This window comes from Lissotriton vulgaris, chromosome 5 (genome assembly GCF_964263255.1).
Source record: "Lissotriton vulgaris chromosome 5, aLisVul1.2, whole genome shotgun sequence".
In the NCBI taxonomy this organism is placed as follows: domain Eukaryota; kingdom Metazoa; phylum Chordata; class Amphibia; order Caudata; family Salamandridae; genus Lissotriton; species Lissotriton vulgaris.
Genome location: NC_141693.1, coordinates 286,447,509 through 286,735,866, shown reverse-complemented (window position 1 = coordinate 286,735,866; position 288,358 = coordinate 286,447,509). Strand labels below are relative to the sequence as shown.

The 288,358-nt window shown below is 46.9% G+C and overlaps 1 protein-coding gene across 1 annotated transcript; it reads right to left on the bottom strand.

The window, feature by feature from the left end:
• Window positions 1-48,738: 48,738 nt before the first annotated feature.
• Window positions 48,739-262,378, bottom strand: RAB23 (RAB23, member RAS oncogene family). The gene is made up of 7 exons (XM_086921444.1): window positions 262,278-262,378; window positions 234,814-235,041; window positions 192,525-192,610; window positions 177,409-177,565; window positions 144,061-144,143; window positions 83,512-83,604; window positions 48,739-49,321 (listed from the first exon to the last, which is right to left on the bottom strand). Exons 2-7 carry the CDS (start codon window positions 234,966-234,968, stop codon window positions 49,182-49,184), a joined length of 714 nt encoding a protein of 237 aa, XP_086777570.1. The 5' UTR covers window positions 234,969-235,041; window positions 262,278-262,378; the 3' UTR covers window positions 48,739-49,181.
• Window positions 262,379-288,358: the final 25,980 nt, after the last annotated feature.

Below are 288,358 nucleotides of genomic sequence, written 5' to 3'. Positions count from 1 at the left end.
GTTCTTACAGTTGTGGCTAGGCGGAAATAGACCATCTTGTCGCATTTCATTGAGTTTGATTGTGCGTAGGTAGCACCGAACCCACAATATAAACAACTCTAGAGGCCGCCCGACCCTATTCAGAGTCCGCTTTAGCCCATGACCTGTGCTTCTTATTGCTTGGATGATTTTTTTTTTTTTTTTTTTTAAACCCAAAATATGTTATCTAGAAAATTGTCAACCACCGCATTGGCCGGGTAAAGGTAAACCGGTAGGCATTACGTTCCTTCCAATTTGCCTCTGCATCCCACCCCGAAATCACCTCCTTTAGCTGATCTTCCGCCGGGGTACCGCCGCCCGCGCCGACCCTTCTATATGATGTAAGGCTGGTCCTCGTAACCCCCATGGCCGTGGCTCCTGTTTACCCTGGGCACTGCCGTATTGGCTGCCTGTGCCCGTTACTGTTCCTCCACTCCCCTCAGATTCCTCAGTTGCCAGGTGGGCAACGGTCGACGTTGTGTTGTGCCTCCTTCAGCTGCCGGGTAGGCTTTGGTCAGCATGGTATTCACGGCGTCCTCAGCTGCCGGGTGGGCTCCGGTCAGCGTGCTGGCGGTTGTCCTGTCTTTCGCCTCTCCGGCTGTAGCCGTCCTCCGCCGCCCCACCTTTCAGGATCACGTCCGGTGCAGCCGGAGTCCCACAGCATGAAATGCTTCCCTTGGGAGACAGCCCTTGGCACCGTCCAGAGCTCCTACGACAATGATGATGCTCCAGGTACGAAAACCAAGAGGGAACGAGGGGGGCAGAAAAGCAAGCACAACGAGGGACGGGGGGCAGAAAAGCACGCACAATGAGGAACGGGGGCAGAAAAGCAAGGACAACAAGGAACGGGGAAGCAGAAAAGCAAGTACAACAAGGAACAGAGGCAAGAAGAGGCAAGAAAATGGCAGCTTCTCTACTTCTTCCGGCGGCGGGGCAGCAGAAATGGCTCTCCGAAAAGCACCGACATTTTCGGACTGGGGCCGTGTTTTTCTTTCTCCCCTCTTCCCATTGGCTGGAATGTAAAATTCCAGCCAATGGGAAGAGGGGAGAAAAAAAAGAGAAAGAACTTAAAAAACAATCCTCCGAATCCGGGCTTGAACGAAGTGAGTCCCCTCTCCTCCAATGGCTGGCCTCCGTTTAGGAAGCCAGCCAATGGAGAAGAGGGGCGGATTCAGGCCCCCACACTCCTCCCCTGCGAGACTGCGCAGGCGCAGCCTACGCAGGCTTCGACCTAAAAAGGAAGCTCTTAAGACACTAAAGAGGGCTGTAGAAATGATGTGCTGCAAGTAATCACATTATGCACACGCTCAATTGCTAAACTCAAACTGCAATAACCGAACTGACTCCTCAAAGGCAAAATGCACATGGTACTTTGGCCACACTGACTCAGAAATCAAAGTCATCTGAGCCATGACTAATACTTGTTCAAAGGAGTAGAATGAAAACTAAAAAGAACAATCTGTACTACCAAATGCCATCACAGCCACCGTTTCTCCAAAGGTGAAGTATGTTGGTTTTAACAAAGAAACTCGAAATTTTGACCACAGGGAAAACGCAATCAAAGGTGCAAGAATTTGGGGGGCGCTAGAGGGTGCGCGGCAAGATAGCTGCGCCTTAGTGCAGCTCTGCTGGCCGCTTCTTAAATACGCCCATTATCCTGTGTTATAACGTGACATCCAGCGTTATAGACTACTGCACAGCATTACGACTGCATCCAGGTGGCTACAGACTAGTCCTGTCACCGGAAAGCTGAAGTAGTGTGGAGATATTTGCCTGGTATGTCGCGGCAGCTGAGATGACATTGCGGCTGCTGTGCGCAGCTGAAAATTGCTTACTCCCCTGGCCTCAGCTGGTGGATCTGCCCGCTGGTACTGTCTGGAGCTTGCTGATGCTGCGAGGTCCTGCACGCTAAGAATCTACTGTAAGTGCGCGGGCTGCGGGTCACTACTGCCCAGCGGACCCCCGACTGCCGTTTGTGGCCTGCCAGGGCCAGGCCGCCTCTGCCTAGCGAGTGAGGCGCTGGAGCCTTCTGTACTGGTGTGCGGCCTGCTGTCTGCAAAATGCAATGCGATGTGCGAGGAGTTGCGGACACTCATCCCCTGGACGCCGGAGCGAAGCCTGCCAATGAGGTGAGGAGTGGATGCAGGATTGAGGACTGTGGCGGCCGGTTGCTCCCCCCCTGTGAAAGCGGCAGTCTTGCTGTATGTGCCATCCTTGATTGTGCGAGTTACCCCATAGGATTGGAGCACAGCGGGCACCAAGGATCATTGAACCCCCCGCTCTGTGGGAGGCAGTGCACTTCGGGCCTTCAACAGCGGCCTACCTTGGGCCAACCCTACGCTGGAGACAACGCTGCTGGCGTAGCAGCATAGTCTGCAGTCGATTGATGGCAAGATGAGCGCGCTCAATTTGCATATGGATCATATGTCTTCAAAGCTGGACGAGGTGGAGAAGCGAGTTTCCTCAGCTGAGGATGACCTTCAAAGTGTGTCTAATAAAGCTCTGAACATGGAAAAAGTCTTGGCTGTCATCCAGGCAAAGAATGAAGATTTGGAGGCCAGGTTGAGGCAGAATACTCTCAGAATAACAGGCCTACCGGAGTTTGACCAACACTGGTAAGCTGGCAATCTATTTGAGAAGTTGCCTAAAGAAAGATTTGGGGCTGAGAACCTGTCCACTATGCTGGTTGTGGAGTGAGCACTCCGCTTGAGGGTCCCTCACCCGGTCCCTGGGGCCCCACAACGCCCGATCATCGCACGTGTGCTGAATTATAGGGATCTGAACTCGATCCTCCGGCTGACACGAGAGAAAGGCTCTATCCACTACCAGGAAAACGAGTTGGCCTTTAATCCGGACTTCACAGTAGGTGTCCAGGCTGTGAGGAGAGAATTTGCCCCTACCAAGAAGCTGTTGATGGCGGAAAGTATACCATATGCTATGCTCTACCCGGGCCACCTGAGAATTTGGTTGGAGGGGGTTACCAAGATCTACACTAACCCCAAGGCCGCCATGGACTATGCTAAAGCCTTGAAAACATGACGCTGTGACACTGCTGCTGAGCCTAACGAAGAGGAGCAGTGAGTAACTCTGTGGCTGCATTTCTATGATGGGTTGGTTTGGGTATGCTATTGCCATCTTAATGCGCTAGAGGCCATGGATTGTGGGGGGACCCTCTCTGGTAGAGGATAACAGGACACATTTCCTGCTTTGGTGCGCCGGTTTCTGGGGCACACACTTTCGCTGATGTGCGAGTAACACAGGGGCACTGGCTGTGTAATGCCCTATGGGCTATGGACTCTTGTTGGACTGCCATGTTGACACCGAATGAAATGCTTGTGTAATTAGTGATATGCGCACTGTACTGTTAATTAATGCGCTATCGGTGGAATGATATTCTGGATGAACTAAAGAAAGACTTTGCGCTGGTGGAATTTAGTCTTTCTACTATGATCACCTTTAAAAGCATGACATTTCGATCGGCAAGCTGCTCTATGATTAAGGCTGAGGATGTAGCCGAAACGGGCCAGAGATGTATTAAGGTGCCTGTCCAGTCTGTGATTCCTAATAAAGCACCTATGGTTTCCTGAATCTGGCGTACAGCAGCTTCCTTGTTGAAGGAGTGTTACAATGACATATATATATATATATATACATATCGACAAAGTTACTTGAATACATTATTAGGTAACTAAAACAGCTTATTAGTAAACACTAAGTAGAAATTGGTGTTATATTTGTTAAAATATAGAATTTTGAATATACGTATATGGTATTAAAGTTTGATGTTGGACTTTTTAGGGTAGTAAAAGTTCAGGGATGGGTGGTTTGGAGTTTTTATAGTTTAGGAATGGGCCATTTTCAGTATTGGAAGAACAAGCTACTTACTTTTGGTAACACTCTTTCTGGTAGAGACTATCTACCCACAGATTTCTCATCTTTTGAATATTCCCCAGGTGTCAGATTGGATCTGGAAACCTTTCAGCAGTATCTCTGCACGCCAGTAGGTGGGGCCGTGCAGCTCCACAACAATACCATTCCACTGTGGAAATGACATGCACAGCACATAAAAGGTGCTGTTAGAAATGGGTGTCTCTAGGTGGCAGAGATAGGTACATTTGACCAAGTAGGGGCCCTTGCTTCTAGTCAGGGTAAGGGGGCTACACCTAAAATAACCCCTGCTCACCCCCTTGGTAGCTTGGCACAAGCAGGCAGGATTATCTCAGAGGCAGTGTGTAAAGCATTTGTGAACACATACAGTAATACAGTGAAAACACTACAAATGGACACAACACCAGTTTAGAAAAATAAGTAATCTTTATCTAGACTCAGCACAAGACCAAACAACAAAAATCCACAATACAGTAATGAAAATATGACTTGCAGATGGTAGAAATGGCTTAGTTCAATGTAGATGGTAAATGCAACACTTCACTCTCAAAGTACCTTGGATTCGTCACGCAATACAAACAAAAGGATCGCAGGGAAGATGATGAGTCGGTTCCTTGCTTAGGGGGAGGTGATGCGTTGGTTCCTTACTGCAGCGCAGAGGAGGTGATGTGCCGGTCTTTACCAGAGAGGAGGTGATGCGTCGGTTTCGTACTATGTTCCTGTTACGATGCGGCAAGATGGCGCCTTGATGCGACGATCCGGCGCTATGTGAAAAAATGGCGTTTTTGCTGCGATGCGACAACATGGACGCAATGCGTGCACGCCCAAAGGGCGTGAGGCGAACTGGGTAAAATTTGGAGCCGCGACAGGCCCTGCGACACGCTTCTCCGGTGATGCGACGGCAATCTCTGCAGCGGCGGCACACTTCTCCGGTGATGCGACACGCTTCTTCGGCGATGCGACGGTGAACAGCTGCGGTGGCAACAGGTTTACTCAGCAATGCGACGGCAACTGCTGCAGCGGCGACACGCTGCATCGCGGTTCCAGCTCCCAGCGACACGCAGTCTCCAGAAGACCCAAAACAACATCAGTCACCTCTCTGCAGGGAGTATTCCCAGCAAGGAAATTCAGGGGGAGCTGGTGGTGAAGTCTTTTGGTGTCCCTGAGACTTCAGAACAGGAGGCAAGCTCAACTTCAAGCCCTTGGAGATCTTCCTCAAGATAGTAAAAATACACACAAAGTTCCTTTTTTCCTTTCCTTGGCAATAAGTAACCACTGCAGCAAAACCACAAACAGCACAGGGACAGTCTCCTCCTTCAGCTTCCTTAGTTTCTCTCCTTGGCAAAGGTTCGTCTTGATTCCCAGAAGTGATCTAAAGTGCTGGGGTCTGGGTCCCTATATTTATACTGCAAAAAAACAGTTCTGACCTCCCTGGTGCAGCTTCCTGGCAGGAGGTGGAGACAGCACTGTTAAAAGAAGACCTGGCCAAGGTAGCTGAAAGGAAAACTCCTCCCATACTCTCTATTCTATGAAGGCTCAGGCAAGTGAAAGGAAATCTCTTACCCCTATTCTGTATTCAATGCAGGTCCTATTCAGCCTAGCCCTGACCCATCAGACAATCAAGATTGGCCTTGGTTGGGGTTGTAATGGTGCCAACTCAGTGAGAGCATAATTGGCACCTCGTAGTCGATGTAATTAGCAGCGAGGCTCTAAGAACCAGCATGGAACTGGAGGTGGAGATGGTGCAGAAGCCGGGGAGGCCTAGTTTAGAAGGCCCAATGGGTGCTGTACTCGACCCCAATGGTGGTATCCCAGAAGCAGGGACCCTCAGCTCCTTAAGACCTGAAGGCAAGCCAGAGGGAGTCGGTCAGGACTGGAAGAGTTGGCGCACGGCCTGGCAGAACTCTTTGATGTGCCTCAGTGACACCGATCGACCTTAAAACTCAGATTGCGCCGGGACAAGTTGCGGGATGGGCTCCGATGTAGACTAACGACAGGACCGTAAGTGAGGTCCAGGTCAACGCCCCGTGCCTTCTCAGGACAATGTGAGTGGCGGGAAAGGGCAGAGCCAAGCTAGATTTTTTTAATGTTTTTTTTCTGTGTGATGACGACCCTGCAACTTCTGGGCCAGGACTGCAATTCAACTTGGACAGTTCATGCCATGGAATCTTCGGGTGCTTGACAATAGAGTTTCTCTTAGATGCCTCATATGGTCTCCGGGTTCATCGATGTAGGTTGGTCCGACCACTTCTTCATCCCCTTCCGTTTTCACCTATTGCACATTATAACTCTTGGCCAACCTAAAAGTGCTACTACCTCGTTCCGCAACACTAAAAACATCAATCTTGATTTTCTGCTTTGCGTTCATTTCCTAAACTAGTCCCTAATGTGGATGTCAAAGATCTCACCTACCATTGCCTCTCAGTCCTAGCAGTTGAAATCAAGAACGTCGCTACACTATAAAGCAAGAGGGAAAGACCCACCCTCTCAGCACCTTGGTTCAATAAAGCTCTCTATGATGAAACGAAGAACCTTAGAATTTCGGAGAAACACTGGAGACAATCTCCATCAACCTCCAATCGCGCTCATTTATGCTCAGCAAGATCCAAATACCACAAGCACTTCTTCCATGAAAAAGCATCACATTTCAGATGCCTCCTCGACTCAGCCAAAAACAGAACAAAAAAACTCTTTGACCAGGGGCGTAGCACAGGCCCACGCAGCCCCCGCAGTGCGGGGGGCCTCGGGCCCCCAACCTCCAGGGGGGCCCCTTAGCAGAGTACTCCGGCCGTAGAACCAGGGCCGTAGCCAGGACACAGGCAGCTTGTGCATGATTACAACTCTTTAAATTAAAATGTGCACAATGTGAAAAGAAAATATTCAACCTTTGAAATGCAGCCTTACTAAAGAAAAATAACCTCTGCAATGAGGCCCCTTCGAAAATACAGCAGTTGTTGTGTTGCTGATAGCAGGCTGGGGAAGCAGGAAGGCAGTTTGTCCAGGGTATGACCTCTGAGAGAGGCGGAGGCAGATAGTTCACGTGCATGAAAAGTTTAGTTAACTCTACTCAGCATTGTCTCTGCATGCGTGCTGGGAGTCTGACCTGACTAGAGAAAAAGAGCGGGCAATTCCAAAGAGGGACGGAAAGTCTCTCTCTTTGCCTGTAGCCTGAATCTTTCTGACACACAGGAAATGGAACGGAATCTTTCCCCAGACATGACATCATCTGTGGTGTGGGTAAGTTTTGCATTTCTTTCACATATGCACTCTCTGGCAGAAAGGGAACCACTGGACAACTTTCCTGATGTATTGCAATGAGCAGTAAATACAACAAAAGTAATGTTTGAAAAGCATAGTTAGTCCTGCAGGTACATGCCATAAATCCTTGCATTTTATAGTTTTGAGCGCTAATGTACATTTTAAATAACAACAATCGACTTCACTGTCAGGATGATAACTGCAATTGGTGTTTTAATGTATTCCCAAAACATCAGGTATTACTTTCCCACTTCAGAATTGATGCTTGCACACTTATAAATGGTGCCAGTGGGCCCTATTATGTGTAACACAATCAACCACTCAAACTTTTAATCCAATCGCACTTTGAATTTCTGTTTTACCACAAAAAATCATGCCTGTGGACATCAGTTCATGTAAGATAGTTACAGGAAAGCAAGGACAGCTCTAAAGCCTGCTACATGACCTAATGCTCCTTGGTAGATTTGTACACCTGTCCCTGCTAGGAGTATGTACATGTTTTGCGTAGGAGTCTTGAAATGATGATTGCTTCCTGTCTCTCTATTTTGTAAATGTTAGTGAGGTTTGCACAGTTGTCATCTAGGGTATTTATTTTGTAAATTGAGTTTCAGCACCTGAAAACCCTGAGGTTGTGCGCTCTACAAATATGCATGATATAACATTTACTTCCAGTGACTTACCTGTTTTAAGAGCTGCTGCCCATGCTGCTCATGTTTTGTGCAAGTTTTTCACTCATCTCCTACCATTCTCTACCTATATTGTGAGGGAGCGTTCTCCTGCTACTTCATATAACTATGTGAAGAACACTTGCACAACTCCTTACTATAATGCACCATGTTGTGAGAGAGATGCCTGCCCAACTAATTTCCATGGATCAGCTGCTTTTCCTAAGAGTAATTTTTAGGGTCCAGCCTGAGAGAGCATGCGCTTCGCTTACAAGACACTCTTGTCTAGAGGAAAGGGCTTGGAGCCTGCCAGTTTCTTACCATTTGGCTTGTGTGGCACTCTTCTTTACAGCCTAGTAATTTATCACTGCATGCCTAACATAATTTCTGTTCACATCTGTGGAGCAGGGACCAAGCACTGATTGATTCGACTTAATCAGTGTCCGTTGCAGCTCCTGACCTGATTGAGGTACTATTTTGTTCTTTTTAACTTTTAGTGCCCTGCAAACAGACGGCGTATGACTGGCAAAAAAATACCCAGAAGGACAAATAAAATTGCAAAAGTTTAATTTGTATAGTTAACTTTATTTTATTTTGGCAAGTCTTCTTTTCTCACTTTGCACTCATGTTTTATATTATTTTTGATCATGGGCGCTATTGTCAAAAATTGGGATTATGTTATTGCAAAGCGACATCCTTGCTTTCTTATCTGAAATTTCTGAAATGATGCTTTAACACATAATCATGCAGGACACCCAAAACCACCCCACTCAAATCCGCCCCACTCAATTCAATCCACACCAGATCAATCCAATCCAAATCACTCACCCCAATCCAAACCCACTCACTCCTATCCTAACCACTCACCCAATCAAATCCACTCCATACCTCCACACTCCAATCCTCCCAACCCGTCCCACTCTAGTCTGCTCCACTCCAATCCAAAACAATCTGCCCCACTGCAATCTGCCCTATTCTAGGCCCAAACAATCTGCCCCACTGCAATCTGCCCTATTCCAGCCCCAAACAATCTGCCCCACTTCAATCCAAAGCAATCTGCCCCACTCCAACTGCCCCACTCCAGTCCAAACCACCTCACCCCAATCCATCCACTCCAAACCAATTCACCCCACTTTAATCTGAAACAATATTTCCCACTCCAATCTGCCCCAATCCAAAACAATCTGACCCTCTCCAATTTGCTCACTCTAAACTGCCCCACTCCGATCCAAAACAATCTCCTTCATTCGAATGTGCCCCACTCCAATCCAAAACAATCTGTCCCACTCTGCTCCAAAACAATCCAACCCACTCCAATCTACCCTATCCCAATCTGCCCCACTCCAATCCAAATCAATCCACCCCAATCCAAAACAATCTGCCCCACTCAATCCAAAACAATCTGTCGTAATCCAATCCAAAGCAATTTGTCCTACTCCAATCCAAAACAATCTGCCCCACTCCAAACCATCCCACTGCAATCTACCCTATTCCAATCTGCTCCAGTCCAATCTAAAACAATCGGCCCCACTCCAATCGGCCCCACTCCAATCCAAAACAATCTGCCCTCTCCAATCCAAAACAATCTGCCCCACTCCAATCCAAAATAATCTGCCCCACTTCAATCCAAACAGTCTGCCCCACTCCAAAACAATCTGCCCCACTCCAAACCATCCCACTGCAATCTACCCTATTCCAATCTGCTCCAGTCCAATCTAAAACAATCAGCCCCACTCCAATCGGCCCCACTCCAATCCAAAACAATCTGCCCTCTCCAATCCAAAACAATCTGCCCCACTCCAATCCAAAATAATCTGCCCCACTCCAATCCAAAATAATCTGCCCCACTTCAATCCAAAACAGTCTGCCCCACTCCAGTCCAAAACAATGTGCCCCACTCCAATCCAAAACAATCTGTCCCAGTCCAATCCGCCCACTACAATCCAAAACAATATTCCCTACTCCAATTGTCCCTAATCCATTCTGCCCCACTCCAGTCTGCCCCACTCCAATTCAAAACAGACAGCCCCACTTTAAACCACCCAACTCAAAACTAAAACAATTTGCCCACTATAGTTCCTCCACTTCAATCTTCCCTACTCTAATTTGCCCCACTCCAATCCAATCCATCCCTCCATCCCAATCCCCACACTCAATCCACTCCACACCAATCCAATCTAGCCCAATCCAACCTAGTCAAATCTACTCCAATCCAATTCACCTTATCCCCATCCAAGCCACCCCACTCTAATCCAGTCCGCTCCGATTCACTCCACTCCAAAACAATTTGCCCCAGTCCAATCCATCCCACTCTTGTCCAAAACAATTTACACTACTCCAATCTGCCCCACTCCAATCTAAAACAATCTGCTCCACTCCATTCCACCCCAATCCCAAACAGATTGCCCCACCAGTCTGCCCCACTCCAATCCAAAACAATCAGCCCCACTCCAATCTGCCCCAATCCAAAGCAATCCACACCACTCCAATCTGCCCCACTCCAATGCAAAACAATCTGCCCCACTCCATTACAAAACAGTCTCCTTCATTCCAATCTTCCCCACTCCAATCCAAAACAATTTGTCCCACTGAATCCAAAACAATTTGCCCCACTCCAAAACAATCTTTCCCACTCCTATCCATTCCACACCAATCCCAAACAATCTACCCTATTCCAATCTACCCCACTCCAATCTAAAACAATCTGTCCCAATCCACAACAGTTTTTCCCACAAGTCTACCCCACTCCAATCCAAAACAATGTGCCCCACTCCAATCCAAAACAATGTGCCCCACTTCACTCCAAACAATCTGCCCCACTCCAATCCAAAACAGTCTGCCCCACTCCAATCCAAAACAATCTTCCCCAACCCAATCAGCCCCACTCAATTCCAAACAATATGCGCCACTCCAATCAGCCCCACTCCAATGCGCCCAACTCCAATCCAAAACAATCTGCCCCACTCCAAATTCTAAACATTCCACCCCACTGCAATCCAACCACTTTACCCTAATACAATCCACCCCGATCCAATCTAATCCATCCCACCCAAATCCAATTTACCACACTCCAAAGTAATCCACCCCACTCCATTTCAATCCACCTCAATCCAATCCACCCCAATCTGTTCACCCCACCCAATCCAATCCACCTCAATTTAATCCACCCCTTTGCAATCCACTCTAATGCACTCCAATCCACCCCATGCCAATCTAGTCCACCCACTCCAATCCACCCACCCCACTCCATTTAATCCAACCCACTCTATCCCAATCCAATCCACCCCAATCTACTCCAGTCCAGTCCACCCTTCTACCGCAGTCCACTCTACCCTATTCCACCATACTCCACTCCACACCACTCTACGGTAGTCCACTCTGACACTGCACTCTACAACACTCTCTGGCACTGAACCAGTGAACTCTACTCCCCTCTACTCAACTCTATGACACTCTACTTCCCCTACTCCACTCTACTCCAACAAATCCAGTGTACGGGACTCTTCTTCCCCCACTTCACTCTAGGACACTCCGTGCCACTAACTTGTAGCCAACCTGGACCGCAGCCACACTGGCGTACAACATGGCAAAACCACATTGGCCTTGCCAGTGCTTGTTATAGTTGCTGTCTATATTGTGTCTTTTTTGTCCTAGTCTAAGGAAAGCTTGCACTGCATCTGCCAATGTTTCTATGTTTGAAGAAAACCTGCAAAGGTACTTTTGTGTTTTACCTGTACTCCTTGTGTGAGCGAAGCTTCTAGTCCTCCTGTACGGTATACCTCTTCTCTGTGTGATGAAATCTCACCTTCTAGCCTGTGTTCTATCTGGTTTGTGTTGCCAAGAAGCCTACAATGCTGCTATTTGTGCAGTATGATTACTGCATTTGAGTTAAGTTTGAAATGCTGCTGCTTCTGTCCCCTGCTCCCTATGAGTGAAACCTTATTTGTTGCTGCTTTCACATTCTGTTGCAAATATTTCAGTGATTTCTTTGCCCCCACACCATTGAGCTATATACACTCAAACACAGTGTCCTACGTAATCTGGGTGAGAAACTGACTTGACTGGGCTGAAGGACCACAGTGATGGACTGCAGAGAACAAGTTGTGAGAGAAGAACAAACACAATGCAGTCAAGGAAGAGGCAGGACAACAGGCAAAGATGGGAGGAAATAAATGAAAGTGGGAGAGTAAAGGAAAATGAAGTGACCCCTTAATACGATAGACCTTTGCAACTACTACACTATTTCTCTCTTTCCCATTTCAAAATAAGCTTTAGATTGAGCATCTTGGTCTCAAATCAGTATCGCATAGCACAACATGGCCTCCCCTGTCATGTATATGCAGACGTTCTTCTACACCATAGAATGGGGCTGATAGTGCTGTTGAATCTGGGTAACATGAGAGGAGAGGTGTATGCTGGCTGTCAGTGTCCACATTCTTTTCGATGTGGCTGTATCATTCACAATTAACATCTGTCATAATGGATTTTACAGAGGTGGGTATTCAAGGCAGTCTAAACCAACATTGCTAAGACAGTGCCTTGAATACCTACCCATGCTTGAATTTAACAAAATCTCAGCAGCCTCGGTTTCCCAGTTTTGCTTGCTGTTAGAACTTGGAGTATTGGTTGAGAGAGTGAAAACCCACCTCAAATAATAATCACAAGCCGTATCAACATAAACCACTAGAGTCACTAACTAAACCTATGCTTAACTCTCTGATAGCTTACCACACAACAGTCAGTCTTACCTTTGAGGTAATGTGTAAATTATTTACGCAGTACTCAAACAGTAATAAAGTGAAAACACAACAAAACAAAAATCCCAAGCCAATTGAGGAAAATGTAGTCAATTTTAATGAACAAGACTATACCAAATCGATATAAATCCATTAAGTAGAACAGGAGATACGAATACGTCAATCGTGGCCATCTGATCGTGTTAGACCAGTTCAAAATCAAAAGTTAAGGATGACCGTGATGGAGCGAGGGTCGGATGCAGGGACTAGGTTCCTGCCAGTGGAAGGTTTACGTGGAAGGTTTACCTTCTGACTTAGAAAGTTTTATGGGGAAAATGTGGTCTCTGAAGAGGCAAGCTGGATTTGAAGTGGTGTTTGATGACAGTGGGTTGCTTATGAGCGGAATCACGGTGTTGTTGTTGATGAAGGCGGGAAAGCGAGTGGGTGAAGTTTGAAGTCCAGGCCTCGGATGGCCTCAAGGTTGATCGGATGCTGTTTGACATGGATCCTGGTGTGGCCCTCTCTACGTTCAGCATCCCAGCACGACTGGCGATTTGACATCAATGACAGGAGCTCCGAGTCCCACTTCTTGCAGTTTAGGGACAGGAGAAGTTGACTTTAACACCCGCCAAGGGTCTGTGTATAATTAAATTGATTTACTATTGCATGATCGCCATTTGTGAATGCTTTGCACTTGAAAATGAAGCCATTTACCTATGTATGACTACCAGTATGGCTTCAGATCATGCTGTAGCTAGGAGACTACTACCTTACACGTCGTAAACAATGCCCTCTAGATCATGGGTACTCACAAACTTTCTCACAGGGGCCAAATTTACAGTGTGGTTTGCGGCCGAGGGCCGCACCGGTGGGGGCGGGGTCAGTGAGAGAGGGGGCGGGGCTAGAGTAAAAAAAAACTGTGACCATGAGGTTGAACACAGGCCCCTGCAGCAGACGTCTTCGTCCACTGACTCACCAGATCCAGCATACACACATATCTCTCTCTCTCTCGCTCCCTCTCTCTCTTCCTCTCCCTCCCTCCCTATCTTTCTCTCCCTCTTCCCTCTCTCCCTCTCCCTCCCTCTGTCTCCCTCCCTCTCTGTCTCCCTCCCTCCCGCCCTCCCTGTCTCCCTCCCTCTCTCTGTCTGTCTCCCTCCCACTCTCTGTCTCCCTCCCTCCCTCTCTCTCCCTTCTTCCCTGTCTCCCTCCCTCACTGTCTCCCTCCCTATCTCCCTCCCTGCCTGTCTCCCTCCCTGCCTGCCTCCCTCCCTGTCTCCCTCCCTCTCTGTCTCCCTCCCTCTCTCTGTCTCCCTCCCTCTGTCTCCCTCCCTCTCTCTGTCTCCCTCCCTCTCTCCCTCCCTCTCTCTGTCTCCCTCCCACTCTCTGTCTCCCTCCCTCTCTGTCTCCCTCCTTCTCTGTCTCCCTCCCTCTCTAACTCCCTCCCCCTCTCTGTCTCCCTCCCCCTCTCTGTCTCCCTCCCTCTCTCTGTCTCCCTCCCTCTCTCTGTCTCCCTCCCTCTCTGTCTCCCTCCCTCTCTGTCCCCTCCCTGTCTCCCTCCCCGTCTCCCTCCCTCTATACCTCCCTCTCTGCCTCCCTTCCTCTCTGTCTCCTTCCCTCTCTGTCTTCCTCCTTCCCTTTCTGTCTCCCTCCCTGTCTCCCTCCCTCCATGTCTCCCTGTCTCCCTCCCTCCCTCTATGTCTCCCTCCCTCTCTCTGTCTCCCTCCCTCTCTCTGTCTCCCTCCCTCTCTCTGTCTCCCTCCCTTTCTCTGTCTCCCTCCCTTTCTCTGTCCCCCTCCCTCTCTGTCTCCCTCCCTCTCTGTCTCCCTCCCTCTCTGTCTCCCTCCCTCCCTCCCTGTCTCCCTCCCTCCCAGTTTCCCTCCCTCCATACCTCCCTCTCTGTCTCCCTTCCTCTCTGTCTCCTTCCCTCTCTGTCTCCTCCTTCCCTTTCTGTCTCCCTCCCTGTCTCCCTCCCTCCATGTCTCCCTGTCTCCCTCCCTCCCTCCCTCCCTCCGTCTATGACTCCCTCCCTCTCTCTGTCTCCCTCCCTCTCTCTGTCTCCCTCCCTCCCTCTCTCTCCTTCCCTGTCTCCCTCCCTCTCTCTCTCCATCCCCCGTCTCCCTCCCTCCATACCTCCCTCCCTGTCTCCCTCCCTCTATACCTCCCTCCCTCCCTGTCTCCCTCCCTCTATACCTCCCTCCCTCCCTGTCTCCCTCCCCGTCTCCCTCCCTTTTTGTCTCCCTCCCTTTCTGTGTCTCCCTCCCTCTCTCTTTCTCCCTCCCTCTCTCTCTTTCTCTTCCTCCCTCCCTTGGTCTCCCTCCCTCCCTTGGTCTCCGTCCCTCCCTCTGTCGCCCTCCCTCTTCCTTTGTCTCCCTCCTTCACACCCTCTGTCTCCCTCCTTCACACCCTCGGTCTTGCTCCTTCTCACCCTCTGTCTCCCTCCTTCTCACCCTCTGTCTCCATTCCTCCCTCTGTCTTCATCCCTTTCTCCATCCCTCCCTCTTCCTCCCTCTGTCTCCCTCCACCTCCCCCTCTCTCTCTGTCTTTCCCTCTCTGTCTCCATCCCTCTGCATCCCTCCGTCTCTCTCTCTCTGTCTCCATCCCTCTGCATCCCTCCGTCTCTCTCTCTCTGTCTCCCTCCCTCCCTCTGTCTCCCTCCCTCCTGCTCTCTGTCTTCCTCCCTCTCTGTCTCCCTCCCTTCCTCCTTTTCCTTCCCTCCCTCTCTCCCTCTCTCCCTCTCTGTCTCCCTCTCTCTCTCCCTCCCTCCCTCTCTCTCGCTGTCTCCCTCCCTCTCTCTCGCTGTCTCCCTCCCTCTCTCTTTCTGTCTCCCTCCATCTCTTTCGGTCTCCCTCCCTCTCTCCCTCCCGCTGTCTCCCTACCTCTCTCTCCATCCCTACTTCTGCCTTCCTCCCTCCCCCTTCTCTCCCTCTCTCCCTCCCCTGACTCGCCCTCCCCCTCCCTCCCTCACTCTCCCCTGACTCTCCCTCTCTCACTCCCCTGACTCTCTCCCTTCCCTGACTCTCTCCCTCCCTCTCCCTCCTTTGCCCTCCCCTGTCTCTCTCCCTCTCTCACCCTTCCCTCACTCTCCATCCCTCCCTCGTCCTGGCTCTCCCTCCCTCGCCTTGGCTCTCCCTCACTCTCCCTCCAGCCTCGCCCTCCCTCCCTCCCTCGCCCTCCCCTGACTCTCCCTCCCTCGCCCTCCCCTGACTCTCCCTCCCTGTCTCTCCCTCGCCCTCCCCTGACTCTCATCCTACCTCGCCCTCCCCTGATTCTCCCTCTCTCCCCCTCCCTCACCCTCCCCTGACTCTCTTCCTACCTCGCCCTCCCCTGATTCTCCCTCTCTCCCCCTCCATCGCCCTCCCCTGACTCTCCCTCTCTCCCTCCATCGCCCTCCCCGGACTCTCCCTCTCTCTCCCTCCATCGCCCTCCCCTGACTATCCCTCTCTCTCCCTCCATCGCCCTCCCCTGACTCTCCCTCTCTCCCTCCATCGCCCTCCCCTGACTATCCCTCTCTCTCCCCCTCCCTCTCTCACCCTCCCCTGACTCTCCCTCTCTCTCCCTCCATCGCCCTCCCCTGACTCTCCCTCTCTCTCCCTCCATCGCCCTCCCCTGACTCTCCCTCTCTCCCTCCATCGCCCTCCCCTGACTCTCCCTCTCTCTCCCTCCCACACCCTCCCCTGACTCTCTTCCTACCTCGCCCTCCCCTGATTCTCCCTCTCTCCCCCTCCATCGCCCTCCCCTGACTCTCCCTCTCTCCCTCCATCGCCCTCCCCGGACTCTCCCTCTCTCTCCCTCCATCGCCCTCCCCTGACTATCCCTCTCTCTCCCTCCATCGCCCTCCCCTGACTCTCCCTCTCTCCCTCCATCGCCCTCCCCTGACTATCCCTCTCTCTCCCCCTCCCTCTCTCACCCTCCCCTGACTCTCCCTCTCTCTCCCTCCATCGCCCTCCCCTGACTCTCCCTCTCTCTCCCTCCATCGCCCTCCCCTGACTCTCCCTCTCTCCCTCCATCGCCCTCCCCTGACTCTCCCTCTCTCTCCCTCCATCGCCCTCCCCTGACTATCCCTCTCTCTCCCTCCATCGCCCTCCCCTGACTCTCCCTCTCTCCCTCCATCGCCCTCCCCTGACTATCCCTCTCTCTCCCCCTCCCTCTCTCTCTCTCCCTCCCCTGACTTTCCCTCCCGGGAGCCCGCCAAGCCCCAGCAATGCCTTCTTGGGGGCAAAGGGCAGCAAGGCTGGTAAAATTAAAATTATGCATTTTAGCAACTCTGCAAGTCGCGCTCTGACAGCAATGTAAAGGCTGGTCAGCAGCACACGCACACTCCGGCCACCCACTTTCCCTGTGCCTGTGTCCGGCACCGTGATAAGAAAAAGAGTGTTCAGAGTTGTAGTTGGCAGTTTGGCTCCTGTTGCGAAGCAAGTTATTTAAGTAATTCTTTCAAGTGCAGATGTACTTAACTTCGCACAACGTTTAACATTTACTGGTTAAAGACGACATACACTGAAGTTCTTAGCACCCTGCCACCCCCTTGTCAGCCCGGGATGAGACAGCTTGCCTGGCGCGCGCAGACCCGCGCCGGGGCATTTCACACGTCTTTAAAGACCATTAACTTTTTAATGAGTCTTTGTTCTGTTTCACCTCTTCTGAAGCCCCTGCAGCTCCACTCTATGGCTGTAATCTCTCAGCCCCCAGAGAGCAGAGCCTCTTCTAGTCCAGGCTACTGCAACCGGTGGTGTTTACTGACACTCGAGAATTAATTTTTTTTTAAACTGGCACATGTCTGTAAGGTCCGCGGGCCGCCAAGGAAGGCATGCCGGGCCGCCACCGGCCCGCGGGCCGTACTATGAGTACCCCTGCTCTAGATGAACGTTACCACTGCCTCCTGATATGTCTGGACCTCTCCGCTTCCTTCAACACACCGATGATACACTGCTTTACTTGAAAGTCTCCTCCACTTCTAACATCCAGTGCCTCAAACACTGCCTGCATACCATGCAAACCTGGATGCCCAGCCCCTAGCAGAAGCTCAACCACACCAAGATAGAATTTCTGTTGTTTGAAAAAGCACCCAAACGCAGTGTGCAATTTCAAATCTTGCATACTGTACATTTCCCCTACAAATACTACTTTGGAAAGAATATAAGTATTGTCCACAGCATTATGTTTCGTCATAGCTGAGGGCCAGGCCCCCCTAAAAATATCATTCTGGCTACAGGCCTGCGGAGATCTCCTGATTGTGTCCAGAAGGGCCCCCTCCATGTACCTTGCAGGGGGGCCCCCTCAAGTTTCGTTACGCCACTGTCTTTGACCTCATCAAAAACCCCAACTGCTCTCCCCAAACCAGCAAGCCTGGGGACTCTTCAAAGAAAGCAGCAGAATTTGCTATATTATTTGATTAAAAGGTCAAATCACTGGTGGATCAGGTCTCCCAGCACCACTGAGGAGCAAAAATCCTTAATCACTTGGCAGAACTTTGCCGCCATCTTGGAAGATGACCTCCTCAATGCATCCTCGAAACCAAACCCTCCAACCATTTTTCTGACCCCATCCCCAGTGCCACTGATTTCTACAACAATACTCTCTCTTACTGGACCAGGCTGGAAAACATCCTTTACAACCCAACTTTTAGAACGCACTACCATTACGACTCAACTTTTACAACGCAAGTCATTACAACGAATTGCGCTGGAGGGCGCTCTAGGATAGGGAATAGTGTAATTTACTATTCCAACTCCAGTCCCCGTGGATAGTAGGGAAGGAGTTGGATAGTAATTAAACTATTCACTATCCAGCACCCCCCAACACAAGTCGTTGTAACGACTTGCGTTGTAAAAGTTGCGTCTTAATGGCATGCGTTGTAATGACATCCATCCGACCAGGCTAGTCAATCTCTTCCTCAGCCAAGGCTCTCTCCCTACTGCCCTCAAAACAGGACAGGTGGTTACCCCTCTTCTAAAAAAAAACCTCCGTCGATGCGAACGACCTCAACAACTTCAGCCCCATCAACAACCTCCCTTTTCTTTTGAAAATTACAGAAAAATGTGTGGCGAAACAACTTTCCCTACATATTATGGATAATAATCTCCTTGACATGTTCCAGTCTGGCTTCATTCAAAATTGCAGTACTGAAACAGCCCTGCTGCAAGTGATTGATGATGCGCTGCACATACTCAATTCTGGGGAATCGTGCCTGCTGATTCTTCTTGACCTCTCTGCAGCCTTTGACACTGTGAATCACAACACCCTCCTTAACACTCTTCAACAGAGAATGGGCGTGGAAGGTACAGAGCTCAAATGGTTTACCTCATTCCTCTCGGACAGATCCCAAATGATCAAGATAGCAAACAGTCTTTCATCTCCTTTGGCGGTAGGCCAAGGCGTCTTTCAAGGTTCTATCCGTGCACCCACTTTGTTTAATCTCTATCTGGAACCATTAGGGAACCTCCTAAGTAAAGCTGGGATCCACTACCATCTCTATGCGGATGACACTCAAATCTACCTCAAGGTGTCTTCCGCACACAATCTCTCACTAATCAACTCTACTCCCAACTCTATTCACAACTGGATGTTAGTTCACCCCCTCCTTCAAAAGGGAGATATTGATAACTCAACCGTTCTTAAGTAATGCAAGTGAGAATCTGGAACTCACTTCCTCCATAGCTCTGTGCCACCACCTCCATCCGGATCGTCAAAGCTGGCCTCAAATCTCTTCTCTTCCAAAGACACTTTCAGAACTATTACCTTCATCCTCAGCCCCCTCCAGGAAGTTTGTTCATCATTGTAAATTTTTAATATTTTCTTGTACATTCCCCACCCTTGCTTGATGTGTTTTTTAAATTGTGTTCTTGCCTTCTATAGTTTTATCCTACCTCTTCTAGTCTCTGTTTATTTTTGTGACGTTCTATTTTGTAACAGTTCTCTCATGTAACGTAACTGGTTCTATTGTACAGCACTCTGACACCTTCGGGTAAAGTCCGCGCTATATAAAAATGCAATAAATAAAATAAAATAAAAAAAAAATCGATTAACAATCCCTGCAGGCCTTAGGAGTTGTGGCTTGACCCCAGGCAAACCTGATAAGGATCCATCAGACATTTGTCTGCGACAGACCCTACAGGGCTTAACATCTATTGTGTTTTTCGGATGTGTCATTTCCCTTGCTCACAGAAGAATCTGCGGTAAATTATCTCACTGGGCCCTAATCACAGAATGAACTTAAGACTAAATCCTAAACTTACTACTTTTTGGTATTCACAGAATGCACTTACTACTTTCGGGATTCACAAAGTAAACTTACTACTTTCGGTATGCACAGAATAGATTTAAGACTACTAACTTTACGTCCGCAGAGGCGGAGCTTCCAGGCAAGAGGCAATTACCTAGTGTGAATAAGTGTCCATCAGTTACTCTTCCTGTACCGCCCAATTCATCGTGTGGTCTACTTCACAGTAGGTAGTCCAGAAATTAACATCTCCAAAGATGTTACTGGGAGAGTAACCGATGGACACGTATTCACACTAGGTAATTGTCCAGTAGTCTGCTTACATTTTGAAGCATACACATAACCATATCCACACATAGCCTTTCTTTTGTCTTAGACCCACAGTTATTCTTTGTGTTTTCTACAGTGGCTACCAGCATATCTTCCCATAGGAGCAAGATAGGACATAAAAGTCTGGTATCCCTGAACTCAGAATTTAATAACATCTTTTAGGAAAGGTTGTTTTTAAATCCTGTGTTTTAGAACAGCACTTTTAGAACGTTGCTGTTCTCTTGTCTGACCTTTCTGGGTGTCTGCCTGTTTGTGAATGGACTGTCTGGTTTGTGAGTGACAGGGGCTGGGTGGTTCCCATAGTCCGATTGGGCCATCCCTGGGCTGAATAGCTCCATCTGCATCTAGAGTGGTGGGAGGGGGTAGCACCTGGGCCTGAATAGGGCTGTGCCTGCCTTCCACAGTGCTGGCTCCACTCCTGCTGGGCAGCTAACGACCCTGCCCCTCTCTCTGAAAGGAAAGGAGAGGCCAGGAAAACAAAGTGCTCAAGGAACACCCTGAACTGATTCAGACCGGGCTCAGAGCCCTTCTGCACAAAGGGATCAAAGACTTTTAGGGGTATAAGTACAGGACCCCTGACTACAGAAAATTAGATCATCCTGGAAACAAAGAAGGAACCTCTGCCAAGAAGACTGAAGGACTGCCCTGCTGTGTGATGCTGGACTGACCTGCAGTTGCTTTGCTGCCTAGGAGAGGGGAAGGACTTTGTTGTTGCTTTGTCCCCTTACTTGAAGGAATCTCCAAGGGGCTGTTGTGAGCTGGATCCATGTTCTGAAGTCACAGGAACAAAAGGACTTCACACCCAGCTTCCCTGAGCTCTGCTGAGAGAGCTCTGTCCTTCATAGAGTGCTTGGGCCAGGTGTAGTGCCTCTGGAAGTTGTACCTGTGCTGGGAAGCTGGAAACCAAGATTTGAGAGACTTTGCTACAGAAAAGTTATCGCATCGCTTGCTTGTGGAGCGCATCCCCAAAAGTGCGAGGAAATGCCCGCAGCTGCGAAGGCAAAGATCGTCGCAGCGCCTGTTGCTGCTGCCAGACGTCGCATCCTTTGTTTGCGGGAAGATCACCATCGCTGCGAGCATCGTCGCAGAGCCTGTCCTCGCTTGGTGAGATCGCCGCACCGCTTGCTTGCTGACCGCATCACGTCGCTGTGAACATCGCCGCAGAGCCATCGCATCGAGGAGCTGCGAGAGGAAGATCGCTGCTGGATCACACATCGTCGCCTCAGAGATCGTCACAGCCCCTACAGATCATCGCATCCTGCCTTTGCGAGAACAAACTTCCTACGGAACCTACGCACCGGAATCCATACAGACCGGATTTGTCGCAACACGCCCGCTGCCGCAGCAGGGCTGTCGCCAACGCCTTCCCATGGTCTCAGGAGCAACGCATCGCTTGTTTTCCGATGCACTAGCTTCGGAACTTTGTCGCATTTAAAGGTACTGTTGGCTAAATGTGACGCAACCGTGGATTATTTTTAACGCAACTTTAAGAACTCTTTCGCAACCATATTCTTGAACTGTTTCTAGAGAGGAAGGGTGGTTCAAAGGAAAATCCAAGTCCATATCAGTTTTCACATGGTTTTTATAGAGGAAACGCACTAAAAAAAAACCTGGACCTCTTGAGTTTTGAACAAAAAAGTCTTAAGGGGGGTAGTGAGTGTGTTAGCAAAAGTTCTTTATGTCCTTAGGCTAAATCCTTGCTCATATAGTTTGAGTCAAAAGTCCATTTTGTGTAGAAAAATGCTCTTTATTAATTTAGATAAGGCAGGCTCCCGACTACGCAACCTAGGGATTTTCCCCTTACAAATTCTCACTTTGAAAAACCGGACTGTGTTTGGAAAGTAGCACAAATTATGATGAAGAACTGTAAAGAACAAACTATATTGTAAATAACCTTGAAAAAATCCTGGCGCAAATCGCCACAGGGGGGCGAAACACGTGTCGGCTGTTCATGTTTTTATCTAAATTAATAAAGAGCATTTTTCTACACAAAATTGACTTTTGACTCAAACTATATGAGCAAGGATTTAGCCTAAGGACATAAAGAACTGTTGCTAACACACTCACTACCCCCCTTAAGATATTCTTGAACTGTGTATGTTGGATTTTTGTCATTTTGGTCTTGTGTAGTTTAGATTAAATACCTTTATTTTTCTAAACTGTTGTGGAGTCAATGTGTGGTGTTTTCACTGTGTTACTGTGAGTGTTGGTACAAATACTTTACACATTGCCTTTTGATAAGCATGACTGCTTGTGCCAAGCTACCAAGGGGGTGAGCACAGGTTATTTAAAGAGTGTTTCCTCCTTACCCTGACTAGAAGCAAGGGTCCTATTTGGACAGTGGTATCTACCTTTGCCAACTAGAGACCCCCAGTTCTAACAATGTTGAAAGTGTTTAAAGTCAAAAATAAATTGTATCAGACTGGAGTTACATATTTTAGTTTTGCTATTAATGAGATAATCATTGCATATCCGAGGGAGCTAAATTGCTTTAATGAGGCATTCGCATCTATGGTTGGAAGAGTTCATATCTTGTATCGACCTTACCTAAGCCATTGGCATGCAAGTGCTACTGTGGAAGACCTGCACACATTGTGGGGAACACTCAACAGACTTCAAAAGGAATGGCATCATTGAGACTAGTCATGAAGCCTGGGCTATTTGTGCAAGTTGGCTGAAGCCTAGTTGCTGCATCTGCCGAAGGAGTACAAACTTACAAACCCCAAAGTCAGTGACATCAGCAGAAAGATGCCACCTTCAGTACTTGGTTTCTCATCATTTCTACTCGTCTGTGATCACCCTTGGCCTGAGTTAGCCTAGTAAATATTATTTGCTGTGTTCCTGTATTCCAGAGGACACTTTTGACTGAACACTGTTGGTCTGATGCTTTTGAAACCAGGTTTAATTTTGTATAACCTTTTGACCTCATGTGCGTTTTTTGCTTTGTGTTTTTCCCTGTTAAACGCTCTACATTTAGTTAATCTTGGTGTTTACCTTTTGTTAGAAATTGGGTTTCTGGTTGGCTAGGGTATGCACCTAAGCCTGGCAAAACCAACTACTCTAGTCAGGGTAAGGGAGTTACACACAAAAGACAAACCCTGCTCTCCCCCTTGGTAGCTTGGCAGGACAGTTAGGCTTATCCCTGAGGCAATGTGTAAAGCGTTTGCCCAACACACACAAGTGACACCCTAGGTACACCACAAAATGAGTCCACATAAGGTTATATAAAAAATATCCTTTGTATTGTACATCAAACACATTAGACCACAATCACATAAATCATTGTGCCACTAGGCACTTTTCATCACGTCACATAGATCATAAAATCACTTTGCCAACCAGGCAATTGTCATACCTTCACAATGTAGTACAATCAAGTAAATACTTATAGGTTGCACACGTTATAAAACTACCGTCACTACACATATAAGGTGACTCCTGAAATAATGCTTGTGATCCTGACAAATGCAAGGCAAAACAACATAGATTAGAACACATCAGGACATAAAATGAAGATTAGGTCATACATAAATCATGGCTATTGGGCATGCTAGGTCAGTCCTGGGAATACAAGGAGAACCAACGTACATCACAACATCAGGGCATAGGCATTAAGCAGTTGGGTAAAGCAGAACACAGCAGGATTACCCAACGCATATCCATCACTCCATATGTTACCATAAAGAAGCCTGAATGCAGCACCCTTGCACTTCTATTACATCCGTTATGGTAGCCAGGGCATTTATGTAGGGCTCAGAGACCTCTGGGCATCTCCCACATAAAGTCTAGTAGTCACTGCTCCCTGGCACGTATGCTTCAGGGCACCTGCCCGCCTACAACCGTGACTTCAGTAGTTTATGGAAGTTTTCATAGTGGCTGCAATCACACAGTGGAGGCCCCTTCACAGGCTTGCCCCTCAATGGCTGTTGTGGTGTCGTTGATAAGGAACCACACAGGAGACCAGGTAGGCTTACTTGATGTTTATTTACTATTCTTGTTCCCTGCCTGTGAGAAGTTGGCCTGGCATATGATTTCCACTATTCTAGTGGGCACCTTGCACCAGTCCAAACTACCCTTATTGATGGTAGGTTTAGACAACCTTTATAGAAAGCTATCCTAGTTGTAGCTGTGGAGAGCAGCCTTCAGGCTAAGTCTTGAAGGAATGTAAAGCAGCTTGTTTTACCAGTCTATAATTTCTTGAATGATCAAATGAAAGAGCATCACACCAGGTATATATATAAAATATATGTATTTATTCTAAACACAACCCCTCTAGTCTCTTTATGAGGCTAGAGGCAAAAGTTCAATACAAGAACTTAAATAGCACACAGTAAATTAGCACAGTACACGTTTTGCCCTAGGGGCCTCACAAACCATATACTAAGAAAGTGGTGTAAGAACCACGTGAGGGGTAGAAGTTAGGCCTAGGGCTGTAGAACCGCTGGGGCAACCAGGAACCACCCAAGGTAGGTATCCAGGAGACCCACGGGGGACGCGTGCAGTGTCTAAACACAGCCGCTAATCACCATTGACTTCTACAGCGAAAGTTAAAGTTACAAAGTTAAAGTTTAGGGACACTTCGGATTGGACAACGGTAAAACCGTTTCAGTACTGGACACTTCGAGAGTCAAGACCCATGGGAGCACCGAAGTACTTGTGTTACCTCTCCAAGGGAAGCCGGGTGCATAGGTGTCTTTTCGTCTCGGGTTTCATCATCTATTCCAATGGAGAGCTGCAAAGAAGTGCTGCAGGCGTCCCGGAGAAGTGTCCAGATGGATCCAAGGGTGGAGCGGAGATCTGAAGAACCTGAAATCAGAGAGGACAGAGTCTGGGTCACTAGCCAGTGACCAGGTTGGCGACAAGATGATGCCAGCCCATGAAGGGTGCTTTAAGGTGAAGTAGGTGAAGCTGGACTCTTCAGCCATGAGGTCCAGGAGGCGTTGACGACAACCAGGCGCTGGATCCGAGCTTTCCCACGTCAGATGTCGAGGGCTGCAGCGTCGGTATCCGGATTGGACCCAACAAGCCTTGGCAACAGCAACCCACAGTGTGGCGCCGCGGCCAGGGCGACTGACGCTGGAATCTGGGGATCACGGTTCGATCCCCGGCTCCGGCGGCAGGTTAGCCCAGCACCATGTGACTCTGGGCAATAGCTTGCTTAATCTTCCCGATGGCCCCCAGCGCCTAGAGACCCTTACGGGTGATTGTTCGCGCTTTACAAATGTGGATTATTATTATGACAAGATTGGCTTCGGGGCAGACCAGCAAGTTATGAGGGACTCACCCTTTGGAGGGGAGTCAGGGCACATCTGGAGAAACCAAGAAAGCCCAAAAACTACTCATTGTCATTCGTGGGGACCCACCAGTCAACGGACTAGGGATCACGAAGGAGCCTCGAGCTGCGATGCAGAAAGCGGGCCCACGGAACACTCGTGGAGTGTAGGCCTCTAAGCTTCGGTGCAAAAGGTGCTCGCGGCAAGGGCAACAAATAGCCCAATGCACAACTTTGGGAAACTTCGCTAAGTAGGTGCACTTAAAAAATTGCAGGATGTCCAGGTGTTCCGGTCCCACGTCTCTCGTCATAGCTACAGGTCTCAGCTTCGCTGGGGACTCGTGTCTGCCTCGGTGATGTCTGGAAGTCCGTGTCCTGTGTCGCAGATTCTTCGGGACCCGTCGGGAGCCTTGAAAATGCAGACCGACAAGATGCTTCTTTAGTGACTGTTTGAACAGTTGAGTCATTCCTTGACCCCAAGGGAGATTTCTTCCATCTTCCAGTCAATATGGATTGTCGAAGGTCCAAGATTTCTTCTTGAGAGTTTCGTCCAGGGTAATCTAAGGTCCTATTTACTGGGTTCCTATACTTACACTAAGTTTAGGGGTTAGACTAACTCTAGTGTCCCACCTATGGGAGGACCTGAGGAGGGGGTGGTTACACCCCTTCGTCCAGTTTCGTGCTGGGGCCGAGTGTCCCAGCAACCGGTTTGAACTGGGAAATGCATGGAGTACCTTCTGTGCCCCAAGCAGTGTCTGAAAAGCATTCCCTGAATGCAACCCACCCAGCCCCAATACACTAAATCCTGTCTGGGGAGGTGCTGGCACCTCCCTGGACAGGAAACCTTTTGTCTGGGCCTCCCCTGCCGCAGTTTCGTCAAGCAGCAGGAGGTCAGACTCGTATCTGTGGCAGCAGCATCCATTTTGTGATGCTGAGGCTCTTTTAAACAGTTACAGAGTAAGTGTGTACATCTCTTCTCCCTCTAGAACACTACTACCCCCTGCCAGAGCTGGCAGGGGGTAGTAGTGTTTGACACCACACACAACATGTTTTGATAAACCCAAACCAAAGTTAACATTAACCGCGAGGATTATAATGCACTTAAGAGTATATGGTATGGCTATATGATAGAACAGCTATAAGGAAGGGATTCCGAAAGCTGCAGAGGGGCTCAGCTCATGCTAGGGCACCCTCTCACACAAAACCAAGCACTCTGCCTTCAGGATTGTCAAGGCCTGCCATAGGAGTGACTTATAGGTTAATATGTGTCTATATATATATATATATATATATATATATATGTAGATATTGGTATACTATATCTAAGTAAGGGGTGCTTATATCACCTTACCCAGGCTGCAAGTGCAGACCAGTAATGCCATTTTGGAAGGCTTCCCAGGGGTGGCATAATACATGGTTCAGCCCCTGGTAGGCCCCTGGGGTACCTATGCCCTTGGTACCTAAGGTACCATATACTAGGGACTCACAAGGGTAACCCAGTAGCCAATCTGGAGTGTCCCTAATGTACAGGTAACCAATTTAGAAAGAGAACAGCTAGGCTGTGGTCCTGATTAGCAGGGCCACAGCCAGACTAAAGTTGATAAACCAGTGAAACACAGCAAAAAGTGGGGGTAACCATAGTAAGCAGATCCTACTCTCCTACACTGCCCACATGCACATCTATCCTCGTGCCTTGCTCATCCCAGACTGCCAGTCCACTCCTGACCGGAAGTGGTGTCCAGTTGCCTTCCTGCCCTTCTGTCTAGTGCAGGGTCCTAGTGCCCTTCACCCAGTCCACTACATCTCCCTCTTTTGTCACAAAGAAAGGAGTAGAGAGGAAAAGAGAGAAAGAAAACTATAGAGATACTGAGAAAAAGAAAAAACGAGATAGCTCACAGAGAGGAAACGACATGCTTTCATCACTATATTTCTTCAATAAGTCTCTTTAGCCTTCTGCTCGCTCTCTTCGGACAAGTCACTTCCTGTAGTTCTTCTGCCCACCCTTCGTCCTTGTCCATTCCTTTCCGGTTGTGATCCATCGCTTCATCTCCTTCGGTCGCAGTAACTTGGCCACCTTCATTCAAGGTCTTCAGTCCTCTGAAATAAGAATTGTTCTGTGTTATTCGGTGATGTTCTGACGCAGCCGTAATCATTGGGGCCTTCACCTTTAGGATCGTGAGAGGTTCCTTTTTTTGCTGTCGCTGACGCACTACCACTGCGTCTCCTTATTTGAGGTGTGACAGGGTGGCATGACGCCTTGCATCTGCATATGCTTTCATCTTTTCTTTTGCTTCCTTGTCTTTGGCTGCAATGTTGGCATGGTCTGGTGACCCTTTTGCTTCCATCTTTGGTAGCCTCGTTCTGCTGGTCCTCCCCAGTACCAACTCAGCCGGACATTTTCCTGTGGAGCTGTGTGGTGTGTTTCTGCAGCCTCGTAGACCCCGACATAGAGCTTGTCCGACGGAGATCTGCGCCAGCTTTGTTCGTTGGACAGCTTTCTTGATGTTCCCCATGAACCGCTCCACCATGCCGTTCGCTTGTGGCCACAACGATGTTACCTTCCGGTGATGGATGCCCAGGTAGGACTTAAACTTTCTGAAATCTTCTCCTGAAAATGGAGGACCATTGTCTGTTTTTAGTATTTCTGGGGAGCTCCAGGCCACAAATATGTCATCCATGATTGGTAGCGTCGCTGTTGCCGACGTTGCAGACACGTGTCGCACTATGGGGTATTGTGAGTACTCCTCAATTATCACGAGCAGGTAGTTGCCTGTGTCTAGTGGCCCAAAGAAGTCGGCCGCCAACGTTGTCCTCACTGCCCTTGGAAGTTCTGACATTCGTAACGGTTCTGGGTTGGCTGGCTGTCCTGTTACTTGACAGATGTGACACTTCGCGATGGTGTCTTCCACCATTTTCTCCAGGCCAGGGAACCATACTTTTTCCCTTAGCATCTTTTTCGTTTCCACCACTCTGCAGTGTGACTCGTGTTCCACGTTGACAGTCTGTCTCCTTTGTGAACTTGGTATCACTATCCTTGTTCCTCGCATCATTGTTCCTGTTTCTGTCTTCGATAGGTCTTCATGCATTTTCTTTAATGCCAGCATTTCCTCCTAGTTTACTTTTTCTCCCCATGTGCAGCAGTTGTTGATGTGTCTCCATCTCTGCATCCTTGTGGTTTCTTTGGCCAGCCGCTAGGTGGCATGTTTTGCTGTTTCTTACTCTACCTCCACTAGTGTTATTGGCGCCGGAGTGTCTTGCTTCAGTACGAAATTGAGATATTCCGGTCATTGATGTGATCTCTGGTGACTGTAGAGGGTGTCTCGACATGCAGTCAGCCGGGTTATGTTCTTTTCCCAGCTTGTACACAATTTTGAAGTCATATCCATCAACCTTATGCCCCAGCGCTCGATAAGTGGCAGGTGGATTGCCGTGGATGGTCACCAGAGCCTGATGATCTGTGATGATGGGGAACAACTTCCTGTAGATGAACATGTGTTCACACGCACATACCACTGCTAGGCTTTGTTTTTCTGGTTGAGAGTATGCCTTTTCAATGTCAGACAAGCTTTTGCAACAATCCTTCTCGGTGAATCTCTCCCCGGCAGGTGCTGCGCTAGTATTGCTCCTAGCCCCACTGGGCTGGCATCTAAAGTCAGCTCCATGCATAGCAACGGGTCACAATAGGCAAGGTGATCTACAGTCATTACGCACTCTCTGATGGCTTCAAATGCCCAGCTGCACTCCTGTGACCTATGAAGCACTGAGAAAATTCTCGATTCTCATTTAATCCACAGGAGGACTTACATTCTAAAAGACAGTCAGCAAATGTTGTCAGGATTATTTCATTACAGAAACACACCATCATTATGGAATGATCCAGGGCACCGGTATTTAGCTTTTAAAGTAACAGAATCTCAGAATAATTTAAAAGTCAATGAAGTCATAAAATTCAGATGTATTTTCATATCATGTATATTAGTATTAGAAAATACCTTCACCTTATCTTTAGCACAACACATAATATCATTAAACTCTATGGTATTTTGGTTAGATCTGTTATTCTGTTGGGGCATGCCAATACAGGATGGCTATAATCTGTTTCCAGGTCATGCTAGGGGTAGTCAACTCTCGTTACTATAGAAAGGCATTATCTGTATTGTTCAGGGCATCGCAATGCTTCAAGGATTCGTTCTTAGTCATGTCAAATGCCCCTTTCACTACAAGTCGTTGTATCTTCTATCCAGGTTACATTATACTCTTTTAATTTGTGCTTGCTTTTTTAATTGTTTTGAAATTTTTATTTTTTTCATGTTTTTATTTCAACATGTATTAGAGCAACACACAGATCGAACAGTGTTTCAACTCCGGGCATCACAAGCTCCATATAAGTACACTGCACTTCTCCCCCTGTGTGTAACACAAATACCCCAGAAGTATGTTTCCCCCTCATCACAGCTATACTCGGACATTCTCTCCACTTCTACTCCTCCGAGGGGGGAGGGGGCATTATCCTAGCCATCATCAGCTCCCCCAAACTGGAAAATCATCTATGACTGCCTCATCTTACCTCATAAGCTTGATATGTTGTTCATGAGCTGCATATGTTTTGTTGAGAGGTTTTTTAACGCCCTTTGATTTTTCGTCTCTTAGTTACCATCTTTACCAGCATCCTTTCCTTCGGAGCTTCTTTTGGTTAACACTGCCTAGTATATCTTTTCTGTCCTTAAGTTACTCTGGATGACAGCCAAATGGGTGCTGGGGAAGGTTGCCACTATCATGTGTGCTACTGAAGCAGGGGGAAGTTAAGAGAGGAGAGACCTGCCAATAATAGGTTCTTAGCAACTGGCTGTATTTGAACATGCACATCCATCTAATTTAGAGAATGTAAAGTTAATCCAAAGTCCCCTGTCCACCCAATATAGGAAGCAGTTAGCTGAGACACCTATCTCTTGTCCACTTCACAAGGCAGATGCAATGGAAGTGAGTCTGTACCACTAATAATTCCATAAATGCAGCAGGACCCAGTGTTTGAATGGCATGCTATGGGTTCTATATTCGACAGAAATCTGCTTCGTGCAATTCACATTTCTCCACACTTTAATGCAAAATACCATGGATGTGGGGCCTAAGAACAAAAATTAAAAACTTAGCATTACCAGGTCACTGATTGTTTTCTCCCTCCTTAGATTAAAATGTGCCACAACGTGGAGTACGCTGTTATTCACCCACAGTCTCTAATATATACTCTGTGGTGAAAGAAATCAAATGGCAGTTTGTTTTTCCTATCCCAAAAAGTATATGTATACAAGTTTAATTATTGTTGCCTCCCCCCACTGAACTATCAAACATGGAGGGTGTGATGTATACAGTGACTGAGACTGTAGTAATTTAGACATCAATGTAAGCTTTATGTTTAATTATACAATGTCACAGACAGCTAACAGCAAACCATGGTTAAATTACACATCTAATTACCATTTTAGTGTAATTCCCAAAAGAATGGAATATGCTACTTACCAGTATGCATCTATTCTTGGCATGTAGGGCCGCTAACATTCATATCTTGTGCATAGATCGCTGCCTAGTGTTGGGTCCGGATGATTGCACCTTGTTGTCCTGGAAGAGTCTTTTGAAGTATCACGAGATAGGTGGCTCCTTCCCTGGACTACAGTGCGCATGGGCATCCTCTCAATCCTCAGATTGTTTTTCGCCATTGTGGTAGAGATGGAGTCTAATACAATACACAATGACCATGCTTACAAAAAAATTCTGACTACTACAGCTGCGACAGGCACCGGGGAGGATGGGCGGGCGATATGAATGTTAGCGGCCCTACATGCCAAGAACAGATGCATACTGGTAAGTAGCATATTCCGTTCGAGGCATGTGGGCCGCTAAATTCATATCTTGTGCATAGAATAAATAGCAGTTTCTCCCCTAGCGGTGGTTGCCCGAGCCAGTTGCAGCAGCCTGAAAAAGGGACTTAAGAACAGCCTGTCCTACAGCAGCTTGCTGCTTGGAATGTACATCAACACTAGTGTTTAGTGAATGTATGTATGTTATTCCATGTGGCTGCTCTACATATGTCCTCTAATGGAATGTTACCCAGGAAAGTCATGGATGCCCCTAGCTTGCGTGTGGAATGCGCTCTTGGGGGGACTGTTAGTGTGCGTTTAGCCTTCTGATAACAAATCTGAATACACTTAACAATCCATCTGGCTATACCTGATTTGGAAATGGGTTTGCCCTTGTGCTGCGGTGAAAAAGCAACAAAGAGTGGTTTAGTCTTCCTGAAATCCCTCGTCCTGTCTATATAGTACAGGAGAGCTCGTTTGACGTCTAATGTGTGCAGTGATCTTTCTGCTACGGAGTCTGGATTAGGGAAGAAAACTGGCACTTCAATAGTTTGATTAATGTGGAAGTGAGAAACTACCTTGGGCATGAATTTAGGGTTAGTGTGGAGCACCACCCTATTTGTGTGAACCTGTATAAAAGATTCTTGAATGGTTAGGGCTTGCAGCTCGCTAACCCGTCTCAGCGACGTGATCGCTACTAAGAAGGCAACCTTCCAAGTGAGGAACTGTATCTCACAAGAGTGGAGAGGTTCGAAAGGAGGTCCCATCAGTCTGGTCAAAACAATATTAAGATTCCAGACTGGTGAAGGTGGTCTTCTGGGTGGAATGACTCGTTTGAGTCCCTCCATAAAAGCCTTTATGGCTGGCACTCGGAACAGTGAAAGGTTTTGCCTATTCTGTAAGTAAGCCGCTATTGCCGCCAAATGAATACGTATAGAGCTGTATGCCAGATTGCATCTGTATAAATGTAACAGGTAACAAATAGTGTTCTGTGTTGATGCATCATGGTTGGAACAGTAAATGAGAAAGCGTTTCCATTTGGCAGCATAGCAGGCCCTAGTGGTAGGCCGTCTCGCCTCCTTGATGATATCCATACAATCAGGAGGCAAATTCAGATACCCAAATTCTATGACTTCAGGAGCCATATCGCAAGGTTTAACTGTTGCGGATCTGGGTGCTGAACCTCGCCATGGCTCTGGGTGAGAAGACTGGGTGTAAGACGCAGTCTTTGGTGAGGCACCACGGAAAGTTCTAGGAATGTGGTGTACCATGCTTGCCTCGCCTACGTTGGAGCAACCAGGATGAGAGTCATCGAGTGCAGTCTGAGTTTCCGTGCAACCAGAGGTATGAGCGGGGCTGGCGGAAAAGCGTACGCAAATCTGCCTGACCAGTTCATCCATATCGCATTGCCCTGAGACCGCGGGTGTGGGAACCTGGCGGCGAAGTTTGGGCATTTTGCGTTCTCGTTTGTGGCAAACAGGTCGATGTCTGGATGCCCCCACTGCTGGAAGTACGGTTGCAGCACCGAGGGATGAATCTCCCACTCGTGCACCTGATGGCTGTGTCTGCCGAGCAGATCCGCCATCTGGTTGTCCTGGCCCGGGAGGTGCTCCGCCATGAAGAAAATGTTCCTCTGAATGGCCCACTTCCACATGCTCTGAGCAAAGTGTGACAACTGTGGAGAGTAGTACCTCCCTGCTTCTGAATGTAATACATGGCCGTCATGTTGTCCGTCCGGATCAACACGACCTTGCCGCACAGATGTATCTTGAAAGCCTTCAGTGCCATGAAGATTGCCATCAATTCCAGCAGATTGATGTGCATCTTCTTCTGTTGATCCGACCATAGTCCCTGCACTGTATAATGGAGATGCGCCCCCCACCCCAGGAGGGATGCGTCCGTCGTGAGCACTATTTGTGGTACAGGCTCTTGGAACGGTCGTCCCTTGCAAAGGTTGCGTGGATTCCACCAATGCAGAGAGTTGTACGCACGACCGGTCACCAACACTAGGTCTTTCAATTGCCCTTGAGCCTGATTCCACTGTCGTGCTAAACACTCTTGGAGCGGACGCATGTGCAGTCTCGCGTGCGGGACTATGAAGATGCAGGAGGCCATCATGCCTATCAACTGCAGAAACACTCGCGCCTGTAGCGAGTGTTGTGGCCTGAATTTGCGAATCAGCAGTTGCATGCTGTCGATTCGCACTGAGTTCGGCTGGGCTGTAGCTGTCACAGTGTCCAACGTCGCTCCCAAGTATTGCTGTACTTGAGCGGGTTGAAGATGCGACTTGGGATAGTTCAGAGAAAATTCCAAACTGTGCAGGAGATGAATTGTGCGGGACACGTGGCTGGCGCATTGCTGGGCCGACTTCGCTTGCACAAGCCAGTCGTCCAGGTAAGGGTAGACATGAATGTGTTGTCTCCGAAGGTGTGCCGCCACTGTCGCCAAGCACTTGGTTAACACTCTGGGAGCAGTGGTCACTCCAAAGGGTAGCACCTTGAACTGATAATGCATGTTCTGTATAGTGAACCTGAGGTATTTCCTGTGTGCCTGATGTATGGGTATATGGAAATATGCATCCTTCAGATCCAGAGTTGCCAGGAAATCCCCCTGACTGAGCAGTGGCAGGACCTGCTGCAGAGTAAGCATGTGGAAATGTTCTGAAAGGATGTATAGGTTCAAGGGTCTCAGATCCAGAATGGGTCTGAGGGACCCGTCCTTCTTTGGGACCAAGAAATAGAGAGAGAGTACACCCCTGTTCCGTGCTCCTCTAGAGGCACCAGTTCTATAGCCCCTTTTTGCAGCATGCTGGCCGCTTCTTGCTGTAATAAGGTTAAGTGCTCTGTGGACATAGGATGGTGTCTTGGTGGTATGTCGGGTGGAGTGGATGTCAGTTCTAAACAATACCCATACTGGATAAGTTGCCTCACCCACCTGTCTGTGGTAATGCCTTCCCAGACTGGCAGGAACTGCTGGAGTCGTCCCCCGACCGGTGTTATATGGTCCGGGGGCAGTGACAAGACGTCACTGTTTGGTATTCGCTGAGGACCTGATGTTATTATTTCCACGTCCTCTGCCTTTGGCGCTGTTACCACGGTATCCACCTCTATTGTTCTTGTTAAAGGTGGTCTGTGCACCAATTTATTGTATTGTGTTTGCTGAGATGTTTGCCCCCTTGACGGCCCTCTACTACCTGGGCGACGAAAAGAACCCCCTCTGAACTGTTGAGACAGCAAGGCCCCCATAGACTTAGCCGTCTCGGTGTCCTTCTTGATCTTCTCAAGAATCGTGTCAACGTCAGGCCCAAACAAAAAATCTGGGTTAACGGGGTGATTGAGCAAACTTGTCTGTATTTCTGGCTTAAACCCTGAAATTCGCTACCATGCCTGCCTTCTCAGCATTACACTATTGTTAATGGCCATGGCCGCAGTGTCTGCTGAATCTAGAGCACACTTGATAGAAGCGTTTGATATCGGTTTCCCTTCCTGAATCAACATTTCCGCCCCCTCTCTATATTCGGCAGGCAAGTGTTGCAACAATTGCTCAAGGGTGTCATAGTGAGCCCTATCGTATCTAGCCAGTAGAGCTTGAGTATTGGCTATTCTACAAATATTCGCTGCCTGCGCAGCAACCCGCTTCCCAGAGGCTTCTAACGCTTTAGATTCTTTGTCTGGGGGAGGAGCATCGCCACTCGTTTGTGAGTTCGCCCTCTTCCGGGCATTGGAGACCACCAAAGAGTCCAATGGCAATTGACCCCTTATATACGTAGGGTCCACAGGAGCAGGCCTGTATTTCTTTTCAATACGTGGGTTCACCACCCTTGCTCTTGTCGTGTCCTTGAAAATTTCATTGGCGTGCTTAAGCACACCCTTCAGCATTGGCAGCGTCTTTACTGATCTGTCCGATGTAGAGAAGGTATCAAACAGGAAGTCCTCCTCAACCGGGTCCGCATGCATGACCACATCATGGTACAACGCTGCCCTTTCAATTAGAGCGTTGAACGCGGCAGTATCCTCTGCGGGGGCCGTCTTCACTTGGTAAGACTGGGTGTCCGCCGTCCCTTGATCTTCGAGCACATCCTGCGAGTCATCCTGATTAGATTTATCAGGATAGTTGAATTGCTCGTCATTCTGGTCATCCCCCCCACCATCCTCAGTGCGTGTGGGGGGAATGAGTAAAGGCTTGTCCAGAAGGCCTCACAGACTCGAAAAGGACTGGCGAGGAAGCAGAGTCTCTTTTCCTTTTGAGTGGAATTTGATAGGATTCCATTGGCTTCTCCGGCAAGATCTTCCGTTTGAAAAGGGTGAGTCTTCCGGTTGCAGAGTCAATGTACAACTTCTTTGAGCTTTCAGAAGAAGGTGGAGTGGAACAGACGCCTTCAGGAGTGGCGGTCGTTCCCTTAAGTTTTGACATCCTTTTACCAGAGTCGGTGCCCTGTGCCGGCTTAGACGCTTTAGGTCTTGCAGTCGGAGGCAGTCCAAAAACTATAGGCGGAGGCCCTGATGGCTGTTTGACTTTTTTCACAGCCATCGCCAACTTCGAGCCAGGTGTTGCGCTGGGATTCCCAAAATGGCCGCGGCTTGATGCGTCACGTTACAACACGGCCATTTTGAGCTTATCTTCGAGATTCTTCACCAGCATTAACTTGTATGCATTCGGACTGAGGGGCGGCTGCGACTCAAGTCCGTCTTCAGTGTCCACGCCCCGAGGGCAGCCTCAGATGACGTTGCTCCGTCTTTTTGGGCCTTTGGCACCTTCTTGGATGTACCGATCTTCGGGTCGGCACCCTTCAGTGACCCCGAAGGGGCTATGAGACTCTGAGCCTTCTTAGGATCCGATGGAGCGAGGCTTTGCGAAACGAATACTGGTTTTACCAGTTTCAGTTTCGATTTGTCTTTAGTCAGTTTCGTTTTCTTTTTCGAAGGCATACCCACCGAAGGCTCTGAAATATTCTTAGCCGGGCCAGATTGCGGGGCTGTAGAATGAGCATAGAGATCTTGGCTAAGGCCTTCCGGCGATGCTTCGACCTGAGCCTTTGTCAAGACAGTGTCACTTTTGACCCCCGAAGGTTCGGTTGGGTCTTGCTCATCGCTGGAGCCGCCCTCAGCGGCTCCAATGGCCATACCGTCGTCTCTTACCTCGACGGCTTCATCGTCTTCGATGTTCTCATCGTCTACCTCTTCTCCGTAGTAAGATTCATGACAGGAGGCCGGGTTGGAGAAGTACTCTGGTTCCCCCTCGTCGTCCCCAGCCTGGAAGATATCCTCCACATCCGACGGTCTCCGCGCCGGTAATCTCGCCTCACGTCAAAGAGCGATCGCCTCTTCCGACCTGAATTTCGAACAGGCCAAGCAACTCTCCTCGTCGTGGTCTGGAGAAAGACATCTGTTGCACACAGGGTGCACGTCCGAGAGAGGATACTTCACGTTACAGACCGGGCAACGCTTAAAAGGGGCCTGGAATTCCATCGCCGATGTCAATCTTCGATTGGGCCTAAAAAACTGGGAGCACACGTGCTCAAGTATCCGGGAACCGGATAAAGTAACTCAGAACCGAACGAAGTACAATACCGACGCTTAAAGAGGCCTTTTGGCCTGAAGAAAACAAGTTTTTCCTATATGTTCCGAACGAGAGTCACGGAACACATCCGAACCCAATGGCGGAAAAAAACAATCTGAGGATGGAGAGGATGCCCATGCACACTGAAGTTCAGGGGAGGAGCCACCTATCTCGTGATACTTCAAAAGACTCTTCCAGGAAAACAAGGTGCAATCATCCGGACCCAACACTAGGCGGCGATCTATGCACAAGATATGAATTTAGCGGCCCACATGCCTCGAACACCCGGTTTACACCCTGAAAAGCATACTTGGAACAAGGTAGAGGCATTGTGCACAGACTTCTATTGTGGTAGGTGGCCTATCCAACTATAGCTGCCTAATTAAAATCAAGTTGGTACATGTTCTCTCACAGTCTACTCATTAAATCTGAATCTCAAAATAACATTTGGCATCAGCTACATATTTAACAAGGATCTGATTTTCTTTGTCATTTTATTAATTAGCCTAATAAAACAAACCACTACTAATTTCCTATGATTCAAAATAAACACGCACGCTGTATCTGCCAGTGGTTGGCATACAAAACACTCTATGACGCTTTTTACACTGCTAGTTCTTCTTAACGGTACTAGACACTTCATACCCCAACTCAAATAAGAGCTCAAGAATGTAGCATAGGGTTTAGCTTTTATTTGTCAATGGAAAAGAAAACATACTTTGCACAAATCACATAGTTTATTTAGTACAAAAAATCTTCAACCTGACTCTGTGGCTTCTAAAGTGTGTAGTGTGGTGTGACGCTCTGTCAACGGATTTGAAAGGATATATTGAAACAAGGAACACTGAAATAAGGCATGAAAGTTAAAATTACCAACACGTTATTTAAACAATAGTCAACAAGAATTTTCATAACAGAGTAACTTTAATAGTCTTTCCTATGCCTCCAAGTGTCTAAGATTTGAAACAAAACTACCAATCCCCACAATGCTTAATGCCTGCCTCTGAATGATCAAATAACAAAATAATGTTGTCAGGATTTGGATCTGTGATATACAGATCCACATTTAGCGACTTACTCAAGGCAGCGACACAAGTACATTCTATTAATTTGCTTGAGACAAATAGGTTTAAAACTGTAAAGTTCCAAACACAATGAAAAGCTGTTCAACTATAAATTACTGACTAGTACCAAACAAAATTTTTGTATATCTGGACGGTTGGATTAGAGGGACTCTAGCAAGAGTGCCTTGAACCAAATTTTAAAACATATTTTGGGATTAAACTGCAGACTTCTTTAGTCAGGCATATGAAAACAAATGCTGCTTATTTTATCTTACAACATATGTTAGATCTTACGCATTACTGTAACATGCATTTCTGTGCCCAGAGGTAGCATAAGGGATATTTTTACAATTGGCGATCTTTGTCTTTTTTGTGTCCTGTTTTCAGATAACATTAATTCACAACAAATGCTTAAGAAAAAGTGTATAATGTCAGATTAAAAAAAGACTTAACAAGAAGAAAGGCAAATTATTTCAAATAAAAAAAAGAAACATTACAACGTATGCACTATGTTAACTCAAGTAGACCCATCCAGATAACTTAAAGACTATTGGTAGATAGGCACTTTCAGGAGAAATTCTTGGCAATATAAGGTCTTTAAGCAAATATTAGACTGTCGTATTACTTTGGGACCATAGTGCAAAAATACACACGGCATAAAAAGGGGAGCTATTTCTCCAAATGGTGGTTTAAAGGAATTCCTGCATGATTTGGATACAGCTGTGCTTATCGTAATAGTTTAGATCTGGGTTAAAACGTATTTAATTTAAAAAAACAGCCCCTTTGCCTTAATCATTGTACATGAATTGTGCTCTTGGATTCAAACTGTACAATGTCACAATAGACTAAAGCATCTGTTGCACATGCATCATACACCACTTTTTTTCCTACATCAATTTGAGCATTTAAGTAACAATCTGCAGCCAATACAATACTATATTTTGTTCATCTACTCAAAAAAGAGTGAAGTAAAGTGGCTTCCTTTCAGATATAGTATTACTGTTCTTGAATTCTTTAGGTCTAACTGTACAGGCTCTCGCAGCATTAGTAGTGCATAAAAAATGCACAGAATTTAAATTCTGCATATGTTGGCTGTTAGCAATTTGATGTGTGGGCTGAATGTGAATTATTACTTAGCACTTTATTTCTAAAACTCAAATTGGATGAAAACTATTGACTGTTTTAGAAGGGTCATTAAAAATAACATAAGGCACACAGCAACATGAATTATCATGTGTTTAAATATGTGACTGAGAATGCTCACATACTTGACAGATCTTAAAAAATAATGCATCATTTGGCTAATAAACACAAGCACTGCAGTCCCCACCTGCATTTCACCCTCAGAGGGTGGTGAATGAAAGAGGATTTCTGTTCAGAAGGTTTATGGGGCCCAACGTTCATAAAAAAATAAGCGGAGTCTGCAAGTTGGACCCCATGTGAGGGTGCGGTTCAGATATATTGCATTACCCAACAATAGAAATGGAAGTATTGTTGTCATTAACAAATATGTATCATCACCATGGTACAACACACATGGTCTAAAAATAAAAAAAGTGGAAATGCCTCTAATGAAGGCAGAGCTCTGTGGGATGTGACACCTACATTAAAGAATGTCTGTAAATTTGTGAAGTTGGTTGAAATATTCATATCCTAAGAAGATCTCTAGAGGTATAATGGAAAAAAAAGCCCAGGAAGATTACTTCCTAGATCATACACAACCTGCAGAAAAAGAATCCCATAAACAGAACATTTCTGTACCACATTTTCTCGGTAGTGAAGTATTTTGTAGACGTCTCATGCATAGTGCAATGAACAGGCATATTTCACAACACATCTAGTCACTGTGGCTCACCTGCACCAGTTTTCACAATTATCCCAAGTCGGGCATTAAGTAACTCCTCCAGTCAAGTTTTTAATTTACATTCCGATACTTGCAATATGTTTTTTCGCCCATTATAAATACAGGACACTAATGCGAAAGAAAATAAAGCAATAGGACTAGATAAGCTACTCACACCTGACATGGAACACCTTTAGAGCTCTACTTGCACACAACAGAGGTTTCACCCATCATAAGAAGTTAGGAAAATACATTATTGTTCCTTTTGCAATGCCTTCCCTTCTAAGCACTTTGTAGTGAGAATGAAAGATCTTCCCCTTAATAACTGATATAGCTTCTGTCCTTGCCAGAGAGAATGTAGTGAAGTATTCAACTCCTGTAGTAAACAAACTCAAAGACAATAGCAGTGCAGAATATCAAAGTTCAAAACAGAGCATCAAGTGACCTTTTCTTGACAAAAATAACAAGTGAGATAAACACAACACTATCTGCCACACATATCTTGGTGCAAAAGGTCATACACCCTTGGTAGGTTGTGCGCCATATAAATAAGTAACATTATATCAAAGTGTGTAACAGTATGAGGCACTGCTTCATACATGAAACATTACAAGGGAACCAAAAACAATCCTGATCAAACTATTTTTTTAAAATCTTTGATTTGTTTGGAAATTGCATGAATAGTTTCAAAGAGGACTGTAGACTTAGCAAAATTCTATCTTATAACATATATGGCATGTACATGAAGGAAAGGGTACACTTACACCCATAAAGTAGAGGCTATTGAGTAACTTACAGCTGGTTGCTGGGTCCAGCCGTCCAATACCGCGAAGGGCGAGATCAGGCATGCACAATCCATTAACGGAAGTCTCTAATGCACATCTTGACTTGACTTGCACATCAACAAGTAACAAACCTCATTAATGTCATTTCCATATGGTCAGGTGGATGGGTTATACATTTTTAAAGCAGCATCAATATCTACATTATCAAAACTCAATAACACTATTAAAATATAAGAATAACAGCTTGCATGTGTGTTATCTGTGTGATCTAATTAGATAGCAGTGTCTTTTTTATGGTAGAATGTTTTTGCAACAGATTTCTAAAAATGGTTGACATTTTTCAACCTTTGAAATGAGACCTTCCTTATTAAGAGCAGAAACGTTGCTTTGCATACCTTAGGTCACAAAATAAGAAAACGTTCATTATTTGCAATTTTAGTTCTCATCATGGTATTCAGCATTAAGGTTATACACAATTAATTTTCTTGGCAAATGCAGGATCCCAGAACAATGTTCTTTACTAACAGTGGGTAAACTTTCATGATGATTATTTTACTACACCTTATGCAACATTAACTACATTTTTTAGGTTTTCATTTTTTTTAAAAAGGCCAATTAAAAATATAATATTCATTCTGACAAGAAAACAAAATTAGCCTTGTAAACTAATTTTTTCACTTTAAGAAAAGAGAAGTCAAATGCAAGGAAAAGGAGAGATATGCTGTAACCTGAATATATTAAAATCTAACACTGTTCCTTTAAGAGAGTCAGCACCTTTACTGCTCCACGATTCACTGTTGAGTCTTAAGGCAGATAAAACCCTCGGTTCATTTTGAGTGGTAGTTCAATATAAAAAATTTCACAATACCACTGTTATCACCTGAAAGTAAGACAAGCTGTTTATGACTTCAAAGATGACTCCCACAATGGAAAACTGGCATTACAAGTTTTCTTCTGAATCGAGGGATCATCATTCACAGTAATAAACACAGAATTGAATAGCAAATTCATCCCCTTGGAAAGCAGTACTAAAAAAATTGTGAAGGATAGTAATGGCTACAAGGCAAATAATTTTTGCCAAAGCAGGTCACAAGTAGGTTTAATCCACCATGGTGTCTATCCAGGAGCCTGCCTCAAGAGAAAAGTGTTTGTTTAGGGTACGACTGTCCCTCTAGGTGTCACAGAGATATGTCTCAATATAGTCCTTCATGAAATACCGCTCTACGTTTCCTTGGAAATAAAATCTATCTTGCAATGTACAGTTTAATACAGACAGACCAGTACGTCTAGGACCATAGCTAATTGAAAAAACAAAGCGGTTCAGATTTTCTTATGTCCTTGGTTCTAAGTCATGTTGAAAGACTCTTATAACATTTAGATCGTGGCATGATTTCTTCTCTATACAATATGGTTACTGGAAAAAGGTAGGCGGGCAAATGCAGGGATTTAAATGGAAAATTACATGCTAATTTTAAGAGCCAAAAATGATCTATTCGCAAAATTGCTTAGTTTTAGTATGACACTGGAGGGTACCTTGTAACATAATGCTAGGATTCCATTTACTCCTGACAGAGTAGAAAGCCACTAAAACAGTTTTCTGTGGGATGTACATAAGATTTACGCATGGCTTTGGAGCATGAACCTATTAGTTTTACCAGGACAAGGAGGAGAAGGGCACCTTGTTAGGTAGAAACACATTGTTCAAGCCCTCCATGAAATCCTTAATTACTTGCATAGTAAGGACAGGATTATTTCTGTAAGCTATTATGGCTGCTTGGTGTACCTTAATGGAAGAGAAGAACTGAAAGCCCAATTTGGCCAGATGGACAAGTTATGGCATCACAAGTCTTCTTGTCCGGTTGTAGAAACTATATTTCTCTCCATTCCCCTAGAAGCAGAACTGTTTCTACTTGAAAGATTATGATAACTTCATGCACAGCTCCCCAGCCGGATTTCAAACTTCCCATGTACTCTTGCTGCAACTTCAAACGGTTCTGCAGAACCAACTCAGCAGCCAAACCACTATGTGGAGCAATGGTATGTTGTGGTGGAGCATTTGACTCTGGAGGATGTAGAGGAGATCCAGTTTGCAGAGCAGCCACATGACAAATTTTTCAGAAAACTAAAAAGATTTGTTTATCATCAATGCTTAGGCAATTCTGGAGCAAATCATGATCAACTCAGATTTTTGTCTCGCTTTGGTGATGATTTTCTGGATTGATGAAATGGGAGAAAAAGCTAGTAATATGCCTATAGCCAAAATATCACTGCCAACCAACCCCAATTATTGATATCCATGTATAAAATCTAGACACTTTCTGTTGCTTAGTTAGTCTTTTTCTGAGGAGCCCCTTTCTTGAAAACCGTTAGAACATCGTTGTTTATTACCCATTCATAATTTTTCTCAATCCATCGTCTTAGTGCAGCATCTTCACATGCTGTACCCTTGCCAGGTTAACTGCTGTTATTTTGTTTCTTGATAAAAGTCAAAGCCAGATGCTTTGAGCTTCAATCAACAGCAATCCCAATCTTGTCCCTTTTTGCTTTCTTCAGCACTATATTGGTGTTGCATTGTTGGTCTCTATTAGGGGGTTGGGGTGTGCGTGTACGGGGGGGGTGGGGGTGGGGGTGATATCTGTTAAAGTAGGAGCTCTTTTCCAGCCAGAGAGATCACCAAGAGCTTCAGAGGACTAATGTGGCAGATCATCTTCCTGTGAGACCAAGTCAAGTCTCTTGAATATGGAGAGAACATTTGTTCTTCTCATCCCAGACATAAGGCATCTATGGCTCCTGGTTGTGATGAAAGGTCCTGGTAAAACAGTACCCCTATTCGGCATGTTTTTCCTGTTACACCACCATGGCAGGGGTCGTACTCCCAGTTTACAGTCTGGAGACCACTGGTACTCTAAGCACTGTTAAAGAGGAGTCATATTGAGCTGATCATTCAGAACAATGAATAAGCATAATGTAATTAAGTCCAGAAGAGATACGACCAGCCCAACTGTTGGCTGGCTTTCCAACTGAAGAAGAGACTGACATTTCCGTTAGCTGCAAGCTACACGCTTCTCCCCAAAAATATTTTTTTCCTTCAAGGGAGCATCAAGATTTTGCAGCCTTCGTTAAGATACGTTTGTGGACTAGTTGAACTGTACATAAAGGCTGAATGAGTGAAGAAGGGATGAAGTTGTGCGGCAGCCTTGTTGGATTACGCATGCAAAATAGGTTTTATCAGTCAATGATTTAAATATGGGCAGACAAATATTTTCTTTGATGCGATGCATTTGGAAAAGCGGCATGGATCAGACATGAGGCAGTAGAGATTAGTTTTTTATTATATAGGATGTTTGTCTACTATGAAACGCTGGAACCTTAGATACTTCTTTGCAATGAAAAAGCATGTTGATGATGGATCATAAGCATTTTTCACTTTGATGGAGCTGGGGATAAATCTTGTGCTAGGTGAGCACTTTAAAAAATAATTTATTGAAAAACTTAAGTTTCATACTGTGTATAGCAGAGAGAAATTTGACAATTGGTAAGCATCAATCGATCAATGGTTTATTACATGACAGAGTTTCCCCTATTATTAGACCATAAATGAGACACTCTTGAAGTTCAGAAGGTGAGCACTCTTTCTACATCTCTTCATTTGGTTTTTCGAAATCTAGATCGGGTCCAAATTCTTGTTTGCATCTTCATACTCAACAGAAAGCAATGGAAATAATCACGTTTGACTTTCTAATGCAGAGGAACTGGTACAGCCTGTGAACTGATGTGGGTGGGAACGCAAATATTAATGTGCATCTATACTGCACAATATAAAGCATGCACTTAACTTTTCTGCAACTCTACCAGATGATTCATCTCATTGGAGTGTTGTCATGAGAGGTGAAGAGAGGTCTCGTTACTTGTGGCCAGGAGGTTTCATAGCAGCTACAAAGTAATGTTGGCATCCTCGTTCCTTTTCAGCTGTTTTCCATGCTGGTAGTGTTGCTTTGGTGGTTGAAGCTTATGCTCCTGCATGAAGGGACATTGGACCACCTGCTGTGGTAGTGTCATTCCACAGCTAATTTCATCATCTGCCAGTCAAACGAAGGGATGTCAAAGAATGGGAGATTTAACATTTCATACTGACTGTTGCGACTCAGTTCAGTTAATCGAAGCCTTGACAGTCGGATGACAACACCATGGAAGTACCCCTGGGTCACAAGGTCTGATACACCCAGTTCAGCATTTAAAATCAAATTAGATAACAAATGCCATTCATTAACACCTTGGCTGCTATGGGTTTTCCCGCTGGGTGCTGAAATATCCAGATCCCCATTATTCATGACAAAACAAGCTCGTCATAAGCACAGGGCAGGTAACACCCATGACGAGCTGGCTTTGTCATCAGCACTGAAGGGGTTAAGAATTTCTTGAAAAACCTGTTTTTCTCTGGCAACTCCTGAGTAAACCTTAGCCTAGATTCCTGCAGGAAGTGATGTAAGAACCCAGGAACAATAGAAGCACATGCAGTTTAGCTAATGTATTGCATGTTCCTAATCCTACAAAGTTTAGTTACATGCAGTCTTTTCTGACGGAGTTGATACAGGTAAAGTTTTAACTAAGCAGAAAGAATCACAGATTCAGTGATTGAAGCTATTCTGTCAAACGATGTTGATGGTAAAGGAAGGGACTACAAATCGCATTGGCACTTCATAGAATTCCTGTGCAGGGAATCGATTCTTCTTGGTGGGTTATCCGTCAGTTAGTACATGAACATCTGTATGAATGTAATGTTTCAAGAAAGAGGCTTGTATTGAGGCATTTGGCTTCTCTGCTGAACCTTTTTTTTTAAAGATTCTTTTCATCATCATCTTACATGCCACCAGGAGTTTAGCTTGGTCTGAAATGGAACGTCTGGATCTGTATATTGGATGCTCTTTATGTCCAGACCTCAGTTTTCCAAGGAGGCAGAACTAATATATCATCATAATAGGCTAGGATACAATTTATAAAGCGCACTTATACCCAAGGGTGTCAAGACGCTGGGCAGATAAAGGAGAAGAAAGAGGGACGGAGCCGCCAACTAGGATGAAAACAGTCATGTCTCTAGCAACTGTGTACAGTGTAGAGCCTGTAGAAGATGAGGAATTCTATGGAGGGTCAGAAAACAGAGGTGGTTGTGATGTCAAAAGGTCTTACAACTGTGTGTGTATCTTGAAAGTGTAGATGATCTTGACATCCAAGTTCCTTCATTTTCAAGGTGGTCTTCAATATTGCATTGTGGAAGCAAGGTACTGATAAGTCTATACAACACAAGGGAGGAATTGTGCTTCTCATAGCGCTCTTCTGATCTCCTCCTCTGTGGATCATTAAAGGATGCAGTGTGTTCAGGAGTAGAATACCTTGCCAACGGTACTTCCGAGGGCTGAATTAGCATGCTTACTGCTCTTTCAACCTTTCCAGGTCCTCCATTCCAGAGGCGAAACGTTTCAGTGGAGTAAGCATAGTGCCTGTTTTAATGAAAGGAAAAAAAATATCTTTCATGACAGAGACAGTAAAAGGTTGGCTTTCACTTAGAGACTTGTTGGTAAAAGCAAAACACTGTCAATTATAAGGAATGTTCTTGTTAAGAAATGATATGAAGAGTAGAGTGCCAGCTCAGAAGAGCACAGAAAATGAACGGAGGATTTTAAACAACCTAAAAACTGTGCACCACACTGCGAGACAATTTAGGTTCTGCCTCTCATAAAGTAGTAGTGTTTATCGTCAGTCTTTAAGAACAGTGCCTATTTAAATCCATTTCCTTGCATTTACAACTTTTTTTCTCTTGTAAAGTGAGTGAAATAAATTCAGTTATTGATGCCCAAGAACGGTTTAATTAAACAAAGCGGAGAGAACTACACCGTGTACAGCTATGAATTACGATCCTGTCATGTAGAACCATCATGCTAGTCGCTGTAAATCCCTTGTGGTTTAGAAACACAAGATTTGACCTCTGACTAGGTACCTTGTGCAAAAGCCGCTCACGTTCATCTTTCATAACTTCTTTTGCTTCAATTGAACACACCTGTCAAACAATTCAGTAGAGCGGTGACAAGAAACAATTAATAAGACTCATGCACCATGTAGTCACAAGCATGTGTGTGCCACCATGCTGGAAGTAGGAGCATTATTTGAACTGTTGACAACATGTCTTTATACCCCGTTCAGCACTGGTTCAATTCCCCATTGTGTTGTAGGAAAGATCAAAAATTCATACAAAAAGGAGGGAAAAATCACCTCCTCTTAGAGTTGTCTTTTATAAAGCAACCTTACCTAGGACATTAAAGGCATTAGTATTTGAGCAGCGGTCAATATGTGCCTCAACTGAAATACATAGATGGAACAAACCATTTTGTGGACATGAGTTTGCAGGTGTGGGGCATGGAGAGAAGGGTGCAGGCTATAAGGTGGAAAGAGTAAGAGGGAGATCCTGCACACTTCTAAAACTCCTAAATATTGTTACAGCTTTGCAAGGTTAAAGTATCCTGCAGCTTGATTTTAATGGCAATGTACATAGCGAGCAATATCCAAGCAGGACCAGCATTAGCACACCGTTCCAGGTCTTCCCTGTTACTTCTAATACATTCGACTGGTTAGAAGCATTTACAAGTAACAATGCTTTCCAACTTCAACAAATGTGATCTAGGATGTCAACCTCATTTTGGTCTGATCACACTTCGGTCTTCTCCCTGTCACCTTTTCGGTCACATGAACTGTCAGATACAATAAGGAGTTCGTTAGAGCTCTTCTTTCTCTCTTGCTCTTTAACTTGTATGCATTATTCCAGCTCATTAGAATCCATGCCAGTTCGGTACCGACTTGCACTGAAGGGATCCAGCCGATTTAGCAATTAATTCAAGTTCAATCTTGAGGTGCACTTTCCAAGTATTCTAAATTGGAAGAGTAAGATCTTTCTGGAACTCAGTGGCACCAAAAAGGAACTGCTAATAGTGAATGAGAACAGCCGCTGGTACAACTCTGACAGACCCAGTTGGGATCCATACCTAAAGTCTCTGGGAGCTGTTGAACGAGCACTGAACAATAAATTCACGCATCAATGTAATTTCCTCATCCTAGTTGCATAATCTTCACATAATTAGAAAGGCTCTCGCCTTTCTGACTAAAAGTCGCACCAAGGTAATTTCTGTTTGTGTATTATCAAGCACTGATTAATCTACCATCATATATTTGTGCCTCCTTATAGCTACCTGCCTTCCCCAAATTGCAGCGGCCTTTTGAACTGTGCTATTTAGACAATGTCAGGGTTGACCATGTTCAACCATATATAAGGTCTGAAGAGAGCTGCACAGGCTTCCTTTCATGTAAAGGTGCTGTTCAAAGGAACTGTGCATGATGCACAAAACGTACAATGGGTTTGTTTGAAAGGTCTGATATTGCAGAAAAATATTCCCGGCATCATATAACTAGAATCCTTATGTCTGACTTTCTCATTCATGTCACAGGGTTCAGATGGTCCAATGATCTGAATGGGTCCCTAATACACATGTGCTGCTTTCAAAAGCCTCTTTCCTTCAGATGGGTTCTGAAAACACAGCTCTTCTCAGTCAGCCTATATTCATTATTTTCCTCTGTGGACAGTGGTTCTTAGCACCAAAATACACTCTGGAGTGCACAAGCGCCTTACAAATAATAATATGAATATATAAACGTACTTCAATATGTAACATGATTGCTGATAAGAAAAATAAAAAAAATCATGGAATGCTGCACAAATAATAAACACTACTAATGCTAGGACTAGGAGCATGTGCTTGATATGGAAAAACAAAAAAAAAGAGAAGGCACAACAAAATCTACAGCCCCGGTGGTGAGCAGCATGAGGACATTTAGAATCTGTGGAATAGCTCTGAAGGCTGGATAGGAAAGGCCAACACCGCTGGCAGCTTTACATATTTTTAAAACTATGGAATGAATAGTTGAAAGGCAATAAAAGTTGTACAAAAATGCCTGTAGTGCATTTAGAAATGGAGCTGGTGAGCATTTTTGGCACCATGCACTTTTCAAATGTTAGTTTCAGGCCCAAGTGTACTTAAAGTATGTGCACTACTAATGTACACAGTTTTCTGTCTGGACCCTATTGTTAAAAGGGTTTGAAAACAACATTATTATATATATATATATATATATATATATATATATATATATATATATATATATATATATATATATATATATATATATATATTTGTGTTTAGTCTCGCATATAATTTTTGTTTAGTCTCACGTTCGCCCTTATCTTCGATTGCAACTCTTTTTATAACAGGTGTCTTGGTGTGGTTCACTTGAAGGAGACTTGTACCTTAGTCAGTAATAGTTTGAGCGCAATCATTTTAAGCTTCTATTCCTCTCAGCTGAGAATGCCAGCCTAAAGCATCTCAAAGTATTTCTTCAGAATATGGTTCATCCAATAAAAAAGTGCACCAACGCAATCAGCTATCATTCGATGATTTGCGACTGCAAATACGTCTTTGCAAGCTTTCCGCGCTGTTATGATCCAGTCTTCCAGTTGTCCAATGAGCATAGTTTGTTACTGAAAGCTCTGACCATATTGAAGCTTGCTGGGTTTCTTATTTACACAAATGATTGCACAATATTTTCCAAATGTACGATAGTTCTTAGTTTCTGAACATGGTCGCTTCTAGAGTGCACTGCAGCTTCCAAAAGGAATTTTGCTTTTCTTGGTCCTCTGTCTATTGGGTCGAAGGTTGATAACGTCGCCTCCATTAAGTGAGCTCGAATTTTGTCCAGAATGACTTCCTCCTGCAGTATTAAACACACCTAAAAAACATGAGAAACACATGAAAGAACACGAAATGCACAAGTCCTCTAAAATAGAAAGTAATTATTTAAACTGTACACATTGGACATCTTATCTATAATGTGAGCAGCTATTTGATCATGGAGGAGTTCTTTACCTACATACAAGTGAAACAAATCCTCAGCCGCGGCTCATGCAGGTAAGACTGGTGGGGCCGGGTTGGGGGAATCAACAGACATCCATGAGGGAAAATTAAATAAATAATTAATTTTCCCTTGTTGCCGTCTCTCGAAATCCCGGCCGGTCGGCCCGCCCCACTGCTGTTACCTGTACGGGCCACGGCTGCAAATCCTTGTTTTTTCTCTTATTACATGAAAATCTTGAGTAGCAGACTTTAACAAGCATTTACAATGCAATGGTTTCGCCTTTGGAAAAGTTAGAGCTATTGGCATTGTAAATTACAACATTCGTATTTATGTGTTGGTTTTGAAAACAGATAAATAAATGGCATTGTCATTTACATTGCCATTAGCTTAATCTCTCGCAAATGTGAGACCTATTGCATTTGCTCCCACACATACACACAGAGCCACACACACACACACAAAGCCAGCCGCACACACACACACAGAAGCCAGCCGCACACACACACACAGAAGCCAGCCGCACACACACACAGCCAGCCACACACGCACACACACACACACACACACAGCCAGCCACACACACACACACACACCCAGCCGCACACACACACACACACACACAGCCGCACACACACACACACACACAGCCGCGCGCACACACACACACACACACACAGAAGCCAGCCGCACACACACACAGCCAGCCACACACGCACACACACACACACACACACAGCCAGCCACACACACACACACACCCAGCCGCACACACACACAGCCGCACACACACACACACACACACACAGCCGCGCGCACACACACACACACACAGAGCCAGCCGCGCACACACACACACAGAAGCCAGCCGCACACACACACAGCCAGCCACACACGCACACACACACACACAGCCAGCCACACACACACACACACACCCAGCCGCACACACACACACACACACAGCCGCACACACACACACACACACACAGCCGCGCGCACACACACACACACACAGAGCCAGCCGCGCGCACACACACACAGAGCCAGCCGCGCGCACACACACACACACACAGAGCCAGCCGCACACACACACACCCGCACACACACACACAGAGCCATCTGCGCACACACACACACACAGAGCCAGCCGCACACACACACACATAGCCATCTGCGCACACAGACACAGACACAGACACAGACACACACACACACACACACACACACACACACACACACACACACACACACACACACACACACACACACCCACCCAGCCGCGCGCACACACAGAGCCAGCCAAGGCTGCAAAGAAGATAAAAAGTAACTGGGTAATATAAAGGAGGTACAGGAATATGAGTAGTAGAGATTGAAAAGGTGTGTGGCAAGTGAAGAGGTCTGGCAACAGGTTATGAGGTAAAAAGGCTGAGTGGGTGTTAAGGAATGGGTGGGATCTGCAGAGTGGGAATGAAAGTTGTCAGGGGTGGAAGAAAGGAGCCCAGGCTGGGGTTCAGGATGAAGGGAAGAATAGCAAGCAACACAGAAGGCAAGGAGCAGCATTAGCACTCCATGTGACCTCACACTGGACAACCGGACAGAAACCGCAAGATTTCCAGCCCACAGATTTACATATTCTGAGCACTAATGCACCCATCACTGGAGAGACTAAATTGCATGCATCCTAGCATCAGATCGCAGACAGCAATGGGGAGGGGCAAATGGAGCAAAGAGGCGGGAGATATTACCTGTAGCAATGGAGGAGGGGGTTTATGCGAGTGAGTGCTGGCTGTAATCCTTGGGCCTGCTCAGTGCATGCTTCCTGGCTCAGACTGGTGGCGAGTGAATGTGTACTACAGAGGCGCCGGGATACCGGATACAGTAAGAAAACAAGTTACTTACCTGTAACTTTGGTTCCCCAGTATTGGTAACTTTCATAGATTCACATGCTTTGTATCATTCCCCGTCGTCGGAATGGGAGCCTCGGTAAATAGTAAAAAACCATAGTAGTAAGCACAAAGTGAAAAATAGGCCTAGGCCTCATCTCATTTTGTAGCTTATCCACCTCTTTTTGTAAAAGAGACCAAATTTCTGCAGCAGCCAATCAGAGCAGCCTCACCCCATAGAACCTTCCTGAGAGAAGCTCAGAGCCTCAGATTTTCATAGCCGTTGTGTACAGCTATCCACCAAGATCAGAAGAGTGAGCTTTCCCAGGGGAGGTGGGTGGGCGCATGTGAATCTATGAAAGTTACCAATACTGGGGAACCAAAGTTACAGGTAAGTAACTTGTTTTCTTGCCCCAGTATTGGAACTTTCATAGATTCACATGCTTTGTATCAGAGTAACTAGCAGTAAAGAAAAACATATTTTGCCATACCTGAACCTGAAAATGTGACACATCTCTGTAAAGAACAGCAGAACACATAGGATCATGAAATATGACAATAATGCAGTATACAAAATATGCAATAGGAAGGCGGGATAGAAAGGAAAAGCTCACCGACTTATTGGAATAGATTCCTCAGGACTGCTTGGCCCACTGCTGCATCCTCCTTCACAGAAGAATCCAGACAGTAGTGGCGGGTGAAGGTGTGGACACTGCTCCACGTTGCCGCCCTGCAAATGTCCTTGATAGGGACTCCTGCGAATAACGCCGCAGAGGAAGCCATGGATCTGGTAGAGTGAGCACGAACTGCTCGCTGCAGAGGTTTCCCAGCCGCCTGGTGACAAAATTGTATAGCACTGGAAATCCAACGGGAAATACAAGCCTTAGAAACTGCACAACCCTTGCGTGGAGCACTGAAGGAAACAAAGAGCTGTGAAGATTTCCTGAACTGCTTCGTGCGCTCCAGATAGAATTTCAGGCATCTGTGAATGTCCAGAGAGTGTAGAGTTCTTTCCGCAGGTGAAGAAGGTTTTGGAAAAAATGGTTTCAAAACCACGGGTTCATTTAGGTGGAATTCCGAAGGGACTTTCGGGATAAATTTAGGATTCGTCCGTAGAATCAGCACATCATTTTTAAACTGGAGAAATGGTTCCTCAATCATGAAAGCCTGGATCTCGCTTACTCTGCGAGCCGATGTCAGGGCTAAGAGAAGAGCCACCTTCCAGGAAAGAAACTTAAGGTCAGACTTATGCACAGGTTCAAAAGGGGCTTTCATAAGGGATGACAAAACTAGATTCAAGTGCCAGGTCGGAGGAGGTGGCCGGACTGGAGGAAAAACCCTGAATAAACCTTTCAGGAATTGCTTGACAATCCTGGCCGACCATAGGGAAGGCCCTGAAGATGAACGTCTGAATCTAGAGATGGCTGCCAGATGGACCTTTATCGACGATGGAGCCAATCCCGATTTCGCCAGTGAAAGAATGTAAGGTAAGAGCTTGTGTGGAGAAGAAGTATACGGGTGTAAACCTTCCTTCTGGCACCAAACACAGAATCTCTTCCATTTGGCTCGATAGGTCTTGTTGGTACTAGGGGCTCGAGCCTGAGCTAGAATGTCTCTACATTCACTTGAGAGATCTAACCCCTGGAACTCTCTGAACTCAGGAGCCACGCTGTCAATCGCAGGGACTTCAAGTCCGGATGTAGAACCTGACCGTGAGACATTGTTAGCAACGTTGGAACAGGCTGTAGGAGAACTGGTTGGTCCTGGGAGAGGAGAAGAAGCTCCGAGTACCAAACTTGTCTGGGCCATGCTGGAGCGATCAAAATCATCCTGCACGGTTCCACCTTGAGTTTGCTGACCAACTTCGGAATCAGTGGAATGGGAGGAAAGGCGTAAACAAAGGCGCCTGACCAGGCAATCGAAAGCGCATTCCCCAAGGATTCCCGATGGTGAACCCTGCTTGCGAAGGACAGGCATTTGGCGTTCTGGGGAGTCGCAAACAGGTCGATTGATGGTGTCCCCCAACGAGCAAAGAGTTCCTCCAGAACGGTCTGATCCAGTTCCCACTCGTGAGAGACTGTCCTCTGACGACTCAAAGCGTCCGCCTTGACATTGAGCGTCCCCGCTAGATGTTCCGCTGAGAGGGAGATGTTGTTCTGTATTAACCAGTTCCATATCGTTTGGGCTTCCTTGGAGAGGGTGGAGGATCTTGTGCCACCCTGTTTGTTTATGTAGTGCATGGCTGTAGTGTTGTCCGTACGAACCAGCACTGTCCTGTTTCGAATCCTCGGAAGAAAAGCTTGAAGAGCCAAGCGGATCGCGAGAAGTTCCAGGAGGTTGATATGGAACTTGCGTTGCACTGGACTCCAGTGACCGCTGACCTTCAGCTCCTGGAGGACCGCTCCCCATCCTTCCATGGAAGCATCCGTTGTTACAATCAGGGGAGATGGAGGAATGAGGAACGATAAGCCCCTGGAAAGATTGTCTTTTTCCAGCCACCAGCCGCCTGCTTTTCTCATTTCTTTGGTAACGACAACCTTGTCGTCGAAGGATCCTGTGACCTGCCGCCACTGTCTGTCCAGTTGCTCTTGTAGTGGGCGCATCCTGAGCCTGCAGTGCGGAACTAAAGGAATGCAAGATGAAATCGATCCGAGCAGTGATTTGTACTTGCGAACTGTCAGTGTCTTTCGAGATTGGAGAAGACGAGCTGAACACATTAGTTTGGTCTGGCGCTCCTCCGATGGAAGGGCTAAGCAAGTGTCCGTGTTCAGGATGGCTCCTAGGAACCTTGCTGACCTGGATGGGCATAAAACTGATTTCTCCCTGTTGAGTCGAAGACCTAGCCGCTCGAACAGATCCATGCACGTCCGGACTGCACTGGACGCTTCTTGAACAGATGGAGCTTTCAGCAGCCAATCGTCCAGGTATGGAAACACCTGAATAGCTTGTTTTCTGAGAAAAGCTGCCACCGGAGCTAGAACCTTTGTGAAGATCCGTGGGGCGGATCGGAGACCAAATGGCAGTACCTTGAATTGAAAGTGACTCTTGTCCACCGTAAAGCGCAGATATTGCCTGTGAGCTGGATGGATAGGAACGTGGAAGTAGGCGTCCTCCAAATCGAGGGTCGCCATACAATCCCCCGGATTGAGCAGACGAAGGATGTCCTGAAGAGTGACCATCCTGAAGGACAACTTCACGAGATAAGTGTTGAGCTGCCGTAGATCTAAAATTGGACGCCACTTGTTCCTTGTCTTCCGAACCAGGAAGAACCTGGAATAGAACCCTTTCCCCTTCTGCGAAAGGGGTACAGACTCTACTGCCCCCTTGGTGAAAAGTTGGTGGGCTTCGAGATGGAGGAGCCTGAGATGTTTCGGAGGGAAGGCATCCGGCGCTCTTGTTGGAGGAAGGTCTTGAAACTCCAATGTGTGTCCTTCTCTGACAATTTGGAGGACCCACTGATCCGATGTAATAATCATCCAGTTGTGTAGGCAATGGGAAATCCTGCCCCCCACAGATGTGAATGAGGGGACAGGAACAGTGGAAAGAGCCACCTGGCCGCTATTGTTTCCTGGTGTTGTCTCTCCTTTGCTGCCCCTGACGTCCTTTAGGCTGCTGGCGAGAGAAAGAGCCTCTTTGAGAGTATTGTGGCTTATACGACTGGCTGGACTGAGAACTAGAAGAGTAGCGATTTTGATTACCTTTACGATAAGAAGAAAAACCTCTTCCTCTAGCTCCTCTGAAGGGCACCTTACGATACTGCAATGTACCCAAGGACTTAGCTGTGTCCGTGTCCTTTTTGATTCCTTGCAGGGCCTCATCGACGTGTTTGCCAAATAGCATCTCACCGTCATATGGTAGATCCAAGATCTTATTCTGAACCTCCTGTCTGAACCATGTGGCCTTTAACCACCCCTGGCATCGCAGAACCGCCGAGCCGGCTAGTGCTCGGAATGCGGTGGTTGCAATATCCATTGCCACATCAATGACCTCCGAAGAGGCTTGCTCCCCTTCGAGCAAAATCTTCTTCACATCTTCCTTAGACGAATCTTGCAGTTCGTCTACAAATGGGGCAAGATCGCACCACATTTGTCGATCATAGCGTCCCAGAATCGCTAACGCATTGGCTGCCCTAACCAGGAGACTGGCCATAGCTGAAAATCTTTTGCCCACATTGTCTAGGCGCCTGCCCTCCTTATCCGGCGGCGTAGTCATCGGCGCAGAAGGATTCTTGGACTTGCTCTGGGCAGCCTGCGAAATGACCGAATCCGGTTTCGGTTGGCCAAGTAAACATGCTGGACTGCCATCCGGTGCCTTATACTTCTTTTCCAGTCTCGGAAGTACCGGAAGGACTGTGGCTGGATTATGCATAGCCTTCAAGCCCTCAGACCAGACATGCTCAATGATTGGAATGGACCTCACTGACTTCCTGAATGGTTCTTTAAAGTCATACAAAAAGCAATCCGATTGCACTGTGGTCACTGGGAGACCAAATCTTTTGGATGCCCTGTCCATTAAGTTGTGAAACCCTCCAACGTCCGCTGGAGGCGAAGTTATATTATCCGGGTCGGTGTTGTCCGGATCGATAGGGTCCGCAGTATTCCATGGAGCCTGTTGATCTTGATCAGGATCCGCTTGCTGGTCTGCATCTGAAGACGCAGCGTCATCATCATCATCAGTGTCTTGCACCTGTACCACCTCTTGAGGGCGCACTTCCAGCGCAGTGGCACGCTCTCTTGGGGGTAAAGAATGGTCTGCCACAGGACGTAATGTCTGAGGCGGAGGTGTCGTGGGGCGCACTTGTTGGGCTTCCGGAGGCGCCGGGAAACGTTGCTTGTAATCCCGCAACATAAGTTGTAAATCCGCCACTAAAGTGGATGGTATTGCCACCATACCCTCAGGTAACTGACGCATCGGTTGTTGTGGAGGCACGTGCCTGGTAGCAGTACGTTCCTCCCCATAATAATGCTCTGGAGCATAGTGCTGTCGTTCCATCTGCTCCTCCTCAGAGCTAAACTCCTGCACCTTAACTTGGAGGTCAGAAGGGCTATAGGCCTGCCCAAATTCACTGAAAATCTCTTCCTCAGAGTCATCCTCCAATAGTAGTGATGGTGGTAGCTTCTGAACCTGGCGAGGAGACGTCATCTCTGGCGTGATCTGCTTCCTTTTCCGCGAAAAAACCTGTTTTCCCGCCATTTCCATCGTCGACGAGGTCGTCGTCGACGAGGTCCTCGTCGACGAGGCCGTCGTCGACGGGAAGGTCTTCTGTGTCTGTGTCGACAGTGGAAGAGTAGATATAGAAACTGTCTTCGTCGACGAGGATAGCGTCGTCGACGAGGTGAAGCTCATCGTCGACGATGGTGGAATCGTCGACGAGCTCGTCGTCATCAACATGGCAACCGGCGTCGTCGTCATAGTCGTCGTCGAAGTCGTTCTCGTCGACGACACAGCCGTCGACGGCAGCTTTGCAGACATTGTCGTCGACGTGGAGGTGGTCACTCTCGTCGACGACGAGCAGGATTCCGGAGCCTTGAAAACAGTCGACGGTGTAGGCGTCGACGCAGCCGTCGTCGACGACGAGCCCGTCGACGAGGCAACCTTGGTAGAGCTGTCCTTTTTAACACTCGTAGACGACGTACCTGGGAGTTTAGTCGTCGACGGTTTCTGCTTCTTGTCTGAAGCGACCTCTTTAGTCGGGGTTGAAGGCCTTTTAACCCCACAATCCTTTTCTGAGGAAGGCGAAGAGACTGTAGAAGCCTTTCTCACCTTTTTTGAGGCCAGAAGTTCCTCAGGCTTACCCTGCCTCTCCTTTTCACCTCGGTGAGGAGATTTTTGGGCAGCCGGCCTGTCAGACCTGTCAGAGGTCCCTGGTAAGGCCTTGTGACGGGACTCGTCTGAAGCAGAAAGGGGGGACCTACCCCTTTTTTGAGACCTTCTGGATGACACCATAGACGAGGAGCCCTCACTGTCCGATGAGATAATGTCTTTCCGGTCTTTCACCTTCTGGAGCCATGTGAGGAGACGTCCTTCCCTGTCCCTCTGGGTCTTGGCTGAGAAGGATCTGCAAATCGGACAGTCTGTTGGTTTATGGTCTGGATATAAACAGTAGATACAATCTTCATGTTTATCCTCGATAAACAACCTCTTCTTAGAGCAGGTGGCACAGGCTCTAAAAAGGGCTTTCCTCTCCGACATGCTGAGAAAAAATCCAAGTAGTTGAAGAAAAAACTGAAGAAAACTGAGCAGAGCTCAATGGAGACTCCCTTGCACAACGTGCGGTAGAAAATCTGAGGCTCTGAGCTTCTCTCAGGAAGGTTCTATGGGGTGAGGCTGCTCTGATTGGCTGCTGCAGAAATTTGGTCTCTTTTACAAAAAGAGGTGGATAAGCTACAAAATGAGATGAGGCCTAGGCCTATTTTTCACTTTGTGCTTACTACTATGGTTTTTTACTATTTACCGAGGCTCCCATTCCGACGACGGGGAATGATACAAAGCATGTGAATCTATGAAAGTTCCAATACTGGGCCAACTAAAGGTTCGCCTCCAGAGTTATTTTACCATTATTATTACTCCCTGAGATTTAGCTGGCACACAGAGATCTTTGCAGCAGGTGCCTTAACCCCAAACGAAATTCTTAAACACAGACATTGAAACCCATTAAGCAGGACGGATTTACTGCCATGTTTCTCCTTGTTGCCAATTTTTTGGTGGCAGGTTTTAAAATAAATAAATGCATGAGTTGAGGCCCAGAATTTGTGTTGGGGTTAAATCAATATTTTGGCACAGCCCCAATGCAAAATCTAATTTGTTAAATGTTGTAATGTACTCATGATAGACCTGAAACATAGGTGAGGTATTAAGATCTGATGTCACTTCCTTTGAAGTCACATTCAATGTCACATGCTGAATGTCACACTTCTGCCTAACTTGGAGAGTCCCCCCTTGTAAGCACTATTTTATTGAATTTCTCATACTGCAGGTACGACATGCTTTTCTGCAACATTCAGCGAACCGTGCATACTTTCACTTTCCAAGCAGCACAGGAAAATGACCTTGGCTTCTTTAAAATGAAATAGGTCTCGCATTTAAAAGAGTTTAAGCTATTGACATTGTAAATGACAATGCCTTTCATTTATGCGTTAATTTTCAAAACAGATGACATTGTCATTAAAATTGCCAATAACTTACACCCTCGAAAATGTGAGACCTACTGCATTGCAAATGCTTGCTTAGGACTTGAGCTCTGGAAAAAAGTGATGGGTATGGGTGACCATGTATCATAAGAACTTTTGAAACTGCAAGAACCTCATCTGCCCTAATTAACAGTAAACCACCACCGCCTCATTTATACAGGTGAATACTTTGAATGGAAGAAAAGGTCGGACAGCCATTTACTCCTACAAAACCAAAAGGCAGAACTGTATTAGGCAGGGGTGAATGGTAACTTGGACAGTGGCTTAAGGCCTGCTGAAAAAGGAGACTGGAGCTTCATTAGCCACAATACAGGACATTTGAGGAAATGCGAACACACCGCACTGATTATTGTGGATGTGGTTGACGTTGTCGCTTAAGTAGGAGCTTAAGTGAGATGACTCGTAGCTAATTGTTAAAGAGAACCCTGCTAAAGAAAGTCTCAGTTGCGGAGGAGGTTCAGCGTCACTCCCGTATTACGCTTACCTAGGCGCCCTGGGTGGAAGCAGGCCGCTCTCCAGGGACATGTATTTAGAGGAAGGGGTCCCAGTTACAATAGGAAAAAAATCAAAAAGAGTGAAAATATAAGTCAAACAAACAATGAATCAATCCACACTGTTTTAATCACAATGGGAACGTATATTAAATATACTGTATATTTGAACAATAAATAAGTGGTTCAACAGTGCCCCAAGACGGGAGGGGAAGTGGGGGGGAGGGGGGGTGGTTTCGTGGTCGTGTGAGGATGAAGTGAAGGAGGAGAAGAATAATTCTTAGGTGACAGTATAATCAACCAATAAAGATAATTTGGTTGTCAATGTTACATAATATGTACGAAAACCAAGACCATCAGTTCAAAACAATTTCTCAAAGCAAAGCATACTCCACATTGTTCAATTAATGAAACATTCAGGCGTGAAGTTGACATTCAAGAACAGGTGGTTGTCGACGTTTCGAGCGAGCATTTCCCAGGACGAGATTCAATCCGAGCCTGATGCCTCGAAATAATATCCTTACCGGACCATGTACTTTCGCGATTCCCGTATGAACGCGTTGTCAACGCAGCTCATTGGTTACGTGTCCCACTTTCCTGTCCTGATGAAGACCCCACTGCAAGGATAGCACTATTAACTGCGTATATTTGAGGGTCGAAACGTCGACAACCACCTGTTCTTGAATGTCAACTTCACGCCCGAATGTTTCATTAATTGAACAATGTGGAGTATGCTTTGCTTTGAAAAACTGTTTTGAACTGATGGTCTTGGTTTTTGTACATATTATGTAACGTTGACAACCAAATGATCTTTATTGGTTGATTATACTGTCACCTAAGAATTATTCTTCTCCTCCTTCACTTCATCCTCACATGACCACGAAACCACCCCCCCCCCACTTCCCCTCCCGTCTTGGGGCACTGTTGAACCACTTATTTATTGTTCAAATATACAGAATATTTAATATACGTTCCCATTGTGATTAAAACAGTGTGGATTGATTCATTGTTTGTTTGACTTATATTTTCACTCTTTTTGATTTTTGTCCTATTGTAACTGGGACCCCTTCCTCTAAATACATAACTAGCCCAGGTCCCGGTGACTATAGCTGGGTAAACCCCCTATCAATATGCTCTCCAGGGACAGGCCTTAACGGAATCTGCTTCCTGGCCCCGGTGGCTTCAAGACACGGCTCAAAACGATACTTTTACTTTTCCTCCGTGAATCGCTCAGGTCTGTCGCGAATAACCTCTTTGAACTCTTTACCAATGTATCTCTCTACCGCGAGATACAGCAGAGTCCGCCATCTCCTGGAGCAGCCGCACCGTTGCCGCGCACTCAAGATGCGTCATGGTATCATTACGTTACACGCGTCACTTTAGGCAACGACCCAAGGATTTTTTTTTATTGCGCGAGTCATGTTTAGGCGGCGGCCATCTTAGGTGTATAACAAGATACATATCATAAGTAATCCCCGTTGCCGCAACATGAAGCTATAAAAGCAAGTTCCACTTCATGTATTAAACGAGCACCTACGGGCACACGGACAGCGGGAGTGGGGGCGGGAACACGAGCAGCAGGGGGGGGGGCAGGAGCGGCACACGGACAGCGGGAGGGGGCGCGGGAACGGACAGCGGGACATCGCGCAACCCACCCCTGCAAACGACACTTTCAAAATGGCCAAAACAAACAATTAACAAAAAAAACCACTGCCCACCGCCGCATGACGTTCACAAGGGGGCGGGATGAGTAAAAATCGCCGGAACGCCCACGAATCTGCTCCGGCAATGACTGACAGATCTCTCTTCCAATGGCTAGCCTCCATTTATGGAGGTAGCCAATGGAAGAGAAGGCGGGATAAAGTGCCCATACTGTTAAAACATAAGATTTCGCCTGCGCGATAGCTGCTGCGCAGCGGATCGCCAGGCGAAACCTGAAAATGCAACTATTTCGCAATTGTTCAATAGAAGGTATATTTTCTCCACCTTTCCATTTACAGTGTTGGCTGAGAATCATTTATTAGTCCTAATGGGAGAGTTATATTGCTTAAGCTGTCCCCAATAAGTAGAAAATCTTGAACATTACTGAGAATTTTAGGTCTGCGAGTTGTTTCTACAGGTAACATATCTCAGAGAAGAAAGTGAACAGTCAATAGGTAAAAAATGGGGTGGGATAGCATGGACCTCAGCAATTTAGTTCCTTTGGGGTCATGGTGGAGCACATGGCAATTATTCTTTAGGATGTGCTGCCTCAATGTTTTTGAGTAGACTCCCTCAGCTAAATGAGGTTTTGCAATTATCAAATGAGAATCAGATTGTCTGACGGAGGGCACGATTGCCTGGGAACGTACAGCCTGGTCTAACCAATAAACTATTCTATGTCCCTTATCAGTGCCCTTCTGTACTGGTTTGCCTATGTCAATGGTAACCCTTTGCTATAGGTCGTACGTTGCATGTTCTAGTAGATATGCGTCTAGAACCTCTGAACTTGCTGCCTCTCTGGAAAACAGCTTCATGGCCACCATTTAACTGATTATTATTTTTTTAAATGAAACATACTCTTCATTCTTCACTCTGTAGGGTTGCAGAAGCATGCTTTCTCTTAAGTGAAGCGAAAAGGAGGGGCATTTTTCTATAAGCAATAGTGACAAAATAACGAGATTATATCCTGCAACTCCCCAAGGCATTGACAAAGCAAGTTGTGATGCAAAGTTGTTCAAATGTTGGGAATAGCAACAGTTTGTGGATCGGCTCAAAAGTCGACTTGCCCTTGGCTACACCAAAGGGGTGCCAAGGTACCATGGCAGGGGTACCAGCAAGGATGAAACTCTTCAAAATGCTCTCTTTATGGATTATGGCTTGAAGCTGGCGGTCCAATGAGACCCTTAACAACAAACAGGCTTTGGGTCTCAAGAGAATACAAATTATTAGGTAACTACTTAATGCGTTCCAGTGATGACAAGCATTCTGCTCTTGCATTACCACCACTGGAAACATCATGGAACACAACGTTGGTGTAAGTGTCCAGGCACAGCCATCCAAAAGGAAGATTATACTGTAGATCACTAGAAGGCACATAATAAGCAGCATTTCAAGAAGCAGTTCCATGGATTGTACAGCTCTCTGGTGCTTGAGCATTAGGCAAAATAAGCAAAGCATATTTAAACACTTGAATGGTATTCAAAAGCAGTTAAAGCAAAAGCAATGAAAAGCGGTGTCAAGGATCCCAAGTGCAAATACTTAACCAATGAGAATAATGTGATACTCCATGTTGAAAGCAGCAGAGATCTTAAGAATGATCAGATCTGAAGAGTGTTGGTAATGACTAGTATGAAGTAAAGAGTTAGAGAAGGAAAAGTGTGTGGATCCTTCAGAGAGACCAGGACAGAAGCAAAGTGAACTGGGGAGATGTCCTTATATGGAAAAGAAGGGGTAATTGAGAAAAGCCAATACGTATCAGAATGTTTGAAAGAAAAGGTAGAAGAGAGATAGGCTGGAAAGACAATAGGATCTAAAATTAGCTTCTTAGGTAAAGGGAGAACAATAGCAGATTTGAAGGAGGAAGGAAAGAACTCTGAAGTCAGGGGCACAAAAAAATTGAATAAGCAAAGAACAGACAGATCTCAACAAGGGAGTAGGCAATAGATCATTAGGAAAAGCAATGGGGTGAGCCATAGATTAAAAGAAGTTGAAAGTCCAGCTCAAAGACAGGAAAAAAACTCAGATAATCAGAGAGACACAGAGGAAGCAGAATGCTAAACGGAAGAAAGTGACGATGCAGTATAAGAAGTGGAGAAAGTGCCACAAATATTAGAAATTATTTATACGAAATTAGAAACCAAGTGTTCAGTATTGTATGAAAAATGAGAAGAAGAATCTGTGGGAGGAGAAGAGAGTAAGCGATTAAGTGTGCTAAACAGAAGACAGGAGTCCTGAGATTGTCCAGAGACGAGTGCATGGAAAAAAATATGTTGCTGTATTCAATTGTAAAGAATATATGGTGGTGTATAGAAAAATGAGAGAAATGATAAGGTGCCCTGTGTTAGCATCATGAGCATTCAGTGACAGTTTTCTGGAGAGACACAATTTCAGGGGAAACCAATGTGATGCAGGTATGAAAGTAGGTTTGAAGACTTTTAGAGTGTAGCGGGGTTCAGTTAGAACATTAGGACAACCTGTAATAACAGTAGAAAGAGAATCAGTACTGTGATTAAGAGGTAATGAGGAAAATATATTGGCACAATGTAGAATAGAACGGATCGAGGATTGCTATCTGATCAGTAAGAAGACTATGCAAGTTACAAGGAGCAAATGTTAAGGGTGGAGCCATAGGCCAAAACCTAGGTACAGAGCTACTAAAAGTAGTAAACAGTGAGATATGATCATATGGTTGATGAGAAAATAGAGACATGAAAACAAGTTGATTGGAAATGAGGAAAACAAAACAGTAAAGACGCCCACCAGAAGTGTGTCGGGGCAAAGAGTGCAGTAACCGCAAATCAAATGAGTTCATAAGAATCTGAAAAAGACGAGCAATAATTTCGCTGGAGATATGCAAGATAGAGTCCTCCAGCAGAAAGAAAGGAGATATCCAATATGCAAGATGAAATAGCATCTAGAGCCTCAAAAATGGAAGAATATGGGCCAAATGTGCAAAAAATAAGGAATGTCATTGGCATAGAAGCAAAGTGGAATTCAAATTAAGTAATAAATTAAAAGCATACAGGGATGGAGACAGGAGTCTACAGTATATGCTAGAGAATACCAAATCCATTGCCTGTTTGAATGCACCACAGTGTGTAGGTTAATAAGTGAATCGCCTACAAATAGGAAGTGTAGAGTCTATTGAGCCCATCCACGTTCAGTAAGGTATAAAACTGTAAATAGAGGAAAAGAAAAGTATTCAATACAATGGTGTAAAATGTTAGATAGGGTATTAACTAGACCTGGATCTAGCATTCCAGAGACCGAGACTAATAGAGGCGAAAGAGTAGTGCCGTCCAAAATTTGAGGGGTTTGGCAGGTTTTGTAATGCAAAACTGAATACTCATGATGTGCAAAACTGAATTAGGAAATAATATAAGAATGGAACACTTGTTAGTGCTTTGAGTTACAGAGATGCAAAAGTTGGATGATGGCCCAAGCAGAGATCTGACAAGACAAAACAGGATGTTGGCTTTGTTGCATTCACCCTTGTGAGTAAGCCCTGGAAAATGGAAAATAAAGCACCACGTGGAAGTCAGGCCTCTGCATATGTACAGACCGTGCTTGTGCTGCCACTACCCTGGGAAGCATATGCTGACTGTTAGGCGTGCCAGAGCAGTTATGGCTCTAAATGCAATAGAAGGGCATCAGGAGGAAGATCCTGAACGTGCGGAAAAGGGGCCGCGCCCTCCCCTTAAAATTATTCCAGGCAGATGCAAGTGCAGGAGTCGAAAGTTTAGGGCACTAGGAGAAAGGCAGCCAACACTTATGCCTAGCCTCTTTACCCGAGTTCAGGCAAATTGAAGTGCAACAGTTAATATGCCAGGGTACCAAATGGAAGCCAGGAGGCACCTAGCCACTGTGCATGCACAGTGTGGCTCAGGGGTTAGAGGCGGCAGACCCGGAAGCTGAGATCGGCCCTGGACCAGGGTTCAATTCCCCGCTTCGGCGGGTCTTGGGCTCAAATATTCCTTGGACTCGATAATTCTCGCTCTGGTGCCTTCTCGACTCACGGGTTCACACTCTGCGACTCTGGGCAATAGCTTGCTTAATCTCCACAACGGCCCCTCGCGGCGGGATGCCTGGCTTTCACCTTGTGGATACCCTGCCGGGGGTTATCTCACAGGGGAATACCAGGACGGGTTCCCTAAGCAAGCGCCGGGAAACCCTTTGTGGGTAGCTGTGCGCTATATAAGCTCAAATACATTTACATTTACATTTACACATGCACAGATCACCCTCTGGTTGCCAACCTGGAGGACATGCATTGATCATTGGCAGTGTGCAAAGGAGAAAGCACTGTAAGTGTAACGGAAGCACGTCTTTTGAATGAGACTACACTGGCAGAAAGGAGACTGCAGCTCCACCTAGTACCAATCCAGGTATTAGATTTTCAATCCAAGAAGTGCAGATACCACTCATATTCTTTAGTCAGGAGATTTGGGAAAGGCAACAAGTTAATATAACCAAAATTAAATAGAATGTGGAGCGTGGCTAGCTGCCGATGAAAATGGCCGCTGCATGAAGAGGCTCAGTCATCCAGCCAGCTTCACAGGCGATCTGTTCAGTAATCAGACTACATAAATCTACCAAAAGCAGTGGGTTGGCAATCAGAAACGGCGAGGCAGTGATGTGCTTCGAGCGTATTCAGTCCGATTAACACTGGTGAAATAGCACCGAGGAGAGGAGGCCTAAACTCCAAACCAAAATCGGGGGCTGGAGTTTGCTCGTACCAGGCCGTACGCAGGAGCTGAAATCTGGCCACCTGGAGTGGAGCGCACAGCCCCGGTGACAGCGATTGCCCCACCAACACATGTAACAAAAGAAACTGACGCAGGCAATATCAAAACAGGAGCCGCGGTGGTGCAGTTGCAGCGAAAAGCGTGAGTAACACACCCCCTTCTGCGGGTGAGGCCTGGTGTTCGATGTGAAACCGGGGCAAAGCAGTCTGACACCCTGCGGATCTATACAGCAGCAACGGGAGTGCAGAGGAGAGCCGGTAGCCAACACTCGGCAGGCGACCACACTGCGATAAGGTGAATGCCGTAGTACCATTGGGAGCTCCAGGATGTGACCGGGTGGAACGTCACGACTTACAGAATATCGGTAGTGATTTTAACGGTCGGTCAGCTCGATCCTGCCTCCCAAGGACCCCTGCATATCCTTGCGGCCACCCAGGGTGTCGTGAGTAGTCTCTGGACAGAGGTACTTCACTGCGCTCTGCAGTGGAGCCCGGAAGAGACGTGTGATGTTGCAGGTGGGGACTTTCGCAAAATCGCTTATAAGGGGCCCCATGATTGGGAGCGCGAATGGCAGTATCTAATGGGCGACAGACAAGGCTTTAAGTGGGGGGAAAAACTGGTGGTACGCTAAAAGGGGTGTGACAATTTTTAAAGGGGTGTGGCCTATCCGAGTAGGGGCGTGGTCTAAATCAAGGTAACAAGCATTGTGTGTTTAAGAAAATCATGAAGTCGCATCCAGCAAAGGATAATAAAATAGGCAAAAAGGTATATTTATTAAGTATAAGCCATAAAATACCAAACACTTTACCAGAGTGGTGGGAGGAGTAGCACCAGGGCCTCAATAGGGCTGTGCCTGCCAGCCACAATGCTGGCTCCACCTCCTGCAGTGCGTCTGATGGCCATGGCCCACACTCACAAAGGAAGAAGAGATGCACTGGCAGAGTGCACCCATTTGCATGTAGAGTACATGCAGAGGGGTCTATTCAGCCATGTGCGGACTCAGATAGCCTCCTGGAGCCGGGTGGGAGGGTTCAGATATTTAGTTCATGGTTAATTTGTACAACATGTTTGCAACAATCTACGCTTCGATCTCAATACCTGCACACCACGTTTCTGATACATTACTGTTCGCCTATTTGTTACATACTCACAGGACAAGACAGAGACGACAGGGTTAGTTGCTAATGAGACCGTAATGACAACGACTTTCCCTTCACCTGTTTCCCACCTGTCGCTTCATACATGGAATGTTAACGGACTGAGCCACAAAATAAAGATGGGGTTGGTCCTGCAGTATCTCAAGGGTCTTGCACCGGTTATAGCCCTGATTCAAGAAACACATTTAGTAGATTCTTCCTGTAAGGCCCTAGATCGATGGAGTTTTCGGATGGTGGTCCACTCTGAGTTTACCTGGGAATCACAAGGGGTGGGTATCCTGGTACGGAAAAAATTCCCACACATTATTCAACAGACGTGGAAAGATGAACTGGAGCGTTTTGCAGTCATTGCCTGCAAATGGGAGGGCTGAGCGTATAATATAGTCTCAGTATATATCCCTCCAGCATTTCACTCGGTGGCGCTTTCAGCCCTTGGCGCCTTTTTACTCACTCCCCAGGATGGATAAGGAGTAGTTTCTGTCCTGTAACTCCAGTTCTGTAGTAGGAGTATCTCTGTTATAGTCAATCTAGTGAATAGTCCTGCCCATGTGCGTGGACCCCGGCAATCAAAAATAATCTCTTAAGTTGTCAAATCATGCAGAAACTGCAAAGACACTTAAGTGAGAATTTAAAGACAAATAATGCAGCCTATATCCACAGGCTACACTGTCCAGAACTTCAACTAGAAATTCCACCAAACAAAACCACACACAACACAGCCTGCCTAGTTTCTTCCATATAGAAACTTGCCTCCACCAGAAAAAGACTCTGGAATGATAGAGAGGAAGGCATGGACAGACAAGCCCCATAGGCTGCCATTATGTGGCTTAAATAGGATACTGTGCCTTTAAGAGAACTTTCCAGAACTTTCTCCCAGTATCCCAGAATGCACAGCAGGTCCCTTTTACTTTCAGTTCTTTTTGAAGGCATAGCACGCCAGACCTGTAGCATTCCTTACATGAATATTTATCTCCACCGGGGAGGAGGGCGGGCGCTTATGACTATAACAGAGATACCCCTACTACAGAACTGGAGTTACAGGACAGAATCTACTCCTTCTATATTAGGGGATCTCTGTGTATAGTCCTAATCTAGTGAATAGAATGGCAAGCCCATCCCCACACCAAAGTGGCGGTGGAGAGAAGAAAATGAACACCACTATTGTGCGAACAAATTCCGCAGCAAAGCCTGCCCAAATTGAGCATCTGCCCTGGCATCAGTGTCCAGACAGTAATGCTTAGCAAAGGTATGAACCAACTTCCAAGTGGCCGCCTTGCAGATCTCTGCAATCGGAACATTACGGAGTAAAGCTGTCGTGGCAGCTTTTCCCCGGTGGAGTGAGCCTTAGGCTTACCCCCTAAGGTCTTATTAGCTTTTTGGTAACACAACTGTATGCAGGACACAATCCACCTAGAGATGGACTGCTTAGAGGTAGCAAGACCCGTCCTGACCGATCCATAATTGAGAAATAATTGGTCTGACCTACGAATATCTTTGGTTTTATCCAGATACAATTTCAACACCCTCCTGACATCCAGGGAATGTAGAGACCTTTCCGCTGGAGATGAAGGATTCTGAAAAAACATCGGCAACGTTATGGTCGGGTTGACATGAAAATCAGAAATAACCTTGGGAAGAAATTTAGGGTGAGTACGCATAACAAACTTAGCAGCATGAAATACAGTATAGTTCTTGGCAACACAACGCCTGAATTTCACTCACCTTGCGGGCCGATGTAATGGCCACGAGGAACGCCGCCTTCCAGGACAGGTGCTGCAACAAGCCTTATGAATAGGTACAAAAGGCTCCTTTATCAATCTGGACAGCACCACATTCAATTCCCATGAAGGCGAAGGAAGCCTGACAGGAGGGAACACTTTCTTCAAGCCTTCCAAAAAATCTTTGATCTCAGGGATCTGGTAGAAGGAAGTCTGTGAAGGGCATTTCATAGTCAATGCAGCAAGATGAACCTTAATGGAATGAACATTAAGGCCAGACTGCGCCAAATGTAGAAGGTAAGGAAGGATGGCGTCTACCTTGCACGTCGTCGGGTCCTAGTTCTTGGACTGGCACCAGATACAGAACCTCTTCCACTTGTAAGCATAGGAAGTCCGAGTGGAAGGTCTCTTAGACTCCTTCAGTATGTCCATGCAATCTTCGGGCAGATTTCGATGGCCATATTGCACTGCCTCAGGAGCCATGCCGCCAAACTCAAAGACGAGAGGTTGGGGTGCAACATCTGCCCCCCAACTTCGTGAGAAGGTCCGGCCTGCATGGCAGCCGAATGTGAGGAAGGAGAGACCGGTGAAGCAGGTCCGTGAACCACCACTGTCTGGGCCATTCCGGGGCAATGAGCATCATTCGAGCCCTGGACCGGGCCAGCTTGATGAGTACCGCTGGAATCAGGGGAATGGGTGGAAAAGCGTACAGAAAACGGTTTGGCCAGTCGATCCATAAAGCATTCCCCAGCGTCCCCTGCTGGTAGTACCTGGAGGCGAAGTCTCAGCATTTGCTGTTTTCGGCGGTGGCGAACAGATCTACGTCTGGAGTCCCCCACCTTGCGAAGACTTCTCCTAGTACTTCGTCGTTTATGACTAGGCTGTCCGGAATTCGGTTAAAACCGACTCTACTCGAAAGTACACTACTGGAGGAAAATCAGCTGACCTGGTTTAAACCGAGTGTCACTGATTTTCATAGTTGCCGGGGGAGAGAAGCTGTTGTGGTCTGCTGTCTGTCTCACTGCGGCCGCACCCGAGTAATTCACAGGTCTTTAAAAAGACCATTTACATAACGAGGCTTTGTTGTTCTTTTACCCTTCTCAGAGGCCCTGGGCGCAGGGCTGAGCGCAGAAACAGTCTTCGTTGCTTGCTGTTTTGGCACGTCTGGCAGCCGGCTCTGTACCACGGAGCTGTTTATTTTCCGCGTCCATAACTTGTATGTACACAGATGCCGGCTTCGTTTTAGCAAGGCGCTCACTTTAATGTTTCTTTGCATGCATGTTAAAGGTAGCCAGGCGTTGCGTTGCGCTTCAGCATGGTGCCCGTTTTTATTTTTAATTACCATGGCGCCACCCACATACATTTTATGTACACAGGTACAGCGCTTTGTTTCAGCACGCCATCCGCTTATTGTATTTTGCGTGCATATTTCCCTAGCCAGAGGCTGTGCTCGGTAAGACACCGCCCCTGACCTCTGACCTAGGAACAGCAAGAGTACACGAGGCTGGCATGCATTGTGTCGAATTACCTCTAACTCTCACCTCGGACCCCACCGGTTGCTGCTCTTCTAAACGGACTCATTTCCGCGGTGGTGCTGGTACTGCTAGCGCTGCATGAAAAGATGAACCGTGGGTAACGAGGCACTGTGTGCGCTGGGCAGCGCGGCAGGATATGTTTGCCCAGGGTACCCCCACCTCTAGGCACATTGCTGCTCACTCTGATACCCCCCCCCCCCCCTAGTGCTCGGCCCGCCGCTGCTCACTCTGGACATTCGGGACCCAGGACAGGCATCAGTGATGTAGGAGAGACACCCTGACCCAGTAGAGACACCCGAGTCCGGGCCCAGAGTCAGGTGAGCGCTTCAAACAGCCATGAACATGACCGGGGCCTCTGGGTTGCTCCTCATAAAATATTATTTATATTCGGTTTTACTGTTTTGATGTTTCTATTAAATGCTGTCGTTGGTAATTCGCTTCCTATTGGGCCCCGGCCAGATGACGTGCATTATCTGTTTACTTCTCACATTCCAGTCACATTGTGCGCAGAAAAAACATAGCGCTGCGGTGGGTGATTGTCAACTACTTGCCTGTTTCATATTCGAGGGGCACCTTTGGGAATGTGACGTCACTCATGGTGTGTCCTGTTATTAGCACTAGACGAAAACGCACTTGTGAACGGCTTACCAGGGCACATGGTGTGCACAGCTGTTTAACAACACTCCAGGATGCAGGGTTATTTTTATTTAATATTTGGCTTCTCTGCTACCATTGACGGGGTTATATAGTAGGTTTGCCCTTTTAGTTTCACTGCTAGTTTAACAGATTAATTATTTCCTGCTTGTGCATCCAAGGCTGCCTGGCTGCATTCACCAAAGTGCCCAGGGCGATGCTTGACTCTTAGCGTTGAGCTGCTCCCTGGGGCGCCTTGCACCTTGCAGCAAACTCTGTCACACTTGACCCTGCCTGGCTGGAAGGACAGTAGGTTGGTGACCTTTCATTTCAGGAGTTCTGACTCATTTAAATATCTTTATAGAGCTTTTTATTGCTCAAAAGGTAGTCTGTTTCCAGTCACTTCATCGCGTGGTTTTACTTGGGAGAAAGTGTCACTATAAGTGTCACTCATTTGATTGTTGAATGTCACTCATTAGTACACAGAAATCATGGGAGTGTCACACATGTGCAATCTAAAAACATGACAGTTCTGCTTTAGCCGTGCCTTTTCTCTTCCCTAGTGCAGGCTGCTCGAGTCCAGCAGAGAAGTTAGTCACAGGAGAAAAAGGGCATCAGGTGATGTTCACCCGCACTCTCGTGCTGCCCGTGACAAACCGAACGCCTATGTGTGCTGTTCACCCACTAGCGCATGGCTTTAATAGCGCATGGCTTTAATAGCGCATGAGCTTTAATAGCGCATGAGCTCGGAGTTCAAAAGTATCAGCTGAGCTCAGTTAATGAATACCCTTTCAGTGTGTGCAGGACACCAGTTCGGGTCTACGAAGTCGAGGTGGATGATCTACAGTTTGTTATTTCATTTTGCTGTTCCTTTATTTTAGCCGTTTTTCCTATGGCAAGAGTTGTGATTCTTGCACCAAACCTAAAGCTGCTATGCTTTATCACTGCTGCATATCAGTTTGTTTTACCTGGTTTTTGTTTTCTGGATACATGCACACAGACAGCAATGGTGCTTCAGCACAGGTGCTACTAAAAGTGCGTTAGCGTTCGTAATTTAAATAAAAGTACTGTCCTATTTAGATTTTTTTTTGTTGCAATGTTATATGTTGCTTTCAATATGTGAATGTCGGAGACAACATTGGCCCTTGTGACCGTGCACTAATCTGGCTTCAATCCCTTTTTTTCCACACAGTCTCCAAGTGGTGGTGTTATTCCCATTTGACTCCTCCCTACATGAGTGGCAATGCAATGTCCCCATGGTTGTCTTTACGGTCCCCTAACATTCTTTTACAAGTCCCTGGCATGTCTCCTACACACTCTGGAGTTGGATTGTATATGATATGCGTGTCACAATAAGTGGCAGGGCAACAGAAACCCCATGACCTGGCTGCCGGTAAACCCCAAAGAGAAGCAAACTTTGTTTGTTTAGAAAGTTAAAAGAAACCCTTAAAACTTCAACTAGGTGAAAAGAGTTGCATTTTATACACAGACAAATAAAAAGAAAACAATTCCTCTTTGAAACGACAAGACTGTCTGCGATAGACATACTAAACTAAAATGACCGTGACATTTTATTAAGAAATAATACAACATATTTTCTCCCTCTCCCGTCATTTTCTTTTGACCACAGGCGCCTCTCCATGTAAAGAACCCATAGTCAATATTAGCCAATTAAAAGTCCCTACACAAAAACGTCCGCTTAACTGTTAATAACATACATAGTCAAATACAAATGCTACAGTATATTTGTCACCAACTGTATTATTAAAATGATTTTGTTTCTGGGTAAATCACGTAATCTACCGTCCTTAACAAAAATGAATGTGCCCTTGTGTAACGCAACAGGTGCTCATATGAAGCGCTTAAATACCTTCAGGTCGAGTTAGCAGTATATAAATCTCAGAGGGGAAAAAACAGCAGTGAAAATCAGCCTAGCTTTACTCACAGCCGTGCCATCATGCTACGTGATTTGTGAGGAGTGCCCAAAACCATGAACATGTCACCCAGCTCTCACTTTCTTCAAATGACAACACATTGATTCTAAATGAACTATGAGAACTGCCTGCCTTGCCTACAATGCCCCCAGAAATCTCTCATTTCCAAAAGGTTATTTCTGTACCCCGCAGCTCAAGAGGTGTGCCTTGCAGAGTCACCCTTTTTAGGCAAATTTCAGAAAGTGCTCACTTTCGACTTGTAAAAATGTATTCGGACCTCATATACACTGTACGTACATAGTCTATATACCATGCATCAATGAAGAAATGACGCAATAAAAAAAAGCAAAGCGTTCCATAAACACCGGTAAAACACCGTTTCAGTTGTTTATTATTGCGCGAAAATGAGTAACCACTTAATAGCACTGTTTTTTTGAGGTATTGAAATCACTGGAAAACACTGAAAAAACACCACCAGAATTCACCAAAAATAGAAACTGAAAACAGGAAAGCCTATTTATGACCCATTCGTGGTTTTCCTGAATCAGTATGCTCAGTGCGTCCGCCTGAACATTCTGCACACCTGGCAGATGGGTAGCCGTTATCGTCATTCCTCTGGCCAGAAGCCAGTGCTAGATCGCCTGCGCCTCTTGTGACAGAGTGCGTGATCTCGAACCCCCCTGCTTGTTGAGGTAATACATCGTGGTCGTATTGTCCGTCTGTACAAGCAGAGAGTTCTGAAAGGACGGAAGAAAGGCCTTCAGTGCCAAGTGAACCGCTCTGAGTTCCAGGAAATTGATGTGATACGTGGCCTCCATCGGGGACCACGTTCCTTGAATCTGTAGGTATCCGGAGAGCGCCCCCCACCCGTGGAGAGAAGCATCAGTCACGACAGTCTGCGAGGGAATGTCCTTCTGGAAGGGAACCTCTCTGAGGAGATTCTCCGCTGAACACCACCACTTCAGAGACTGAAGAGCATGCAGAGACAGTCGTATCTTGTCGTCCCAAGATCCTTTCCTCTGATCCCACTGGTCCTCCAAGCACTCCTGCAGCGGTCTCATGTGCAGCCGTGCGTGTGGCGTCAGGAAGATACAAGAGGCCATCGATCCCAGTAGAGAAGACCCCGTCCTCACTGTTGTAGATGGAGTGGTCATAAGAGCCTGAGCCTTCCGAAGGAGTGATAATCGTCGCTCCTCCGAAGGAGACACGCTTGCTGACAGCGTATTGATGGAGGCTCCCAAGAACTGTATGCATTGGACCGGAGACGGGACAGACTTGGACATGTTGATGTGCAACCCCAGCTTGTTCAAGAGAACGCACGTCTTCTGGAAGTGTGCTTGAGCTTCCGAGAAGGAGGATGCCTTGATCAACCAATTGTCCAGGTACCGGTAGACAAACACCTTGTTCTTCCTCAGGTGTGCTGCTACGACCGCCATGCACTTCTAGAATGTTCTCGGCGCAGACTTTAGTCCGAATGGGAGTACTGTGTATTGATAATGATTGGCGCCGACTTGGAACCGCAGGAACTTCCTGTGCTTGTGTGCAATGGCCACATGGAAGTACGCATCCTGAAGGTCTATAGCACATAGCCAGTCTCCCTGTTGCAACTGAGGATAAATCTGATGCAACAACAGCATTCAAAACTTCTCCCTGCGAATCCATTTGTTTGCCTGTCGCAAGTCCTGAATGGGCCTGAGCTCGTTCTTGTCCTTCTTGGGAACCAGGAAGAACCGGGAGTACAGACCTCTTCCTCTCTGAGACAGAGGTACGTCTTCTATCGCCCTTTTCCTTAACAGGATATCTGCCTCCGCCTGGAGCTCGCGCAGCTGAAACTGCGAGCTGACCGGTGGAATTGCTGGAAGCGGGCTGGTGAACCGAAGACTGTATCCATTGCAAACAATAGTCAGCACCCACTTGTCCTGAGTAATTATTCTCCACTCTGCCAGAAAAAATTGGATGCTTCCCCCTACCGGAATGGGTAACGGATCCGGGGGAAGTAAGAGCTCAGGGCCTAGATCCGGCCATGCCTTTGGTCGCTGGTGCAGACTGTTGGCCTCCTCTGCCCTTAGGGCGTTTCTGGAACGGCTTACGGAACTGCTGTTGTTGCTGTGACTGTCCCGAAGCTTGGCCACGTCCTCTGCCCTGTCCACCGAACCGCCGTTGGAACGGGCGGTACGATTTCTTCGTTTCTTTGGGCTTCTCTAGACCCACAGCCGTGAGTGTTTTGGCCTCCGCCTTCATGCGGGCCATTTCGTCATCCGCATATTTCCCAAATAGGGTTTCGCCAGAGAATGGAAGATTGGCAACCCTTTGCTGTGTGTCTGGTTTCAGTGACGTAAGGCGGAGCCAGGCATGTCGTCGCTGGTTAATCCCATGGCAAAAGCCATGCGCCGCCAAGAGGGATGAATCTCCTGCAGCGCTGATAATCTGATTCGCTACCAGCATCCCTTCGTTTAACACTTCCTGGAAATCTTCCCGCTTCTCGCGAGGTAAGTGCTCCGCAAACTGCTGGAGGGAGTCCCAGAGGGCGCGGTCGTAGCGTCCCAACAAAGCCGTGGCACTCGCAGCCTTCATAGAGGTCGCCGATGTTCCACACACTTTCCTTCCAGCTGAATCCATCCATCTAGAGTCCTTGTCTGGGGGGACTGTGGATGACGGGGTGGTGGCATGCTGTTTGCGGGCCGCTGTCACAATCACAGAATCCGGAGGAGATTCCACCCCCAGAAAAGCCGGATCCGAATCGGGAGCCCGGTATTTTTTCTGTAATCTTGAGGGGGCCGCCTTAGTCACCGCCGGGGTGAGAAAAAGGTCCATGGCCGGTTCCTCCAGGCCCTGCACCAGAGGTAGTAGTGGACGAGAAAGTTGTTTCTGGTGCAGTGTCTCGAAAATAACCGATGTCTTGGGCGTGGGCACCGTCAAGGATATGCCCAATTTGGCAGCGCCTCTCAATAGGACATCATGAAACGCCACCAGGTCATCAACCGGCGACACCCTTGTGTCCGGCGATCCCGACAAAGTTGGAGAGTAGTCCCTGGTCCCTGAGGACCTTGTGTGAGATCGAGATCTGTGCCTCCTATGGCGGCGTCTCGACCTCGTGGACGACCTGTTGCGCTATCGCCCCCTCCTCCTGGAGCGAGAGCGCGACCTACCGGTTTGTGGGCGCTCCGCAGGTTTCCGTGGAGGCGTCTTCCGTGGCCTATCCTGGGATCTTGGTTTAGGAGTCCCCTTAGGTGGTGTAGGAAGAGGAGGTAGTGACACCGATCTTGGCGGAGGGACAGGAGGTATCTCCGGCCGAGGGGCGGGCCCATGCGGCGGGAGCAGTGGTGGTGGCTGTCCTGAGGGAGGAAGTGGTGGTAGAGGAGGGTTGACGGGAGGATCCTCCTTAGGTATAGGGGGAGGAGGCGTCTTCGGCCGAGGTGTATATACCACCGAGTACACCGAGCCCGGTGACTTCTTCGGAGGAGGGGACAGCGAACCAGTCCCTCCAGTATGTGATCGCCGCCTCCGGCGCCCTCCACCAGACTCAGCGTGACTCCTGGCGCAGAACTCCTTCTGCGCCGAGTTCTGCGCCGCTTCGGGGAGTGAGAACGACTCCTCGACGCCGACCTCTTACTCTGAACGTCGTTTTTCCGGTGTCGAATGTCGCCTCCGTGACCAGGCGTCGAACGTCGCCTCCGCGACGTCGAACTCTTCTTCCTCGACGGCAAACGCCGCCTCCGCGACGCGACCGTTCCATTCTCGACGACGAGCGTCGACACCTCCTCGACGCCGTCCTCTTCCTCGAGGTCCTCGACGCCGAGGATCCCCTCGACGCCGGCCATCTTCTCGACGGCGACCGGCAATATCTCTTCGACGACGAGCGCCTACGCCTGTGGCTTCTCCTTCGACGTCGATAGCTCGACGTTGATGTCGACGACAACGAAGACGTCGTAGACAGTGGTTTCGACGGAGGCCTAATCAGGCTCTTCGATGTCGAATCTTCACGCCGTCTCGACCCGGAGCACCGGGGAGATGGGGAACACACCGCCGTCATCCCTCTCGACGTCGTCGATGCAATCGATGCCAACAGAGACCGGGACCGTTTGCTGGTCTTCCTGCCTCTGGGGAGCCCCCAGAGGCCTCAGCAGAGGCAGAGGGAACCTTCCCAGCCTGCCCAGACCCACCTGCAGCCTGCAGTCGTCTCTCTTCCAGGCCTTGAAGCCCAATCTTCAGCCTTTCCTTCAGGGTCCTCGCTGAGAGGTTTTGGCAGATGTCACAGTCTTCAAGGACATGTGCTTCAGGGAGACAAATAATGCAGACGTCGTGTGGATCAGTTTTGGCCTTCTTCCTTCCATATGCTGGGCATTTGTCGAAAAGAGCAGGCATTTTAGAGCCCTAAAAAGCCTGACAAACACACAGGAGAGAAGGGAAACACCAAGAATATAAATTGCAAACACTTTTATCAAAAATTTAACTTAAATCCAATATAAACCCTTGAAAAAAGGAAAGCTCAATGCCAGGGTCCTGTTAGCAGGAGCCGGAAAAAAGAACTGAAAGTAAAAGGGACCTGCTGTGCATTCTGGGAGAAAGTTCTGGAAAGTTCTCTTAAAGGCACAGTATCCTATTTAAGCCACATAATGGCAGCCTATGGGGCTTGTCTGTCCATGCCTTCCTCTCTATGATTCCAGAGTCTTTTTCTGGTAGAGGCAAGTTTCTCTATGGAAAAAAAACTGGGCAGGCTGTGTTATGTGTGGTTTTGTTTGGTAGACTTTCTAGTTGAAGTACTGGACAGTGTAGCCTGTGGATATAGGTTGCATTATGTGTCTTTAAATTCTCTCCTAAGTGTCTTTGCAGTTTCTGCATGATTTGACAACTTAAGAGATTATTTTTGATTGCCGGGGTCCGCGCACATGGGCGGGACTATTCACTAGATTAGGACTATACACAGAGATCCCCTACTACAGAACTTATAATAGGCGGAGATTTTAATGCCACTATAGAGAGTATGCTCGAGTGTCAGCCTCCTAGAGAGCAAAGTGATACACCCTCCCGATTTGCGGAGTTCCTGGAGGCTCTCAGCCTCATAGACATTTGGCGTTTCCACCACCCCTTGGAGCGACAGTACACCTTCTACTCTGGGGTACATAACAACCTCTCTAGGATAGATTGCATACTCACACTGGCGGACAGTTTGGGGCACATACTAGACATTACTCATCTACATTGGGGTATTTCTGATCACTCTCCCATAGTCGTGAGATACACACGCCGCGTCGTAGCCGGACGGCGAACCTTCCCAATATATCCTGGATTCCTAATCAACCCTAAGATCAGGAAAGGCATAGCTCTCACTACACAACAATATTTTCAAGAAAATGAGCACTAGGTTACCTCCCATATAACTCTCTTGGGAGCTTATCAGATGGTTCTTCAGGGCCAAGCCATTTCCTTATTCTCGGGCCATAAAAATGGCAAAAGAAAACAAATCGAGGCTCTTGAACAGGAAGTGGCCCAAGCGGGGCAGCTTCACGCCCTCACTCCTACTGTAGACACGTCTCATGATCTCAATCTGAAAAAACAAGGCTATAGGGAATACGCTTGGGAGGACGCAAAGGCTAGACTTCGTGCCATGCAACATAAAATCTATGAGGTAGGGGATAAAGCCGGGAAACTGGTCTGGTTAGACAAACGGGAACGGGCTAGCCAGTGGGTGGTGCAACTGCAAGTGGATGGTGGAGAGACCATAACTGACCCGCAGAAAATAGTGAATGCCCTAACACAACACTATGGGAACATTTACACATCGACCTCCTCTTTAATGGTCGAAGAAGCAAAAGCTTTCATAAAACATATCAGAATACCCAAACTGTCGTCAGAGGATGCCCAGACACTTGAGGCAGACCTTACGACAGACAAACTACTACTAGCCATAGGAGCTATACAATCTGGGAAAGCACTGGGGCCCAATGGTATACTCATTGAGCTCTATAGAAAAACGGCAACCACTATGCTGCCGCACCTATTAACTATGTACAATGCCAGCCTGGAAGCAGGATAACTCCCTAGAGACTGGCGCACGGCAACGATAGTAGCCATTTATAAACCCGGAAAGCCAGCCTGGGAGTGCGCATCTTATCGCCCCATATCCCTGCTTAATGCGGATGCTGAAATACTCGCTAAAACACTTGTGGCTAGATTGATATCCTATCTCCATACACTAATACACCTGGACCAATCAGGGTGTATGCTGGGAAGGAACACCACCCTTAATTTGAGACGCCTAAATAGTGTCATGGCTTGTATACCTACCATACAGGAACCAGCTGTCATCCTATCTTTAGACGCGCATATGGCCTTTGATATGGTTGAGTGGCCCTTCCTCTTTGCTGTCCTTAAGCATATGGGCTTCGGCCCCAAATTCTGTGCCTGGGTCAAACTACTTACACGAAACCCCTAGCTCATGTGTCTGTAAATGGCCATGTTTCTACCGCCTTTCCCCTAGGGTGTGGAACGCGTCAAGGATGCCCCCTGTCCCTGCTTTTGTTCGCCCTTATACTAGAACCACTGGCAGCCTGGATAAGAGGAGACCTTATTATCCGTGGACTTCATTGGGCGGCGGGATGGGAAGATCGCATATCATTAATGCACAGGGCTTGAAAAATCCACTCGACCACTCGCATTTGAGAGCTAAATTTAACAAGGTCGAGCTGTTTCTAGGTCCTACTCGCCCTTTCGGGCGAGTAGGAAGACAAAATAACTTTTGTCCTCTGTCTGTGAAAACAGAGCAAATGTGACAAGAGTTAAAGGCATTTTATTGCTCACAAAGGTAATGAGCAATAAAGATGCCTTTAAATCTTGTTATCTTGTCACATTTGCTTCGCTTTCAGAGACGGAGGTCAAGTAGGTTACAGTTAGGTCGAGGGGATTTTTCAAGGTACTAGTCCTGCAGGACTAGTACAATTTTGGGGATTTTTCGAGCCCTGATGCGGATGACCTGCTATTATATATGGCGTCCCCCAGGTGTTCCCTCGACAGGATCCTAAACATTTGTGAAATATATGGCACGTATTCTGGTTACACTATCAATTGGACTAAATCAATCCTCTATCTTTCATGGCCCCTCGCCGAAACTCCCCAGGGGGTGCACTCTACAAATAACAAACGGGGGCTTCAAATACTTAGGAATTCATATTACGCCAATTCCGGAGGAATTTATGGGAAAAAAACTCCTTCCCCCTCTGGAAAGACTCCGACGAGATGCAAAACACTGGCAATCCCTACCGTTAACTTTGCTTGGAAAAGACGCACTTTTCAAAACGATGGCACTCCCTAAGTTCCTCTATGCCCTGCAAAATTGGTTCCCCCGCACTATTTTAATGAAATTGAGTCGGTGGTGACTAACTTGCTTTGGGAAGGGAAACTGGCCCGAATAGCCATTAATAAATTACTAAAGGGATGGGAAGATGGCGGCATTGCCCTTCCAAATATATTACTGGGCATCTCAATTGATCATAATTATTCAATGGCTTCATGTCCCGCAAACCGATCCAGCCTTCAGATCAGATAGGCAGAGATAGGAGAGGAAGGTGTAATGAGGGCTGCCTACTCCACAAAGCGTAAATCACCATAATTGGGGCCTACAGCACACACCGTTCGAATTTGGCACATAGCGCTTAAAACATTGGGATGGGACGGTGTTATAATGCAGCTGACCCCGTTATGGGAAACACAACGACTAGACTAACTAGGCGCTACCAAAGGCTTCAGGCGCTGGGATTCTATCCGCATCACAGCGGTGGGCGATTTATGGAGTGGCGGCACAGTGGTCACATTCGCCCACCTTCAAAAGCAATATGAGCTAGCTCCCACAGAAATATTAAGGTATATTCAAATAAGACATGCGCTGATAGCAGCTATTCCAGCAGGAACTCCGCTCCCAGAGGCCTCCCCGTTAGAGGATATGCTTCTAACAGAATATATGGACAAGAAAGCAATTTCCCTCACCTTTCGAACAAGCATTTGCAATGCAATAGGTCTCACATTAATTAAGTTTGAGCTATTGGCATTGCTAAATATTGCAACACCAATTGCAACAAAAGTCTATAAATTGTAGGCCAAAAAAATGTGTATTTATTTTTGTAGCAATGGTGGCATGCTGCGCTTTAGATGTATATGTTTAAAGGTAAAGTGCGCCATACTGCGATTGCTACAATAGTTAATTGTGGATGCGTTAACAATTGATGTGTGCACTGATGGCTGGTGGTGTGTACGGACAGCTAGTGGTGTGTGCCTGGTGGAAGTGCGCACGGACGGCTGGTGGTGTGTATAACTGGTGAAAGCGTGCACTGACGGCCGGTGGTGTGTGTGTGCCTGGTGAAAGCGTGCACTGATGGCTGGTGGTGTGTGTGTGCCTGGTGAAAGCGTGCACGGGCGTCTGGTGGTGTGTGCCTGGTGGAAGCGTGCACTGATGGCTGGTGGTGTTTGTCCCCAGTGAAAACATGCACTGATGGCTGGTGGTGTGTGTGCCTGGTGGAAGCGTGCACTGACGGTGTGGCTGTGTGTGTGTGTGTGTGGTTGTGTGTGTGTGTGTGGTTGTGTGTGGTTGTGTGTGTGTGTGTGGTTGTGTGTGGTTGTGTGTGTGTGTGTGGTTGTGTGTGTGTGTGTGGTTGTGTGTGTGTGTGGGGTTGTGTGTGGTTGTGGGGTTGTGTGTGGTTGTGTGTGTGTGTGTGGTTGTGTGTGTGTGGTTGTGTGTGTGTGTGTGTGTGTGTGAGTGTGAGATTGCGTGTGTGGTTGTGTGTGTGGTTGTGTGTGTGGTTGTGGGGCTGTGTGGTTGTGTGTGTGGTTGTTTGTTGTTTGGTTGTGTGTGTGGTGTTGTGTGTGTGTGATCATGTGTGTGTGTGGTTGTCGAACAGCAGCCCCTACAGCATTAGTCCACTAAGTCACCAGACCAAGCAAATGCTGAGGCATGCGTTTGTGAGAGCTGTCAACAGGTCTGGTGTTGTTAAAAGCCCAAGATGTGCAGTCCTAATATCATGAAATACCTCATGTATTGTAAATATGTCTCTTGAGCTGTTCTCATTTAAATGTCAGTTATAACTAAGTAGTCCCTCGAATGATGTTGGAGTGTTCTGTGCTTACCAGACTGTCACACAGATATTGGATTTTTAGGAAGCTTATCCTGCTGCTGTTTTGTTTTATGTAGATTTGCTTCTACATCTGGACGACATGTGTTTGAGATGTGTAGACAGTATCACCCTCTGTTATTACATTTTGGGGCAGAGCTCAGACACTGGGCTGGCCCTGCCTCGTAACGTGGTGCGATTGTTGAATGTGATTGTTTCTTGGCGTCGCCGTCTGTGTTGCCAGGCATTGTTAGAGGCGCTCTGTTAAGACTGGGGTTTCTTAGGAGACGAGTCCCCGTTAGGACAGGCAGGAGCTTGGATGTTCTATTCAGTGTTTGGTTTGGAATTCAGAGGGGGCGAGAATGGGTACGCGAGAGAGCAAATACTCCGGGCATTTATAGCAAAGACTTCGTGCATTTAAGTGATTTATATCTATAAAGTGGTTATCTTTAGCAGTGAAATACAATTCTACACAAAACTGCCACAAATACAAGCATTGGCAAAGCCTGGCCAAAACGAGTGAATGCTAGCGCGTGTGCCTTGACGTGTGAAGCAGGGGGCGGGGGAGCGGATCCCTTTGAAGGGAAGCTCTCGGCATTGCTGTGGTGCAATGATGCGAGGCAGGCGGCTCGGGAAGCAAATGGCAAGCGCGTGCACGGGCACATGCACTCTGCGCAATCCGCTTGGTTTAGCTTTTGTGGATCCACCTCTATAAGTCTCGACTTCTGCAATGCGCAAGCACATTGGCAGAGGTTGAGACCTAAAAATGATCAATAATCAACCAGACCCCACACAACCCCTCATGGAAAGTGGCAGGCCGAAGTAGGGGACCTAGATGATACAGACTGGCAAGAGGCAATCGTCTGCCCACGAGAAGTGGCAATATCCTTCAAATTAAGACTAGTACAATTAAAAACACTGCATTGCATCTACTACACAAGAGTGACCTTATACAAGATAGGAAAGACGGAGAATACACTCTGTTTGAGGCAATGGGGGCAGTAGGAACATTCTACCACACGTTATGGCTGAAGCCAGGAGATGTGCCCTAAATATCTGGGAACCGACTGACCTTAACCATGCAGCACAAGACTGGGTGACGTTGGGCATGATGTTTGCCAAGCGAAACATAGCCAAATACCGGGGATCCCAAACATGTCTAGTGTACCAAGAATGGTGAGTAGATTTAGATGAGGCGATGGTGGCGGAAAGGGCAGCATATATACAGAGGGTGCCCCAAGAAATGGGAACGAATATGGGGACCTTGGAACACCCTTAGAGGGAACATTTGCACCCACCCCAGACAGAGTCAGACATAGATTTGCCTATTTCAAATGTGATAAATGTACAGTTGTTAACTATGACTTATTGTAAAGAGATTTGTGCTGTGTGGGACAAGAAGGAATTTGTAACCACATGATTTTGACTTTAATCTGTAACCAATAAAAAGTAATAAACATTTTTTTTAAATAACTAGCTATATTTTAACAGCATCAAAACAGTTTTGTGGTGGTGGGCGCCATACAGAAAATATACCTCCTATTACAGTACCTGGCAACACTTGAACTTGTTCCATTACCCACATCAAAATTGTAGAAAAAGTAGGCATGGCTTATGGCCTAGATCTCCTTAGTACTGTAAGCACCACTATGCTAATAACGATTCATTCACTACTCCAAATATGACGGTGTGAATAGACTATTTTAACAGTCTTTTATTTTAATAAGTCCCCCAAGAGAAAAACTCATAACCAGATTATAAACCGGTCGAGAACCAGATGGCCACACCCAGTCCCAAACTAAATAGATCTAATCACCTGGTTCTGGCCTTAACCTCCCTGCAGTCTTGTAACTAGTTATATGGGAGAAGTGATCAAGGACAAGCAAATGACACACAGAATTATGAGTTACACCAAAAAGGTTGCATATGGATTAAACTGCGGTCAGAAAATGGACTACAGTAAGTTGAATACATACCAATTTTGTTGCTACTCGTATGCAGTATTTCTGGGTCTTCAGTGGTTTGCTGTTTCAGACGCTGAAGATATTTGTCGGACAAATATTTAAAAACTAAAGCAAATAGGAAATAGTATTATAGTATTTGAAATAGTGATGCCATTAAATTGCAACAGAATGACTCATCTTCCTCTTTCACAAATACGTAAAAACACTAGTTTGGCAACGTTTTGGACTCCAAAATTTTCAAAGCGAACAAACGATTGTAACTGTGAAGGCTTATATTTCGGAAAGAAATGCTACATATCGGCTAAATACTCTCCCTCACAGGGTTAGTATGGTGGAGGAAGCTAAGCCAGTGGATCTTTGGAGTTTCCCCAATAAACTGGAGGAAATCCAGTTTCCTCCAAACTCTAAATCAAGCACTTATTCTCTACAAGCCTGATGATCATAGATAATGACGACAAACAGGCTCTTCCCATTGAACACGGACCCTTTGGTACTCTGCATCATGCTGGACATTGGTTCGACAGAGTGGCACATCTCTGTCACAAAGGGGGCGCTATACGTGTAGAGCAGTGAATAGCGGCAACTTATCTTCTGATACCGTTGAGGGCCAGGGTCACAGTTAATGGTGCAGCAGAGGGGTTATGAGATATGTCCATAAACTACTGCAAACATTTCAGAAAAGCACATCATTTCAAAAGTACTAATAAGCGGCCATGTGATTGGGCAAGACTGTACAAGCATTAGACTCTTGATATTTGTCAGCCACATATTTAAAAATCATAAAGCAAATAAAAGTGGCAGCAGGGAGACCTACAGATGGCTGAAGTTCTAACAGTGTGAGAAACAAAAGCTGCCACGTCACTTCTTTAAATGGGGGATAAACAGTGGGGTCAAAAAATCAAAACTGATTTTAAGGCTGGGACCAAAAATGACTAAGTCGCTTTGCTTCTTCAAGTGTCTTAGAATCTGAAAAGCAATATCCCTTCCCTATTGTGCTGGGCAAACTGCAATATTAGGAGACACAACTAACTAAGGGTCTCATTACGATGGTGGTCGGACAAGCGTAAAATGCTGTATTCTAGTGCGGCTTGTGCTGCGGCCCAGGAAAAGGGCCACAGGACACGCTGCACTAGAAAACAGCATTTTGTGCACATCCATGCACCGTGTGCCAGGCACCATGTATAGCGGAGCACTACATGGGTCTCTCAGGCCACGAACCAGTAGCCCAAGGAGGACAGGGGCCCTGCTTGGAGCCCCCAAAGTCTCTTTATGACTGCCTATTCATGGCAGTGGGACCGCCATGAACAGGCAGTCCGAAAGGGATATCCTAATCACTACGGCAGTGTCTATTCAGGCACCACCTCCGTAGTAGGGTTAGAAATCTTCAACTTGATCCTGTCGAAAATGGCGGTCCCCACATACATTTTCGCTCCGACCGCTTGCATCGTAATGTGGCATAAGGTGGTGGTTCACCAGACATCATAATGAGGGCCTAAACATCAGTTTTGTAGCTCAAGGATGTTTTTTGTCAAGGTCCACAATAGAATGACACTGAAACGTGACAAAATAGTAAATAATTTTTGGTAAAATTCCCTAAAAGATAGAAATCCCACCTCCCCAACATATACCATCCTTTTCACCCTAACCCAAAATTGCTACGCTTCCAGCATTTTCAATTAGATATACTGTGAGAATATACACAGCACCTTGAAAAACTGTTTTGGTTTACAACAGTAGGAGGCCATAGTCCGTTACAAAGCTTTAGGTGCTCCATCTTTTGCATATTAAATGTGGGGACATTGAAGCAGTTCTAGTCATTGTGTAGGCCTTTGCATCAGCAATCATGTAGGAACTATGGCATGTTACAACCTACTCGACCTAGACCCTCAACAGGAGACGGATGAAGCTACATTACAGGGAAATAATCCTACAGTAGTTGTAAACATAGTAGGTATACTTGAAGGCAATGGGTATCTTTAACCCCTTCTGTGCTGATGACGAGCCCAGGCTCGTCATGCAGCACGGTGCTCGTGTGCTGGTGACGAGCCTGGGCTCGTCATGAGCCGTGGAACGCTCACACGCGGGGCTAATTTCCCCGCTGTGCTGAGCGTTCCATTGCGCGGGCGTGGTCATGACGAGCCAAGGCTCGTCACCAGCACACGAGTACCGTGCTGCATGACGAGCCTGGGCTCGTCATGAGCACAGCGGCGCCGTGCGCGGCCCCCCTCCCCCCGCGCTGTGGGGAAATTAGCCCCGCAGCGAAGGGGTTAAGGTGGTGTGCATGTTTAACTAAAGCCTTTTCTAAAACTGTGCTCAAATAACAGACTAGGGGCTAGATGTAGGTAACTTGGAAATACCGATTCCTAAACACCGAATTTTACCGATTTGGTATTTCAGATGTAGGTAAGAATTCGGTAAAAAATACTGAGTTCTGAATATTCGCTATTACCGAATCGGTAATTGAGATTCGGTAATAACGAATACCTACCCATTCATTCCTATGGGCCTGGAGGCCCATAGGAATGAATGTGAAGACATTCTGCATTATCGATTCAGTAGGCATTTCAAGGGTACCAGGGTGTCCAAAGGACACCCTGTTGCACCCCTGAGATGTACATGTGTGCACATGTGGCACACATGCATGCCCTAAGGGCATGGATGTGTGCCACATGGCACATTTCAAAAAGCAAAAAAAATGCTTTTTGAAAGGAAATCGCTATTTACCACCAACTTGGAGTTGGGGGTGAATAGCGATTCCTTAAGGCTGAGGTGCACTGTTTTATGTGCTACCTACATTGCAATTTAATGCAAGGCCATAAGAAATCGGTATTTACCGATTCCTTAATACTGAATCCTCCCTACATCTCAAATGCCTAAATAGCGGTTGGTAACAGTGAAATGTAACGAATTTCACCATTGCTGACCGGTATTGGGCCACCTACATATGGCCCAAAATGTTTAAAGGCAATTTTTAGAAAGATGCTGGATAGAGAGGACTGGATGTTGAACTGAGACCCCCCCCTTTCTTAATAGTAGCTTTCAGCCAATCCTTTTCATCCATTGGTCATTCAACTTTCTTCCACCCCCTGACAGCAAACAGCATGGGTCAGTGATCAGCTTACTTCAGCCAATAACTAACTTTGTCCTACTGTGAGTGACAGCATTTTACTCTTGCACAAGGAGTATATCCACCCACAAAGTAATTTCTATTAGTGCCGGAGTCTACTATGTCATTGTGTGCTTCTTGATACCAAAAACTATTTTTACTTTTAACTGTTTTTTCCTTTATATTGGCAAGTGCACGGCAGCTCCCAATCACTAAACATTTACAAAAAATATGATCAAACAAAACTTTGACTGAGCCAAAAGGCTTGCAGTCAAGGCCAGACATATTGGCGTTGTCAATGTTTGTTTGTTTTTACTACATATCTGAACAGTATGCACAAAAAGACCATGCATATTGGTATTGTAAAAATTAGCTGGATTTTCTACATTTATGATGTTCTTTGCTACCAAAATGTATACCAAAAAGGAGGACCCATTTCCAAACCACAATGTTGTGCATTTAAGGTGTTTTCCATTAAAACTGCCACAAAATGTGTCTTTTCTGCATGGTCGCCCCAGATGTTTCACCTTTTTCTGCACCATACTTCACTAGCTTTAGGTCTCTTGTCACTTTACCACTGCTAAACAGTAGTAAATTACATATGCTTCTCTTCTAAACATGTGCTGTACATTGGAACTCCTGATTTGGCCCATTTAATCAATCCTTTATAAATGGTGTCTAAAATGCATGAATGGCTTATAAAGCTAAATGCTATACGTGGACTGTAGTGTACTGAACATCACCCAACTATGTGACAGTAACATATTTCTGCCAGGAGCATCTCTGTGCTCTGGCTAGGCTGCAGTTTTAATGTACTGTAGTAACACAGGACATGGAAAACTGCCTTTGCTGTGTAGAGAAAAACGGAAACGGAAGAAGGACTATGAATAAAATAGGTTTAGTAATAGTTTTGTGGTGTCGGCCCATGGTTCTGATAGGGGCCTGGGGGAATGGCTAGAACAATCCAGGTTCTTGGTCCTACACTTTGGTGATCATGCTCTCACGGCGTCCACACTCATTCAACGGGGTTGAACCACTCTCCGTCCTTGTTGCTTTTGGTGACCTACAGGTCAACACCGCTTGCTGTATCCTTTATGTACTAAACAACTTCCAGGCACACATACACCCGAACATGCTCTCAACCTGCATGCACTGCACACTTCATGAATTGCACCACTAGCAGGTACACATACACCCAAGCACATGTATGCCCTACTGAGTACCGCATCCATGTATGGCACCCTCAAGAGGCTCACATACACACAGCACAGATACACCACTTCTGTGTTGCGTAGCATATTACACCATTTTGATGTAGTCAAGGGTGGTGAGTTAAGTACACAGTAGAAGAACCTTAAAAAGTGAGTAAGCCTTTAGGCCTCACTCTAGTTACACAGGTTAAAAAGGATCGGTTCACCCCATTAAGCATTACACAGTACACTGCCAACACTGCACTCATACTGCAGAACTCCTGGTAAAGACAGTCGCCTTCCACCACTGTTAGGCTAATGCTCTGGGCAACTCTCCTGGTCCAACAAGACCAGAATCCATGAGCCAGGCCTAGGTCATGGTGCACACATAGGATCTGTGTTTGCCTATAACAATAAAAATCAGCATCAGGGACCCACCCATCAGTACAGTTGGACACTCAGGGCAGGGTTGCACGTCCATTAACATGCAGAGGACTTTTCCTTCCCAACAAAAACCAAAGCTATTTCACTCTGTAGGCCTGGCTAGATTTTTCTCTAATAGGCATAGGTGGGATTGAAATCTTTATTTTTTACCTCAGCGTAGAAGAGGGCTTCCAAGTTATTTCCTGCTTAGTGTTTAAAATAAGACCTTAGTGGGGTGTGGCCAAGATGGCGGGCTGAGAGGACGCACTTGCTGAGAGCTCCCGAGCCCCTGGAAACCCTGCACCGCTCACAGCCGCTGATCTCCCCCAGATCGGGCGGCTACCACACCTGGTGATCCCCGTGGTGGTGCAGAGCAGTCGGTGAGCCCCAGTTGTCCCGCCGCGGCGGTGGTTCCGCTCGGGCGCCGACCGTGGCGGTGCCCGCTGAGAGACCTACGAGAGGCCCGAGAGCCACGAGACCTTCAGGCTTTGTGTTCCGGCGAGGTGATCCAGCGACTGCGAGTGGCCTGCCGGAGTGCCCGTGACACGGCGCCTGGGTGGGTGCCGAAGCGGCCTTCGTCGACGGAGCGGAGCTGAATAGACGGTGGCAGCGGAGGCGTAGCCGACCTACGGCAACTACGCAAGACCGGGGCTCGAGAAGGCCTACCCCACGTGGCTGCTCCGGTCCCCCCCTGGCCGCAACGGAGTGAGGTCGTGCTTCCAGCGTGTTTGCACATCCCGGCGAGCCGGCCCTGGTTGCCTCGCGCCCTGCGAGCCTGCCCTTTGACTGTACGCCCTGCATGTGGTCCCGTGACGGGGCTCGGCCTCGATTCCTGGGCGTTGGCCCCATTGCCTGTAACGGGCGGCCATTTTGAAGAACTCGGAGCAGCCGCCCGGCCTCGACCGGGGCCTCTGGACTGCAGTGCTCCCTTACCAGCGACTGAGGGACCTGCCAGCTTCTGCTGCTCAGCTGCCCAGGCCTGTGGCGCCTACTCGCCGAGCTGTGGACGTCGGCGATTCCCACCTCTCCAAGATGTCGAATGCCAGGGGGCAGAGGAGAGGCGATCAGACTTTGCCGGACATGTTGGGGCGCGGTGCCCTGCGCATCGGTGTGGGCCAGCCTGCCCCGAGCCCCCCGGCCAACTCCAGGGGCGCTGACGGCGGAGAGCCCCCAGTGACCCGGTCGTTCCTGGAGTCCCTGTTTAGCTCCTTGAGGGAGGATTTTCAGACTTTGAAGCAGGAGGTGGCCGGAGAGGTCCGGGAAGTCCTAAGAGAAGTGGACTCCCTGCGGGAGCGAGTTAACACTGTGGAGGCGGCTGGTCATTCTAGGGACGAGGAGATCACCCACTTGCAGCAAGAGGTCCTACGGCTGCGGGAACAACAGATCGAGTTACAGGCCCACACCGAGGACCTTGAAAACCGGTCCAGGCGGAACAACATCAGGGTCCGGGGTGTTCCGTCCAACGAAGAGGGTGAGGACGTGGCCGCCTACCTGGGAGCCCTATTCCGCGAAATCCTGGGGGAGTCTGAGGACTTCCAAATACGTATCGACAGGGCGCACAGGGTTGGCCGTCCTCGCAGGGCCTCGGCGCCCCTCCCGGACATATTGGCCTTTTTGCCGGACTTACCCTTGAAGGAGCGGATTCTCCGCGAGGCGCGGCGGCAGCAGCCTTTCCGCTTCAGAGATCACCTGGTGGCTCTATATCAGGACTTATCCACGATCACGTTGCAGAAGAGGAAATCATTTAAGATTGCCACGGACTTCCTTCGGGAGCACGAAACGCAGTATTCGTGGGGGCACCCCTTCCGATTGATTTTCCGGTGGAATGGAACATTGCATCAGCTTCGGTCCCTCCAGGATGTCTGCGGAGTATTGGGGATCACGGCTTCGGACACGGACACCCCGGCGCCTCGCCGCAGGCGAAGCACTCGAGACGGCTGGCGACAGGTCGGAGAGAGGCGATCCCCGCCGCCTGTGAGGCCTGACTCGCCCACGATTCGAGCGGACATGTCGAGCGCCATCCAGGAGGCCTCCAGGGCGACGACGAACGGCGATGTGGCCTTGACGGCCTGAACTTACTCCGGGGGGAGTCTACATTAGCTTTTTCATCATTGCAGGTGCGGGGGTTCTAGGGGTAGGGGGGGGGGGGGCGGGGGTGCTGGTGGTGGTGGCTGGACGTCCACTTGATCGACTTTCCACGGCCTTGTCCGATAAGGACCGGACTGGGACAATGACGCTTCTGAATGGCTTGGGGAGCGGGGGGGGAGGAAGGGGAGTTGCTGGGGAAAGTTTCGAGTTTGGGGGTTCGCTGGGGGGAGGGGGGTTGGGGGGAGTGTGGGGCTGGGTGTGCGGGGTTCTGGGGGGAGGGGGGGGGTCCACACAGTTGGGGTGTTTTGGGGTCCGGGGACTGTACTGTGCCGTTGGGAAGTATGCTTTCGCTGTGAGATGATGTTTCTTGCTGTGGCCTTTGAGTTTTGCCCGGTGGGCCTTGCCCGCCTTCATGTGCGTTTCTGGTGTTCCCCTCCGTGATGGCCCTTAAAGTTGTTACTCTGAATGTGAAGGGGCTGAATAATCCGGTTAAACGGCGGGCTGTCCTGTCTCTGTTAGAGAACTCCCAGGCCGACATCTGCCTACTGCAGGAGACCCACCTGCTGGCCAAGGATTGTTCCATAATGCGCACCCCTAAGTTCCCCACGCAACTCTTTTCTTCCAGTGCCTCTAAAACAGCAGGTGTGGCGCTTTTGTTCTCAAGAGGGTTCAGAGGGGAGGTTTTGCAGAAGGTAGCGGAGCAGAAGGGGAGACTCCTGGCATATAGGATCAAGGTGGGGGGCTTGGTGTTTACTGTAGGCTCCCTATACGGCCCCAATGACCGTCAGGACCAATTTCTGCACAGGGCGCTGGAAGACGTGGCATCCACTCCTGACAGGCATATTGTACTGGGGGGGGACTTGAATGTGGTTTTTGATGCGACGCTGGACAGGTCTGTGCAGCGGCGCCACCAGTTGGGGGAGCTTTCGGGCTCGGTTCGTACCCGACTGGAGGAGCTTGATATGCACGACATGTGGAGCCGCCTCCACCCCGCGACTCGCGCATACTCCTATTTCTCCCATGCCCACAAGTCCTACGCGAGGCTGGATCATCTTCTAGTGACGGGCCCGATGTTCGAACTGGCCTCGAATGCCGACATGGGGGTCCTCTCTCTCTCCGACCATGCACCGGTGGAGGGCACCTTCCGTCTACCTCCAGTGGCTCGTCCGAGGGGGGTCTGGCGTCTTAGGGATACGCTACTGCACAGACGATCGACGGTGCAACAGATCCGCGCGGCCATAGCGGACTTTCAACTTGTAAATTACAACGGCGACACTACCCGCGCGACGCAATGGGCTGCCCTGAAGGCTGTGCTCCGTGGCGAATTTATCGCTATCTCCTCGGCGGAGAACAAAGATCGCCAGCTCAAAAGGGACGAGCTTACTCGTCAGGTGCGGGAGCTGGAACAGGTACATCACAAAACGGGCGCCCCCGAGTCTGGAGGCAATTGAAGGCCGCCAGGAAACTCCTGTCCGCTCTTGACACAGACAGAGTGGAGTACGCGGTGCTTCGCCTGAAGCACAAGTATTACACCGGTGGGGACAGGTGCGGCCGGCTCCTGGCGCACAAGCCCAGGGTGCAACACCAACAGCACCGGGTGAAGGAGTTAGTTACCCCTACCGGGGGGGTCGGTCACGGAGGACGGGCAGACCGCGGACGTTTTCCGCAACTACTACGCTGACCTCTACGCTGGCGAGGCCCCCTCCGCACGGGCTGAAACGGACTATATAGACTCGGTGTCGCTCCCGTCGCTGACGCCGGATCAGGCCCAATATTCGGAGCGGGAGATCCGGATTGAGGAGGTGGTTACGGCGATCTCCCGGCTCAAGACTGGTAAGGCCCCGGGACCTGATGGTTTTATCCCTCTCTTCTACAAGACCTTCTGCCAGGAGCTCGCGCCTCTTTTGACGCGTCTTTTTAATACATTCTCGGAACCGGGTGCCATTCCCCCTGAATTTCTTCAGGCTACGGTCTCTGTGATCCCGAAACCGGGCAAGGATCGGACTGCTTGCGGGTCCTACCGCCCAATCTCACTTTTGAACACGGACCTGAAGGTTTTCACTAGCATTCTGGCGGCACGTCTGGCGCTTCATCTCCCGGGCATGGTCGACTCGGATCAGGCCGGCTTTGTGCCAGGCAGGCAGACTGTGGACAACACGAAGAGAGTGACTCATATCCTTGAGAAGGCCTCGAGGATTCCCGGGGAACGCATGCTCCTCTCCATTGACGCGGAAAAGGCGTTTGACAGGGTGCACTGGCCTTATTTGGAGAAGGTCCTGGGCAAGTTTGGGGTCGGCGAGAAGTTCCGGCACCTGATTCTCAACTGCTACCGTTTCCCATCTGCGGTAGTCCGGGTGAACGGGGGCAGCTCTCGGCACTTTCCAATAGAGCGTGGTACAAGACAGGGGTGCCCACTGTCCCCTCTGCTCTTCGCTCTCTATATGGAGCCGTTCGCTCACAGGGTCCGCCAGAACCCCGACATCATAGGAGTCCGGATGGGGGAGTTCCATCATGCTCTCAGCCTCTATGCGGACGATGTCATACTGACACTCGACGACCCGCGGAGGTCCCTGCCTGCATGTATCGCGGAACTGGACCTCTTTGCTACGGTGGCGGGCTTCAAGGTGAACCTTGGGAACTCTGCGGCCCTTGATATCTCGCTGACTAGCGCCACCAGAGCTGACCTGCAGAGGCTTTTCCCCTTGAGCTGGTCTGGGGACCGGATTCCGTATTTGGGGATCCTTTTGGCACCCTCACTCCCCGCGATGGTCACAGCCAATTACACAGCTTTGAGTGCAAAGATCAAGGAGGAATTGGCCCGCTGGGACAGGGGCACGTTGTCGCTGTTGGGCAGGGTGGCCGCAGTGAAGATGACCCTCCTGCCACAGGTCCTGTACCTGTTCAGGGCGCTCCCGCTACAGCCCCCCAAAGGATGGCTCGCGGAGACTCAGTCGGCCATCGCACGTTTTGTGTGGCAGGGCCGTAGGCCTAGGATCAAACGGACCATAGCTACACTGGCGCCGGAGTCTGGTGGACTTGGGATACCAGACCTGCAGAAGTATTTTCAGGCCGCCCAATTGCGCTATTTGGTGGAGTGGAGCCGGTGGGAATCGGATAAACACTGGCTGTTTCAGGACCAGGCGGTAGCAGGCAGAACGCTACAAGAGGTGCCTTTCCTGAGAAGGGCCCATCGGCCCCCTAACCTTTATGCCTCCTTTGTGACGCGGGTCCCGCTTCGTGTGTGGGACTCTGTGGCTACCAAGCACGAACTCACTACCTTTCCCTCTCCCTTCACGCCACTGATTGGTAACCCGGACTTTGGCCCGGGTATGGAGCCTGGAGCCTATGATCACTGGCGGGCGGCCCGATGTTTCACTTTATATCATCTATATGGCCCAGAGGGTGTCATTCCCTTCCAGGACTTGCGTCTGGATTATGGCCTCCCCGAGACAGAACGCATGCGGTATATGCAGGCACGTCACTGGGCGCTACAGCCTCAAGTGCGCGCGACGGCAGACCGGACGATCACAGCGTATGAGCACTGGCTAGTGACTCGCTCGTCGGACGCCAAGCTCATCTCTGACTTGTATAAGATGCTGCAACCCCCCCCCCTTTCACATCTACAACCCGGTTAGGGAGCGGTGGGAACGGGAGCTTGGTCGAGTGCTGAGCCATACTGAATGGGAGCACATCTCCTACCGAGCGCGCCACTCCGCCTATCACACCGGGCTCACAGAGACCTTCACCAAAATCACAACCTATTGGTATCGCACTCCTGAGAAATTACATGAAATGGACCGCTCAATACCGGGGACATGCTGGCGCAACTGTGGTCAGACTGGCACACTTACTCATATATTGTGGGACTGTCCCCTTCTGGCTCCTTACTGGGAGGAGGTCCTCAATGAGGTTGACAAATGCTTTGGAATAGAACTACCCCGTCTCCCTGCCTATGTCCAACTGGGTTTGCCGAATGGATTGATGTACCCTCTCAGATCTAAAAGGGGTAGACAGACAGCGATAGCTTTGGGGTCAGCAGTACAGAACATACTCATTCACTGGCGCTCCGCCACGCTCCCCACTGTTGTCGGCTGGCTGCACAGATTGTGGCATGTCCTTGGCATGGAGAAGCTGTCCCTAGTGGTGGCGGGGGACGTAGACGCTTTTGAGGAGCAGTGGGCACCCTTCCATAATTTGTTATGCTCAGAATTCAAAGAAATCACTTGCCCTAGGTATCTTAGACTGTTGCGGCTGACACCGCCACCAGACCCGCCTGTTTAATCGGCCCAAGCTGGCAACTGGTGGTGGGGGTAGATAATAGGTTGTCACAGGGGAAGAGCGAGTGGTTGACGGCACAGTACAGGGGGTGGGGAAGGGGGTTTGGGGGTTGGGGGGTAGTTGGCTGGGTGGGAGGAGGGGCAGGGTTGCTCCCCCTTTTTCCTTTTCTTTTTTCCCCTTTTGTTTTCACCCACAGGTGCGCGAGCTGTGAGATCCAGGCGCGAATGTGCCCACCGTGCCGAAAGGACTGCCTTTATGTATCTAATGTACCATGCGCACTGATTCTGAGGGGCACCTGTGGTTCTATGTTTGTTTTGTTGTTTCCTTCCTCACCCTGCTTCAATAAAATACTTTAAACATAAAATAAGACCTTAATGGTGAAATTAGCTTTTGACAAAAAATGCACTAAATGCTGCCTGAGCCAGAATAGAGTTAAAACCAATTCTGACAATTATCACGCCTCCAGAGCTGGAATACACATCTCTGGCTGGGAGACTTAACAACCCACTACTTAAGGGGACTGGCTTGAATACAGGACATGGAAAGGCCAATGGATGGTAACTGTTGGCAGAGATTAACTACCTGGGAGTGGAAATGAACTGTTGGCAGAATAAAGGGCTGATTTAGTACGAGCTCTGTTGATTTGAAAATGCCAAGCGGTGGGGGTTATTCCCACAACCATCCTAGACAGGCCATCCTCAGTCATAGTAGGAGAGAAAACCAGTTCAGCCACCTATCACACTTCCACTGATGGAATACGCATCTACGCATCTTTAGCTGGGAGAGGTAATAACTCTGGTTCAGAGGACAATGTCTTGCCTCCGGCCCTGAAAGGTCAGTGGGGGTTAATAACTGAACCTCAGCAGAGGGGGTAGCTATCTGGGGAGGATAAAAACAACTGGTAGAACAAAGGGCAGGTTTAGCACTACCTATTTTGACTTGGAGATGCCAAGAAGGGCTTCTTCTATTCATTCCCAGGAGACTCCAAAACAGTTAGAGTGGGAAAACCAATTTTGACCCCTTCAAGAAGGATAATAACCAAGAAGATGAAGAAAGGCCTGCATGGTGCAGCTGAGTTCCGCCACCTTGAAATGGTAGTGCCTAATTTGACAGTGAGAAAATTCAGAAAAAGTAGGGGGTGGACTGTGCGAACACTGATAGGATTGGGCAGTAGAATTCCTCCAAGTACTGGCTAGGGTACAGGATAAATCTGGAACCTCCATCTCCTCAGAAAATCCCTATACCTGGGAACACTCCATCAGAAGAAGACCATGTTGAAAGAAGAAGAATCCTGACTCCTGCTTGAAGAACTCCTCGCACACAGACTCAATGACCACTGAATCCTTCTGACACCCAGAGATTGAAACTGCTGTCCAAGGATCAAGTGGTTAGACTCCTGTTTACCTGCATCAGGAACACAAAAAGCAGGTGGTCTCCTGACTTCAAGAGGACCCAGCTGTCTAAAGATGACTAAACCATTCATGACCAAGCTGGAGAGAGACCTGGGGCCCAGAAGGCTGCCATGAGTAAATAGGGACTAAAGGACTGACCAGAAGAAGCTTGCCCAGATGCTGGAAACTATGGAGGAGACTTATTGACTGGCAGACAGAGTTTACTCCGTCAGAGCACTGAAGTAGCCACTCTTGCTCTAATGGAGTAACTGCCTGCCAAATTCAGAAATGGCCGTCAACCTGGCAGTCATTTCTAAAGCATTGTCAGGAACCGCCATCACAGTGGTTTCTATATATGCTTTTCTAAGTTTGCCAAACAGCTCACAACATAGCCGCCTGTCAAACATCCTTTTTCCCCCCAAAAATAAATAAATAAAAAAGCCTCAAACACCATGGGAGTTATCACCCACTGGATGGGGCTATTTTCACTGCTCCTTAGGGTTTTCCTGGTGGTGACAGGCGGTGATAACTGACCTGTATGTCCACCCATTTAAATTAGGTGAGCAGACATGAGCCTGCTTGACGACTTTCTTGGTTTGGATAGGTAACCATTTAAAAATCTTCCTCAGTATCTTCAGAGTATGGATGCATGAGGCTGAGACCGTGTTCACTTGGGAAGTCATGTTGAGTTTGCGGTCGATATTGATCCCAAGGTTCCTGGCGTGGGTGGTGGGTGTCAGTCCTAGGTCTGTTGGCCACCGGTGATATGCTCTTCCCGAAGATCACAATTTCAGTCTTGTCTGTGTTCAGCTTCAGATGATGGGTGAATTCAGTCATGTAGGCTGTTGGACCTGGCCCTTTTTTCCGAGTTAAACGTTTTTCCTTCTTCCTGTTTTACTGACCCTCTTTTAGTTGGCTTTAGGACTCTGGGCACTTTACCACTGCTAATCAGTGCTGAAGTGCATGTGCTCTCACCCCTCAAAAATGGTATGATTAGTTTACACCTGCTTGGCATATTTAATTTACTTGTAAGTCCCTTGTACAGTGGTATTCATATACCCAGGGCCTGTGAAATGCTACTAGCGATCACCACGCACAGTAGCCTTTCAAACCTGTCTCGGGCCCGCTGCTGCAGTGCCTGCATGCGCAGTTAACTGCCAAATTGACTTGGCATTTAAAACTTCTTGACAAGCCTGAAATTCCCCTTTTACTACATATAGGTCACCCCTAATGTAGGCCCTAGGTAGCCCTATGGGAAGGGTGCTGTAGGTGCATGTGCAGCTACAGCACATGTGAGACATGTGCCTTTATTATGTGGCATGTCCTGGTAGAGACTAACATCCTATTTAGTTTTTCACTACTGGGAGCGCTGCTCCTCTTATGGGTTAGTATTGGAAATTTCCTTATATGTTTGTAACTGGCCATTTCTGATCTGAAAGGATCGGCAATGCCATGTTTGGAATAGTGGTGATAAATCCTGTTTGTTGGTGTAGGTGAATTTTTCATTACTATTGTAGAAACACCACTTTTAGAAAGTGGGGATTTCTATGTGTTTATGACTCTTTGTGCTTTGCAGCCTGACTCCAATCCATGTCTAGGGCTGAGTGACAGCTAGGCTTTGTGCATACAGCCATCACACAGGAAGGATTGGTTTGTAACAGGGTTACATCTGCATACTGAATGGTCTTCATTGGCTGGGAGAGAGAATTGTGGGGCAACTTATATTTGTATAGGCTGTGTCCTGCCCTAATACAAGCGGCTTGCTTACCTCCTAATGCACGTCTGGTGCCAGAGATGGGTTCAGAGCGGGTGTTCTGCTCATTTAAGTTTCTTCTCGAGTTTCCTCCAAATCAAATACATTGTGAGTAGAAATACAGGGGCTTTGGCCCCATGATTTTTGACACGGAGTGGGACTTTTAACCAGATGCAGCTGGCTCTACATGCTGGACCTTCCCAGGGTACTGTTGGGCTGCCAGGAAAACCCCTCATCTGGGCTGCATGCTTTGTTGTGTGGCCTGCTGGGCTGCAGGAGGAACTGCCACTTTGCGCTGCCTGAGGGCTGGCCTGCTACCTGTTTTTCTGCTCCTGTGCCTCCAATTGCTCTCCCAAGAGCTCAGCACGTACTGTGCACTGTGGTCTGCTCCTGGCTTTTTCCCTGCGACTGCTCTTTCTGGACCAGAGGTCAGCACGAGCTGAGGCGCTTCCTGGTGCTCTCAGCCCATATTCAGACTCAATTCCCGACAGTGCGTTGGAACGCTCAGTTGCTGCCAGTTTGAGGGGCAGATATTCGCCATGAGGAGCTACCCGGTAGCATGGTCAAGTGCTCCCTTACTCCGAAGACCAGCGAGTAATTTAGTACAACCTCCCAGCAGGGGCACCACGACGGTCAACCTAGTAGGAGGAAGTGCTGTTCTGAGACACCCTTTCCCTGCCAGTGGCAGCGACATTGCACCTAATCCCGCAGCCAGCCCCGCCCCATAGCAGAACCGCCAAGAGACACTGATCCTGGCACTGGAACCTCCCAATATATGCCAATACCATATGACTTCTTATAGGAGCGCAGGTGCTCCAGAGTTCAGGTTTGGGTGACACACCACCAGTTTACTCTTAGGAAGTCTGCATAATGGAGAATGTATCATACCGATTTGGTTTTCCAACAGGACAACAAGGGATATTTGGAAATACAGGCGCTGTGATGTTTGACCTTTGCATAACTGGCAAAGTAATTATGTGTCACATGTTTCTCGCCCTAAACTAAACTGCTGCATTTGATGCCCTGATGTTCTCATGTATGGTGTTTGTATTCTTGCAATGTCAGAACGAATAGTTTCTTACGTGTCGTTGTAGTTTTGCAGATTGAAGATCTTTGTGGATTCACTATGCTGGGCATTATTCCACGGTCTTGTGGTTGGGTCCGGAATCGTAGTCTTTTCATTGTTTTGGGGTTTTTTTGTAGCCCAGGTGGGCGTCGACGTCCCACCTTTTGGTGTATTTCTGGTGACGTCGGCAGGCTTCATCTTCTCGTGTTTGTTCTGTTACCGAAGTAATGGCAATGTCCTAGTAAGTCATTTACCGCATTAACCTTCAAGGCTTGTTTGTTCAAGTAATTGTCCATGTTTTCAAACCCCTTCTTCTCCAGCCTCATCTTTCTGGCAGAGGTGGGTGGGTTCGCTAGTGAATCCAGAAAGATCTTCAAGCTGCAAAACTACACCGACAGGTAAGAAACTATTCGTTTTGCAGCGTGAATCTTTCTGGATTCACTATGCTGTGCATAGACTTTGTATCAGTTTCTCATGTTTGTGGCGGCTGGGTGGAAGTTGAGCGTTGGTTATTGAATATGTGTTGAAGCACCTTTTGTCCGACTTGTGCTTCCTTGTTCATCTGTATATCCACACAGTAGTGCTTTGTGAACGTGTGCACTGAGGCCCATGTTGCCGCCAGGCATGTGTCCTGAATGGGTGTGTTGGCTAGGAAAGCTATTGTAGCTCCCTTTTTCCTGGTAGAGTGGGCACGTGTCCCTCCTGCCAGTTCTTCCCCTGCCTGTTTGTGGCAGAATTGTATTGTCTGTGCGATCCATCTCGCAATTGTTCCTTTAGTTACTAGTTTTCCCATGAAACTCTATGCGAAGGAAACAAAAAATTGCTTTGTTTTTCTGTGTTCCTTTGTCCTTTCAATGTAGTGCATGACTGCCCTTCTGGCGTCTAGGGTGAGAAGGGCTCGTTCAGCACTTGTTGTCGGTTTCTGGAAGAAACTTGGTATTTGTATGGTTTGATTCTTGTGGAACCCTGACACCACCTTCGGCATGAAGTGTGGGTCCGTTCTCATTACCACCCTATCATTGTGAATTTGGATGTAGGGTTTCTGTAACGTTAAGGCTTGTAGTTCGCTTACCCTGCGCAGCGAGGTGATTGCTACCAGGAAAGCTGTTTTCATTGTTAGCCTATCTAGGGATGCTTTGTGATTTGGTTCGAAAGGATGTTTCATCAGTTCTGTTAGGACCAGGTTAAGGTTCCATGCAGGTGGTGGCACCCTCTTTGGAGGCGCAATCCTCTTAGCTCCTTCCAGGAATCTTTTAACCACTTGTGAGGTGAAGAAACTCTTACACGTTTCCCCTCTTGTGTAAGCGACTATTGCTGCCAAGTAAATTCTCAAGGAGGATGAGCTTAGTTTCTGGTCTAGTAGGTGCGTGAGGTATCTTAGCACCATTGAGCCCCTTTGCATCTTATTGTGCAGCTTCTCTCTCCTGCACCATATAGTGAATCTCTTCCATTTCGATACATAGCACTTTCGTGTGCTGGGCCTTCGTGCCTCCCGAAGTACCCTCAGGGTGCTCTCTGGTAGTTTCAGATGCGCAAATTCTATGTCCTCAGGAGCCACACTACCAGGCTCAGGCTCTCTGGCTCTGGGTGTAGCACCTGGCCGTTTTGCATGGAGAGCAGGTCTTTTCTCCTTCCGAATCTGTGGGGTGCGCTCTGTGCCATCTCCATGATCTGCGAATACCATGTCTGCCTGGCCCACTGTGGTGCGACCAGTATCAGTGTCATGTTGCTTGTTCTGCACTTGCTGAGGACTTTGTGCATCAGTGGTATCGGGGGAAAAGCGTAGGCAAATGTCCTCGACCAGTCTATCCATAGGGCATTCCCCAGGGACCCCTCCCCGGGCAGCCTGGATACAAAGCTTCTGCATTTTACATTTTGGCGTGTTGCAAATAGGTCCACCAACGGTGTCCCCCACCTGTCGAACAGCCTTCTCGTCTCCCGTGCATTGAGCTCCCATTCGTGGGTTGCCGATGTCTGTCTGCTGAGCCAATCTGCTTCTATGTTGTCCTTCCCTGGCAGATGTATGGCTAGCAGGTCTATGTCGAGAGGGATGGCCCAAGCCCAGATCTACTGCGCCAGCTTCGAAAGTGTGGCCGATTGTGTTCCACCATGCTTGTTGATGTAGAACATCGCTGTTGTGTTGTCCGTCTGGATCAACACTCTCTGGTTGTACAGTTTTGTCTGGAAGGCTTTTATAGCGAGGAAAACGGTCTTCAACTCCAGGTAATTGATGTGTTTGACCGCATTTGCTGGTGTCCACAGACCCCTCACTGAGTTTCCTCATGTGAGCTCCCCATCCCTTCTGGGATGCATCTGTGGTGATGGTCACCGTTGGCGGCGTTAGAGGCTTTCCCCTTGTCAAGTTCTCCATGTTCCACCATGCCATTTCTTTCTGCACTGCGTGCGTTACAACCACTAGATCCTCCCAACGACCTGTTGCTTGTGACCATTGCTCTTGTAACCACTCCTGTAAAGGTCTCATGTGCAGCCGCACATTTGGGACTAGGTGTATGCATGATGCCATCATGCCCATGATCTTGCTCGCTGTTCTCACGGTCCGAGCTTGCCCCCTCCGGTAGAGTTTCGTCTCCTTCACCAGTGCAACTGACCTCTTCTCGCTTGGGAACACTTTGCTCTGTACGGTGTCGATCTGAGCTCCCAGGAAGATTTTTATTTGTTCTGGTTCCATTGAGGATTTCCCCCAGTGTATGGAGCATCCCAGGTCCATCAGTGTTCTTGTCACTCTCTGTGCATACTGCTGTGCATATCCGTTATGACCTTGCTTTTATTAGCCAGTCGTCCAGGTAAGGGTATACGTGTATTCCCTCCCTTCTTAGGTGTGCTGCAACTGTTGCTAGGCACTTTGTGAAGACCCTTGACGCCGACTTTAGACCGAACGCTAGAGTTGTGAACTGATAGTGGTGTTCCCCCATGGCGAATCTGAGCAGATGTTTGTGACTTCTGTTTATTGGTATGTGTAGGTAGGCATCCTTTAGGTCTATGGTGACCATGAAGTCTCCTCTTTGCAACTGAGGAAGCACTTCTTGTAGGGAGGCCATTTTGAAATTTTGAGTTCTTATGAATTTGTTTAAGAACCTTAGGTCCAGGATGGGTCTCATTGTTTCGTCTACCTTTGGTACCAGAAGTACGTTGAATACACCCCCCTGTTCCTTTCTCTGTAAGGTACTGGTTCTATGGCTTGTTTTAGCAGGAACTCTCTTGCTTCCTCTTGAAGTAGCTGCAGCTCTTTCCTTGCTAGTTGCCTTCTTTTTGGCTTTCTGTTTGATGGTGCTTTTCCAGTTCCATGCAGTATCCGAACTGCATGATGTTTAGAATCCATTAGTCCGAAGTTATTGCCTTCCACTCCTGGAAGTAATGCTTTAGTCTTCCTCCCACTGGTCTCACATGTACGCAGGTGTTTAGTGCGCTTGACCCCTGCGTGTTGTCCTTGTGCCTCACCCTGGGAGTTCTTATTTGGGTGGGCTCACGTTGCCTTACCAAGTCACTTGGCGGGGGTTGCTGTCCTCCCCTCCTATTCAGGCCACGTCCATTTCCTCTCCCACGAAAGGACTGGCCCCTCTGCTGGTATTGCCAGGACTGCTCTGTTGTCCTTGCTGTGTTTGGCTCTCCGCCTTGTGGGATTGTTGGAACGCCTGGTGCGATGTTCCTGGCTGGTTACCACCCCTGCCGTTGGGCCTTCGTGATGGGGTGCCCCTTTTCGACCCTCTGAACTGCAATGCCCCAATGGACCTTGCTGTCTCATTGTCTTTCTTTAGTTGGCTGAGCTTTTCGTCTACTGGGGCCCCAAACAAGGTCTGTCCGTTGAACGGGGTGTTCAGGATGCTGTGTTGTACTTCTGGCTTGAAGCCGGACACCCTGAGCCAGGCTTGTCTTCTTTCTGTGATGCCCACCATCATGAGCCTACTGGAGGGGTCAGCTCCGTCCAGAGCGGTCTTGATGCAAGAGTTTGCAACATTCTTCCCCTCTTCGACTAGGTTTTCAGCTCTGTCCCTGAATTCCTGAGGCATATTCTTTATCAACTGGCCCAGTTCCTCCAGGATCTGGTACTGATGCCTGTTTAGTAGTGCGTTGGAATTGGCCATTCGCCAGTGCATCGCGGCATTCCTTTCAATTCTTCTCCCTACCAAGTCCATCCTCTTGCTCTCATTATCTGGAGGTGGCCCTGAGGTAGTAGGCACATTAGCCCTTTTCCTTGCTGTGGCAGCAATAATTGAGTCAGCTGAGACCGTGCCCTGGATATAGGGTGGGTCCTTGGATGAATGTTTATACTACTTTTCAGTCCTTGGGGTGACTGACTTGCATGTAGCCGGCTCCTTGAAAGCTTCTTTCCCTTGTGCCATGACACTTTCCGGCATGGGCATGTACTGGCTCCTGGTCTGTGTGGGGGGCAATGTCTCGAGAAGGAAGTCAGCCTTCTGCTGCTCTTCGTCGAGTTTCACCTTGAAGACAGCCGCTGCATTCCTGATGACTGTGTTGTACACCCCAATGTCATCTGGAGGCGAAGGCCTCAAAGGATACGTGTCAACGCTTTCTTCAGGACTCTGTGTCGACTTCTTGCCAGTCTATCTCCTGAGTTTCCGAGGTCGCCGAACCCAGGAGCGTCCTCCGTTCGTCGTCCTCATAGTAGTCGAAGGCGGCCTCGTCTGGTTCGTCAAATGCTTTGACATTCTCCGACTGTTCTTTAACTTTATCCTCTTTCTCCTCGACCACCTCGTGCACCTGTGGCTTGGGCTTCGTCAGGATTATGTAGTCTTTCATCCTGGCGTCGAAATCCTTCTTTCGTAGCAGGATGTTTTCCATCTCGGCTTCGAGACGCCTCTTCTTCTCCATTTCGGCAGCCAGATCAGCGTCCAATGGTTCCGCCGGCCTCTTTGGCGGTAAATTCGGCGCCGAATCTCAGAGGATCCGCTGGGCCTGGGTTTAGGTGCGGGCGCCAAAGATTTCGGAGCTGGCGCTTTCGAGGATTTTCCCTCGATCTTTCGAATCTCAGGGTCTCTCGGGGTTTTAGGGGTCGTAGAGCCTCCTACCTTCTTTGGAGTCTTCGTAATATCGGTCTCTACGACCGTGTAGCCTTCGTCTTCGGCGGCGTTGTTGTTGTCTTCTTCGTCTGAAGATAGCCCCAGGTCTCGAAGGGATGGAGGCTGGCCCTTGCCCTGCATCGTGGCGTTGGCTACTCTCTGTCTCGCTCGAACTCAATGAGTTTTCGGCGTAAAGGCGGAGCAGGCGTTGCAGTCGCTGCTCTCGTGGTCTACCGGTAGGCAGAGGTTGCAAACCAGGTGCTGGTCCTTCTGTGCGTACTTGTGGTGACAATTTGCGCAGAACTTGAAAGGAGTCTTGTACATCTCATGCGTTCAGGGGGCCCCCTGCGCTCGCATTCCTCGATGGAAATTCGAAGATCTTGAACTTCCTTCCCTCCTTCGTCGATCTTCTCGATGATGTAGTCTCCTGAAGTCTTCCCCAATGTTTTTCGTCCAAAACTGCGTGTTTTCTTGTTTCTCCAAAAATGTCTGGAGCCCTCTCGGGAATGATCCAGACCCAACCGCAGAAAAAATAAGATGGCGCCCAAGAGTGGGTGCTTCCGCAGGAAGCCTGCCGACGTCACCAGAAATACACCAAAAGGTGGGACGTCGACGCCAACCTGGGCTACAAAAACAAAAAAAAAACAACAAAGAAAAGACAACGATTCCGGACACAACCACAAGACCGCGGAATAATGCACAGTATAGTGAATGCAGAAAGATTCACGCTGCAAAATAACGGTATTATTTCAGGATTGGCATAATATGCACAGTATATATGATCTATATCATTTTGGCTCTATGATGTATGTGCAATATAACCTATATTTGCATATATAATTCTGTATGGAGTCTCTTTTGTGGTGCATTCATTGCGTCACTGGTGTGTGTGCGTTGCACAAAAGCTTTACACATTGCCTCTGGGATAAGCCTGACTGCTTGGGCCAGGATACCAAGGGAGTGAGCAGGGGTTACCTTGGGTGTATTACTCCCTTACCCTAACTAGAGTGGTGGGTTCTTCCTGGATAGCCAACCAGTAACGAATATGCTACTTACCAGTATGCATCTGTTCCTGGCATGTAGGGCTGCTGACATTCATATCTGTGCATAGATCGCCGCCTAGTGTTGGGTCCGGATGATTGCACATTGTTGTCCTGGAAGAGTCTTCGAAGTATCACGAGATAGGTGGCTCCTCCCCTGGACTACAGTGCGCATGGGCATCGACTCCATCCTCAGATTGTTTTAGCCATTGTGACCAAGATGGAGTGAAACTAAGTGAATGATGACCATGCTAGAAGTATGTGTGAACTCTGCAGCTGCTACAGGCGCCGGGGAGGAGGGCGGGCGATATGAATGTCAGCAGCCCTACATGTCAAGAACAGATGCATACTGGTAAGTAGCATATTCGGTTCGAGGCATGTGGGCTGCTGAATTCATATCTGTGCATAGAATACATAGTCCTCCCTGCTTAGCCTCCAGCTCCCCTAGCCCCGGTCCGGCACGGCTGAGTGCCGCTTGTTCCGGAGGGCGGACGAGGTTGCTGGTTGCTACCATCTTGGGAGGGACGATCGAGGCCACGTGGGTTAGCGCTGCAGACATCGCGCTTTCGAACCCCACTTAAGCACAGCCTCATGCGCACGCGCCGGCGGCGCGCCGAAGGCGCCCCAAAGGCAAGACCGTCTGCGCCCGTCCGCGACTGGCCGGGGCTAGGGGCCCCTCACCATGCCCGTTTTCTCTTTTACTCCGCTGCACAACTATGCGCACTCCAGGACCATCGGCCCCTCCGAGCGGCCGCCTGTGCACGGATTAATGAACTTGGCCTGGCCCGGCCATCACCTTCCCCCACCTTTCCTGCCTCTTTGCGTCCCCTTCCCTCCCTGTTCCCCCCCCCCCCCCCCGGCCCCTGTCTATCCCTCACCCGTCCTCCATGCCATCGCATCTGTCGGCTTTTTTACTTAATACTAGGTCGGCTGTCAAACATCAGCTGGAACTGTTTGACTTCCTGGACTCTGTCAAGCCGGACCTCCTATTTCTGACAGAGACATGGTTCCGCACTGATTCACTTCCTAGCGTGTTGGCAGCCCTACCCCCCCTCTACTTTGTCTTCAGGGCAGACCGGCCGGAAGCCGGACAGGAGGTGGGGTTGCCCTGATCGCCCGCGCGGGCCTTCATTTTCAAGTGCTCCCCCCCCCCCCCCATATCTACGGCAGACTGCCTGGTCATACGTTCTACCTCCTTTCAGGTCCCCCTAACATGCGTTCTTGTTTATCGCCCTCCCCAGTCCTGTCCACGCTTTCTCCCCGCCATTTTGGACCTTTTAGGAACCCTTGCAATCAACAACTCTTCGGTCATGCTACTTGGAGACTTTAACTTCTGGCCTAACGATCCAGCCGAAGATGTTACATCCCGCGATTTCACCCAGCTCCTTCTTAGCTTGAACTTCGTCTCCAGGTCCACACTCCCACTCACATTTGTGGCCACATCCTAGATCAAATCTGGACCCTTAACATCTCAGTTTCCGCCCCTACTGTCAAGCCTTGTACATGGTCGGACCATTCTTTGATTTCCTTCCTTCTGGATCTCGGTATTGACAATAACCCTCCATTCCCCAAACACACCTGGGCGAGAAATTGGAGCAGAGTGAACATTCCTGCCCTCTGCTACTCCCTGTCAGCTTCTGACCCTGACCTGGCTGGCCTTCCGCCACCTAGTCAATTGGACGCCCTGAATAGCTGGCTCCTGAGGGCCTGTGACCAAGTAGCCCCTTTGAAGCACGTCACAGTCAGACGCGCCCACGATGCAAACAAATGGTTCCCTCCCGCTCTCAAGGAAAATAAAATGGCAGTGCGTCAAGCAGAGCGAGCTTGGAGGCGCGCCTACTGCTCCTCTTCCAAACTACGCTACACTTCCATCCTCAATGAATATAAAAGGGATATTCTCCTCGCCAAGACATCGTACTTCTCAGGGAGAATTCTCGCTGCAGAGAACCAGCCAAAAGAAATATTCGCCACAGTTCGCGAGTTGGCTTCTTCTTACAGGCCCTCCCCCAAAATTCCCCCCTCCCAACCCCTGTGCAACTCTCTTAATGACTTTTTTGTTGAGAAAGTTGCACTTATCAAGGCCAAGATTCCTCTGCCCTCCCCTACCTTTTGTGATCCCCAGCCTCCCCCACCACGTCCAGTCTGACCCACTTACCCCCTTTGACAAAAGAAACTTTTCTCCACTTGCTGACCCGCGTCAAGTCAGGATCCCCTGCGGACATCTCCCGGTGCATGTCCTCCGTAAGATCTTCACTGATTGTCATCTCCCCCCCCTTACTCTTTTGAACGACTCCCTTGAACAGGGCGTCGTACCGGTCCCCCACAAAGCAGCCACCATCATCCCTATTTTAAAAAAACCCGGGGCTGATCCCACCTCTCCTTCAAATTACCGTCCCATTTTCCTTCTCCCCTTCCTGGCCAAAGTCCTTGAGGCACATGTCACCCAGGTTCTTGGTGCTTTTGTGGAAGAGAGTAGGGGCCTCGCTCCCGGTCAGGCAGGCTTCTCACCCAGGCACTCTACCGAGAAGGTAGTCATCTCCGTGATGGACGAACTTAGAGAGGGGTTAGACACCAAGACCCCCCAGGCGCTCGTCCTTTTAGATCTTTCCGCCGCCTTTGACACGGTTGATCATTCCATCCTTCTCACCCGTGTCAAGGCGGCGGGCATCGGGGGCCCAGCCATGACCTTGATCAACTCCTTTTTAAAAGATCGTACTCAGGCTGTCCACTTTAACGAATTCCCTGTCCCCCCCTCGCCCGGTCCAGTGCGATGTTCCTCAGGGTTCCTCTCTCTCTCCCTTATTATTTAATCTTTACATTTTCCCACTCATCTTTGCATTACAGCAGATGGAGGTCATCGTGTACAACTATGCCGATGACCTCCAACGTATCTTCCATCTTTCTCACTCCCCTGCCATTATTCACAACTTGCAATCTGTCATGCTGTTCATTAGAGATTGGATGAACTGCAACCATCTTAAATTAAATCCGGACAAGACTGAACTTGTCGTCACTGGTAGCACTCCCAGTCCCTGGTCCCCCAACTTCTGGGCTCTCTCCCTGGGCACTCCCCCCATACCCTCATCCTCAGTTAAAACACTTGGTATTTCACTTAATCAACACCTCACTCGCCATTCCCAGATCAGCTCAGTAGTCTCCTCCTGTTTTTTTGCCCTCCGCACTATAAGGAAAATCTCCCTGTTCTTCTCTCTTCCTGCTCTAAAACTGATCCTAATGGCAATGGTCCTATCTCGGCTGGACTACGGGAGCATAGTGTACAACGGCGCCCCCGCATATGCCATCCGCCGCCTTCAGCTAGTCCAAAATCAAGCTGCCCGCCTGATTTATGGGCTGCCCAGATTCCCCCATACCACTCCCCTACTTAAATCTTTACACTGGTTGCCAATCAAAGAACGGGCCCTCTTTAAGTTGGGCTGCACTACCTTCCAGGCCATTGCGGGGACTGCTCCAGCGTTCATTTAATCTGCAATCAATGTTTACCGTCCCAATAGAGAACTCCGCTCCTCTGCTAAATTCTTCCTTTCTGTACCCCGATTTAAAAAAAGCAGATCAGGGGGTTTGAAATTTGCTGTTCTCGCCCCGACCTTTTGGAACTCTCTCCCCCTGCACATTAGATCTGTTCCCTCCTACCTCGAATTCCGCAGGGCTCTGAAGACTTTTCTTTTTTCACATGCCTTCCCACCCCAGTAATTTCTCTTTTCCAAGCCTCTGGGCTAAGCATCCTCTAGTGCCATGAAACCGCTGGGTATACGTGCGCTATATAAATTCCTGTAAATTCAAAATTCAAACATTCCTATTGCCCTTATGTTAACATAAATACAAATTTAAATATGTTAAAAAGGCATCAAAAATTAAAAAGAGGATAACGCCGGGTTTTAAACTCTGTCCCAGCAGCCATTTGATTGTACTCCCATACTTAAATGATATTAAACAGTTAACAACATTTCCTAAGTAATGGATTACACAACGAAATTCCTTGTTTTGTTCAACATGCATAGGTAAATTCTATAAAAATTTCTCAGGAATACTCGAACGGGTTCGCTATAGCTTCAATCCTGCCATAGTCCTTGGGAAGCTTACAGCTAGTAAGAATTTGCTTACACCAAAGACAATTACTTGTGCTGTGTCAGTCCTTAGTACTCTTTCCGCTTCTTTGCATGATCCTATTCCTAGGTTTAAACAGATGGATTTAATCCATTTTTTCCTGGGCTTGGCATATGCAGGACAAAGAAACAGAATATGCAGTTCATTTTCTTTAGCTTTGTCTATACATCAGGAACACTGATCACTGTCCTTTTCAACCCGATTACTGGCCCAACGTGATGTAGTTTTATGTATATTCAATACACTGTATCTAAATTTCATGTATAACGTTTTTGCCAGTTGAGGACGTACCTCATCCAGAAACTGCTCAAAGTTTGCTACGTCCTTAAACAAGAGGAACCTGGTCGTTAGCACCCCACTTGCTGAATCATTTAATACACTACTTTGGGTATAGGCCCAAAAAGTGGATTTTAGCATTTTCTTGGAGGCCAAGGACAATGAAGTCGGATCGTCCCAAAACTGCGATAGGCCAATCTTTCTCAGCCATGAGCAAACATGTCTGAGCCATAAAATGCTTTTGTTCTAGTCCAACTCCATAATTTCCTCTAGGCCAGCCTTGTAATGCAGTAATTCTGGGGTTGACCACAATCTTACCCAAAATGTGAGAGGTCTCAAAATTGCATAATCAGTCCGTTTGATATTCAAATCCAGAGTAATTGGTGTCAATGGTGTACGTACAGGGAGACTTAAAAGCATTCTGTAGAATTTGTTTTCCCCCTTAACTAACTTTTTTTTTGCAGTAGGGTCCCCATATTTCTGCCCCATACAATGCTGCTGATTGGGCTTTATGTTTCCACACCTCCTAGGCTGGGGAAACAGCTTTAGAGAAGCTGTTCCTATGCCTTTTCATAATGAGGAGAGAATTTTGGGTCAGAGCTATGTTACTTTTTTCTATTTGGGTCTTCAATGATAGCTTTGTATCCAAGATCTACCCAGATAACTAAAAATCTGTACATGTTGCAAATGTTGGCCATTCAAAGCTATGTTTTCCCGAAAAGTTTTGTGGGGGTGTATTTAGTTTTACTAATATTTATTTCAAGGCCTTTCGTTTTACAGTATGTGTGGAAGGAGTCTATTAAACATTGTAATCCCTTTGGTGTTTGTGATATTAATATGGTGTCATCAGCGAATAAAAGTGCTGACACCAGCTCGCCCCACAATTTGGGTGCATCATTCTTACAACCGTTCAAGAAATTTGGGATATCATTTACATACAATGAAAATAATGTGGGTGCCAGTACGCATCCTTGGAGAACACCCCTTTCTACAGGAATTGCTTAATTTAGTTCGCCCCTCATACCCCATCTCACTTTTGCATAATTGTCTTTGTGTAACCTTATTATCTGCTCAAGTTAGTAGGCAGGCACCCCTTGATGTCTCAATGTATCCCATAGCAAGTCACGAGGGATAAGATCAAACGCTGCCTTAAGTCTACAAAGGCAACGTAAAGATGCCCCTTTCTTAAAATTACATATTTCCAAAACAAACATGTGAAACTAAAAACCAGGTCCGTTGAACGGAGTTTAGATCTAAAACCTGCCTGAAATTTTGAGAGTACATTGTTTTACTCAATCCAAATATTTAAACGGTTTAAAATGTGCCTTGCAAAAACCTTCTGTAAAATATCTATTAGACTGACAGGGCGATAGTTTGCAGGGTCATAACGATTTCCCATTTTAAAAATAGTCATGATAACGGCCCCTTTCCAAGTTTCCGGAATTGCAGCCCCTGATACTATGGCACTGCATAAGTAGTTAATATAGGGGGTCAGACACTGATATCATGATTTAACAATTTTATCAGGTCCAAGGGCTTTCCCTGGTTTGACTGCACTAATCGCCAGCATTGTTTCTTCTAAGCTAAAAGCTAGTTTGGGGTGCTTTAGGCTCGGTAACAAGCCATCATTAGGTAGGGATATCCTACTTCCTGGTACTGCATACAACCTTGTAAAAATTATCAACCCATGTGGCTGCATCAAGATATATATCTTTAGCTGCCTTCCTCATCTTATTCCCATTGGCTACAAGCCTCCGAATGTCCAATTGATCCTTGTTTTTGGCTGCATTAAGTAATTCTGACCAATTATCATCCCATATCTTTTATTGGCGATATTATTTCGGTCTCAGCAGTGCGGCAACCCTTATCCTCCCAAGGGTTTAATTCATTATTGTGGCCTTTGGTTCCTCCTTTCTCCTTTTTTGGATTTTGTCACTAACTGAGCCAATGCTACAGACAGATCTTTATGCAATTCTAAAAAGCCCTCTTTTTCTATTCTAGAATCTGTGTAGGATCCAGAAATGTCTGCAAATGTATTATAGATATTTGACAGTACCTCAATATTCCCTAGATGTGTGCCCATTTCACAGACCGACGATTATTGCTTACTAAGAGATCGTCGGAAGTGGTGTTAGGGCCCTCTATACTCTGGGGGGGAAAAAGGGGAAGTAGCTGGTCAGATAATGATAATTGAAGGGGCGGTGATCGCTCTCTATGCTTGGGACTACTTTTAGATCGATTACATAAGGCCAAACTTCTTATGATACCAATATGTAATCTATCTTACTTCGAGAATTGCCCCTACAGAATGTATGTGCCTTTGGCATGTCTGATGGAAGGCGTCCATTACAGGCTCTTAAACCATGCCCGACAACTAGTTTCATAATTTGTACCACTGCCGCAGTGCATGGTACTGTACTCGTGCTTTCTAGCACGGGAATATTATTGGACGTATCTTCGTCTTCAAATATATTACAGAGCCCTACCACAGGTTCAAAATTACAATTTAAGTCCCCACCTATTTTTACGCTTGTCTTTGCCTCTAGTGAATTTAGAATAGAGGCCATATGTTCAATCATCAATGACTCTTGAGACTAGACTAAGTCTATTGTAAATATTAAATAAGTTTATTACCCTTCCATCCTTGGATGTCCTTTTTACACCAACTATATCTTGTGATGTTATTCTCAGTTGGGTTATTTCAATTGCTTGGGTTATTTCAATTGCTAGGGTTACTCTTATCCATATTACGAGGCCTCCTGAAGGCCTCCCTGTGACTGATGGAGTTGCGTCCACATTAAATGTCTTATAGCCTACTCTGTGTGGAGTTTCTAGGGCCCAGGTCTCCTGTAAGAGGCAAATGTCACTCTGTTCGATGTACTCGTGCCAATCTGTGTCCCTAAGATTCCTGCAGAGCCCTGCTACGTTCCACAAAATAAGACATAGCGTTAGTGGTTTATCAATTATGCTAGCTAACTTGGGCTCAACCACCAATTTGCAATTAGTGTTGCTAATATCACTAGTTCTTGTGGTAACATCTAAGGACTCTAATACAGTAGCAGGGCTATGTATGTGGTGCCCCCACTCTCCTGCTCCTTATGCTCTTGCAGTTCTCCTTCTTGTGACCCTTCCTCATATGTCTGATTTCGTAAAATCTCTAGTCCCTCTGTAGTTAAAGCGGTATCCTGGTTCCCAATTACTTTTGCCTGCCTTGTTTAAAAGCTTTTTTCCCCATAAAATGCGTCGATTTGTTGTCAATCAACAGCTTCTAAAGGCGATATTTCCTGGTACCTGTGCCAGGCTGAAATAGGGGCAGCAGTATCATATTCAAACTTCCCGTAGGGTGGTCTATAGAAGAAACCCAAAGGTAAGGCATGAATGCAAGTACTCTCTAGGGGCAGCTCCTCCTGTATTCTTAACAGGTTGTGGAACATATGTGGACGCCTAAAGTTTATAACAATACAGTCCCCTTGTATGTTCTTTGGGGTTTCACCTACCCACCCTACCCTGCGAACCATTAAAATGTCAGTCATTTTTTGTGGGTTGAATTTTTTAAACTTGGTTAACCAATCCACCGTTTTGTTTCTGAGGTTATGCCAAGATTCTTCCTGTTCTCTTTTAAGGGTATGAACCCTGGCTAAGATCAAGACATAGGGACATGCAGCTGGGGTTATTTTTAGAATATCAGTGTTGGGGATTAAACCAGTTCCTTTAGGGCTATAAAGTACCCTTGGACCTTTGCCCATTTCTTGAGGGTCAGCGGCCACCTGAGTGCATTGTCTGGAACTTGGACCTTCCTCGCCAGCATCTGCTAGCTCTGTCCTAACCCTTGCATTTCCGCCCCTGCTAAACTTATCAATTGTGAGTTGTTCCATAGCTTGCCCACCACATATATCCTTCATTCTGCTTTGAATATGTGTGGGTGTGTCTTTAGCCTCAATTTTTTGTTTTACCCCTTCCTCAAGTGTGGTTTTATCATTCTGACTTAGGATGGCTAGTTGGTTTGTAACATAATTTATCTGCTCTAATTTTGAATCTATTACACTAAGATTTTTGGCCATACATTCATCAAGCTGGGTTATGATTTGGCCAAATACAGTCTCAAGAATTGATGTAAGGAGTAGTTTCTTACCTGTAACTCCAGTTTTGATAGATAAATCTGCCAGTGGATTCCTCACCTTGTGAATATCCCCTTCCGTCAGCAACATTCGGAAATTCTTTTTTGTAGCTTCGCGCCGACGTCACAGAGGCACGGCATCGCGCGCGACCCCGCTGACGTCACCGATACCATAATAGGCCCACGCTGGCGTGATGACATCAGTTCCCTTTTTTCCGCGTCGTAGATGCTAGCGGTTTTCAAGGGATCGTCTGTAGCTGTATAGTAACTTTGTTACTTTGTGTTTCTACTGGTATTTTCTTTGTCTTCTTTCGTGATGTCTTCGAAGAAGACTGGATTTAAAGCGTGCGGAGAATGTGGCAAGATGATGTCTATCACTGATCCACACGAGTGTTGCGTTTGGTGCTTGAGCTCCGATCATGACGTCGAAGATTGTCCTTGTAAAAAGAGGACTCCGAAGGCACTCCGGGAGAGGGAGACGAAACTCCTCGTAGCGAAGTTGAAAAGCAAAAAGGATAAAAAGAGTTTGAGGTCACGAACTCGGCGTTCGAGGTCGAGGTCTCGTTCAAGATCGCACTCTGAGTCGTCTTCGACGCATGCTTCGAGGAAGAAGCATAAGAAGAGGAGTCATGAATTTCGCCATCACTCTGAGAAAGACTCAAGTTCAAGGCCGAATTCACAGGTGAAGTTACTTCCAAAGGAGGCGGTGACCTCGGCTTCGGAAGTACAGGTCTCTGAGGGTGAGGCTTTGCGTGCGGATTCGCCTGTGTCACCGAAGCAGTTGCCAAATCCTTCTCAGAATCCATCCCATCCTTCTGGCCAAGAAGATGAAGGTGATGAGGACGAACGAGAGGGCGAGGCTTTGTTGCCTGCGGGTTCGTCGACCCCAGTGCACCAGCCTGAGGTGGAGGCCGAGGTCGAGAAGACTCCACTCCCTCAAGAGCAACCTGGGGGCTTTTATCTAGCCTTTCCGGCTCCAGGTCAGGATCCTACTCAGTTCCTAAATGCCATGTTTGGAGTTTACTCCAGGGCAATGTACCCCTCTGGTGCGCCGGTTGGTCCCACGGGTCCATTAGCTTTCAATCTGGGTGTCCCCCAGGCTTATGCTCCTGCGCCTTTTATGCCTTTCATGCCGGCTCCAACTCTGCATTGGCATTTTACGGCGCCACCGAAGCCTTCGACGCTGAATCCATCGACGCCGAATCCATTGACGCCGAATCCAGCTCGTCCTCGGGTTAAGCTGCCTCTTCCGACTTAGAGTTCGGCGTCGGCTCTGGCTCCGGTGGAGTCGGTCCTGGATCCGTTGACTTCGTTTATGAAGGAGAGGTCGAGGCATGAGGCAGAGGCTTCTGGAAGAGGAGAGGTATTGTGATGAGAATTTGGAGGAAGGTGAACTGCAGGATTCGGAGGAACCTTTTGATGACTTGAGAGAGGCTAGTGGTCTTGAGCTGCCTTATGAGTGTGATTTGGCTTCTGTATCTGACGTACCTTCCAAGGATGTAACACCTTATGTTGTTATTAAGAAGGCTGCAGACTTGTCGAATATTACTCTGCCTACTGCTGAATACAAGTCTAACATTCTAACTGAGGTCCTTCACTCGCCTTCCTCTGTTATTGAACCAATGCTCCCATTTAATGACACTGGCTGAGCCTATTTATGAGGTGTGGAAAAAACCTCTGACAGCTCCTGCTGTTTCAAGGGCTGTTGCGAGAAGATATAGAGTGGCTCCTGGTGACCCGGACTTTTTGTCAACGCACCCCCTGCCAGAGAGTTTGGTTGTGCAGGCTGCCTGCTCAAAGAAGTCTACGGGTGCTTTTCCACAGGTTCCTGGGGAAAAGGAAACAAGGAAGCAAGACCAGGCGGCAAAGAAAATCTTTTCCTCAGCCAGCATGGCGCTAAAGTCTACAAATGCAACTTGCCTGATGGGTAGATACATCCATGCTTTGATGGATTCCGTCAAACAATTGGTGCCTAAAATTCCTGAGAACGATAGGAAGGATTTTCAGGAGGTGATTTGACACTCAGGGTGCGGCAAGGCAGGTAATCCAGAGTGGGCTGGACACAGCTGATTCAGTGGCGAGAGTGATGGGCTCTTCAGTGGCCACTAGGAGAGCTGCGTGGTTGAAATCTTCAGAATTTTCTGTGGATGTTCAGTCTGCTTTGAGGGATTTGCCCTTTGATTGGTCAGGGTTGTTTGGAAAGAAAGCGGACGCTGCTTTAGAGCGGTTTAAAGACAGCAGAGCAACGGCAAAGTCTTTGGGCCTTCAGACCAGGGGCTCTTTTGGAAAGCGATTCAGAGGATTTGGCAGATCTTCCTTTCGGGCCTACAAACAATCACAGCAGCAGCTGCAGCAAAATACGGTGTACAAGTTGTACAGGGGCAGACAAAGAGCTCGTCCTAGAGGTCGCCAAGCCTCCTCCTCCTCCTCTTTCCCTTCCCAAGCTCCTGCCAACACAGCAAAGCAGCCCTAGATCCGCCATTCCGGATCGTGTGGGTCCAGTAGGGGGTCGGCTTACACATTTTCTGCGAGATTGGGAATTGATTACATCAGATCATTGGGTTCTCAATCTCGTGGAGAATGGGTATGCTCTTCCCTTTCGGGAATTTCCCCCAGATTACCCTCCTTGCCAGGGTTAATGTTCGGAGGACCACCTGCTGCTCCTGCAGGAATTAGTCCTGGCACTGTTCAGAAAGGGTGCAATAGAGGTGGTTCCGGAGCAGGAGAGGGGTCAGGGATGCTACTCCTGGTATTTTCTGATCCCCAAGAAGGATGGCAGACTTCGTCCAATCCTGAATCTCAGGATCTTGAATCTTTACCTGAAGCAGGAGATGTTCAAGATGCTCACCCTTGCACAGGTTCTTCAGGCGCTGCTGGAAGACTGGATGGTGTCAATCGACTTACAGGATGCGGATTTTCATATTCCCATCCTGAAGTCGCACAGTAAGTATCTCCGTTTCACGGTTGGATCGCAACACTACGGTCCTTCCGCTTGGTCTTACTACTGCACCTCGAGTCTTCACCAAGGTGATGGCTGTGGTGGCTGCACATCTCAGAAGATCAGGGATACCGGTATTCCCGTATCTGGACGATTGGCTGATCAAAGCAGAATCTCCAGAGATAGTGCTCCATCATCTGCAAGAGAAAACTCAGTTGTTGCACAGGTTGGGTTTTTCGATAAATGTACCCAAATCTCACCTGGTGCCCTCCCAGCGCAACCTGTTCATAGGTGCGGTACTGGACACTACTGTGTGTCGTGCATTCCCTCCTCCTCAAAGGATTCGCGACATACAGGAAATGATTCCTTTATTTTACAATGGAGTGGTCGTTCCAGTCCTGAAGGTCCTTCGTCTGCTCGGTCTGATGGCTTCTTGCATTCTGTTGGTCAACCATGCACGCTGGCACATGAGGGCACTCCAGTGGTGCCTCCGCAGGCAGTGGTATCATCACAGTGGAGATCTCAGTGAGTCAGTGAGGATCTCGAGAGAAACTGCAGCGGATCTGTCTTGGTGGAGCGTGGAAGGCAATCTGTCACAAGGAAAGCCTTTTCAACTACCTCCATCGTGTCCACTGTGATAACGGATGCATCCACTCTAGGGTGGGGTGTTCATCTGGGGGATCTGGAGGTAAAAGGTCTTTGGTCTCCAGAGGAAAGGTTGCTTCACATCAACCTTCTAGAGTTGCGGGCTATACGTTTAGTGCTCAAGGCCTTTCTCCCTTCCCTTCGCGGTCAGTCAGTTCAAGTCCTGACGGACAACACGACAGCGATGTGGTATGTCAACAAGCAGGGAGGAGTGGGGTCGCAGTGTCTCAGCAGGGAGGCTCTGCGTCTCTGGTCCTGGGTTCAGGACCATCAGATTTGTCTGATGGCAGATCATGTGGCCGGAGTTCTGAATGTTCGTGTAGACAGTCTCAGTCGACAGTTCTCCGCCGGCCACGAGTGGAGGCTCCATCCAGAGGTAGTTCGTTATGTCTTTCGAGCGTGGGGATCTCCTCAGGTGGACCTGTTTGCCACTCACGAGAATGCTCACTGCCTGTTTTTCTGCAGTCTCCAGTTTCCGATGCAAGGAGCACTGGGGGATGCGTTTCAGTTGAGTTGGGACTCTCAACTCCTTTACGCGTTTCCTCCCATACCCTTGATTCCTCGGGTTCTGAGGAAAATTCGCCAAGACCAGGCCCAAGTTATTTTGATCGCCCCGGATTGGCCAAGAAGGGTGTGGTACACAGATCTTCTCCACCTCTCCTCGTGCCCTCCGCTCCGCCTCCCTCACAGGGCAGATCTCCTCTCCCAGATGGAGGGGCAGGTACTACACCCCCACCTCCAGACCTTACACCTTCATGCCTGGAGATTGAGCGGGGCAACCTGATTTCCTTTTCTCTCCCACACGATGTGGTGGATGTCATCTTATCGGCCAGGCGTGACTCCACCAAGTCCATTTATTCTTATAGATGGTCTAAATTTGTTGCTTGTTGCTCTATTGACCCTTTAAGGGCTCGTTTGTCCAATATACTTCAATTTGCACTTTCCTTGGCCCAGCAGGGTTTTGCAGTGGCAACTATCAAAGGTTATTTGTCGGCCTTATCGGCTTTCCTTTGTTTGCCGGACCAGCCCTCTTTGTTTAAATCTCCTATTGTATTACGATTCATTAAGGGCCTTACCAATAAATTTCCTCCTACACCTTTTATTGTGCCTCAATGGGACTTGAACGTTGTTCTTACATTCTTGATGGGTTAGCCTTTTGAACCTTTACACAAGTGTCCCTTGAGACTTTTGTCTTTTAAGAATATTTTTCTAGTGGCAATTACCTCAGCAAGGAGGGTAAGTGAGCTTAAAGCTCTTAGTTCAAAGCCACCATTTTTGTCCATTCATGCTGAAAGAATGGTTCTCAGGACCAGGGCTGCTTTTCTGCCTAAGGTGGTAACTCCTTCCCATCTGGGGCAGTCCGTTACTCTCCCTTCCTTCTATCCTCCCCCTCACCCATCCAAAGAGGAGGAGAGACTTCACCGCTTGGACCCTAAGAGGGCGGTGAGCTTGGAAGGACAAGAGAGTTCAGGTTGGATGACCAGCTGTTTGTTGGATTTTCTGGCTGCAAGAAGGGGAAGGCGGTGCACAAGCGCACGCTCTCGAGATGGATTATCCTCTGCATTAAGATCTGCTACGCCCTGGCGGGTAAGGAACCTCCAGAGGGTATAAGAGCTCACTCTACTAGAGCAAAGCCTTCTACATCTGCTTTGTCTGGGGGTGTACCTGTTGAGGATATTTGTAGAGCGGCAACTTGGGCCTCCCTCCACACTTTCGAAAGCATTACTGCTTGGATACCGGAGGGAGGAGGGAGGGCCACTTGCGCGCTCTGTCCTCCAGGACTTCCTGGTATAGTAGATTAGACACCCTCCTCCGGGAGTGGGGACTGCTGTGGGACTCTATTCACAAGGTGAGGAATCCACTGGCAGATGTATCTATCAGAAGAACAAGGTACTTACCTTCCGTAATGCTTTTTCTGGTAGATACAATATCTGCCTGTGGATTCCTCACTGACCCAACCGCCTCCCCGTTGTCCTCTCTTCTATGCCTGAGTTACTGTAATGTATCGAATAGTTTCTTACCTGTCGGTGTAGTTTTGAAGCTTGAAGATCTTTCTGGATTCACTATGCTGTGCATTATTCCGCGGTCTTGTGGTTGGGTCCGGAATCATAGTCTTTTCTTTGTTTTTTTCTTTCTTTTCGTAGCCCAGGTGGAAGTCCCACCTCTTGGTGTATTTCCGATGACGTCGGCACGCTTCCTGCGGAAGCACCCACTCTTGGGCACCATCTTAGGATTCCTTTTTCTCGTGTTTGTTCTGTTACCGAAGTAATGGCAATGTTATAGTAAGTCATTCACCGCTTTAACCTTCAACGTTCGTTTGTTCAAGTAACTGTCCATGTTTTCAACCCCCTTCCTCTCCAGCCTCATCTTTCTGGCGGAGGTGGGTAGGATCGCTAGTGAATCCAGAAAGATAGCCAAGCTGCAAAACTACACCGACAGGTAAGAAACTATTCGTTTTGCAGCGTAAATCTTTCTGGATTCACTATGCTGTGCATAGACTTTGTAGCAGTTTCTCATGTTTGTGGCGGTTGGGTGAAGATGAGCGTTGGTTATTGAATATGTGTTGAAGCACCTTTTGTCAGACTAGTGCTTCCTTGTTCATCTGTATATCCACACAGTAGTGCTTTGTGAACGTGTGCATTGAAGCCCATGTTGCCGCCAGGCATATGTCCTGAATGGGTGTGTTTACTAGGAAAGCTATTGTAACTCCCTTTTTCCTGGTAGAGTGGGCCCGTGTCCCTCCTGCCAGTTCTTGTCCTTCCTGTTTGTGGCAAAATTGTATTGTCTGTGCGATCCATCTCACAATTGTTCCTTTAGCTACTGTTTGTCCCATGAAACTCTTCACAAAGGAAACAAAGAATTGCTTTGTTTTCCTGTGTTCCTTTGTCCTTTCAATGTAGTGCATGACTGCCCTTCTGGCGTCTAGGGTGTGAAGAGCTCGTTCAGCGCTTGTTGTCGGTTCCTGGGAGAAACTTTGTATTTGTATGGTTTGATTCATGTGGAACCCTGACACCACCTTTGGCATGAAGTGTGGGTCCGTTCTCATTACCACCCTATCATTGTGAATTTGGATATAGGGTTCCTGTAATGTTAGTGCCTGTAGTTCGGTAACCCTGCGCAGCGAGGGGATTGCTACCGGGAAAGCTGTTTTCATTGTTAGTCTCTCTAGGGATGCTTTGTGAATTGGTTCGAAAGGATGTTTCATCAGTTCTGTTAGGACCAGGTTAAGGTTCCATGCAGGTGGTGGCACTCTCTTTGGAGGCGCAATCCTCTTAGCTCCTTCCAGGAATCTTTTAACCACTTGTGAGGTGAAGAAACTCTTACATGTTTCCTCTCTTGTGTAAGCGACTATTGCTGCCAAGTGAACTCTCAAGGAGGATGAGCTTAGTTTCTTGTCTAGTAGGTGCGTGAGGTATCTTTCCACCGTTGAGACCCTTTGCATCTTATTATGCAGCTTCTCCCTCCTGCACCATAGAGTGAATCTCTTCCATTTCGATACAAAGCACTTTCGTGTGCTCAGCCTTCGTGCCTCCCGAAGTACCCTCAGGGTGCTCTCTGGTAGTTTCAGATGTGCAAACTTTATGTCCTCAGGAGCCAGGCTACCAGGCTCAGGCTCTCTGGCTCTGGGTGTAGCACCTGGCCGTTTTGCATGGAGAGCAGGTCTTTTCTCCTTCCGAATCTGTGGGGTGCGCTCTGTGCCATCTCCATGATCTGCGAATACCATGTCTGCCTGGCCCACTGTGGTGCGACCAGTATCAGTGTCATGTTGCTCTCTCTGCACTTGCTGAGTACTCTGTGCATCAGTGGTATCGGGGGAAAAGCGTAAGCAAATGTCCTCGACCAGTCTATCCATAGGGCATTCCCCAGGGACCCCTCCCCTGGCAGCCTGGATGTGAAGTTTTGGCATTTTGCATTTTGCATTTTGGCGTGTTACAAATAGGTCCACCGACAGTGTTCCCCACCTGTAGAACAGCCTCCTTGTTTCCTGTGCATTGAGCACCCACTCGTGGGATGCCGATGTCTGTCTGCTGAGCCAATCCCCCTCTTCGTTGTCCTTTCCTGGTAGATGTATGGCTAGCAGGTCTATGTTGAAAGGGATGGCCCATGCCCATATTTCCTGCGCTAGCTTTGAAAGCGGGGCTGATTGTGTCCCCCCTTGCTTGTTGATGTAGAACATCGCTGTTGTGTTGTCTGTCTGGATCAACACTCTCTGGTTGCATAGTTTTGTCTGGAAAGCCTTTATAGCGAGGAAGATAATCTTCAACTCCAGGTAATTGATGTATTTGCCCGCATCCACTGCTGTCCACAGGCCCCTCACTCTGAGTTTCTTCATGTGAGCTCCCCATCCCTTCAGGGATGCATCTGTGGTGATGGTCACTGTTGGCGTTGGCGGCGTTAGAGGTTTTCCCCTTGTTATGTTCCTCATGTTCCACCATGCCATTTCTTTCTGCACTGCGTGTGTTACAACCCCTAGATCCTCCCAACGACCTGTAGCTTCTGACCATTGTTCTTGTAGCCATTCCTGTAAGGGTCTCATGTGTAGCCGCACATTTGGCACTAGGTGTATGCATGATGCCATCATGCCCATCATCTTGCTCGTTGTTATCACTGTCCGAGCTTGCCCCTTCTGGTAGAGCCGTGTCTCTTTCACCAGTGCTAGCGATCTCTTGTCGCTCGGGAACACCTTGCTCTGTAAGGTTTCTATCTTTGCTCCCAGGAAGATCTTTATTTGTTCTGGCTCCATTGAGGATTTGCCCCAGTGGATGGAGAATCCCAGGTTCATCAGAATGTTTGTTACTCTTTGTGCGTGCTCCTTGCACGTCCTGTATGATCTTGCTTTTATTAGCCAGTCGTCCAGGAAAGGGTACAAGTGTATTCCCTCCCTTCGTAGGTGTGCCGCGACTGTTGCTAGGCACTTTGTTAAGTCCCTTGGTGCTGATTTGAGTCCGAATGCCAGTGTTGTGAACTGGTAGTGGTTTTCTCCTATGGTGACTCTGAGCAGATGCTTGTGAGCCCTGTTTATTGGGATGTACAGGTAGGCATATTTGAGGTCTATGGTGACCATGAAGTCCCCGCCTTGTAATTGAGGAAGTACCTCTTGTAGGGAAGTCATTTTGAACTTTTGCGTTTTTATGAATTTGTTTAAGAATCTGAGGTCCAGGATGGGTCTCATTGATTCGTCTACCTTTGGTACCAGGAAGTATGTTGAATACACGCCCCTGTTCCTTTCTCTGTAAGGCACTGGTTCTATGGCCTGTTTCTGCAGAAGCTCCTTTGCTTCCGCTTGCAGCAGCAGCAGTTCTGTCCTTGCTAGCTGTCTTCTTCTTGGTTTTCTGGCTGTTGGTTTCCCTTCCAGCTCTATGCAGTACCCGAACTGTATTATGTTGAGGACCCATTTATCCGAAGTTCTTGACTTCCACTCCTGGAGGAATTGCTTTAGTCTTCCTCCCACTGGGCTTACACGTTCTCGGGTGTTCACTTCGTGTGGCCCCTGTGTGCTGTTCTTGTGCTTCACCCCGGGGGCTCTTGCTTGGGTGAGCACATGTTGTTTTGGCACGTCACTTGGGGGGGGGGGGGGTTGCTGGTCCCCTCTCCTGTTCTGACCACGTCCGTTCCCTTTCCCGCGAAAGGACTGGCCTCTTTGCTGGTACTGCCAGGATGGTTTCTGTTGCCCTTGCTGTGCCTGGATGTCTGCCTGGTGGGCTTGTTGGAACGCCTGGTGTGATGTTCCTGGTTGATTTCCACCCCTCCCATTAGGTCTTCGACATGGGGTGCCTCTTTTAGTACCTCTAAACTGCAAGGCTCCCATGGACCTTGCCATTTCGTTATCCTTTTTTAGTTGGTTGAGCTTCTCGTCTACTGGGGCCAGAACAAAGTTTCTTCGTTGAACGGGGTGTTAAGGATGCTGTGCTGCACTTCTGGCCTGAAGCCTGAAATTCTTAGCCAGGCCTGTCTCCTTTCTGTAATGCCCATCATCATTAGCCTGCTGGAGGTGTCTGCTCCGTCCAGGGCTGTTTTGATGCAAGAGTTTGCCACGTTCTTCCCCTCTTCTACCAAGCTTTCCGCCTTGTCCTTCAATTCCTGAGGCAAGTTTTTTATTATCTGGCCCAGTTCATCCAGGATCTGGTACTGGTGTCTGTTCAGGAGTGCATTCGAATTTGCCATGCGCCAGTGCATAGCGGCATTCCGCTCTATTCTCCTCCCTACTAAGTCCATCCTCTTGCTTTCCTTGTCTGGAGGTGATCCTGAGGTAGTAGGTACTTTGGCCCTCCTTCTTGCAGTGGCTGTAATGATTGAGTCTGCAGAGACCGTGCCCTGGATGTAGGGCGAGTCCTTGGAGGAATGTTTATATTTTTTCTCTGTCCTTGGAGTGACGGATTTGCAGGTCGCAGGCTCCTTGAAAGCCTCTTTCCCCTGTGCCATGACACTTTCTAGCATGGGCAGGTATTGGCTTCTGGTATGTGCGGGGAGCACTGTCTCTAGAAGGAAGTCTGCCTTCTGCTTCTCTTCGTCGAGCTTGACCCTGAAAACTGCAGCTGCATTCCTGATGACTGTTAGACCCCAATGTCATCTGGCTGCGAGGGTCTCGAAGGATACATGTCGATGCTTTGTTCTGGGCTCTCGGTGTCCTGCCATTCTATCTCCTGATTCTCTGAGGATGCCGAGCCGAGGAGCGTTCTGCGGTTGTCATCCCCTTCATAGTCAGAGTAGGAGGCCTCTTCCTCTTCTGGATCTTCGAAAGTTTCGACGTTCTCCGACTGCTCATCGACTTCTTCCACCTCTTACTCCAGTATCTCGACCACCTGTGTCTTAGTTTTCCTCAGGATTATGTATTCCTTCATCCTGGCGTCAAATTCTCTCTTTCGCTGCATGATGTTTTCCATCTCGGCCTCGAAGCGCCTCTTCTTTTTTTCCATTTCGGCAGCATGTTCTGCGTCTAATGGTTCTGCTGGTCTTTTTGACGGAAAGCTCGGCGCCGAGCCGACTTTCGGCGTCGAGGTGACCTTCGGGTCCTTCGTCGTCAAAGATTTCTTCGGGTCTTTTTCCTTCGGCGTCGAACGTTCCTTTTCGGGGACGTTTTTCGACGATTTTGGCTGTTCTTCAGCTCTCTGCGCCGGGGACTCCTTCTAAGAGGATCCGCTGGGCCTGGGTTTAGCTGCGGACGCCGAGGTTTTCGGAGTCTTCGAGGCTTTCCCCTCGATCTTTCGAGACTCGGGATCTCTCTGGGCTTTAGGGGCCATAGAGTCTCCTACCTTTCCTGTAGTCTTCTTAATATCGGTCTCTACGACCGTGTAGCCGTCGTCTTCGGCGGCGTTGTTGTCCTCCTCGTCAGATGATAACCCCAGGTCTCGAAGGGACGGTGGCTGGCCCTTGCCCTGCATGCTGGCGTTGGCTACCCTCTGTCTCGCTCGAATTTGCAGAGTCTTCGGCGTGAAGGCGGAGCAGGCGTTGCAGTCCTCGCTCTCGTGGTCGACCGGTAGGCAAAGGTTGCAAACCGGGTGCTGGTCCTTCTACGCGTACTTGTGGTGGCAGTTACGGCAGAATTTGAAGGGAGTGTTGTCCATATCCTGCATTCAGGGAGCCCCCTGAGCACGTATTCCCCGATGGACGTCGAAGTTCTTGAAGATCCTTCCTTCCTTCGTCTTCTTCGATGGTGTGCTCTCTTCTAGTCTCTCCCAATCTTTTCGTCCAAAAATTGCTTCTTTTCCTTCTTTCTCCGAAAATGTCTGGAGCCCCTTCGGGAACGATCCAGACCCAACCGCGGAAAAAAGAATCTGAAGATGGCGCACAAGAGTGGGTGCTTCCGCAGGAAGCGTGCCTACGTCACCGGAAATACACCAAGAGGTGGGACGTCGACGTCCACCTGGGCTACGAAAAAAAAACAACAAAGAAAAGACTACGATTCCGGACCCAACCACAAGACCGCGGAATAATGCACAGCATAGTGAATTCAGAAAGATTCACGCTGCAAAAATATTTTCATTGTCAAAGGAAATGTTTATTGCAATTTGTTTTCCTGCATTAGTTTCACACTGTGTGTTTTATCTTGACATTTGCGTACTGTGTATACTGTGTATATATCTGCTGTCATTGGTCGGCCCGTGTGCCTCGAAGGCACGGAAAAAAGGGCGGAAATGATGTCATCACGCCGGCGTGGGCCTATTATGGTGTCGGTGACGTCAGCGGAGTCACGCGCGATGCCGTGCCTCTGTGACGTCGTCCACGTCGGCGCAAAGCTACAAAAAAGAATTTCCGAATGTTGCTGACGCAGGGGGATATTCACAAGGTGAGGAATACACAGGCAGATATTGTATCTACCAGAAAAAGCGTTACCGAAGTTAAGTAACTTGCTCTTCTATAGTAGGGGTATCTCTGTTATAGTCATAATCTAGTGAATGGTCCCGCCCATGTACGTGGACCCTGGAGAAATCAAAAATAATCTCTTAAACTGTCTTCATTGCAGTCCTGCAAAGACACTTAAGAGAAAATCAAAGACAATAATGCAGCCTGTACCTCCAAGGCTACACTGTCCAGTACTTCAACTAGAAATGCCAATGATATAACACCAATAACACATTTAACACAATCTGTCAAGTTTCACCCATAGAGAAACTTTCCTCCCCTCACCAAATACTTGGAATGATAGAGGAAGGTAAGGACAGACAAGCCTCCATAGGCTGCCATTATGTGTCTGGAAAAGGGATACTGTGCCTTTAAGGAACTCTCTGGAGACCCTCGGTATCCCAGCATGCTCAGCCCCTTCCTTTTACTTTCAGTTCTTTTTGAAGGAGCATAAAGCAAGGCCTGTAGCATACATCACAGTACTATTTTCTCCACCGGGAAGGAGGGCGAGTGCTTATGACTATAACAGAGATACCCCTACTGCAGAACTGGAGTTACAGGTAAGAAACTACTCCTTCTGTAGTAGGGGATCTCTGTGTATAGTCATAATCTAGTGAATAGAATGGCAAGCCCATCCTAAAACGACCCAGCGGTGGAGAAATATAGACAACACCACTATTCAGTCCAGAAAGTAGTGCTTAGCAAAGTTGTGGACCGACTTCCAAGTGGCCGCCCTGCAGATCTTTGCAATGGGAACATTTCGAAGTAAAGCTGTTGTAGCTGCTTTGCCCCTGGTAGAAAGAGCCTTAGGCTTAGCCCCTAAGGTCTTATTCGCTTTCTGATAACAGACCAGGATACATGACACAATCCACCTAGAGATGGACTGTTTCGAAGTAGCCAGACCAGTCCTAACCGACCCATAGTTGACAAACAGCTGGTCGGATCTACGAATATCCTTGGTCTTATCTGACACCCCCAGAGCCACACACCCACACACCCCCAGAGCCACACACCCACACACCCCCAGAGCCACACACACACACACCCCCAGAGCCACACACACACACACCCAGAGCCACACACACACCCACCCAGAGCCACACACACACTCAGGAGAGCAAGCACAGCAAGGCGGCAGGGAAGCAAGCACAGCGAGGGGTCAGGGAAGGAAGCACAGCGAGGGGGCAAGGAAGGAAGCACAGCGAGGGGGCAGGGAAGGAAGCACAGCGAGGGGGCAGGGAAGGAAGCACAGCGAGGGGGCAGGGAAGGAAGCACAGCGAGGGGGCAGGGAAGGCAGCACAGCGAGGGGGCAGGGAAGGCAGCACAGCGAGGGGGCAGGGAAGGCAGCACAGCGAGGGGGCAGGGAAGGCAGCACAGCGAGGGGGCAGGGAAGGAAGCACAGCGAGGGGGCAGGGAAGGAAGCACAGCGAGGGGGCAAGGAAGCACAGCGAGAGGGCAGGGAAGGAAGCACAGCAAGGGGGCAGGGAAGCAAGCACAGCGAGGGGGCAGGGAAGCAAGCACAGCCAGGTTGCAGGGGAGCAAGCACAGCCAGGGGGCGGGGGAGCAAGCACAGCCAGGGGACAGGGAAGCAAGCACAGCCAGGGGGCAGGGAAGCAAGCACAGCCAAGGGGCAGGGAAGCAAGCACAGCCAAGGGGCAGGGAAGCAAGCACAGCCAAGGGGCAGGGAAGCAAGCACAGCCAGGGGGCAGGGAAGCAAGCACAGCCAGGGGGCAGGGAAGCAAGCACAGCCAGGGGGCAGGGAAGCAAGCACAGCCAGGGGGCAGGGAAGCAAGCACAGCCAGGGGGCAGGGAAGCAAGCACAGCCAGTAGGCAGGGAAGCAAGCACAGCCAGGGGGCAGGGAAGCCAGCACAGCCAGGGGGCAGGGAAGCCAGCACAGCCAGGGGGCAGGGAAGCCAGCACAGCCAGGGAAGCAAGCACAGCCATGTTTCCAGTGCTTGGCTATTCTGAACAAACCATTGGTATCCGGCCTGCCACTCAAACGAAAACAACTCCCAGAATACCTTAAATAGCTAAATGAAACCTCAGAAGTAGAAACAGTATGTCCTGACTACACGAGAGAGGCTGCAATTGTAACTGCGAGGGACAAATACCACTGAACTGGGAAGAAGACGGCGTACAACTATAGTGGAGGAATAACAACTTCATACACTACTGTATACCACTGTGCTTTGGATCCAGGAACACCACAGGCCCAGGTTTGGACGCTACTTCAGAAATGCCACAGCACAGAAAGAATAACATTACCTAATGTACTTGTGTAATGTAGTTGGTGCTCATGTAAAGCACTCCAACACCTACTTTCGCGTTATTTAAAACTGCCCAAAAATAGAAGCGGGGTTGAAGTCCTGGCAACGTGTTACAAATGCAGTTCATTAAAAAACGTTTTCTTGTTATTGAGGCCGCAGAAACAGCCAGCCTTGGGGACCAGCTTCAAGCATGGGGAGTAACTGTGACTGAGTACGCTGTTTTCTGGGCTAGTTCTTTAGATGCTTACCGTGCCGCGAGAGCAGGAACGGGGCTTCGTGATAGGAGAATAAAGACTCTGCAATGGACAGAGGCTGGTAATCTATAAGAGCGGCATACGTGTCATTTTGTGAGCCTCGGCCATGCTGAATCACGGTAAAATATCTAATCCACGTCTCTGTACAGGGACAATCAAATAATGTAATGTGTTTCAATTCCATCACTTTCAGGGACTTATATCAACAAACCGCTAAACCATGTCATTTTCAACAACTCTATACGACAATGCTTAATCTTATCCATTGTAGCACTGCCAAAGCGGTTTCTACCAAAGTTATTATAAAGCATCTGAAAAATGGCCTGGTATGCATGGCCGTTGGGCCAGGGAATATAACTCGCTGGGTAATTTACACAAAACGAGGCAGAGTAGTCGGGCCGTCAGTATGGACTAAATGAATGTTTAGAAGTTTGCGGTGAATAATCCTCGGCAAACGGTCTGCAAAGAAAGACGCCCGCATAAATATCTCATTAAAAGACGGAGATTCGGTCAAAAGTATCGGATACGCACTTTCTACGTGCATCAGGGCTTACCTTTAAATCGGCTTAATACTGCGCTGAAACGCTATCACTGCGAGCTAGTCTACCAGGCAGGTCTTGAAATGGGTGAGATATCTCAGCGAGATGAGATCCTGCAGCACAGATGGCAGTATCTGCCAGAAAGGTCATGTCAGCCTTTTATCTTTCCTAGGCTGATACGGTTAGCTTCAGTAAGTTGGGCGACAGCTGAGACGGGAATTTCGGAGTCTGATGTGCAGTCCATACATAGCTAATAGATTAGAACTGTTTTGTCCAGTTCCCCAGAGCTGTAGAAATGATTTTGCTGTTGAACTGTTGAGGGGTCAATGGCTAACAAAATAAAAGTACAATCGTTCATTATACAAACATATTTAAATTACAAATCCCTTCATCTCCAAATAGCTTACTCCACACACACCAATATCTATCTGCTTAGTATACTCCTGAGGAATATGTAGGTATACTGGAATAATGTGGCAGGGCTGGCTAAATTATGCTGGAAACAAAGGCGCATTTTGTACCTTATTACTTCATTATTTGGTCTTTTTCACACGTCTGGACAAAGGTTCCACCACATTGATAACAGTATAACACTCAAACACAGCAACAGGCAATTGAAAGTTGATCAGTCAACTTTTGCAAAGCGGTTCACTGCCCTGCAACACGCGTTTCCATGTGTTTTGTAATTTTTTGATCCGTTTCCACATGAAATAACTGTTTTGGGTAAAAACTGCAAATTATGCAGCAGGTGATGGATTCTGTGGCAAGTGCAGCAAATCCCTAACTATGCAGCAAACTCCGCGCCCACAGAAATTGCATAATTTAATTGACCCTGGTAAATGCAATCGAATCATAGAACTTACAGATAAAATGCCTTCACTCTAGCCGCCCTTTAATGACCCGGCATCGGGCTATTTTAGAGGTGCAAAGGTGGGCCTAGCGTAAGTTTACAGACGAGGAGTCCCAGTTCTAACCGCAACAGATGCTCTCGAGAAGCAACAGCCCCTGAATAGGCCTTCCACCAGGTCCATGCTGTGGCATACAATGGGGTCCTGCAGAATTGGATGAGGGCCTGTGTCTCACATATTTGACATTTATTCATTGGCCCTCGGCTGAATGGGGGGGGGGGTCCTCTGAACGGTAAGGGCCCCACTTGAAGGGTTTGGCCCCTCCCGCACCACTGGGTTAATGTACAAGCCTTGTGTGCCCTCACTCGTGTTGGCTGCGCCTCCTGCGTCACTCTAGGCCCAGAAGGAGGAGCCGGAAGTTGCAGCCCGCAGCCCTAACCACTAAATCTTGCCAAGTAGATTAAAAAAACATTCTTTATTAAATCATTGCAGCAAATAAGTGAACAGCGGGAGTCTGATATCCAGCAAATTGAATTAACGCCCACTGAAAAGGAGCAAGTGCGCCACAGGCCGCAGGCTCGAGGCCGCCGGTTAGTGGTGCCTCGCGACTTATTCCAGAGGAGGCAGGGTCTTAAAGCGGCCATTGCCCTCCCTCCCTCCCAAACAACGAACCAATTAATGATCCGACACAATCAAACTAGGGCCTAGGCCCACCGACGTACAAGACGTACTGGAGAATGTACATGTTTCTAAAATTAACGCCTATACTTTGTAGTCTAGTACCGGCGAAAATTCCATTACTCATTAGAAAGGAACAAGATTTCACTCACGCAGGCTGGAAATGCGCACCCTCATCCGTGTGCGTGTTGTGTGTGATTGAATTAGCCTCTCCAAGTCAGGTACCCTTCGCATACAAGAGATAATGGCATAAGAACCAATTCATTATTCAGGTCATGTATGCGTTGATGTCCTGGACTGCAACAGCACAGCAACACTTCCCTTTAACCTTCTTATGTCCAATGCGCAGTGCACAGTCTTTTCAGGCTGGTCTAGGGGCAGCTTTCGCGGTCTCCTCTGCCTCCGGTAATACAAAGCGAATGAATATGTGCGCTTTGGATCAGCTCTCTTCACTTTGATGGATGGCATTTTACCTGATCACGAGTGCACATCAACGTAAAACAAGGAGACAACAGAACACCAGAACACGGAGGCAAAGACGAAGACGGAAAACAGACGACAGCAACGAGACACGCAAAGACTTAAAACAAACAGGGAGACGAAATGAGACGGGGTAGACGTACAAAGTGAAACGAAAATTATAAACAAAATGCTGCTTACCATATCGCAAATAGAAAGTACTCCCTGGCAACTTAAATCTCGCAGCCCACCCCTGCAAAAGACACGTCCAAAATGGCCAAAACATGCACAAATTTTTTTTTAAAAAACATCCGCCCACCGCCGCATGACGTTCGAAAAGGGGCGGGATGAGAAAAAATCTACGGAATGCCCACGAATCTGGTCAAAGAATAATGGACAGATCTCTCTTCCAATGGCTAGGCTCCATTTATGGAGCTAACCAATGGAAGAGACAGTGGGGACAAAGCCCCGTACTGCCTAACAAAAGATTTCGCCTGCGCGAACACTGCTGCGCAGTGGACGCCAGGCGAAACCTATAAATGTTGGTAAAGTTATAGTCTGATTAACATGAAAATCAGAAATCACCTTGGGAAGGAACTTAGGGTGAGTACGCATAACAAACTTAGCAGCATGAAATGCAGTATAAGGTTCCTGGCAACACAATGCCTGAATTTCACTCACCCTGCGGGCCGATGTGATGGCCACCAGGAACGCCATCTTCTAAGACAGGTGCTGCAGTGAAGCCTTATGAATAGGCTCAAAGCGTTCCTTCATCAGCCTGGACAGCACCACATTCAGTTCCCATGAAGGCGAAGGAAGCCGAATAGGGAACATCTTCTTCAACCCCTCCAAAAAATCCTTAATCACAGGAATCTGGAAGAAGGATGTCTGTGAAGGGCAGTCAATGCAGCTAGATGAACCTTAATGGAATGAAAATTAAGGCCAGACTGAGCTAGATGCAGAAGGTATGGAAGGATAACATCCTCCTTGCAGGTCGTCGGATAATAGTTCTTAGACATGCACCAGATGCAGAATCTCTTCCATTTGTAAGCATAAGAGGTCCTAGTAGATGGCCTCTTAGCCTCCTTCAATATGTCCATGCAATCCTCAGGAAGATTCAAGTGGTCATAATGCTCTATCTCAGGAGCCATGCCGCCAAACTCAACGATGAGAGGTTGGGGTGCACCATCTGCCCCCGAACTTCGTGAGCAGCAGCCGATGAGGTAGGATCGACCGGTGAAGCAGGTCCGTGAACCACCACTGTCTGGGCCATTCCGGCGCAATGAGGATCATCTGTGCCCAGGATCGGGCCAGCTTGATGAGCACCGCTGGAATCAGGGGAATGGGTGGAAAAGCGTACAGCAAGCTGTTTGACCAGCTGATCCATAACGCGTTCCCCAGAGTCCCCGGCTGGTAATACCTCGAGGCGAAGTCGCTGCATTTACTGTTCTCTGCTGTGGCGAATAGATCCACTTCTGGAGTGCCCCACATGGCGAAGATGTCGTCGAGCACCTCGTCGTTTATGACCCAATCGTGGTTTTCGTGAAGCAACCTGCTGAGGGCGTCCGCCTGAACATTCTGCACACCTGGCAGATGAGTTGCCGTTATCGTCAGTGCCAGATCGCCTGCGCTTCCTGTGACAGTGTGCGCGATCTCGAGCCTCCCTGCTGGTTGAGGTAATACATTGTGGTCGTATTGTCCGTCTGCACAAGCAAGGAGTTGGTCTGGAAGGACGGATGAAAGGCCTTCAGTGCCAAGTGAACAGCTCTGAGTACCAGGAAATTGATGTCGGAGACCACGTTCCCTGGATCTGTAGATGGTCTGAATGTGCTACCCAGCCCAGGAGAGACGCATCAGTCACGATAGTCTGAGTCGGGATGTCCTTGTGGAAAGGAACCCCTCTGAGGAGATTCTCTGCTGAGCACCACTGTTAGAAATGGGATCCCTGGCTGGCCAGGGCTTGTGCCAAAGTCAGTCAGAGACCACCACTCCTAAGTCAGGGCAAGGGAGTTACACACCAAGATAACCCCTGCTCACCCTCTAGGTAACGTGGCGCGAGCAGCAAGGCTAAACTTGGAGGCGATGTGAATTAAGTATTTGCGCACGCACCCCAGCAACAACACCCAAGGCCCACCACAAAGGAAACTTCACACAAGGTTATATATAAAAATAGCCCTTGTATTACACCAAAACACATCAGATAAAAACACACACTTTCCAATGTGCCAACAGGCACGGGCAGAATTTACAGGGGATATGTACAAGACAGGGCCACATGGACCACTGTCAGGAATCAGCACTTTTAGAACTTAGCACTAGGTAGATTTAGCACTTAGAACATAGAATATAAATCACTGTAGCACAAAATAGAACATAAAGCACACAACCAGTAATCACTGGTAACCGGTAAGTATCACCTACGCAATCCTAATCACCTTAGGAACAGGTCACGCAGGGAACCCGGACCTCACTAGCACCACCTGTACTAGCAAGAACAACCACCTAAGTATCACAATACCTGTAGGGGTATAAGCACGTTACACATGATGCATCACAACACATTCAGAGGTGTAGGGAAGGAAAACACATGATGCAGAACCTACATTCAGCGGTGTAAAAACAAGGCACATGACGCATTAAAAACACATTCAGAGGTGCATCAAAAGAACAATTGCGCCAAATTCACGTAAGTCACCACCTGTGACTGTCCCTAGGCCCTCTGGCCTTGTTGGGGCTAGGACGCCCTGTGTCCCAGTGTCAGGGGCCTAAACGTGGCAGCTGCCCACGAAGTGCTGGGCAGCTGTGTGAGACAAGGCTGGGGCCAATGCTGGAGCCTCTCAGGCTCTGCCCAACTGACTGTCTCCTGAGCCTCTCTTGCTCAACCAACAATAAATGCGCCTGAGCCCCTCGTGTGCTCTAAGAAATTAATGTGGCCCTCAAGAGCCTCTCTGGGCTCTTAAAACAAATGGGGCGCTGCTGAGCCTCTCTCAGGGCTCAAGAACAAAAAGGGGGGCGTCGTTGGAGTCCCTCCCGGACTCAAGAGAAGCAATGCCCCGGCGTTGGAATCCCTCGTGGGGAGGGGGGACTCGAAATACACACATGGGCTCCTGAGCCCCTCTGGGCTCCTCAACAACAGACACCGCCTGAGCTTCTCGTTGGCTCAAAATACCAATGCCCTGTGAGCCTCTCGGGCTCTAGGGAATGCCTCAATGCCCCCTCCGTTGGAGCGGCCCTCTGTCAACCGGGGCCGCACTAATAGAAAGACCCTGTCCCCGCACTCACCGGGACCTCGCTGGTGCTGCGGGGGCGGGAACACTGCCGGCTCTTCTCTCAGGCAGCGCGGGGCTCCTCTTCAACACCGGAGCCCCGCCTGCACTTCCAACCGCTCTTCCTCCGCGTCGTGGCTCTCCTCTCGCTTGGGGAGCCTCGTGGACAGACACAGCTTCCTTGGCCGGGCAGGAGCACGGGGTGGCCTCCCGTCCGCTCCCTGTCGGGTCTCTGTACTTCCGTGTGCGCGTGGGGAAGCCCTCGAGGTCGGGCCAATCCCTGCGCAGCCCCAAGATGACACAGAGGGAGTCCCTGTGGCCAGGGACCAATCACCGCGCGGCAATCCTTCTCCGGGGCCGCCAATGGCAGCGTGGCCCTGGGGGATGGAGGCGGGACAGCGCCTCGCAGCAGATCCACGGGCATGCGGCGGTGATGATTTTCGAGGGGTGAGCTCCCTCGGGAATTAAATCGTGAAGCGAGGTGGGCACTCGCTTGGGGCCAAAACAACGGCACCAGCTCCCTGGCGGGTTGGGCACCTGCCAAGGGTACAAAATCACCAAATAAACGGGGCAATCGCCGGGTGAGCACCGGCAGAGCCAGTAAAAGCACTCCCAAGCGCTAGCAAAGCAAATAAAGCGCTCCCAGGCGCCTTGGGGAGAAGTAAAGCGCTCTCAGCGCTAGGGCAGGAAATAAACTCCAGCAAAGTCCTTCTAGGCAGGCAGGGGGGGGGCGCAAGGCTGGGCCCAGGACCAGCTCACTGGGTCTGCAGGCAGGGAGACAGTCCAAGTGGCGGTCCTCCTGGCGCCCAGCACAGCAACAGCCCCCCTCAGACAGGATCCTGGAACAGAACATTTTGTTAGGGGACACAGCCCCTTCTAATACTGTAAATTCCTTAGTCTGTAGGTGCAGGGTGGGGGGAGAAACCAGTCGCAGCTGGTTTTGGAGCACCCTTGATGTGCTCAACCACCCTTTTCATTCACTGGCAGGGCTAGGGTCATTAGACGCACCACAGGGGGCGGAGCCAGCATTGCGTGGGGAAAGCCCAGCCCCATTCAGGAACCAGGTGCAGCCCCTCCCTCACATCAGCATGCTAATCTCTCCATTCACTACCGGGGCAGACCCACACAGACTTCCTGGAGCCAGGCTTGCCAGCCAGCTCCAGCCAATCACACTCCAGCACCCTCACAGCATACGTACAGCCATGTCTAAAAGTGGCACTTCCACACTAGACACGCACACGCCGCATACATCATTGCGAAGCATTCAATCACGCGAGTTCGCACATACCGAACTCGAGCATGCACACCTCACGCATCAGGAACTACCAGGGACACAGACATTCCCCATGCATTCCTATGGGAGGGCAGGCCAACCTTACTCCACGCACTCAGAGTGCGTACGCACTTTCCACTGGGACACAGTGAAAGTGCGCAGAACCCACAAATCACCATCACCAGGTCACCATTAAAAGCAAAAAGTTTAGGGGTGAACCTGCCAGAAGGGCCAAGTCCAACAACCACATCTCAGGGATTGTTGGGCGTGAAGAGACAACTGAATCCGGTCTTCCCAACACCCTTTCCTCTGGTCCCACTGGTCCTCCAAACATTCCTGTAGCGGCCTCATGTGTAGGCGCGCGTGCGGAGTTAGGAAGATACAAGAGGCCATCGATCCCAGTAGAGAAGACACCGTCCTCACTGTTGTAGATGGAGCAGCTATGAGAGCCTGAGCCTTCCGAAGGATGGATAAGCGTCTCTCCTCCGAAGGAGACACGCTTGCAGACAGCGTATTGATGGAGGCTCTCAAGTATTGCAGGCACTGTACAGGAATCGGGACAGACTTGGACAGATTCATGTGCAACCCCAGCCGGTTCAACAGGACGGCCGTCCTGTTGAAGTGCAACTGTGCTTCCTGGAAGGTGGAAGCTTTGATCAACCAATTGTCCAGGTACGGGTAGACTAACACCTTGTTCTTTCTCAGGTGCGCTGCTACCACAGCCATGCTTTTCGAAAAAGTCCTGGGTGCAGACTTCAGTCCAAACTGTAGTACGGTGTACTGATAGTGATTGGCGCCGACGAGGAAGCACAGGAACTTCTGATGTTTCCGTGCAATGGGCACATGGAAGTACGCATCTTGCAGATCTATCGCACACAGCCAGTCTCCTCTCTGCAGCTGAGGATAAATATGATGCAAAGACAGCATGCAAAACTTTTCCCTGCGAATCCACTGGTTTGCTTGTCGCAAATCCAGAATGGGTCTGAACTCGTTCTTGTCTTTCTTCTGTACTAGGAAGAAGCATGAGTAAAGACCCTTTCCCCTTTGAGACAGAGGGACGTCTTCTATCGCCCTTTTTCTTAACAGGGTATCGGCCTCCGCCTGGAGTTCGCGTAGCTGGAATTGCGAGCTGACCGGTGGAATTGCTGGAGGCGGACTGGTGAAAGGAAGACTGTAGACATTGCAAACAATATTCAGCACCCACTTGTCCTGAGTAATGTTTCTCCACTCTGCCAGGTAATGTTGAATGCTTCCCCCCCCCGGAGCAGGTAACGGATGAGAGGGAAGAAGCACCTCAGGGCCTAGACCCAGTCGGGCCTTGGGTCGCTGCGGAAGACTGTTGATCCCCGCGGCCCCTCTGGCGCTTTTGGAACGGTTTCCGCTGGAGCTGCTGCTGTTGTTGCTGTCCAGCCTGCCGTCTTTGACCTCTGCCTTGCGCCCCGTACCACCTCTGGAACGGGCGGAAGGTCTTCTTCTGTTCCTTAGGCTTTTCCAACCCGACAGCAGTCAGGGTTTCCACCTCTGCCTTCATGCGGGCCATCTCGTCGTCCGCATGTTTCCCGAAGAGGGTCTCGCCCGAAAAGGGCAGGTTAGAAACCCTCTGCTGCGCCTCGGGCTTCAAGGATGTAAGACGCAGCCAGGCGTGGCTCCTCAGGTTGACCCCATGGCAGTACCCGTGGGCTGCCAAGAGGGAAGAATCCGCCGCCAAACTTATTACCTGGTTGGAAACAAGCAGACCCTCAGCGAAGATCTCTTGGAAATTTTCCCTCTTCTCCCGGGGAAGATGTTCCGCAAACTGTTGGAGGGACTCCCACAGAGCCCGATCATAACGTCCCAACAGAGCTGAGGCACTCGCGGCCTTCATTGACGTGTAGGCCGTCCCGCAAACCTTCCTGCCTGCCAAATCCATCCAGCGGCTCTCCTTGTCAGGATACACTGTCGATGACGGGGTGGTGGCGTGCTGTTTTCTCGCTGCCGTCACAATCACCGAGTCAGGTGTGGGATCCACCCGAAGAAATGCCGGGTCCGAGTCAGGAGCCTTATATTTCTTCTGCAGCCTTGAGGGTGCCGATCTCGTAGACCCAGGCATGAGGAACAGTTCCCTGGCCGGTTCCCCCAGCCCAGGAACCAAGGGTAGCAAAGGGCGCGACAGCTGCTTCTTGTGCAGTGTTTCGAAGATGACGGACGTCATCGGCGCGGGCACAGTGAGCGTGATGCCCAGCTTAGCCGCTCCTCGTAGCAACACGTCCTGGAAGGACACTATGTCGTCTACTGGAGACACCCTCACCCGAGGGGAATCCGTCAGTGTAGGTGAATAGTCCCTGGCACTAGAGGAATCCGTGTGGCAGGACCTCGGCCTATCCCTCCTGTGGCGCCGTCTGGATCTTGTAGAAGAGCGACGGCGACTCCTGGATCTGTCCCTCCATCCGGAGCGAGATCTCTACCTCCGCGGCCTCGGACGTTCCACGGGCAGCAGCGGAAGGCGCTGAGGAGGCCTAAACGGGAGCTTAGGTTGCGGTGGCCTCGTAGGCGGTGTTGGGAGATGTGGGAACGAGGCAGACCTTGGCAGAGGTGGTGGTGTAGGAGGTGGAGAAAGATGAGGCGGAACCGGCGTCGGGTTACCTGGAGGAGGGTCCTTCGGTAACCGAGGAGGTGTAGGTGACCTCGGCTTGGCGGGGGAATAAACTTGTGAGTTCTACGAGACCGGAGCCTCTTCCCCTCTCTTCCATTTCTTTGCCTGACCTGAAGGGGGGGACCCAGAGGCCGTGACCCTGGTAGCCGAGCAACGGCGCCTTCGAGACCGTGGACTTGTGGTGACAGAAGACACAGTCCTGGCCTTGGAACGCCTCCTGGAGGGCGATGTTCTCCTCCTCGATGGTGAGCGCTTTTTCGACGTCGATGAACGCCGTCTCGACTGCGATGAACGCCTCCTCGACGTCGATGATGATCTCCTTCTCGCCGTCGACAATCTCTTTCTCGACGTCGACTATTTTCTTCTCGGTACTGAACGACGGCGACGCCTCTACGTCGACCGCCTGTGCCTTCCGAACCCTCTCGATGTCGGTGATGACTCGACGACGAAGCAGTTCTCGACGTCGACCTCGTCGGTCTCGTCGTCAATCCCCTCGCTTCGACCCAGAGCCCTGGGGAGACTGGGAGCAGACCGTGGTCATTCCTCTCATTGTCAACGGAGGCCGGTGGCGATTTCTGGCCTTCTTCTCACTGGGGAGCCCCCCAGAGGCCTCAGCATGGGCAGAGGAAGAAGCCCCTTCCTGCCCAGACCCACCTTGACCTTGCTGTCTTCTTTGCTCCAGTCTTTGGAGCCTGATCTTCTCTCTGTCCTTCAGGGTCCTGCTGGAAAACTGCAGGCAGATCTCACACGTCCCAGGAACATATGAGAAGGAGGGAGACACAGGATACAGACCCTGTGTGGATCAGATCTTTCCTTCTTCCTGGTACACGCTGGACATTTCTCAAATAAGGCAGGCATATTTGATCAAAGAGTGGCCAAAAACACTAGAAAAGTGAAGAAAGAGGCACGTCGTGTGAACACACTCTAATACTTTAAAAATGCCAAAAAGTTAACAAAACACCCCAAAAAGGGAGAGCTCAATGCTCCAGGGTCCTGCTAGCAGGAGCCGGAAAAAACGAACTGAAAGTAAAAGGAAGGGGCTGAGCATGCTGGGATACCGAGGGTCTCCAGAGAGTTCCTTAAAGGCACGGTATCCCTTTTCCAGACACATAATGGCAGCCTATGGAGGGTTGTCTGTCCTTACCTTCCTCTCTATCATTCCAAGGATTTAGTGAGGGGAGGAACGTTTCTCTATGGGTGAAACTTGACAGATTGTGTTAAATTTGTTATTGGTGTTATATCCTTGGCATTTCTAGTTGAAGTACTGGACAGTGTAGCCTTGTAGGTACAGGATGCATTATTGTCTTTAATTTTCTCTTAAGTGTCTATGCAGGACTGCGATGAAGACAGCTTAAGAGATTTTTGATTGCTCCGGGGTCCACGCACATGGGCGGGACTATTCACTAGATTATGACTATAACAGAGATCCCCTACTACAGAACTATTTGTTCTACCTGCCTAACACCCTCACTAGATAAGACCGGGAATGGGGTGTAAACTCCCTCGGTTTGAGTACCAACTGTGTTACATAGTATTACCTCATGCTCATTTGTGATTTCATCGGGTATGCCAACAGTTCCTACTGGTTTGTTTTTTGTGACACTTTTCGTAGAACCGTTTTTGCTAACCTTCTGTGTCTGTTTAGGTTTCACTTTTAGGGCACCTACTTGTCTTGGTGCACGTAATCTTGATGTTATTCCAGGCCTATTACTATCAGCTAGGTTAGAGGTCATTGGAGTGCTCAAAACCAGTGATGAAACACTGGCATAGGCAGTTGGATTATCAAGGGCAGTTGGTGATAAGCCTCTTAAGTTTAATTGCGACATGTTAGTCAGGTTTGGTGGGCTAGCTGGTTTATAGGTAGGTAGCCTGGCTGGATCGAGTGACAACCGTCTCTCTGCCAACTCGATTTCATGAGTAAGAAGTGACTCAGCTCTAATAATAAAGGCATCTAGGGGGCTAGCAGCACCCTTTCGCCTATTAGTATTTCTATATTTCCTTATTGAGCCGATATATGAACACAAAAACATCGTAAGTAGGATAGGGATTACAACCAACAACAGCAAACAGTGGGCACGAGACACAAGGCGAAGATTAGCTGTTTTCACCTTTAAGCTCTAGTGAGCAAGTGCTTGCACTAAGGCCTAAATTAAGCCAGTTCTTAGAGGGGTGGCCCAGTCCAGTCACGGTCAGTCACAGACGGGCCCACCCTTGGCCCAGGCTTCTCCCGGCACGTCCCGCGATGCGGGGGCAGAGGCTGCGCTTTATGCGCCGAGATGATCTGGTGCCCCTTCCTCATCAGGAACACCCGAGGCGACTCACGTTGCAACCTGGATGTTGAAGTCCAACAGGGTGTTAGCTGCGGGCAACAAGAGCGCCGGGAGCTGAGTATTCCCCTGGGACAGTGGTCCCTCCTGGATATGGTGTCATCAGCAGGAGAAGAACTGGCCAAAAAGCAGCGTGAGCAGCACAGTAGATTATTTGTTAGTACTTTCTATTTGGTCATCTGGGTTGTAGTCCTAGTCCTGTTCATGTGTTTGAGTGAAAGTTTGAATGTAAGAGTTCATGCTGAATGAATGTGTGATAGCATGGGGCAGAGTATATGAAACATGTTTTGACTTGCAGGGGTTTGTGTATTTCTACATGTATTCTTTTTATATGTATGAATTTGATTATTTATGATTAGCTGATGTACACAGCTATATATATATATTTTTTGTATGATGGATACATATAATAAATTGATAATAATCACCCTGATTATCTACAAGTCGATTTTCACTACTCCACATACAAGCATCTTTAACTGCACACTAGCTGCAGCCCCTTGTGGATGTGGTGATTTATGTCCCGTATCTATGGTTGAGATCGTCTGCCATACCAAACAGTTTTCAGTCAGTCGGGTTAGTGTATTATTTTGCAGGTTGAGGAGGAAGTCTTGGTTTTTTTGCTTTTTTTTAAAGTTTGAGTTGTCTGGGATTTTGAAGTCATCATGGAGGGTTGTGGGGGCAAAATAGATAGCACGGAGCTCCAATAATTTATTAGAAAGTCTTTGTTCTGATCTACCCTTCATGCAATAGTTATATTCAGCACTGATCAATTGTCTGCTAAAAAAAAAGTCTGCCATTGTGCTCTCCACCCCACTAGATTTGCTGCTTAAAGACAAAATTGGCAAGCATTCTCAAATCGTTGCAGCTTCTTCTCAAAGAAGTGTGGATCCCAATACACACTGCTTTCTCAAGCAGAAAATGGCTGTAGTTTGGTCCAGTTAGGAATTGGATGTGCACCCTTAGTAGATGTACGAGAAAGGAGGAGAAAGAGGACTTGGGTTTCTTGCATCTTTCTTTCACATTGCCTATATAGTACATAACAATTCTGAGATGAGGAGTTATTTGTTGCAGCAACCTGAATTCCCTATACTGGCAAAGAAAGTACAAAGAAGGTATGGGTAATTCTAGGGCTCACTTATGCTTTCATGAAGTAGGGCTGGGCCCTGTAGGAAAAATCTGGGGTTGATCCCAGCTTCACATATTTGGTGAACCAAAGCTTTCTTAAATCAAAGAATATACTGTGAAGATTATATCTATAAATAAGGATGATGTTGGTTGTTCTAAATTTAGTGGAACATTCAATAGTTCCTCCACTTTTTTTGTTTTGTTTACAACAGCTGGAATGTCGCCTTTGCAGTTACGGCAACAAATCATGACTTCATCTATTATGCACTCTACTACCCCTTTGGAAAACTCCTTTACGGCCAATATTGAAGCAACAACAAATAACCTGTAGATCCGCCGCTATAAAATCATTAGGAGGATCGACAGCCAAACCTGCATGTAAGGCAGTGAGGTTTTTGAGCTCAGCAGCAAAGGAACTAGACAAAATGGTTAGATCAATTTAGTCCGCCCATTAGGGACCTTTGCTTCTCCTGTTTATTTTTAACAAATCTTACGAACAGCATTAAGACTTGTAAAGTGTTTTTTTCCAACAGAATAAGAATTGCAGAGAGAAGCATTGTCGAAACAGAAAAACGTCAAACTTAAACAAGCCTAACGCAAAACTACAGAACTTACATAGGGACACGTCTACCATCGCACAGGCACCTTGCCCACTCTGACAAACTTTGACAGTCTATATGTATATTGCATTAGCACTCTGCTCTTTGTTTATGTCACAGCATAACCGGGTAGCTTTTATCAGCTAGATTCATCAAAGACCCGTTGTGCGAGTCTTTAATAGCGATTCATAAGGAATCGCTATTAAGGACTTGCAAAACTGGATTCATGTAGGAATTGCAAAAAATATTGCGATTCCTACATCTTCCTTATTTGCGATAAGCAAATTGCTAATTGCAAATAAGGAATAACTCCCCATTCATTCCTATGGGCCTAAAGGCCCATAGGAATGAATGGGGAGCATTCCTTATTTGCGATTAGCAATTAGCTAATCGCAAATAAGATAGCGATTTCAAGGGTGCCAGGGGTGTCCAAAGGACACCCTGTAGCACCCCTGAAATGCAAATTTACACAGGTGTTGCATGTGTGTGTAACATGCAACAGAGAAAAATGCACTAAAGTGCTTTTTTCTATTTTTTCGCTATTTACCACGAAGTCAGACTTCGTGGTAAATAGCGACCATATATTGCGAATTCGCAATTTCAAATTGGTTAATGAATTGCATTTAAGGAATCTCTAATAGAGATTCCTTAAATCCAATTCCTCGCAAATATGCGATTTGGCAAATAGCGATTATTGCATTTGGGATGATGAATCCCAAATGCAAAAATTGCACTCGCAAAGGGCCAGATTCTCAGAATCTGGCCCTTTGCGAGCGCAATTTAGCTTGATGAATCTAGCTGTATGTTCGCTACGATGTTTGACTGTGCGGATGGCCTAACTTGAATGCATTAGATGCTTACCTACCGATTTCAGGGCTGGTTGCCCTAGACATACAAGACGTTATAGGAAAGTTGCTGCATTATCAGTTTTAGATTCTATTGACCAGATTGCAATGTAATATTTTTAACTAGCACATTGATTTTAAGCACATTTCTGGTTGCATCGCACTTCGCTTTAATGATTTTTAAATGAAATCGAAGAAAGCATATTTTTCATCAACCGCTGCATTATGCACTTTCTCAGCTTCAGGTGAAAAGTTGAGGTAACTAGCATTTTATAGGGCAGCTTGCTGGACTTTGTTGGTGTTCTTTAGACGTTAGCAGATTGTCTGCCTCACTGTCATCATCACCAACAAGGTTAAATGGGGCGGAAATGGCCAGAGTGCATGTATCAGAGCCAAAGACGCTGTGAAATCAGCCAACTCATCCATTTCAGTGCAAGAGATATCTTTTCCTGCAAGAATCGAAGTGTTTGCCCTAATTCTACTAGATAAAAGTTTATTTGGCAGAGCCGAAGAGGATTTAGATAATGGCAGTAGTACATTGCTGTTGTCGGGTACCCCTAAATTCAGCTTAGTTAAAACGGTGTTCCAGAATCTTCAGTGGCACCATGCCAGGAACAGATCAATTTTAAAGCTTTGTGTACAGCCTTCAATGCACTATACAACACTGGACCCACCCACCTTAGGCAAAAATTCAAGTGGTATGTACCCAACAGACTACTCCGTTCCTCAGGTGTAGGAATCCTGGTTGTTCCAGATTTAAACATTTTTTCCGGGGAGGAGGAAGCTTCATCTTTGGTACAACCAAGGCTCACTTCCAGGAAAGAGTTGGAAATATGGCTATTTAACAACAAGGCCCCCTATGGAAGGGTCTGTTATTTATTACAGCCAGTGCCAGGACACCTCTGGGTTACAGCACACTTTATAAAAGCGCATTTAATTAACATTGGTACTGGCTTTGCAAGCTGGTTTAGAAGGCTCTGGCACTTAAGTTGCTAGCAAAGAAACCATGGTCCCAGGCATCAAAGTGACATCTAGAAGAACCAGAGAAGGCAGAGGTTCCATTTCAGCTTTAAGAGGTGGAAGAGAGCATGAGGCAACAAAGGTGGTAAACACAGCTTTTACCTCCATTTCAATAGAAGGCAGGTTGAAAATATTCATGGGTTATTAGTTCAAGAGTAGGACCAGGCTCCAGGAAATAAGAGCATGGCGCCTTGGATCCCTTTCATTGTTTTCCATGACGCGATGAAGAGAAGTGCCACTACTTCTTGTTCATCTTTTTGTGTCTTCTTTTGGTAATGGAGCTTCAGCGGAGAGGCCAAGATTTAAAAGAAGCACTTCATTTCACCTTCATGAAAGACATGAATCAATAGAGTGACTCTACTGGGTTTCCAACGCAGGCATGGTTTAGGATGTTGGACAAAAAGGAGAACCTATTGAGCTTTTGTCATGAAGTTAAAAACTGGGGTAAGTGAGGCAAGAAAACGTGGAAAGATAGTGAATGATGTGACAGCCACCCTTTCTAAGATTCTGAAAATGAAACACTTGGATTTTCAGTTTCAAACATTCTTTTCACAGTGACAGTTCCTAAACTTTTAAAACACTCACAACCTTTGAACACATTATTTACCTTCGGTTACATTTAGATCTTCTTTTACTGAAGTTCGGTAGAATCGCAACTTTAGTTTTTTTGCCAGGCCCTCTGCTTCTTCACTACGAAAGACAAAAGTAAGGCTTGTTACAGTTTGCCAAGTAACAAATGTACATGCAGTTACCATCTTGTCCAAGTATTAAACAGGAAAACACATTTCAGGACTTTTCTACCATTTAAAATGTTTTCATGGCTATGGGCGAAGGCATGCTGTGTACACAGGTGCAGAAGTATCTTGAGATACCAATGTAAAACTGCATAATCCTTTATCCCATTGATATATGAAGGGAAAGTCATCTGCACATCCGTTTTTATGCACACAGAAAGCACATAGAAGCGTGAATGGTAGACGATCCCTTGCCTGAGGAATTAAATGGGATCTTTCATTTCCCTCTATGAGATAGTAAATAGGTGTTTATGAAAGATGTACAAAAATGTGAATCTGTTTCTAAGCATGCATCTCCAGTTTATTAAATTATACATTTTTGGTATAACTCAAATGTTCTCATAATTGTGTAAATGGCCCTTATCACATTGCTTCAATGTAACCTGAACTCTACCAGACACTCCAAAAATTGTTTTGACTTCCCCTAAAACCCCAACTGTATCCTGCAAAGCAGGGAAATACCATGGGCCACACTCTCATGTATCTGGTTGGCCTGGAAATTTAAGACTGGCTCTTCAGTTCTTCGACCAAACCAAGAAGATCACCATCCTCATGAGAGGCTCAACATAACTGTGCAAGGCTCGAGAATACTCATAATGTAGCATGCTGTACGAAATTCCACTGTTAAACTATGGATGAGAAAGGCCATTCTTGATATTAACTATGACCTGTGGATTTTTTCCCACACTACTGAAACAGAAGATTCTGGAAAGGTAAAACAGTTATAACAAGGGCAACTATAGCTCATTGTGGTTATCTTGGCCTGATCATCAAAGCAATCCTCAGAAAAAAGTGTTGTGTGAATGTGTAACAAATCAATCAATTAATAGAATGTGAAAAATATGAAATTTAGAGCGTTATAGCACGTTCAGGTAAAAAGAGAAAAAAAAACTAATAAAGAAAAGAAAAATGAAAAAATAGGCCAAGGGTCAAATAGTTACAAAAATGGGAAAATATTCCAATAAAGTCAAATGCAGAAGGCATTATACAGAAACTCAATGAAAAAATAAAAAATAGCTTAAAATTTCCAAGAGACTCCCCCAGAGTAAGAACCGAGACCTGGGTACCTCAGAAGGCTGAAAGACAATACCATAAGGAAATATCAAGTTGGTGGTTGGGAGCTGGCCACGTTTTCAACCTTCACAGTCTTGGGGAGCACCCTTGCTGATGCCAGAGCAACCAGATTTATGGCAAGTATCATTAAAGCTTCTCTATTCTACTGTGAATCCGTTACCTTAAAGAGGAACTATCTTAATACTTTTCACAAAACCTACTTGATGCCCAGCAAAATGAGTAAATTTGAAAGTGGCCCGGTTCCAAGTTGTAAAAGATGTGGTGCGATGAATGTTAATCATATCCAGATGTACATGCTTTGACTGGTGCTAAACAGTTTTTGGGAAGAAATAAGCGGTATATTGTCAGAGATTTTGGGTTAAGTACTTATGGTAAGCTTGGATTTAATTTTCTTTCACATGAACTTTAAAATTGTGATATCTTTTCCAAATCATAAGGTTAAACTTTTTTTCCTTCATATCCTTTTGTCAAGGAGGGGCATACGTATGAAATGGATACAACTCCATCCGCATGCAAGCCGAAACTGGTTTAAGGCGGTAGTAAAGATTAGTAAATTGAAGTTAAGCCATGGCTCAACAACAAAGAGACCGTGAATGTGCTCAGACTTTTTAAGCTGACCAGCCAAATTATAAAGTAGATACATCTCTTTCTAAGTCCAATGATAAAACTAAGATTGGTGGGATAGGTATGGCATTAAAGTTAGATAGGGGTAGCCATCAAGTGAATCTATAAGATGGCGGTTGATCTCTTTTCCGGTAGTGTGATGTAAGACTACCATCTGAAGGTACATGAGGACTTAAAGACAACTGTTGGATATACACATTTCATCTTCAGCTCAGCTATTAGATCCACTTTTCTGTTTATCACTGTATATATTGCTAATTCTACCAGATGGCTTTTCTAAGAATAAACAGCACCTAAACAGGATGTCCGAATATGTTCATTCATATGTGTTACCTTCAACTACAGTAAACTTTCAATATTATAAGCATATACTACCATAGAGCTTGCTGGCACTTCGTAGGTTTCCTCAAACCTACTGTCACTTGACATACCACATATTTGGCATTTATTTTCAAATACTCAATAACTACTATTTGCATACACTACTACCTTGGTTCAAAGACGACAACTCTGTCTTTTGCCATACCTTTTACTCTAAATTCACGTTTCTATCGATTTTCTTATGGAAGTGTGTAGAGATGACTAATGTGGAATGTTAATGGTTGCCTAGCAGCTTAGAATGTTATCTCTTGAGAGATGAAACTGAGCTGTGAAGCAGGCTGTGGATGAGCTGGAGGTTCCTGTACTTACTCTTCAATAAAGACTACAATTATAATATTTCTTGGACTCATCTTTACATTGGCGACGAGGATGGGATGCGCAATTGCAATGATTTACGGTTTAAAGGTTACATTAATGTTGCATAATATTTCTTGGACTCATCTTTACATTGGCGACGAGGATGATGTTTGTTAAGCACTTGATCTCCAACCTCATCACGATTCACCCAAACACATTCCCTGTCTTTCAACCACCCTGGTACTTCTTTCAAACCTGGTTCCCTTCCTTTAAGAGAAATGAAAGGTGACACTCCAGTCATGGAATGTGGTGTTACCCTATAAGACCACATCAGCTTCTTCAATTCTTCAGACCAGGACAAACCATTGCACAAAGAAAGTTGTATATTGTCCAAGATCAGGCGATTAATCCTCTCAACTAAGCCATTGGCTTGGGGCCTAAATAAAGCAACTCTCTCATGTTTAATCCCTTTCCCACACAGGAACTCCACCATTTTCCTAGAAATTAATTGCTGACCATTGTCTGACACCAAGACCTTTGGAATCCCCTCATTCAAGAAAACCTTCTCAAGAAACTTAATTACTTTTTCAGTTGTAATACTCTCAGATGTCTCAACCACAAACCACTTGGAGTGATAATCCACCAAAACCATTAAGAATTTGCAATTTGTTCCCAACTTGGAAATAGGACCAATGAAATCTAAAGCCAACCTTTCTCAAGGACGCTCAGGAAACTTCACAGAAGAAATAGGAGGTTGACGTAAAACTTTAGTCTTGTCACTAGCAGCACAAGCATAACAATCTTTGACAACTGCTTCAACCTCATTATCTAAACCAGGCCACCAGAATGACTGACGTACACGTCGCTTAGTCATATTTCTCCCCAAATGACCTTCGTGTGCCATGATGAGAATTTTAGATCCAAGATTCTTCGGTGGTACTAATTTGTCTCTCCTCCACAGTTTCCCTTCTCTTACACTTAACTCTTCTGCAACATTTATGTAACCTTTAAACCGTAAATCATTGCACAATTGCGCACCCCATCCATTAGAAATAGAAAACATAACTCTTTCCAATACTTCATCTTCCAACATTGCAGCATCCCATTGCTCCAACCCAAAAGCTTGTTCTTCAGTATATCTCACTTCCTCAACATCAGCTTCAGACTCAATATCACTCACAACAACAGGTATTCTCGACAAGCAATCCGCTACTATATTCTTCAATCCCTTCATGTATTCCCCTTCAAAATTGTACTCTAAAACTGATAAAATCCACCTTGATATCCTCGGAGTAACACTCCCTTCTAAACCTTTGCCCCCCTTAAACAAATGAACTAAAGGTTTGTGATCAGTACGAAGTCTAAATGGTAAACCCCATACAAAGTATTTGAAATGTTTAATCCCCCAACAACATCCCAAGGCCTCTTTTTCTATCACTGAATATGACCTCTCAGCACCTTGTAGTCTTCTAGATGCAAACCCAATAATTCTTTCTTCTCCATTACATACTTGCGTTAAAACTGCACCAATACCTATAGCGCTCGCATCAGTGGTGATAAAAGTTTTTGCTCTAACATCAAAGTGTCCAAGGCTGGGTGCAGACGATATTCCATCTTTTACATCTTGGAATGCTTTTCCACAAGCATCACTCCATACAAAGTTTTTGTTGTGGGATATATAAGGGGGAAGATGTGTAGAGATGACTAATGTGGAATGTTAATGGTTGCCTAGCAGCTTAGAATGTTATCTCTTGAGAGATGAAACTGAGCTGTGAAGCAGGCTGTGGATGAGCTGGAGGTTCCTGTACTTACTCTTCAATAAAGACTACAATTATAATATTTCTTGGACTCATCTTTACAAGTACCTCTTAATACTATTTTTGCCATTATTCTACAGCTATTAATGTTACTCTCCCTAGCAAGGTATTTTCCTATTCATCGTCTCTATTGCTACAGACTGTAACTGAGTTAAATCATCAGAGTATCCTTATCCATTAGACCCTGTACTCTGCAACAAAGTTCAACATTATACTTTTTCGTGGAATATTTAATACAGAGAGTTTTTTTGGTAGTGATCCCTGCATAATATTTCCCTTCATATACTCTGGCTAGTGTTAATTTTCAGAAGACGTTCCCACAACTTTTTATTATTACTCCACACATCTAGATCTACAGACATTCTTGGCCTCCTGGATATAAATTTGCTTTTGATTCTGCTCTCTAATCACCTACGTTTTAAGTGTTGATATTGATTTTGTGCACTGAAGTTTCAACTCAATTGTTTTCATACAATTACTATAAACTCACTGATACTTTCTCTGGATTTGCAATGCATTACAAATGTCAAGGCACAAAACTATGAACAGGTCACGTGTTGATGTACTGCCATCAAATCTTATTCACACAATCAAAGCCTGGTAGAAGTACTTAAGGGGGCAAAACACCCACTGGCTAGATATCTTAACAACTGTAAGCACACTTTCTATATGATATTCCTCTCAAACTCTTGACGGACTACAATTTCTTGTAGCAGTTTTTAAACCTCATCTTTACAAAAAAATACATCTATTTCAGGCTCTCACAGTATCAAGGGATGCACTGTGAGAACAAATGCATGAGAAAGAGAAAGCGAATAAGAAAGAAAGAGAAAGAAAGGGGATGCATAAAAGGAGGCGAGTGGGGATTGTGGAAAGAGGAGTATATGGTCCCGTACAGGCCTCTCATAGACAGGGCGTATTGCTGCAGTCAAGATGCCCGTCTTGCCGCGCATAATATACGTATTCCAGACAATCCTTATGTGACCATCCCCAGTGACCCTATGGAACCAATAGTGCACCATCAATCGCTTCATATGGGCGGCAAGCACCCACGCCTCAGCTTCCTCCAGATTGCTAAGCCTAAAGCGGAAGGAGGAATAGGGGTACCAAAGGTTTTGAGATATTTTCTAGCATCTCAACTACGCTATATATTGGAATGGAATCACCCGCTCTCAGAGAAACATTGGTCAATTATGACACAAACAATTGCGGGATTGAATATATGGAGAGAGATCTGGCCTCCTCGTAAGCACAGAGCGTGGGGGGATTGAATACTCCCCAGTAACGGCAACAACTATAAAAGGTATGGGATGCTACAGTGATCTGACATGGCTTCAAAACATTCCCTTCCCCAATGACGCCAATGGCAGATAACCCGGACTTCCCCCCTGGGTGTAAGTCCAAGACATTTCAGCAGAGGCATGAACAGGGCTGTAAGAGGGTGGGCTCAATGTCTGACCATGACGGGATCATTCCTTCGATCAACTTTAGAGGGAATACGCTTTACTGACATCTGACCTTTTCCCATACAAACAGGTATTACACTGGGTAACCTCCCCGGACATGAGGCCCGGGGCTTCTCATCCAATGACCCGATTTGAAAAATGGCTTATAACTAAAACAGATGGCAAATGTAACATCTCAGAACTATATACTTTACTCTCCACGTCCCCTCTATCCTCTAAATCTAAAGGGCAGCTGAGATGGGAGGAAGAATTAGGTAGAACACTTTCTGAGAAAGAATGGCAGGACATACATTATAGAACCCATCACATGGCACACGATATGCCGGGCACAGAGGCAGCATACAAAGTAACATCATACTGGTATCTAACACTGGCCTGACTGCATAACTGGAACTAAGACCGCTCTGCATCCTGCTGGTGAGGGTGCGGACAGACTGGCTCCTTGATACACCTTCTCTGGCATGGCCCCAAACTGGTTAGATACAGGGAATTAGTCCTTAATGATATAGACTAACCTTTTAATACTACCATCCCACGCCTCCCAGCCTACACCATGCCAAGTCTCCCCAATCCACTGACCTTTCCCCTGCGCTCACTTAGAGGGAGGCAAATAGCCTTAGCTCTCAATACTGAAAGACTGGCCCTGCTTGCTAATTGGGGCACTGAGGAAGTTCCAGACCACACCACATTGTTGAGAAGACTGTGGTTTGCCCTAGCTATGGAGTGCATGTCAATTATGCTGAACAATAGAGCTGAAGCGTACACGGAGCTTTGGATACCATTTATCACAATCCTATCAAAGGAGTTCAGGGAAGTGACCTATACCAAATGTTTGCGAATCTTGTACCTTACAACCAATGGCCGGGAAGCTAACACATAACAAATGTGTGGAACAACTTGTACGTAAGTGCCAGGCAGTGGGGGCACTGCACAGGAATGTTGGAAGGTGCGGACACGTGTTGGGAGGTGGGAGTAGGGTGGGACGCTTTTCTTGGTACGTTACTTGGTTCTTTTGTCTGTTTTTCTGTAGTTTCACATGGTCACAGTATGGGCATTGCACACTGCCTCTCACAGGCATAAACTTTGGGTTTCACTGCTTTAATACTCTAGAAACTTGCTGCTGGCCTCCAGGTTGTAGGCACTTAGCTGTGTCCCTCTCATTTGCATTTATCGCTGCTGTAAGGTGGTTGTAGGCATATGCTGTGTCATGACTTTTATATTTTCAAATAAAAAGAATTGTTCTATAAAATCACCTCGTGGACAAGTTTTTAAAATGCAAAGAATGCGTTTGTCAGATAGAACTGGAGGAACACAATAAGGCTATGAACCTTAACATGTGGATGATGTTTATCTGTGACCAGTGCAAGAATGTACGTACATCCACAAAAGCTAAATAGGCCTCACAAACACTTTTTCAACAGTGTAAACTACCCCTACTATTAACATGAGAACCACCTCCATGAACAATGTCATTAATACCACACTTTACTAACCCCCAGTGTCCCCCATAATATGATCACTGTCAACAGTATGGCTGCTTTTATCACCCAAGGATTACTACTGCCACAAACAGCATAGTAATTACACCTCTACCACTGCCAAAAACTCCACCACCACCACTACAATGACTGTTAGAACTGCTGCCACACAACCAGATTGACAATACCCTGCTACCTTACGGCTGTACAGTGGCTTGTAGTGATGTATTCACGGGCAGCCAAAAAGAAGGCACCATTTGTTTCCTTTCTTCTAGGGGTTTTTTTTGCGGTAAAAATAGTAAATAACGCAGACATTGTGGTAGTCAGTGGATTTTGTGATTTTTTTCACGAATTGCGAAATGCTGGAGGGTCTGTATGGCATCGACAATCAGCAGTTCCTCCAATATACAGTGCAAAAGATCTAGCCGACTTTCCCGAAGGAAGTCGAGTGGTCACAAGTCCATCAGCTAATCCTGGATCCCGGTTCCTTTAAGGGTATGATATCCAGACTAAATTCAGCCCTAAAATCCGATAGACACAAATATTGCCCTAAAACTAGCAGTCTGGGATTTGGACTTAAGAGTCTACAGTACGGATGGCGAATGGAGTAGGGCACAGGCGCAGGTACACAAAGTATCGAGCAATGCACGTTTTAAACTTGTGCACTTCAATTTCCTTCACCAAGCATACGTGACGCTGTCTCATTTACACAGAGCATACCCGGCGAGAACAGCAGGATGCGATAGATGCCAGGCTACACCAGTAGATTTTTGTCACATATCATGGTCCTGCACGCAACTCTACACATTCTGGCAGGAGATACTCTGGGAGTTGCATAGGGTAACCAGAGTTGCCGTGGACCTCTCGGTGAGACATTGTGTTTTAGGGCTGATACCACTCCCCAGGAAAGGACAGTTTTTTATATAATTGTGCTCAACTGGACCTCCTGCTGGTGCGACGCTGGATATCTATACACTGGGCTAGCCCAAGCCCCCATCCGTCACCAAGTGGAGGTCAGACCTGTTGGGAGTGGGTGGTAGTGGATGAATGCAAGCTTAGGAGGGTGCACACCAATGAAAATGCTCAAAGGGATCTTGTAAGCTGGGCTGATATGCTGGAGGCCCTGGGTGAGCATGGTGAAGGCCAGAGAGATGAAGAGGAACCAGATGGGGAGGTGGATGGGGAAAGAACAGCTCCAGCTGGGTTACACACATCAGGGACCACCTTAGATTTGCTTGAATCATAGGAAAATGAACATTCGTTGAATTTGTACAACTTCGCAGACCTGGCCATTGAGTGGCTGTTGTGATGACTGTAAGCAGTGAGGTGGGTCCTACTTGTAGACTACCTCAGAGAATTCGCAAGTAAGCAAGCATGAATGATGCTGGATCCGTCCCTCTGCTCAAGCCCAACACACATCGTGCAAAGGGTAATGTAAATAGATGTACCTACGGTGCAATGATACAATGTTATCTGTATTCATGCTAAGAGAAAATTGAAAAAACAAATTTACAGAAAAAAGCAGAGGCTTTCACTGTGACATTTTCAACTGCCCGCTCCGTTGCTGCGACTGTTCCGATTATATGTATTTGTGCTCTTCAGTTTATGTTTGTCTGTGGGCTTTTTTTTTAGGTCTCGCCTAGGCAGCGCTTGCGGCGTTTCTTCGACACGCGCTGCATTCAGGATATGGGCATGAAGCGGCGACCACTTTCCGCCCGTCTTTTTAATTGGCTCCTGTCCTTTGTAAATGATGGCTTTTCATTGGTCAAAAGTCTTAGTAGTCCCTCCTTGGTACCTCCCAGGAGGACACCCAGTTACGTGTTGTTATTCCCTAGGTTTTAATTATAGCCACAGAGCACTATTTTCTTAAAGGGCTTCAGGCAGGACACAGGCTTGGTCCTAAGCAAGGCTGGCAGTGGTTACTTTACTCACTAGCACATCTCACATTTATATAAGACCTTCTATAAATGTTCATTTGTCAGCTCCACACAGAGTACAACCCAATCCAGAACTAATATAATAATTATTTTGTCACATTTCAAAGCTACTAACTTTATATATGGACATGGCTATTTGAATGTACTCATGGTACGGTCTTTCATGAAATGCATTATGGGTATGGTGGATTTACCATATCATCTGTAGGGTGCAGTTGGCCACATATGTTACTTCATCCTGCAACATGGCTAGGTTAAAAAACCCTGGCATTTATAATACCCATATCTCCAAATCCTACAAATGCAAGACCGATTGCATTTCCAATGCAATAGATCTTACTTTTGTTAAAGTTAGAACTGTTGGCGTTGAAAATGACAATGTTTTTACTTTTGCTTTTTTATACCATTGGCAATAGTGCTATGCAAATATAACTCCACTGAAAATGTAAAAAACATTGTTATTTTCAGCGCCAACAGTTCTAACTGTAACAAATATGAGAACAATTGAATTGCAAATGCTTATTTCCTTTGCGATCTGCTCCAGCTTTGCCCGCCCCTCCTTTTTTAGGTCTCGGCTAGCTTAGGCTGCTCACATGCTCAGTCTCGCTGGTGAGATTTAATGACTTAGAGTAAGTTTCACTAGCAAGGTTAAGCCTCGCCCCTCTTTTCCATTGGCTGGCGTCACAGTTCGTGGCCAGCCATTGGAAAAGAGATCCCAGTGACGTACTCTTTTCTCTTTTAGCCCCGTCCCTTTCAGACTGGCTTCCTTGGCTTATTGCTGTGGTAAAAGGTTTCTTATCTTCTTTATGGGTCCAAACAGATGGCCCTATAAAGAAGATAAGAAACCTTTTACTCCAGTAGGAAGTCATGCCGAGCCCGTTCAAGTGGGACGGCTCTAAAAGAGAAATTTCTTTCATTTTAGTATAATCGCGGCACCCGCGCTTTACTTTTAAAATGTTACAAGCAAAGCGCGGGTCCCGCGATTATACCAAAATGAAAGAAGTAGAAAGTTTCTATTTCTTTCATTTTGGTTGAATGGGCCGACAGTCATTTCTCACCCCGTTTGCAACACGCTCCCCTCTGTGCCACATCGGCTAGGCTCGGTGAGCCCAGGGCCCCTGTGGGCTGAAAACGCCTCTTCAGTCCCCAACACTCACACTGGCCATAATTACCCAAAATATAGAGTCACTCCCGCCAGTGTCCTCTTGAGAATTTTTGGGACCCGGGGCCAGAAATATGTTAGGCACTACAGTTCAAGATTGCTCCGAACAGGGGCCCAGGTTGCCAATTCTGTGTTGTATCAATGTCAAAAGATAGAGACAAAGACAAAAGTAGATATAGGTGGTTCTGGCAGAAATATCACATTACCAGGGGACCCCTTGGAAGATGGGGGCCTGTGCAATTGGCCTCTTTGTCAATGCCTTAAAATGTCCCTGACTCTCGCTCTTCCTAAAATTCCTCACAGACCTCTGACCCTCAACCACAGTCAAATGGCTAATCCGCATTGCTGGGCACGATACAACAGTGTCAATGTAGTGTGTGGAAAAGTGCTCCCTCTGGTGTCCTCGTGTGGGGTTCACAGCGAGCTCAGGCCTCCTCTCCCGTGTGCCAGCGGCCATAACACCAGCTCAGTCCTACGCCAGTATATGCAGTACCAAAACAATCATGAAAACGTTCTGCTTGTTACTACCCCTGTCCGCCCTCGAGAATCCTACCCCGTTAGCAGAACACACTGCACCCCTCGTACCTCTAAACGGCGCGGCGGGGCACACTCCCAGTGCTACCCTTCACACGAGTTAGCAATGCCGGGTGTCATTTCAGAGGACGGCCATCCTCTCCCTGAAAACCTCTGCACTGCAGCTCCGTCTGTGAACAGCCTTGCTTCCTAACATAAAATGTCCAACGAAGCGATCAAAGCAGAAAAGCCCCGAAGTCCCCGACAACCCCTGCAACCCTCTGCCCGCCTCCCCCGGGTGAGAGCCCAGAGCAGGGGAAGCGTGTATATAAAATGCCAGCAGCGAAGGGCTGCTGCAGATTCCCAAATGGCCGTCCGACAACAAGCTGCTGGACGTGCTTAAAAACAGCGGATCAGGGCCCTGGCGGTCACCCTGAGAGCCACGGCCGCCCCTCTTCCTTGTCAGTACACACTCAGTGACAGCCCCAAGCTATAAATTAGCAACGAAGGGTGGCAGATCTTTTTCAGTGGTGATTCCACAGATCTGGAATAAACTCCCAGAGTCTCTCCGTAAGGAAGCTAATCTATTGCATTCCAGGAAGTCTTTGAAAACACTCCTGTTTAGGGAAGTCTTAAACACTGCCTAACACCTCAGTTCTGTACATCTTTCCTTAGATTTCACTATTGTTGTTTTGTCAAATAGCGCCTAGAGACCGGTCGGTGATTTGGCGCTATACAAGCTGTAGTTAACAATAACAATAACAACGAACAAGTCTCCAGTGCCATCTGCTGGGTAATAGGACGCGCAGGGCTGAAACTCTAGCTCTATTCCCCCATTTCAGATAGGAATAAATAGTTAGACAATAGTTGCCACATTTAACCCACACTTTAGCATCTCATTTAGCTTACAGCTTGAGTATTGTATCTTTAAAGTTTTGTTAATGGTGCTTTTAGTACTGTAAAATTCGTGTTTATAATAACAAGATAAATAAAATGCGAAGGCGAGCAAGGTGATTGTCGGTTGTACATGCCCTACCTACTCCTGCTAGGTTGAGGATCATTTCAGTTGTATTTGAAACAGTTATTTGTGGGTGGCCCTATCCACTCCGTTTTGTCTGTTTATTTTGGTTGCACGTGACGCAGTGTGTGCGCACAGTACAATATGTGACCCACACACCAGTCATCGGAGAAGTAATGTGGCTGTTTATGAGCTGTTGTGGCTTAGCTAGTTTGTCTCATCATGCTTAAGTAACTTACTTACATGTTCTCTTGTTTGTTTGAAGTGGCTATTCAGTCCTACTAGTACAAGATCTGGGTTGCCAAGTTCAGCAGATCAAAAAAAAGTAAAGTCATTTACGATGCCAATTGCTCTAACTTTTAAAAATGTGAGGCAGATTGCATTTAAATGCATGGTCTTACTTTTGTGGGACTACAGTGTCATTGTCCATGCGGCATTGTCTCCATTCCCTGCTCAGTGGCTGGTCATATTGCTATCCCGTGGTGGGCACGCTATTCTTGCACTTTAGTTTTTTTTTAATACTTTCCAACTGAGGGTCATGTTACTTTACTTCATATGGTCATTATATCATGCTGTCTGACTACATTGTGTGTGGTTTCCATCCAATGTCTAACCAGGTTTCTCCACAACAGTTGGTTTTCCATTATTCTGTCATCGGTCTCCTAGTGCCTAGCCATAGGTTTTGCCCACTTTACATTATTTATGTTTTCTTTCAAATGTTTGTCGTGTTTTGATTGTTTATGGTGCCTGCTGTTTTTTTCTTCATGCACGTTACTCTTTGCTCTTCTTAGGCCTCCATCTTGCTGGAATAACCGGAGCACCTAGAAATTACTATAAAGGAGGCAATCCCTCAGTTTAAGCGACAAAATGTTTATTAGTAACAGCCAGCAAGACATACATCCTCTCACTTAGGCTGCTCTCAACTGAATTTCCTTCAAAAATGTCTCCAGTTCCAAAACCACCCCACATTCATCACCTACTATCTCGTGCAGGATTCTGCACGAGACAATAGACTTGACCACACTTCTCACCTCTTAAAACCGTTTATTATTATCTATGTTCAGTAAAAAAAATAAAAATACAAAAACACTTTCCTAATAAGGAATCTAAAATGAAATATTAAATGTAAAGACACTGTATAAATTACATACAAGCACTACTATAAATATCATGTTTGCATTTCGCATAACACCTTATCCTACAATGAAATCTTTGAACTTCCCTGGTTGCACCACAATCCTACCACATCCTTGTAAGTCATGGAGGGCTACCACAACACTCTTCACTTCCTGCACCATGGTACCCTTCATTACCTCCTGGAACTCCTTCCAATTTAATATGATCCGTTTTAGCTTTAAAGTCGGCAGTTACTCCTGATGCATTCATTTGTTCACAGCCATCTTCTTCACGGTTCACAGCCACTTTGTCACCACATTTATCACCCACAGCAATGATTCTACTGAGACAGCACCATTCTCCTTTTTCCACAAAATAATTTGTTTATGCTTTGTTAATTTATTAAAATGCCACACCTTTTTATTTCTCAATACAGATGCACTGGAGAAAAGTCTAACAAGAAGTGGTTCCCTGTGCTTACCCAAAACACTTCTCAACCCCTACACAATTCTTGACATGAACCCAATCCAAACCACTCCCCCTCCCCTCCAGGGCATCACTCTTCACGCCATGTCTGCCATTCTGTGCTCTCAAGATATTTTTCCTCACTACCTCTCATGACCATTTCTTCCGGTCACTCCCAGCCAAGCAATATTATTCTTGGTCAGTGGTAGAAGTGGGCAGGATCGGAAGTGCACGGCGTGCCCCTACTTTTAAAAATTATTTCAGTCCGATCCCCTACTTCTTTCTTTCAAAAAGCATCCCGGGACGGCAAGAATAGTCCAATTTAAAAAGGACAACTTATTCTTTCTGCTTCAAGGGGCTGCTCGCACTTCTCTGTTGAACTCCAGAGGCTGCAGCAGGCCCATTGTCATTCCGATTGAGGCTGATTATCCCCTTTGGAATGACAATGCGCCGCCTTCTGCCTTTAGCATATCATGCTGATTTGCCCAGAAACAAATGTAGGTGTTAAGCCAATACCAGGATTCAAGCTTGGTCCCCCCTGATCCAAAGTCAGTCGGTCTGACCATTATGCCACATCGGTATTGCTCAATTTATGCGTGAAAGTTATCCACAAGTGGTGTGATTCTGTATGTTCACATACAATAAACATTTTTTGTTAAAATGTCTTTGTGCTGAAAAAACAGCAGCAACAAATACTGGAAGATGTGCTCGATTTCTTGCTTGTGAATACTTGCCAGTGTTTGTTGTAAAACTGGCCTTGGGAACATTGTTGGGCACCTTTTGCATTGATGCACAAATAGACCTAATCATTTTAAATATAACTTTTACATAGACAAGAACTTTTGCCACTCATCTGTGGTCCTTACTCACAATTTGTGAAATGTTTATATATACGGGTTGCGTGAGCTCCATATATGTACATTTCCTCTTTACCACTGTGTCATCTGTATTGACATCCGGCGCACTTATTTGTCAGGTGTGATAAATAGCACCTTTTGGTAAGTTTTTGGGGAGTAACATTTAGATTTGGTGCTTAAACCGCACCAAACCTGCATGTTAATTTATATAACTTAATTTTCCTATGTTCAGTTTCGGTAGGTTTGCCCTACCGACATTTAAGGAATGGTGAGTTCATTGCACCCTCTAAGTAACAGATGTAGTAAATGCCACCCAGCTCATAACTTCCAACCTTCTCAAATGTGTTTACACAGGTGTCGCAAAACACTGACCTGTTCGTAATAGAGGCCTAAGCAGCATTGTGCTGGGAGGTGAGTAGGTTATTTAAAAAAAAAAAGGAAGATAACGAATATGCTACTTACCAGTATGCATCTGTTCTTGGCATGTAGGGCTGCTGACATTCATATCTGTGCATAGATCGCCGCCTAGTGTTGGGTCCGGATGATCACACATTGTTGTCCTGGAAGAGTCTTCGAAGTATCACGAGATAGGTGGCTCCTCCCTTGGACTACAGTGCGCATGGGCTTCGACTCCATCCTCAGATTGTTTTTAGCCATTGTGGCCAAGATGGAGTGAAACTAAGTGAATGATGACCATGCTAGAAGTATATGTGAATTCTGCAGCTGCTTCAGGCGCCGGGGAGAAGGGCGGGCGATATGAATGTCAGCAGCCCTACATGCCAAGAACAGATGCATACTGGTAAGAATCATATTCGGTTCGAGGCATGTGAGCTGCTGAATTCATATCTGTGCATAGAATACATAGCAGTCCCTCCATTAACGGCGGCTGCCCGTGCCAGCTGCAGCAGTTTGGAAAAGTGTTTTTAGAACAGCCTGCCCTACAGTTGCCTGCTGTTTGGAGTGCACATCAACACAATAATGCTTTGTAAATGTGTGTGTGGTAGACCATGTGGCTGCTCTACATATGTCTTCCAAAGGAATATTTCCAAGGAAAGCCATGGAGGCCCCCAACTTTCTGGTGGAGTGGGCCCTTGGTGGAATGGTGAGAGTACGCTTGGCTTTAAGATAGCAGATCTGAATACATTTAACGATCCACCTAGCTATACCAGCTTTGGACATGGAGTTACCTTTGTGTTGTGGCGCAAAGGCAACAAAGAGTTGTTTAGTTTTCCAAAAATCCTTTGTCCTATCAATGTAATACATCAGGGCCCTTTTGACGTCAAGGGTGTGGAGCATTCTCTCCGCCAATGACTCAGGATTTTGGAAGAACACAGGTAATTCAATAGTTTGGTTAATATGGAATTGAGACACTACTTTTGGAAGGAATTTAGGGTTAGTGGGAAGCACCACCCTGTTAGAATGAATTTAAATAAATGGCTCTTGTATAGTTAGTGCCTGGAGCTCACTAACTCGTTGCAGCGATGTAATCGCTATAAGGAAAGCTACTTTCCATGTCAAGAATTGAATCTCGCAGGAATGCAGTGGTTCAAAGGGGGGACCCATCAGCCTGGTGAGGACCACATTGAGGTTCCACTCCGGAGCTGGCGGAGTCTGCGGAGGAATTACTCGCTTGAGTCCTTCTAGAAAGGCTTTAATGGCAGGCACCCTGAAAAGTGAGAGGTGCTGCCTGTTTTGGAGATAAACAGCCATTGCGGATAGATGTATGCGAATGGAAGCATAGGCCAAATTACATATGTACAGATGGAAAAGATAACAAATGATGTTCTGAATAGATGCATCTAGCGGGTTAATGTTGTGGTCTACACAATAAATGACAAACCGCTTCCACTTAGCTGCATAGCATGCTCTTGTGGTGGGCTTCCTTGCCTCCCGGATGATGTCCATACAGTCAGGAGGCAAGTTTAGGTAGCCAAACTCTAAGTCCTCAGGAGCCAGATCGCCAGGTTGAGCTGTTGCGGATCTGGATGCTGAATGTCGCCATGGCTCTGCGTCAGAAGGCTGGGTGTGAGGCGTAGCCTCTGATGCGGTACCACGGACAGTTCGAGAAACGTGGTGTACCATGGTTGGCGAGCCCACGTTGGTGCAACCAGGATGAGAGTCATCGAGTGCTGCCTGAGCTTGCGTGCCACCAGCGGTATCAGAAGTGCTGGGGGAAAAGCGTACGCAAATTTGCTTGACCAGTTCATCCATATCGCATTGCCCTGCGACTGTGGGTGTGGAAACCTGGCGGCGAAGCTTTGGCATTTTGCGTTCTCCCTTGTGGCGAACAGGTCTATCTCTGAATGACCCCACTTTTGGAAGAACGGGCGGAGTACTGATGGATGTATCTCCCACTCGTGCATTTGGTGGCTGTACCTGCTGAGCAGGTCCGCCATCTGAATGACCTTGCCCGGGAGGTGTTCTGCCATGAGGAATATGTTCCTTTGAATGGCCCACTTCCACATGCTCTGAGCCAGATGAGACAGCTGCGGAGAGTGTGTTCCTCCCTGCTTCTGAATGTAGTACATGGCTGTCATGTTGTCCGTCCGGATCAACACGACCTTGTTGCACAGATGTACTTTGAAGGCCTTTAGTGCCATGAAGATAGCCATCAGTTCTAGAACATTGATGTGCATCTTCCGTTGCTGTCGCGTCCATAGTCCCTGCACAGTGTAATGGAGTACATGAGCTCCCCATCCCGGGAGAGAAGCGTCCGTTGTCAGGATGATCTGTGGCACAGGCTCTTGGAACGGTCATCCCTTGCAAAGGTTTCGTGGATTCCACCAATGCAGAGAGTTGTATGCCCGACCGCTCACCAACACTAGGTCTTTCAACTGCCCGTGAGCCTAAGTCCACTGACGTGCTAGGCACTCCTGGAGCGGACGCATATGTAGTCTCACGTGCGGGACTATGGAGATGCAGGAGGCCATCATGCCTATCAAGTGCATGAACACTCTTGCTGGAAGCGAGTGTTGGAGTTTGAATCGCTGTATCAGCGATTGAATGCTGCTGCCCCTCACTGAATTTGGCTGTGCTATGGCTGGCAGAGTGTTTATTGTCGCACCCAGATACTGCCGTATGTGGGCGGGCTGGAGGTGGGACTTTGGGTAATTCAGTGAGAATCCCAGATCGTGAAGGAGGTGAATGGTGTGGGACACGTGAGCGGCACACTGCTGGGCCGACATCGCCTGGATGAGCCAGTCGTCCAGATAAGGGTAGACGTGAATGTTCTGTCTCCTTAGGTGCGCCGCCACTGTCGCCAGGCACTTTGTAAACACCCTGGGTGCCGTGGTGACTCCGAAAGGCAAAACCTTGAACTGGTAGTGCTGGTTTTGGATGGTGAACCAGAGGTATTTTCTGTGTGACGGGTGCAGCGGAATGTGAAAATACGCATCCTTCAGGTCTAAAGTTGCGAGAAAATCCCCCTGACTGAGAAACGGGAGCACCTGCTGCAGGGTCAGCATATGGAAGTGCTCCGATAGGCGATAGGATGTACTGGTTGAGGAGTCTGAGCTCCAGTATGGGTCTGAGGGACCCGTCCTTTTTTGGTATCAAGAAGTACAGGGAGTAGACCCCTATGCCTCTTTCCTGCACAGGCACGAGCTCTATTGCCCCTTTTTGCAGCATGACGAGGACCTCCTGCTGCAATAAGTCCAAATGCTCGGCGGACATAGGACGGTGTCTTGGGGGTATGTTGGGTGGAGTGGATGTTAACTCCAGACAATAACCGTACTGTATAAGTTGTCTGACCCACCTGTCTATGGTGATGGTTCTCCAGACCGGCAGGAACTGCTGAAGTCTCCCCCCGATCGGTGGTGTGTGGTCGGGGGGCAGTGACAAGGCGTCCCTGTTTGCTGGTGGCAGAGGATCTGGAGTTGTTGTTTCCACGACCCCTGCCCTTGGCGCTGTTTCCACGATACTCACCTCGACTTTTGTTGGTGTATGTGGACTGTGTGTCGCCTTTGTAGTACTGCGTTGTTTGGGAGAGCTGGCCTCTGGAAACGCCTCTAGTGCTTGAGCGACGAAAAGACCCACCCCTGAACTGCTGGGACTGTAAGGCACCCATGGACTTAGCAGTTTCCGTGTCCTTCTTAATCTTTTCTAAGGTGGTGTCAACCTCTGGGCCAAACAGGTGATCTGGATTCACTGTTTGATTAAGGATGGCGGTCTGTATATCCGGCTTAAATCCGGAGATTTTCAGCCAGGCATGTCGTCTCAGCATAACACTAGTGTTGACAGCCCTGGCTGCGGTGTCAGCCGCGTCCAGAGCGCACTTAATTGAAGCATTAGAGATCAGCTTCCCCTCTTGAATAAGCATCTCAGCTGCCTCCTTGTATTCATCTGGCAGGTGTTGCAACAGGGTCTCCAGTGTGTCATAGTGTGCCCTGTCATATACCTCGCTAGAAGCGCTTGGAAATTCGCCAGATGTAGGCAGCTTGTGCTGCCACCCTTTTCCCTGATGCCTCAAAGACCTTAGATTCCTTGTCTGGGGGAGGAGCATCACCCGTTGTCTGAGAATTAGCCCTCTTCCGGGCATTCGAGACGACAAGAGAGTCCAGAGGCAACTGTCCTTTAATGTAGGTAGGATCCGTAGGCGCTGGCGTATACTTTTTCTCAATCCTAGGGTTTATCACCCTTGCTCTGGTAGGCTCTTTAAAGATCTCTCCAGCATGTTTTAAGACACCTTTTTACATAGGTAGAGTTTTGACAGTCCTTTCTGAGACTGAAAAAGTATCAAAAAGGAAATCGACGTCAATAGGGTCAGCATGGAACTGGACGTTGTGATTTTTAGTCGCCCGTTCAATGAGGGCATTGAATGCTGCAGAATCCTCTGTAGGAGACGTCTTCACAGAATAGAGTTGAGTGTCTTGTCCAGAATGAGGATCACCTGGGTCAGCACCAGCAGCCCAGGGTTCATTGGTATCATCAGGGTCTGTATAGACAGGATAGCTGTACACATCCTAATCATCGCCCTCCCCAGCGTCCACATCAGAGTAAGTGGGCGATACATCTCGAGTCTGTGGAGAAATTGGTTCCACCAGGACAGGAGTGGAAGCAGAGTCCTTCTTTCTCTTTAGGGGAATCTTGTAGGACTCCATTGGTTGTTCCGGGGCAATTTTCCGCTTGTGGAGGGAAAGTCTGCCCGTTTCGGCATCAATAAAATGTTCATGTTGTTCGTCAACCGAAGATTGTTGATGCTTCAAGGTGGACACCACCGTCGACGACTTCGGCACCTAGGACACCTTCTCGGGGACGCTGGTGACCGCTTTAGGGGTGAAAGCCTTCGGCGCCAACGTGAAGTGAATGGGCGTCGACGCCTTGTGAGGTTTCTCGACCGGCTTCGGAGGTGGAGGATCTGTTGGTCCGACCGCCGAGGCCTTCTCCCTGATGCGCTGTAGGGAGTCCGTCACCTTCTTGGTGAACGCGGCGGACGGGCGCGCCTAGTCGACGGGATCCTTCGAGGCCCCACTAGGAGTGCACTCTCGGGGTGCGCCGCTTTTGGCCTTGTCCTGTTGACGCGGAGTCTCGAGAAACTTCGGGTCGCAGAGTCCTTTCTTCGGGTCACCGAGTCCTTTGTTGGTGTCGACCGACTTCGGCGCCGACTTAATCGGCTCGACCACCTTGACTTTAGCCTTCGGGGCGGCAGACTTCGTCTCGACGCCCTTGACTTGAGCCTTCGTCTCGACAACACCCTTTTGCTTCTTCGGCGCCGAGGGCTCCGAGGCCTTGGATCCGACCAAAGTGATGCGCACTTTCGGTTTCGAGGCGGGCACCTGCGCTGTTTCTTGCGTCGAGACCGTAGGTTTAGCTTTCGGTTTCGATTTTCCAGGGTGTGGCTCAATAGCAATGTCCGTGGCCGAGCCCGAAGGCGGGGCCGTAGAACCCATCGTAAGATCTTGGGTAAGGCCTAGTGGCGATCCCTCGACCTGAGCCTTATGAATCGGTACGACCCCAGTGTCAGAGCGAGGTAGCTCTTCGTCAGAGCTATCCTCCATGGCCCCGAAGGCCCCGTCGTCGTCCCCTACCTCGTCGACGACTTCTTCAGCTTCGAACATTTCTGCGTCCGCATCGTAGTCGTAGTCGACGTCCGACGCGGAATTCGACAGGTTGTCACCGATGTCCCCGGTAACTTCTTCCTCGACATCCCCGGCATCGAAAATGCCCGCAGGCGCCGGTGCAGTGAGCTGGGCCTCCTGGCACGCAGCGCGTCGATGCTTAAGCGTCTTCTTGGACCTGAAGCGGGAACAAGCCATGCAACTGGCTTCATCATGGTCCGGCGACAGACACTTGTTGCACACCGGGTGGACGTCGATGTGGGGATACTTTGAGTTGCAGACGGGACATCTTTTGAACGGACTTCGGTCCATGATGAACAGTCGATAGGGTCTGAGGCGTCGACTGGGCCCTCCGCATCGAAAGCACGCGGGTGATGGAATCCGGCTCGGAACCGAGCTGGAAGAGTTAGGCACCGAACGCAAGACAATACCGACGTGTACTAAAGACCTTTTGGTCTTAAGAAAAGTTTTTTATCGATTCCGACTAGAGGGATCCAATATACATCCGAACCCAATGGCGGGAAAAAACAATCTGAGGATGGAGTCGATGCCCATGAGCACTGTAGTCCAGGGGAGGAGCCACCTATCGTGTGATACTTCGAAGACTCTTCCAGGACAACAATGTGCGATCATCTGGACCCAACACTAGGTGGCGATCTATGCACAGATATGAATTCAGCAGCCCACATGCCTCAAACCTGGAAATAGATATGAATAGTTGTAGTTGTCTGCAGTGGTATTCAGATTATAATTTTTGTGGGCTGGACTTAACAATTCTGAAGTCTTTTTACTGAGCTTAATTCGGCACTAGTTATTGCTCTTGTGCAACTTGGAGAATGAAACTTATCTACCATAAATAAATGGAAAATCTCACTAGCTCTCTGATGCTGTTTGTCCTTCCTCCAGTTACACAAAAAAACTAGAAGCACACAACCTCAACAAATAACACCACCATCCCATATGCCTGGGGATTGGACTTTAACATCCACCGTATGTCTTTTTTGCAGCAATTAGGAAAACCTTACTTTAAAGCAAAGCATTCGCGTATAGCCCTGCTGCATGCTCAACAGGCCTGAAGTAAACCTACCTGAACTTGTGGCCATTGCAACCTCATCAAATGGACCGCATAGCTGTTATTTTTTTGATCCCATAGACCTAGAAACACTTGTTGAAATCTGTAAATTATGCATCTGAAGATGGATTTATAGGAAATGAGCCTACATCTTATTATTGAGTTAACTAATTTGTGTGGAAATAAAAGGCAAACAATGGAGGTTAACGCGCTACAGATGTTGTGGCAGCATTATTTCACCATTTTGTCATTTTTATAATGTTGACACCTGGACAGAAGTTGCACCTCATAAGTATCATTTTAGATCCTAAAGGGAGCAATCGGCAGACAGGAGCAGTGAGCGGCAGGAGCAATGAACGGACAGGAGTGCTGACCGGCCAGGAGTGGTGACCGGGCAGGAGCTGTGACCGGGCAGGAGCTGTGACCGGGCAGGAGCTGTGACCGGGCAGGAGCTGTGACCGGGCAGGAGCGGTGACCGGGCAGGAGTGGTGATTAGGCATGAGCAGGAGCGGTAACCGGGCGGGAGCAATGAAAGGACAGGAGCAGTGAACAGGCAGGAGCGGTGACAAGGCAGGAGCAGTGACGGGACAGGAGCAGTGACGGGACAGGAGCAGTGACGGGACAGGAGCAGTGACGGGACAGGAGCAGTGACGGGACAGGAGCAGTGACGGGGCAGGAGCAGTGACGGGGCAGGAGCGGTGACGGAGCAGGAGCGGTGACGGAGCAGGAGCGGTGACGGAGCAGGAGCGGTGACGGATAAGAGCAGTGACGGGATAAGAGCAGTGACGGGATAAGAGCAGTGACGGGATAAGAGCAGTGACGGGATAAGAGCAGTGACGGGATAAGAGCAGTGACGGGATAAGAGCAGTGACGGGATAAGAGCAGTGACGGGATAAGAGCAGTGACGGGATAAGAGCAGTGACGGGATAAGAGCAGTGACGGGATAAGAGCAGTGACGGGATAAGAGCAGTGACGGGATAAGAGCAGTGACGGGATAAGAGCAGTGACGGGATAAGAGCAGTGACGGGATAAGAGCAGTGACGGGATAAGAGCAGTGACGGGATAAGAGCAGTGACGGGATAAGAGCAGTGACGGGATAAGAGCAGTGACGGGATAAGAGCAGTGACGGGATAAGAGCAGTGACGGGATAAGAGCAGTGACGGGATAAGAGCAGTGACGGGATAAGAGCAGTGACGGGATAAGAGCAGTGACGGGATAAGAGCAGTGACGGGATAAGAGCAGTGACGGGATAAGAGCAGTGACGGGATAAGAGCAGTGACGGGATAAGAGCAGTGACGGGATAAGAGCAGTGACGGGATAAGAGCAGTGACGGGATAAGAGCAGTGACGGGATAAGAGCAGTGACGGGATAAGAGCAGTGACGGGATAAGAGCAGTGACGGGATAAGAGCAGTGACGGGATAAGAGCAGTGACGGGATAAGAGCAGTGACGGGATAAGAGCAGTGACGGGATAAGAGCAGTGACGGGATAAGAGCAGTGACGGGATAAGAGCAGTGACGGGATAAGAGCAGTGACGGGATAAGAGCAGTGACGGGACAGGAGCAGTGACGGGACAGGAGCAGTGACGGGACAGGAGCAGTGACGGGACAGGAGCAGCGACGGAGCAGTAACGGGACAGGAGCAGCGACGGGACAGGAGCAGCGACGGGACAGGAGCAGCGACGGGACAGGAGCAGCGACGGGACAGGAGCAGTGACGGGACAGGAGCAGTGACGGGACAGGAGCAGTGACGGGACAGGAGCAGTGACGGGACAGGAGCAGTGACGGGACAGGAGCAGTGACGGGACAGGAGCAGTGACGGGACAGGAGCAGTGACAGGGCAAGAGAGGCAACAGAAAAGGAGAGGTGATGGGGCAGGAGTGGTGACGGGGCAGGAGTGGTGGCCGGGCAGGAGTGGTGGCCGGGCAGGAGTGGTGGCCGGGCAGGAGTGGTGGCCGGGCAGGAGTGGTGGCCGGGCAGGAGTGGTGGCCGGGCAGGAGAGGTGGCCGGGCAGGAGAGGTGGCCGGGCAGGAGAGGTGGCGCAGCAGGAGAGGTGACCGGGCAGGAGAGGTGATTGGGGCAGGAGAAGTGACAGGGCAGGAGTGGTGATTAGGCATGAGCAGGAGCGGTAACCGGGCGGGAGTGGTGAAAGGACAGGAGCGGTGAACGGGGCAGGAGCAGTGAAAGGACAGGAGCGGTGAACGGGGCAGGAGCAGTGGATGGGGCAAAAGCAGAGGATGGGGCAAAAGCAGTGGAAGGGGCAGGAGCAGAGGATGGGGCAGGAGCAGAGGATGGGGCAGGAGCAGAGGATGGGGCAGGAGCAGTGGAAGGGGCAGGAGCAGTGGAAGGGGCAGGAGCAGTGGAAGGGGCAGGAGCGGTGACGGGGCAGGAGCGGTGACGGGGCAGGAGCGGTGACGGGGCAGGAGCGGTGACGGGGCAGGAGCGGTGACGGGATAAGAGCAGTGACGGGATAAGAGCAGTGACGGGATAAGAGCAGTGACGGGATAAGAGCAGTGACGGGATAAGAGCAGTGACGGGATAAGAGCAGTGACGGGATAAGAGCAGTGACGGGATAAGAGCAGTGACGGGATAAGAGCAGTGACGGGATAAGAGCAGTGACGGGATAAGAGCAGTGACGGGATAAGAGCAGTGACGGGATGGGAGCAGTGACAGGGCAAGAGAGGCAACAGAAAAGGAGTGGTGACGGGGCAGGAGTGGTGACGGGGCAGGAGAGGCGACGGGGCAGGAGAGGCGACGGGCCAAGAGAGGCGACGGGCCAAGAGAGGCGACGGGCCAAGAGAGGCGACGGGCCAAGAGAGGCGACGGGCCAAGAGAGGCGACGGGCCAAGAGAGGCGACGGGCCAAGAGAGGCGACGGGCCAAGAGAGGCGACGGGCCAAGAGAGGCGACGGGCCAAGAGAGGCGACGGGGCCAAGAGAGGCGACGGGGCAAGAGAGGCGACGGGGCAAGAGAGGCGACGGGGCAAGAGAGGCGACGGGGCAAGAGAGGCGACGGGGCAAGAGAGGAGACGGGGCAAGAGAGGCGACGGGGCAAGAGAGGCGACGGGGCAAGAGAGGCGACGGGGCAAGAGAGGCGACGGGGCAAGAGAGGCGACGGGGCAAGAGAGGCGACGGGGCAAGAGAGGCGACGGGGCAAGAGAGGCGACGGGGCAAGAGAGGCGACGGGGCAAGAGAGGCGACGGGGCAAGAGAGGCGACGGGGCAAGAGAGGCGACGGGGCAAGAGAGGTGACGGGGCAAGAGAGGTGACGGGGCAGGAGAAGTGACAGGGCAGGAGTGGTGATTAGGCATGAGCAGGAACGGTAACCGGGCAGGAGTGGTGAAAGGACAGGAGAGGTGACGGGACAGGAGAGGTGACGGGGCAGGAGAAGTTACGGGGCAGGAGAAGTTACGGGGCAGGAGAAGTGACGGGGCAGGAAAAGTGACGGGGCAGGAAAAGTGACGGGGCAGGAAAAGTGACGGGGCAGGAAAAGTGACGGGGCAGGAAAAGTGACGGGGCAGGAAAAGTGACGGGGCAGGAAAAGTGACGGGGCAGGAAAAGTGACGGGGAAGGAAAAGTGACGGGGAAGGAAAAGTGACGGGGCAGGAAAAGTGACGGGGCAGGAAAAGTGACGGGGCAGGAAAAGTGACAGGGCGGGAAAAATGACGGGGCGGGAAAAGTGACGGGGCGGGAAAAGTGACGGGGCGGGAAAAGTGACGGGGCGGGAAAAGTGACGGGGCAGGAAAAGCTACAAGGCAGGAGAAGTGACAAGGCAGGAGAAGTGACAAGGCAGGAGAAGTGACAAGGCAGGAGAAGTGACAAGGCAGGAGAAGTGACAAGGCAGGAGAAGTGACAAGGCAGGAGAAGTGACAAGGCAGGAGAAGTGACTGGGCGGGAGTAGTGATTAGGCATGAGCAGGAGTGGTGAATGGGTAGGAGTGGTGAATGGGTAGGAGCGGTGAGCGGGCAGGAGTGGTGACGGGACAGGGGAAATGACAGGGAAGGAGCGGTGACGGGGTGGGAGAAGTGACCTCTACTTCTGTTCCAAGCCTATTTATTTACATACTATTGCATGACATCCACTGACGTGTCTGCAAAGCATACCTGTTGCCCCGAATTTTTGTCCTGAATTTTGACCTCCTGTCCTGAATTTTTGTCCTGTATTTTGACCCCTTGTCCTGAATTTTTACACTCACCATCCTGAATTTGCGCCCATGCCATTGTTCCTGCTTATATTTCGCACGATTTACATAAACTTGTACTCCCTATGAGTATTTGCTTTTTCCTGAATTAAAACTTAAATAAACATGTTTATCCATTGTTTGAATTAAATAACGTTATAAGTTGAAACTGGTCAGTGAAATGCTAAACGTATTAAAATTGGTATGTTTTGCGATTTCTAGCCACACCCCTGACTCCGTCCACTGTTCCAATCTTCGGTTATTCCCGCCCCTTGTTTCTCCACCCACATTTCCCCTACATTTTATTCCCCACTTCGACCACTGTTCTTGGTACGTTGTTTCCTCCCTCTGAGCACTTCAAAGGGACTGTAACCTGTAAGCATGGAGTAATCCTATATGTCCATATCAATTTGTTGAGTTGCACTTCCCAACCTACTCCAGCACTAATAGCAATGTCAACACTTTCCATGATAACTCTGTTAAGGCATTCCACTGCCCCATTGCAGGTAGGTTAATATAACAAGGACCGTTTCATTTCACCCCATTCCTTTATTTTATTAATGGGGTATTGATAATGATTTTCCTCAGAGTTCTACACAGAATGCACTGCTTAAGCTTGATAGTGTACCACTGTACGGATCTGCCTTTGCAAACCTTTTTTGCTATTAACCACAGATACATTTAATCCATGGTTTTGCCTGCTCAAATATAGTTTCGAGAGATGGTCATTTGCTGGCGTATCACCGAGTATCATCTGGGAAGAGCACGTTAACAAGTTATGACCCAAATGTTTATCACAAGAGTGAAGCTCCGATGGATGGAGTTTATAGGCTACAATGGGACTAAGAGGAAATTATTCCTTTCCGGCATAAGGGGATGGTGGGATCGGCGAAACAGCACAGGTTATTAGCGTGGCTGCAGCATATGGGTTCCTGTTTTGCCTTTTTAAATGACACTATTCTTAGGGAGGGGGCTAAGTTCTGTAGATGCTGGCAGAACAATTGGAATAAACCTCCTTTTCTGCCTACGACCATAAAGTATTGATATGTGCAAACCTTGAGTCTCAAAGTGCTACAACTCAGAAGTTTGCAGCTGCATCAGTACCAGTCTCTTAATAATACGGCATGCTGTCAAACACATGATGCTTGCCACTTGTTAGAAATCTTAACATAGTTCATACAAAGAAGTGCTCAGGGAGACGGGGGCATCCACACACACATTGCTCTTGGCTTCACTCTCTCATAGTTGCATGCTTTGTGGTCACCTCTGGGAGACTGGCTGTCATGCAGACACCGGAACCAGCCACACAGCAGTCTTCGAGTCCTCTGCAGGTCCTCTGGACCTGGAATAAAGTAGAGCTGGGCTGTGAACTCCGCTCGCGAAGTTTTTAGCACTCAGCAGAGTTTTGAAAAACTGTTCTGCCGAGCTGAGTTTTTCCCCGCTCGCGCTTGCCAACGGTAAGTTGGCGAGTGAGCGAGATTTCTTAAGGCGGGTGGTCACGGATGGTCACTACTACTCGGTTTGAGAAACCTTCCGTTCGCATTGAGGAAGCTGCCGCTTGAGTAGAACTTTTACTGCCATCACCGCTTTACGTGCCTCACCATGGGGATGGACAATATACTTGCTAGAAGAGTGTGCTTATTGGGTCCCTACAAGGTCACAGAACAGGTTCTGGTCCTCACATTGCCAGGGACTGGCCTAGGCTTCTGCATATATGCTAGGCTGGCGTGATAACTGGGTCATAGGAAAAGTCAGGATACTAGTTTCACATATGGTTGGGCACTGAGGGAAGCAATAAACTCCAGTTAAACTTGTATAGGACATTCCCGTTATAACATTTTTTTAAAATTAATCACCTGGACCAAGATCTGGGAGGGGGGGAGGTGGGGGAGAGAGTGGACCAAAAATGGTGGCAGAAGTTTATGCACACGGTTGCTTAATGCCCCCTTTAGACACGTAAATAAAGTCGCAGATCTTCAGATTTCCTCAATCAAACAATCACAAAGTAGTAAGAGCCCTCTGTGGCTGGTCCCAAGCTGCAAAAGGAGGTGTGTTATGTGTTGGGCTAGCTACCCTACCATATAAAAAATCTTAGCTACAGGATCATCAACCAAAAGACATCACAGTCTTGGGGAGAGAGGAATCTTCCTCATGGAGATTTGCCCACTTTGTGGTGAAAGTCAGAGATCTAGGGAAGCAACAAAGCCGATCCCCCTGCTTTCGCTCAAACCAACAACATCGGGACATGGAACGTTAGGATCATGCAGGAGATGGCAAGACACCTCAAGTGGTAGCAAAGATGAAAAACCACAACTCTGCCCTGCTTGGCATCAGGGAGGCCAGATGGACACAACCTGGACAGAAAAGACAGGTTCCAGGAGTAAAGCTGCTGAATTCAGGACATGAGGAAGAGAATACCCCACAAATTCTCATGGAGTTGCACTGATATCGCCAGCAGCCAAAAGAGCTCTGTATGAATGAGAAGCCCCCAGTCCCAGAATTATCACAGCGACCTTCTGCACAATGAAAAAGACAATTAACATGAATGATATCCATTGCTATGCGCCTACACCTACAAAGGACATCTTAGTGGACAAAGAACAGTTTTATAACAGACTCCAGTCCATCCTTGAGAAATTGCCTTGATAGAGACCGCACCATACTAACGGGGACCTGAATGCCAATATTGGAGGTGACAACACGATGTACGAAAAAGTCATGGCAACCATGGCCTTGGCGACATGAACAAGAAAGGTGAAAGGTTCGCAGATCTCCGCACCCTGAGCAGTCTGGTGATGGGCAGCAGTGTATTCCCACACAAAAGAGCACACAAGGCAGCATGGGCATCACCAGACCATTACAGAGAATCAGATAAACCATGTCCGCCAGGGTTGTTTGCTCTCACCTTTTCTCTTCCTCCCAGCTGTAGAGTGAACTATGTGGATAGCCAAAGCAGGGAGAAGAAATGGGATTGAGTGGACACCTTGGACGCAGCTCGACGACCTGTCCAGACTCTTCCATACAAATATGCAGATGCAAGAGAAGAGCGACAAAGTGGCAGCCACATTAGCACAACTTGGTCTCAACATCTACAAGGGAAAAACCAAGATCCTGTAGGCCAGCATGGTCACCACAGTGGCAGGTGATGTACAGGAACAGGTTGAGGCCTTCACCTACCTGGGCAGTGTTATCAGACCGGCAAGTTGGCAAAGATGCAGATGTCAAGGCAAGAATCTGCAAAGCAAAGGCTGCCTTCATTTAAGCTAACGAAGATCTGGAGCTCCAAGGACCTAACACATCAAACAAAGATTAGGCTTTTTAACACCAACGTAAAATCTGTCCTGGATGGAGCAGAAATTTGTAGGAAAACAGTGACCCCCACCACCAAAGTCCAAACCTTCATCAACACCTGTTGGAGGAAAATCCTCCAAATTTGCTTGCCAACCTCCATCTGCAACAACAACTAATGGTAGCAGACTTCCCAGCTCTCTGCCCAAGACGAAATCATGAAAAAACGCTGGGGCTGAATAGGTGCCCCCTTGGCAAGCCAACATCAAACACCACCAGGCAAGCCCCGACCTAGCACCCTAAAGGAAAAGGGAAAGACCTAGAAACACCTGGCGCCAAGTCCTTGAAGCTGACTGCAAGAAGATGGGTTACACCTGGAGTCCGAATAAAAGAAAAGCCATGACAGAGATGACTGGAGAGTCCTGGTTGACAGCCCACAACTCTGTAGGGTTAGTAGGCATAAGTAAGTACGAATGGAAGGATAATGAAGGACTTTTGAATATTATTTTCCAGAATTAAAGGTCTCACTTCTTTTGATAATAGACAAGGTCTTAATCTTTGAAATATACAAATTACATGCAGCTAAAAACATTGTTGATCGTCATTCCTACCTAGAATGGCATAATTAGTATGCCGATTCCATTCCTTAGTCTTAACGATACAAGATTTCGTTTTTACAAAAGCTGGTGTAAGGCACGAAGTGAGCTTAGGACCAACACCGGATAGATTAGAATCCTAATTGTGATTTTGATAAAAGATGTACAGATACAATGTACAACTGGTGAAATAGCAGCCTCTGGCAATTTTAAATCAACAGGATCCTAGATGAGGATTTCATAGTTTGATTCAAGCACATCATGGGGGTTTATATGTGATTTTGGTAATGATTAAACCTGACTGAACCTTTTCATATGAAACCATTTTTTTAAAACTTTAAGATCTAATTTTTCAATTTCAATGGCATTCAGCAGGCTGACTAACCGAAATGGACAAAAGCCCTTTTATGTAAAGAATGCTTTATTTCATGTTGATTTTTCAGGTCTCTGTTGCTCATTCCAGTTTCTCTTTTACTTCCAGGCTCTCTTTCAGTCCTAATTTTAGGTCTTGCATGAAAGGCAGCAGGCTTTTCTGTCAAAATTCACACCTATATTGCATGGAGTACAGCGGATTGCGTATAGAAGAATTTTTCAACTACTAGAATTTACTTGTTGTTTCCAGATATGCCTAGAATTCTGCTTGCTCAACCAGGGCCTATTGTGTAAACCTGTTTTATTTTAGTTTTTTCATATCAGCCTGCTGTGCATGCAAAACCAGATTCCTCAAAATATATTTTCCAAGTCATTTTTAGATGCCACAGCAACAGACTAAATACTTGAACCATGAACCTGGCCAAGGCACCTCAAGATTAAATGTTAAAGGCTAGTGAAAATGAAATACCATATGCAGACCTCTATTATCCCACTAAAGGCGCAAATGTCAATTTCTCAATTAGTAGATCTACAAAACCTTGAAGTAACCAGTCACGCAGTCCTATTAGCATGAAGCACCCAATATTATTTGAGGGGGTTAATCATCAAGATGTGCTTGAAGGACATACTGAGGGTGTGATCTGTGGTTTTCCCGATTAAGGAGTTATGGGGTAGATGGAATAAATTCAGCATTGCAGACTTTGAAAATACAAGAAGTTATCCACCTTTCACCTACTTTGTTGCTGTCCTGCGTTTAACTTAGAAAGATGCATTAAAGTGTTGGCTCCATACAAGTAACATAACGGAGCTCGCGTGAGCCAACAAATGTTTAAATATGATTTTTAAAAGAATTAATTCTAGCATGTAGTTAAATGTGTTATGCAAATAACAGCTTGCCGACTCAGTAAGTCAGCGGTTTAATATGTTACCCAGGTTTTATTATGCTTCTTCTACGTTTTTATGCGTCATTTTGTAAATTCCAATTTGAATGTTTTTAAGTAATAATAAGCAATAAATATATACATTCAGCCCAGCTTAACAAAATAAGTTCAAGAATGCGATTGAGAACGTCACTGTCTGTAACATCCACCAGGATGAAATCAGAAATCATCCATGATGATAATCCTGTTGCTTGAGTGTTGAAGTCAGCCCAGTTTCAGATACCCCAAACAAAGGCAGCGGATCTGCAGATTTGTCTATAGATTAGTGTATAGAGGCAGGCGCTTAAAGGACTGCCAACCACAGATTAAGCTTTAAATGAAAAGAGGTGTGCCAAATAGCTCGCACTTGGCCATCTGACTAGATACCAACGCATCTATTTTTGACAAACCAGTGGCACCACCATGGTCAGGTACCACCGGCTATTTTATGCTTTCTCTCACATGGCCTGTGAGTTGGCGGCCAAACGGAAACATGATCCATTCCACCAGTCTCGAGAAAGGCCAACCAGAACATGGAAACCAGGTGAGAAAATTTTTAAAGGGAAACTTCCAAAAACACCAGCAATACCATCAATTATTATGAAATAATTAGCTAAATCTGAAAAACAACAGTGAAACCTTTAAAGCACAGGAATGAGCAACACTGCATGATAAAGATATCTGAGAAATGGTAAGTAAATGAAGCAGGCACCTTTACTAAAGGATGAGATAGAATCAAATGACACTAAAAAAAAAAAAAAGAAGAACAAAGCAAAATAACATTGGATGTTTAAAAAGTAGGATAGGGGAGACTCGAGTCCTGTTTGATACAGTTTATAAATATTGTAGCATTTGATTGCCTGACTATTAGGATTCTAAAAGAACACACAATGCATAGTCATATTCTCATTGTAATATATTCATGCTCTCACTTTGTTGCAAACCCACGAAAAGGTTAAAGGAATGTCAATACCAGATTCAGGACAAGAAGAGCCTGATATTCTAGAGCACCTTAAGGTGACTACAGTCCCAAATATGCTCGGGAAATAAACCGTTTGGCAGACTGCTTCCCGTCAGAATTCTATTATTCATTTTCAACATGATTTCATAGGCAGCTCCAAGAGGTGCGCTGCCGCTTCCCCACCAAATGTCATTCAGCATGGCTGACAGCCTTATGTCCTTCACTGGTGTCAATGGCATTTCAAATAGTGGATCTTATTCGAAATACTTGAAGTGGAAACATTTCACCAAATGTTCTCATTCACCTATAGTAATATGTACATATATAGTTCAGGAACAAAAGCCTTGTCATATTGAGTATCAGCATAAGACCCACACTGTTTAATCTATATGTTTCCCCACTGGCCAAACTCATCAGGCAGTTTAGCTTCTCAGTTGTATCCTAAGCTGATGATACTCAGTTAGTATTATCTGTTTCTAGCAACATAGAAGAGACAGCTGACCCTTTAATCATAGTATGACGCAGGTAAACCAATGAATGTGCTCCAACTGCCTGAAATTGAATGGTGAAAAGAAGGAGGTTCTCATGTTGGGCTCAGATACCTCTTTTTGGTCACAAAGATGGTGGCCATCCTGTCTGGGAGACCTTCCGGCTCCTGTGCACAAGGCAAAAAATCTAGGCTTTATCTTTGATGGTAAGCTTACTTTTAAACACCAGCTAAGTGCCCTCACCGCATCAACTTCATTCATTTAAAGATAACGAAAATGTGCCCCTTTATTCCGCAGGACACATTACAACTTCTGGTGACAGCATTGGCCTTGTCCAGATTGGATTACGGTAATGCATTGTATGTACGCATCCAAGGACAACATCTTCAATAATTGAAGCGACTTCAGAATGCAGCAGCTAGACTGTTGTTGGAGATCCCTTAATTTCAGCCAGTTTCTCACAAATTGAGAACCTTGCAATGGCTACTAGTGGACAAGAGGATCAAGTTCAAATCCCAATGCCTAGCGTTTAAGGCACTGCATGGTTTTGGTCCTAACTACCTGAAAAAAAAATTTAAAGTGGGATCTACCATCCAGAAACTTAAGATCAGCTCACTATAAACTCTTACAAACACCGAGGTTTAAAAAAGCGAGCTGGAGTGGAAGAAGTTTCCTGGTAGGTACGGTTAAAACTTCGAACATGCTTCCATTTGGCATAAAGAACAGCCCAAATCTGCTAGCCTTCAGGAAGGTATTAAAAACCTGGCTCTTTAGTAACTAACTTTGCAGTCGCAGTTCTTGGAACCTTGCCGAACCGCATGTTACTAGAGCCTAGACGCCCATGGGTAGATGTGCGTTTTATAAATGTACAAATCAAATCAATCAAATGTACAAATCAAATGAAGTACACACGTTTATACTGAGTACACAGATTCATGAAATATACATTTTTACTGTCAATGAATTTGATTTTGGTTAGCAGAACTGGTCTGCTATTGGGGCTTAATGGAGCAATAGCAAAATCTTACTTCTTAATAACAGAATCATCAAGGAGGTCAATTTTATTTTGTACGAGTACTGTGGGTATATCTCCGACTTCAGCTACTACTTTTTCTCGCCAACTAGGGATCGCTTCAAAAGACTCCCGGTCAGTGGTAGAAAATGCAAGGACACAAGCCTGGGCTCCTAGAAAATAAAAGAACAAAGAAGCACAATCAACTAATTAATATTGTATTTTACATACACATTATTAAATAAGACATGTGCTCCTGCTAACTTTTGGCCACATAGTTAAAAAAAATATTTTACTTTTGGAGAAGGTATGTGACAAGCTAATGCCACATATGCTAAATACTTGGGGAGAAACCCTTCTCTCCGAACTGTAAATAGGATTACCTTCACTTTGTGGTGTATCAGTTGCTCCTTGTGACTTGGCTCTGTGCCGTTGTGGGTAAGGATGCCACCAACTGATAAACCAAACACTTTTCAGCTCATGGCTAGAAACCCCCTTTGACAGTTCAATAGAGCTCTTGCACGTGTTAAGAGTGGAGACACCTACTAGACAGACCAATTTCCAATTATCAACCCTCCCACAATGTAAGACTTAAAAGGAACGTGACCTCATCAATAGCCCACTTCCACTTTTTTTAATGGAAGAAGGCAAGTAGTGATCTTTTACGTTTGAATGTAGAAGGTAGACATTGCAGGTCTGTGGAGACTACTCTGCTCTAGTCCACTAGAGGTAAGGCTACCTGGGTCAGAAAACCCACTTTCAGATGTAGCACGTTCATATGGAGTGCCAATTCATAGCTACAGGATCATCAACCAAAAGCTTAGCCTACCCAGTGAGTATTAATTTGGCATATTGCTTTTTGCAACCTGCTGTGACTGGCTATGAGCACATGGATAGTGGCCTGCAAGGAACAGCAGACAACCATCCCTGTGTTCGCATTTCACAACTGGAACTATTTTTTGTTTTGTTTGTTTTAAAGCATCCTGTGATCCTTAAAGGACATTGTGTGACATTTGGGAAGATATTGGAGGAGCGAAGAGTGGCCCTATGGTCTCCTCCTCCTCATGATTTCTAAAGGGGAAGATACCAATGGGGGCATGTCAAAAATTGGTTTATTAGTTTAGGGGAGTAGGTGCCCACCTCAATTAATAACCACAGTCCTTATTAGGGTGAGTCTCTAAAGTCACGAAATTAACTTGAGCTCAACCAACTGCCAGCGATGGTACAGAGTAGACAGACTTAATTTAGAAGCAATGTGAAAAGCACTTGTTCAGTCACAAAATAGAAATAAAGTCAAAACACAGCACAAGGAAATATCAACCCAATTTCGAAAAAGAAAATACATTTTAAATAATAAAATGACCCCATAATGACAACAATCAAAAAAGGGGAGCTGGAGATATGGATTTTGGAAGGTTAAAGTTCAAAATAGTGTCAAAAAGCATTAGGCATCAATCATGGTCATCTGTTTACGCTTGACTAGTAGTATCTAGGCACAAGTTAAATCTGACTGCGAGTTGGGGGGTGATACAGACCCTGTGTCTAGTTTCATGAAGGACCTGGCATGGACTCTTTTTTTAGCATGCATGTTTTTACCGTGAAAATGCATTTAAAACACATGCCAATACCAAGCATTGTTTTTATATTTTAAAACAATGTATTTGTGGGGGGGAGACCTCCCACTCCCCCCCCAACTTACCTTAACTGCGTTGTATTGGCATGTGTTTTAAATGCATATTTGCGTTAAAAATATCCGCGCTAAAAAAAGCATTGTTAAGACTTAACAAGGTAAAAACCTCGTTGTAAAGACTGTTTCCCGTTTTGGGATGCAGCCCGAGCGACTGCTAGTGGCTGAGATTACCTCAAGTATTTCATCCATCACTTTGTTTTTTATGCCCTAGTAGTGACGCCGGGTATGCCTAAACGTGGGCCCTGTGCTCACTGTGCCACTGGATCGGAGCTATACCCGGCTGATGAGCCCCAAAGGAGCAAAAGTAGTCCTGTGTTGCTTCTGTACCATTTCAGGGAAGAACTGACCTGGAAGCGCAGGCTGAACTGTTTCGATTGGTGCAGGGTTCAGAAGTATTTGCAAGTGGCTGGATTCAAACTTAGGTGGTGTGGTGTGCAAAATAAATATGGACTGTGATTCAGCACAGAGTATAGTGTTGTGTAGTTCCTAGGAGTCCCCAGGACCCAGTGTTTTAGATGACCTAAACTAAGGGCTTGGTGTCCAAACTGACTACGGACAACCACACAGGATAGGTCAGCAGTTAGACTAGGTAGCTTTACAGTGCCACTACCACTCCCTGTTTCTACAGTGGTGTAGGTAGTTTCTGGCGACCACTGAACATGACAGCCCTGATTCCTCAGGGATCATGGAAAACAGTTTAGTACTTTTCGCTCACTCACTCGTGCTTCTTGTTCTCAGGAAATACACAAGATGGCGATTTAGGACTTTTTCAATAAGTATTTATTGGTATAGCGAAAGTCTTGTGTAAAACATATTTGCTGCAACAATCCGGAGAAAGAAGCATTTGAAAGAAATCGCAAGTGCGAATATGGTAAACAGTAGATACATTTCATATACAGCTCAGATAAAACAGTAGCATTTGCATACTCCTATAATGCATGCTCTACCTAATTTGCCGAAACATACCTAGCCTAGATGTGTAGGTGTAGCATGTATATGTGCGTATGTGTATGTAGCAAAGAAACCCCTAGGGAATAACTAGCCCCTTCACATGATGGTTGAGAATGAAGTAGTTTTTGTCCTGTAACTCCAGTTCTGTAGTAGGGGTATCTCTGTTATAGTCCTAATCTAGTGAATAGTCCCACCCATGTGAGTGGAGCCCAGAGCCAGGGAAATGAGTAACTCCTCTTCTGTGGTCACTGTAAAACAGTTTTGGGGGGCAGCTCCTCTCCCCCTGTGAATGGTGCCTGTCTGACTGGGGCGACAAATAAGGGCCCTCTCCAGGTGTCAGCTAAGATTTGTCTGTGAATGGTAGGTCTCTTTGAATTCAATCAAGTGACTGAGTACAGCGCAAGCGATCATCCAGCCAGAGGAACAAAACACCTTGCCACACCAAAGTCCTTTGTCCTGCTCTGGGAATTGTTTTCACACCTCACTATATCACAGTGCTTTCCTATGGAACAACCAGCCTTGCGAAAGTAAAAATAACTTTTAAGGCGTTTTTACTGTAAGGACATGTGTATCATTACATTTCTAAGTAGCCTAATTTTAAATACCATGCTCCCTGCATTATGGGCAAGTAAAGCTTACTTAGGGGTGACAAAAGTTGAAAGGAACTTTTAGACCTGTCAAAAGAGGTTATTTTTGACAGGCTTAATTTTCTTTTTAAATATTATTATAATTCAATGACATTTTACCTCTTTGTCCCTGTGTAGAACAAAACCTTGCACTTCAGGAAAGCTGCCATAATCATCTTAAACAAGAGGGGGTTTCCAGAGGGAAAGATTGGGAGGTCTTTGAAAGCCCAACATTTGACTACCGAGATAGATACATCAGACTGTGTCCCTCTCCAGATACCATCCATGACTGTGCTTGGTGACAACGAGTCGATGAGGAGTGCTGGCTTTTTTGAGAGAGGCAAGCCTGCTACAGGTGCATAGATACTCAACTCTGCTTGTAAGAAAGACTGTATTTTGAGGGTCGGAATCTCAATGGCATTGGCTATCACAAAATTAAATTACTGTCTGAGTTAGTCATGTCTAGCTTTTTGTGAGGTTAATTTTTAGGGGGGATGGGGGGGGGGGCGTGTATGAGAAGAGAGTTAAATGCTGGGAGTGAACTCCGAATGACCCAACTGTATTATTTCACAAATATAGTGCTGCACCCAAAAGAACTAAGAACGTTTGATAAAATTATCAGCTTCTCCATTTCTTCTTTATATGCTAGAAAATGTTTATATATCCCATTGTTCAATTCGAATGGTTACAGCGACAGCCAACACTTTTCATTCACACCTGTGAAATTGTTCAGGCTTTTCAAATTCAAATACCAATCACTGATTGGTGATCTTATGCACACCAACTTACTTACTGCTCCATAAGCTGTATATTTCACTGTATAATACACCAATTCATTGTTCAAACTACATATCTTCCACCCAGATCCTTATACTCCGGACCAGGCCCACATCATTGAGGACAACTGAATCTGTGTCCGAACAGGAGGTCCAGAATTCAAGGACAGTAAAGTCAGCAGGGTTAGCAAGAGGGAAACATGAAAGAGAATCTAGACCGGTGTCAGCAGTGCTATGTGAGAGTAGGTGCTCAAATCGGATGACCCCGATGGTGAGGGAATAGCATGAGCTACAACAGGACCTGTGGAACAGTCATTAGACTAGAAAGGTTTGTTCCTGCTTTGATGAGTCTGTTATCGGGCTGTTATCTGACCTGTTGTCCTTAGAGTTTCTTGGGGAGTGAGATCACAAGAGGGGAAATCCATCCTTAGGAGAGATACCACTAGAATCAGCTGTGACCCCCACCTCCTCCTCCAAAGGATTGCAACGTCTGGGAGTGTCACAGATTTTCTAGTGTCGAAAACTGGGTTTCCAATATCTAAGGTGGGAATGAAACGAGCAGTATCATGTACTCTGGATTAAGTCCTTTTCCAGTGTCTCAATAACGCTTTGGCTTCTTACCAATAGCGATACTCGTCAGATTTTAAATGCCATTATGGAGATGCAACTATATATAACTATCATGCAATGTGGTGTAATACTTTACTTTTTGGTTCAAATAAAAAGAATATTTAAAAAGTGCAGGGGCCCAAAGAATATTGTAATGACCCTTGGTTTCCATGGGCCCCACTAATTTTTACCAGAGCCACCGCCCACTGGCATTGGCACCTCCCTGTCTGGACAGTGTTGAAGTAGTACAGCAGCAAGTAAGCTTGCTTTCTTTAAGAAAGTGGTTCTTACCCTGACAAACGTTTGAACAAATGGGATGAAATAGTGCATTATACAACCGCTTTTACAATTAAATTAGCTAAAAAGCCATAGCTTTAAAAGCGAGCTCATGAAATAGATCAGTACTTTCACCCTCCTGTATGGAGAGTGCAAAGCATTGTGAAGAGGTTCTTTGTGCTGCTACACCAAATACAACATTAAACATACACTGCGATTTGCTTATCACACACCTCCAACTAGCCTTTAGGATAATTACTTTTTTTGTGGGGATGGGATAGGTGGCGAGATTTGAGAGTCTACTTCCTTATATGGTATTGTATAATACCGCCTCTTTTGGTCTCTAACTACAATTCGAAGCAATGTATTCTTTCCATCTGTAAACATAATTATTTCACAATTAACTGGATTCCAAGACCACCTTATACCATAAACGATGTACTCAGAAGCACACATTGACTGCAACATTATGCTAAATCAGATTGATGAACATTCCCGTTTTTGTAGTAATATCATGAGTAAATTTGAATGTAACTACATTTTTAATTCATGTTGGACAGGCAGCATGATGATTAGGATGCTGGAGTGTGAGAGTGTGAGCGTGAGTGAGAGTGTTAGTGTGATACACAGAAGTTTGTTTTTTGTCCCTCTTCATAACAAAGTTCTGTGCTATGAACAATGTGGTTTCTGAACCAACCTTCTTTCCCATCAAGGCAAACATGACTTTAGGCAAGGAAAAAGACATTTCTGCCACTTTGACCAATTTGTGAGCTCACTAACGCATCACATAAGTGCTCCAAATTGAATGATAACTACATGTATGTGCACAGCTCCTTAAAGTAATCTCAATCCAAATCGGGGTCAATAAGAAAATGTTCCATGAACATACAGCTCCTAACAACGGAAAAAGTGGTAACATCTTATAATCTAGTAACGCAAACAGAGGCACTTTTTTGTAAAGAGAAAACATACTAATATGGCGTGCTTCTTTATTTCATGTGAAGTGTGATCTGTTCCTCAAGAGTACAAAACGGTTTTCATCCAAACAGTGGAGTGTGGGACATTTTATCCCCAAGAAAATGCTACAAGTTAGCTACATTGAAATGCTGCCAAATGGCAGCAAGGAATAACAGGTGAACGTAGCAGGCCCCTAGGGCGGGGCTGCCGTGAGAGGGTTGTGCAATGTCACATCACGCATGCACACAGCCCTCAGCCAATCCCTTCAGCTTTGAAATTGGTATTATTCTGAAAGTCTGAAAAACTCTGTAGACAGTGTAGCTCCTACCATCCTATTTCCCTCATTAATGTAGAAGCTAAGGTCCTTGCAAAGGTGTTGGCGGACAGACTAGTGTGTCATTACAGAGCTGGCGCATGTGGACCAGTCTGGGATTATGCCCCGCAGAAGTACCTGCCACAACTTGCGGAGACTCTATGGGGTGCTGCACATGACTTAGGGCGCAGAGACTTCCCAAACGGCATAGATGGCACTGGTCGCATCAATGGCATTCAATAGCATTGAGTAGCCGTATTTGTTCATGATCCTTCAAGGGATGGGTTTGGGCCAAAACTATTGTAGTTGGGTTAGACTCTTGTATGAGAGGTCGACGGCCCAGGTGCCGGTTAACGTGGCTGTATCGAGGTCCTTCCAGTTGCGCAGGGGCACCAGGCAGGGCTGTCCCTTGTCTCCATTCCTGTTCGCTTTGGCATTGGAGCCACTTGCGCACTGGATACAGAGAGATGCTATGATATGGGGCATAGCAGCAACGGGGGGATGGGAAGAGCGTATCTCCCTCTAAGCTGATGATATTGTTCTGTATCTGGAGCAGCCTTACCACTCCATGGCGCGCACACTACACATCTTTGAACTCTTCGGGAGCTATTTCGGTTACACTATCAACTGGTCGAAGTCAGTGATCTTTCCACTGTCGGCACCCCACTCCCCCTTCCCCTCATGGACTCTTACGCTGTGTGCAGCCCCGGTGGTAACTGAAGGCTTTAAATATCTCAGTGTTTATGTCACGCGTGACAGGAATCTGTTCCTCAAAAGGAATCTTGAACCCCAATTGAGCCGCTTGGGAGCGGACGTCGGCCATAGGTCTGCCCTCCCACTCTCCCTCATAGGCAGGGCAGCCTTATTTAAAATGACACTGTTGAGGCTCCTCTACATTCTCCAGAACACTCCATACCCGGTTCCCCCGACTGTGTTCATACAAGTAGTGCAGGCGGTTAGAACTCTGCTGTGGGAGGGAGGATCTCCAAGGATTGAACTGCACAAGTTGCACAAGGGGGTGTATGATGGTGGGCCGGCGGTTCCGGACATCAGGCTATACTACTAGGCCTCGCAGCTTCAGGTGATAAATGACTGGGTGTATGGGGGAGTGAGAACCCGCTTACAGAGTAGACAGAATGGTTATGCCTGGAGGAAACTGTGAATCCCTCCAGTATGCTTGTAGATCGCGTCCGGAGTGGCCCGATCACACCAAGGTGGCGTTGCAGTGTTAGAGAGAGGCTAATAAAGTTCTGGGGTGGGCAGGAAAACTGACTGGTAAAACACTACTGTGGTTGGGTGACCAGCTGCGCAAAGTGGCCGCTCTGCCAGGTTCCAGGGGGTGGAAACTTATAGGAATTGAGTATTTAGGGGATGTATGGAAAGGAGACTCCCCCCTCACGTTCACAGATCTCCAGAGAGAATATAGCCTCCATCAGTCACAGTGCTACCACCATGTTAGACTCCTACACGAGCAGCACTCACATGTACATAGTGGGACATCTATCCCAGAGTACTCCTTGTTAGAAGAAAATTTGCTACTTGACCCAATCACCAAGAAACCGTCATCCAAGATATATCGTAAATTAATCGTCAACGTATCGGACCCCTTGACTACCCTCCGAGATGCCTGGGCCAGGGACCTCAGCACTATGGACGACGAGGACTGGCAGGAGGCATTGCAGAGCCCCAGGGAGATCGCAATACGCTCTAGGTTTAGATTAATTCAGCTGAAGATTCTACACTGCACCTCCTACCCTCACACACACCTATATAAATGGGGCAAGATTCCGTCGGCACAGAGTGTTAGGGGACGTCAGAAAGAGGGTACTTTTCTGCATATCCTATGGGAATGCCCTGAGATAGTCTGCTTCCGGACGAACGTTACTGTAGTTATGTCTGAGGTGGTTGGGGAGACGGTTCCGCTGGAGCCTCAGTGGCTTCTCCTGATGATAAAGGGGGAAACTGACTGGTCCAGATATGTGGGGATATGGTTGGCCCTGGCTGCCGGGATTGCGAAGCGCAACACTGCTAGGGGGTGAGGGGCGTCGGCACCTCCGCTGGAGGACTGGTAACGGGACCTAGACTGGTGCCAACGTGCCAAAGAAATGGTCTATAAATGCAGGGGTTGTGCCAGGAAATGGGAAAGAGTGTGGGCACTATGGCGAAAATACAGAGACCTAGGGGTGGGCACTTAGATGCAGGTGGCATGAGTAATGAGATATTGTCTTTTCTCTTCCTCATACCGATTCCGGTTCAGATTACAGGGGTCTCTCCACGTATGGACTTTTGGCATTGTTTTGTACTGTATGGTCTCTTGAGCTTTGTTAATAAAAACGATTTGTTTTTAAAGAAAAACTCTGCAGAGACTATTTGCCTTGAGATAATAGCTTAGACATTATAATGTAGCTATTTCCGTGAACAACTCACAGTATAAGGGTGATATTCCAGGCAACCCTTATCTCTGGCCAAGTTAAGTGTGGTGTCTCAATCAAAATGGTTCAAGCATTGTTAAATGAGTGTCTTTGGAGGGCACCAGAAGAAGGCATGGGAGCCAGTGTGCTCAGTCGTAAACAACTCAGAAAACTGAGAATGGTCAGAACAAATCAGCAAGCAGGGTTTTAGTAATTACTTCAGGATTCCCAAGGTAAGATTCGTTGGAAGCGGAGCACCATCTTCAAGCATAGTTCTCACCATTTTGCCAGGTCGATAGGGGGGCTCTGTCTAGCCAGACGTTCTTCCAGATGACCTAATATGTTGAGGGTGTCAACGTCAGTATCAAAAGTTTGGAGTCAGACTTTCATAACTAGACAAATGGCTTTTGTATCACTTCTCATCCCTGCAGCCTCTTGACTGTCCCTGGAACGCTTTCTATAGTCAAATAAAGTTGCAGTTCAATGGGGGGGGGGGGGGGGGGCTTTGCCGGCTGCAAGATGGCCACACTCTGAGTGGGTTCTGCCGGCCAAGATCTATAATCCGTCAACATCCTGTTGACAATGGACATTTCCCTACAATTTAACAGTGGCCTCTTACTCAGCATTCCTGGCTGAGGCGTCTGATCCCTTTTCTGCCTCCAGGTGACAACTCTTCCGCCCGAAGAGAAGGCCTGCAAATGCGCACTGGGGCTTGCTGGGGTCGGCTCTCCTCTTTCTCCTCCTGTCCGGGGCCCCTTGTGTGCTCGACTGCCTGATGCACGCCTGCGGACTCCCTTCTTGAGGACCGGTGAGTGGTGCAGCTGCGGCGGCCGTCTCTGGCGAGGTTGGGGGTTGACTGGCTGTACTGCCCGGCCCGGGCTGGTGCAACGCCATACTTCCGCGCGGCCTTGCCAGGCTGTGCTGTGACCGCCTGGGCTCAGGGTGAGTTGAGCGTTGTACCCCCCTCAGCTCCCTGTTAGAGCGGTCCCGGCGTGCACCCCCGCTCCTTCCCTGCTGCGGAGCGAGGGGCGCCCTCCCCATTCCCACGATACAGACTTCCGCTCCCCACGTGATTCTGGAAACACTGCTACTTTGGGACGGTGCCCCACTTGCGGCTTGTGGAGCTCCCTTAGAGGCATCTCATGGCGGGCTAACCCGGCCTCACTAGTTTTGTCCTTGCTGTGTAACACGCTGCATTGGTGGAGCCCGCCTCCTCTCGGCGGCCACTTGAGGCGCTGTTTGGATCTGGGGTCGCGACTGCGTGATCTTGCGGTTCCGCTGCCCCAGATCATCTACTTCATCATTCGCCCCCTCGCTCTGGCCGCTATTCACAGGAGCTACCTCTACACTTGGGGCTCTCGTGGAGGACATCTGCGGCGCATAGGCGCATTACCACACCTCCTCCCGCCTGCTCAGAGTTTTGCTCGGCTCTGCTGTGACTGGCGCCTGCGGGGGAAACCCCATGGCACGGGAACCCCCCGCCTCACAGTGGTGTGTGATTTGCATGACGTCCTTCCTTTGCTTTCTCAGATCTGGGGAGGCGCTGTGCTGTAGGTGTTTTCTTCGCTTTCGCAGGTGCTCTACTAACTAGCCAGAAGCAGGTCACCTCCTTCACATTCACTGCCCCTGGAGGCCAGCTGTGACCGCACTTGATTGCTTTTTTTGGTCTGGGCCATATTGGTGGTGGCTGGCCGGCCAGTGCCTTCCTCTGGGTAGCCTCATTCCCTACCATGGGGAGAGCGGACCACGAGCAGCCTAAAATCAAATTGTTATGTTATGTTATGTTAAAATGGGACTTTTATAGCGCAACGGCTACTCCAAAGGAGTGTCCCGGCGCTTTTGAGCTCCAGACCAGGACGGTGCCAGCTCGGAGGGTGGCGACCCTACTTCGGACATGGATGCACCTCCTGCACGGGACGATGACTTAAAGGAAATCATGCTTGAGGTGAAATCAAATGTAACAGGCATTGCTACTCAGCTAGACCAGCTTTCCGCCCGACTAGATTCGGTGAAGGCCCGTGTTGACTTGCATGATAATCGCCTCCTAAGATGTTGAATCCAGGGTATCTGACGCTGAGGATGCCGCCACACAGGATCACCAGAAACTGCTGCAGATGGACAAAATCCTAGCGGTCATTCGCGGGAAGAACAAAGATTTGGAGGTACGCTCCCGCCGCAGCACTCTCCTCATCACAAGTGTTCCGGAATCCACCAATATCTCCTGCATAGAGGACTATGTGGAGCAACTTGTTAAGGAACTCTTTGGCGCCTTTCTTTACTCGTTTTTTTATCGTTGAACGAGCCCACCGCTCCCTTGGCCTGGTCCTGGTCTGCCGCCTCGTCCCATCATTGCCAAAATTCTCAATTTTAGAGACCGGGATGCCATCCTCCGTGCAGCATGCAACATGGGCAAGATCAGCAATCAAGGAAACTCACTTTCCTTCTACCCAGATTACACTCTCACGGTTCTGGCTGCCCGCAAAAACGGATTCTTCAGACATGAGGTCGCCTATTCACTTGCTTACCAGGCTAAGCTGAGGGTCAAACAGGGCGCAAAGACGCTTGTTTTCTCTGATCCCAAAGACGCCCTTGCTTACGCCAAGAAACTCGACAGATCCTCGCACTCTTCTCCATCTGGCTCTCAGCTAGCCGGCACTGGTCATTTGAGCGATAACGATTGAAATGCTGTTATATGTAAACCTTTTGGTTCTTCAGCACATTGTCAACTGACACTATAGCTTGGCCACCCTGCTTTTCTGCAGGGGTTATGCTGAGCTGTGCCATACCCTCACGGGATAATTCCCTCTTCTGATAGGGTTTCCCCTTTTGCCAGTTGTGGATCCCAGGGGTGTGTAGGGGTGGTATCTCAGCCTATTTGGGGGGCGGTGGAGTGGGTGCGGGGTGGGTGGTTCTAATGTCATTGCTTTTTGGCCTATTGAGAGGGGGTTGCTGGGTGGTGTTGGGGTCACTCTTGTTGCTCATAGTGAATATGGTTGTATACTTGATTTACAAGCAACTGGGGTTTCTATTTGTTTGGGGGGGTCGGTGTGGGTGCGGGGTTGGGGTTCTGTTTGGCTTTGTCTCTCAATTTGCGGAGGCGGGGTTTAGGGGAGTGGTTTGGGTTACAGGAACTGCAATTGTTGCCCACACTTTACCCATTTTCACTTGGGCAGCCTCAGAATTTCAGTTTAAGGAAGGACTGTTGTAGTGGATGGGTTTGGGGTGGTGGGTGCTGGGGTTTGCCCCGCGTTTCATTGGGGTCAGAGTATTGATGTTTCTTTTTCATTGTTTAATCATAATCAGATTGCATCTTTTTATTGCGACCATTGTTCTCCCCTGCTGCAGGTATATGTATGACATTCTCCTCTGTCTAACGGCATTGCGTTTCCCCCATTTTCACTTCCTGTTTGGTACCTGCACATTGGGGGTCGCTCTGTCAACCCGCCCTGCCCATGTAGCTGGCTCGCCCAACCTGCACAGGTGTTCGCTATGGGCGACCGATCTGCTTCCCGGCTGGTCAGCACCATCATGCGTTGCTCACCGACTGGCGTTGCGTGTTGTCTATTCAACTTGCTTTGCGACTCACTGCTCCTACATACGGTAAAACATGACCAACACTATTTGCTGGACCTGGAACATCCGTGGTCTTAACGACCACTGAAAGGCTAGGCTCATCCACTCCCATTTGCAGCGACACAAGGTAGACATGTGTCGCCTACAAGAGAAACACATTCGGCCCGAGACCTCCTCCAGACTCCGGTCGCGTCACTGGGGAGAATCACATTCCTTGTTTTATTCCACATACTCAAAGGGGGGTTTCCATACTGATACGCAGGGGCCTCCCCCGGCAATCTCTTCAGGTACTGACGGATCCTGAAGGCAGATACGTGCTTCTGCACGCTCTTTGCTGTCTCAACCCAATACGATTGCTGCGGTGTATGGCCCAAACTCGGATGATCCTGATTTTTTCACACATGTTTGGCACCTGATTTCGTCCTTCGGACCGGCAGCTCTGCTTGGGGGAATTTTAATGTTACTCTTTCAGTGGCGCTGGACCGTTCGGGCCCCCACTCCTCCCATTCCCGCGCTACCAAGATGCTCCAGTCCTTACTGACTGACAATTTGCTGTACGATGCTTGGTAACAAGTTTGGCCCAATGCCCGTGAGGGCACCTGGTCACAGGGGTTCGGGGCTGCTGGTCACGGATTGATCTGTGGATCACCTCCCCGGACATCTTCATTTTGCTCACATCAGCCACCCATATGGCACGTACTTTTTCTGATCATGCTCCGGTTCAGGTCTCTCTCCGTCTAGGGTGAAACCCACAAACTAAGCTCCACCCACCTCTAGCATCTTATGTATTGTATTGTAATTGAATTTATATATCGCCTACTACCCCTGGCGAGGCGTCAAAGCGCATTTTCGGCGGGTAGCACGCTACTCCGGGACCCATAGAGGATTAGTGTTGAATTAGTTTAGTGAAACATGCAAGTACATTTTAAGTGGTGGATAGGTTAGTCAGTTATTTGGATAGTGTTGAAAATTAGTATAGTATAAATATGAAGTAATTTGAGTAGTAGATATGTTATCAGTTATTTGGGCAGTATATTAGTATAGTTGAATATGGAATTTGAGAAGTGAACATGTTAGTCTGTTAATTTTGATTGAAAAGGATAGTGGAGGGATAAAGGAGTGAAGGATTTTGTAAAAAAATGTTTAGGTCTTAGGAATAGGAAGAGGCTTTTAGATGAGTAAAAAGGAGTTTTGGAGGGGAGGCGTCAGAGGGGAGAGTTTAGAAAGGTTTATTTTAGGGGATCGGTATAGTAAAAAGGGGTGTCAAATGATGCAAGGAGGGGTAGAGCAGGAGAGAGTCTAGAAAGGGTTATTTTGGCGATCATAGTAGTGGTACGGGGTTTGGGATGAATGAGAGAGTGGATGCAGAGGATATATTAATAGATGTATAGGATGAGAGATAGGGTAGTGCATTGGAAGGAGTAGTAGAAAGAAGTTTGAGATGAGTCAGAAGGTTGGGCTAGAAGATATATTGAGTGAAATATAGGCTGAGAAATAGGGTAGTGCATTGGAAATGCTAAATTAGAAGAAACAGAGAAAAAGGGCAGCATTTCTGGCCCTAGTCCCGACCAGTCTCGATCAGGCTCAAACAGGCAACTACCCTTGTCCTCTCCGCCCTTACCAGGCTCAAACAGGCAACTACCCTTGTGCTCTCCACCCTTGGCCTCGACGCCCGGGCTGAGACACCCTAAGCCTGGCCTTTTTTATATCCCTAGTTATCAGGTGACCCCTTCAGCCAATGGGAACCCTAGCCCTAAAACTATCCAACCACAATACTAGCCCTAAAATCTATAACCAATAGGAGAGCAGGACTTTACTGCCAATCTTAGCCCTAGTCCAAGGACCCAATCAGTTCAAAAACCCTGATCTCTACCTCCAATAAAGTCCTTAGCCCTACCAGTAGTCCCAACCCAAGTCCAAGCAGCCAATGGTACAGGTAGCCCTAGTCCCTACTTCCAATAGAAATCCTAACCCTATCCCTAGTCCCAACCCTACAATGATTGAATCAGAGACCCATAAACCAATCAGAACCCTCAAATATCCAACCAATGAGGACATTAACCCTAACCCAATAGAAACACCAGCTACATCCACCAATCGGTGTACACATGAGCCAACCACTAGCAGACCCTATAAGGTCCCAGCGAGCTCAGACAAGGTTTGCTGGCCAGGGAGTTGGAAGCTGCTTCTCCTGTTCAGAATCTCCGAGGAGACAGACGGGCTCAATCCACACTTTGGACTTCTGCAGGTAAAGGCTTCACTAACTTGAAACCTAACAATACTGTTTGAATAAAAACTTTACACCCCCTGCTGGCCAAAAAACGAAGTGCTCAGGCCCCAGTAAATACAGTTTAAACAGCTCACAGAAGCACCCTCTGATGTAGAATATCCCTGTTGCTGGGGGGGGGGGGGGGGGGGGGGGTTGATCGCAGTTGGGCTGGCCTTACTGGCTTGTGAACACAAAATGGTGGCAAGTTATCAAGTTTAGCAGAACTTCCTGACCAAGTGCAGTAGGTTTCTGGAACAAAGTCTCTAGTCTGTAGTGTCAGCATAATGCTGAAGTAGTCGGTCACTTTGTGTCTCTTACAGGTACATCCCTGGTGAATGGCAAATATGGCATTACAACTCTGGTGAATGTCTTCCGTTTGCAAGTTCGAGATCCAAGTGGAATGTGGAAAGAGGTGAAGCAGAACCATCAAACAACGTTGGGTGGGGCATACTCGGCAAAATCACGGCCTTCAACAGTCACAATTCGTGGGTCAGCAGAATGGAGATGTCTGCCTCTATTTAAGTAAAAGCAGAAAGGTGGTGTGGTGCTGTGTTTCTATTTAAACCCAGATTACATATAGCTGTGTGTAATGAAAGTTTAGAAGTGGCACACTTTCGTTGGACTGGTGCCAAAACCAAGATTAGAACCAACATCCACAGTTTCAAACATAGTTGTATTTACCTCTATAATATGCTTTGGTTATTGCATCAAACTCCTCCTGGCCTGCCGTATCCCACAGCATCAGTCGGACATCTTCATCATTAACTCTAAAGAAATAAATAAATTAAAAAAAACAATAAATATCAAATTAACAATCTCAAATCAGATTCATTGCAGAAGAAAGCAAATGCCAGTCTTCTGTAAATACAGTAGCAAACACCATTTCCATTTTCTATTGTGTTCCCCCTAGCATTACAGAAATCAGCTGTGGTGGCTATTAAAAGAATCAAACCATGGAAATAGTTGTTGTACGTAGTGAGAGGATTATATATAACCTGCCGAGCAACAGTGAGAATTTCCTATATCATTAACACCTTACTTTAAACGCCAACTGCTTTGTGTTACAGATGAAGCAGCTGTAAATGCCACGTTACTTCTTTCAACTAATAGCACAAGAGAAGCAAAGCTTTCAAAATCAGCTTTACAGTGGAAGGTAATGTCCTCATACCTGCAATTTCCAAATAATTCGCCATCACTGACAAGAACCAATGCATCACCTAAAAACCACAACATTACATTTATATGTAGGATTAACGACGAAAGAAAAAGAACAAACGGCTGATCAAGGTTAAGCACTACAATGAAGAATGTTCATAAATACGGAAGGTGCACTCAGTGTGTAGTCAAAATAATCAGGCCAATGTAATCCAAAATGTCTTCTTTTATAAAGATAATCGTAAGAACTGGCACACAGCCAACGCGTTTCGTTCCCAGTTGCCAGGGGGAACTTCGTCAGGGCTTGAAACTAGTAAAGATGAAATAGTATCTAGAAAATTGTATATGTATCATAACACGATAGACATGAAATCAGTAAAATTCATATGATAAAGAATATCAAGTAAATAAGGCACTAGGTTTGTGATATCAATGTATGCAAAATTCACACGAGTCCCATGGCAGGCTCACTGTCCAAGGCATAGATGCCGGTTAGCATGCAGTGTCATGTACTCCTTGCTTTATGAAGACTGCACATTCAGGACCTTTAACTTTATGCTCCTTGGATATTAAGCCTGTCATGGGACCCACGTGAACTTTGCATATATTGGATATCATGAACAGTGTGTCTTCTTTACTAGAGATTCTTTATCTTATGAATTTTACTGATGTGATGTCTATCGCGTTATGATGCCTATACAATTTTCTAGATACTATATACTGATTCATCTTTACTAGTTTCAAGTCCTGAGGAAGGGGCTTAGCAAACAAGCTGCAACTGAGTCCCACCACTGGTGGAAGAGCCAGAAAGTAAAAATATAGTTTTGAAAGTAAGCTATTCCTCAGGGAACCTTGATCTTTAGCCCAGGAGGTAAAGCAGTTTAGTATATAAAGAGGAAACTAGTCCTGGAATGTCCCTCATGCAATATTTATGACCGCATGGAGCGGAACCAGACTTTCCAAACTAGTTATATACCTAGATACAGTTTATAAATAAACATTAACTACGCTAAAACTGGGGCGGGCGTGGCTAAGACACGAAAGATGGTGGACGCGTGAGCCATTAGCGCCGCAACTGCCTACCACTAATCTTGTAATACAGGGCACCTGGCGGGCCGGAACTATCTCCCAGTGATTGAAAGACTGGGTTTGGGTTAAGAGAACAGGAAGCAATGGCACTCGAAGCGGTGTGATCTCTTGATAGGGCTGTTCGTGCACAGGGCACGCGGTGCAATAACAGGACTGGGGAACACAACCCAGAGAACCACCCCTGCAGCGGAATAGGAAGACCTAAACCGAAAGAGAAGGAGGACAGCACGTGAAAGGTTCAAAAGGATCGAACACAAAGTTTCATGTGGGTGAAAATGTTTTTATAAGTCAATTGTTGGTCAGTACAGAAAATAGCCAGCCGACACACGTTTGGTCACACCGTGTTGGAGATGTGACTCATCACGGCTGAAGTGCTTGGAGGATAACCAGGTTTGTGGTGGCGACTACCGGATGCAAAGTCGGCTCCATTACCCGGATCGCGCCACACGGACGCACGGACTTGATGAGTCTTCCTCTCTTCTGATCCAGGTCACCCCGCATAGTTCTGGACGTACCCATCCAGTACTCTCTCTCCAACCTTTTGGCACGGGGTGCCCCCGGTCTTCACCGTACCGGTAACCACGGGCCGAATTTGCATCCAGTAGTCACCACCACGAACCTGGTTATCCTCCAAGCACTTCAGCCCTGATGAGTCACATCTCCAACACGGTGTGACGAAACACGTGTCGGCTGGCTATTATTTTCTGTACTGACCAACAATTGACTTATAAAAACATTTTCACCCACATGAAACTTTGTGTTTGATCCTTTTGAAACTTTCACGTGCTATCCATTTTCATGCAAATTTGCGTCCTGACTGGAGGACCACTGATTCCATCAGCGTGCGCACAGGATCTGTTCTCCTATCTCCCAGTGATGCGAGAGCCTGGTGACAAGGGTTCTGTCTATGTCATTGGTGGGAGCCGGTTCCTGTCCAGGGTCCGGAGGAGTTGCGGCGACCATCCTGCAGAGAGGGTCATGCAGGCCAGAAAGACAGGGCCGCAAGTGCTGCGCTTCGATGGGGCGACGGCAGCACACAAGGAGGTTGTGCTCACCTGGGGCCGGGCACTGCCCGTACAGAACGGGGGCTGCGGCGAGTGACCAGCAAAAAAGCAGCAGGGGAGTGCCTCCCTCATAGTTGATGGTGGAGTTCCACTGAGCGGAAAGACGATTGCAGCATCAAGATATCAGCAAAGGTGTGTCGACCGGGAGAGCAGCCTGCAGGCCTCCAAGGTGAGAGCAGCTGCGACGCGAGGGATCAAGGGCAATATTGAGTCCCGGCAGGAAGTGAGGACATGAGCTGGGTAGTCAGAGCAGCTGGCTGGGAGATAGCGGTCCAGCCTAAACGTGGTTCCAGCGAGTACAGAGGGGCCCAGGAGAAAATTATTGAAGACTCAGTCCTCTGCGTTGCGGCCCCCCTCCTAGAGACTAACTAGAGAAGTGTTGCAGAAATAAGAGCCTGCTGAGGTCGTGCGGAGCCTCTGCCCCGCTTGAGAGGGGAAAAACAAAACTATTAGAAAATAAAAACGGAAAAGGGAGAATAAAGAAAAACTATGCCAGTTCTGGAGACCGGTGAAAGCCCTCACTTCGTCCCAAGGAGGAGCAGCATTACCGGCTTGCCGTTGGCCTGAATTGCGGGCCCCAGGGAAAGGATCCCCTACTTGACTGTGAATGATTGCATGGGATCTCTCGCCTGAGGCCAGGACGGCAACTTGGGGCCCCAGAAAAACCACAGGGATATCATGTGGCGCACTACCAAACCGAGAGCCTGTTAAGTGTTTGGGAAGGCGGAGGAGCCTGCTGTTCTTTGGAAGGCGAGACTTGAAGGTGAGCTGGGTGCCGCACAGATTGGCACAAAGTAGGCAGCTTTGGGCTGTCCAGCAACACATGGCCGGAGGAGGGGGGCTTGGTCCTTAAGCACAACCACTCCCCGGCAGGAGTGGTAGCCACCATGGGAAAGCTGGAGTATAAGCACGGGCCCCTTCACGGAGGTCGGCTGGAGGGATCCCCCTGCCACATCAGGATCTAGAGAGGGAGAGAGCCACACGGTAAATGACTCCATACACATCCACCTAGAGAAGGTGCTGTTAGCCATTGCAGACACCAAGACTGCACTGCAGCAGGATACTGGATCAGTGTCACTGGGTCTGGGGCTCTTACAAGCAGAACACCATAAACTGGCTGATCAGGTGAAAGATATAGAGATAGAGAGATCGGTGGACGAGATCTGACCTGATCTGAAAGCGAACTCCTGCAGACTCTATGAGCTTACAGCAGGATAACCACACTGGAACGGAGAGCTGAAGATGCGGGCCGAAACAATATCAGGGTGGTGATGATTCCTGAGGGAGCAGAAGGAGCAGATATGGTGGACCTTCCTGGAGGAGTGGCTCCTCACCACGGTCGCCCCAGACCACCTCAACCAAGTTTTTCGCACTGGAGAGAGCAAATTGTATCCCAGCCTATTGACTGGCACCGGGGAGACCACGACGCCCAGTAGTGGAGCGGCTCCTCCACTACAGAGACCGGGACGTCATACTTCAGAGGGCTCGGACCCATGGCCCCTACACCATAGAAAACAGTAAAATTCTGTTATGGCTAGATTTTACTGTGAAGGAGCAGGCCCAACGAGCATCTTTCCAGGGGCAAAGAAGGAGTTATGTGGTGAGGGGCTCCAGTACTCCCTAATTTTCCCAGCCAAATTATACATTATCCTTGACGTCAACATCCATTTCTGTGACACCCCGAGGTGGTGTGGTCCTGGCTGCAAGCCTACAAGGCAGGGGCCCGCTTCCGAAGCCCCTGAGGGGGCTGACACCAACGAAAAATCCTTTCAGGATCAACCTCGGTGGCAGTCACAATAAAACACTGCTGAGAAGGTCTATCTCCTCACGGACGGAGAACGATCGGAGAGCAACGCTGCAAGCTGTATCCGAGATTCTATCCACAAAGAAAGCGGAAATGGCTGCTGAGGCCTCCTCAGACACTAAATCTCGGTCGTTGGACTACGGGGACCCGGCCGCCAGCGGCAAGCAGCTGCATGAATTGACCCAAAGGACAGCAGATGAGTTCTTTTGATGGGCCTGGAGTAATATTCTAATCGTAAATTCAACAACTAGGCAGGTGCACCACTACAACAGATTGATCTCTCCACAGACTGGCCTGTCTACTATAAATTTTAACTGTTTAAAGGAGCCTGGCCCAGGGGGGACTGACTCCCCTTGGCTTTGAACAGTCCTGATCGGGTTTCCGGACTGCGCACCATCTAACTGGAACCACCACAAAAAATCAGGCTGAACTGGAGAAAGTCTATTAACTCCACTTGACCCACCCCCACCAGGAAGTTTCTACTAGGCGCCTAGACGATGTCTTCTTGTTTTACAGCTTTCTTTTCTTACAGGTTTGGGCAGCTTGTCATTGCAATGCTGCTCTTGGGATGAAGAGTTTGTGTTTGGGGGTTTCGATTATGTAAATTAGACAAATTGTGCCGGCTAACCAAACATTACAATCTCTGGAAAACTGTTTTCTAAAGAAAATAAACTGGGCCAGTTGGCAGAAACTCCTAAATGTACCGGTCATGAAGTGACTGATATGCAGTATTTGTGCAACAACATTACCTGGCATTATGATTGTCAATAGGGTCAAATCCACATGCTTACTAAACTAGGGAAATTATTGCAAATATAGCAGTCTCCTAATGAATATGTAAGCACTTGACCTAGGTACATAAAACTGTTGTGACACAAGAAAGGTTGCAAATGCTGTGGCGGTTCCTTCTGTGATTAAGCAAAAGGATATCAAGTCAGTTGCCACAAGATGCAGGTCATTATTCATTGCAGAGTGGGATAATTTGGAAATATGCACGCCCTATGTTATGGCTTACATGTTGACAAAATGTTCTGTTACAGGAGCTTAAGTATACATGGTCGACAAGGACTGGGCGGAGGACATGGACTGGTGCATGGTGATATACGAGAGCAGAGAACGCCCAGGCAAATGGACTAAAATATGGGGCCCCCCTTTGACGATAATTCCCCATTCAATGTTGATAAGGAGACACTTTAACGATTTAATGTCACTGTGTGCCCGTACATTTATCTGTATTGTCTCTTTTTAGTTTATTGATTACATGTATGATGTGTCTAGTTTATGTGATATGTTCATTTCGACAACTGCTCCTCTTTTTTGCGTTGATGCTTTTATCTATACTACTATTATAAAGAGAGAACTTGCACCTTTTGGCCAGGTAAACTCGGGAACCACAGCGCCAATCTACGTAGCCCATACATCTATGAAAATGTCAGGGTGTGTAGATGGACATAGGCAATATAAATTTAAAAAAAAAGTAAATTAAAAAAATTCAATTTGTAAGCAAAGTAGTCCCCTCAAAGTAGCGCCGGCCGGGACCTAGCGCTGGCCGCTATGCGACGTGCGTGATGACGAAGGAGGAGGGCGGTGCAGTGACGAGCGGCTGTGCAGTGAGGAGCGGCGGCACAGGTAAGGAAAGGGAAAGTGAGACTGTGTGATGCAGGGGGAGGCAAGAAGGAGGCAGCAGTAAATGAAAATGTCTGAGCGCGAGTGAGTCGGGGCGGGAGTGAGTCGGGCGGGAGTGAGTCGGGCGGGAGTGAGTCGGGCGGGAGGGGGGTGCGAGTGAGGCGGGCGCGAGTGGGGCGGGAGGGGGGCGCGAGTGAGTCGGGGTGGGAGGGAGTCGTTGCGGGAGGGGGTCGGGCGGGAGCGGGTGTACTGCCCCCAGCCCCTTTCTGCCCCAGGCAACGCTTGGGCAGGCTGCTAGTTGTATAATAAAGAGGTATGGCGCCGCAGCCAGGGCGACTGACGCTGGAATCTGGGCCTCACGGTTTGATCCCCGGCACCAGCGGCAAGTCAGCCCAGCACCATGTGACTCTGGACAATAGCTTGCTTAATCTTCCCGACGACCCCCAGCGCCGGGATGCCTTCGGGTAGCTGTTCGCGCTTTAGAAATACTGTATTTAATATTTTTTTTTACATTGTTTTTTGTTTCTTCAATAAAAAGATTTATATAAAAAAAGTATACATGGTCGGGGGCTCATACACACAGATTTTGTTAATGTTCTTCAAGAAAGGCATGCTATAGTGGTGGCCGAGCTTTGCTAGGACAAGGGATTTGGTTTCTCAAGCTCCCATTTTCCTTTGGTGACCTATCCTCAAACTAATCATGTATATATTTCTTTTGCAGTTATTATGTTATTGCCAATCATAAATGTATGTAACTAGCTCTGTTGAGAGGCAGCACATTCGAGCAGACAAGTTTGTTAACCTAATAATTATATTGATTTATTTTGTATGCTTCACGATATCAAAACCCTTGTGGCTGCAGCCCAACTGAAGACGTTATATGACTAGGACTTGTTGGGTGGAGCAGGGGGAATATAAGACAATTTGCTATTTATTGGTTTATGCTCTTCGTGCTCAATGAAAATGTACTGTATGTTCCTTTTTAAACAAATAGAATTTTTTATTTGTATGTTTACAATTTAGTTTTTTTTAAATGTTGTTTATCAAACTTTGTTCGGTTGACAAACAACCATAAAAGCATACATGCAATAAATACAAAATGCAACAATAATACAAAAGCTAGTTTTGAATATTTTAAGATTTGACCAAATTTGTACACCTTTTCATCTGTATTTTTGCGATTCAAATAATCGAAATAAACTATAGATGATATTTCCAGCTCTTCAGGCATATTTGTACCAGAATAATCTATGACAAACTGAGAAGAGTGTTCTCCACCCATTATAAAGCAGATATCGTTTTGGAAGAAGTGATTACCATATGTAATGCCAAAACTGATATTTGAATCTGTAGTGTGGACATTCCTGTTTGAAGTTCTGGACCGAAGGGGAGTGGAGTTTAATATTTGGTCACTGGTCCATGGTCTGTACACAACCTCAATGAATATAGTGAGAATTAGCACAGCGTGGTAGGAGGTTTATGCTGTTGCATGGGCCTAAACAGAGATGTCCCTTAACCCCACTGCTATTTGTAGTAGTGACAGGGTGTCTGGCAGGCCTGCTGGCAGGGCACATGCATAGGGGTCTATGAATTACATGAACACTAAACATACTACATTTGTAAGCCAATAACATATTGTTATATATCAAAAATACAAGACTAGGGGGGAGGAGCTTCGCAGACAACCAAGATGGCCGCGTAAGCTCGGAGCTCAAAGACCCTCCGATCCTCCGTATTGATCCTGTCAACTATCCTGTCCCACGGTGGTGGGAATCAGTTGCGGTGCTGATGCTGATGCGGCGCCCGTTCTCAGATTGAAGATCCGAGCTTCCTGTACCGAGTTACACCGTCGGGAGGCCTGGTGACGACGTCGCCATAGCTGCCTGGCATTGTTGGGGCGGTGACGGAGCTCCTGTGCGGTGGCATTTCGAGTGGGGACGAACTGCTTTGCTGAGGTCCGGCGACCATACTGCTCTTACTGGAGGCTCGACGTCCCCTGGGGACGGTGGAGGTGCATGTTGACTTCGATCGAGTGGGGGTGGTGTTGTTGGCTTGACCCCCTCCCGGATCGTACGATCCCCGTCGCCCAACATGGCGGGCAGAGGAGACCCAGACAAAGGGAAGCCTCCGAGGGTCAGCAGGAAACCCTCCCACTCGCAGCCCACCATCCCTGAACGATTTTATCTCTCCAAAGGTTCGCCAGGTGCATCGGGCCGTACCAAAGACTCGCAACGGGACGTGTCCCCGGAAGATACTGAACACACCCTCCGGGAGGTGATGGGAGCCATTGCTGGCGTGAAGGCCGAAATGCACAAACAGCATGAAGTGCTGTCCAACAAGGTTGATACCCTCACGATCGAGCTCAACCTCATCAGGGCCGACCTCGGGAAGACGAATGATAGGGTCAAGTCACTCGACATCAAGACGTCGAGTCTGACTACTGATATGTCTGACGTGCAGACCGAGGTTCGGGACTTGAAGGCCGCTAATTTGATGCTTGCCGGCCGGCTTGATGATTTTGAGGGACGAGCACGGCGCCAGAACGTCCGCATTACAGGTGTGCCGGAGGGTGCGGAGGAGGACGCTGCCGATTTGTTTGTGGAGGAACTGGTGGTTAAGCACTTGGCGCCCGGAGGCCTGAGTAAGTTCTTCTCGGTCGAGAGAGCTCATAGACTGCCTGGTGGCCAACCGAAGTCGGGTGCGTCCCCGCGCCCCATCATCGCCAGACTGTTTAATTACAGAGACCGAGACGCGATCCTACAAGCGTCGAGAAGTGGCAGTCCGCTGAGATTTCAGAATGCTGACGTGAATTTCTTCCCCGACTTCACTCAGGCTGTACAGGAACGCCGGCAAAGTTTCATGGGAGTTAAACGGAGACTGAGGGAGATGGGGCTGAGATACTCCATGCTCTATCCAGCGAAACGTCGAATAGAACAGGGTGCTCGGACGCTGTTCTTTGATTTGCCGGATGCTGCTGGAGACTGGCTGGACACTTTGCCTCAGCGTCGGACTAATCCTGAGGATCTGTCGGAAGAGGCGTCGGGCGGTCCAGGTTCCCAGGAATAAACTTTACCATGTTGGTCTTCTTTCTGCGGAAGGCTCTGCGGATGCCATAGTTCACTGACTTTTGTTTCTTTTTTATTTCTCCTGTTTTCTAAACTCTGGAGGGTAACAGGGGGTGATAGGAAGTCTCCTTTCTCCTCTCAGGGCTTTTTGTAGGTTAGTTTATACGGGGCGACAGGCACACTGCTAGTTGGGGGGGCTTTTAGTCTAATGCAGGGGTGCAGGGTGGGGGGTGGTTGGTTTGTGTGCTCTTTTGCTTTTCCTCTCATACCTTTCTCATGGCGAGGCTATTACTGTTTTGATTACACCGTCGCGGTGGCTGCTTTCTGGGGGGGATGGGTGGGACGGGACATCTTCGATGATGGGGGGTAAGACTTTGAATGTGCTTAGTTGGAACGTGAATGGGTTGGGGGATCGTATTAAACGTGGTGTTGTATTACAAATGTTTAAACGTTGTGTTCTCGATGTTATCCTCCTGCAAGAAACTCATCTCGTTGGCAATACTTGCCGGGCTCTGAACAGAAAGGGGTTCAAAATGGTGGCCCATTCCGGGTTCTCCTCGGGATCCCGGGGGGTGGGGATAATGGTGCGCATGTCTATTCCCCTGGAGGTGGAGTCCACAGTGGTTGATGATAGGGGCCGCTATGTTGCTGTGGTGAGCAGATGGGAGGGACGTACCCTGGTTTTGGTTTCTGTTTATGTCCCCCCCGGGCTTGCAAATGGCTACCTTTCAAGATCTCGGAGGCGCCATTTTGGGCCTCCCGGAGGGGTTGTTAATACTGGGCGGGGATTTTAACTCTGTGGTTTCGTGCACCCTAGACCGTTTTCCGTCCAGAGATCTGCGCAGTGCACAAGCATGGCTCCCGGACTTCATGAGCACTATGGGCCTTATCGATTGTTGGCGGCTTTTACATCCCGCTCAACGACAGTACACTTTCCATTCGGGGGCCCACGGCAGTCTTTCTAGAATTGATTACATTTTGACACCGGCGGTTCAGGCATCGACCGTCTCTGGGGCTCGCCTTATGGCCAGGGGTATATCGGATCACTCTCCAGTTTGGGTATCCTTTGACTTTGGCATCGCGGCGGCGACCAGGGTGGCGCCGGTCAATCCCTGGTATTTCCGCAACCCCAGGACTCGAGACCTCCTTGCTAAAGCTATCGATCTGTACTTCACTGAGAACACAGGTACGGTAACGTCGGCCCTTTCCCTCTGGGAGGCCTTTAAGACTGTCCTTAGAGGAGATGCTTTCTCCTTGATAGCTGAGGTGCGCAGACGAAGGGATGAAGACATGGTACGGTTGGAGTCGGATATTGCAGGACTGAACTCCCAGTTGGCGCTGGGACCGACACCCGAACTGTTACATGCTCTCTCCCTGAAGCAGTCGGAATATAGAGCCACTGCCACTGACGCTACCAAGGCGATGGGCAGGGAACAGCAAGGGAGGATTTATGATGCCGGAGACAAGGCGGGCAAGCTCCTTGCCTGGCTAGATAAGAAAGAGTTGGCTTCCCGTGTGGTAACTGAGATTTTGGGCGATGACGGTCTGGTTGTTACTGACACCAACGCTATCGCCTCGGCTTTTGCCGACTACTTTGAGACGGTTTATACACCAGTCTCCGCCCTGACTGAATCGGACTCGGCCTCTTTTTTGGAGGGGGTTGAGCTCCCTTGCCTGTCGGATACCGAGCGTGATGACATGGATCGGGGCATTACGGCGGACGAGGTGGCGTTAGCAATACGGTCCTTGCGCTCCGGAAAAGCTCCCGGTCCCAATGGTCTCCCGGTGGAGCTGTATAAGATCAAAGCAGACACTATCGCGGTGCCCCTGAGGAGTATGTTCTTGGAAGCCCGAGAGGCTGGTGAACTTCCACTGGATCAACGTCTGGCCACCATTGTGGTCATCCATAAGGAGGGAAAGTCTAGAGACCTTTGTAGGTCATATCCACCTATTTCATTGCTGAATGCCGAGCCCAAAATCCTGGCTAAGTTGCTGGCCAATCGGCTCGTGGGTGTGATCGCGGACTTGGTCCATCCAGACCAGTCCGTTTCATACCTCACCGTAACACTGCCCTTAATCTTAGAAGACTTCACGCTGTCATGGCGCGGGCACACATGCTCCGCGAGCCAACTGTCCTGGCCTCACTGGACGCGACGATGGCGTTTGATTCTCTCGAATGGAACTACCTCTGGGCGGTGCTGTCCAAGTTTGGGTTCGGCCCTGACTTCATTAGTTGGGTCCGGCTTCTCTACTCCTCCCCGTTGGCCAACATAACGGTCAATGGCCGCATGTCTGCTTCCTTTGCCTTGCGCAGGGGTACTAGACAGGGCTGTCCGTTATCACCGCTCCTTTTTGCCCATGCGCTGGAGCCGCTTGCTGCTTGGATCCGCACTCACCCTGACATTAGTGGGATCAAGTGGTCACCGGGATTCGAAAATCGCGTTTCGCTATACGCGGACGACATTCTGCTTTACCTTACCTCCCCCTGTCGGTCTTTGATTGTGGTGTTTGATATACTGGGTACCTTTGGTGGATACTCGGGCCTGGTTATTAACTGGTCCAAGTCCTACCTCTATGTGCTTCGCGGAGACACTCCACGTCTCCCTAGGGGCTGTGCAATACAGGTCTCACAGCAGGGCTTCAAGTACCTGGGCATCTATATTTCAACGGATGCCAGGGCACGTTACGCCAGCAACTTGCTCCCTCCTCTAGCGCGCCTTCGGCGTGACGTGGAGGGTTGGAAAAGATTGCCGCTGTCCTTGTTGGGCCGAGCGGCATTGTTCAAAATGATGTCCCTGCCGAGATTTTTGTATGCGCTTCAAAACACGCAGGACCCAGTCCCTTCCAAATACTTCAAGGAGATTGAAGGTTTGCAGCGTACCCTCTTGTGGGAAGGAAGGCCGCGCATTGCTGTGGTCAAGCTGACCATTCCGTGGTACGACGGCGGTATTGCCCTGCCCGATGTACGCCGGTACTACTGGGCTTCTCAATTGGCGGCTCTCAATCATGGCTTTTACGGACCGGCGATTAGTCCAGGGTACGCCATGGATCGCTGGCTCATGAACAACGGGATGTACTACAGAGCGCTGTATTCTAGATCTCTGGACCGAAAATTGACTGGTCCCACCAGGACCGCGGTGCATTTATGGAGGGCTGTTACGAAGGCACTGGGGTGGAAGGGTAGGCTCACCATGGCTACTCCCCTTTACGACTCTGACTTGCTGGGGAGATTGTGGCACTCAAAAGGGTTTGATCGGTGGGATCTCATCGGTATTTCCAAAGTGGCGGATGTGATGGCCAGAGGGGAAATCAAATCGTTTGCCGCGCTACAGGCTGAATTTCAACTGGGGGCCACGGAATACTTTAGATATGCGCAGTTGAGGCATGCCCTTACGTCCACCCTGCCTGTAGGTGAAAAAGTTCCTGAGTCATCCCCGCTGGAAGACAGGGTGCTGGACGGCCATATGCTGGACAGCGCCATCTCCCTGACTTACAAAAAACTAATCAATGTTCGGACGGACCTGCTGGTGAAAGTACGAGACCACTGGATGAATGATGGGATTGAGATGGATGATGAGGACTGGCAGTCTGCGGTATCCTCCCCTAAGGAAGTAGCAATTTTGGCCAGACTGCGCTTGGTTCAGCTGAAAGTACTTCACAGGGTGTATGTCACTGGCCCCAGGTTGATTCATATGGGGCTTTCCCAGGACGGCCTTTGTAGGAGGGGATGTGGTGTGCTGGCTACTTTTATGCATACCATTTGGGAGTGCCATGTCATAGCCTCTTATTGGGAACGAGTGCATGCGGTTATGCGTGTTGTGACTGGTGTGGATTTGCCTGCGGAAGCTAGACGCTGCTTGTTGAATGTGTGGGGTCCGACTGATTACAATAATGCTCAAACCCGCTGGGTTACACTGGGGAACATGGTGGCCAAGAGGGACATTGCCCAGAGATGGGGTGCTCCAACCCCCCCCACTGTGAGTCTTTGGAAAACCAACATGGATTGGTGCATGCTCCGGGAGAAGACTGTCTACTTAGCTCGGGGTAAGCCCAAGATGTGGGGGATGGTCTGGGGGGCCTGGAATGCGTATAGAGGCGATATTTGTGTGCCCCCGGAGGTAGTCCGACTGGAGATTCGTCTCTCACCGTAGCTATTCCCTCCACCCAAGTTTTCACGTGATATAATCCTGTTTCTTGCTCCCCCCACACATGTATGCTTTTTTGATATGATTATTCCATGATGCGGAAGTTCCCGCCTCTCCCCCTGGATCTATGCCTTACCGCTTTTCTATGCTCCTCTGCCTTGCCATCTTTCTCCCTCCTCTTTCCCCCTTTCCCTTCTTTACCCTTGTCCCTTTTCGGTTCTCACCTTGTTCCTTAGGTTCACTTCTATAATATATAAAATTAAACCTGACTGCTCCTTTTACTGTTTTGTGCACACCTCTATGTTGCTTTGATAATGCTGCCTAGCCTCCGGGATGTACGGCTGAATAGCGGTGTACTTTGAACTACAAATAAAGGATTTCCAAAAAAAAAAAAAAAAATACAAGACTAAACCTATTCCAGTTGGTAAGGCAACTGAGATGTTTGGATGTTACTTGGGCCACTACCGCTAACTGCACAGATGACGTGAGTAAAAATCTACGTGTCCGTGGCGGCTAGATAAGAATAAGTATCTGCTCATAAACTACACGAGGTATGGACTTGAGACAACAGTGATAAAATTGTCTAAACCAGAGGTCTCCAACTAGTACCTCAAGAGCTACTGGCAGCTCACAAGCACCCTAGAAGTAGCTCTCAAGAGTAATGACAAACCCAGCACCTAATTTAAAGATAGGTTTTGTAGTTGTAGCCAGCCAACCCAACAGCTGAGTCTCATGATAATATTCAAATTCAGACTGTCAGCCTGCAGGGTCTGCCACATGAGCATCCGTCTCCACTCAATCTAGAAAAGTCACAAGGAGAATGGTCATCTTGTAGGCCATCTCTATCAGTCACAATATGTGTGTGAACAAACAGGCAAAGAAAGAAGACTGCCAGCAGAAGCCAGAGTGGACTTACCGAACTATGTGTGTGTGTGGTAGGGAGTGAGAGTGTGTGAGAGAGAGAGATTTTGTGTGTGTGTCTATATTTTTTGTGTATTTGTGCATGTGTTTGATATTGTGTCCTCACCCTCAAACAAATATTATTGAGCCCTGGAAGCTGTGTTAAGGGCCATAAAACATTTATGCTGCTTCCAATCTTAAGTGGTTCATATTAGGTCCAATTGTATTTACTCATGGAACAACACTGGTAATGGCATAATAATGTTAATCCTTAATATATGTTGGCATGGTTGGTCTAGTTGTGGCATACTGGCAGCCATCATTGACATTTTAAGAACAGGACTGGCCTAATTGTAGCCATCAATTACAAAATGGGGGACACACTTTGCATAATAACATCTATGACTGGAGTCCTGATCACTATGTTGTCCAGCCTTGGCACAATGGTGGGCATGTTATACTGGAAATCATTATTGGATTACAATAGGCATCCATGGTATTATGGTGAAGATCCATGGCCTACAATTGATATTTTTGGGCATTTGAATCAGAATCTGTACATCCATCTGAGGCATTTGTACATGGGAGTAAATGATACAGATTAGAAGTTAATGTTTGGGGACTGTACTTCTTAAAAACGAAAGCTGAGATGATGTTTTTCAAAAAGTTATATTTATTCAGAAAATAATTTTCATCTGGAAAATTGAGCTGTTTGTCCAAAATGGCAAGTGGCATTTGATAGAAAAAATTGTATTTTCAGACCTTCAAACCCAGGAAGGTTTACCTGACTGCACCTATCCACAGTTCCACTTGGCTTTACATCCTCTTCAAGACACTGGAGTGCAACAATTCTTTACCTCCTTATTTTCTGAAACTGGCAGTCTGATGAGGACTTAAGGTTGCATTTCCAAAAACACATTTAACCCGTTTACGGCGGCCGCGATTTTGTGGAAGTGCGGCACTTCCGCAAAAAGGGCGGGGCCGCGTCGGCCATTGGCAGCACTGGGGAGGTAGTGCCGCCGTCGGCCAATGGCAGCACGGAAGGGGTTAAAGCCAGAAAAGCTTGGGTGGTCACTAGTGTAATGTTGACAGTTGTGATCACTATTTTACAGTGATAAAGTTCGTAATTAGATCAAGAGAAATTTGATCGAACAGAAGTAGCTTGGAACAACTATGATCCCATGCTTTGGTATATTTACGACTTTCGTGTGTTTTATTTTAATTATCCTATGCTTGTTCTCTATATTGTGCCTTACTATCCATTTGTTATAATCAACTTTGTTCATTGTAAAGCGCTCTGATATCCGCAAGGATCTTGTTCGCGCTCTATAAAACCTTCTGAATAAATAAATAAATTATATAAAGAGTTGGATACCTCTGGCCCAAGGGATCAATCTCTTTGGTTGTTCATGTCTCGCTAATTAAGATGCAAGTACTCCATGATTCCTATATATTCACTTAATTACATTTATGAAATTTCCTGGGCACTTTCCTGCCAGGATCAGACCAGCGTGCATAAAGCTGATGGTCAATACATAATCTCAGGTATAATGGGATCAGCGATATACCCAGAGGATCTGGAAGTGGCGGGGTAATTTCCTGGGCACTTTCCTGCAAGGATCAGACCAGCGTGCATAAAGCGGATGGGGTCAATACATAATCTTAGGTAAAATGAGATCAGCGATATACCCAGAGGATCTGGAAGTGGCGGTATGGGAGATGCCTTTAACTTTATTTTTAGGTCTCGCCTGAGCCCGCGCATGCGATGCTCTGGCAAGACTTTTAGTAAGGGCTTCAGAAAAAATGCTACCACTGTGGCCTAGAGCTGGCGGTTATGAGCGCTGGCATGCGCTTAAGAGTAGAGGCGCCAGATGGCTTTCCTCGTCATGCTCATTAAGCGTATCGCTCACAGCCGCGCGGCCAATGCTTGTTTATATTGAGCGCCTGTTCGTTTCCGGCCGAATTCTGGGCTTTGTTTGGAAATGATGCTGCCGTCAGCAGGATCTTGAAACTACATGCATCAGAACCCACGTATACCCAAGCCTCACTCGCTGGGCGTGAGCCTCACACTTTAAAACACACTAGCATTATTGGCCAATTTCAAGACAAGGGCGCTTCTGCCTTTAATTGAGTCGTGCACATGGGAATATTCAGTAATATTTAAAATAAGAACCCTTGTCCAAAGCCTTTCCATTTCACCCCTGAGAAGTCACAGCTCTTGAGTAGTCTGCACAGTACCTTATTGTAAGTAAGGTGGGAACTTTTGCCATCATGTTGCTTAAGAACAGTGTTGCTTCATCGTGCATCAGCAAAATGCTATCCTTGCCTAAGGAACAGAGCTACACACTAATATCTTCAGAGCGAGTTATTATTTTACAGACTCATTTTGCAGCTGGTCTCTTTTTTATCAACTTACATGTGACACTAACAGTAGGAAGCAGCAGCGTATCATTTAGTATTGTTGCCGCTATCCCTTCTGCTAATGTATGTGAAGGCTGCATGCTGAATAGAATTTGCTCTACATGACTATACTGTAACAAGTCTTTTTTCGACTTTTATTGAAACATGCTCTTTTTTTCCTTTAATCACTGCCAGTGAACTCCTGCCAACTCTTGAGGTGTTAAACATTTATGGTCCTCAATTTAGTGCACTGCTAAAGTTCTAGATATGGAGGTTGAGAATTTTTTTGTATTTACACATTTTTGAATATTTTAAAACAGGCAGTCAGTCAGCCTTGTCTTAGGAAAGATCCCAAGCAGTAGCCACTTCAGAAACATTATAGATCAAAGTATATCTGTTTGGATTTAACAACCCAGTACATTTAAGTGAAACAAGCTGAAAAATAAACCTGGGCAAAACCAATAGGCTAAGTTATAGTGAAGTTCTCATATGTATATACACAAAGTGGTATGCAGAAATATACGCACTCAAGCACACAAATTAACACACATAAATGCATGCAGCTAACTAGATAGGTCTTACATATATCACCTATATACACTTACAGACCATGTACAAACAGACTACATGAATAGGCAAATGGACAGAATGGAGACGGGTGAAAACATACCAACAGGCAACTGGGACACACAGACCAAAATCACCTCCAGAAAGTCATTTATATAGACCAACATATGTGTAGTCATTCCAGGCACCAAAACACACTTCAAAGCAGTTAAAGAAAATGATAATATATAGATACACACAACACAAAAACAACAGACATATAGATATACATCACAGACAACAAACAACAGTATATAAACAAACAGAACAGACAAAAGATTAAAGCACACCTGGAGACAACTAGGTTCCCACATATCGACTCCACTACAGCCAACCATTTTACCTTGCATCAAACTCTTCCACACATCCAGTCACCTGCTGATGGCTGAAGACTTCAACTTCTGCCTGCCTGAACTATCACGTCCTCCAATTAATTCCTAGACATATGCAGCAGCTATAGCCCTACAATTTGCTACGGAATTCCATCACAGTACTACAATCCTACCTACAAGTACCCACCCTGGCTCCCACACCCTCATTTGGTTTCAAAGCAAAAACAATATTTCCAAAGATATCTGCTGCATGTGCGGCTGCTATGTTATATTGAAAAAAGCCCAATACAAACCAACCTACTTTAGGTCTAACAAAAAGCAAGGCTTGGCAAAGCCAATAGGACTCTACTTTCAAAGGTATTAGCTGACCTTTTGACTTTGTAAATGCTTTTTGTAAATCTAAACAGCATTGTCAACAAAAAACAATGCATCTTAGCAATGCATTCAGCATCCGCAAAAAAGCGACCACGCCTGAAGACGTAGGTGTGTATATATGCGGCACTATGCACACTGCACTTATACCATAACGCTGTGGTAGTCATTTTGTTTTCTTTTTTAAGTTTACCATGCCAAGATGAAGGACATTCTCAAACACGATTAATCTATTTAATCCAAGGCAGTTTTTAATGCAAAAAAACATTTCTTAGATGCAAACGCTTCAATTTGGTTCAGTCATCCCCAAGGTACAACAGCAACCACTCCCCTTACATGAGAACTTTCTAGTACAATTGACCTCTTCCGCATTGAAGAAAAAAAAAATCGGAAAACCAAAACAACTCTTGCCCTTACCATCATGCAGCTCCAACACAGACCCACCATATCCTTCACCAAAGCCACCCATGAAGAAACACCAAAGTAACGAATGCCCTGCGCCCTAACAAGCAATTAGAACAATAAACAAACAAGAGTAAACCCGTTAACCAAGTTGAGACCGGGTAGTAATTGTAACAGAAAACAATGTCTGAACAGGAATATCACGTTGGAGGACGGTTCAAAGGAGACACAAAAATCACAAAGCACAGGGAAAAAAGCAAAGGAGACCAAAAGATAACACAGAGGTTGTTATTTACATATAGAGGTACATAAATAAAACTAAATTGCAGTGACCATAACAACCAGATGTGTACTGGCAGTAAATAAGTGAGTGAATGTCGTAGTGACACATGTGATTATAAACAACGTGGAGCGGCGCAAGTGAAGGTAAGTGAAGGTCAGAACAAATATTTACAGTTAGAAACAAAGAATCATTATTTGTAGATGACCAATAGAAGCCCGCAAATGGTGTTGCAGGGTCGACGGCGTTTCAACCTCTATAACTTGAGGTCATCATCAGGACGATGGTCACATAAATTAGAATTTGTGCTCTATAGATTCAGAAAGAAGGAGAAGGTGGGGAGGGGAGAGGAGAAGAAGAGATAAAATCAGTAGGATTTAAAACCCGTAGACCAAGTTAAAGGAAAGCAAACAAGGGCACGCGACACGGAGGTGGGAGTCTACGTCGGGGATCCCTGTAGCAGAATCTAGGGAGTGCGGGCAACCTTAGCAAACTAACCTAAGAAAAGGGGAGAAGGTAGGCTAAGTCATAGGCAGGGGAGCAGATTCTGAGGAAAGGAGGGGAGGGGGGGCGGGGTTGTGCGAGGGAGGAGGGATGGGAGTGCTGATAGGGAGATATCTGGGTTTATAAGGCTATAAGGACTTACCAGGACGACGGTCGAGCAGTGGTTATATCAGTAGAGCAGGATATAAATCAACGCTCTGTAAAGGAAGGGGATGCAAGTAAGGGACATGCGTAATGGCGGGGGCAGGGTGATAAGCTTGTCGGCGATCGAAGAAACAACGATCTTACCGGGGTGAGGCACAATACGTGGCCACAAGGTTAACTTTGCATTCCGCTTGGGGAGAAGCTGGCAGGGTCGAGCTGTCTCCCAGATGAAAGAAACAGTCTCCGGAGTGCAAGATGATCTTGTCGGCGATCAGAGGAACAAGTATCTTGCCGGTGTGGGGTACAATAAGTGGCCACAAGGATAACTTTACAATCCGCTTGGGGAGAAGCCGGGAAGGTCGGGCTGTCTCCCAGACAAATGAAACGTCTACGGAGTCCTAGAACGAGTTTCAGGATATGGCAAGTCCCACGTGATCTGATGGGAACAACTAGACTGTAGGTATACAGGTCTAGTGCCCAGTAAAGGCTGTAGGATGTAAAATGATTTCCAACAATAAAATGTAAATATGTGTAAATTAACTTTACAATTATTTCAGAATAAATCAGCTGCAAGTAAAGTAAAAATGAGGCCCTCTGTTATTTTGTGATTATGAAGTGTAATGGAAAAAACAATTACTGAGAATATCAAAACAAACTAAGACACTTTACTTGTGAAATGCAAATTCCATGTGCTGTTTTCACATCATGTATGTTTAGCAGTAAAACTGCACATCCGATGCAAATGTAGTTGCCATTTCAATGGAAAATGTACTCACTGTAAACAACAGTAACCTGGCTCACCATGACTTTTTCATATAACTGGGACAATCTGCGTCAAAATGCACCACTAGACGCATACTGCTCCCCTCCCAGTCTCTGGGTGAGTGGGTGTAGCTCATTTGCTACACTTTTTCTTTGTGTAATGCTTGAATTATATACAAACCCTACAACTTTGGCAACATGGTTTTGAATGAAGCACCCCCATTCTGAAAATTATTTCAACACCACTGGATACAACATTTTAAAGAGAGGACATGGCTTCCCTGACCTAGAAAAGTACTGCTTAACAGCACAGGCTAGTAATACCTCTTTCAGGTTAGCAGACGAGCAGCCTCAACTGCATGAAGAGGGAGAAAAGGCATTAGGCAGACCCCCCAGGATATAGCGGCATGGATTGGCAAATTTAGCGGCACAAAAATGAAAATTTAGCGGCACAAAAATGGAAATTTAGCAGCATTTAGCGGCATTTTATTTTGGGTTTTTTGCAACACCAAACACAGATATCTTACTGTTTGAGTTATTTGACAACATGGATGAGGGCTGAAAGCCCAAAACCTGTCCTTGGATGCTTGTTTCCAGTCCAGGGAGGACTTGGCTTGGCAGTTCGGGCTGGACTGTACCCATGGGGCACAGGGTCAAGACTGATTTGCATATGGCTGGGTTCAAACTGGAATGGCATGTGAGCAAAAAAAATGATGGATTTTGGCCCAGATCTCTGAACTGGGGTATATGTATAGTAGAGACTTACGGGCTGCTCCACTCGAGCTGCCCGTTTATTCTATTTTGTCATGAACAAATGCCTTCATTTTGTAGGTACCCTTTTTTTTATAATGGAATGACATACATCACAATTTTTTATACTTTTCGAGTTCCAAAGAAATGTGTGCTAACTTTAGAAGGATAGGCAGACATGTTCTTGGGTCATTTCATTAACAGCATACATCAATCCTTTGTATAATTCAATTACAAAACATCAATAAAAATCTCATTTCAAAACTCACAAGTCAAGTGCCCCAGCAATTCGAGTCCCTGAAACAGCAGAAGCAATCGCTGCATCATTGCATATTTTAATAAGCATTCAGAAATTATATTGTAACCTTAAAAGAAATGGTAAGGAACTGGCAGCAGGTTTATTCATGTTTTATGTTTGATTGAAAGTTTGAGGGTGTAGGTTTCACAATGCGCAACATTTAAAAAATCTGCCTTTCTGCCTGTAATTTCGCTTCCCCCGGTCTCTCTGCCTTTGCTATCAATCATTCACAAAGCTTTGTAGAGTAAAGAAACTAGGTCTGTTGGCTTTCTAGCACTTTACAACAGCAGCAAAGCCATTTATTTTTTCTAAAAATGAGGCCAAAGACTACAAGTAATGTAAAACGAGGCGCACATATAAGCATGAAGTAAAAGCAAAAGAAAGAAAATAAGGAATGCAAAACAAGAGGGAGTAAGCCAGACAGAGAAAGAGTTTTGTATGGTATGTGTTATATCTCCTGTGTTTCCGTTGCGTGCAAAAAAATGAATAAGTACAACAAAAGTTAAGAAGACCAAAACTGTCAACGGTAAATTATTAATGACCTAAAATACAAGTTGTTCATAAAGATTATCATACCTACACAGAGTTTCATTTGAACCCTTGATAGGTATGACATTAGAATTATTTTGTAGACACCTTATGAATCCTTAAAGAGGAATCTAGCAAATGATGTAAAAATAAATCCCCAAAAAATCAAGCTGACCTCATCAAACAGACATTCTACAATGACTATTGTCGGAGAGTGTTAGTTATGAAGAACAGGGTAAAGAGAACTTAGTTTCTCTGCACCGGATGGCCCGTATAGTAAAACACTTTAAAAAGTTGCAGACCGAACAATATCTAACAGATCATATGCTGAAGTGCTCACGGTGTGGTGTGGAAGTAGGGTGATACGAACATGGTTCTTGACAAGTGTGTTCCAAAAGGGGTACCTTCATTTCTAGGAATCTGGACATGACATCCATTTATGTGACAAAGTGGAAGTGTTTTACCCGCGGCCTTAAAACGCGCAGCCCTGGGGGTCGGTCGGCCACATCTCCACTGCCCCCCTCCCACCCGGGCAGCACTTCATATTAACGAAGCTGGTTTTACACTTGCCTACCTAGCTTATCTCCCTATGTGTGCGGCGGGCCCCCACCAGCGTGAAGGACGGACGTACCTGTGTTCTGTTCGCCGGCCGGCTTTCCTCCTGCTCCGAGCCCTGGTCTCTGAGGAAGAGTCTTCGTGAGTGTCGCTGCCGCTTCGTGCTCTCTTCCCCTCTTGCTGGTGTGGTGCTGGTCTTCTCCCTCTCTCGGCCGCCGTGGTCTTCTCCCTCGCTCTGCCGCCGTCCTCGACCTCCTGGCTCCATCTCTTCTCGCCGCGAATCAATCCTGGGGGGAATGGGAAAATGGGTGCCTCTCTTTTAAGGCGGAAACGGGCGGAAAGACACAGCGAGCGGCGAAAACTGCAAATTTTGCGGGCTTTTTGCCAAATATCGCGGCATTTCCCGAGATCGGCCGATTTCGCGATTTTTTGCAAATCGCGAAATCACGATAAGCTGGAGGGTCTGATTAGGGCACTAATCATAACTCAAGGATGTCATAGTAGGCAACTGCACAATGATCAGAAAAGAGATCGGTGTGTTTGACACAGAGGAGTGGTCTTGGAGGAGAATGGTCAGGCGGTGTACATTACGTATAGTTTATCTGCCTCACCTGAGTGGAGCAGACATACCGGGTGTTCCTATCAAATGAAAGTAAAGTTAAGGCGAGTTACTGCATAAAACATGCATCCAAAAATTAGTGGACTTCTTTCTTGATGGCACATTTCACGTTTTAAAGCTGCTCAGGGAAAGGAAGGAGTTAAAATCTCTTGAGATCTTCACCTACTAAAGAACTACTTATTGTTTGTGCTGTCTGATTCGACCATCTTTATTTCCAGTCGATATAGTGCGGCACAAAAATCTGTACGTATGCATGGGTATTTGTAAGGTGCAGACCGAGCAAAAGTTTAACAGAACACAGGCGAATAAATGAAACCTTTTATTGTTGGGCCATATACTATGAGACCAACTTAATTATTCTATGCAATTGAAAAAGTTTCCCATAATTATTATATTGAACAAAATATACATTAGCTGAAAATTCAAATCGAAATGAAAGACAGACTGTTCATTGTCTATCTATAAGACACAATTAAGCAAGTGCTCATCATAGGTTTGCAAGCTTGCCTTTTTTTTCCTTTTTTGTTTCAGATCTATTTTATTTTGCAGGCGTAAACACAGAAAACAGGTCCGATTATAAACAGCGTTAAGCCCACAACCCTATGTAGGGCCGGCCGCGTAAGTGGGTGTTTCACTGGGGACATAAGTATCCACTACAAAGAGCAAGTTTGAACACAGCGTTTCGCCTACAACCTCTGAGGGGCCAGCTGCGTAACATGGTACATAGGGTTACACCATCTGGGCGTGGGATGAAGCAAGACCTCTGAAAGTCAACAACTGTATCAGGCAACAGGCCCAAAGACAACGGGCAGACCTAGACAGGGAATAGAACCTTAAGAGTGGAAAGAATAAGAAAAAAGTTAAGACAGAACAGCAAAGATAAGAGTGGTGTGTGCGGGCGGGGGGATAACGTATGTTGCCACATATGCAGGCAAGGACCAGTTTCAAGAGGGTGACTGAAGTAAGCAAGCAATGTGACTACGGGAGCAATCTATCAGGTTCAGATGAAACAATAGCATCCTCAAAGAGGTGCAGCGTCTGAAGTTTGGTAGGCATATGGCACGCACGCTCAACTATAATAATAATAATAATAATAATAATAATAATAGGAAGGTTTATAAAGCGCCTGGTTACGCTCCACAGCCTGTCCCCGCGCTATGGTGAGTGGTAGTGGCAGAACCCTCGCAACTTGACACAGCACCAGTCTACCGAACAAAAAGATGAGTTTTAAGTATGCTCCTAAATCTAGACTCTGAAGGTTCTAGGCGTAGTTCCAGCAGGAGTTTATTTCAGCTTTTTGCAGCCAGGAACCTGAAGGACCTGCCCCCCCATGCGAGCCTTTCTCACTCTGGGGATCTTCAGTAACCCAGAGCCATCAGATCTCAATGCTCGGGCGGCTCATAGCGGGTAACAAAGTCCTGTAATGGCACCGGTGCCTTACCGCCCATGATGCAGTGGCACGTACACAGAGCTTTGAACTCAATTCTACTCCTCACCGGCAGCCAATGAAGAGCTCGGAGCGCTGCCTTCGAGGCCGATCTCCTAGGCAACCTCAAGACCAGGCAGGCAGCTGCGTTCTGTAACACCTGGAGGCGGTCAAGGCTCCTTTCTGTGGCCCCCAGATAAAGGAGATTGCCATAGTCCAATCGTGCTGTCACCAGGACATGCACCAGCGTCCTTTGGGCCTCCGTGGGTAGGAGCTCAAGAACCTTCTGCAGGCCCTTCAGGACACCAAAGCACACCCCTACCACTCTGTTAATCTGAGGCCTAAATGTCAGGTCAGTATCAAGCTAGATACCAAGATTTTTAGCTTCCTGACAAGGTATGGGTGCCAACCCCAGATAGGGTGGCCACCATGCTGAATTCCACACAGACGCCCCCCCCACCCCCCCCCCCCCCCACCCCCCACCACGAGCACCTCTGTCTTGCTGCCGTCCAGCTTCAGGCAGTTGGAAGACATCCAGGCTGCAAGCTCCTGCATGCAAGCTCTGAAACTGTCCGCAGCAAGACCCGGCGCGCGATAGGGAGATGACCAGCTGCGTGCCATCAGCATAGGACACTATGCGCTGCCCATGGCTCTCCACAATGGTAGCCACCGGGGAAACATACAGGTTGAATAGTGTTGGGCTCAGGGACGAACCCTGAGGAACGCCCTGGCCCAAATTCACCACTTTGGAATAGCAGTCCCCCTGCCTAACCTGAAAACCCCCATCTACCAGGAAGGACTGGATCCATTTCAGTGCAGCGCCTGAGATCCCGCCTTCATTCAGACACTGTAGCAAGGTGGTATGTGCTACAGTGTCGAAAGCTGCGCTTAGGTCCAGCAGAATCAGGGCCATGGTTTGGCACTCATCCACCCCCTGTCGAATGGTCCCGACTGCCATGAGTAGGGCCGACTTGGTGGAGTGTCGAGGCCGGAATCCGATCTGAGTGGCATGGAGGAGGGCCGCCTCCTCCACAAATTCCATCAGCTGGATATTCAGGACCTTCTCCGCTACTTTGGCCATATAGGGTAGGAGAGATATGGGGCGGAGGTTCTCCAATTTCTCGAAACTGATGTTGGGCTTCTTATGTAGGGGGAGTACTACCGCCTGTTTCCACCCTATGGGTACAGTGTGAGTCCTAAAAGATACATCCAGCAAGTGCCGAATATAGGGTTCCAGGATCACTAGGCTTTCAACGAGCCGTTTGGGTGATGCAGGATCCCTCTAGGAGCCAGACTTTACCGATCTGCAGATGTGAATGAGCGCCTCCGGAGGGGGGGTAGTGAGATTAACTAAACTATACTGTCCCCTAGCTTCCCCCGTAGCTTCAACAAACTCAGACCCTGTTGTAGTTTGGGCAGGGAAGGATAGCTAGATATTTGCGACTTTTTCCGCAAAGTAATCCGCAATACGGTTGCACGACTCCAACGAGCAATCCCCCTGTACCACGGAGGATTTAGCTACTGAGATGGATTTATAAATTTTTAACAGTTCCTTCGCGGAATTCTCCGCTTCCCTAATCCTCTCTGCATAGTAGGCTGCTTTCGATTTCCTAATCAACCCATGGTAAGTCCGCCTCTTCACTAAGTACTCCTGTCTAGTTTGGCTCGAAAAGGCCACCCTCCACTGCCTCTCCGTGCGCTTACATTCCGACTTTGCCAACCGCAGCTCTTCGCTGTACCACGGAGCCATTCTATGTGTGCGGCGGCCCGACTTGACCAAGAAGAGTGGGGCAGTGCAGTCCAGCACCTCTATGATACGCTTGTCGAGGTTACTACTGGCTGTTTCCACATCCAGCCCATCCGGCCTCCCTCCTTTAGTGAGTGCCTCGTCCAAACTCGTCTGAGAGAATTTTACCCACTTTCGGCTGGGATAGTTAAGGGGTGCCTGTTCCCATATCCCGATTCAGAAAAGGGGGTGGTGATGAACAGAGTGTCTGAATTAGGCAGACCACGCTTACCCAGTCCAAAGATCAGGGCTTGATCCATCACCGTTTTTTAGCTCACTGCACCATCCCAGCTCAGAACTTGGCTATATGCAAATTAGTCTGACCCTGGCCCAGTGCATCATGGGAACAGGGCAGACCAAACTACCAAGCCAATTCTTATACTGGGAAGGAAACAAGCTACCGGGGACCAGTTTCTGGCATTTCAGCCGTCTTCGGCCCGGCTTGCTTGAATCCTGATGGTGCAATGAGCTAGGGACTCACATCTGAGTATACCCTTCAACGCTTAAGGCATCAGCACCACGAAGGGCACAAGAAGATGGTCAGTCCAGGGCACCGGGATATTGGGTTTGGTCTCTACATTCCCCCAGTTAGAGAATATCGGGTCCAGTAAGTGGCCCTGCTGGTGAGTGGGGGCCTTCACTCTCTGTTCCAGCTGGAGCGCCTGCAATTCTTGACCAATCCCCGCAGCCCCATTGTCCAAGGGATCGTCCAAGTGCATATTCAGATCCCCTAGCACAAGGAACTTATCTCTTCGAAGAGCGGCTTCGGTAATCCCCTCTACCAGGCTGTCTACGAACCTGGAGTGGGGACCCGGAGGCCTATAGATCAAGAAACCCTTCACAGTGGTACCACCATTTACCCTAATGGTAAAGGCCCCTGCCTCACTGTCCGTAATAGTCATATGCTCCACTTGACAGGTCAGCGGTTGCTTGAATGCAATAGCAATGCCCCCGCCCCTGCCGATGGGTCTGTCTAGCCTGGCCATCAGATACCCCTCTGGTAAGGCCTCAATGACGTCCGAGTCCGCGTCTAGCCATGTTTCTGTAAGAAACAGGAGATCCAGTTGTTTTTCCGTGAGCAGGTCACAGATGTCTTGCCTGTGTTTACGCAGGGATCTAACATTAAGCAACCCACAGTTAAGACTGGGGTGCTCCTGCTTTTCCTCTCCTCCTGTGCTACAAACATACTGACAGTGTTTACAACTCACATTCTCCTCCACTCTCATGCGATGTAAGCACGGGTTAGGTTTTAAATTGCGGAGGCTTAGGAGTTGATCCCTGCTCCACACCGTGCGGACTCCCATCGGACCAGGGGTTGGGGCCCTGGCCCGCGCCTGGCCGCAGACGGGCTCTCCTTTGGCTCGTCCGCTGCGCTACCATTTTTTTCCAGTATAAGGCTATGAGCTGTTTGACCGCCCCTAGCATGTGAAGCACCAGAATCCAGACACTCCGGGTGAGTGCCTTCAGGCTAGCAGGTTTGATGGCAGTGGCAGTGTCCCAGCTGCATACAGCGCCACTGCGACCTGTGATTTGTTTTTAAACATGATTGAAGTCCCCAGATGCAGTCAGACACCTCCAACACAGGGGAGAAGACACAGGAAACATCTTATGCAAACGCAGGGGCGTATAATACCATTGAGTCATAATTTTGTATGCATTCCAACGCTGCGGGATACTGCAAGAGATTTTGGTGATATCCTGCCATAACCGGCACCACTGCGCAGGCGAAATTTCCGCATCGGACGTTGACTGCCATTGCCGGTAATACGGGTGGAAGTGTGTTGCAGGTAGGTGCTGCAGGATCTGATAGATCCGACATATCAGCCCCTTGGATTCATCAAAAGAAAGGACCAGACGCTCGAAGGGGGTGAAGGCACGAGTAGCCGCCTGCTGCATCTCCCTCCCGGATACCCAGTGTAGCAGCTGGGTGTATTGTAATACCGCCTCCGGTGGGACGCAAAACGCCTCTCTACATTGGGCAAAGGTCTTGAGCGCGCCCCCCTCATACAGATCACAGATCACCCTCCATCCCCCTTGCGCCCAGGTAGCAATGGCGCGCGTGCGATGGGCCGGCGGGAATAGCGGATTCCCCTCCAGAGGGGTATGCGGCAAGGGAAACGTTGAGACCTCGGCGCTCAGCCACCTTATCCCATATTTCCAGAACCGTTCTAGTTGGGCTCCGCTATATATACACTCCTAGAGTGCGCCGCCCGATGAAGCCATGTAAGATCCTAGATGGTTCCCCCAGTCACCACCCGGTCCATTTGCAGCCACACCTTCTCACTCTTGGTCGTCATCCATTCCACTGCGAAACGAAGGTGCGAGGCTCAATAGTAATCCACGAGGTTGGGACAGGCCAGCACCCCCTATCGCACGGTGACATAAGAAGCTTTTGAGAAAAATGTGGCCGATTCCCGCCCTTAATGGCATTGACTCTGCCCAACCATGACATCGTCAAGGGCTTCCACCTCCGTAGCTCTTCTAGGACCGCCTTCCTACATTCCAGCCAGTTTACTTGCGTCCATGTGTCTAGAGAGGGAGTCATGTGGAGGCCGAGGTAGCGAATGTGATTGGAGGCCCATTGATACGGCGCAAGCTTCTCCAGGAGGGGAATCTCCTCCTTCGGAATGAGGAGATTAAGGGCCCAGGATTATTCATGATTAATCTTAAGGCCGGAGGCCCGCTCAAAAAGCCGCAGCAGAGAATGCAGAGCTGGGAGGGACACTTGGGGGCACGTTAAAGTAAGGATAAGATCATCCGCAAAGAGCACCACCTTGTTCTCACGTCCTCCAAGGGGGATACATTTTATATCTGGCGCCGGCCGGATCAGCTCCGCTAGGGGCTCTACAACAAGGGCAAACAACAAGGGTGAGAGGGGACACCCCTGCCTAGTACCCCTTTGGATGAAGAAGGGTGCAGTGAGCTGCCCATTTACCCTAATCCTGGCTTGCAGGGCGAGGTATGGTGCCATGACCCTAGTAAACATGTTCTGACCGAGCCCAATCGTTTACAGAACAGCCCGAAGAAAAGCCCAGTCGACCCGGTCGAATGCCTTCTCCGCATCTAGCGACAGGAGGCAGGAGGCAGGCAGGTATATTCCAGTGGTGTGCTTTCCCCACTAAGTGCGCAATTCTACGCACATTATTCGCCCCCTGCCGATGGCGGATGAAGCCAACTTGATCAGGTTCTACTAGTCCCGGCATGTGGGGATCGAGGAGTTTTGCAAGCAGCTTAGTATAAATTTTAAGGTCAGTATTTAACAGGGCTATGGGTCGGTAGGACGCACAAAGCGTGGGGTCCTTCCCCGGCTAAGGAATGAGCGCTATCTCCACCATACTCCTGGCGGACGACGGCCCGTCTGTGTCAGTGAAGGAGTTGTACAACCGCAATAGATCTCGCCAAAGTTGTGTTTGGAACATGCGGTAGAAGGACAGGTGCAGGCCGTCCAGACCCGGCGTCTTCCCAAGAGGGAGATCCCTTATGGCCGCAGTTAACTCCTCCTCGGTAATAGGACCCTCCATGGTCTTTGCATGATGGGGCTGTATCGGCGACCAATAATTGTATGGCTAGTGTGTGTATATAAGCACTAAATGCATATTGTATCCCTTACTGCACAAATTGTGTAAGTTTTCTCCAACAAAGCTACTGGTGATCTAAATATGTTGATTTATAGGCAACAGCTCACAAGAACAGTATGCACATTCTTCATGCTTGTGTCAGGCACCTGTCCTCTCCTCGGATGGTATGATGAGCTTATGTCTATTCTGTGCAACAAAAGCAGTACGTTCCAAGCCTGACGAGCAGCCATTGAAACAAAAGTTGCATCTATCAAAGGATCACCTCAGTCCTCCGTCAGTAACCCAATCTTCTCGGCCGCTCTGCAATCTTTCAACTGAGATGCTTGTTCTGGTACTCCGGAGCCTTTCAATCCCAGTGGTAGTAGTTAGAATCGGTTCTTTCCATAAGCTAGGTCAAGACTCGCTCATGCAGCTGCTCATCGTTAGGCCAACATCCACTGCAGGGGTTGTTTTTAGGTCTCGGCTAGCGACACAGCGCATGCGCTGCCCGCCTTGGCGAGACCTATTGTTGTCGGTTTGGTGGGCGAAAGGGGACAGGACATGTGCACACTTTAAAGACAAGACATGTGCACGTGTACGTCTGTCTAACAGCTTAGCTCAAGAAAGCAGATGTGTGCGTACGGGTGACACGAGATGTGCACGTGTATGGCTCTGCTCGGTTGCTAACCCTCTCCTTCCATGTCTGTGCGCACGCAGGACAAAACATATGCACGCGCTCTTCTTTCATTCTTAAGGACAAAAAATATGCATGTGCTTTGCTTTCGTTGCCGCACGGTATTTACTTTTGCTTTTTTACTGCGTTTTTACTTTTTTTCTCCCTCTATCAGGCCCCTTCTACTTTTGTGGTATCCCACCCTATCGCAACAATACAAGCCCCCACATAGGTTTTTTTTTTCTTTTTAACTAGAGCATGCAGCCCAGGACATGGGAACGCGTTCACCTGGTGCTATTTGCCCAACTAGTAGTCGCTCGTTCCTTCCCTGTCGTTATCAAGCTCACACTTTTACTTAAGTCACAAAGTACGTTTGAGTGAAGTTATGTTAGTAAAAACAAACTTTACCCTGTAGTAGCAGATAAATGTAGTAGGAGCAATATATGGTCAGTCTGTGTTAACAACCTTTATTTAGTGTCCTACAACCATAATGAATAACTTCTAAATGGAAACATCAGGTCCTCCACTCTAAACCTCAGTCTGCCCATGGGCAACTCAGTACTGAGTACAGTGTGAGGGGGCCAAGGAGGGACTTCCAAACCCTCCTCCCACCTACATCATATTCAGTTCAGCTTTTAAGGACGCCTAAAAGCCAAATGAATTCTACTTCAAAACTTGTCTACTTCGCAGCAGACCTACCTCTAAGTCCCGACGACAGCAGAATGTTTGTTCATCAGAAAACCACACGTTTCTATGAGGAGTTTCAGAGTGCCCGTCTCACCCCATTGGGCACTAAAGCATGCTGTATGGCAGTGGGCAGTCTGTTGGCAGAGAATGGTTACTTTAGTCTGGTGCCCGAAGAGTCCTCTTCTGTACTACTGCAAAGCATTACTGTAACACAACAAAGAACGAAAATATGCCCAAGTATCATTATAAATGTATTGATTTATAATGTTTTATATAGCGAGAACATGACTCTTGCGGGTATCAGAGCGCTATACTATGTTAAAGTTATGATGATAAAAATGGTAACACTTCATAGGTAAAGTGGTTAAAAGATAAAGGTTTGCAAAACTGAGTATCCCTGTGAGGAGTAGCCTGTAGAGCTGCTGGCTGTGCATAAACGGAACCGTAAGTCCGCATTAAATTGAATTGCCAAAAGTTGGCAATGAGCAGTGATGCCTTCTGTCTGTGTACCTGGTGTTCTGGTGGAGTCCGCTGCTCTGTTGGTACTTTCCAGAAACTCAAAAGTGATTGAAACAAGCATTTGCAATGCAATAGGTCTCACATTTACGCAACTTTAACCTATTGGCATTGTAAAGGACTATGTCTTTTATTATTGTTTAAAAAAAAAAGGCATTGTCATTTTCAATGTCAATAGCTCTAGCTTGTGTAAATGCGAGACCTATTGCATTGAAAATGCACGTTTCTTTGCCTCTGGCTCTTTTAGCCCCGACAGGACTTTTATCCCACTAACAGTAGCATTCTTTAGTCTTTCATTTACATAACATGTATGGATGACACAAAGGGAGCAGAGTTTTAATGAGACTTCTATTGAGGTGAGAGGTCTCTCCAGATGTGGCCATCTTTGTCAGCGTTTCACCATAGACCCGGTCTGCTCATCCATGACGTTCAACAAACATTGAAAGGGCAACAATGTTATCCTGCAGTCTGCTCTGAAGAGTATTGGGTACTATGGGACCAGCTCCCACTCAAAGACTCATGCATCAAGCTCTCTTAACAAAAGGGAGGGATACTATTTCACCTGTACATCTTGCAGAATTAATAATCTTTGGTTACGCTGCTCTGACAATGTACCCAGTTTAAGCTAGGCCTCGAGAAATCTACTAACCCACTCACTATGGTGAGTTAGATTTTATCAGGGCAAGCTACTTTTAGGACAGCATGGTCTAGTGAGAGAGACGGTGTGCTGTTCATGTGAATGAGCAATAAAACATGCCTTTAAATCATGTTCATCTCTGGTCACATGCGCTGTGCACTGAAAGACAAAGGTCAAATGTCAACTTATGCCTTCTAACAAATTGCTGCTTATTTTATGCTGGAGATTGGGTTCGAAATATTCTTGAGTAGTTACGTAATTTTTTGTAACTTTGAAGTGAGATGGAAACGAAGTTGGAATAGGATCAAAACAAATAAGAATACTTTAGTTGGTGACGTACAAATGGTAGATACTTGTTGACACCTGATTTGTCATCATTTGTTAAATAAGTAAAACTGCATGCAAGTGGGACGTTTTGTGGCCATTTCAATTTTAAATGGCAGTGCACTACCATATCATGTTTTAGTAATATATTTATTAAAAGTGAGAGTTCTGAAATATTAACTGAGAAATATTCCTGTACCGGCCCTGATGACAATGCCATTAGTGAACTAAGAGTCAAGTCGGGGGTCATGTGTTCCCTATATGTGGGCAAGATATTCATTTATAAAAGTTTAGTCTAACAAATACAAAAAGGTTTTCTTGTACAGCAGACATGCTGAACTCCTATATAATAAAGAAAAAGGCAACTCAGTGGAAATAAATATTTACCTAAGATCACACAATTTGAGACGAGTTTATGGGTAAAGCGCATCATATAATAAGGTCAAGTAGATTATTCAAATCCCTAGACCTGCAAGTCTGGTAAAAAAAAATCTGATTTTTGGAGGCTGGAAAGCAATGGGCAAAGAATAGCTAAATGTGAAATCACAGCCATAAAAAGGTTAAGAGCCAATCTGTTGAGTCAGGCTAGTATATACTTAAAGGTCGCTCTTTAGTTTGTAGGTGCCCCATCCAACCTTTTCTTCACTGGCTTTATTCTTTTTCAATAACATATTTCTACTCAGATTTAGCTTATGGAATCATACAGATCCACTTTGTAACAAGATGGATTCTTCGTTTAGGAGATTGCAGGTCATTCCCAAATTATAGATCCAAATGATTGTCAGGTTCAAACAGAAGTTCAATAAATAAAGCTGGGCTCATCCCCTGACTGTTATGGCACACAGCAGATAGGCTTAACTTAAGGAAGTGTGTGAATTATTTAGCAGTACCAAAATAATTAAAACGTCAAAACATAACACAATAAAAAAGCCTCAACTAATTTCTAAAAAGAGAGGGGAAATTAAATAAGAAACATGACACCAAAATATCTCAAATGCAATACGAGGAACCTGATACATGTTTTTGTAACGTATTAGGGCAAACAATGCCAAGAAAAATTAAAGCACCAATCAGCAGTCACTGTTATCTTGGACCTAGGCATAATTTCAGCCTTACTGAGATGGAGTAGAGATTGGATACCCCCAAGCGTGTCATCCTGGTGAAAGACTTGACCGTACGTCTTTGGATGAGGTCCTACAGAGTTGATTTCAGAAGGACAAGCTCCAATTGGGAAAATTAAAATGTTACACTTGCCAAAGTTTTCTCGTCAGTCAGATGCTTTTGCAACTTTCACTCAGTCAAGATTTCTACATTCAGACATCATCAATTTTTTGGAGTTAAAAATCATCTACCAGGGCAAACCCTGAAGCTGTATCTCACGAAGTCCTCAAAGTAGGCAAAGTTTGCCACGAGGCCTAGCTGAAGCTCCCTTGATGTTCCAACTTTTTATACTTTCTGGAGCAGCTCTGCAGGCACTGGTAAGGCGCCCAAGACCAGCACTTTGAGGCCTCTGCTAGAATGAGTCCTTGCCCCTAAAGGAGGTCATTTCTAGTTGCTAAGCTGGACACATCAGGAAAAAGGCTTCTTACAGACTGTGGTGTCTCAGTAGCAACACAGGTGGTCAGCCAACTGACACTTGGAGTTCAATTCTCTCTTCTGGGTGCAATGGGAGCAGGTCATGACCCTCGGGTACCCCCACAGGTCACACACAGCAGGTCCAGTTCTTTTCTGGACTTCCTCCCAGAGGCAGCCCCTCCACTTTTGCTGCACATTCCGATTGCCTTACTGCCCACTATACCACAGAGCACCAATTTCCAGTAAAATCCAATATGGTAGCACCCTTGTGCACTTGGAGGTTTCTAGTTTCCGAGCCAGGGCTCTGTTTAGGGCAATGAGCAGTCCCCTTCACCTACACTTGACCAAACTGGGTCTACGACAAGTTCCCCCTCCCACTGGGCTGGTGCCACGCTAGCTACAATAGGCCCAGGAACAAAGGCCTTTCTTCTCCAAGTCTCCCTTGACACTTTACTATGAATGGGGAGGCCTCATCCTTGTCCCTTGTTAATATAGTTTCTGAGCCATTTCCGGCTACGATTCCGGTGTTAAGAAGGGTTACATACCTCACACTCAGGTCTTTCTGCAAGAAGGCGAGCCCAAGCCATTATTTCTGAGAGCAGTTTTCACACTGCATTAAGGGGAAGCACTGACAGGGGCCAACTGTTGCTCGGCTAATTCTAATTAGCCTATTAGAGGTTTGAGCACAGAAAGTCTAACTTTTTAAAAGTTATTTTTCCTATACATTTATCACAAATCCAACTTCATTAGTAAATCAGATTTTTTAATTAGCAATAAAACAAGTGCTACCGACCCATATCTCTGCTTAATATAGAGACAAAGATACTGGCCACTATTTTGGCGACACACCACCTGGTGGTCATTACCACCCTGGTACATAGCCACCAATCAGGCTTATTGCCTAAACGTGCCACACAACTTAACCTGCGTAGGCTTGGGCAATTGGATTTGCACGGTTAGGCATACAGACAACCAACACTAGCTCCTCTCACTTGACGCCGAAAAGGCATTCGACATTCATGAGACACACCCTGGAAAAACTTAGATTCGGACCGACCTTCCTGGAATGGCTGGCACTCCTTTCCACTGAATATGAGGCCAAAGTCTGAGTTAATGGGATGACCTTAGCAAATTGGTCTGTCCAGCGAGGCACTAGACAAGGATGTCCCTTGTCTCCACTATTATTCGCCCTGATACTGGAGCCTCTGGTGTGTGTGGTCAGATCCCACCAGGGATTGAGTGGCTTTATAGACGAGAAGCAATTTTTAGATGAAGAGCACATATCCCTTTATGCAGATGATATTCTGTTATATATTACAGTCTGGGTTGTGACACTCCTGAGGGTCCTACAAATATTTGAAGAATATGGTCTTAATTCAGGTTACATAATCAATTGAAGTAAATCTACCCTACACTCAGTGGAGGGCACCATAGAGTCCCGGGAATATCCGAGATGCTTGCAGGTGTCTCAAGAAGGTTGTCCCTTACCTTGGCCTATACATTACCACAGACAAAACAGCTAGCCTAATCCATAACATCAAATGAGTTCTATTAGATTCTCAAGAAGATGTTAAGAGATGGAGGAAACTTCCTCAGACGATAATGGGCAGAGCCGCCATGTTTAACATGGTTACACTCCCCAAGTTATTTTATATATTGCAAAACACCTATAGTAAAATCCCAGAGAGCGTTTTCGCAACCCTAATGATTTATGTATACTCCTGTGGGATGGCGCGCACCCAAGAGTAGTGTTGCAAACGCTGCAACATAAACCATATAATGGGGGTTTGGCACCACCAGACATTGGAGCCTACTATAGAGCAGCCCACCTTGTTGTAATCAACGAATGGAACCATGTTGCAAGAGATCACCCCACATATGCACTTGAAAGCCTACAGTCCTGGTGCCACACACGACTACACTACATATAAGGGGGTAAAGGTACTAGTCGACTCCTACCAGCTACCCAAAGGGTGTTGAAATCATGGAAAGGAGCTGAGAAACAGATGAAATGAGATATGAAACCCACAAGAGAAACCCCCTTATGGGTAGGAGCAAGACTACCCAAGATTGGGAAGCTCAGAGGCTTTGGGCAATAGGACTTGATAGGGATCTCCAAACTGTGGGACATACTAGAGAAAGGTACCCTTGCACCCTTTAGCAAGCTCCAAACTACATACCAATTACAAGACACTCAAACCTATGCTTATCTCAGACTGAAACATGCCTGGCAGGCGGAGGGACTAGATGCCACTGTATTACCAGAATTTTCCAGGACAAAATGCCGACCAAGGTCATTTCATGGACATACAGAATACTGATTAACAAAATGCCTGACAAATTAGGGTCACTTACAACCAAATGGGAGTTCACTACAGGCTCAATGGAAAACATTGACTGGGAGACTGCCCTCATGCATCCACGCCAAGTGGCAATAAAGCAAAGGTTACGCCTCATACAATACAAGATCTTACATAGGACTTACTCGGACAGAGCCAGACTGCACAACATAGGAAGAGCAGAAACTCCAGACTGTCTTAGATGCCGACAAGAACGAGGCACATTTAAACAAACCCTAAGGGAATGCAGTAAATTTAAAGTATACTGGAACAAGATACTGGGGGAACTGAACAACAATTATGGGGCACAACTTGAGTTAGAGGCCAAATATGTTCTGCTGGGTATCCCCACGGAGATCGATCTACCACGTAGCAAGCTCATGCTGGCCAATTTGGGACTAGTAGTGGCTAAGAGGGACATACCCCGATATTGAGGTGTCCACCAACTCCAACACTTAAGAAATGGAGAGTCAGTTTAGATTTATATATGGTGGCAGAAAGAATAATATATAAAGCATGTGGCTGCCCGTGCAAATTCTGAAAGATCTGGGCTCCATGGATAGACTACTACGGGCTAGAAATCGGAGATGGAGAGGATGGAACGGGCTTGCAAAAGAGAGATCAGTGATAGAGTTATGATAATCCCTGTACTCTACCTTTTGCCGATAGATGAAGATAATCCATATGTAATCCTCAATTAATGTAAATGTATGAAGATGGATTTAATAGTTTTTTTCCCTTAGAGAATACCATCGCTATTCAAGTCCTAAGTAATGTGATGATGTCTTGCATTCTGGATATTTCATGTATTCACGGTTTCTCTGTTTATATTGCTAATAAAAAAAATTAAAAAATACATTTAATAACAAAAATAAAGTGGTGCAATCATTTCTGCATCTTGTCCCAAACCCAGGTTAACAGAAATAATATTTTATTCTGAAATTCAGTTTTTCACACTAGTACCGCTGAAGCCCTTCATAGTGAAAACCGCTTTTAGGGGCTAGTCATTGTAGGTCCATACCAACACTAAATTCCTGCACTCAGCACTTTAAATACCAGGCACCCTACTTTGTGGGCTACAAGACCTACTTAGAGGAGAGTTATTTCATATTTAACAGGATGTTTCCTTCGTGCCAAAAAGGGTTATTTTGACAGGTTCGCTTGCGGGTTTAAAAGCTACAGGAGTCAGCTAGAACAAGTACTCAATGTTTTCTTTGACAGCCTAATGAGGGCACAACCATGCCACTGGTGTATCAACCTGCACTGTAGCCTTATGGGAAAGTTAAATCCACCAATTAGGAGTTAGCCAACCGGTCATGTTTAAGGGGTAAGCACATACATCTGGGCCTGGACAGCAGTTTGTAAGAACTTAAAAACGAGAAACTTCGGTCCAGAAAAAAATGGGTGTGAATACAAGCAAATGTTCTCCACTTTCTTTTTCTTTCTGGTTTCGCAGTTCACAGTAATAAAGTCTAACTGTACAAAATACAAAAGAAAGAACAACAAATACACTGTTCAGTTGGCGAATGATGCATTGCACCCCACTCAGCGTTTTCCGCTCACCTCACCATTGTAGTCTAATTACATCTCAAAGAACCATTTCAATGTGTTACTTTTAACCTCGCAGTTGCACTCTGTCCATGTGTGTGTCCTGCTTGATTAATCAGTATTTATTTAAAATTGTTAACTTGTTAAGCATCTATCCTGTAATGGTCAACTAATAGGAATGTTTATGGGTCTCTCCCATTGTCGTCCATGTTCCTATACCCTTAATAGGGACAGTTTTCCCTGCAGAGATGTGAGGACTGCCTTGTGCCTCGACTGGGATATTAGAAGTGCACAAGTTTTTTTCCTATCCCTTTCACTAACTGGGCCACCGAGGCAAAAGAGCAAAATAACCAATTCCTCCCAACCTTGTGTGGACACATTATTCCCTCTTGTCTATTCGTGTTTTCCACTAACAGCTTTTATATGTGACCATAATTATTTTTTACTATCCTTTAACTTAAAGCAGACATACAATTTCACCCAGTTACTTTCTTTGGAGCACACTTTACTGCCCAGATTTTGCACTTATATTGCTTACAATTTTCTCCGAGTAAAAGCAACGGAGGACCACTTGAAACAGGCCTTAGATATGAATTTAAGCATTATTCTGGTAGGTTCATTTTTTTGTTGCTTTCCCTTAACTCTCCATTGAACCATATGTCAAGGTCCGGGGGCGACTGCTTGGTGAGAATTCTTGGTCTCCATGTTTTTTAAGTGCAGCCTTTTGGGAGAAACACAGAGTTTGTTTTTTTGAAGCATTTATTAATTGAGTACTAAGAGTACAAGTCTAAATGTCATTCTTGACTTTATTATCAAGAGTTTAACAACAATATCAGGAAATATTTCCCAGACAACATAGAAAAGTTAACTAGACACAAAATGTTAAATGCGAAAGAGTAAGCCCTTAGCCAGTACTAAGTAACGTAAGAATACCAATGGTAGAGGAAGAGGTACAAAACACATAGCATAACAAGACAATGGGAGTAAATGCATGGATCGGCACGTTGGGTAACAGGTGTTGAGCTAGTGTAGGTATCAATAACAATTAAAGACAGGAGTCTTCTGTATATTGATTAAACCTTAAGTGGAGAGATGAGGCAGGGTGACTGGGATGTTGTAGGCTATCCGTGTTGCTTCAAGCAACCAACCTCAGAGTTTATTTTTAATATAATGAGCTGCTGACATCAATAACTATCACTGGTTCCCTGTTAATATGAGTGATTTCCATTCCTTAGGATCTTGCTCAAAGACATTTTCTTCTTTATCTGCTTCATCTGATGAAGACCATTAACATTTTCTTTCCCATGGACTACATTTGTCTGCATAGACACATTTTCAACATCGAACACCTGCTCTTGGTTATCACTTTCTGGCCTGTAGCCGATCTCAAAATCCACAACGGAAGGTAATAACTTAGTTGATACCACAGTATAGTCTAACATAGAAGTTCTATACTTTGAGACATTGGTAAACTTGACTAGGCAATCTGATGACTAATGGACAGTCTAAATGTAGGGCAAAAGCAAGAAGGATTCCATGTGAATTACACCCAAGTTCCCCAGACTTGTGGTTTAACCCGCTGTAGACCAAGAGCTTTATGTCGTCACACCATAAACATGCATAATAGACGTTAATGCCTTACACTTCTCCTCATTTCAGTGACCACCATTCCCTACTAAAGAAAGTGTTACCAGGGATTTATACATTAAGCGAGCGACCCAAAAAGTAATAAAAAGGCCAAAACTTTTCTACAGAGCGCTCAAAAGTAACAAAGTCATCTTTCCGACCTTCCTGCCTTCTGAACATGTTAAATCATTTTGAAAAAAAAAAACCTCATCATTGCCCTTTTCATACTCAAAAGGCATCTGAATGACTTGCTCACTTAGTTCAGGAGACAAAAATAACTTTCTGTGACTAATGCAAGTACCAACAGAGCTTGCACACATTCACTGTTGCAACACCCAGTAATTGGCAATTTTTTTTCCTTAGTCAAGATTTGAAGACATGAAAACAGTTTATGTAGCAATTTTACGGAACCTTTGCACAACACACATAAATTAAAAATAAAACGGATGAGAGCAAGGCTTGAGACAAGGATTCATTCAAGAACACACGAGCAGGCTATATGAATCACTCTGCAACTTCCCTAACCCAAAAGTCCGACACTTTTCAGCGGCTGGGGGCACCGCAAAACTGCATCTAAAGGTAAAACTCCACCTAAAGTAGCCAGGGGCTCACAAAATATGCATATATTCTAAAGAGAAACTGGGATTTCCTCACTCCAACTTATAGCTAGATAGGTTTTCATCAAGGCGACGTCACAGAGCTCCGTCCTTCGAAATTAAGGTTAATTATCTTCATCAGTGCTGCACTTTAACAGAGCTGGGTCTCCCTGCAGAGGGTGAACTGACAGGTGGGCGCAGGTGTGACAACGTGAGGGTGCAAACAAATACAAACAACGTGAACATCTTTAAAAGGGAGGAGGGGCTAAAGGGGGTCATGGCAGAGGGTGGCAGTTGTGTAGCGAATAGTGCGGTCGAGTGATGAAAATTGGTAGAAGGGATGGGTGCAAGATCACAAAGGGAATGACTGCTGGGTGGATTGACAGGTTGCGGGGTGGAACAGACACGGTAGAGCAGGGTCATGTGGCCAAGAATTGTGGCACAAGTAACAGGCGGGCATATAGTGCGAATGAAGGGTGGCACAAGTAAGAGACAGGGGTTTATAGTAGGTATGAAGGCTGGCACAAGCACTAGAGGTGAAGGTACTGCCAGGAGGGTGGTAAAGAGAAAATATAAATGGCACAGACTGGAAAGAGGGTGGTGGCACAGGCGTGTGGGTGGCAGTGTGAGCAGAGTGAAATAGGCACGGAGGTGGACTAGACCACCAGGAGGGTGCTAGAGGAAACTGGCCATGTACAGGGAGTGAAGCCGGAGGGGAGGTGGTGTAGGCAGGAAGGTGAACAGTACAGAGATGGTGGATGCAGACACAGAAGCAGGGTGAGAAGGAGGGGTGATATAGAGGAGGAGGGGTGATCTTGAGAAGGAGGGGTGATCTGGAGAAGGAGGAGTGTATAGACAAGAGTGAGGCTGGTACAAGGGGCAGCAGAGGTGTTGGGAGAACACGAAGCAATGCAGTGTGTGGGGATTGGACAGGCAGGAGGGGGCAGTGATACGGGAAGAGAATCGACGGGTAAGGTGGTGCAGATCAGAGTCGGGCAGTAGAAAAGTGGGAGAGGCCAAACGGAGGGTAAGGTGCACAGCAGGGAGGTGCGAGGGGATGGATAGGTGAGATCCTCCAGGCAGGGAGGCGAGTGCTGTACTTGTAACAGCTGTACGAGGAGATGGTGCAAAGGCTAGGCCAGCACAGACCCTCTGGAACCCCGTTCTCACTCACCGCGAGCCTTCTTGGTTGGAAACAACCGCTCAGCCTTCTCTAGGAAACGCAGCGCCTTGTCTTGATGCCCATTCTGGATGGCAGTTAACGCTATGGCAATACAGCGCTCTGCTTCGTCCCTGTTCGATTCCATTGCGGAAACAGTCATCGGGAGTCCTGGCTCCATCCGACGCCGCCTGCTGATGACGTAAACCGATTGGAAGTGCGGTGCAGTACAAAGGTGTCACCAGTTTCAGTGCTGACTGATGTTGTTTCTTCTGACCATGGAAACAAAAGAAGGACTTTGTGCCTCCCGTGGACACATCCTACCGAAAGCCACATCTCACATTGACTTCTTAAGACACACATACTTGCTTACGTTTGGAAACACTGTTGCTGCCGAGCAACACGTTTTCACATATTAAAGAAGGAACTTATTACTTACCTGCCGATTGGTATTTAAAGAGAAGGCATCAGACTGGGAGGGGGGTGGAAGGGACGGGGAGAAATGCCGCAGCTGCGTGTCCTCAGCTCTGGCAGGGCAGGAAGAGGCTGCAGGAGGTTCCTGACTAAGAAGGAGCATTGCGTGGACCCACCCGCCCGAGCTCCTAGAAAAAAATGGCGCCGCAAACATCCTGGGGAAAAAAAATAAGACAACACCCACCGCTGCATGGCGGCAACAAAGGGGCGGGATGAGAAAAAATCTACGGAACGCCCATGAATCTGCCCCAAGAATTACGGACAGATCTCTCTTCCAATGGCTAGCCTCCATTTATGGAGGTAGCCAATGGAAGAGAGAGGCGGGTGAAAGGCCCTTACTAAAAATCAAAAGATTTCGCCTGCGCGAACACTGATGTGCAGTGGACGCCAGGCGAAACCTAAAAAGGGCAGCACACAAGCGCTCTCCAAAGAAAAACACCAATTGAAGTGAGGGACCATCAAAGCACTGACAATGGTGACCATGTCATTCATTATTTGCTCAAGTAGTGGAAATAAATCTCACGTTTTTCAAATTCTCGGGACATTTCAAGTAGGTTGTCATTTATTAAATACATTTAAAGTTAAGCTAAGCATTCAAAACAGACATATTTTAAGATCAGCATAGACAAAGGGTTCTAGATACATACTGAATTTGTCTTTCCAGGAAGTCGACTCCAATGGTTTTCTTATAGTCCTTGGTGAAAATGCCTTTGCAGTATCGCTGGATCATGCTAGATTTCCCAACTGCACCATTGCCAACCACCACCACCTTGATGGCGACCTCCATATCCTCTTCCAGCATGACTGCAGCAAAGTGCTGATAAACAATGCAAACAGCCTTGTCCTCGCTTACAAGAAGTCTTTTATTTATTTTTCTGCAAACAAATGTTAAGAGATTACATAACATTAAAAAGCCAAGTTTTGTTTTCTTCTTTTTTTGGATATTTTACTACAAACTGCCAAGTAAGAGAGCTATACCAGTTGAGGAGAATAAAGATGCAGATTGTCATACCTTAATAGACTTGCAACTGTTTCTAGTCTTTTTTAGGTCTCGCCTGGCATTGCAGCACGAAGCGATGTCACCAGCGAGAATTATTGTGGTTGTGTTGCCTTTCAAGTGGTACAGAACGGTGCACAAGCAGATTCAGGTCTGTGAAGGCACTTCCCAGAAACTGTGAACAGCAAGTCAGCCTCTCTAAATCTCACACACACACACACACACACACACACACACACACACACACACACACACACACACACACACACACACACACACACACACACACACACACACACACACACACACACACACACACACACACACACACACACACACACACACACACACACACACACACACACACACACACACACACACACACACACACACACACACACACACACACACACACACACACACACACACACACACACACCCCCCCCCCCCCCCCCCCCCCTACAACTAAGCCCCACCCGCCCCACTCACCGGGCTGCAGGCTCAGTCACGCGGGGCTTCCCTCACTTGCATCGGCAGCCTCTGCTCCTCCTACGTGCCTACAGCGTTTCACAGCCTCCCCTGGGGAAGGACTTCCGCCTTCTGCCCTTCTCGTCCAGTCACTTTGTGGGTGCGGGCTTCCCGCAGAAGGCAGAAGTCCCGCCCCAGGGGTGGCTGTGAAACGCTGTAGGAGGAATAAGAGTGCTGGAGTATCTGGGATAAAAAAAAAAAAAAAAAAAAAAAAAAATCGGGCATTCCCGCTTTACATCCCCCGTGTGCCAAGTCCTCTTGTTTGCTTGGAGCAAGAGGTTTTTGGAGAGCGCCATCAGTGAAGCTTTAGAAAGTACGAGTGAATGGCCACTAGAAGCCAGGGCTGAATCCTGTAGCACATTGATGACTGGGAGGGATTTATCAATATCCCTGGTTTACTCTGAGATTGCTTCCTTGTTTCCCTTCCCATGATCGCTAGCATGACACGGGTGACTGTCATGTGACTTGGTGCAAGCAAGGAAAATGGGCCGCCCCATCCTCAAGCTGTGAAACAAAATTCCACAATAATCTGAGAGCAGTGGGCCTCAAACGTCCCTTGGCCCCCGGTGCAACCGCACCTGCTGCACCCGTTGTTTACTCAATTCCAACAAGTTCTTGGAAAACAATGTTGTGAATCATATGTTTTTAGGAAGGGGAGGGGGGAGGAGGGAGAGCACGCTCTGCTGTTGCCTTAATTGTACCTTTTCTGTATTTAAGGGAATCAATTCAACGATGTAATGTACGGAAAGCAAAATTCCCCACCTAATGTACCCACTGCTACTTTAGTGGTAGGACCCCCACATATACACCTAAAATCTGATCTGCACTGCCATCTACTGTTCCTGTACTGAGGTGCACACAGCTCTGCCAATGTACCTCCATCATGCCATGCACCCTACTCTGTTTTTGTAGTGGGCAAATAGACATCTCGCCGATGCTCATCCATTCTCATATTCTCCACAACCTACTGTTAGAGTACCCTACCTCACTTCTCGTGGCCTGCTCAAGTACTGGCTCCCACACACAGCTCAGCTCGTGCACTGCTCGGTGGGCACTTTATTCCGTTTGTGTTTTGCTCACAAGTAGGCGTGGTAAGTGGCAATGCCACTTTACTTGGTTCGGTACAGATTTACTGGTTTTATAAAGAACAGGATCACCTGGCCCTGGCAATATTTGACCCTCGAAATGTTTAATATTCCTTTGAACCTCATACAGTGTGATCTTGGGCAAGGTAGGCTAATGGAGTGCCACATATAGTAAAGGAAGGCCTGGCAATGATCTCTGCAGAGTGCTGGGAGGAGGGGCGGTGACAGGCACAGGAATGTAGCAGCTCTGACCTTGAAAGGACAAAGAAGTGATAGAAATCACAGATGCGCGGTGACCAGCAATCGGACTACAGGGAGAGGGGGCAGGCAGTCACAGCCTCGCAAGGAGAGGACTGACAGTGACAGGCCTTTAGAGGAGGTTACAAGCACTGACAGACCTTCAGGGGGGAGTCACAGCCAGTGACAGACATTCAAGAGGAGAGGAGGCCGCCAGCAGTGACTGCAGAAAGCAAGGGTCACAGGCAGTGACAGCCAGCAGGAGGGAGGAATGGGAGTACTGTGGAACAGAGGGCTGCACAGTGGGCCTGATTCACACAAGCTAGCTATCAGTGTGTGTACATTTGGCCTACACATGCAAACAGGGTCTTTACAAGTGCAGACCCACTCTTGCAATTCACACAGGTTGGTTTGACACTCTATTTACTCATATGAAGATTTACTGGGAAGGAGGGTGGGCTTTTGAGTCTGGGCACACCTACACATGTATTTATTTGTGGTCATTCACAAACACCTCCCCTGTGAAGAGGATGACAAGTGCTGTCCCCTCTAACAAAGACATCCTGTTCCCACTCCCCGTACCTATGTCCAGGCCCAAAAATAGCCTCTTGTGGACCGGGCCCTGTCTGAAGTGTATGTGCACCCTTAAGTGCCCCGCACAATGGCTTCTGAGAGAGTGTGTTAGGGATGCTTGGTTACCAAGGCTCTCAACTGTGCATTATAAAGGGCACTTGAATTTGGTTGGTTCCCTGCAAGCATTCCAGTGCTGCAAGAGACATGAGTGCTTGTATCACCTGGCAACACCTGCCACTGTTTCGGGTCTCGGCAACTTCTTTTGAGTATGTGTCTCTTCTTACAGGCCGCAGACAGCCCTGCTGGAGCCTGCTCCAACCAATGGGGTGAAGGCAAAGGACTCCTCTATGCTCCTAAACGGAAGCATAAGACCTGACTCCAATGGCCTGTGCATGGAGGGAAAAGGGGATGAGCATCACGGGGACGTGCCGAGGGGAGGCAGCTATCAGAAATGCCTGCACATGTCTTAAAGGCAAGCCACAACTTAAGGCTTCACACATGCTAAGGTTCGCTGGCCAGTGGCACCCCAACACCTCATGCATGCGCTAACACTGCATGGGTTTGCACTTCACAGACCAGAGACATGGTGTGCCCTCATCAAGCACCCCAGAGCTAATTCATTTATTCTGGAAGTTTCTATGGCACTGCTCACCACCCTGCGGTGGCCTCAGCGTACTCATGCAGAGCTGCTGACAGCTCCAATTGTGACTTGTCCATAAGGATAGTAGACACCCATGTTCAAAGCAGACTGCCTTTGGGGGGACCCCCACCAATCTCCAGAAGAGTCAAGAACTTTGTTGGGGAGCAACCTAACCAAATCTTGGTGGCACTGGCACACCTACCAGAACACTTATGACATAAGACTCCTGAGTAGGACGAATGACAATAGCAGCAGGGCATATATAATTATATTGTATAATAATACGTGTCATTCCCAGGTTTTATTTTATTCATATAGATGATGACTTCGGTTATGGCTTGGGTGACCACCGAACACAACAGACCATGTCTCTTAAGTCCTGAATCGTTGATTTCAGGTGTGTTGATCTAATTAGTCCAATGAAAGCACAACACGACTACAACACTCAAAATGCATTAGATTTATCACACAAATGTTCGGGACTGGAAACAGTGTCTGTAAAGAACTGGAAGTATCTGCTCACTCTCATTTTGGCAGTGTTTGGATGTAACAAACTAAATTTCACAAAGATTTTGTTGTCTTGTAGTAACTTTGGTCAAGGGTCCCTCTGGGTGTACAATGATCTGTTTATCATCAGATTATATAGATTATATATGAGTGGAAATTCAGCACCATGCATTTTAATTTGCGTCTTTACAAACACATTACACAGACTAGGGGAAAATAGGGATCTCATGTGAGCTACGCAGGACAGCTCAACGGATGAGGCCAAGACCGGCTCAGGATATGTGCTACTGGTGCCATTGCTGCGGAAGGATTAGATCTATGCCAAGGCAGCCCTTTGCAGTTTATCTAAGTAGCTAAAATCTCTGAGGGAGTGCGAAAGGCCTCCTTGTCAAATGCAGCAATCAACTTAGATAGGAACAAAGTTATATGATGTTGGTGCCAAGGAAGATATAACATTCATTGAGAAAAGAGGTCAGTAAAATACCAGAATCACTTTAGCATTCTCTAGATTCCAGTCAATAGAAAATATCTTCCGCAAGCACCCGTAGACAATAATATTTTATTCAAATCTTATATTTTCAGTGAGGTGACCTCTGAAGGCCCTGCTTTTATATTAAAAACAGAGCTTTGGACTATACCCTTTCCAGCTGAAAAGCAATATTTCTCTCCGCGTTTCCATACCTGACGTGTCACGCAGTGTGGTGCTTACTTTCCCTCCATGTTAAAGAACAGAAGAGGTTTCAGCACCCAGGCTAATGTGCTGCATGGTTAAATACATATAAGGTCCCAAAGGCGAGACAGATTGCATTGCAAATGCTTGTTACATAAATGTTTTTTTATTAGGATTTTATTAAACATATAACAGAAAGCATTTCATACAGAAGAAACCCAAGAAACATTACCAGGCAGACAGGAACTTTAACTACAACCAAGATAAACATCTCAGTGGAAAGCTGGTGACAACCCACGGGGTACATCTTGCATGCATTTTATAATTTTGATTATATGGTCTAGAATCAAAGATCACTTCCTCCCTCCTCCACTCTGTACAGTTATTCATTTGACCGTATTTGTCCCTGAATTGCATTATTTGTATCATCATTTCTCAGACCATAGTCTTTCTTCTATCTCCCCTAGATTTTGCCACCTTTGTTAAGGCAGCGCTCTGCTCTAAAAAAACACAACACTTTTTTGCCCCCTATACACCAGTCCATCCATGCTAGCCACGGTCTTTTTGTCAGCATCTGTAAAAATGCCTTCTTCCCTGCCACACTTCCGAAGGTTCGGCATCTGGGCCCCACACATTTTGTGGAGTCTGCTTCTATCATAATACACACTGTGTAGGACCTAAAACTGGATCAAACACAACCTTGCCCATATGGCTACCTGTCTGTGGTGAATGAGGGTGGTATCTTCAATCAATATCTTCCATTGCGCTCAGATCCCGTTCTCATTTTTGTCAGCGGGACATCAAACTGTCCTGCATATTACTGAGAAAAGTTTTATATATGGATCATTCAGCATCTTGTTCTAATTCCCCCAGCATATTCGGATCCTTAAGCGGTTCATAGTCTGTTAAATCGGACCAACCGAGAGCCTCAGCCTCAGCCTGCAGGGCATGTCTGACCTTTGTATACTTACTAGCCTGTATGTGCAATACTTCATTTTCCTCCTGTATATGCCAAAAAGTTTAAATATTCCCCTCCACCACCATATCCTAGACAATAGGCATTCCTTTAGGTCCCACAATGCAAAACCCTGCAGTTTACTAACTTCTTTCAGCACGTTCCCCTCCATTATCACTGTGCCCTTCCATCAAAGATAAACTGTTGTTTTATTCCAGTCCATTAAGGCTGTTTGCATCAGGATGAGCAGTTACTTTTCCCCCCATGTCCCCAGTAAACATAGTGTGTCCAGATTAATATGCCATCATATAACATATCTACAATGCAAGTGTGGGGTTTTTGATAGGGGCATTTATCGAGTTATTCACTGGCTGCTGCTGGAATGCACAATAGTATGCTCATAGATACAGAACCACGGGGTTTTCAGTGCTATCTTCAGTGAAGCTATGTCCTAAAGCAGCGCATGCAACCCCCTCAACCCTGAGCAAAACAGTTTTTGGTATTGGGAATGAGTGTTCTTCTTTACATACAGGAGCCAAGAAAGGGTGATCATCTTGAAAACTACTGGGTGTACCATTTTTATTAAAGGAAGGGTTCACAACCTACGTCCCTTTGAATTTCTGATAATATTTCAATGTTCATTTCCATGAACACAACAGACTGTTATGGAAGCAGTCCAGCCAGGCTAGCTTGAATCCAGTGGCAAATCTTCTTGTGTTTGCTTTGTTCGCCATAAGTTGGCGGGGTATGTCCAGACATGGGTCCCTTGCTCACTTTGCCACAGGATTCAAGCTGGCCTTGCTGATTTGGGGTGTTACCCCGAAATCACTCTCAGGGGGCTTGTTTCTGGTCCAGGGAAGTCCTGGCTTGGCAGTTCAGGCTGGCCTGTTCCCATGAGGGACAGGGTCATGAATGTGTTGCATATGGCTGGGGTGGAGAAGTGAGCTAAAGAACAATGATGGATTCAACCCAGATCTAATAATGACCGGGGGTGAGTGTCTGAAATGTTTCAGCACTTCGTCCATCATCTCCTTGTGATGGTACTTCTTTTACCATCACATCATAAAAGTCCCCTCCTATTATATGCATGGTGCAATCTACTTGAAGTAGGATCTGACCAATTCTCTCCAGAGCCTCCCTTTGCAATCTTGGTGGCACATACACATGGAGTATGGTAAAGCTGCCCTGTACTCCCACAACCCATCCATTAGGATCAGACCATGTCCTGGCCACTAGGAAAGGAGGGTCTTTTTAGTTATATGGCTACTCCTCAAGACCTTCAAGTGAAACTCACATGCGATAAGGAAACATATTGGCCTCTGTCCAGGAACTTACACTCTGACCCCATCAGGAGGATTTTCTGAAGTAATATCAAGTAAGGCACATGCCTCCAAATATATTATGCCACAATCCATCGCTTGATTCTATTGCCCAGGCCACTGACATTTCATAACAGAATTTAAAGTCTCTCAATGGTTTCCCAAGACATTATTATCATATGTCCTGGCGGTTGCTTCCCAACAGTACCCAGTAATGTCCACTGTCCATTTCACGTCATTCTGCTTTCTTTGTGTTGCTTGTCTGCTAGTGAACATTGAAACTCTAATCACTAATATTCCCTCGCCAACATTACTTTACCCCATTACAAGTTTCAAACTACTTGTTACAACAACTAAGGAAAGGTAGCCTTCCAATTCCCAACTCCTTTATTAAACTTACAACTTTGTTTTTTACTTGTACCACCAAACAAATCCAAAAACTCAATCTATCTTGCTAAAGCTTCATCTGCAGCTCGTTGACATAAGGGGTAATGTAATAATGTTAAGTGCGTCTCAACGACTTAGATTAATTAACTTTCTGCATAGAACATATTGCACACCTGTTCAAAAGCAGAAGATACAGGATGCGATCAACGAGAGGCTCCCTCAGCCACTTGTTTGTATCTCTCTCCTTGTCTTGCACTGTGCTGATGGAATACAGTACAGATGTTTATAACATTGTTGCTCAGATTACGTGAAATCGCCCAGAGTTGACGCCACAAGTGGCCTTTCTTGGCGAAGTAAAGGATACTTCCCCCAGCCCCCGAGATCAGACGACTGACTGCAGTGCTGCTGGTTAAAAGGCAGGTGGCTATGCTTTGGGGGCGATTTCCTGCCTCCACCGCTATAAGCTGGCTTCAGAACTTGTCTTACAGCGAAGAGCAGCTAAGGGCATTCTGGGAATTCATGACAGACCTTTCTCGATCTAAAGGCATTTGAGCCCCATTGACTACTTATCTTGCTCTGCAAGGAGACGCAGGGCCCATGGAAGCCACACTTAACCCCGAGGTTCTGGACTGTCTGTGCCTTTCATCCTCTTCTTCTCCTGATGCTGGCCTTATGTGTGGGAATAAGCGAGAGAGATCATCCAACTTGCTATCAATACTGTTTGAGCATAGTGGGGTTGCTGCCAGTAAACCTTGGTCAGATAGGTCAACATGTGGTTGATGTAGGTATAGTGCATGTCTTCCCTTCCCTTGTCCACCATCCGTTTCATATGCTTTGTTCGTCATAAAATAAATAACCAAATTTAAAAAAGGTGTGTCCTAACAAGTCCCCTGTGCACCGATCCCCAACCCATGTCTCCCAATTGCCTCCTTCCTGTGCCTTCTTCATCTTTCTATCACCCGTCCATGAGGCCCAATACCTTACGTTTCCATAATGACTGCAACTTCAAAGACACTTACACAATAATCCGGGCCCTTTCTCGTGAAGCCTGCTATCCCCTCAACATCGGAGTCCAAACCCTCACGTAAGGACTCCGGGCTACCCTGCAATGCCAGTTCCAGTGAATGTCTTTAGTTGTCTACATGAGCACCCATTCGTGCGCTCTCAGCCTTTGCTTGCTGTTTTGAGGGTCCCCCTGGCACGCTATCTTTCCTGAGAGTATTAGTCTATGTGATTTCAGACCCACATTTCACCAGCCATCCTTATCGTCACTGGTATCTGGTAGTGCTATAGCCACTGCCACCCCTCATCTGCTGTTACAAAGAAGTATGAGGTCCTGCCCTTGATTATTACGAATTGTGCCGGGTATAATAGGGAGTATAGAAGTCCCACTTGCCTTTAATTCGCCTTTCATTCAGGAAAGGAGTTTTTCTTTTGTACCTACACAGTATAGTCTCGGAAAAAATATACTTTATTACTTTCCACCATTAATGGGGCCATGAGTTCAGGCTACTTGGAGGATTCGGTCTTTATCTTTATAATTAGATAGGATGGCCAATATGAGTCTCCAAAAGCAGTTCCGCACTTTGGCCTTTCCCAGACAACAGAGCGATCTGTATATTATTGCGTTGCAAGTGTCCTTCAGCATCTTAAGCGGTCTCCTGCAGATGTTTCACTGCAGCTGTAAGTTCTCTCATTTGTGACTTACGTCTGTAGGGCCTCTAGGTGTCCAAGCTTGCCACATCCACTCCTTCAGCCCATGGGCCCGTCTGCTGCCGTATCTCATTCCTTTCAAGGGCAAGTCACCAGTAAACACCTTTGGAGGCAATTCGGTAAAATTTTAGACATGACTGTTCACTAGGGACTGTTGGTGGCTCCGGGAGCCCTCTCAAGAAGCACCCTGCACCATACTGTGCTTGGCTCTACCCCGCAATAGTCCAGTCATAAAAATAGACTTGCTGCAATATGGGTCAGTGGGATTCTATGGCAAGACCACAGTCTTCGGATTATGCCTTCTTTCTCCGCTTTCATTTTTACAGCAGCGTTAGGACAACAACAAAAATACACATTCCCATGAATATTTAGGAAAAGGAAAGAAAGTCCATCAACGTGAGTCCTGCTTTCTCCCACGGCACCCCAGTCAGCCCTGATAGTCCTTCTTCGGTGATTCCTCATCCTCTTTTTTTCGCTGCTCAGCAGCAAGTTAAGTCACAATTTTCTTTATCTCATTGGGTTTAGGGGATGTTTTATTGTGGTGATTGATTAACGCTTGACTCGCGGGTGATTGTTTATGCTTTTCAGATTCCCGGTCAATCGCGGGACGCTGCAGGCACTCCTAACGCGATTTTGAGCCCAGTAGTGGGTGCGGTGTGGTCCTCCCGCCACCAGGGGGCGGACTTCCCTCTCTGTGAGCAGCGACAGTTGGAAGCGCGAAAATCTGAATTTCTCACTTGGGCTGCTCCCTCGAGGTTGCCTGTCCCCTGCCACCCGGGTTTTACGCCCTTGGGGGTCCGTATTTATCTTTCTTTCCACCTAAACGCCCTCTGGGGTCAGTAGTTTGTTTTCCCCTGAACACCCTGTGGGGTCGTAATTGGCACTGTGCGTGTGGTGCGCAGGGACACTGTCCCGGGTTGCTTGCCCTAGGATAAGGAAGGGCTGGTGTGTCCCTAGGGCTCTGCCCATTCATTGTGCGCCTTTGGCCGCAAGTTATAAGAAAAGAGCTCTCCCAGTTAGTTTTAGGCCAAGAGGAGGGAGATCAAAAATACTGAGCGTAAGCAAAACCTCTTAGTAGACCTATATTGCTTTTAACAAGGCATTGAATCCAACAGTTATTTTCATATACAGGGATGCTATAGATAGACAAGACTTTAAAGTATTACAAACATATTATTTTATTGTCTTTTTCTATTGTTATTTTTTTATATCATTTTACTTTTTCAAAGTTTATACAAAAATGCATTACAACATCACATATAAAGAGTCATAAATAGTTCTAATACATTCAACTAGATTGCCAATAGTGCAGTTGAATAAAGTGCAGTGTAAAGAAGATTTTTGAAAAGTGAATTTGCCCCTATTACTAATATATCTTAATAACATACTCACTTTCACGCATACCAGTCATACAACCACATTCATAATTTGTTTAAAACAAAAAAAAGAAACATGCAAACACACTAAATAAGATAGAACAACAACCCAAAGGTGCAGATGGTATTACACTTTCTACAGATGGTACAAAAGTGAGAATTCCACCGGTTTTAAACGATGATCTGTGTGGTATTGGTCAATCATTAATACATTATCCAGATCTTGTAAGGATGTACGGCCTACGCACGTTTCGGTGAGACAATCACCTTCCTCAGGGCCAAGATGGTAAGACAAACAAAACAGATACAGGCAATGAGTGAACAAAGTTTAAAAATAAGGGGCAATACGTTTTTCCTTTTCTATTGCACTTGACATCAGTGTGCAGTAGAAGGGATGCGGGTCATCACATAAGACTGAATAAGGGGATCTGCTATGGCATTTAAGATGGATGATAATAGTGTACCATGATGATGTGTAAGGTTTCAGTGCGTTGGAGAAACCGGTACTGGTATGATATAGGTCCTCAAAGGGTGCTGGTCTTGTGTTTAGATATTGCTGATGACCAGAAAGTAGTGAAGCTTCATTCTACTTATGAGTGGTGACTTGATGGCCGTAGCAGGGGGTCCCAGACGAGTTTGTGCTTCAAGCGTGTGAAAGGAAGTGTAAGGCGTCGGAGATATATGTGCCGATCGCCAGCAGTGAGGATGAAATTGACTGCATCAAGTCACCACTCATAAGTAGAATGAAGCTTCACTACTTTCTGGTCATCAGCAATATCTAAACACAAGACCAGCACCCTTTGAGGACCTATATCATACCAGTACCGGTTTCTCCAACGCACTGAAACCTTACACATCATCATGGTACACTATTATCATCCATCTTAAATGCCATAGCAGATCCCTTTATTCAGTCTTATGTGATGACCCGCATCCCTTCGACTGCACACTGATGTCAAGTGCAATAGAAAAGGAAAAAACGTATTGCCCCTTATTTTTAAACTTTGTTCACTCATTGCCTGTATCTGTTTTGTTTGTCTTACCATCTTGGCCCTGAGGAAGGTGATTGTCTCACCGAAACGTGCGTAGGCCGTACATCCTTACAAGATCTGGATAATGTATTAATGATTGACCAATACCACACAGATCATCGTTTAAAACCGGTGGAATTCTCACTTTTGTACCATCTGTAGAAAGTGTATTACCATCTGCACCTTTGGGTTGTTATTCTATCTTATTTAGTGTGTTTGCATGTTTCTTTTTTTTGTTTTAAACAAATTATGAATGTGGTTGTATGACTGGTATGCGTGAAAGGGAGTATGTTATTAAGATATATTAGTAATAGGGGCAAATTCACTTTTCAAAAAATCTTCTTTACACTGCACTTTATTCAACGGCACTATTGGCAATCTAGTTGAATGTATTAGAACTATTTATGACTCTTTATATGTGATGTTGTAATGCATTTTTGTATAAACTTTGAAAAAGTAAAATGATATAAAAAAATAACAATAGAAAAAGACAATAAAATAATATGTTTGTAATACTTTAAAGTCTTGTCTATCTATAGCATCCCTGTATATGAAAATAACTGTTGGATTCAATGCCTTGTTAAAAGCAATATAGGTCTACTAAGAGGTTTTGCTTGCGCCTTTGGCCGCATACATTCGCCTGGGCTCCCTTCCATCTCCAAATTTGCGCCTAGTCAGGGCCATATACATATATACCTTCTGCTACTGCACACAGGTTGCCTGGTGCATCTGGACCCTGCGGAGCCTACTGTAACTCAGCATGCAGGGGGAACAGGATCACTACCAGGAGGAGGACCCTCTGAGCTACCTCCCCTGGGATGATGATGATGATGATGATGATGATTTTTACCAGGCGGTAGACGATTCTATTTACAGGGCTGTAGATCAGGCCATGGGGCCTGTGGAGCAACGTCTGTCAGCCTGAATGGAGAAGGCATACGCAAAAATGGAAGCCCTCATTCCCACTACCCCTGCCCCACCCCGGGTTCCTACTAACTCTACCCCCTGGCAAAAAGCCTTGCATTAAAAGGAGTTGATACGGAAGCCTTTGACCGTTCGAAGTGCGCGTTTGTGGCTCAGCCGCCTTCTCACCCCCCCCCCCCTGCCAGCTCCTACAGGGGGGCCCCCTCCGTCTCCCAGGCCCATATCTCTAGACAATCTTGATGACAGAGACTCCCCAGATACGGACGAGGAAACATGCTCCTCTAGGTCTTGGGCCCCAGACCCCGCCCCATCAGGGCCTTCTGACATGCTGGACCCGGATGATATAGTTCACCCGATGTCCTCAGACTGGGTTCCCGGGTATAAGGTGGCCCGCAGCCGCCTTCGGGCGGAGTGTCCCCGCCCTAATCTGGAAGGGAAGGTTGCTCTCATGCCAGAGATAGACCAGATAATGGCGACATTCCTGGCCAAGTTAGTTAGGGACCCGAAAAAGGGTATAGATCGTTCCTGGAGCGCCTGTCAGGACAAGCTGCTCGATGCAGTAGGGCCAGTCACGAAGATCTTAGACATTGCTGCGGAGGCCAAGGTGTCGAGAGATGTGATTTCCCCGGAGGTTCTGTCCAATTGGGCGCAACGCGCAATAGTCTTCATTGGAAACGCGCACTGCGCACTATCCATGGAGAGGAGAAGGTCACTCCTGATCAAGGTGGATCCTAAGCTGGGGGACCTCGCCTCTTACGAGGCTGGAGCGGTGGCCCAGGGGGGGGGGTTGTTCGGTGATCCCTTTGTCAAGGAGTTGGAGAAGTTTGTGGCTACTTTCACCTCCCTTGACAGGGCGCAAGCCAACATCCGCAAGGTGTTCACCCCTCGGGTTTTCGATAGGGCCTGACGTGGCAGGAGCCGCTCGTTCGGTTACTACACAGCTCCGACAGGGGGCGAGGCTCCGGCCGTGGTCAAGTCCAGGACAACGCCCGGTTTAATAACTTATACCCAACAAGAGCCCAAAAGTTCCATGGACGTGGCCATAAAGGAGGACAGCATCAAGGTGCTGGACGAGGTGAGTGTACTGCCTTCGGCGAGCTTGCAGGTGGGGGGGTGCTTGGCGCAGTTCTTCCCGGCTTGGGTTACCCTCACCAGCAATGTGTGGGTGCTGCAGAAGGTCCAGGACTTCCAGCTGGAGTTCCATGGCCGTCCTGGTCAGCTATATCGCCCGCCCCATTTCCTTTTCGCAGCACGACACAGAGCTGTTGCGCGAGGAGGTTTGCGCCCTCCTTCAAAAATGGGCGATTTGCTATTCAGCGGAGCATCCAAGAGGTTTTGTCAGCAATCTTTTCTTGGTCGACAAGGTCGACGGTGGCAGGCGCCCGGTTATCAACTTGACGGAAATCAACGAGTGGCTGGTGTACCGCCACGTCAAGATGGAGAGCATTCACCTCTTGCGGGACGTCTTGAAAACGAACGATTGGATGGTCAGGCTAGACCTGAAGGACGCATAGCTGACGGTGCCTATATTTCTCCCTCATCGCAGTTTTTTGCAGTTCAGGTGGGAAGGTCAGGTTTACGAATTCGCCACACTCCCTTTCGGTCTATCCTCCGCCCCGTGATGCTTCATGAAAGTACTTCGGCCGGTGGTAGAGTTCCTCAGGGCGAGGGGAGTGCGGATGACCATCTACTTGGACGACATGTTGTTTTTGGACCAATGTCCCCGGAGGTTGTCAGCCCAGTTGCAGACCGCAGTCAACCTCCTTCAGGGTCTGGGTTTCGTTATCAACGAAAAGAAATCCCAGCTGGTCCCCGTCCAGTGTGCAACATTTTTGGGTTTCAACATCAACTCAGTAGCGTCTACTCGGAGTCTTCCCGCCAGAAAGATGGCGAAGATCAGACACTAGTTGCGTCAGACATTGGCGAAGAGTCAAATCTCTTTGTGCCAGCTGGCACGCCTGCTGGGGTTGCTCACTTCTTCCACTCAGGCTATTTTTCCCGGTCCCTTGCATTACCGAGCTATGCAGCACCTGAAGGCCTATCACTTCAGACTAGTGCTGACATATTCTCAGTAGATTCCCCTATCAGGCGAGGTACGGGACGAAATGAGGTGGTGGCTCAAGCACATGGAAGCCTGGAATGGCCGTGCGATTTTCGTGTCCGCCCCAGATATTATCGAGTCCGACGCCAGTCACTCAGGGTGGGGTGCCCGCTGCGAGGAGTATTCCACCAGTGACGTCTGTTCCACTCAAGAGCAATCATTATACATCAACTGCTTGGAGTTGCTGGCGGGCTCCTTCGCTGTACAGTGCTGGACAAAGGTGCAGTTGTGCGTCCTACTCAGGATGGACAACGTTTCAGCAGTCCGTTACATCAATCATCTTGGTGGGACCAGGTGCAGGATGTTAGCGAACCTAGCCAGGTATTTTTGGCATTTTTGCCTCGACAACCAGATATCGGTTACAGCAGAGTACTTGCCTTACGAGGTGGCCAATTGGCACTACCGCCATCTGCTGGATGCCAGCGTGTGGAAGCTGGACCCCCAGGTCTTTGCCCGCCTGTCGGAGAGGTGGGGTCCGTTCTCGGTGGACCTATTTGCATCAAGACTAGATCATCAGCTACAGAGATTTTTCAGTTGACGGCCAGATCCTCTAGCCGAGGCGACGGATGTGTTCCTCCAGGACTGGCAGGGGGAGCAGGGCTATGCCTTCCCCCATTCTCTATGATCACGAGGGTATCGGCGCTCCTGCGTCGCCAACAAGTGGAGGTGGGGTTGATCACCCCGCTGTGGAGGTCTCAAGTTTGGTTTCCGGTTCTACTGGAACTTTCCTGAGATTTTCCAATCCAACTCCCCCACTCTCCTCACATTCTTCTCAATCCAGATCTCGTTCCTCATCGTCTAGTCCAAGACGGAACGTTGAGACTAATAGCCTGGAGGATCTCCGGCGTCGTTGGTCGCTCCCAGGTCTTTCGGGAAAGGCTGAGGACTGGCTCTCGTCATTTATTAACTCATTTAGGATGGGTCTCATTCAATATTCTCAGTCATTGCCGGAGAATAGGAAAACACAGGACAGAATTATATTTTGTCCCTGTGGTAATGTCAGCTTGCAATGCAAATTTCATTTATTTCACCCGTCGGTTGCTTCTTGCACCTATTCTTAAATAAACACATTTTGCACAATGTAGGCCAGATATTTGTGTTTTTACAGCTGCTTAGTGCCCCACAGCTGTGCTTTGCAATCAGTTGTTTCTTATCTGCTGCTATTAACCCCTTGGGTGCAGCCGCGATTCTGTGCGGCGCTTTTAATGAGTGGGCGGGTTCATGACAGCCCCCAGCAGTCATCAGCACACGCCCCCCCCCCGTAGTGCAGGACGGCCGGGGGCAGTCATTAGCATGGAAGGGGTTAAGATTCATATGAGGATTGATTTGGAAAATGTTATGCACAGTTTTTTGTATCAATTTCTGTTTTAATATGGTTTTATGTGAGAGTTTGTATTGATTATCTGGTTTCGTTATAAAGCGAATAAAGTCAAAATGATCGGAGAATAAGGGTTTGTGGGTGAAGGCATAAGGGAATCTTACAGTAACAGTTCTTTCTACATGTGCATATATTCTCAGCTTGCTTGGGTTGGCAGACAGTTTTAATTTAGGCGAATGTAAAGAACTGTGGCTACTGAAATATTGTCTTCAAATAAAACTATTATATTTCTAGTTCCTTGCCATGTAAATATCAGAAGTGAGCAAGCAAACAAATAATTGAATGTCAGGGCAACTATACTGTTGCTTAGCTTAATTATTCTGGCTGAGGCCAATAATAAAAATCGTTATTAGAATCCACATTCTACTAACGCTGTGGAGCGCAAAAGCAAACTGCTTCTCCGTGACAACCAGATTAGAGCCACTAGCATCAACAAACTGGCACAGGAAGAGGGGTAACCATGTTTATAAAAGTTGATTTCTCTTCATACCATTCATACTTTATGGCCTTCCCTTTCCACTTTTAATTAAACAGATTCCTTGTTATTTGAGTTGTTGCTTGTGAACGAGGCCATTACAGTATCCAAATTGTGTGCAATTTCAGGCTCTCTCTAAACTCGCTTTCTTTCCAGGAGCAAAATGAAGTATTCTCACATTCTCCTCATTTCGCTGTCCTTTCTTTCATTGCCACTTATGAATTCTGGGAATGTCTCTTGCATTCCAGTTCCTAGCCAATTCCTTTTTAATTAACCCTTTCGATGCTGATGACGAGCTCAGCTCGTCATCACCCACGGGTGTCGTGTGCTGATGACGAGCTGAGCTCGTCATGGAAACAGCAAAATGGTAATTCCCAGCACAGGAGGGGGAAAACGCCTAGCAGCCAAGGTGTTAAAAACAATGCAAGCCTGGTGTGACTTGTAGCTCTTCACAGCTGAATCGATACATATTCCACATGAACACTGTCAATGTTTTGTACTGGTGCCGTAATTGACCCTAATGCACGAAATGTACTGACCGAAATTTGTTACTGTTACTCTGCAAATAAAAAGTAAAAAAAAAAAACAATGCAAGCCTATTATTCTGCTTGTAACTCCTATTTCTGGGGCGCGGACATATGACCAGTAGGCATGTGTATGGTGTGCAGTTCGTCTATCTGTGGCGTCTTTAACTGTATAATTTCCTCACAGTGTGTATTTAAGTTAGGTCAACTATCCATCATGTGGTAAAAATTAGACATGTGTTTCCCTGCACCTGAATCAAGTTAGGAAAACTCCACCTCATGTGGTAGAAGTAAGCTTCTACATCCTCACATCAGGGCAATGTGCTAACGCCCCTTGCAAAACTTATCAGTTCTTTTAGTTGTAATGTAACTGAAGCGTATATTAATTTGAAAACAGTATTTCTAGATGCTTCCGGTCTGTGGAGATACTGTTTCTTAGTCGGTACCATCTGCAGGCTTGTATCTGCTGCCCATTTATTATTCATCTTCAGCCTGTTCCTGTAGTGCTTTATACAGAAGTGATACAGCTCTGGCTTTGCCTGTTGAGCTTATCAGTTAACCCTCTACGCGTGGGCGGCTACTCTTGTCCTGACTTCCATGTTCAGTGTATTATAGTAGGAAATTCCCTTTCGATAGGTCTTATTCGCCAATCAATTCTTAGAGAGGCCTCTCTTGAAGAGGTCGCCTGTGTGATCCCTTTGTCTCCCATGTTAACAGTCCCTACCACTTCTTCCAATTCCTTTTTTGTAGGAATCCTTTGTAGGCCATGTTGCTTGCAGTGTTTGAAAATGCTTGCCAATCTAGATAGTTCCTTCATTTTTCTCTTGAGTCTCTTTAGGATGGTTGCCAACTCTGGGGGTGTCACTACATTGTCCTGTGCTTCTAATCTATTTTGTTTAACTATATTGCTGCCCATTGTCATTGCACAGTATAAGAGAATGGATTAATATGTGGGGTGGGTGACTGCCCATCTCAAGGAATGATAAGACTTCTTGTCAGAGTGAACCCTTAAAGTCACTAAATTAAGCTGAACTCAACCTCTTAGTAGCTAGGGTACAGAGCAGACAAGCGTAACTAAGGGCAATGTGTAAAGTATTGAAGCAGTACAAAAACAGTAAATGGCAGCCCATGAAAGCGGTAGAGAGGGTTCCAGGAGCGATTTGAGGAGGACTACGATGTAGCCTTGGTCAGGCACACAAAGTGGTTTCGTCCTGGTGAAACTCTGGAAGTCAAATAGTTTTCACATCCCACATCTGAAAGGTACATTTTTATTTTTTTTACAGAAAAGTGTTGACATTTCTTACAAATCTTCATGCAGCATGGGACTTAGACATTTTTTCAGAGGAGCGGGCACTTTTGAATCTGAAATCTATTCTGATGCAGTGGAATTGCTGTCAGATAATTTTTCCGGCGGGTCCCCCTGGAGGAAAAGCTTTCAGACGTTTTCACATTTTCATCTGGAGCCCAAACAAGCACAGAAGCTCCCAGGGCCTTAGGGAAGTCCTTAGAGACCCTAGAAGCATCAGACACAGGACAAGCAGCAGTGTCCAGTCCAGGTCAGTTCCTAATTTTAAGCTAGGCATTTCAGGAAAAAGGTCACTTGCATCTTGTTGTGTCCTTATGGTCAAATGGGATGTCAGCCAACTGACCCATGAAGAAGGCCTTCAGGACTCATCTCATGTTGTTAACAGCAGGTTCAGTACTCTTCTGATCTTCACCAGGTCCAGTGAGTCTTATGGGGATGGTGCCTTGGGGTGCCACATTTCTGCGATTCCTGGGCATTCACTAAGCAATGGGGTAAAAGTTCCTTGGGGAACCCCTAATCAGTATTACAGATGTTTCTGTTTAAAAGACTGCAAACAATCCCACTATACCCCTCAAGCTCAAAATCAGATTGGATAAACCTTCTTCTCTAGTGCAGGGCCTCTATGCTCACCCAGAGGTGTGTCCATGGTAACAAGCAGTACCCTCCTCTGTGATCACTCAAAGTCAGTTCTGATGGTAGTGTTCCTCCCACTTGGCTTGGTGCCAGCCTGACCAGGGGGACAAAGGCAGGAGCCTTCCCAGGTGTCACGAACATTTACTGACAGAGGGCAGGCCCCTTTGAATGTAATTAAGTTATTTGGTCCACCTCAACTGGTATTCTTCCCAGGGAAGGAAAACACTTCACAACTGCCAGGACACTGTCCCAGCTCTAAGGGGAAAAGTCTAAACCTCTTTCACACCTTATTCAAAACAAGTACAGGCTAGTCAGTGGCTGGAGAGCTAATGCAAATAGCTCTTATGAGACCTACTTCTGGTTGGTATACTTGGATATACTTGCCCCCAAGTACAGTATGGTGATGGGTTCCCACGTCGGTCTGCAGCATTCTTCAGGTAGGGTTTCTCTATTCATTTTTGAATTAATGGATTATATGCTACACTTGTCCCAGTTCACTCCGAGGCCGGAGTCTGCACCAAACTTTTCTATAGTCTTGATTATCTGACATATAGCCACATGTACATCGCTAAGAAATAGCAACATGACATCACAGTTCAGAGCTACATAATATGTTTTACTGCAAATTATTATGCCCTGTAACCAAGCACATGTCAAAGTCAAAGTCAAAATATTTATATAGCGCACTACATACCCAGAGGGTTTCAAGGCGCTTAGGAAGGGGAGGTGGATTATTTGTCAAATATCCACGTTTTAAGCTGCTTTCTGAAAGCTAGGTGATTCTGGGTGAGACGAAGGTAAGCGGGGAGTGAGTTCCATGTCTTGGCAGCCAGGTATGAGAAGGATCTGCCTCCCATGGTGGTCTTGTTGATGCGAGGTACAGTGGCGAAGGCTTGGCTGGAAGAGCGGAGTTGGCGGGAGGGGGTGTAGAAGGACAGTCGAGAGTTGAGGCAATCTGGTCCGATGTCGTAGAGTGATTTGTGTGCGTGGGTAAGCAGTCGGAAAGTGATCCTCTTATTGACGGGTAGCCAGTGGAGGTCTTTAAGGTGACCGGAGATGTGTTCGTTGCGTGGGATGTCTAATATGAGCCTGGCTGAGGCGTTTTGGATTCGTTGTAGTTTCTTCTGGAGTTTCGCGGTGGTACCTGCGTAGAGGGTGTTTCCGTAGTCCAGTCGGCTCGTGACTAGAGCGTGGGTGACTGTTTTCCTTGTTTCGGGGGGGGATCCAGCGAAATGTTTTTCTGAGCATGCGAAGAATGTTAAAGCAGGAAGAGGATACGGCGCTGACTTGTCTGTTCATTGAGAGTGAAGAATCCAGGATGACGCCAAGGTTCCGTGCGTGGTCTGTCGGGATGGGTGCATTTCCGAGGGCTTCCGGCCACCAAGAGTCGTCCCATGCAGAGGGGGATTTACCTAAGATGAGGACTTCTGTTTTGTCTGAGTTCAGTTTCAGACGGCTTTGTTTCATCCATTCGGCGACTTCTTTCATTCCTTCGTGTAGGTTAGTTTTAGCGGTGCTGGGGTCCTTGGTGAGAGATAGGATCAGTTGAGTGTCATCCGCGTAAGAGATGATGTTGAGGTTGTGTTGGCGGGCGATGGCCGCGAGGGGGCTCATGTATACGTTGAAGAGGGTGGGACTGAGTGAGGATCCTTGTGGTACGCCGCAGATGATTTCGGAGGCCTCGGACTTGAATGGTGGGAGGCGGACTCTCTGGGTTCTTCCGGTGAGGAACGAGGTGATCCATTCCAGTGCCTTACCTTGGATTCCGATGTTTCTGAGGCGTTGTAAAAGGGTGCTGTGGCAGACTGTGTCGAAGGCTGCAGAGAGGTCGAGGAGGATGAGGGCGACTGTGTCTCCATTGTCCAGTAGAGTTCGAATGTCGTCAGTTGCTGCGATGAGGGCGGTCTCAGTGCTGTGTTTGGCTCGGAAGCCAGATTGTGAGGGGTCGAGTGATTTGTTGTCTTCGAGGAAGGCGGCGAGCTGGTTGTTGACAGCTTTCTCGATGACTTTGGCCGGGAATGGAAGAAGCGAGATGGGGCGGTAGTTTTTGAGTTCGGTGGGGTCTGCTGTTGGTTTTTTCAGAAGGGCGGTGAGTTCAGCGTGTTTCCAATCTTCTGGGAAGGTAGCGGAGTTGAAGGAGCAGTTGATGACGTCTCGGAGGTGCGGAGCTATGACGGAGTCTGCTTTGTTGAAGATGTGGTGGGGGCAAGGGTCTGTGGGGGATCCTGAGTGGATGGAGTTCATCAGGCGGATGGTGTCCTCAGTGGAGATTGGGTTCCAGGCGTTAAGGGTGTTAACGGGGGGGAAGATGGTCAGTTGATGGTGGGGTGGGTTGGCTTCCGGGTTGGTTGTCGAAGCTGTTGTGGATGTCTGCAATCTTGTTGTGGAAGAATGAGGCTAGGGAGTCGCAGAGGGCTTGAGAGGGGGTGATGTTGTTGGAGTTGGCCGAGGGGTTGGAAAATTCCTTGACGATGTTGAAAAGTTCCTTGCTGTTGTGGGCGTTGTTATCAAGTCGATCTTTGAATGCTGTTTTCTTGGCTTTTCGGATCAGTTGGTGGTGAGTACGGATGGCGCTTTTGAAGGCGTCCTTGTTGCTGGTGGATGGGTCTTTTTTCCAGGCCTTTTCAAGGGAGCGGCACAGTTTCTTGGATTTCTTGAGGTCGTCGTTGAACCATGAAGCCTTCTTGATGCCAAGTTTGTGTTGACGTTTTTTCAGAGGTGCTAAGGTGTCGGCGGTGTTGGATAACCAAAGGGTGAGGTTGGAGGCGGCTTCGTTGGCATTAGAAGAGAGGGCTGGGGAGGTTTGAAGGAGTGATGTGGAGATCTGCTCTGTGGTGATTTTGTTCCAGTTTCTTTGTAGAGTTGGTTGGAGGTGGATGATGGGTTTCGGCTTGTTGTAGGTGAAGTGAACGCAGCTGTGGTCAGTCCAGAGGAGATCTGTAGTGTGGCTGAAGGAGACATGGTTGCTGGAGGTGAAGATGGGGTCGAGAGTGTGACCTGCGATGTGTGTGGGGGAAGTGACCAGTTGTTTAAGTCCGAAGTTGGCGAGGTTGTCTAAGAGGGTGGCGGTGTTGCGGTCGTTGCTCTTTTCAAGGTGGAAGTTGAGGTCTCCCAGAAGGATGTAGTCTTTGGAGGGGAGTGCGTGTGGGGTGATGAAGTCCGTGATGTCTTCACTGAATTTTGCGCGTGGTCCTGGTGGTCTGTAGAGGAGGGTGCCTCTGAGTGTGGTCTTGGGGTCGATGTGGATCTGGAAGTGAAGGTGTTCGGGGTTAGCGAGGTTGGCGTCGGAGCTGGTGGTGATGCGGATAGATTTCTTATGGACGATAGCGATTCCTCCTCCTGTATGGTCGGTGCGGTCCTTGCGAGTGATCTTATAGTCTTCAGGGATAGCGATGGCGATGTCAGGGGCGGAGGAAGCGTTCATCCATGTTTCCGTTAGGAAGGCGACGTCAGGAGAGATGGTGTCTAGTAGATTCCAAAGGTCAATGGCGTGCTTGTGGACCGAGCTGGTGTTGAGAAGGATGCATTCTAGGTGGTTGGGGTCGGGAATCTGTGTTGTGGTCGCAGCGGAGATGTTGTCGGTGCCGCTAAATTTGCAGGAGAGGCAGGAGAACGGTCCATGGGTGCGTCCAGGAGCGGCTTGGACGCAGTTGGGGGAGCAGCCGGGGTTAAGGGCTAGGAGGGAGGCGACATCGTAGGTAATGCGGGGGGGCTGGGAGGGAAGGGGGGCAGGGGGTCTGGCACTGGGCGCGGTCCAGGCGCGGACGGGCGTAGACGGGCTTACCTTTGGCGCACCTTCGGCGCGGGTTGGGCGCGGAAGGTGCGCGTGGACGCTGCGCGCGGGAACTCCTGTCATATATGGATGGTGGAGGGGGAGGGGCGAGGGCGTCTCAGCTGGGAGGCGGGGCGGTCTCTAGAGGGCGAGCACAACACACAAAATGGCAGCGGAGGGGTTAAGAGAGCGTAGCGCTTGGGGAGAAATGCTCAATTATACAAATGCAGGTGATAGCGCTTTTTCAACAAACGCAAATACAAAGCGGCGAACAGTGCAGGCAACAAATGATGCAGTAGTTGGTTAAATAAGCGGAGCTACGATACCACGGGACGCCAGGGAGGCAAGGGAGCGACCACTCTGCTCGAGAGCGAAAGCGAGTCACAACGCGGAGGGCTGGCGGAGCGCTGCTTCTGCTTAGTGGGAGGGCGTCTCAGCTGGGAGGCGGGGCGGTCTCTAGAGGGCGAGCACAACACACAAAATGGCAGCGGAGGGGTTAAGAGAGCGTAGCGCTTGGGGAGAAATGCTCAATTATACAAATGCAGGTGATAGCGCTTTTTCAACAAACGCAAATACAAAGCGGCGAACAGTGCAGGCAACAAATGATGCAGTAGTTGGTTAAATAAGCGGAGCTACGATACCACGGGACGCCAGGGAGGCAAGGGAGCGACCACTCTGCTCGAGAGCGAAAGCTCTACCAGAAGTGGAGAAGATAAGTAAAGATAACTTTCATTTTTGTCGTGTTTCTCGACCAACGTTATATGATGCCGATATCTCCCATTCTGTTCTTACTCTTAACTGTAGGATTAGTACATGATAGGTTCAGACCTGGTACTCAATCCCTCAGTCCCATTTCCTTCATGATTTTCTTTGAATGTTATTTATTGATTTCATATATTCGATATACAATGCTTTCAATGTAGAAAAGCCGAATTGTCATTACATTTACAGCTAACGTATACCTTACAAGTGACATCTCGAATCTGATGAATACAACTTCCAACAAGTACAGAGAGTACTGTAGTGACTGATCAAATAAACGACAAATTGCATGCGTTTAACCCCTTCCATGCTGATGACGGCCCCCAGCCGTCATGCACTACGGTGCTCGGCAACTAATCAGACAGCAGAGCTCACTGAATGCAGGCCACATAATCCCTCGCAAGTCTGCGCACCAAAGACAGGAGGAGCAGGTGAAAGTGCGGGCAGACCGGCTACAAGGGAAAGAAATACCAGGGAAAGGAATACCCGTCTAGGTTCTGAGCGCGCGCTCGCCTCGAATCCGAAAAACGAAACTGGAGCGGTGCCCATACAGCACACTAGTAATGGCGGCCACACCACAGCAAGTTTGAGCGGACCGGTCAGACAAAACGGTGCTGGGAGCGAGTGGAAGGGAGGGGTAAGGTCCGAGGTTCAAACAGATGAGGCAAGATTGCAAGAGAACGTACAGGGCCAATCACACATGTAAACGAAAGTGGCAGGCACATTAAGGAGCACAATGGATCGCTGAAGTATGAATCTGCTGATGCATCCCTGACTACAGTTCCTCACTGGAGGGTGAGCACCAACACAGAGAGAGGCCGGATGAGAGCCTCTGGTCCCCACTGTTAGTCGGTCGGCTCGGTGGAAGGTAGGAGGAGGAACATGTCACCGTCCCCACATCAGGCATCCGGCTTGGGTAAGGGATTGATCGTCCAAGAAGTCTCTGAAGGCGTTGACCTGTGAGTCCTTGGGGTCGTCCCAGTGCAAGTTGAAGTCACCAAGAAAAATGTCATTTGGGTTATGGGAGGCTTTGGTTGTGATGATTTCCATGAGGTAGTCTGTCAAGGTATCATTTTTGCCTGGAGGGTGGTAAAAGATGTGCAGTCTGCACTGAAGGGAGGTGTTGTTGCAGACAGAGAAGGCAAGATATTAGCAGGAGTCCGTAGGATCGGCTAGAAGTTCAGTGATAAAGAGGTTGGAGCGGTAGGTGCAGGCTATGCCACCCCCTTTTTTTTGTGATTGCCAGTCCAGCCTTACGATGTGATAGTTGGGCGGGACTAGAAGGTCTAGGCAGGGCGAAGAGGATTCGCTAAGCCAGGATTTCGTCAGGATTGCTACGTCAGAGTTTAAATTGAGGATGAGATTGGCTACATCAGCGGCGTGCTTTACCGCAGAGCGGCAGTTGATGAGGAGACCTGGATTGAACCCCCAAATTAACCCTTGCACCCCAAACCCCAACACACCCTACACCCTAAAATTAACCATGGCAACACAAAAGACAAACACACCCTGAACCCCCAAATTAACCCTTGCACACCAAAACCCAAACACACCCTGAACCCCCAAATTAACCCTTGCACACCAAACACAAACACACCCTAAACCCTAATATTAACCCTTGTACCCTAAAACCCAAACACACCCTAAACCCTAAAATTAACCCTCGCACCCCAATCCCAAACCTGCTCTAAACCCTTAAATTACACCTGGCCCCCCAAAACACAAACCCACCCTCAACCCTAAAATGACCATGTGCGCTGCTGTGATTGCAAATAATACTTTCTGTACCCCCAGGCTGCACTTCCTTCATAGAGTATTTCCAGAAACACATAGTTTAGTGGAATCAGATTGTTAGACTCATTAAACAACTGCGGACAGACCTGCTCACAGTGGCGGCTGGTGACATTTGAAAGTAGTGAGGCGTAAATTGATTGTCATACTGCACCCCCGAGAAAATTTTGAAAAAAAAAAAGGGGACAAATGGTGCATTTTCAAGCAAATTTGAGAAAGCAGGAAGGTTAATAAAGCAATTGTGAAAGTGCAGTTCTTACATTAATAAAGAGGTGTCAAATAACATAGATAGCTGCTTATTCAGTATAACCACAGAGCTTCATAACAGACTTCGAGATACAGTTTAATGAGTGGAAAAAATTGATATGTATATGCCAGCTTCATTTTTCGAAATGCTGTTACTGATAGTAATAACATTCCTACACATTATTTAGTTGTATTTTCTATACTGAAACATCATTAAAAAAATAGCAACGTCATTTATATCCTTTAATAAAGTACATGCACTTTTCTCAAATCAAACATCATATCAAATTCATTATTTTGCAACGGGACGCTGTGGCTTGCACGTGACTCCCAGCATAGACTAGTAGGATAATACCATGGCACAGGCAATAGTCTGATTTATTACGAACTGCAATTCAAACAATTATTATATGGCAGTGTGGTGCATTTATTTTCACACAGTAGGAATACACTATCCCAAGTAGCCTTTAGGTCCCCATTCCAGCAAATGCCCTTAAAGACCTACACCTCGGATCACCCTCCTTTCTGCCCCAGCAGCCCCATACATTTTCCTTCTATCCACGGTCACACTCTCCAAGTCCAGCAACCCGATTCTGTCTACAGTACTCACACTTCTTTTCAAGCTCGAGACTTTCAAGCATCCCTAATCAAAATCCATGACTCTCCCGATGCCCACTCCGAGTGGCCTTTTGGTTGCACTCCGCGCCCACATGTACAGCACGACAGCACCAATAGTGCATTTCTCATCATCTGTACAGTGTGATGGACTGACTTGACACCCGATGTGCACGTTATGACGACATTGCAGAAACACCGTATCCCTAGTTTGTAATTTGTTTGAGCAGTGGATTGCACATAGTAAGGTAATAGAATGTTCCACTGGCAACTGTCTATTAACTGAGTAATTATGGGAAAAGTGCACTCAAGTAAACAGTGACACTGTAATATCCAGTACCTTAAGGCAGTCCAAGATGCAATGCCCCAGGTGTGCAGAACAATCTTTGGCAAAAGGGACAGTGCTTGTGTCAGGTCCTAAATGTGACCTGTCCGACATGTATCAAACGTAATCGAAGCGAACAGTAAAGCCGCGGTTTGCATTGTTCGTGAAATTGGAAAAGGAAACCCCTGTCATCTTCCCTATGAGGTGAATGCAAGCAGAAATCTCAGAAAAGATGGGGGCTCCTTCACACGCGCCAGCCGCCCGGAGTACCCCCATTGTGGCTGTCTTTTGATGGGAAAAGAACTCGTCGAGACGGCTTCACAGTGTCACTACTGCTCTAAAAGAAATAAAACGTTTCAGAGGAATAGTGAACAGTATTAAATGTGCCAGCGATTCCTATTGGAAAAAAAGATAGTCTGCAGCGATCGACAATGGATTTTGTGTTCACTCGAGTGATGTGAATTTCGGATGAACAACAATACCATGACATCTTAGGACTTATGTTATGCATCGATATTTTCCACCATGGTTTCGAAGTGTTCCATTTTTTGGGCAAGTTTACATAGCGCAAACTCGAAGCGAAGGCATTGGAGCGCTTTACATGGGCACAGGTTACGATACAGGACAAATTCATTTTTTTCGGGGGGGAAGGGGGGGGGGGGGTTGGTAGGCATGGGCACCCAGCCTGTGTGTGTGCCAGGTTGCGTCTCGCTCGCCTTGCCCAGCAGCATACAGTCACTCAGTCATGACAGCGCCGCGAGAAGCAATCATCATTCATCGCGGTGGCTGTTACTAGACCGCGCTGAAAAAGTGGAGGGGGTCAAGGCTTACACAGGTTTCTAAGTGCGCGCGCCTGCCTTTGAAAAACCCTGGAGTTAACGTTAAGGACGGAATGAATAATCAATCATTGAACATGCCATGAAGTGATGAGCAGTTTAGGGACAGGCCCACGCCCACCTCAGACATCATTAAAACTTTGTGCCATGTCCAGACTCCAGGGAGACAGATACGCGCCTGCAGTCTTAGAGGCCAAATAATTGCTGTGCAATAACCTGCCTTTGTTGTTATCTACGGCCCCGCGGAATATCATGCACGCTTTGCTGCTCATTGCCAGAGGAATAGGTCTTGCAAAGGAAAACAAGCTTTGTCGTCATGGTGACTGCCGAATTCACTCCATCACAATACTAAAATACATTTTTAAAAAGCACAGCTGCATCGAACACAATGACAAAATCACCTACTATAAACCATCAGTCTGCCGGCTGGCTGGGACTCGAACCGGGGGTCCTCAATGGAGAGCAGCTCTTCTCACCTTTGCATATACCTGAAGCCAGAGGATTCCTCTTGCAAAAGCCTACGCACATCCGGGAGCGCCGGAAGTGGCGTCATTGTTCTGCGGCAAGAACGAAGACCGCCGTGAGAGAGAATAAAAGGGTACAGATGGGTTGGCATCGGTATCTCTATTTTTCCAACTCCACTTCCTTCATCGATTCTAGCGTATACTCAGGTAAGTGTTGCAGCTGTTACCAGGGGGTAACCGTTAGTCCATCGGAGCAAGCTCAACGCGCCCATCCTTGGTCAACGCCCCCATTCATAGCGCTGCCTTTCTTTAAAAAGAGCATCATCGATCCTCCGCTCTCGGTCCCAGCTGCTCAATTTCCATCCCAGACCAACTTCCTCATTTTTCGGAAAGCACGCGTTTTCATTAAGGGGCCAAATTCAGACGCAGCTCCCTGCACGTGTGTGCTTCGTACGTGTTATAATGAATGGCTGCGTTGCAATGTATGTATGTTTGTCTGTATCAGCCTGCCTGCTTGTTTAATATGCACCTTTTGTGTATGAGCATGTGTATGTGTGACGCAGTGCCTGCCTGTGTAAGTTGTGGAAAAATTCCAAAAAGCCTAAAAAATGTGTTTTACAGCAAGTTCTTCGCCGTAAGGAAAAATAAATTACTGCCCGTGTATTGTAGGTCCCATGTTGGTTCCAAGTGCACCTCCGTGTATTCAAGATTCTCGACCAAATGGAACAGTTTTCGATCTACTGAAAAGTTGTCAATCAAAGAAGGCTAATCACATTTATTTATTTGAATACTGTATATTGTTGAGCATTACTTGTGTCCTTGCAACTTGTAGTGAGCTTTCATTACTAAATGAATGTGTGCTCTATTGTTGAATCCTGGTCACGTTCCCCAAGCTGTGTAGTGTTCAGAGCAGCACATCTTCTAAAACACTGGCAGTTTTCATGGATGCGTTTCAAAGCATAAGGATAAATGCTTCAAATAACTTAGCCGTTGTAATGCTGGCTCCTTATTTTGTTTGCTATTTGTGTAATTGAAAGGGCTGGTTGCCTGTGGCGATTGAGGTTTACGCCCTATTTAAGAAACGTAGTCCGACGCATTCCAACATCTTGCAATATCTACTTTTGCAAAACTGGCTATCATTATGGTGTCGTTCCATGTGCATGCAATGTTTTGAACTTGTTTGTATATATTATTGAGACGGGGCCAATTACGTATTCCCTGTTTGCACTAATTTACCTTGACCGCTAAGATCTCTGTAAAAATTAAGCCGGTCTTGTTACATCTGCCACTATCGATCCCAGCCATATAGTATCCAGTTACAACCTGACCTACTGCTAAAGCATTGAGGCAGAGGGATCGAGCCTGAGATAAATCACATTAATATTTCCTATTAATTCCAGCCCTTTGGGTTTCAATCATGGCCACGCGGCACTCTGCCCCAGGATCCCGCGTGTCCTGGTGGCGGTGCTTACACAGCGGCTGAGACGCAATAAATCCCCTACCTACCTTAATGGAGGATTATGTATTGAAATTTCAACTCTGCGATGAGGGAGTACATTTGTGCACAGTGAGACGTGTTTAGTAAATTAATCCTGACTCCATATCACCTATTTCCACAACAGTTTATGACACTACCACTTGGAGTGGCCCAACGCAAGCAACACTTGAAAAATCAAGAACAGTGTAAACCATGGAGTGTCCAACTACAAATAATTTTTAGTATAATTTCTGATTTTCAAAAGTAGACCAAGAATTCTCAGCTTGCTTGATGGTTTCATTCAAGTCTTTTTTTTATTTTTAATTATTTTATAACATCCACTTGCATTGAAGAATCAATTTTTCGTCATTCATGGAAATTTGTTCAAATGGCAAACATTATCCTTACGCGTTTCGTCCCCTCCGGGACATCATCAGGGCTGTAAAGAATATATAAAGAACAAATCTAACTCATATGATCTAATAACAATCCAATCTGTATGTTTTCAGTTGTACAGACAGATCTTAATATTTCAAACTTCTGCCTATATGCCATTCTAAAACCTTTAACTCATAGGTGAAATTCCAGACACAGCCTGCCTATATAACATTCTAAACATTCCATATGTGTACATGGCGGAATAATCCAATACTTCCAAGGTGGTTGGAAGAATAAAAACTTCTTAACATCAAACAATGACAGGATTAATTATTATCCCTCTGTAATGTGCCAACTTTCGAGAAATTCACTTAATTCATGATACCATAGTCAATGCTACTTAAACACCAATACATATATTCTCACCTTAAAACAGTATTGTGAAGTTCCCAGAATCACGTTATGACCCAATAGCTCGTCTCATTCATAACCGCTCCTTAAATCTCACCACTTTGTTTATTAAACTTCTCCTACAATTAGAAAAATCCCAGTTGTATTGCCATTATTTGTGCGTCCTATTGATGAACCTCAGTAAATCTATTATGGCCACTAACACTCAATCTCTATTAGTCTAAATTCTAATGAGACAGGGTCAGCAATAATTGGGTATTGGGTGCAAATAATGTTAGAATCTTAATGAACAGTATATTAGGGCCCATATTATATTGTTCCATGTAACACTCAAATATAATCTCAAATCCTAAAACTCCCATCACCTATCTTGCCTATGGCCTTAAAACAACAGTTGGTGCTCACCTATGTCCCAATTGGGGGTAGTTTCCTTCCAATCAGTGTTTATTTAGAACTCCAATTTCAATGCTATACCATCGATTCCCAAATACCTGAAGCAATAGTGTAAAAAGTTCCGCTGTCACCCATAATTTAAAGTCTGGTATTTTCCCAAAATTAGTAAAGATGGCCTTAAGTTTACCTTTCCTAATGTGTAATCACCAGAACCTAGTCCCTCGCTGATTCACCCAAAATCCATTGAATACACCCTTCTCACGTCATATACATTCTTCCTAAACCGCCAAAGTAGCACACATAATTTTGAAGTTAGACCAAAGTTCCTTGTCCAATTCATTCCTTAATACCCAATATTCGTCTCATATTGCTCTAATCCCATTACCTTAGTACTAGTATCAGTTCCCAACGTCCTCTTCCTCTGGCGACCAGTACGTTAAATCCGTCGTCAAACCTCAACTGTATTACCGCTTGCTTTATTTACCCAATCAACCAATCACATTCTTGTTGAATTACCCGCGAAAAGATCGTCACTTAATACGCTGTTCCCTGCTAGGTCCGCTCTCCCATTCTAGTAACATGAACCAATCCCAATCCGCTACAACTAAGCTGGAAATGCTTCTAATGTGTTTCCTGTTACAGTGTTCCCAAAAGAGAGAGTCCGATTTCTCATTGAATCATCTAATCACAATCTGCTACAGTTATACCGTAAACGTTTCACATTCATGTTAAATTCCCTGCAAAAAGACCGTCACTTAATATGCTGTTCCCTGCTCGATCCGCTATCCTATACTAGTAGTATAAACCAATCCTAGTCTGCTACAACTTCTAATGTGTTTCCTGTACCGAGGTTCCCAAAAAAAGGAAGTCCGCTATCTCAGTCTCGTAGAATCATCCAATCACAATCTGCTATAGTTATACCGGAAATGTTTCTGATGTATTACCTAGGTCGCGGTTCCCAACCAGGTCCGTTGTGCCATATTCTAAGAAGTCAGCCCTGGATTACTTCTAATATGTTGCCTATATCCAAACTAAATTGCCGATTTCTAAGCTTGCTTCGTGATCCGTAGACTTTTGCTTCGTGCGGCCAGCAAATCCGGCTACAAAGCTAACCCCCTTATCCTATCACCTCTCGTGGGCGTGTCGCCTCCTGCTGTGTTCCTGATAACGTTTTAAGCGCAATTGTCCTACAGTGAACACAGTTATTTCCTATTCAATGTGCTGGCCTGTCAACACGGTCAGTGCACAACAACTATTCCTTATGTTCACCCCACAATTCAGAATTCACCAAACAGAAAACACGAAAATCATATATATTTTGTGAATTAGATCGCTACTGCTTGTCCAGTAAAAATGGTTCATATGTTCCAATTATTTACCAGAAAGGTTACCATATAAGCCATAAGTATATCCAGAATGTTAATCCTGGCAATAATATCAATTTTAGTATAATCAATGAAATATCAGTAGATATACCCCATATATATCCCTGCTACACGTCCAAAAAAAGTGGTCCAATATTCTAAATGTTAATCAACAAGGCTGGCAGAATGTTGATCCTAGCCATACTCTCAATTGCAGTATCATCATCCATAAATATATAACCACCATGTCCTCCTGAATACTAGCCAATCTTGTGGTAAATGGATAACAGATTAATATCATATAAATGAAATGGATTACTCATTGATCACAGAAGCTCTACAAATACATTTCTGTATTGAGTTAATTCCCCAATTTTGAGGTTTCATAGATATCCCACCTATGGGCTGCAATTGTACATATCTAGCCAGTCATCAAATGAAATTAATCGCGAAAGTCAAAAAAACTCCTCATCATTAAAGAACTATAAAAAATTATGAAGTTCTGAATCACTGTTTAACTTTTATTTAACCGCTCTGCAGCGGCTGATCCATTTTAGCTTCCTCCTTCCTGATCAATAATTCCAAATCTCCTCCCCGTATCCTTTGTTCAATTTTGACTGACATACTCTATGGACCACTTTGATTGGGACCTCTCTACGTGGCTTTTCGCAGTCAATTCCAATTTTATGTTTGACTCATACTTGGGGACGGCTGATGACTGACTATCCTTTCGCTTGTCATCCTAAATTGATTTTTAGGTCTGGATTTTAGCAGGTTTTCTCCAATCAGCTTTTTCCAGCCATTGCCTGGAGACATGATCAATATTTTCTTGACCCTACCGAGTGGAATGTTAATTTCTCACCTAATGCTATTGGCTGTCTGAATGTATCCTATTACCTTCATCCTGCAGCCTTGCTCTCGAATGTCTCATTCAAATGTGAACGCTGAATGCAGCAGCACATTAAATGCAGACCTCTAGGCATTGCCACTGCTTATTTTGTACTCCATTATTGCAAGTAAGGATACACAAGGCAAAAGTGTATACTCCCTTGGAATGTGATGAAACACCTAATTTTAAATGTGTTTTCTTTCCCATTTTTTAAAGTGTGAGAAGAAAGAGGAGTTCATCGATAAAATCAAGCAATTGGATATCGGGACACAAGCTGCAATAGTATCACATATCCAAGAGGTTTTCAAATTGTTCTTAGCATGCATTCCATATCCTCTCCCTTGATTTAGCAAAGGAGATGTGGCATTGGTCCTGGTACTTGCCACTCTTCATCCCAGTGCTTGGCAGCACACACATGAAACATGGATACTGATCTTCTATTTGTAGTCTTTGCTGAATTATCTTGGCTTGGGAAACCAGAGGTTCAATTATTCATGTCACTGTGTGGGCCGCTGTTCTACATGCAAGTTATACAAACTTTATTTATAGCTGTAGCATCTGCCTGCAGATTTTATCATGGATATTGCATACATATTTGTTCTGGCGTGACTACTGGTAAATTCGAATGCCCTCGTTACGAGTGGCCATTAATTCTGATGTGCCGGTAACAAGTACTGTTCCCATCGGAATTATGAAATCTGCAGCACCTCAGCGGGTCTTTTTACTTGGTTATTTGGGGTGCAAATCTTATTTTAAACAATTTATAAAGCGCACAAATACCTTTTTGGGTGTATTTTTGCAAAAATAGTAGTTTGAAATCCTGAGTGGGGTAGAAAGAGAAATTACCGGAGACTCTACCCTGAAATTACCATCCCACCAGTAATTTCTGATTTCTATTGGAGGCGGCTTCATGGTCTCACTTGCAGTGCCTCAAACTCTAGTCCCGAGGAATTAACAGTACTATTGTATGCAAGGTGCAGGAGTCATTGGTAGGATTTGTAGGCAACTCGTAATGAGTGCCTACGTGTTAATGCTAATATGAACAAGGACGACCTGGGAAGGGCCATCTAGCCTGCTGACCTTTTCTTGCTCTACTACTACATGGAAGGCTGTTTGTTTTTCCTTTTCAATAATTTAGCAGTGTATGTTTGTGATGAACTGTGATGTAATTTAAAAAAAATGTTTTTAAAAAGGTGCTCAGGAAATGCATTACATTGAAGAAAGTTTGCACCTCATTTTGAATCTTTCTTTATTAGCATTTTAACAGATTTGAGAAGGCCTGCTGGTATTCACTTTTTAAGTAAGAAGAAAGTCTTTAAAACCATGTAGTTGGCAAGGCAGTAATACTCAAACAGGGTAATCCACTCCCCATACCCACAGGGGTCCATGAGTAACAACAGGAGATATTCAAGCGCACGTCCATATTCATTTATGTGCACAGCATGACTCCAAAGTTATCCATGTGGTGGCAAAGCAAGATTGTCCCAGCAGCTCATTTCAATGCTAGCGGCCTGGCAGGGAACAACCGCACGCTCCTGTGAAACGAGATGAGCCGCTAGCTTCCAAGGTTCACCTCCTCTGACACATTTCAAGGTGCTCTGCACCATGCACAACTGTTGTGTGAATGGAGATCACGAATATTTGTGGAGACCGGCAACCAACTCCACACCCCACTCAATGCCTTAAGAGTACCTTATTAATCAGCAGGGAGCAGGTAACTCGCTGAGCCACTCAGCCTCCTTCATATAGGTTGCTCCAGGGTTCACTTTCTATGACACATTTCAGGTGCCCTGCACCATGCACAATGGCTCTGTGGGTGGCGATCACGAACATCTGTGGAAACTGTCACCCAACTCCACAACCCCCTCATGGCCTTAAGATTACCCTACTAATCAGCAGGTAACTCGCTGAGCCACCCGGACTCCTTCATATGCGCTTGGAGCGCCTGGTAGTTGCGGTGCTGCCCTATGCTGCTCCAAAATGGCTGTTCTGAAAAGGCTCGTCTCTCCTGGTAGAGGTCTGATCCAGTGGTACATTGGTGTATATATCTCCTAATTTCCGGATGTCAAGCCGAGTGCGTCCTAAATCAAAATACAGTGCTGAGAGTGGGCAGGCAACCGTGTTATCTTTAACCCTAATGACCTCTGGTTGAAGTCTACAATTGACAAGGTTAAATTTGAACGAGTTTTCACTTTCTTTATGGCATCATTACCTAATTATAGGGCCTTCCCAATACCATACGGTTAAAATTGATGAAGGTATCTTGAGAGGTAAGCAAATCCAATAGTCGTAGGTATTCTTAAGTAGGTTTATAAGTTAGGTTGTAAGGAAGGCCCCGCTCTCTCAAACTGACCACACATTCAAACCATGCATACACGAACATTCTAATGACATCACACACACAGGCTGAGCAGCAGGGAAGGAGAAGACCAGAATATAACACATCTCCCTCCTTTAAAACAATAGAAAGCAAGAGAAAATAAATACAGTATGCCCTGACAATGTCAGGATTTCAAATAAGCAGTTAACAAAAACAAGCACTGGAAATGCAATAGGTATTGCATTAGAAAAGTTGGAGCTATTGGTCTTGTAAATGTAGTAATTTGTTATGTTTTTATAATAGCAAATGTATTATTATGTTAATGTAAATGCCAATATTTATAGAATTTGCAAATGTGACACATAGAATTATTTTAATTTTTTTTGTGTCATTTGTAATAAAGCTTGAAACATTGAGAGAACATATTTGAACAAGTGATGCTGTGGTTGCGCTGAGTGATGCTGTGGTGATGCGATGGAGGGAGGGAGGGCGATAGATAGATTCACTTAAGTTCCAACCAAAGCTGGAGCACGTGAACTCAGCAGAAAGGAAGGAGAGAAGGAAGGAAGACAAAAAAGGGAAGAAGACCAAAAAAGTAAGGAGGGCAAGGAAGACAAAAAGGAAGATAGAGGGAAAGGAAGAGGAAAAGTAGTAAGAACGAAGAAGGGAAGAAATGAAGAAAGAAGCAAAAAGGCGAAAAGAATGAAAGAAGGTAACAACAAAACATAGAAGGAAAATAAAGAGAAAGAAGGAATACATGAGAGAAACAAGTAAAAAGTAAGGAATGTAAAAAAGAATTACAGAAGGAAAGAGAAATGAAAACAAAGCAAAAAAGGAGAAAAGAACAAAGGAAACCAGGAAAGAAATGGCAAAGGAGTCCAACCCAGAAGGAAAGAAAGAGGGAGCAATGGCAAAAAGTTAGAAAGAATACAACAAGCATTCGAAATGCGATAGGTCTCGCACTAGAAAAGTTTGAGCTTTTGGTGTGGTAAATGTAAATATTTTTTAATTTTTGTTTTGCAAATTATGAAAGTATTAATTTTGGTATTTGAAATGCCAATAGTTATATATTTAGCAAATGTTACATCTATAGCATTAGTAAAGGTACATGTTTAGTTTTCCCCTGTCTTCCATGTATTGATCTGACAAATCACAATCTTTTGAAAATGTTATAAATAATACGTTTGCAATGCAATAGGGCTCGCATTAGTAAAGTTAGAGGTATTAGTATTGTAAATGACACATTTTTTATTTATGTTTTTGTTTTGAAAATAACGAAATTATAACAATAGTGTTAACTTTTGCAAACGTGACACCTATAGCATTTGTAATGCAATATGTGTTGTATTTACATGACTTAGATGTATTAAAAATAACAATGGGTTGTATTGTTTCCAATAATTAATACTTAAAAAAAAGTTATTGTAATTTATAATGGCAATAGCTTAAACTTTTGCAAATAACGTTTTGGAAGATTATGTTTAGTGTATTTTATTGTGATGAAAATACAAGAACAGAAGTGAAATATTAACATTTTTTTGTGTGACATTTGTAATAAAGTGTGAAACATTGAGAGAACATATTTGAATCAGTTGTTGAATGGTTGCACAGATTGATGCTGTGGTGGCTCTGAATGATGATGTGGCGGCTCTGAATGATGATGTGGCATTTAGTGATGCTGTGGTAGCGCATAGTGGGCGAGGGATGGGGTGTGGGCGAGGGATGGAGTGTGGGCGAGGGATGGGGTGTGGGCGAGGGATGGGGTGTGGGCGAGGGATGGGGTGTGGGCGAGGGATGGGGTGTGGGCGAGGGATGGAGTGTGGGCGAGGGATGGAGTGTGGGCGAGGGATGGAGTGTGGGCGAGGGATGGAGTGTGGGGCGGGGATGGGTGGGGGATGGATGGATGGATGGATGGATGGAGTGGGATGGATGGATGGATGGATGGATGGAGTGGGATGGATGGGGAGGGAGGGATGGATGGATGGATAGGGTTGATGGATGGGGAGGGATGGATGGATGGAGTGGGGGGGATGGAGTGGGGATGGATGAGTGGGGGGATGGATGGAGTGAGATGGCTGGATGGAGTGGGGGGATGGATGGATGGAGTGAGATGGATGGATGGAGTGGGGGGGATGGATGGATGGAGTGGGGTGGATGGATGGATGGATGGTGCCGCTGCACCTCTGAATCCGCGCCCCTGGCTGCAAAGATTCAAGAATATGGGCCACACACTTCATTGCTACATCGTCGAAAAAAGGCACACATTTGAAAGTCGAGTGCATTGTGCCCGATTTGACCGCTAGAACACAAAGAATCGTTTTCATAGAAACAGAAAGAGACTGTATTCGATAAAATGCGGTGAAACATGATGTACAGAGCAGTCACTATTTACGTCAAGCCCAAATTAATAATATAGTATAAACTGCATCTCTAATATTCATTTTTGGTCCCACTAGGGTACAACTTAGATGGTAACTTTTTGTTCGATGTCATTGCCCTCCTACAGATCGCTCAACAAGGATACATCATGTATACTGATTGTTTTTGGCTCGGTCTTGAGGAGGGTCCCTTAGGACAGACAGCAGGTTTGCAAAACTCCTATCCCAAATATGCATCACAATGCCATCCTAACAGTCTTGTTTTCTCTTTTTTTACTAAAATCTTACCAGGTCAGATGTAGTTTTGTTTAGATTTGTTGATTTTCCTTCTCCCGTGTACTCGTTTACATTCAGGCCCCTTTGTCCAGCCTAACCACATGACCGTCTTTAAAGGGTTCCGCGGGCGGGATGTTATCAGAGACAGTGTGCCCTGTGAAAAGACGGGCTGATGGAGAGATAAGAGGTAGCTGCCCCGCCCAGTCTCTCGGGGGCTGGGAGCCACCGCACAACTTTGATGTCTCCCCTGACAGATAAAGCAGACCAGAACCAACTGTAAACTGCTGAGTAATGGCGTCACTGCAAATCACTTCAGGCCAGAGGTGTCATGGGATGCCAGCTCCACAAACGGTGAACCCGAGCAGAGTCCAACACATAGCACTGAGGGCTTAAAAGGTGAAAAACACTCTGCTCGTTAAAGCGTGTAAAAGAATACCAAAAACTGCCGTGAATGCACCCAGGGACGCTGATGGGAGGATGACGGACACCGGGCTGCAACCTCACACGAACCTTTTGATGGTTAAAGCAAACAATGCAACCTGCTAACTACTAAATGAGCATGCCCTGTATGCCAGTTTTAGGAACTCACGTGCTGCTACTTAAAATCTTGTGGAAGGAAACATCTGTGCTGCGTCACCGCAAGTCTTTTAATAAGTGGCATCGTTGGGTTTGGAAGGGCCTGCAGAAAGGCGCATAATACACTGGCAAAAAATGCTTATGATTTATTTCCCTGTCAGGCCTACGCTGATATCTGCGTGTTTTTAGGGCGGAATTAAAACAAGAAAAGTAAAATAAAGGGAGACACGGCCTAGCGGCCGTGAAACTGCAGGGAGAGAGAGGGGAGGTGCTGGGGAGGGGGAGGAGAAATGCGAGCCTGGCGGCCGTGAAACTGCTGGGAGAGAGAGGGGAGGTGCTGGGGAGGGGGAGGAGAAATGCGAGCCTGGCTGTGCAAAAAATGCTTATGATTTATTTCCCTGTCAGGCCTACACTGATATCTGCGTGTTTTTAGGGCGGAATTAAAACAAGAAAAGTAAAATAAAGGGATGAAACTGCAGGGAGAGAGAGGGGAGGTGCTGGCGGCTGGGGAGGGGGAGGAGAATTGTGAGCCTGGCGGCCGTGAAACTGCAGGGAGAGATAGGGGAGGTGCTGGCGGATGGGGAGGGGGAGGAGAAATGCGAGCCTGGCTGTGCAAAAAATGCTTATGATTTATTTCCCTGTCAGGCCTACACTGATATCTGCGTGTTTTTAGGGCGGAATTAAAACAAGAAAAGTAAAATAAAGGCAGACACGGCCTAGCGGCCGTGAAACTGCAGGGAGAGGGAGGGGAGGTGCTAGCGGCTGGGGGGGGGAGGAGGAATGCGAGCCTGGCGGCCGTGAAACTGCAGGGAGAGAGGGGAGGTGCTAGCGGCTGGGGAGGGGGAGGAGGAATGCGAGCCTGGCGGCCGTGAAACTGCAGGGAGAGAGGGGAGGTGCTGGCGGCTGGGGAAAGGGAGGATAAATGCGAGCCTGGCGGCTGTGAAACTGCAGGGAGAGAGAGGGGAGGTGCTGGCGGCACCAAGCTGGGGAACAGATGGCGAAGACTGGCGATTTGATGCTGTGCACGTGCATTTTAACTCATTGTGCTTGTGCATTGAGCTAAAAGCGCACATGCACTGCATCAGGGGCGGCTCTAGGGTCATAGTGGCCCTGGGCAGGGAGCGTAGGTAGGGGGCTCCGGAAGAGTGGGTCCGGGTGGGGCAGAGCGCGGAGGCCAGTAAAAGGGGGGGGGGTCAGGGTGTTTAGAAGTGGAACAGACCCGGAGGCTACCAAATCCCTGCCAGGGGCCGCCACATAAATATGTATCCATCCTCAGAGGATAAATATATTAAGGATATATATTGGTGTGGTGGCCCCTGGGGTTTGGTGGCCCTGTGCAGGTGCACAGCTTGCACATGCCTAAGGCCGGCCCTGACTGCATCAAATCGCCAGTCTAGTTAAACTTCTGTAAAAGCCCCTATAGTCGTTCCGCTCAATGCGCATTGACAGGCGAGACCTAAAAAGGTAAGAAGCAATGCAAAAAATTGGAGAAAAGGAAAAAGAAACAAACAAAGAAGGAAGGAAAGAGAGTTCACAGTATGCAATATTGGATACTAAAGCTCAAATTGCATCTCACCTGCATTTAAATAAAAGTGTAACAAGTGTGGTGCACATTTAACACAACTAAGTTTAGTTTTCTCACTAGGTAGCGTTTTTTTAAAGAACAATTGGTGAAACCGAGTTCAGGAACACAATATGGTATGCTGTGAAATAGCAGCACTGAGATAAACAAAGGTACCTTCCAAAGGATTTTGTAACAGCATTGGCAAGAGATAGGAACTGATAAAGCTGCAATGTTCCCTGTGCTTAGAGAGTGAAAGAGATAGGGGCAGGGAGAGCAAGTAAAAGATTTAATTGAAGAGATTAACATCCAAGTATGGTGTCAGTGATGACAGACTCGGATAGAAAGACAACGGAGCAGACCGTCTTTGAAGAGGAGATATGAAGGGCATCTGTCAGCCCTGAGACCCTTGCTTTGAAGGAAACAAGTTACATGTCCTCACAACCCCGCACAAACACGGGGCACCAGTTGGAAGAAAGACATGGACACTGCAAGTGCTGAGGGTTGCTACACACCATGTAACAAGGGGACAGACTAGTAAGCTGGACTGTTGCAAAGAGCCCGTCACTCCTTCCTGTGGGTGCATGACTGGCCCTTAGCATGGGCTGCAAAACAAGGCAGGCAGTGGGCGTTGCATCCTGCACTTCAGGGGCTTGGAAGTGACTGGTTCCGAAATGGAACCTAAGCCACCTTAAGTACTTCACATTATGGAAGCTTCTTTAGGGTTTAGTACCGGAAGAGCCGCACTCAGAATGTCAATTCATTACGTAATTTCTCTCGAATTCCACAAACACATTTGCACTCACCTAGCACAATGAGGCTGGTGCCATTTTTAGCAACCCACTTATGCATGATAATTGTGCATTGTCTGCTTGTGCAAGACGTAGGGGGTGCATTCTTATGGCTATGAAAGGATGCATTCAAAAGCCAGGCAAAGGCAGCTACCCGACCGCCAGCGGGTGGAGCACTGCAACGCCTGCACTTGTAAATACAGCCAAACACAAAAGAACCCGACAGAAACATGCCAAACTCTGCCAGTCAATGAACTGTGAGGCAGCTTATCACAGTGGTTGGGTTCCTTGCTAACAGCTCGTCTGTCCAGACGAACTCCGAAAAATAAAAGTACACTGGGAGAGGGGAGGAGAAATGCGAGAGACGGAGTGAAGAGAGCGTGAGGGATGGGACATTAGAGAGTGTTGGCAGAGCTAGAGATAAGGGACAGAGAGAAAACAAGTTAAAGAGCGTGTGTGCAGGGAGAGAGAGGGGAGGTGCTGGCGGCTGGGGAGGGGGAGGAGAAATGAGAGTAAGGCTGTGTGCGGGGAGAGAGAGGGTAGGTGCTGGCGGGTGGGGAGGGTGGAGGAGAAATGCGAGTAAGGCTGTGTGCGGGGAGAGAGAGGGGAGGTGCTGGCGGCTGGGAAGGGGGAGGAGAAATGCGAGTAAAGCTGTGTGCGGGGAGAGAGACGGGAGGTGCTGGTGGCACCAAGCTGGGGAACAGATGGCGATGGCTGGAGATTTGATGCTGTGCACGCGCATTTTAACTCATTGCGCTTGCGCATTGAGCTAAAAGCGCACATGCACTGCATCAAATCGCCAGTCTGGTTAAACTCTGGGAAAGCCCCTATACTCTCGCCAGCTCGAATGCGCAAGCGCATCGGCAGGCGAGACCTAATAAATTAATGACTACAAATAAAAATTATGATATAGCAATATAGCATAATATAGGAATTCTTGCACAAAACGTGACGAGGCATAATGTCACCTCGCACAAAACCAATGCAAAAACATCACATAACAATTCAATCTGACAAATTAGACCTCACATAACCACCGTCCCCCATCACAAACCAAAAGCCTAAATATCACAAATCATGTCAGTTGGCCAGACTGTCACGAAAAGCAATAAAAAGGGAACCAAAACTAAATAAAAAATGGCGCCCCAAAAAATAACAAAGACAGGATGCAGCAGTTCTAAGCTAAGCAACACACCGCACAACACAGTGTACAATAGAACACCACAATGGTAGAACAAACAGCATGGGGTATACCCAAAACGCATATCAAAGGGGTACATAACTTCCCAACACACGGGATACATGACTCCCCGAAACACACCTAAAATAAAACACACAGCACAAGGTGCATGACTCCTACTGCATGGGGTACATGACTCCCCAACTTAATGTACTCCAATTACAACACTCTGCACGGGGTACATGACTCCCCAAATGACTTTTCAAACACATATCAAGGCAAAAGATACTTCAAAGGGTACATGACACCAGCGCACGGGGTACATGACTCCCCAGCGGCTCTCTGTATAACTGAACACCTCTAGCTGAATAGAGCACTTACGTGGTTCAATAATATAAATCATGTATAAAACTGAGCATGAACAGAACTGAGCACTCTGCCGCCCCATATAATTCAACCTGAAACGGATGGAGCGCCTCAAAAAATGAGCACCCATGCGGCTCCACAAAAGATACACTCTAAAAGTCCAAACTGGAAAAACTAATCTTCAGAAAATTCAAAATAGAATTAAATACCTCAAAACATTTTGAGCCCAAAAGTGCTTCAATACAATAATAGAAAATGTAGTCCCTGCACGACTCCTCACAGTAAAAATGTGAACCCCTCTATTGGAATAGAGCACTAAGAAAAAGTGGTTCATCAAAAACATGCAGCATAAATAAATCTCATCACCTACCAAAAATAGTTTCCAAAACGTATTGCAGTATCATACGCTCCTACTAATAATCACTAGAAATGCATTAAATTGAGCATCCCAACTCAATTTGCGCACTTATATGGCTCAACCAATTAAAGCAATTACAACTAGGAATGAACACCTCAAATAAATTGAGCACATATGTGGTTCACTGCAATAAAATAAAAATCTAGCACTTCCACGACTCAACACAGGGTACACGACTTCCATGACTACCCCAAACGCACACCAAAATTTAACATGGTATAGATTATGTGACGTCCATATCAACAATTTGCAGCAGTTCTATAAATTTTAGCACAACATAGTAGGCACAACTATATGCATAAGCTACAAGTCTGAAGGCAACCACATAAATTAAAATAATAAAAGTAGACACAATTGTCACAATAAACAGCTCCACTTCTCCAGCAAGGCCAGTAACATTTGTTAAGAGCTTCATGCGGACCTAAGTTTCACAAAGGGACTTGAAATAATGCATCAGAAATAACACTCAAAGATTTGAATATACAGTTTCTAAATTGTGTGGATAATATTTTCCTGTAGAAGTGCAATGATGAAAAATAAACGCTAGGTGGCGCAGTTGGAAAAGAAACAAAAATGCAGTACTTCAAACGTTCCCTATAATAAGGTGAATAATGTCGAAATCGTAATGTTTGAAAGTCCAAAGAAGACCGCTCTGGTGAGCGATCTCTCACCCGAGGGGAAACATCAAAACTCGTGTGGTCTCAAAAATTCATCCATGTTAAAATGTACAGTGAAACAGTACCTTCCTCTTGAAAACACTTGGGAAATCCGCTCGGTATAACTGAGCGGAGCAGGAGCACAATGAAGGCAGGACTTAAACGCTCAGTCATTCGTAATCTCGACGCTCCACGACGCTGCCATGACAGTTGTTGCCTATGATGCACGTACGTACGCATAAACACTCTCTCTCTCCCTCTCTCTATCTCTCTCTCCTTCTCTCTATCTCTCTCTCCTTCTCTCTCTCTCTCTCTCTCCTTCTCTCTATCTCTCTCTCCTCTCTCTCTCCTCTCTCTCTCTTCTCTCTCTCTTCTCTCTCTCTCCTTCTCTCCTCTTCTCTCTCTCTCTCTCTCTCCTTCTCCTTCTCCTCTCTCTCTCCTTCGCGCTTCTAGCATTCAACTGCCTCGGATCATGTGTTAAATATTTATACTTTGAAAGCACGCACAAGTTGCAGTAATTCGTGCCTTCCCCATTGATTGAGATCTTATAAGAGGTTTCCCCATGCCCTCTTCTCGTTTGAACTGCGGGTACTGCATGTGTCAACGAGGTATGGGATCCCTTTATGTTAAATTGCATCTCTTACCAAACTTCCAAACACCTCTGGCAAAACACTTATAAGGCCCCAGAGGGGAGACCTATTGGCTATGCCAATGCTTTTGCTTTATGTATTTGCCATTGTAATGCCTTTTGTTTCATTTATAAAGCCATTACATATTGGACAATTAACGTACAATACTACTAGCAAAGCTAATATATTTATCTTAATAAAAGGTGAAACCTATTGCATTTTTAACGCTTGTCCTTTCATGTTGGGGGTGCCGGTGGGCAGAGGGTAGCAGGCATCTGACTCTCTATGCATCTGTGGGGATAGGTAACTTGATTTCCCGTCACAAACCCCAGTGTGAAAGTTCACTTATTGATAGTTCTTCTATTTCTCTCATAATGCCTCTACTTTGCTATTACTATTTGTCCTGAGCAGCAAGACCTAAGCATACACTCTGGCTCTCCAAAAATAAAGTTGATTATTAGGTGATTTCCTCAATGGCCTTCAGTGCATGCCCAAACACTTCTTTGTAGTCCCAAATCTAGGCATATTAGATAGAAATTGCATCAGGTCAGTGTACTTTTTGGGATGCTTTTCTCCAATTAAATCTGTTAATCAGTTTGATATGCTTTGTACCTCTGAAACTTAAACCACACACAAACTAATTCCTGATTTTTATATCTAGCAGGACATAATTATGGTTTCATTCAATGTCCTGTTTTTCACTTTCGATCATTCTGTGTGTGTTCGAAAAGATGGTGACTTTCTGCTTTTGGACAATCCCGGGGAAGTTCTTTGTAAATGACTGGTTGAAAATCTAGATGAAGCTGGTCGGCCAAGCACAGAAAAGAGAGAGATTTTAAAGCTATGATTCTGTTCCAATCATCTGGTAAGCACAATAAGAAAACCTTTATAATAAATTTGCAACTGCAGGATAACGGTACAAATTACCAACCTGTTTCAGTAAAAACCTACATTTGTGATTAATTAATCCAATAATGGACAGTAAAAATGAACATGCATGTCCCCACATATGCCTTGGATTGCTCTCCAGAGACAAATGTAACACTTATGAAAAAGACTGAAACGTTTAGCTGTGGCACTACTAAAAGGCAGCCATTTTTGGATAAACTATTTTATTTAGCCAACTGTTTTCAGGAGGTTCAAGTTCAGGCTTACAATCTGTACTGTCTATTAAGGAAAACTTACTTGCTTGCTTATGGATAGATTGTACATGTGTCCTTTATTATCAATACCTCTTTATATATTATGGCTAGAGCGTGAAGATATATTGCAAGTGTTCAATGTGTTCTTATCTGTTTTGAAGTTCATATGTAAATATATATTTTTTTCTCTTGCTTTTTTTTTAGTGAAGAAACTGTCTAATGATTCAGGATATTTTTCAAGAGATAATTGCAAGCTATTCTGGCACAACAGAGGGTCTAAAACAGGTGTTACTTCAAAGGGCACTGGAGGAAAAGCAGATGTTAATGGACTGTGGCAATCGGGGAAGCGCTGGTAGACTTAAGAGGGGGGGTTACGCGAACTACAAGAGGAAGAAATTGAAGAGAAAAGATGCAAGGACGAAAAAGCCAAGCAGAGTGGACTGGATTATATAAGAGTTGGTAACAAAGCTCATGCTGAAAGCACAACTTCTCAGCCTGGTGATGCAAGTTTGCGGATGAGTTTGCAGAAACTTGACAACCTGGCCCTTTTAGCAGGGATGGCTAGTGTCCTTCATCAAAAATCCACAGCTAAAAATGACGCATCAGACCGTGAAAATGAACTTGTCTTAGAGTCACTGCTTAAATCCAAATATCAAGGACAAAAACATGCCTCCCTTTCACCACGTCATCCTAGAGTAATCAACACTCATTCTGAAAATATAATGGGGCCATTCTGATGTAATCAATAGCCATCCTGAAGCTGTCATAGGATCATCCAGGAATAATCCACACTCATCCAGAAATTGTCATGGGATCATTCCAGAGTAATCCACTTCCATCCTGGAGCGGTTATAGGATCATCCTGGAATAATTGACAGTCATCCTTAAATTAGCTAGAACCCATCCTGGAGTAATTCTCACTCATCCTGAAGTTGTCAATTAGTATTTGTAGAGTTGTAAAAGGTAATCACTCCCTGCCAGTAGAAGTCATCAGAACACCATCCTACTGTAGTTTTTGTGATGAGTCTAGGTTCGTCATCACATTTACATTTTTCGTCCTACAGGCATACTTCAGGATGGCTTGGGATGACTTCCTCAGATAATTGCAGGAATAGCCTGACTGTAATCATCAGATGAGTCCAGAATGACTCCAGGATGAGCTTCCTTTTTGACATGGGCTAGCAATTCTACCAGCAACTCAGTGCTGAAAGAAGCAGGCTCACCCCAGCAGGGCGGCCCTTCTGGGTCCAAGGTTCACCCGTTAATGCTCTCTGGCTTAGGACGTACCTGCTGCCGACTCGTCGTTGAAAGGCTCCCGGGTCTTCAATAGATGACTGCCGCTCTCGGTGGAACGCCTGGAATGGTCCTAAACCTTGTAAAGGGAACAGACTTTGGCGAGTAGACTTCTGCTGCCGATAGCCACTCTGCCTGTACTCTCGTCACGTGTGCGTCGCTTCCTGTCCCCCCATTCCTAACACTCCCTCCTAAACACCCCTGCTGTGTTGCCTTAAGGGTCACGGTGTTCGAGACTGTCTAATAGCTTCTCGGTGTCCTCGGCTAATTAAGCTGCAATTCATTAGCGCAGTGTCTATGCTTTATGTAGATAAAGACAGACGTTCATGTAAACTGCATGCATGCGCACTGCGTGTGAACTAAAGACCATGTCATGTGAACTGCACCTTAGTGATGGTAAATAGACTTTCCAAGACTACAGCCACCCGGCCTGTATAGTGCGTCACGACTGTGTCTTCACCCCTTGCCCTTTACAACGCGATAGCGTCTAGTTCCCATAGCGCCCATCAGAGCAACCCCATTCGGCGTCCTGAGTAGCGGTGTCACATGATGGGAGCAATAAGCCGTGTCCGAGCACTCGCTTGAACTTGACTCTTCCCTCGGGCATAGAATGATGCTTCTGTGATATGAGGCGAACCGCTGGTCGGCCGCCGCCGCCTCCTCCTCCTCCTCCTCCCTCGCTTTCAGTGCATGGTCCGCTTTCTCGGTACCTCTTGTGGCTCCTGCAGACACCATCAGCAACGGAGCCGCCTACTTCTACCTGCGTGGTAGGCCCACTGAGTTGTATTGGTGGCGTGCGACTCCACCAGCGTGGAGTGACTGAGCAGTAACCGGCTGCTTCGCTCCAGAATGTGACAGCTTACAAGTGAGGCTGCTACTTATGTTCAGAGTCTTTATCCACTCTCCAGCGGTGTTGCCGCATATCTAAATACGCACCGGCGCCTCAGACATCCGCATCGCCAGTCAGTGTGTGGGTAACCATCCTTCTGAAGGAGTGTGAAACAGGGCTGATCAGTGCAAGTGTTATACATTGGTATGCCTTCATATTGCTTATGCATCATTAATTGTAATTGCATTTATATAGCGCTTACTAGTAGTACGCGCTATGTAAATGCCATTACAATAAGTTACTACCCCTGACGAGCCCAAGGTTAATGGTTAGTTCAGTGTTATTGGTTACTGTTAGTTATTGAGATTAGTCTTGTCTGCTTGTAATGATCTGTTTCTACTTCAATGCCCATTAATATGCAGTCTTTCTTTTATGTTATTCATTATTATATATTGTGTCATAGCATTCTGTAGCGTGCTCACTTTCAGATATGTTTTGAAGGTAAACATATCTGAAGGTGCATCGCTCGTGATGTCTGTTTGAGCTGGAACATTCAACTGCTAAAATCAGGTATTCAGCGGTTGGACTTCCAGCAGAACAGACGTGCTCCTGTGAAGTTGTTTTCCACTTGACAATAAGCCTCACTGGTTTAAATATACTTCCTGCTTCGTCTACCTCCTCATTCGGCTTGGATAAGAATACTTGACATTTTGGCGACTATTTAAAACAGCGGCATTTCACCATTTATTTGCACAAACTCACTTCAACTGACGTCTCCTGCCTCTACACTTGAACAGCGCTCCTCGCTGCTACGCGTCCTTCTGTTCCGTATTTCCTACCTGCTTTGAGGAGTTCTGGGTGTAATTTTGAAGCCTTTGCGGATTTTTGTAGGCACTCATTGGCTGACGTTCCACGCATGACGTCTCTTGTCTACAGGTATCCTAGCAACGGCAAGAAGGCAATGCCAATAGAATTTTCCTCACAAGCCACGTATTCACGTGATTTCTTGTACGTTCAGCGGCCCTTTTATTACATTGGAAGTTTGGTTTCCAAGGTAACTTCCGCAACGGTCGTGTTTACTTAGACGCAACGTTTTCAGAAGTGCTTACACGGTGATATACACGCCCAGTGTATATTATTCATCTAAATTGCACTTACTCTTCAATTTAGAAAAAAAGGAATATTTTAGTGAAGTTTTCATCACGGATCACATGGAAAACTAAGGTACCCTTATTTTTTACTTTGCCAAGCGATATGCACGCACATATATTACTGCTTTCTCCTTTATTTATTTTACCATCATATGGCATCTAACCAACAAATTGTTTACCTTAATCAATTTCTACCAGTCCCTAGTAAACCAAAAGAGCCATGGAAAATTTTGTTTTGTAGCTTCGAAAGGTTTTCTACTGTACAATTACATTTGCTAGACATAATTCCTAAAGCTATGGTGGCAAAGACATAGACATGTTGGGATATATTGTAAGTGATGTTTCATGTTTGGGAAAATGTATTAGTACCAAGGTTTATGTGGCAATCAAAGGAAAGGGTATCATTGGTTGGCAGGACCTTGCAAAAATGGGACTTAAATTGGTTCCTGGTTCAGATTTTCCTGTCCAAATCAATGATGTCTCTATTTCCTTAGTATCTGAAAATGAAAATTCAATACTCGACAGCATTATTTCAAAATTTCCAGAAGTTTTTAATGAATCAGTTGGCAAAATCAAAAATTATGAGCATCTTATCAAGCTCAAACACGGTGCCATCCCTGTCACACATAAATTGCGAACCATTCCGTTGAATGTAAGGGATGATTTGAAGAAATTGTTAGATAAAATGGTTTTGGAAGGCATAATTGAACCAACCAACTCCTCCCTATGGGTCAGTCCAATTGTTATTGTTAAAAAAAAGACTTGAATATTCGATTATGTGCTGACCTTCGCTCCCTTAATCAAAATATAATTATTGACTGTCACCCACTCCCAAAAATACAAGATTTACTTACTGGCATTTCTGGTTCAGTATTTTTCACTTTACTGGATCTTCGCAGTGCGTACCAGCAAATTCCCTTAACTAAATATTCATCTGATTCTACCACTTTCATCATACCGTTTGGAGCATTTAAATACCTAAGACTTCCATTTTGCTTGGCTTCAGCAGCCAGTGTCTTTCAAAAATTGATGGATACTTTACTCAAATATATTGACTCTGTCCAAGCCTACCAAGATTATCTTATTTTTTCAAAGAATAAGGATGATCACATTAGCACTTTGAAAAAGGTCTTATCTCGCTTCAAAGATGTTGGGGTAACTTTAAGAAAAGACAAATGTAATTTTTTTTGCCAAGGAAGTTGATTATCTAGGGCACTCGATTTCAGCTATTGCTATTAAACCAAAATATTCCCTCACTCAAGCCATCTCCAAGGTCCCAATCCCAAGTGACAAAGACTCTTTGAAATCCTTTTTGGGTTTAATGGAATATTATTCCAGGTTTTTTCAAGGATATTTGCAAATTGTTCAACCTTTACGTGCACTCTTAAAGAAAAATGTAACGTTTATTGTGGACCACAGAAATTGAATATGCATTTAATCTAGTCAAAAAAGTTTTAACGGAAGCACCTGCTCTATCCTCTTTTACCCCTGGTTCAAAATGTGCAATTTCCGTCAGCATGGTTTTGGTGCGGTTCTTTGCCAATGGATTGGTACCAAAGAACATACCATTGATTTTGCATCTAGATCTCGCAATAGTGCTGAGACAAATGACAGCACTATTGAAAGGGAAGCCCTTGCCTGTTCCTGGGCAGTTGAAAAATTTTAAACTTTCATTTGGGGTTCTCATTTCATGCTACTCGGTGACCGCAAACCTCTATTACATTTACTTAACGGTAATGGCACTGGGAAAGCATCAGCAAGGCTTGTTAGAATACTTTCAAGGTTACATGAATACAATTTCACCATACAACATATTTCTGGAGAACGTCATTTAAGGGCAGATTGTCTTTCTAGATTACCTTTAAAAGACAATTCAGTCGATGCAAAATTTGATGATATGGAGTGTGTCATTGCCTCTATTGAGGATTTAGTTCTCTCTCATTTCACTCTTTCACAATCAGACTGGGTCAAAGCTTATTCTAATGACTCTGCACTCAATGCTGTTAAAAATATGATAATCTCAGATTGGCCAAAGGAACGTTCTCTTCCTGCCTCTTTAAAATCATATGCTTAGGTTTCGGATGATTTATCTATTGTTAAAGATGTCATTTTTTGTGGAGTCCAATGTGTTCCTCCAACCTCTGTTCGCATCAAACTTTTCCATGCAGCTCATGAAGGTCATTTAGGGATTGGTGCCACCTCAAGAAAATTAAAGGAGCATTTTTGGTGGCCAGCTCTAGATAGAGATGTCACACAGTGGATTGATAGATGTGATACTTGTTTAGTGTCTGACAAACACTGGTAGACTACACAACTCCCTTTATACAGTGCTCCTTTACCCGAGGAATCTTGGTCTAAACTTGCTTTAGATTTTGCTGGCCCTTTTGATTAATTACCTCATAACAAACGCTACATCATTGCCCTCATTGATTACCGCTCTGGGTTGATTTTGATTTTTGTGAAACTCACTATCAGCCATCAATTTCTTAAACAGAGTTTTTCTTTATGAGGGGTCTCCCAAAGAATGTCACTGTCAAATTCACATTTTTGTTCCTCATTGATGCAGGATTTTTTGAAAGCACATGATATCAAACATCTACGGGTCGCACTCTACTCTCCCTCTTCCAATGGTCTCATTGAGAGGATGAACAGATTCATTAAAGAGGGTATCCAGTCTGCCATTTCATACAATGTTGAATCTTTTCTTTAAACTTTAAAAAAAATATGGTCATATCTAGTTCCCCACATTCCACTACTAGTGTATCACCTTTCAATTACTTAAGAATAGAAATCCCAATGGGAACATTTGTCCCTCATGGATCAAAAATCTTACTGAGAGTAATAGTTCACGTTTAGCCTGTTATGACAAACAAGTTATTAAGGCAAATGTTCTTAACACAACAGAAATTCAACACAGACATTTTGACTCCTGTATAACTCCAGTTTTACATACCTTTAAGATTGAAGATTGGGTTATGATCAAGAATCCAAACTGAGTCAAGAGGGTGCTTCGAAATTTTCTTTACCCACTCAAGTCCTTAAGATTTCAAAAGGATCTCTTTTCTTGGATAAAAAAGGGATGGTGGAGTAAGAGATCCATAGTAAAGCTTTCTCCTGAGCAAGCTAACAGGATTTTCTTGTCTAAACACTCTATTGATCAATTCTCATGTTCACATTTTCCTATTGGCTCACCTTCTGATAACTCTCCTCATTGCACACAAGTTTCTCAAGCTTCTCCTGAGGACTCCTCTCATAGTTCATCACCTGTTTCCTCTTCTCAAACTATTCCCACTTCTCCCACACCCGCAACTTCAGTCTCAAATAGAATTTCTCGCAATTGTTCTTTTCCTGCAAAATTTAAGGATTTTTATTTATCTTAATTTTACTCTTATTTTATAAAAAAAAGGGAGATGATGTAATGACCCGGTTCTACTTCAATGCTCATTAATATGTAGTCTTTCTTTTATGTTATTCATTATTATGTATTGTGTCATAGCATTCTGTAGCGTGCTCACTTTCAGATATGTTTTGAAGGTGAACATATCTGAAGGTGTATCGCTCGTGATGTCTGTTTGAGCTGGAACATTCAACTGCTGAAATCGGGTATTCAGCGGTTGGACTTCCAGCAGAACAGACGTGCTCCTGTAAAGTGCTGTTTTCCACTTGACAAAAAACCTCACTGTTTTAAATATACTTCCTGCTTCGTCTACTTCCTCATTCGGCTTGGAAAATAATACTTTACAGCGCTCAAAGCAAACCAGTTCATACAGCCATTTCAGTTTTTTATGATGGACTAAAGTAATAGTGGTTCTTTGCATTCATTGGTGGGGGGGGGGTTACAGGAGTTAGAAGTGATTAGGTATTGTTAATTACATAGCTATGACTTTCAGTGGAAGGAGGAGAGATTGTGATCTTGTGCATGAGTTGTGTGAAATTTGCTGAATTAGGGAATAGTCAAACATGCATGCGTCAGAGTAGGTTGTGCTCAGAGAGGAGGCATGTAGAGGATGGAAGGGAAGGAAAGACATTTGAAAGAGAGGAGAAATAGGAGAGGCGACAAACACATATGTAATTAAAGGACAGTTTTTTAGGTCTCGCGCCTGCGATGCATATGGCGAAGCCATATGCCATCGCGCAGGCGCGATACTATTGCTGCCGGGTCTGCTTCCCAGGAGACAGGAGATGTCACGCGCACGCTCTGGAAAGCGATCGGCGCCGGCCGCGCGCGCACGTTCCCAATCTCCTGTCTCTCTGGGAAGCACACAAGCAAGCCCAGCAAGCCCCGCCAAGGCACCACGAACAACAGTCAATTTGTTGCGACTTCTTTAGAAACTTCCAGTGTATGTGTGAGCGAGGGCAGTGACTGAGTCACAGCTACCATCTGGCCCCAAATCATAGCGTGCTTTTGCCAGCCCTAGGTTACGTAGCCAGGATCTCTCTTCATCCTGAAATGTGTATCCCCACTCTTCGATAGTAACCGGGAAATTATAAGTCAGAGTTCAAAGTGTGGTGGCCGACAGTCCACGCCTGGCTGGACGTGACCCTCAGTGACCTAGGGCTTTTACTAGGAACACCTAACTCCAATTGGTTCTTGTAGTAGGAGCGGCCCAGACTTTTGTTAATTGTGGTCATTTGCCTGGGCCCAAATTTAAGACCTTTTTGTGTGCTTGACTTCTCACACACGGTGTAATGGAACGTTTTAATGTCTGATATGTAATTTTAGGGACCCTTTGTCGAAGGGCCCAGCCAGGGCAACAGAGAGCTTCCGGGGCTGCGGTGGCTCTGATTGTCAGGCGCTGTGACTGACGTGAATGAATGGTTTTTGGTGCACCTGATCCCTCCCCCCTGCTGCAAGCTGAGAAGCTCTGACGTCACTAGGGAGTCTACACTGCGAACAATGGGCCCCGGCGAGGGTGCTGCTGGCGGCCGGGTCAGCTGGCCTCCACGCCTGTCCTCCTTCGAAGCCACGTGATCCGCGTGTTTCTGTTCACGAGGCGGGGAAGCCTTGCTTGTGTGGGAAGGCAGGGAGTCTCCCTTGGCTTAGCTCATCCCTTTTGAGGCGATGTACCAGGAAGGTTTTCTCCTCCCCGTGGCTGAGAGTAATGTCCTGTTCGTCATTTCTGCTGGCACATTTGACTCATGCAAGATAAAAGCTAGCTATATTTTCTCCTAACTTTTTTTTATTTACCTACAACCTGCAACGATGAAAACACCATTCTAACGACATTGTTAAAATAAGCCCAAATGACATCACCGAGTGTCCTCCAATCCACTCTCCCCTCCTTCTCCAAGGAGTGACCTCACCCACAACAATACTCCAAGAGCAGGGTTCACCGCCTCCACAGTCCTGCTGCTTTCAGCAATAAATCAGTGTACTGTGAATTATCTACGAAGGGCACGCGATGGTTCCGCTTTATTTGAAAGCAGATTATACCTAAACAAATTGTACCAGAACAGGTGAGGATCTTTTGAATAGGCCCGGCCCCCTCCACTTGAAGCTCCACTGAATGAGCAATATTGTTGATAATCCTGGCAATTTTAATG

What these genes read in the sequence shown, in the direction of transcription:
- RAB23 (XM_086921444.1), bottom strand. Translation starts at nt 234,968, where the DNA reads ATGCTGGAAGAGGATATGGAGGTCGCCATCAAGGTGGTGGTGGTTGGC. An exon ending in TTCCTGGAAAGACAAATTCA is followed by an intron (nt 192,611 to 234,813) that starts GTATGTATCTAG and finishes TTATTTCTTTAG; the next exon opens with AGTTAATGATGAAGATGTCC. An exon ending in AGATCTAAATGTAACCGAAG is followed by an intron (nt 83,605 to 144,060) that starts GTAAATAATGTG and finishes TATTTGCTTTAG; the next exon opens with TTTTTAAATATTTGTCCGAC.